This window comes from Gymnodraco acuticeps, unplaced genomic scaffold (assembly GCF_902827175.1).
Source record: "Gymnodraco acuticeps unplaced genomic scaffold, fGymAcu1.1, whole genome shotgun sequence".
Lineage (NCBI taxonomy): Eukaryota > Metazoa > Chordata > Actinopteri > Perciformes > Bathydraconidae > Gymnodraco > Gymnodraco acuticeps.
Genome location: NW_022990940.1, coordinates 2496577 through 2784934, shown reverse-complemented (window position 1 = coordinate 2784934; position 288358 = coordinate 2496577). Strand labels below are relative to the sequence as shown.

Genomic DNA, 288358 nt, shown 5'->3' with positions numbered 1-288358 from the left:
CTTTTTAATTAGCTCCGGGGCAGAGATTGACAGCTCGTAGTGGTAGAGATAGCACATTAACCAGCTATTACTCTAAATATTTGGTACGTTGCACAGTCGAGACCATAAGCGTGGGCTCTCTCGAGGCACATTAGTGGGTGGAAAATTAAAACAATATTGTTGTATTTATTGGTGCGGTTGTGTATTAGTAATTAAAACAATTCTATACAATAGTTGTGACATTCCTTTAACATTTTGATTATTTTCCTAAATTGCTAGTGGCATTTTTGTAGACAAAACAATATTTTTCGGTAGTGCAAGTTAATAAATGTATTTCTTTATGTTTTTACCTTTTTTATTACCAATTTAAAAATGCTTTATTGAGTCAACAACACTTCTCGCCCACCTTAAAACAATGTTGATGTTGACCTTAAGGTTATAAAGGTCATCCTAAATCACTAAGCTATAACTGGAGAGGGACAGAGCTCAACTGGGGCGTCTAATGTCTGTGTGACTGAGCTGTAACTCAGAATAAGGTTTGGAAAAATTATAAACATAAAAAAAGATTTTTACTGCTTTAAACAGATCAATATAAATATGTGCTTTAGTTAAATACATTTTTATAAATCACCACTTTTCACATGGATTTAAAGTAGAAATTGCAGACGCATGATTTCATCCTTAATTTAATAACAAAAAATTAAATAAGAAATATATAAAATATGATATAATGTTGATTCATAATTGTCCAACAATAATAAATAACAAATATATATTATCCACTTTTATTTGATTTATTTTAATGAATGATGTGCACTAAAATAGAGATAGGAATCACAGTTCTTTTAAGTGTTGTACAACACACTTTAGCTTTTAATCTTAACGTCACTCCCGATAATTGTTTGTCATTGAATCAGTGTAATCCCTGGGTAAAGCATATCTTCATAGGCTCTTAGAGGTTTACTATGCAGAAGGTTTTGGATCAGTATCAAAGGAGAGCCAGGGAAGATGAAGAATAGAAATTCCATGACATGTGTTAGATATCACATTTCAGTTCAATGGAAATCATTCAAACCTCTCAGTGAACATAACATTACTCTCCTCTAATTACTACCATTGTTTTGTTTCAGTAACAATGTTGTTACACCATTGGAGTATTTGTGAAGTATTTGTTGTATTAAAGCGGTTGCTATTCACAGTCTGCTCAAACTGTGTAATGCCGATGGTTATGCGAGTAACAACATGTTGCTTCCTGATCTTTCCCCATGCTGAATAATGTGTCAGTTAAAATATATTTTTAGAAGGGTTGAATATGGATTGATGATACATTTTGTGAAAACCTGCTTTTTTTCTTGGGTGGTTTAATGATTAACCTACATTCAATATATCACCTTTCAGTAACATGACCGTTTTTCACATACCCTGATCATGACCCGGGATTATTTTGCTCACGGCCATGAAAGTCATTATTTACAGTGCAACTGTGTGAGGGCATATCTGAAGCTGATGGGCCTTGTGTTTATTTAATGCCGACTAAATGACGGGGTTCAGGTCTTCAGCTTCCTATGCTCTTAAAATGTAATTATAGAGGGATTCCTTTCCTGCACAGGAGTTTGACAGCTCTGTTCAACTGTACATGATATGCTGATTCATGATGCATTGTAAATATCTGCCTAGTTAAACCTAATATTTAACATTGTGTCTGGTTAGATTATAAACTGTTTATCCTATTGATTTTAAAATATATATACAGGTGTTGCTTATAATCGAGATTAACATAAGCAAATATATATTGTTGTTTATACTATAAATAAATATTATCTGAATACTGTGCAATAAGGTTAATCTTTTCAAAAAATCCAATTACTAATTCAAGGTCAGTGTATAATTCCCAGCATGCACTGCATTTCTGACCCTCCAGAAACCTTTTATAATTTCTGCCTGAAGAGTTACAGGATGCACTGTATGTGTAGTCAGCCTGTGATGGGAAATAACGAAAATATTATAACCATGAGGAAACCGGGGGTTGGTTTACTGTACAAGAACAATTAAAACCAATGTCCTCCTCTGTAGACAATAATAAATAATACTACAAAGCGGTTTAACCTAGAAAACCTTCTGTGGTTTTTATTTAATGTGTCATACTTTTCGTCATTTTTGTTTATTTATTGAATACTTAAAATATTGTAATGCAACTCCCTGGCCTAATCCAGTAAATGTGTTCTTTGAAGAAAATATCGTTTTGTTTATTTTTTCCCCCCCGTTCTTACAATGTTGAACGTCGATATTATCCTTTTGGGATTTTATTCGATATCTCACCTTGCAGCTGTCGCTAGAAACAGAAGGGTGAAGGTGAGCGGATTCAGGAGCTGCGCGTCCATTAGAGAACCTCACAACTCTCGCTGATACTGTACGGGAACAACTCATAAAACAGTAACGTAACATAGTCGTGGTTAAGGCCACATTATATGCAAAAAATAGTCAAGCATTTGATGAAATTAAAATATATATAGATTATTTCGAAACATAATCGTATACGTGATCTCCAACGTGAAGTTGCGCATAGTTAACAATCAGTCACAGAAATAAAACGAAGTAAAGAGATAGTTGAAACCCTATTCGTGTTGCTAATAAATAAGTATCTATTTGGTTTTCTATTTACAAGCTTCTAGTTCATTATTTTGTCTGCTGCTCTGTCTGTTGTGCTTGAACATTTGGGATTAATACAACATAAAATGTCGCTGGTTGAAGAGTGATGTGGCCTGTGCAAATAGCCTTGTAATGGATAAGACTAAAGGATTGAAAAGGCTAAGAAATGATTTGTTATATTTTTGGGGAATATGTATAAACAACAGCCTGTCACATTAAACATGAAAAACGACATTTGATATTCCTAGAAAAAGGCCATTGAGGCAAACAATAAGGAATGTGTTTATACACAGAAACCAAGAAAGGTTTCAGATCTACCAGATCTCTCAGCCAGTGCAAGCATGTGATATTCCTGCTTTCACTGAGTTTATTTAGTTTGCTGTTCATCCTTAAAGTTTCCTTACTTGTTCTTCAACGCATGACTGAGAAAGTAAAACACAGCAGGTCCACAGGAAAACAAATAAATAATTCAATTAGTTATTGTGTACAGTTTTGCTTATTGTCTTTTGATTCTCATAATAAAGTAGCAAGAATAACTACAAAACACATACCAAACAATATAATAATAACTGTATTCGTTGATGATTTAGATTTATGTAACTAAATATCAGTTTAATTCACATTGTCTGAATCTGAAAACTAGAAAAAGTAAAGATTTTGAGAAGTGAAAATTATTTAATGATATTCATACAAAATCATGATTGATATTCTATTTTTTAATATGACGGAAGAGTGTTTCATTTTCAAGAATTGTTCATTGTTGCAATTTAAAAGTGTCACTTTCTCAGCAGAAAATAAAAGGTGAACAAAGGTGATGTGTTGACATCTACATGTGTATGTGTGTGTCTGTATGTGTGTGTGTGTGTGTGTGTGTGTGTGTGTGTGTGTGTGTGTGTGTGTGTGTGAAAGTGTACAAGTGTGTGTGTACAAGTGTGTAATGATGCATCTCTGACGCAGACAGACTAAACAGAGTTTCTGTCTGCGTCACACAAACATACACACACACACACACACACACACACACACACACACACACACACACACACACACACACACACACACACACACACACACACACACACACACACACACACACACACACACACACACACACACACACACACACACACACACACACACACACACACACACACACACACACACACACACACACACACACACACACACACACACACACACACACACTTTTAAGGCCATCCTGCCATGAGAAGATTTCATGTGACAGTCTAAAGGAAAAATAAAATAAATGTAGACTGATACATTCAAATCCTGTAATTAGTTATATTTTGTACCAGTTGTCTGAATATTGGTTATTGCACATGTTACTACATACCAATATTTAAATGTCAACAACAGACAATAAAAGTAATCAAGTAAAGTATGTTTTTTTTTCTTCTATAGCCCAATGTCTGGACTGGCTTAGCTGGATTTTTTCTTTTTTGTTGTTGTGAACAACCCCCTCCGCCCTATAGATCCTGAGGTAAAAATATAATGGAAATCTCGACAAAAAACTCTTAAGAAAGTGAAGAAATCTCAAAAGGCGCTCTAGAGGAGGGATCCCTTTTTCAGGACAGGCATGCAATAAATGTCATATGTACAGAATAAACAAAAAATAATAATAAAATACAATATCAAAGATCTGAATATCAATCGTGTGAGAAACTAATATTTGCTGCTCTAGTCATTATTCAGGTTCCTTTCCTGGTTGGAACTGTCACACCTCTTGAAATGTTGCTCTGTTTCCTTTGTGTCTTCCCTGCTCTGAAGACCAATCTCATGTGTCAGGAGTCAGGTGACTTAGGGAACATGTACTCAGTGATATCTGAGATTGTGCTTGGATGAGTTCCTTCGCTCCCCCCTCTTCAGCTCTGTTTTGACTAAAATGCCATCTCTCTGACTACCAGTGAAGCACCGACACCCCTGGAGTGGATTCTGAGCATACCAAGGAAGAGAGGCCTTTGAAAGGACAGATGTTCCTAGGCTTAACCTGCCTCCAACCCAAAACCGCTACCCTCCTTCCATTGTATATTTTTTCTCGCTCTATAAATAACTGGCCGGTGAAGCACAGAAAAATGTAACTGATGTGCATCTGACCTCCAGGCCTCTAATCTTTGAGAGTGAATGGGACTGAAACTATGGAGAAAAGTTGGTTGATATAGTCATGGTAAATGGGTTTGGGCGAGGGGACACAAGTCAGCACACCCAGTTCTGTCCACATAAGGACCAGTCTGATGTCTGGACTGGCTCAGATGTCTTATGTAACACCAGTGTGTAGTCCTGGCAGATGAAGCGTGATGGGCTTCAGCCAGTTCGGCCACATGGTCCAAAAATATACTGGCCATATTCACAGGGGGAATTTACACTTTTTTGAGGTTATTTTTTTAAAGTTTCGCTTTATAAAATATAAAAGTTTTCCCACCTGAGGATGTCAGTGTGGGTGGTGGAGTATGTTTCACATAATGTAACCACGTCTTTCTTTCTTAATGTATTTCAATTTCTGAAATTTGAAGGGGCAGCTGATTCCAAATACTAAAATCCATATTTTTATTTTTTATTTCTATGGAAATACACACAAAAGAGTGAGTATGGGACTCCCGTTCATGAGGAGATGCATGCTTTCTTCTGTGCGGCAATAGACACACATATGGTTTCTAACAAATTGCTCACAACTGGTTCTGTGGATTATCTTAAGTAACCTGGTTCTGGTTCTGTTGAATCTTTTTAATGTGTAATATACCGCTTTGAGCACCTCAATTCAAGTGCCATCTCGTTCCAATATATTCAAGAGATAGCAGATGGCTGAAGACTTCGATACGCAGCAACATACTCAAAAACAATCTAGGTTTAAAAATAGCATGACAGGTAAGAGGACAATTCTAATTTGATTTTATTGTTAACTGTCCCTTTAAAACTAAAACTAAAATCCTATAGTGTCTATATTTCGTATCAGGTTTTTCAAAATGTGTGTGTTTACCCTGTTGCTGTGGCTGCAGGGATGAATGGGTGATTGTTCTTGGGCCCTTATGACAACTCTCCTGGGGCCCATCAATTCACAGAGGCTCCTGGAACATCAGGTCATGGCTAACCAGGCTCTGAAGCTGCGGCCCGGCCTCACTGTGCAGCCACGGAGCTCAGGACCTCCAGGGCACACAGCTGGGTCCCTTAAAAAAGGCTAGCTGAATGATTTTGGAAACACTGCATCTCCTCTTACCTTGCACTCTCTCCCCGCTCGCTCTAAAGTGTAGCCCAGCTAGCCCAGATATCAGATACTGTGTTTTTACTTGATATGTTCATTTTTGCTTGCCAAAACCCCTGGAAACCATATTAAAATCTGCGTTCCATTATTAACCAAAGGCCTCTTCAGTTGAAGAATTTGTCCAACATTTCCATTATCCCCTCTCTCCTTCCCTTTTTCTGTATCCACAGCTCTATTTTTCTCTTCCCCACACGCTCACACACATCTTAATTTTCTCTTTTTCCCCTCTAGCGCTGCTATCGTGTTGTATCAATTACAGCTGACCACCAGTCAGGTGGGTCTGCGGGACATTTTAGATCACGAAGGGGCAGCCAGCTCGCTCAGCGCCTCCAGCCTGCTCCCAGACTCCAGTCCCAGGCCCCGCTGAGGCCTTGTCCCAGGCAGGGCAGGGAGACACCTGGCCAAACCACAGAAACACTTCCAGCTGCAGACTGCCTGATGCTCACCGCGGAGAGAATCCAGGCCAAAGGTGGAGGAGCTCATCAAGAACTGCTCTGCCATAGACATTTCCCTGAATTTCATGATGTTTATTTTAACCACCGCACCAAGCATTTGCTCATCTGCAGAGGTGTAGTAATGAAATGCATGTCTTAGAGTTTCAGAGACAACTTCTACATTGTCCAAATGTTTGCACTGTCACAATAAAAGTTTCCTTCTTCCTCACAATGGAAAACAAAGCGGAGCGACTAGGCTAGTTAAACAGTTTTTCTCAGAGTGAAAGTGGGAGAGCACAAGGGGTGAAAAAAAGGCAGAGAGAACAACAGCTCCCTTTTCTCTCTGACCAGTTGACATGAAAGGACACATTATGTCTGAGATTAGAGGCAATTACACTGGGAGTGCGCTTTAAGACCTTTGTTTGCCAACATGACAGGAGGGAGCAGGGCTGTAATTTGATGAGGGGGCAGCGTGAGTGAGAAACTCTGCATGGCGAGCTCCCAGCGGAGAGAGGGAAAGAGAAGCCTTTGTCTGTAGTGTGGACATGGCAGAGTGTAGAAATGTGAACATTTAGAGGAAGATTAATTCATCTAGGATTCAATAATTAGCACCAATGTTTTTATCCTCACTGGCAGATTTATTACGTGGCTACTGTTTATGGCTGAAAATGGAGTTTAAAGAGACTTTACAGCCTTAAAGGAAATACTTTCATCTTTACCTTTTGTCCCACATGACAGCTTCAAAAGCCGTTATTTATTGTTTCAGCATTTATATGAATTCAAATGGCACAATTGTGTCGGTTCATTCAAATGTCACAAATACTGTAAACATATGATTCAGAGTGAACTTTGGGTCAAACAAAAGCCCCGCGCCAAATCTTCAAGACGGGACATCTCCTCTTTTCTGGCCCGGAGCATTGTTCAACACACTGTAAGTTTTCAGGACAGGAAACGAGCAGCTTGTTCCAGCCCGACCGGCAGAATGGAGCACGTCTTTATTTGAGGGAAGTCATTCCGTTGATATATAAAACACCAAAGCTAAGTTTCCTTCCCCCTCACTTTCCTGGTGCTATCCCCTTCAAACGAACACGGTGCTTTATACTGGGCTCACATGCACACACGGGACCAGAAGAAAAATAAACAAAGGCCATTCAAATATCAACCAACCTGCCTCCTGTTTGAATGGAGGAGCTTCTGCACTGCTGGGCCCGGGCTCCTCCAGCATGCTGGTGTTACGTGCTCAGCAATCGGAGCCATGGATGTGGGGAACAATAGCATAACGAACCATTGTGGATTTCATTTCTGCAGGTATACTGTGAAATTAAATATTCGGTGTGTATTTGTTTATGCAAGAAACAGAAGAAAAACACACGCCTTCTCTACCGAACAAAATATAGGTCCAGCAAAGAGTTATAGTTTGTGGTATCAACAACTTTGTGATCAGACATAATCAAACAGAAACATTATGACAAGTTCTGCTTATTTTGGTGATTTAACAAAAAAAAACAGTTTGTATGTTTTACTATATGTTCTTTGTGGTATAAGGTGCAATTTGTTGTTGTTGTTGTTATCATAATGTTTCTTATATAAACATGTATTATAACTTAAATAGTTCACTAAAGGCTACGGTAAGTTCTTTTACAGAAACAATACTAAGAAAAGTAGTACAACAACAGACAATTGCAGTATAGTATTGCATTAAAGTGCTGTTACACATATAAGGACATGTCTAATGGATACACGTGTACATAGGCAAGGCAAGGCAAGGCAAGGCAATTTTATTTATATAGCACTTTTCAGCACGTGGCGATTCAAAGTGCTTTACAGATTAGGTACATAGGTAATGAACTTTGAGCAATACAAAGTAAAAGCAGCCAAACTAGTGCTTTAAGAAGCCATTGTTTTAGTATCAGTTCTGAAACTCAGGTCTCAAATACTACATATTTGGCATCAAAAACTTAAAAAAAATATGCAGTCCAACTCTTCACCCTTTGCTGTTGTGTTCTTCTTTGCCAAAGTTTCCCATAAGGGTGTTTGAAAGGAGGAAGAGGACCACCTATTAAAGTGAAATCTTAGGAGTGATGGATGGGAGCTTGTTGAGGGGGAGCGGCGCAGCACTCACCCCAGGGGAGGAGGATGATGAACAAGAGGGGGGCGGGGGGTGCTCGGGGGCAGGGGAGAGTTCACTAAAATCCCCACTCACACCTCTTGCTGTGGGTGGAGGGGATGGAGACCTCCCATGCTGTCTGACTTAACCATTTGATTGATACAAACTTCTAAAGTACTTAAACTTGTGCCTGTTTTTCCTCAAATCTTTTTCTTTCATCTCCATTCTTTTAATTGAAATGAATGTACTTTCAAGAAGAAACACATTTGTGCAATGAATTACTCCAGTTTTCTGACAGTTCCAGTGTACAGTTGTAGCTATTTATGTTTTTTCTTAATACTTTGTAGATAAAAACTAGCAATACATTATGAGATGAAGTGCTGAGGCGTATTAGTCACTCAACCCATTTGAAAGCAATTCCCAAACTTACTGTACATCACTTTATGTACAATCAAGTTGCACTGCAATGTTTATGCTCTGTCAGACCTCATATTTCACTTTAAGCATCCTGACAGGGGCAGTTATTCAGTGAAGCAATAAAGAAGCATTTTACATAGTAGCCATTTGCTATACTGTCCTCTGATGATATCTGTTTGGGTTTAAGGAGTAATGCACACATTTAGCATCACATTACTTTAAGACTGTTCAGCTCGTAAACGATAACAGGATAGTAATTTGCAGCAGCACCGGGGCAATTGCACAAATTATTCTTCCTTGGTCTGGACATAACCCATAATGCAACTCAGTGTCTTATGCCAGTAGCAGCTAATGCAGAATCGAGCAAGATGAGGAGCTGATTACAGAGGTCTGGCCAGATCTATGCTTCGTCTTCATCTAATCCCACATATATAAGTATTCAGCCCCAATGGGCGTTTACTCAAAGGGCATCACTTGAAGCATTTTATCAGATTTTGTAAATCTCCTTCTTGAGCCACAAAAGGCTTCATACTACTGTGTTCACATATGCAGTAGTACTCTTCAAAACCAGTAAACATACTTTGATGTGTAAGTGATTTGCAGTTTCCCATTTAAGCTATTTATGGTTCTGCCCAATTCACTTGTGACACAGAATTAAATCAATAGTTTGGTCTCAGGTGGCAGCTAAAACATGAAATTACCAATACAAAAAGAATAATCTACGACCTCAAAAAATCTACCTTACATAGATTTGAAGGCAGTCTTTATAAAATATTGAGAAACGTTACAATATATTTAAATTGTACAATGCAAACTAAAGTATAGAACGGTGACAATAAGGGGTATATACTACAAAAAAATATTCCAACAGTCAAATCCTCTGACAAGATGTTGAAGTGGACTTGTTCCCTTTTTAACGATACATTTTAATCCAGTAGTCAAAACATTCATGAGGCAAATGGAGAAGCTGCATCACTTGTGGTTTAACGCCTGCTGTGTGGAGGAATTACTGCTGTAGTAGTTTGCCTTTAACTGTCAGGAAATGACCCATAATCTGCAAGCGTTTGACTGCTGCAGCATTCCTGTGAAATGACACAAGTTGAAGTAGATTAGGGGTTGGGTAATTAGCTCATTAGTCAACATAAACACATGGCAGGGCTCCCCCCATCTCTACTCACCCTGCCCCCCTCCAGCAGCTGGTGGCGAAAGTAAGTTCTCACAAATGTATGCGCATACACACACACACACACACACACACACACACACACACACACACACACACACACACACACACACACACACACACACACACACACACACACACACACACACACACACACACACACACACACACACACACACACACATACACACACACACACACACACACACACACACACACACACACACACACACACACACACACACACACACACACACACACACACCCACACACACCTGCGCGAACACATATACGGACACACACCGTGCACCCAGACCACTTCATCATTAATCCAATGCCTTTCTTCTGGACTTTTTTTTTCTCCATTGCTTTTTTCTCTGGCCTCATCATCTCTTCTGTTCTGCTTTGCTCCAGACAAGCCACTCTTTCATATTGTAGCCCTGGGGGCTGAGGGCCAGCCACTTTTCGCCAGCACCTCACAGCTTATCAGAGCACTTTATCAGCCTGAGGGAAAGAGATGTGGGTTAAAGCTCTTCACTCTTCTCAGGAAAACCAGCAGGCTGTCAGCAAACAAGTATTTGTAAGCTGGGGCTCAGAAACGTGTGCCTTGTGACAAAAAGAATAGCTTCAGGGTTAATGTGTTTCACTGTGTGTGTGTGTGTGTGTGTGTGTTTCTGAGTGCATTAAATACAAGACATCCTTTGTGTGGCGAGTTAAGCTGGCCCTACACAGCCTCTCTTGTTGCTCGGTGGACAGATGCTGAACACTGGAACCTGGACGGCCCTTCACACCTCCTTAATGCAGCAGGAGGCCTGTAGCTTTCTCCTCCATTTATTTTCCCTCTTCAGCACACCCCTGGACATCAGCATAATGCTCTCTTTCATCAACTCATCAAAAATCATACGAAATATTTTAACCATCTTTATGGAGAAGGTGTTGAAAATTGAAACACTTTTTAGTTTTTAACTTCTGCCAGCTTGATAAAGTCCTCGCCTTTGAGTTTCAACACCATTTTAGCCCCTTGAATTTCGGTCACAAGCAACTTTTCATTTCAGAACAGGACTGGCTGTGTTTGCCTAAATGCCGTAGGAAACAGAAGGCCTGTTTGATGGTGTTTAGTGATTGATATGAATGGCCATTTGTGGGGCTTTTCACTGTACAGAGCCTGTTGCTAGGCCAGGCGACTCGGGGGAGCAGTGCACCTTGGTCACGTGATGCTTGACGGGGAGGAGGTGGAACAAGCCTAAGCGAGAAAAGTAGGAGGAAATGGATGAATGGTGAGAGAGGGAAATACTGTAGAAGAGATCAATCAGCTGTGGTTTCCTACTGAGACAAGTTGGTAGATTGGAGGTTGTGTTTAGATAAAGTCGCATAATCGAGAGACAACACAGCTGATGGATCCATTCATCATCGCCTGGAGAGACAGGGCACAGAGCGATGGGTCAACATCATTTTCTGGGTAATTTAAAGAGTAAAAACACTTTGAGTCCTTCCCATAATTTAGCTAAATCCTTGAAGTTCCAGTGCATTAGATTAAGTGGGGTTTGAATGTGTAGGTATGCGTGTACTTGACAGATTGTGCAACTTAAGCTTTTGCTTCATGGTGCAATGACTGGTTTAAAAAAAATACCAGTCATGAGAGTTAACGTGCAGAGGCACAGTTAATTGGTTGTGTACCTAAGAGATGGAAGGAGTGGAAAGCAAAAAATTGTCCGTCCCAATATGATATCGCTTTACACTCCCCTATGTTTTCACATACATTTATGGGTGCATGTTTGAGTTTTCAAGAAATCTACATATTATAAAAACAAAAGCATATCAAATAAATAGCATATTATACACAAATTATCATCAGTAAAGATTTGTACATTTTGTATTTGTGGGTTCCTGGCAGTTTTCTATTTAGCTGAATTGACAAAATGCTAAGTCTGGCTTAAGGCTCATTTTGTGGGGAAGAAAAAAGAACAGTTTTAAACTGTTAAAAAGTTAACTAAATTCCACCTTGACTCCCGAGGGTTAGTTGAGTACTGTGTGAAAAATACATATAACGAAGAGAACTACTGTAATGAACTTCGTACAAACATTATATCAAAAGGTGAATGATCCTTTTTTCCAGCTGTCCCTTCTCATTTCCATTTTATCATAATTGATATCAAAAGCAAGAGTTAGAACAACAAACCGGCTGCGAGGGACGCTAACACTGACAGTGATTGGTGAGGGAAAGTGCCACACCTTGCTCTTTGGCAAGGCCATGGCCTTATCAGGCTTGATGAATTACATTGACACCCAAGCTATCTTAATGACTCCGTCTATCTCCCCATCTCCCCTCTCCTTCCTCTCCCTTTTCCCAGCCCTTGTCCTTGCTCCTGCATCCTCCCACTGTTAAAAGACCCAGAGGTGATTACTGTCATTACATGTAGTGTGTTTGTACTATATAGGAGTTGGCTATAATGATGGTTCTAAGCCGCCTTGAGTGTGAGGTGAGGTGAGGTGTGATTTACGAGAGCAAATTAAGTTATCTTTTATTGACAGCCAGTGTCAGCAGCGGTTCATGACTCATGACAGGAGAGGAGAAAAATAGGCCATGTCATGTTGTCACAGAAACAATAATAATACAAACACAGCTTTCGTAACCGAAAACCCTCTGTGATTGTAACAGACGTCTTCACCTTTCTACTCTATTTATAGAGTATTAATTACCGTTTGAATATGTTTTTCCTCTATGACTAAATGCGGCCTTCCTGGGGTTTCTAACTATGCCAAACATGTGTTGAAATGAGGCGTGTTGTCACCACAGAAGGTTAAATAGACAGCGCAGAGTGAGTAAATATCTCGCTGTGTGACCTGATCCTTGATGGTGAGCAGTTGGCATCCTGGAGTCTCATTTCCTGGTTTTTAAGAGAGCATACTTCCTTCTGTGACTCCAACTTCCTCTGCTCTATAACACCCATTGTGCAAAGCATTGCTTCACAGGTTCTCCCAGTGCATATTAGAAGGTGCTTCAAGTGGCCCTTGGACTTCAGCTTTAATTTGTTCAGGACAAATGGCCACCAACTGCAGCCGTTTTCACCACCTGTCCTGCGACACATGGGGCTGAGGGCTGTCATTGACTATGGCTTTAAAGGACAAATCTCACATTAAGTAATCAATCAGTGAACATGTGTGTCCTTGTTGGGATGGTTTGTTGCCCTTACTGATAGAAAGATTATTAGATGTTGCTATTGAGGTGAATGTAAATATTATTTCACTGATCGTAACAAGGGCAAACATCTTCTACCAGGAATTATAAATCACAAACAACGTTTTGTGTTGGGATAAAGTCAAATATTAAATTAACAAAGTTTTAGCACCAAATGTGTCAAAAAAGTGGAGCGTAGGCAGTAAGGATGTTTGTGGCACCAAATGGGCAGGACAAGAAAGGGTACATATTTTAAGTAATATTTCATTAAATTGCATACAGCTGTAGGACATTTGTGAAGTTTTAGGTGTTCAACAATTTTTGACATTTTACTTAAAACATATGTAACCATATTCTCATATTTATATAATCAAATAGGACTAATTGTGCTTCATTTTAGGACTTAGTACTTGCTTAAATTCATGTATATTTTTTCGCAGTGCATGGTCTAATTGCTTATCTCATAACAGCTTTCTCAATGTCATTAGCTGAAACCAAGACGAATGTCTGGGACGGTTAAGAGAGGGGCAGGCTGGGAACTTTATCCCACTCGTCTAATATTTCTACCCACAGTAGAGCCTCAGCCCCAGTCGGCCATTGGCTGTCTCACATGAACACCAATTAGGCGTGATGTAGGACAGAAATAAAGGCCGATGCACTTTGCCATGAGGATCATTTGTTTTTTCTTCTCTCCTTAACGTCAGAGCGGGTAACCGGTGTGCGGTCCAAGTATTCTGGTCGTAATAGTAGCTCAGTGTTCCGGGAACTCTGGGATAAAAAGTGAAAAAAACAAGGTGGTGAGGTTTTCTGGGTAATAACTCCATCTTTCTATATTGCAGTGCAGAAGGGAGGAGGAGCGTCTCGCTCTCTCTTTTTGAATATTTTTTTTTGTTCTGGCAGGTTCCATAGCCTCCTGTCCATGGAAAGCACACTCTGCACATTCTGCAGACAAGGGTCTTCGGGGAGGAAATAGAGAGGAAATTGTGCAGAAAGTGTAAAAAATCAGTCTCTCCTTTTTCTCTTTTTCTGCCTTTCTGTGGCTCACTTCACACAAAGAAGGACTCCTAGTTTTTATTTCACTTCTAATTACTTACATTTATCCCTCAGGGGCCGTTTAATACATTAATACACCAATCATATACATTCGTTAATTTTGGGACCAGTATGTTTGTCTAAACATCATATTTATTTGAATAAGTCTGGTTCTCTTCATTGCATCAAGGCTCACTACCAAGTGTCTTTCCTCCTTGACTTCTCTAACAAGATAATACACAATTAACACTATTTGCACTGGTGTTAATGCATGATCAGAATATGAAATGTAATACAAATTCAGCGAGACTAGATCTCTGACCTTCCTCTAACTCCGAGCAGTTATGTTGATTTTCTTTATAATCCCAGGCTTTGGCAAGAATGTTGAGGACAAATATGATGAAGAGGAACAGGAAACTTTAGCAGCTATTCAAGATCTTGGCAGATTTCATCCTCTACCCTCGCTACGCAAATAATGGCAAAGCTCATCTTTCACACCCAGTTTGTCACTTTTACACTCCTACATTTTTCTTTCGAGGAGGGCTTGGGGAGCATGCATTTGTTTATATGTGGATGCGGTCATGTGTGTATTTCTGAATGTCAGGCAGTGTTTTTCTCCAACAGAGTGGAGATTTAAGAGCTAAAATTGGCAAAGGGGGGTGTTAGAGAGAGAGCAATAGAGACACAGAGAGGTCTCAGGAGAGCTTATTTGAACCGGTTTTTCACAATTTTGGAGTTAGTAACACCTACTTGGTCACCTGTATTGGAAGTAACAATGCAGTTTCATAAGGGCAGCTACCCTAGCCTCCAATGCGTAGTGCTGTGTTAAAGAAAAGGAGAGCAGATACCCAGGTAACATTCAAAACTATGTAACAAACTAATGTATTTTTCCCTCAAAAATGATTTTCATTCTATGCACAGATACCTTTTCGTCATACTGTATATTGAATAATAATATAATCATATTTCATTATCGTAACAATAAATGCACTTACATTAAGAGAAAACACTATTTTACAATAGAATTGCCCCCAGTATACAGTTATCAGTGTTAGATACAGTAGAGGATCTCTGGCCTTCACTGTCTGTGATTAATGGTGGTGAAGCAGATGCATCTGCCAATCAGCCCGAGATGAATTTAGGTCACTTCCTGTTCATGCCATGCCAATCTAGAAATAGAACTACAGCCAAACAATCCCCTTGTAATCAAATACTGAGGATGGGATTTCAGAAAAGGGTATTCATTTTGTTTCTGTCTGTGTGCCACACAAAATCAGAAAGAAAAAACTCATTGTCTTTGGTGTCAGAGTAGATCTAAGGTTAATAAAGCAAAGACAGAGGGGAAACGACTTCAAAGAAACTTCTAAGTAGTTTTGGCAGTGGGGTGCCTTGCCACAAAAGACCATGTTTGGGATTGAATGAAAAGAAGCATGTCACCGGAGGGAAATGTGGTCAGGCATGTTCAATGTATCAAAAGAAAATAACTGATAAATAAAAGGAGGACGGAAAGGTTGTAAACTTCACAGCCTGAGCCGAGGAGGGAAGAGACCCCTGCAGTCTTTGATTATTTAACCACAAAGCCCACTTCAGGTTCTGTAGCAGGCTGCATCCTAATAACAAAATCACACAAAACACACTCTCACATACACACACACAGATCCACAGAGAGGTCCTCGTGCCTAATAACTGAATCACGTCTGACTCAAACAATGTGTAGGAAAATCGCCATTCAAGATTAGAGCGCCTTTGATCATGATGTACACAATGTTTTTTGAACAGTATTCAGACATTTACTGTAGAAGACAGACCACAATTTACAGTGTAACAAAGTATTTTCAGAGGCAAATATAAAAGAGAGGAAGAATACATGATATTCTGTAATACGGGGTAACAATTGTGTGACTAAGTGGGACTTTGAAACAAATTACATTAAAATATTTAAGTATTTTTAAATGATTGAGTACTAATACAAGTAATAATATTCAACTGCCTTTCCAGCGCTGCCAAGAATAAAAACAGTTTTCTGCCATATATACAGTATTTATGTTTTCCAAATGTTCTTCATTACCACTGGATTGAATTGCACATACAGTACATGAGTGCCGTCTTAAAAAGAAACAGCATTCTGTGTTCTGACCTAAATCATTGTGTGTATCTTGGAGGAATGGAAAACATGCTGAATGCATTTCCTTCTTAAAAATATTTGCAAAGCCACATTTTTGGGATATTTTCAAACCTGCATTGTTTACTTCTCTGTTTACATAAGCTAGCACATTGCTGTGTTCTGTAAACTTGTCACAGCCACCAACCGTCAATCAACAGAATAGCGATCAAACAGCATTTATGTTGATCACATGACACAAACAAAATAGAGACTCACTCATTAAAATGGCTACATAAAGAAATACAAGTGAAGAAAAACTCCACTAGGTGTCTTAAAATATAAAAATGAAACTTTGTATATTCTGCCTCATTTACCCTGCGATCAGAGGGGAAAATGTAATTGGACAATGTTGCTTCAAGGGAGCTTTTTCCCCCCTCTCTTCAGACATTTCAGGCCAGACAAAAATGTCTACGCCAAATGTCCTGTAACAGGCGGTCATGGATTAATCTGCGTGTTGTGCCTTGACTTCGTTGGGCCTGACAGCCCTGGTAATGGACCGTATGAATGGTCCAGATTCCACTACAGGTAGAAAACCCCGAGGCCAGGAACCTTTCAGAAACTCAGCTGATTACAAAAAAGGAGAACACTTCCACCCTTGGCTTGGTAAAATAAACATGTATGGCATTGAAACCCATCAGTTGTAATAGAGTTGTGGGCTAGACTTGGAGGGCACATTATTTTCTCTCTTCAAAGGAGAAAAAGGAGAGAGAGAAAGACTACAGGGTAGCAAAGACTGAGCCGTTTTCCATGTCAACAACAGGGCTATTCATCTCTGAAGGTGAGCAAATCTGGAGACTGTGGTCGAATATTCAAGAAAAGGAGGAGTCAAGAGCTGCGTTAGAATTTGAGAAGTGTTAATCAGGGAGAGGATGTGGGCCTTCTGGCCTCTACCTGATTACCACCAAATGGGCGATTGGCAGCAGCAGCTGGACCCTACGACAGTGTGAGGGTGGGAGGAGGTGGGACACTAGGGCTAAGGAACAAAGAGAGCAATTTTATGTAGCAACTTTCCAGAACATGTCAGATACAGCTTCATGCTTTACTTGTTGAGACTGACCTGAGTAATTATTCTCAATCAAATTATGTATTTATATATCACACAATTAAACAGCAGTCTCATGGGGCTTTACAGTGTGAAAATATACTATACCCTCTGTCCGTAGACCCTTGCACCATTGCACAATTAATGCGTAAATGGAAGAAACCTAGTGGAGAGTAACAGAGGAGGGATCTCTCTCTCTAAGGATGGACAGACTTATGAACACAAAGACAATCCACTTGATGAGCTTTGGCATCCAACTTGAAAATGTGAACATATATTAAGAATAGATGGATCGAAGAGGGTGTCAAAGATAATAATAACGTGGACGTCAGGCAGGACCATGGCAACAGGCGAATGCCACGACTCATGATCCAGACGTAACCTTTTATACTGTTAACCTGTAATCTGTTTCTCCAGCATCTCTGTGACGTATTATGTGTTATGTGTCAAAAGAGTTCAAGCGCTAGTTGTGCTGAGGGGAATAGCCGACTAATAAACCTCCTTGTATTCCTCTTGTTACATTATCTGTGGTAGCCCTTCACAGGTGCCCCATCATGTGCCTCTAACAGAGTTTGTCAGTTCATTAATCCCAGCTGCGCTAGAAGAGCGATGTGTTTCCCTCCCTGGATGATTGGTCCTGACAGTGAGAGTGAGCCAGCGACTGTTAAGAGATAATCAAGGATTTTCTTTTTCATCTGAGCTCAGCTTAAACTGCCAAGTTTAAATACCTGACTCAACATTGAGACATCTTTGAATTATGAATCTCTCCCTGTGTCTCACTCATCTTTTGTCTCCGTCTCATTGGATTTACTCCCCTCTGCTTTTTCGATATGGTTTTACACTGTCCTGCAGGACAGCCGTTTAACAGCCAGTGATTTTAACAAGTCAATAAAAAGGGAAAACAGGTTTATATGTGGTTTCCCATGTGTGTCTTTAGTGACTGGACTTCACAACAGTGCATTGCTGACAGAAGAATGACAGCATTTTGTTGGGGTTATCAACTTTCCCTTTGTGTACATTGTCTGTTTTTGTGTATTCTGTTGATTTGGAGATATTTAATTGTGTATCTTTACAAAGTTGTTCCTTTAAACGTTTTATACTGGCTGGCTGAAACTGACTTATATCAGTATTAAAGAATGGCATATTTGCTGATATAAGTTGCAGAAAGAAATACCAAGGGTATGTTTGGGGTTATTCTTTAAACTGTGTCAATAAAACCAATTTTAATGTGAAATATCTATATATTAAATATCTGCTAAAAATGAATTTGTAATGCTGCCTTTTCATACTGTAAGGGATTTGAGTCTATTTATCAAATATGCATTGAAATGATTTTATTGCATTTATTCTGTAGCAGTGTATCATTCTCAATTTCAATTAGTCTTTGAATTTAATTTGAGAAGAATAGAGGGGTAGTTTCTAATTGTATATCTCATTTACAGTATAAAGACCCATATAGCACACAAGGTATAGTTATTTTTAAAAATACGGTGTTAACAGAATCTACAGGGAGCCCAGAGGACAGTCTGTGACCTCATAAAGATCAATGTGAGGCTTTCACAGCGAGAGAAGGAAATGTAACAATGTAACAATATGATTGTTTTGCACTTCCTCTAACATGAAAGCCACGCAGAAAGAGACACGTCTATTCTGAGCCATAAAAGGCTCATTTCTTGTCTTATTTTAAACTTGTTTATTTCTGAGAGGAATATTTAGAATATTTTTAGACTAAATGAAAAGTGTCCAGGGTTTGAAAAGGGGGAATTTGCTCGAATTGGCGCAGATGTTTTAAACACACACACATTGCAACTGTCTGCTGTCACGTAATAGACGATATCACAACATCCGGCTTTAGACTTTGCAACCATAAAGCAACGACCAAAACACCTCCACCTGTGAAGTGATCCAACATGTGATAACGTGTGCCCTTCATGTGCCGTGCTGTGCAGTGGTTCATTCTGTCATGGCTGCCGGAGGCCAGGTGAACGCTTCCTTCCCTCACCCTTTCCTGTTCTTCTTAAGAGCCAAGCAGGTGAGGCGGGGTAGCCCACTTTAGATAAGTGGATTACATAGCCGGTATTTTAAGCCTTGCAGTGACCGTATCGGTCTACACCACAGACACGCTGGGCATGTTATTGTACTTATTATGGCAAAGCAGTGAAGATCATCATGTCCAACAAAACATGGATGGTTGCTAGTATTGCTGTCCTCATTATTCTCTTGAATTAGTCACAATGACTTCTATAAGAATATAATGCATAATCTTAAAACGATTACTAATACTTAATAGTTGTAAGAATTGTCGCAAGCGAAGAAAATTGTTCAGTTTTTACAGACTTTTTTTTGTTGTTGCAACTTTTGGGATTCTCAACAAGTTGTTAACCAACTTTTTAACACACAGTTGAAATCAACACATTCAGCAGATACAGAGCAATATTCCTCAGAATGAATATGGAGTCACATTGCTGTTCACTTGACAAATACAACTACATTATACCCTTTTCTTTAAGCCCTGTTTTTGACTCTTTTAAGTCCTGAGTGAAATGTCTGGCTTTTTGGTGTCTAAATATTCCACTATGATCACCAGCTATAGTCACTAACTTTGTATGTCTGTCTATTGCTGAGCAGAACATGTAATGGGGGGTTGTAGTGCTTTTACTCGTTCCTTATTGCAGCTAAATACAATGCTCAAGACAGCAGTGAGAGAGAACCAAAACGTTAAAAGGTGTCATTAAAACAGTCGGTAGAGCTGAAGAAACCTTTGAGTTTGGTGATGATACATCTGGGTTCACCCTATAACCTGTCAAATACAAATAGTAATTTGATCTATTGTTAGTAATAAAATATGGGCTACAGTAGCTTTAATACACATGATTGCATGAATAGATCGAACTTGAGGGAGATTTCAGCACCTGGGTATGAGGAGAGAAAAGGAACTAATGAAGTTTGTTTTGGGGGAGCCTGAGTGACCTCTTCAAACTCTTTGTCCAGAATAATAATTTTCACTGCCACAAGTACGGCTGACGTATTTGAGAGGAATGCTTCGGCTTCTCTAAGTACCGTTTGATTTATCCTGTCAGTTAGCCGCGATCCCCTGATACCGCACTGAAGGTGATAAAAGTGTTGCAATAAGACATTTACTGAGTGAAACATGTTCAGACAGTACACTGGGAAAAAAGGCTAACAATCACTGACAGAATAAATGCTGCTCAATCAACACAGAAAATATATCCAAATGATTTATAATCCAGCCACTAATTTTAAACTTCTCCTGTAGAATGAAATAAAACTATTCCAACACTACTGAACTACTGAACTAGTTTGTCTTTACAATCACAAGGAATGTTGTCCAGCACTGTACACTACAACCAGTCCTGCAGTGGCTTCATAAAAAGCAGGAGCAGCGTGTGTTGTTTTCGCTATATAAGGCTCTTAGCGAGTAATCATTGAGAGAGCATTCTGCCTTAGTCACAACCTGGGAATTTGGAGATTTTGACAAGACTCTGCACAAAGTCACAGCGCAGGCACCAGTTTGACTGACATGTGCTGATTGAGCAATTAGAGACAGTCAGTTTGCTTTTATATCTCCCTTTATATCCAATGTATTACATATTTAGAAACCCCTATAATGATCAACAGTCCCACAGAGGTGGGGTTTGACAAGTAACATGAACACTGGAGGAACTCTGTGAGTCAATTCTAATTACTTTTTACCCTAACTCTTAACAAAGTATTTTTTTGTAGAAAAGTCCATACCCTTACTTTATTACAGATACACCATGAACAATAAACTGCCTTTGTTTTACACGTTATATTATATCTTCTTCTGAATACTTCTTATTTCTACAAAAAGTTAAAAACATGTAACTTAACTTTACCTTTTTTACTGTTAAAAAACGGTGTCATCAATTAAAAATGTACGTTTCTTTATTAACCAAGAACACATCATTTACTGACTTTTCTTTCAACCTAATTTAATAAATTTTACCTGTTTTTCTGTCTTTTATTATTTAAACATCCATATTTGTAGTTGCACCTTAATACTATACCTATTAGCCCCCATGCCTCTTATTGTTAGTATTAGTAGAAAATGTAATAACAGTCTAATCAAGATTTAAATGTGGGTAAAAAAAGTATTTAAAAATAAATACGAACATAAGAATGCGGATCAAAATTCCCCACTTCCCTGTCCAAATGTGTCATTGAAAAACATGTCCCATACTTCCCTTTTCTAATAAGGGAAAGAATGACAGGCATGCGCGCTGCCTCCCACTCTATTTGTTGTTCTTTATTCCCACGAGGCGTATAAAAAGGGGAAAAATGAATGTGATATCTTTTTACATCTGAGTCCTTAAAGCTCTCTGGTGGCTGAGGATCCCCCGTACTCAACCCGTCTTCTCCTCCCCCCCAAAAAAAGTTTAAAGCCTTTCGCTCAGCTGGGTTCTCCCTTTGTACGCAGAATGTTCAAAGTATTACACTGTCACTAATCATCCGTGTTACAACATCTTGAGCAGCGAGGGCTCTCACTCTGACTCCACCAAACCATTATGGTGCCACAGGGCTGGAGGAATAGTCCACTTTGATCTCCTCAGAGGAGAGCTATGGAGACATCTTTCAGCCTCTCTCTGCTCCTCTGCTCTCCTCCCCCTAACTCCCTCTGGTGAGAGACTTTAAACAGTAGGCTGGAGGCTGTTATTTTGGGAGGGCTGGGGGGCGAGGGGGCGAGTGAAGAATAATATCTTGTACTCCAGGGCCCGGACGGCTCCCCCAGCCCATCAAACGAGTAACAAATGCGGTTACAGACCCATAAAGAATAAAGGGAGAGGAGAGAAGAAGAATGAGGGGGCAACATTTTTCTGACACAGTTTTACGGCTCTGCTTATTACAAGGAGCAGCTTAAGCTCTCCCTCCTCTCCTCGCTCAGCTCGCCGCCTCCTTTATCGCTCATATCTACACATTCCTGCGAGCACGGAGGGGTGTAGGATGGACGGATGAACTAGGTGAAAGAGTTGGCTCAAGAGTGGATTCCGTTTTTTTCTTCTGGGATATATTTTAAAACTTTTTCTGAAATCAAGCTTTTAGGATTAATGGAAACAGTTTATCTCTTTAATTGTCTTAAATGTTCTGTTTTGCACAAACACTTATTAAAATGTTAAATTATGTCAGTCCATATAACATTTGTATCCTTCCATCCATTTTTATTTTATTCTAACCCTCGTATTTACTGACTAATGTCAATCATTTTTGTGTTTTCTGATCTGATCTCATCTCATTTTGTTGTTTTAAAAAACAAAACGTGCTTCATAAATAAATTGACTAATGTTGGAATATGGTTTTTCTGAAATATAAAAAAAAAGCCGAACAAAGGTTCTATATTTCTTGATTGTATTGATACTTTGAGGTGACAATACTGCTGCTTTTCATACATTTCATAGTTCAGATATTTTCATGCAGATGAAAGAGAGTTGTTGTTGTTATCAGTTTTCTCTATTTTAAAGTTGTTTAGTAACTTTTATGTCTGCTTTGGCATGGCTGAAAGGACATGGGCAGTAAACTTCATACAGCAGCGGATGGCTGTTATCTATTGTGGTCCCTTTTCAGAGCGGTCGCAATAAAATGAACTGGAAAATACATTTACATTTTTAGTTATTAGTCTGCATTTTGCCTTTTCAACTTCCCCTGGTCTTAAAACTATCAGCTGGAAATCAGAGGGAACATTAAGAAAAATATTATTTTGCGTCCTCTGCTCCTCTCCCTCTCTCCGTGTCAGCTCACTCATTCTTTCTCCCAGCAGACTAATGAACTACAGTTCACTGACCAGCGAGATGCAGCTGATTAATACAGAGCCAGATAGGCGGCTCTGTCCCTCTCCATTTCTCTGATGGCAGCAGGGAGGATGGCTGCACATCTCATCATGTCTCACTCAATTAAACTGAACCCCCAACCCACACATTACCTCCCCATCTCGCACTAAACACAACACTTAATCACCAAACTAAAACTGTACAGTGTTCATTTCCAAAGAATAAAACGTACAGGCCTATTAAAGTAACACTTGCAATTAGATTGTGTGTCTTATATGGTGTTCATAAACCACAAAGTCCTAACTTTTCTTTTTCAAGCCACACAGTAAGAACATCTTTAAATAATTAGGTAAATACTAAAAACGAGCTACTTGCAACATTGTGGTAGTTCACAATCAATTTAATTAGGGGGCCAGTCTGGGAGCCATATTTGATTTGAGCAAAACTAAATATATCAGGCACAATTATTCACACACATCCTGCCCCATTGGTTTGGTTTTTCACAAGATAACATTACTCATATGAAGATACACTGAACAAAACTATAAACGCAACACTTTTGTTTTTGCTCCCATTTTTCATGAGATGAACTCAAAGATCTAAAACATTTTCGATATACACAAAATAACCATTTCTCTCAAATATTGTTCACAAATCTGAAAAGATCTGTGATAGTGAGCACTTCTCCTTTGCCGAGATAATCCATCCCACCTCACAGGTGTGGCATATCAAGATGCTGATTAGACAGCATGATTATTGCACAGCTGTGCCTTAGGCTGGCCACAATAAAAGGCCACTCTGAAACGTGCAGTTTTGCTTTATTGGGGGGGTCTGGGGGGGTCCGAAAACCAGTCAGTAGGCTATCTGGTGTGAGGGGTAGGGTTAGGGTAATGTTGTGAATCGAGTGGCCTGTGTTCGTCGTCCATAACATACGCCTGCCCATACCATAACCCCACCACCACCATGGGCCACTCGATTCACAACATTACCCTAACCCTACCACTCACACCAGATACTGACTGGTTTTCGGACCCCCCCAGACCCCCCCAATAAAGCAAAACTGCACGTTTCAGAGTGGCCTTTTATTGTGGCCAGCCTAAGGCACAGCTGTGCAATAATCATGCTGTCTAATCAGCATCTTGATATGCCACACCTGTGAGGTGGGATGGATTATCTCGGCAAAGGAGAAGTGCTCACTATCACAGATCTTTTCAGATTTGTGAACAATATTTGAGAGAAATGGTTATTTTGTGTATATAGAAAATGTTTTAAATCTTTGAGTTCATCTCATGAAAAATGGGAGCAAAAACAAAAGTGTTGCGTTTATATTTTTGTTCAGTGTAAATGCAAGTAAACTCAATCATTATGAAGCTATTTTTTACAAAAATGTAAGAACATATTCTCCACAATTGGGGGGGTTCAACTTTGGCCCAGGCTTAATATTGCCCTCCCCCCGAGAAAAGCATATAGCTGGGCAGAGAACTAGTCCATTAAAGATGAGCGTGTTATTTTTAAATGAACGGTGGTGGCATGGGAAGGTATACATTGTTAATAATGCTGGACATGGTCTGTGAAGATATAGGAGTGCAGTTCACATGAATGGAGATGAGACCAGCGCTATCTAATATTAATCTAATTCCATAGCCAACAAATGCTTTAAGGAGATAAAACCATGGAGGCGATTCAGTTTCATATTCTTTGTTGGCTAAATGTACCACGACGGCAGTGCATGACGACTGTGATATGAGACGCATCAGAGTACAGTGAAGAGCCTGCAGGATATAAAGTTTCCACTCTTCCGTCACTAACGATCATACTCCACCTTCCCTTACTTCATCCACAGCAACCTCATTAATTCAAGATTACCTAGTGTGATAATGGTCACCATTTATGTATTTTTGGGAATTCTTGTAGAAGACTACCATTGGCTGGAGTTAGGATTTAGTCCGTATGCATGATAACAATCTGCTGATGAACCAGGATAGCCGGGAGAATAACAGCCTCCCTGCTCCTGTGGTATGTCCTCTCAGCCGTGAGTGAGAGGGGGCGTCCACCGAGGGCCTGGGACCTCTCACTCATCCCCCACTCATCCTCTCTGCTAGTGAGTGCTATCATCATGTGGACATCTTTTTACCTGTGAAATATTATCGCCTGGCTCGTCTCCACACAAGTGCTCTTTCGACATGGCCTAATAGTTCTCTTGTTTCACTCGTGGATGCCATGGCTTGCCTGTTATTTATACTACTCTCTCTTTACGTATATGCATCTGTTGCCCACTCGCCTCCCCACTTCCACACAGCTATTGCTTCACGAAGGGCCCAGCTCCGCCCGTTAACTGTCAGTACTCTGATAGTCTTTTGTAAGGCGGCTGGCAAGCAGGGAGCAGATGAGGAAACCCTAAACCGTTTATTAGAAGCACTTTGCACCCTTCAAGCAGAGTGGAGCCACTGTAAATAATGGCAATAGCAGACTAGCCCCGATCAGACCGGCCTGATAACTAAGCTCGTTTTGGGGTTTTCAGAGGAGTCACGTCTTTGCATGCGTTGCAGAGTTGATTATTTCTAACCTCAGTACTTAGATATGGAATTTGGCAAAATTAATGAAACTCTCAGATGACCCAAACATTACATTCTCTGGCACCAAATATAGCTATATGGAATACATTGGTAATTCGAGGGAGATATTTTGGCCTTAATTTAATAGTTTTGTAATTACTAATGCTAATTGTTAATGACAATGGAAACATTGCTACAACAACATATTCATTGACAAGATAAAAGGTTTAACCATATTATAGTTGGATGAAAAATATGTTCACACAGAAACTACTCTAAGTGAGTTCAATCATTTGACAGATTGTCTCTGTTTTCTCCTCCAAATTAGTTTGATTGTCTCAGTCTTGTGTTTATTGCCTCTTCTGACTTGTTGTTGACCCAAAATATAAAAACAAGCTTCACAAACTAAAATGATAAAACAACCCTCAATTATTCACTAAGTAATACTGAGTAATTAGCTCTACTTTCATTGTTTTCTGATGCTCAAGGCAAAAAGTGTATTTTCCCAAGAGGTCCTACATACAGTACAGTACTGTATGTGTCCCTCAGTGTCAGAGCCCATTACAGCTGGCTACTACTGAGACACAATGCGCTGAAAGTTCGTCAGTCTTCCCATCCTTTGCACTTCATATAAGCCAAAAAGTTTGGAATCTGCCATTAACTAAAACGAGGTGTTGAACATGCGAATGTGGGTTTTAAAACATTTTCGAATGTTAATATTGATTTCAAACGTATTAATTAATTCGTATATTTAACATTCAGTAAAAATTTACTGCGAGATGTGATTAGCGTTCACAAACATAATGTGTCACGGTATGAAGATTAAGTGACTCAGTACAGCACAACTCTACATTTAAGCACATAATTGTCTCAATCTCAGAAATACAAGTCTGGAGGGAAGGTATTTTATGAAAAGTCAGGATATTATTACAGCCCAACTGGGGCCACTAGTGATGCTAAGAGTCACCTGCCTGTGGCCTCATTGGTACTTTACAGCACTTAGGCTGTAAGGCTGAGGTAACAGCTATGACATCATTGTCTCCAGAAATGCTGGGGAGGTACGGTGCCACACGGTTGCCAGACTTCATGGCCCACATGAGTAGGAAATTACTTCATCCTCTCAGTTTTCGCACAGAGCCTGTTTACCACTTTTACCCATGGGAGGTGGTCAGCATGGGGCTGGTACATTCATGACATTTAACATGAGTTAACGACACCTCTAAGGAATTTTGTGAGCTCTCCCAGGTCTCTACACCTGTATTTTCTTAACAACACCTGGTTGCTAGGAACTGTGAATGGACTGTACATTAAGGCAATGTTCTGTACAAACAGGTTCTAGATATGACTTACATTTATATATTTTTAACAGTGATCTTATACACATACTTTTCTGTATGTTGGTTATTAAAACACATTTAAGCAAATTTTATTTGTAACGTAACACACTAACATATTTTGTTTGTTGTTTGCTTTTACTGAGTGATTACCTGGAGTTCAGTACTCCTGGCTTTGGAATAAGATCAGTAAATGATACAGGTCTTTTTTCTAAAGTCTTGTGATATCTACAGTTCAAGTCACTAACCATAACATCTCAGTATTTTCTTCAGTATGACTCAAATATAGCTGCTACAGGGCACAAACAAAAGAAACATAGATATGTCGTATAGTAATAGCAAGCTCCTCAGCTTCAGCATAACTATTTTTGGATGACAAGTATATCATACAGCATAAAAGTGTCTCTAATCTAATAGAAAGATTGAAAATCTGTCATTTCTTTATTCTTGCCTTCTTCCAGTATGAATGCAAACAAAAGTGTTATGGCTTACAAAAATCGCATGGTCCAGAAAAATTTGAAATTCTTAGAATTACACTGAAATACAAATATCTCAAATAATGATGTTGTAATGTATATTTTCAATCGTTCTGAATAAGGACTATAAAAGAAAAAGGTAACATGACAGTTAATAAATTAATGTTTAAAATAATCATTATGTATAGTATACAACAATACAAAAGTAATAGCTAGTAGCTATGTATTATCACAGCTGATATGGGGTTTAGTATTATGTGTGATGTTCAAGAAATAAGACAATCATTTAAAGCATCAAAGCTTTAGATGTAAAAAAAATAAAATAGTGACCATCTTTTTCCTTACAAAATATGATAAAATAGTTCAAATGGATTCAATAAAAACAGCAATACCTTAAATCTAGTATTGCTAATTCGATAAAATTTTCACAATTATTCCTCACGGGACACTTCCTTTGCATTTGTTTTTTGTAGAAAAGAGTTTCTGTTGGTTTTAGCGGCCTGAGTGTGCAGATCAGACTGCTTGTTTTTCTGGCTCGTGGACTTTTAGATTTTTGTTCTTGTAAGAAATAGGGGAGTTCAGTGGTGGGGCGGCGTGGTTGTTTTCTGGCCTGTGGGTAGACTTTAGGAGCTTGAGAGCCAGGGTGGTCTTCAGGCATAAAGCAATATAGACTCTGATTTACTCACTACCCTACACCCACCTCACAAAGCCATTTGTGATACTTTGTATGTTTTCTGTTGATAAAATTAAATTCCATCAGATTTTCTTTGGCCACGAGCCCAACGGCTGATACTGACCTTACACAAATGTGTTATGTGGTTGGATGAGGATCATGCAAGTGAAAATGCGTAGCTTTGCCTTTTCATGATGAGGCCTCTGGACTTTCTCTCACGATAGTTCCCGGGAATAGTTGATTTTCGGCTGTGATGTTTCTTTTTTTAATCGTGTCTATGATTTCATTCCTTCTGAAATATTTTAATTTTCGTCTGCAGCAAAAGAGAATGTTTGGGTTCATTTAATCAAGAAAATAATCACAGAACAGATCAGTCGCTTGGAAGAGTATCTGAAATCGGCAGGATCAGAAAGAAATCTTATTACATTTACAAATTAAAGAAAATAAAGTCTTACAAAGAACAGCTCATAAACACACACACACACACACACACACACACACACACACACACACACACACACACACACACACACACACACACACACACACACACACACACCACACACACACACACACACACACCACACACACCCACACACACACCTACACACACACACACACCACACACACACACACACACACCCACACACACACACACACACACACACACACACACACACACACACACACACACACACACACACACCACACACACACACACACACACACACACACACACACACACACACACACACACACACACACACACACACACACACACACACACACTTTCACCCATCCTTCACAAGTGAACCTATAGAACACGCCCACTTTTAACCTCCCAGTGGAAATGTGTTTTTCTTAGATCATTTGAAGCCGAAATGTTTGAACTGCATGAGTCCTTCTATGAAGTTCTGCCAGGAGGGAGTGCAGAACTGCTGAGACCCTCAGACAACAACTCTAAAATTCCCAGAATTCAGCAGGGCCAAAAACACCCACTTTTGTTCCAGATAGTAATGCTGCACAGGAAACAAGAACTGATCATACAGTCATTGGGTTTACAGAGTTTTCCACATAATACAACTGTTATCTTTAGGAGGTCAATGGTTGGTGTTCTTACAAATATATTTCTAATTTTCTTTCTAATTTATTTGTCTTACATAATTAGTTTGGGTGCCTGTTCTGTATAGTTATTATAATGGTAAAACAACTTAGAATGGATCCTAACGAGTAGCCAAAGACCTACATTGTTGCCCAGAAACTATTTAGAACACTTAAATGAGCCACAATGTTGCATAGGCCGACAAATTACTTTATCTCAATGAACATAGGCAGTGATTGATTGAAAATGTACTGTAATGTACTGTAAATGTAATGTGTATTGTTAAAACTCTCAATAAATGATTCTGAATGATGTTTTCTACAGATCCCAGCTGCTTTGGGAAGTTATTGAGCCTTTGTTGAAAATCATAGTACATATATATGTGAGTTTTGAAAGGTTTACGTACTCAGAAGGAACAAATGCTTGGTGCTGAGGGCCAAAAAAAGGCTGAGGAAATCCGAAAGTCTTGGGAAAAAAATTCCAAATTATGCCATTTGATGACAATAACCAAAAATACAAAACACTATCAGCCCTAACTTTTAAAGAACATTTAAAGAACAACAGTTTTAGACTCAAATCTGAGATATAAACAGGTCAGTAAGCTATACAGTATGAAAGAGTGAGCCATCTACTGCTGGCTCAGATTGCTCCGAATCTTAAATCATAAGACCTATGCTTTTTCAGTCAACAGTGGGAACAAAAAATGTTGAAAACTAAAATAAAAAAATCCACTGAAAGTCTCGGCAAAATCCCCATTTGTTTTTGTTGGTTTAAGCGTCTCTGTCTCATACTGTAGGTTACATGGTAAATAAAAAACAATGTCTGTTTTTATGGTGGATGGTCGTAGTGGTCAGCGTTATAAATGCCGGTTGGGATCTTCATCTGGCCAAGCATCATTTCATTTCATCTTTCCTCCGTCTCTCATTGCAGACTTGACATCAGCCCAATGAGCTCCCCAGATATAACAAATAGCCAGCGCAATACCTACAAACTAGAACTGTTTCTTAGTGACGTGAAGTATAAAAGCACATTCTTATTTCTGTAATGGAATTCCACAACCAATATTTGATATTTATAATCATTAAATGCACAGTATGCTCCTGTGTCACATATACAAGAGATGAATGCACCTTTGTTCGGAAAGACAGCTTGGGAATTCCTAAACTGTGAGTCTCTCAGTAGTGAGAGTATCGTTTCGCTGCTTGTTCCCTTCTGTGCAATTACATTGCTCAAAATGATTGAAAAACACTGGTGTAATGTCTCCTGTTTCAGGGCTGCCTCTATGCTGAACAGTAAATCTGTCTCCGCCATTGGTCCATTTAACCAGATAAGGAGTTATTCCAGGCCTCACATAAGTCTGATGTCAGAGCCTCTAATGACTTTGCTGGGTTTCAATGTTTTTACATAGACATATGTATCACAGGAAATAAACTGTTAAATGAGCCGGAAAAGTATTGATATTTATAGGTTGGTATAGGGTGAAAATATAGTATTTGTCTAGTTTGGACACATGTGACCCTCAATTTTGCGCAAGGTGCGAAATGACCCAGATCATATATCTTTGAATATGGAAACAACTTTTTCCTGGAATTGATCCCTTAATAGTATTTACATTTAACTTAGGATGTTTTAATGTATGATATGATGCAGTAGGTCAGGTTTTGAAACAGTAAAAACTGAGAAAAAAACAGCCTTCTTTTTATTTTCATCAGAGTTGCCATGTTGCCATCTCTTGGCTTCTTGATTGTCATATCTGATAATCATTTGGCTCATCACAGTTTATTGTAGTTTTTAGGTCATTTATCAGTTAAACTCTTGGTTATTTCTGTCTTTTCACTCATAATGGTTCCTTGAGCCAAAATGCCTCTTCTCCCATTTAACCTCCAGACAGCAGAGGGGAGAAGAGAAATTGAACAGTGAAACAGTCCTACGGGAAACCTGAGCTACGTTTAAGCTGTCGTGCAATAAACCCCAGGCTGTAAAGTGAAAGCCTCCCATGTTGATGGGCAGTTAAAACACGTGGGGTCCCAAATCTTTACTGTCAAACTGGCTTTGGTTCTAACACAGCACTAGGATTGCAGGAGTGGAGGAAAGATAACAATATATTCGGAATTGTTTCATGATTGCTTCTGTTTATCATCATAAAAGGATTTGCGATTATTATTTTCCAAGCTTTTTCAACCATTATTGCTTAGACGGTTTCAATCCCTGAGCAATATCAATCAATCAATATTTATTTATATAGCTCAATATCACAAATGTTACATTTGTCTCAGTGGTCTTCACAGTTTGTACAGAATATCAGTATGGCAATACGACACCCTCTGTCCTTAGACCCTCACATCGTACAAGGACAAACTTCCGGAGAAAACCCACAGTTTAAAGGGAAAAATGGGAGAAACCTCAGGGAGAGCAACAGAGGAGGGATCCCTCTCCCAGGACGGACAGACGTGCAATAGATGCCGTGTGTAAATTGAAAAGATAATACATTTGCAACATTGGTAGTCCAAATGTTTGGAAATGCATGTGTGTATAATAGGAAGATGAATCCATGGGGATATCCATCCAGGACCTACAGTATGATCCAGGACCACAGCCACGACTCAAGATCCAGGGCTCGCGATCCAGAACACAGGACCGCAGGATCATCCATGACTCCGGATCCCGGCATATATAGACACCAAAAAGAAAGAAATTTGGGGAAGCTGGGTTAATCGGAACATGAGAGTACACAGGTACAGACAGAGAGAAGGAAGAAGTAAGATGTCCCCCGACAAACTAAGCCTATATCAGCAAAACTAGGGGCAGAATCGAATCAGCCCTAACTATAAGCTTTATCAAAAAGGAAGGTCTTAAGCGCACTCTTAAAAACGGAAAGGGTGTCTGCCGCCCGAACACAAACTGGAAGCTGATTCCACAAATGTGGAGCTTGATAAGAAAAGGCTCTGGCTCTCATTGTACTTTTAGAGACTCTAGGAACAACCAACAACCCTGCATTCTTGGAACGCAATGCCATAGTAGGACAGTAGGGTATAATGAGTTCTTTAAGGTAAGATGGCGCCTGCCCATTAAGGGCTTTGTAGGTGAGAAGAAGAATTTTAAATTATATCCTGTGTTCTATAGGGAGCAAGTGTAAGGCAGCCAGAACAGGAGTAATGTGGTCCCTTTTCCTAACTCTGGTTAGTACACGAGCTGCAGCATTTTGAATCAGCTGAAGCGACTTGACTGACTTCTTGGTACACCCTGATAATAAGGAGTTACAATAATCCAGCCTTGAAGTAACAAATGCATGGACTAGTTTCTCTGCATCGTTTTGAGGCAAGATATACCTGATTTTTGCAATGTTACGTAGATGGAAGTAGGCGGTCCTTGAAATTGATTTTATGTGGGCGTTAAAGGATAAATCCTGATCAAATATAACACCAAGATTCCTTACAGTCTCACTGGAGGCCAAATTAATGCCATCCATAGTTAGTATATCTTTAGATAATTTGTTTCGTAGATTCTTCGGGCCAAGTACAATAACTTCAGTTTTGGTCGTGTTTAACATCAAAACATTTAAGGTCATCCACGTTTTTAAGTCCTTGAGGCAGTCTTGAATTTTATTTAGATGATTAATTTCATCAGGCTTGATTGATAAATATAGTTGAGTATCATCCGCATAACAATGAAAGTTTACAGAATGATTCCTTATAATATTGCCTAACGGAAGCATATATAATGTGAACAAAATAGGTCCGAGCACTGAGCCCTGTGGCACTCCATGGCTAACTTTGGTTTGTGTGGAAGATTCATCGTTGACACGTACAAACTGAGAGCGTTCAGATAGATAGGACCTAAACCAGCCTAAAGCAGTTCCCTGTATGCCAACTAAGTGCTCTAGTCTTTGCAATAGGATATCATGGTCGATAGTATCAAATGCAGCACTGAGATCGAGCATAACAAGAATAGAGACAAGTCCCTTGTCTGAGGCTATTAGAATGTCATTTGTGACTTTAACGAGAGCTGTCTCTGTGCTATGATGTGTTCTAAAGCCAGACTGAAAATCTTCAATTAAATTATTGTTTTTTAAGTAATCACACAGCTGTTTTGCGACCGCTTTCTCAAGAATTTTTGAGAGGAACGGAAGATTAGAAATAGGTCTATAGTTGGCTAAAACCTCTGGATCGAGGTTGTGCTTTTTAAGAAGCGGTTTTATCACTGCTACTTTGAATGATTGTGGAACATAGCCTGATAATAAAGACATATTCATAATATTTAATAAAGAAGTGCTAATTAATGGAAAAACTTCCTTCAACAGCTTAGTTGGAATTGGGTCTAACATGCACGTTGATGGTTTAGAAGAGAGAATCATTGAATTTAATTGTTCAAGGTTAATGGCTGAAAAGCATTCTAGTTTACTATCTAGTGTAATATTAGAACTTACGTTTCCGGGAGCTGTTGATAACACTATACTGGTTAAAGGCAAGAGGTCATTAATTTTGTTTCTAAGAGTAACAATTTTATCGTTAAAAAAGCACATAAAATCAGTAAAACAATAGCATCAGGTGATAGCATTAGGTTGTCATCTGGAAGTAAGCTATGGGAGTGTTTTTTCCCAAGGAGGCCTCCCTCACTGAAAAGTGCCTCTCTCAGCACCGGCCTGTCTGGCAGCGCTTCCTGTCCCTCAGCTCTCCCATTGACGTTGTTATTAGGCCCACCAAATGGCCCTGGTTCACCGGTGGTCTCCCCCTAATAACTGCTACTGATGGACGGGTCTCGCTGCTTGTGGCCTTCAGCTTCACTTGAATCCCAGCAAGTAGGCCGAGCGCACTTCACTGCAACATACACAAGAAACGCTTAACTGCTGTAACATGAGCACGGAATGAAATAGATTGTAATGACTTAAAACACATCTAATTAAGAGAAAATATTGTAGGGCCACCAGTTGCTTTGGGTTACTGGGGTTGGTTTCCTTAAATGCGCTGTTGAGGGACATCGGGGAAGAAAGGGTAATCTGATCTGCGGAGTTAATCTGGATAAGTAAAGACATGTTTACACCACAAATGAGGTCTGAATATTCTCAGTGCACTCTGCTGAATTAGAGTTACAGTGGTATAATGACTTGTGTATGTTTTTTAAATGTGATTTACACGATTCCTCAAGCATGTAAAAATGACCTAAACAGAAATCCGATCTTGGTCATTTTGAGGGGAACAGACCAACTATTTGTATAGCCTGTTCTGAGTGAACACCAGACACTCTGAGTGTGCGAAAGTGATGATAGCAGATAATCATAATCATGATGAGGACGAAAAGTTAAATCCAGATTATTGTGGCTAAAGTCATGACAATGATAACAACATCTAATCATCTGAATAATATTTTACAAATAAAAGTAAAATAAAAAGATTATCTCTTATTGACTGTTCATGCTGTATGCAATTTACAATCACAATGGCCGATATGCTACTCAAAAATCCAGTCATTTTCTTAACAATGTTGTTGAGCAATACATTTAAGGCAATTGAAGCAAATGAAAATATGTGCTATAGCAGAATTGATCAGCTGAGTAAGATTTAGAAGATATTGTTTATGTTATTGTTTAATGGGGAGAACCCTTTAGAAAAATGCTCTTGATAGCTACAGTACATAGGATACAGGATACTATTTTATAAGACAGTTGTTAAAGCGTGTCTAAGGCCAAAAGAGTCTTATGGTTCATTTAGAAGACAGGTAAGACTGGATAAAAGAGCCTTGTTTATGTAATGCAAGAGCTAACTAACTCCAGTCTTATAGTACCGTTTTCTGAGTAAAAATGTAACACATTTATAATAATTCTAATTGGATGCTTAGTACAACAAATAAACCTTACATTAACCAGTGTATTTGGTAAACATAACGCTTACTTGTTTTTATTAGCTAGGGTTGCTAGGGTGTAACTTCTCCAAATCCAATAAAGGGCAGTACATAGCCTGCTAACATCAGCATAAACTTAAATGGTTTTCAGAACTGTCTTATAAACATTCATGGGGAAGTTACGGTGGGCTAGATTAATTTAGAGTAAGTTACTTGATCAGAAATGCTTATCTTGGCAGATATTTAAAAATTAAATTCTTACACTGTTTCCAACCTTTTCTCTCTTTTCCTTGAAAAAAATAAACCACCCACCAACTCTACATATTTGGAGCATTGCTCTTACTATAGCCCACACACCACTGATATATGCAGAGAAATCCAAAGCGTAACATGCCTGCCTAAAAGTTTAGCTATAATTGGACAATATCTGGTTAGGGGGAGGGGTTTAGCAAGGCCAATTTCATGACTGGACTAATGTATATAAGTTTGTGAGTCCAAGCAGTCTAACAATATTTGCTCCAACACCGCTGGGTGTCATGATACATTTTATTAAATGTCTTCAAAATGAATCCATAAAATTCCCCTTAAGGGTAATTTAAGTCTCAGTTTGCTGCTATGATTAATGCCACAAACCCCGACAATCTAAACAAGGATATATGAGCAAACGAAAAAAAAACTCTCTCATTTTTGTCATTTTCTATTTATAAAAGCACATTCCTCACGATATTAGCGATAAAATGTCTATGAAAAGAGTCTTGCTTAAAATATGTTATTTGGGGGTGGCAGGCTGAATTCCCCATTTCCCATGGGTGCACTGAAAGTGGCCGTCTCTGGCCAATATGAGGGAATGGGATAGGGAGGGAGATATGAGTCTGCAGTACTCAAAAGCCCCAGCCTCGACCTCACAAACAGCCCAGGCTCATTGCACTCTTGGCAAAAGCTTTAACTCTGTTGCTCTGTTTCCCCTCTGGCAACCGTGAAGATACGGGACAACATGAACTTTGCTGGCTTCTAGAACACATTTCTAATGCAGCAATTCAGGTTGTGGCCACTGGGTCGTAGTTTCTACTTTCATTTGTGACCTTCTCATATTCTTAATCTGATAGCAACATCCTTAATCAGACAGAAAGATTTTATTGTAGCTGCAGCAGTAACTGAAAGATGTTGGCAGTAACATGTCTGCTCTCTCCAGTGATGGCATTTCCTGTTTCCCATGAATCGTTGGTTCGCTTTACAATCAGCCTTTAGCATGCTGATCAAACCCTCGAGAGGCTTTTATGCATGAAAACATCTTGAAAATTCTTGTTTTAGCAGAAGTTTCGGTTGTTTACTTAAACATAATTTTATCTTTAAAAACGTACCTTTCACAATAAAATATGAAAATTGGAATTGGAATATTCTCGTGTCAGGTGTGAGGACATTTATTGTTTTTTGTGTCACGAAGTTCTAATCGATTATAGAGTTGTCATCATTAAGTTTAACGATAATGCATGATTTTCATCTTTTTCAGCTTCTCATGATAAGTTGATAGGCTGTTCAATATTAAATACGGTTTATGAGTCCACTCGGGTCACCTTTGTTTTTTAAATTGAGAAAAGCAACCAAAAATGCTGAAATAAGGAAGGGGAGGGGTGTAGTGGCAGCCCTGTAATAACAATGTTGTGTCCTTTCGCCCCAAGGTATTTTGGGATTTGACGTCTAGACGATAGTGCTAAAAAGGCCCATTAATCACAGCAGACTGCTGTATTCAGAGCCAGTAACCATTCAAAGGAAGAGATGCACTAATGCCAATGATGAGGACACTAAATGGAGGATTTCAAGAAGTAAGCACTACAAAGAACATTCAATATCCCACTTAAAAAAATTAAATAAATAAACGTGGTGCCAGATAACTATCGACATTTTATTGGCAAACATACATGAAAGCCACTTAACCCATCTCCACACCTGTGTTAATAATAATGAATAGGTTCAATGGGATGTTAAATGTAATGGCTTTTACACCTCAATGATTGTTGGAATTCTTACAAAGTTAAGAACACAACAAGCAACACAAATATAAACCTTCCTCTGAAGTGATGCTTTAGCAAAGATGAGAGTATTTTGTGCACATTAGTAAATATAAGTTTGCTTTGGTAAGTCTTTCTCAAATACCTTTTTGGGAAGAAGCTTTTTATTGCCATAAAAGTTGACTGTCGTAAAAGTTCTTATCAGAGGGAAGCATGTTGAGGGCACACGGCAACCGAGGCTCATAAAAAGTCAGCCACACTTGGCATATTTTCCTCAACACACGAGGATGCGACAAGTATTACCAAGTCAGCAATATAATCTCATGCACAAAAACACTGAGACACACACCGCTATCACATTCCACACCACTGTGGGCCAGTTGGGGCTATATACTTGATGCATGTGTTAGATAATAAAAAGAACATCCTTCTTTACATACTCCTGCAATCCTGTGAAGAGACCCGTGGGCGGTGAGAAGGGGGAAGGGTTATGCTTTCCTGTGTTTTTCTGAGTTCAGATGACTGTCATGATTAAGTCAAATGAGCAGCATAGGATTTACGGTCCCCCTGTGTGGGAAGATAAGGCGAGAGGAGTCACTCTGACTGACAGCTCATGCCTGGGAGGGAACATAACCCACCTGATGGAGAGAGCTTTTTCAACTTTCATAATCTCTCCCTCTTCCTCAAACACATTCATCATCCGCTGCTCTCTCTTCCTTGACTGCTTGACTGCTTACTAACAGTAAAATGAGCCTCTAGCGATGTGCAAAGCCTGCCTTTAAAACAAAACATCACTCAGTCACCACCTCCCCTGTCTGCACTCCTGGACTATCAGTCTGTTACTCACCTTTCTCAGTCACTCTCAACCTCAGTGTCCCCCTTCCCCAGTGTAACAGTACTGTTTCTATGTCCAACCCCCCCAAACCCCTTAAACACACCCCCTCTACTCTCCCCTTTCCTGAGTCTGAAATAAATCAATGATGGTTGGAGCTCAGTTGTAATAAATCAGGCCATGTCCTGGACTGGAGCCTGCCCAGTCAGCCTGTCACTGCCTGGCCTTCACTCAAGATTAATTAAAGGCCTGATATAAAGCCCAGATGTGCTGGAGCAAGGGAGCCCTGAACCCCTTTAAGCAGCTATAGGCTCTCTCTCCCTCTCTCTCTCTCTCTGCACACACACATATGTACTGTGTATCAACATGTGCATACACAAGTTAACCAAGTGGAGCATATGCAGGAAACTTTCAACACACGCTGCCAGTTACACACACACACAGGGCAACAAAGGTCTCCACACGTGTTCATGTCTTTCTTGTAATTGTCATTTTGCGCTCATCATACCCACCACTCCTCATGTCATCACTGTCAGAGAGTCTACCTCCGTGATAATCTTACATAAAGTGAGTAGAGGCGGTGATAGAGGTGGGGGAGCATATGTATTTGCAGATTGATTTCACTGTCTTAAGTATGTATCTGTCTAAAGCATCCCAATGCTGGAGAGTGAGGAAATCTTCGAGGCTGCGTCACATTTAACACAAGTTGTAGATGTGTTATTAATTCAAAGGAGATATAATACAATTCATTTTTTTTTACCGTAGGTAACATATTGAAAACAATGTTTGGCGATCTGTTGTTGGAGCACTTGAATGAGAATGACAGTCCTAGTTGAATCATTACTTCAAAATATGACCAACTTTATGTTTTAGTTTTTTACCTTTAAAAGGACTTCAACAGAGAACTTTGGTTAAAAAAAAGCATCCAGTCATCAAGTTCAAGATTCGGTTGCGAGCTTTACTTGTATTGGGCAGACATTAAACTTAACGTTCTGTAGAGACCTTATGAATAATACATTATGTATTTGAAATGAGTCCCCTTTTAGATTTGGGGTCGATTTTGTATGGATTCATGAAAATGACGAAATGACAAAATAAAGGTTTCTCAGGCATTGCTGGCTCTAACTTATAGCAATAATATCCATAGTATCTTCAATCTATGTTTTTGTTTATTTGAACATATAATTAAAGAAAAAAGACGAAGCTTCTCCCTCTTTAAAACGTTATTATATCCAGCCTGTATAACAATTTATATGGAAGCAAATTGAAGTATTCATAATTAAATATGCTTTTAGGGAAATGTTTGAAGGCTGAGTTTCAAACTCATTCCAACTTAGCAATGACATTGCTTTTGAGGCTGGTAATGGTGGTTCCAACCTTTCTGACTTTTTTCTTCTTTATAGGTCCCTTGGTGGGGGTTGGCAGGGTGGTGTTGCTGGAGGGTGCAGGGTTTCTTCTAAATTGTGAGGTCAAGGGTTGCAAGGCATACTTTATTGCATGATGACTGAGAGGGGGATTAGATGAGTAAGATATCACTCTGTTTTCTGGTCACGGCTGAGCGAGGTTAACTCACAGTGGCCCTGAGGCCTCGGCTGAGAGGAAAGGGGGGGTGAGAGAGGGTATCGCGAGGGCAGGGGTAGCTCGGGGGACTATTGGGCTGATTTCTGATAGCCGCAGAGCAGTCTGACCTTCCCGTTCCATGGCAAATGCTCACACAGGAAATTAGAGGTCTGGGCTTCCCTTTTTCACACGAGCTCATCTTGCACACAGTCTCTTTCTTTTATTTTTGCAGACACTTCACAATGCACAAAAGACTATTTTTGACAGAATTAGCATATGCTGTTTCATGAGAAAAAATCTGTAATTTTATAGACTTAAGTTTCACCTCTGTGGAGATATTTTCCAGCTTGTTTTTTGTGGTCATGTGAGCGTCTGCAAAACCTTTGTCCTGCTCCACAGCTCAAACTATACACAGCGGAGCCGATTTATTTGTCTAGTCTGGGATGTCTGCACCCATAACACATTTATTGTTTAAGTTCAGGACATATAAATGACTATCATCCCTCTTCAGATCTCTCTGCTTCCAGAGGCCAGTCCAAAGATGTGGGGCCCATGCAGTCAGAGATCATGGCTTAAACAGATTGAGGCCATTCTCTTGTGTCAGATATGATATAGCCGCTTGGTGCCTAATGGGCCTGGAAAAAGAGGTAAACATGTCCTCGACCCTGTGAATTCCATTACATAAAGAAGTTGATTTGCAACTCATGGGTACACTAAGATGGAACTGAACTTCCCAGATAAGCCCTAAAGCTTGAACATTCAAGGACAGAGAATTCACAGAAGAACAACTCAGACAAATAAACAATCTGCAGGGCTTTGAAATGGTTGCTATAACATAACATTAACATGTTTGAGCGTATTATCAGATAATCGACAAATGACTTTGCAAAGTGTTCTCACTTAGACCTTAAGATACAATCAACACCCAGGATGAATGTAACTCGGTATCCAGGCGTTAAAGCAAGAAGAAAAATAAACCCAGAGAGTAATTGCTGATATGTTCCTAATGTGCTCCCTCACCCTTACCTCCCCTTCTCTGTGCCCCCTGCTGATAGGCCACCCCTGATGGCTGTCACACCTGGTGTTGAAGACGGTAGGGTGTATTTTATCTGCTCTGGACTCATTGGGGGGCTATTCGTCTTCCTCCAGACTAGTGTTGGGAGGTCAGGGACAATCCCTCTGTTTATCCCCCTGTCCGTCAACGCTGCACACATCCCCAGAGTTTCTCCTGCATCTCCCCCGAGAAAGTGAGGCACACTTGCACTGCTGGGCTGGAATGCTGAATTAAGGCCATCGAGATGCTTGAAACTAAATCCAACGGGAAAGGAGTGATGGTTCTAAATGTGTTTAATGCCCATACATGTCAAACGTATGCATAGTTATGTAATTTTATATTGTGTATTATTTTGATGCGGTATATATCTCGTCTACTGTTTATATTTATCTTTATATTTGACTCACTTTATATTTTTTCAACTCATGTCATGCTTGTTAACATGCTGCTGTGACAGTATCAAGTATATATTATCCAATCTAATGCTGTATTAATACAATTCATGACTAAAGTATAACCTTAATTAAATACACGTCATGACACAGTGTCTGGGTGGTGGGCTTTCACTAAAATGACCTTCTTGAGATAGATATTCTTGTATTTGTGTTTGCTTTTGCTAAATACTCCTGCAAAGTAGTTAACCTGGTATTGTTTAGATGCGGAGTGTGCCCAGTGGCCAGTAAGAGCACTGTTTATCTACTCTGCATTGCACTACTGCTTCTGCCTGCACACGTGTGTCTGGGATTCTGGGATAGGTCCCCAGGGCCGACAGACCACACATGCGGAGAACGTGAACTCAGGACTAGACCAGTTCCTCTAGACAAAAACAGGGAAAAACAAGAATTTGTAGTCAACAGTAGATGATGAAACAAGTACTCAAAGTTGTTTTTGATATATCAATGTGCATAAAAAAAGATATTTGTGTGCAAAGTTGTCAAATCTTCTGCATTTCAAGTTACATCACACAGATGAGGTAATGTCTTGCCATTTTTAACAGTACAACATGCTATCTCAAGTCACATGTTTCTCTCCCAGTAAACCTTTTCCAGAAACTTGTTCAACAAACATCAATGTTCTACTTCCTGTGTTTTCAATCTTTGCATATTTAATATGGGAAAGAGGGGAGACAGAGCGAGGCGGATGGAGGGAAAGAGAAAATGATTGAAATAGAGGTGGGAGGAGTGTGCGAGTGTAGAAGTTGAAATTTGACTCACAAGCTTGCACTCTTGCCTCTCTCTCTGGGACTCCTCTACTTGGCTTCGACTTAATTGCGTCCCCGATATAAACAAGGGGGTTAGTGTGAGAGCAGACCAGCAGCTGAGGGGCTCAAGCTGAGGGCCAGACTGGGGATTGAGTTCAGAGGGGAAGGACTTAACACAGAAACTGATATAAAATATGCAAGAGAACGAAAAGTAGAGGGACATGGACAGAGGATTAAAGATAGCAGGGAAGAAATGATATCCCCATAAACAGCAGAGATGACAAAATTAGAAGTCAAGATAATAATTTGTCGGCTTCATCATCAAACATCTCGCCATATTTTGCATCAAAGCTTGACTGGTGTATCAAGTGGTAATGCAGCGCTGTAATGCCAGAACCGGGGCATCAGACAGTAGCCCTTCTGGCTCCAGCGCAGTCAAAGCTGCCTCTCTGAACATCTCTTTCACAGATGCTCCCCTCTGATCGATTAGTTCCAGCCCTCTCAAACAGACAGCTAGGGATTGAATTCCATTATAAGTGATCCCTGCTCAGAGTCCTAAGCCCACCAGTCCCGGGCAGATGCTGCTGAGGTGTACCTCTGGATTAAGCTCCTAAACCAACAAAATAACTGAGGTAAGGGCCACATACAGTTTGCTTCAGCAGCCTCAAATACCTGTGGCTGATACCATTACTGCACTCATTGTTCAAAACATGCTACACAAGTACAATAACTGATCATACAATATTTAGTTTAAAGTTTTCTTTCCGAGTTATACATGAAAACAAATCTACTAATCTTGTGTGTATGGGATATATAAAGAAAATAATAGGGTTGGGAAACAATGAAAAGGCTTACCTGGCTCTGTCAGTTGGCGCGGATTAAACAAACACAATGAAATATGTTAATTAATGAGCTTCAGAGCTGCTGGTTGAAAGTGAAACTAACTTTAAACAGAGTCGGGTTAGATGTTGACGATATATAAAAAAACAATCAGAGAAATTGTTCTTTAACATTTAGACAAACTCTTACTATTAACAAATAAGCAAATAATTACAACTCTTTAAAACACTATTATTTCAAATGCTTTATGTCTCTGTCACTTCCACACAAACATTTTCAAACGTTTCCCAGTAAGGTATTCCTGTTTCTGAGAACCATGTTCATATACTGTAAGTGTAGTATACATGTCATACACACATAACAAATGAGCTGACACATAGACAGGTTTCCTACATTGGCCACAAAGAGGAAAGCTGCACCTAACTCCCTTAACTGCTTTTTGTACAGTACTGATCCATCTTTGCCAGAAACATTTACTGTAAGGGAAATAAGAACTGCTATTATTATTATTGCTATATTATGCTTTCAAAAAACGTCTCATATTGAATAGTTGAAGTACAATATGTTCTAAAAATGTTCAACTAAACTTAATTTTCTGCTTTACATTGGAATGTTTACTGTATACTGTCTGTTTTAAAAGATGTATGTTTTATAGGATAGCGTTCGTTCACACAGTATAAAAACAGGACCTGGATAACATTACTTTGTGAATAGGTCTATAGTCAGTAGGCCTTTTCCAATGATTCTGTGAAAAAATACATAAGTACTGGATATTCTACACTACCTTCAAGTATAAACACTGTACCAAGAATGTATAGGCCAGAGCGATTAATCATATTTTCTGATGAACACTGTATTTTTATTCTAGTCACGGTTCTATACAAAGCGGGATATGAGAGTTCCCAGGAAACTGGTGTTTGACGTGGCGGACCATATTGTCCTCTGAAACTTGGACAAATTGTGTTTTGGGCAGCTGCCAGGGTGTAAAATGCCCAATTTTAGTGCTAGCTATTTAGACGGCAATCATCCACAAGGTCAGGCCAGTCCCAGCACTTCATTTCTCATCTATTTTGTTTCCACCCCTGACAACTAAATGATGGTTGACGTTGACTCCCATGATTTGCACATTGGCTGCAAAGTTGTAGCAGACATAAGTGTGTGTGTGGGTGTCCTGCAGCCCTGACCCCTCTGCTCATGTCCTGCAGGGGATAACAGAGTAGGACAAACACATGTGACATCATTCTGAAGCCACAGATAATAGCACTGACCAGGCTGTGATTTGTGTGTAACTGAGTCCACGTTTAAACAAAAAAAAACCGGAGTAAATGATTAGGAGATTTGCTGAAGTGTATCTCCTTTTTTCATCAAAGTTCCCATGAACTTTTTTTTCCAAATGTCATCTGGATGCCATCCGATCTAAACTTAGATTACCTTTTTATTCGGAGCATTTGCAGTATGTGCCAGTTTGAGTTATGGGTCAGAGTCACACAAATGTTTCCACAATAATAGCGCAATTACTGTACAGGCACAATCAAGTGGCCCATTAGCAAATCAGTGTCAAACATTCGCCGCCATGCAGCATTGGCTTTTAATTGATGATGAAGTTGCAGTTAAAGGCAAACAGCCCCTAATGCATCCTATGTGCACAAGGCATCACTTTCTGTCACAGATGCACCGTTGATAGCCATAATGTATCAAAGAGAACACCATGAATAGCATGGGGTATGACGCTCGTGGGACATGAGGCTGCGATGCTGCAACTCTCTGAAGTTGGCTTCAGGGGGAAGGGTAAAGAGGTAAACAAAGGAGGGGCAAAGACAGCAGCTTTGCACACACACACACACACACACACGCACGCACACACGCACGCACACACGCACACACACACACACACACACACATACACACACACACATGCACACACACACACACACACACACACACACACACACACACACACACACACACACACACACACACACACACACACACACACACACACCAAGGTTAGGCAGCCTAAGGTGCTCCCTGCTGAGAGGAAAACAGATGCTTGTTTTTCACTGATTGTGTAACCAGAAGCTTTTTACATCAACCTACAATCTATCAAATGCTATCAGCCAATCAGACAAAAGAAGTCATAAGTAGCAGTTAAGTGTTTTTACATTTCCCTCCCATTTGAGTTTAGTGAGTTCAAGTGAGTGTTACTGCTTCTCTCTCTCTCTCTCTCTCTCTCTCTCTCTCTCTCTCTCTCTCTCTCTCTCTCTCTCTCTCTCTCTCTCTCTCTCTCTCTCTCTCTCTCTCTCTCTCTCCCTCCAGTGGCATTTACACATGGGAGGTAATTTTTTACACACTTAACTTTCTGACATAAACAATTACCTTACATGTTCTACTATTGTAGAACACTCTGGTGGGAAACTAGTTTTGTTGTCAACATTGTTTAAACTTGAAGTGATTGTGTTATAAGAGACTTGTTTTTTTGTCTCCTTTATCTTCACTCCCTTCTTCCTTTTTCAGTGACTTTTGGCAGCATCTCCAACCTTAAAGTCTGCTGACAGATGCCGTTCATCAACAGCAGCCGGGACGTGATTACCATCAACCACCCATCACACCTCTGGGTACTTAGCTGGAATAAACATTTAATGTGTGAAGGCTTTAATGCGTGTCAACTGTCTTTAACAACTACCTGCTACTACATGTAAATAGTGATAAGCACCTTTAAATGGAGTCTTCCATATGGTTGTTACCATCATATGCAAACAAATAAGAACACTGAAACAATCATGTGTGGAAACATGCAAATGTGCTCTGTATTAGCTTCAGAACATCTAAATACCATGAGAGATACCCCAACCTACTTTCTGGGATAGCAATTCAATTCTTAAGCAATAATAGAATAATACAAATATGTGCTATATTTTTTATTTTGGTAAACATCTGTTTCTCACTGTGCAGTACTTTCTACAACATGTTCTGAGTATGATACTTTGCTTATTGTAGGTGATAGTCTTTTCTAATCTAGTCCTACGACTAGTTGAGTTAAAACAGACAGCTGTTGCAGGAAATACTAAACATATATCTAATCTCTATCTCTAATATATCATTACAAAGTCAATCAATATTAAAGACATATACAAATAAAAATCATAATATATATTTCCATTTCACTTCAACAAAATACATTTAATAAAAAATGTGCCTTAACTGAAAATAAAGTGAATCGTTAAATGCAAGACAATTTTATACAGTAAGAAATACTCTCTGTTTCGCAGAATGTGAATTGTGTGTGGCATGTTCACACACACACCGTATGCGAGTGTCTGGTCTTCATTAGTGGAGGAGGGATAATAAGAGGTCACTCTGAAAATACTCCGGTCCACAACATAAAACTCTGCATGGTTATACAGCCGGGAGATAGAAAGTGAATCTGTTTCTAACCTGTTGAGGCTCTCATTTACGTTTACAGCTATAAGACAAAACCCAAAGCTGAACCGAGATTTGGATGACAATTGTTTTTTTACAGACACAGAGTTATCTACTAATTAATTTGTAGATTATAATAAAAAATGTCCACATGTACCCTCAAATTCACTTTGTCATCTGCACTGGGCCACTGCTAACCACTAGGGTGCAGATATAATCTTATGTGTGAATAAATGAATTGGGGATTGAGCTACATCCTGTTATCTCAAAGTGCTTCACATTAACATTTGTAACGATGACTCTCAGAAATGTCCTAAATCTATTATAGCTAAGTCACACAGACAGATCTGACTGAAATATCGCTCTTTAATTTACTGTTTTTGTCCTGCACAGCAAACCCTTGTTAATAGCATCACTCTCCATTTTCATCCTGATAAAACTGTCCGGAGCTGAGTCGCTGATCAAAGCATATTTCAAATGATCAGAATTAGCTTTATCAAGCCTGATTAAATGTTGATCCCTTTAAGTAATCACAGTGTGCTCTATCTGCCAGCTGTCGTATTGCTCTAATAAAATATGCCCTTGCTGGAATAAAGGCACGTTGGCCAGGTCACCCAAACAATGTCTGCACTGAAGAGATCATTTATAAATACAGAAAAAATGTTTTAGTAAATTACGGTATTTTTATTCTGGAGTTTTCTATCATTTTGGTTTTTAGATAATTTATAATCTAATCTTAATCTTAACTATTTCTGATGAATTTAAAGGATGCAGTTAAAAGTTTATCTTCTTTTTTACTTTAATAATTAAAAATAAAATTGCTAAATGAGGTATCTTCTCTTCTTCCCTACATTTAACCAGTTTTACTCACTTAAGAGTTGATGTCCGCACCATGCAGTTTAAGCATTAGGGAAATATAAAAATTGGATTGAGACACTGCAGATATTTAAGTAACTCTGCTCTTCATCAGGCTATCCTCAGTTGATATTTGAGCAGGTGGTTTTCATATGGGACAGAAAGTAGGATTTGAAAGCCAAAAATATCAACACCTGGCAAAGTGCTCGATGGCTCACGGTATTGATCTAACAACCCAATAAAACATCTGCAGATACAGTATATTCAGGTCATTTAGAGCAGTGGGACTGTAAAAACCTCAGTTAATGCACCTTTAAATCACATTTTATTGAACAGATGAGTTTTGACATTGTTTTGGACTTTTGATTTATTTAATTAGTCACTGAATTATGACATGTTTGAAAAGCTATTAACGGATCTTTAAATATTTTAAAGGTATGATAATCATCTGTGACATCCTATGCCATTAAATAAACTACATATGTAGTATAAGTTAAGGTCTAGAAATCAGAGTACACACATATATAAAAAGGACAGCTGTTTAAAAATGTCTTTAACCACATATTTCTAAAGGATTTATGGCATTTGAAAAGTGTAACATTTCGATGTTGAGTTTATCATAACACATGGTTTCGCTGGTGTGGAAACCAAATAATATTTTGTTCTTGTGATATGTCGAAACATTTCAATGTGTCTTAAAATATTATGCCAAAAAGTCCCGATTCCAAGAGTGTAATGGTCTATCCAGAGCTATTCTCAGGTACACTATGAGACTGAGCAAGCAGCTACTCATTGGCCATCATGGTCAGACAGTAGCAAAAAAGCACCCCATTAAAAGAAAGCTAAATATTGACAGAGGGTTTAGGCTTGGCTGACAAAGTCAAAATGTAACATGTGCAAGCTGCATTATTTAAAGTAAAGCTTAAGAAGCTATTTCTAATTCTATTATTTTGCAATCAGGCGGAAGAAGAAGTCACAGTCATTTTACTGTCTTCTCCTTTCTTCTGTCTCTTTAATATCACAGATGACTTGAAAACGGTTGACCCCCATCTCAGGTTGATTATTTAGCTATGCCTTCACTCAACACTCCACCTCTCTCCCCTCACTGACCACCTCCTTTCCCCATAAGACCACTATTCTCTGGTCAGGTTTACTACGAAATGTGTGTGTTCCACCATATTTGTGAAATTCCCCTTGTGTCAACCTCCGGCTCCCCTACGCAGGGCTTTGAACCTGCCCGCTAAATCGAGAGCACATCAATCCAGCACACCCGATGTGGAGGAGTAGACCGTCTTTACATAGGAGCCTAATTGCTGAACTTTGCCACAGCCGAGTTTGCTGAGCTGAATGATTTGTCAAAATTCCTGTTTCTTGGTAATAAATTACCCAGCCAGGTTGGGCAGCCAGTTAGCAGTTTAAATAATAATGGGTCCCATTTGGATTCTGTTAGTTGGTAACAACATCTGACTTAAAAAAATAAAAAGGTTTAACTAGGGCAAGGTTGCTCAACAACAACTGAGGAGTGTTTTGACATTTCGACCCTCCCCAGATATATCACAATGAACTGGCAGCTCAAAACTGTCATACAACACAAGACACAACTCTAAATCTATCATTGTCACCCTGTGAAAATGTATAACATGCCTTACAAACTTGGCCAAAAAGTGTACATTTTTGTAAAACTTAATTTACACATGGGAGATGTTGTTGATGAGATTAATTGCCACCTAGTTTGTGTGATTATGAATTAATGTGTTCGGGAGAATTGTGGGAAAAGTGAGTGTGCCGTCCCATCACCAGCAGAGTGAGTGTTTGTTTTGACTTGGAGTTCTTTTTGCACTTGGACTGACCCTTTACTAAACTGACTTAGCTCAGTAACAGCGCATTGGCTCACTCTCACAGTTCTTTTTGCTCATTTCCATTTTGTCAATCCTTACTTAGTCAGCTTCTTAAGCCTGTGAATAATTGTTCATATTCCCCTGCTTCTTTGCATTGGCAGAGCACATGCTGAAATTCTGCAGTGAGCAGATGTTTAATAGCTACAACACTATTTTAGAGGACAATATTGTATTTTTACACCACTACATTTAACTGACAGATTTAAATGCAAATCATCTCACGATTTAGAAAATGTAACTGATTATCAGATTATCACACCATTGGTTTTTACAGAATAAGCCACTCTTTGATCCAGCCGGTAAATCAGTTGCATGATACAGTATTTTGAACTTTTTATACTTTTGTGCATCTATAATAAAATAAATATATGAATAATGTACTACTGGTATTGAATTAATTTACTTTGATGTCAACTTTGACTGAAAAATGGCTCAACACTTTCTTTATCACTGCAATAGAATAACTTATTAATATTGTCAGCCTTATTGATTTGAACATACTGACTTTTCTTTGACTGTGAGAATGGTGAGAAATATGCTACAAATGCATCAGTCACAATTGAGCTATAAGTGGATCTCCCGTTCGATGTGTTTGTCTTTTAAACTAATATATTCTTGAGTGTATCTGCACTCTGCCGGGCTAATCCAGGGGTTCTCAGGTTTTCCTCCCACATCAAACTGGGAGCCAAAATGCTTCAACCCGGGTTCCTCATGAGTGAGGCACTTTGTGCTCTGCGCTCAAAATAGCATGCAGCTCTCAATTATTGGGTAAGGAGCAAATACAGGTGTGGAATCCCAACCACCACCACTGGTGCCCCGCCACAGAATAAAGCCACTCTTGTCCCAAAGAGCCTGACTAGGAAGGCCAGATCCATGCCAGGCTTTGAACTGCGAAGACCACTTGGCCTGTTTGGTGCCGGAGCTAAAAGGGACCCTTTAAAGGTGTGGAAATGAAACGCCCCACATCAATCATGCATTTCCACTTCTGAATTATTCAGCAGTCAATGCTGCCTGCTGACTCCTTTTCACTCCATATGTGAGTGTATGTGCTTTTTAGGTTTGTGTGTGCGCTCCTCAATGTTTCTTAAGTTGTTTCATTGTGCCTTGATAACATATGTGTGTGTATTTGTGATGATGTTATTGTCCGAAATAATTAACGGAAGATTGAAGGTCTGTACTTGTTAATCCAGGAGAGCATGCTGTCTCTGTTAAGGGTAAGCCTTTGAACTTTTTGGGGGTTTATTTTTAACTTCAGTCGACGTATCACATGTCCCTTATTTGTAAAACCTACAAAACTGATAAAAAGGTTTTCTAGCTATTTTAAAATGACTTTGCTTGAATCCTAAAAGGTAGATAGAGTAATAAGTTCCCAGTTCTTACAATATGCTATAACAAATGTCATCTGTAAATCTTTTCGTCGCAGCTAGCAGTAGTGAAGGACAGTGTGTGTGGAGGTGGGAGGGGGGCGACAAAGAGCAGAGCTCAGTGGTGTCTGCCACAGACAATGAGTGCTCTGTTTGGCTGGCTGTGATTCTGCTGGTGTGGATCAGGTGGCCCCGCTTAATTTCAGGTTCTTGGCCTCTCTCCTGCTGCTCTGCTTTTCTCTTCTCAGCACGTTCTTTGCAGTTATTGGGCAACCAGGCCGGTCCTGAGAGAAGAGTTTCAGCATGCTGACCAAGACTGTGCACTGATGGATTGCTGACTAATTGATTCAAATGAGAAAATGTGGATCTCGTCACACAACCAGGTGTTTAAAATAAGTAAACTGTGCTGGTCACTCAATCATCCAAAGAACAATAATTTAGGAAATGAGGAAAACGATGGTCAGTGACAGGGTTGCAGACCAATGTCTTTCTACTTTGATTCAATAAATATACAGGGGTCTGTCATCAGTTACTCTTGGTTGAGTACTGTAGATGTAGTGGTGCGTTACAGAATTAATGGTCTAAAAGGACATTGTTCATTAAGTGTATGTTGAAATTATTTTACTTTAATATCATTTGAAATCACTTTAATGTTATATACAAACACACTGTTGGCATTCTACTGCTCTGGGATTGTGGGAAAAATTACATTCATCAGAAAATTGCTGGGCACAGAGGAACAAGCATTACATTAATCCATTCATTATTTTGTTAACTTTTCATAAGTGGGAGACAAAGCCCTTCCCTGAAATCTATTTTTACAGTAAAATAATGACAGCGGATTCTGCGTGTTAGTTTCAGAGTGCACTCTGCAGCCAAAGGATCTGTGTAGTTGTGTGTGGCCCACACAGGAAATTAAGAAACCTCTGCAGCTTTAAGCATATTTGTGTCTGAATTATCTTGGAACAGCGGATTTAAACAAAAGTGAAACAAGGTTCAGCTTGTGTTCGCTCTGGGGATGTGTGGTCAGAAACAACTTTAAGTTGAAATGTACATCTTATTTGAATATGATGAGCGTGGTTTAAAGTTCACATTTTAATGCACTTGAAATTACATTCACTTAATAAATGTATTTGTTTATTTAGATATATATTTTTCTGTTACCTTAAGCTATTTTAAAGTCAATGCAATAATACGCTGACTGAGAATTTCCTGATAGTTGAAAGTGTATTACTGCAACTTCAAAGGAACAGGAAAAGAAAAATGGGAACAATAAAGAAAAAACGTCCTTCTTGAAATTGTTTATGATATTAAATATTACAATATTATCAACACATTGACATTTTCCCTAGCTTTGTTTTTCAAGTCAGATACAATTAACATTAGCTACTGAGATAGTGTGTAACAGATAACAGTGTAAGCAGGGGCGCCGTAAGGGGGTGAAAAGTTAGGACGATTGTAAGGGCCCGTGACTGACAGGGGCCCAAACAATTTTAGAACATTAAGAAAAAAAAATGTAAGTAACCAATGTGATATCTTTTCATGGGGCACAAAATCCCTGGCGGCGCCCCTGAGTGTAAGTGATATTGTTCGACAATCAGAATAAAACATGCGACTCCCCCACTTACACATGTGAAAATACCCCGCTTACAGCAGTGAGTGTGTGTGGGCGGCCGGGGACCCTACAGAAACAAGACTTGTTTATTTTAGGGAGACGCATAAGGGGCAGAATGAAGATGAGACTGATCCCCCCCTTTGAAAGCCTTGAGCCAATCACTGCAAGTTCATCACAATGTGTCACCGTGCACCACAGATACAGTGCACTGCAGCCAGCCTGTGTCCACCCTCTGTGGGCATGAATTTACACAGATGGTTCTTATATCAGTGGATTAGAGAGCATATTTCCTCAATAAGTGAAAAAAACAAAGGCTTCACAGAAATGATTATGTCTTAATTGAGGAGACCTACATCAATGTATATTTGTGTGTGAACGAAGCAGGATTATCTTTTTTTTTGTCAACAGAGTGTAAACGTCTCAGGGCTTACCTTGACCTCAAAAGTCACATTACATTTGTTGTATATTGTTACATTAATGTCTAAATTAAATTTAGGATTCCGTTAAAAATTGCATTACATTTAAGAAAAAAGTGAAATATAAAATATATCGTAGATCTTTATTTAAATGTTAAATCATATAGAATAATTTTGTTAACTTATGAATGTTTGGAAAAATATTGGTATCTTGGAATCCATCTTGGGATTGGACAGATAATTTGACACACATGAAAACTAAATTGCTAAGGAACTTAGTGTATTTCAAATACAGATCATAAAATAAAAAACATATGTATACATTATGGCAAAGGTTTTATATACTGTATAATATAAGTGTAAAACCTTTTTATACTTGTCTTTTAAATGCTCAATCTTGCATGAATGCTATATGATGTGTAACATACTCTGAAATGCATAGTGCATACAAATACTCTTTCTTTGCCAGACTGTGTGTGTTAAATAAGTCAAGAAACTATAAACATTATTAATAAAGAACTCAAATTAAAATAATGCACCTCCTATTTAAACACAAGTATATTCTCAAATTATATGTGAAATTAAGAGTACTTATTATTGAGTTGTAACCTTTCTTTCACCTTAAATACACATGGAGACTGTATTTACAAGACAGTATATTTCTTATTTTGGTTGCATTAGCAAATATGGATGTATAAATGTGATGATAATATCTAACCTTTAAAAAATTCCTACAGCAGTGCAAATGTAAGCAAATAGAGAAATGTCTACCCCACGTAGGACTGACTTGTATACATTAAACTTTACTCGTCTCAGAGGGTTACTGTGGTGTAGCTGCCTGGACACCCTATGCCCTCCAAGGTGAGCTCTGTCTCCACCAGGCGAAGGGGACCATGGGAAAGCTCACATGCCGATTAATCACGGCTAATGAGCTGGAACAGTGTAGCTCGAGCTGCCTTCCATGACCATCTAACCTCACACACCCACACCCACACACACACTCATACACAGACGTAAAATGTCAGACACAGGCAAACGTGTGAAGGGCAGAAAAACAGAATAACATTTTAAACTTGTGGTGTCTGCCATTACATTTAAACTGAATGATAAAGAAGCACACATATTTTAAAGTAGGTGAAGTCAGCATTAAGAGGATCAAAAAATAATATTATGATCTTTTATTTCTTTAGAGGCAACATTATCCTTTTAATAATTATTTAAAGAATTGTTGTAGTAAAAATAGAGAAAGAAAAAGAAGTCTGCCAAATGTCTTTCTTCAATAATGTTAACAAAGTTGCCGTTTACCGTTTTCTATTCACATTTCTTGGCATCAAAGTGACCTCTGTAACCAGTGGGTTGTAATGAGCAGAGTTTAAACAAACAAGAAAGCAGAGCGATGAATGAGAGAAGGAGGAAAACAGAAATAAGTGATGTCACGCAGAAAGTGACGAATGACAAAGTTGATGTTGATCCATCAACATACTCCAAGTATGTTTTGCTGCTGAAAGGCATGCCATGCTAATATGTACTGCATGTATGACTTCCATTATAAGTGAGGGCAAGGAATGAATGTTTCCAAATACTTTATTCTTTGGACTATTCTTTGCTTTATATAGATTCTGCCCATTACCCAGTTATCATGTAAAAAACTAAGTGAACCAAAGTGGTGCACGAACAGAAATAATAAAAACATCATTCCTTTTAAGGTCCTACACAGTGCAGCTGTTATTATTTCATGTTACATATGGCAAACCGTACATAATGTGGTTTTCTCGACCTCTTTCTGGCTACTGGGGAAGCTACAGCTGTGGCTTCTTACTGTAACAGTAATCCTCGTGGCACATATATCTTAACTGACGCTTGCGAGTGCACATTTCAGTTATCATTCCTGGAGGCACATACATCTTAAATCTGACTTCTGTTGCAGCGTCCCCTGTCCTTGTACCCTGGCAGGTGATTTGACCGAGAAACCGAGGAAGGGGATTGTCATTTAAATTATTTCTGTTTGGAAAATAGATGTGATTAAGGTCTCTTTATAGGTGAAGGTCAAGAGGGCGTGGTGGTCTGCGTGTAATAGAGAGCTATTCTATAGGCTGTAAATCATTATGGGTGATCTATTTGACGACATAAGTGCTAAGTTACTTGGTGTGGCCTTATTTCACAAAATAATTGTATTGTGAATCACGTTTATTGGGGATAACATGTTTAGTTTGTAGCCTGATGCCCACATGTTCAAAAAGGAATCAAAGCCATGCTCTATAGATATATACCTGAGCTGTGTCATTTACAAACATTTAAACATACACTCCTACAGATGGTCGCTTTTAAAAACACACACCTGTATGCAGTTTCAAAAGCGTCAAATGGAAACTTTACCAAGTGACCCCTGCCAGGAACGTGTGGTATGGGTTTTTGTGCATATGTAGTCCAAATAAAGGAAGGTTTAGCCAAATCCACCAACTGCTTATGGCACATATCCCACTGTGAGGCATCCAAGCCACAGGAAACCTCCCACCATAACATGCTGTAGTTAAGATGTTATTTTGAGTGTCGCTGCTAGAGTAGCTTATAGTCTTGAGGGTTTAAATTTCGGTTTAGGGAGTAAATCTTTAATTTGAGGGAATGGTAAGGGTTTTGTCCACAAATTAGTCGTAGTTGCTCACAACACTAATGCATTGACTCAATATCACCTGGCCGAAAAAAATGTTTTGCTTCAATACAACTTGAAATGGTTAAATGATTAGTCAATGCCATTAGTTCCATCAGTGTGGGAAGAGAGGAGGTTGGGGTGACCTCTATGGTGTGTTTCTAATATCTCCCTAAAAATCCCTGCGGGCAGTATCGTCTTGGGTGTTCCAGGGTGGATTCTGGTGTTGTTCTATTTAACAGATTCCCAGCGCAGAAAGCAGGAAAACAACGAAGAAGAAAAGAGAGGGAGGAAGAGAGCTGTTTGAAGGCGAGCTGACTGCAGAGTATGGGCCTGACGTAGAGGAAAAAGCACCCTCTGTGCATGGATTCTGGTAAGATCTATACGTTGCCCTTTCTCTTCTTCCCTCACCCTATGGTAGTGGGGAGGAGGGATGTAGGTAATGAAGCTTAAGTGAGCCTGGTGTCTGGTAATGTAATATACACAAAGCCCTTGTCAGGTCTGGATCCAATAATGTGTCATTTACCACGTCTGGAACAGATTGGCCCAGATGATCGGAGTGAACCTTTGCCCGGGTGAAGAGTACTCAGCATCCCTCGGCCTGGAGGCCTTACAAGCAGGCTGTTGACTCGCCCCATCTCCCCTGCACCTTTCACCTCCCCCCACACATCTCTTGTAAAAGCCGACGCATGCTTAAAATGAGATCGCATGACTGTTTCTGTGACCATGTTGGACAGTTGGTTTCACATGCATCATTTGTACTTTAATCAAAAATAACTTACAACACTTTTTTTGTTAGCAGCTGAAGAATGTTAGAAGTATAAATAAAGTGAAAGACTGAATCGACAGACACTTATTATCCATACCAAGGCATACTTTATCACACATACCTCCGACAGAGGGTTTTATGCAGAAAACTGCTCATCCGTCAGGTTTTTCTGATACTTGAAAAAAGCACTTTGAAGCAGACTGTGATGTTGTTGTTATTCAAAATAAACTTTAACAAGAGCACATTGTCACTAAACCTCATATAAAAGCCATGTACTGCCTTAAGAGCATGTACCATCCAGAGAGGAAAGAGCAGGTGCAAGGCAAGGCAAGGCAAGTTTATTTATATAGCACTTTTCAACACAAGGCAATTCAAAGTGCTTTACAAAAAACGAAAGACATTAAGAAAAGGGCATTTAAAATCAGTCATTAAAAAGAAAAGATAATAAAATAAACATTAAAAGAAAAAATACATGGATAAAAGTGCAAGTAGATATGATAGGATAATTGGAAGACATGCATTTAAAATAAAATAAAAATGTGTTTGACTTGATTTAACAGAGACATACTGTACAAGCCTGACATCCTTGAATTGTATCCAAAAGGCAAAGGTATTAAGGTTGTGGGCTGTGGTTTGGCATATCATGTTAGCCATTAACCGACCCCCTCACTGTCATCATTACAGATGAAACAAAGTAAAATATTTGGTTTTATCTGCATCAACCCGTCTATGACTATCCAGACAAATTAACATCATGTGTATCCATAAAGTTGTGCTATTAAATCTTAAATGCATCTCTTTTGCAAGTACAGTACTTGATCCAATAACTGGTTTGGTACTGTACTCAGATCAGAGGGCATGTTCGCTAACATGTATTGGGTAAGAGTTCTGTTTATAAGTCACAAACAGCAACATATTAGTAAAGACTTCAGTTTATGATTTACATGGTGGCAGCAGGGATTTTAGAGGATTGTGTGGATCAAAATATTCAGCCAATGGCACACAAGTTGGTGAACCTTTATAGAAAAAAGTAATCGATCACGTTGAGATCAAAGACGTTGATATGCAGTTGTAAATATTACTGCCACTCTCAGACTCCATAAGAAAAGCTATTTCTTTTTTCAAACATTAACCATCATGAAGTCTCCCTCACTTGGAGCTTGTGTTTTCACAGGCACCAGGGTAGGCATACGGTATGAGATCATGTTGCTAATGACTGGTAGTAGTGGACTGTGTTTTAGAAAAACAGCTTATCAGCAATTTGTAGCTAAGGGAGAGTGCATTTGCTCACAGTGGTAATTACAAACGCAGGGGCCAATGGAGTTGCAGGAAGTGCAGGGCTAGAAGGGCATGTGTGTGAATTTACCACTTTGTCCCTGGCTGCCTGGGTCCCTGACGCAGCCCCGGGCCCACACAGAGAGTCGGGGGCCCTCGAGGTCTGCAGCTGTGGATGAGAGTGGAGAGAAAGACAAAGAGAGATACTTGTGGAGGTAGAAGGTTTTGTGGGATTCAGGCTTATTATTATTGTGCTGACCTCTGTACCTGTTGTCCTCACTAGTTTTATCTTTCATAATATGATTTAAAAAATGACTAACCTGTGGGGAGTGGACACACGTGCAGCAAAATGAAAAAGAGAAATACCGAGACTATTTATATCGTTTCACCTTTCTCGCTCTCAGCACGAAAATGCATTTCTGACTTAGCTAGACACAGAGGAGGAATTAAGGTGAAAAGAGGGAATAAAGAAAATATTTCTGTTTTTAAAACTCCCTCCCCTCCTATAACATACTCCAAATGTGCTATATTGCGCTCACCCAGACGGAGTCATTCTGAGGCTCCTCAGGAGTATTGTAGCTCCTCTCCGCGGCACAAACTCTGATTTAGTACTGTTAATAAACATGATGTAGTGCTTACAGTGATTGCTCAGACAGGAATGTTTCTTTTTTACTTCTGTTTTTTATACCTACACACAGTTTCACATGTTTGCATGTGGCGCTGAGAGAGGAAGAAAATGTGGAACCGCATGGTTTATTTCAGACCCTCGCTGCTTTAATTATTTAAGCAGAGGACACAGACAAATTCTTTCGGGGCAGGTTAAGCACTGTGAAAGGGGCTCTGGTGCTGTCCTGCTGCTTTTCTGGAGAACATCCAGCAACTTGTTGGATCAGAACACCAAGGACTTCATCCAGTTTAATGCTGTGCCATTTTAAGTGCAATATACTTCCATTGCACATTGTTGGGTTCACTACCAAAGGTTGTTAGTGTCGGAATACATTGTCCATTGGAAAAAGCAGCATCAGGCCTAAAGTCAGGAGAACCTTTGCTCTCTTACATACACAGATTGTGTGCTTGAATAGAAGTTCATTTGTTCGATCTTGAGCTGTATTATCGGGAAGGACATCTTACTAATTAAAATACAATTTGCTTGTTTCAAGCCTCTTCAAAAGAAAAAACAATCATACCAAACAAGCTGGATTTATGATGTGCCTGCCAGCTTTTCTCTGGCGCAAATCTTCCAGCAACATGCTCTCGGCACAAGGCCACAGCTGGCTCTTATTACAAACCCATACAGTAGCCATTCTTTTTCACTTACCCCCTCCCTGTTTGGTGACGCTTATTAGAAATGTAACATACTGTACTAGTCTGGGAGTTTGTTACAGATTTATGCATCACAGGTGCTCTCTGTAGTAAAGCGTGAAGGGGTTACCGGGTTATCTGTGCCTAGACAACATATCTACATGTATGAGGAGAGGAGTTTGGCTAACACGGTATGTTTTAAAATGCTGGATTTTGAAAAAATGTGCACTGGAAATTGTACAGTAACACTGATTATTTTTTTACCCTAGGCAGTTTAGAAATATGCAATTATTTTATACAAAGAGTTGAGATTTCTTCATGAAACCTAAACCAACAATTGATACCAAATTCTCCTAAGGTAAATTGTTACCCCTTTGTTGTTATTATTCCATTCTTATTCCATTGTAAGGGGAAAAGGATTTTGTGAATGTATTTTTTAATAATTGTGTTTAATTCGTATATCAGTATTAATTTATATACAAAGTTTCTCTTAAGTCATTTTGTCTTTTTGCTTTTCATGAAACGTGCTGAAGTTTGTCAGCTGAACAAGTTGTACATTCTGTTGAATAGATACACATAAATAAATGATAAATGATGATGTTATTAACCCTCCCTCCTTGCTTCATTAAACCATTCAGTTCCAACTATGACAGAGTACAAATGTTATTCTGTCATATATAAAAAAAATACTTTATATAATTGTTGCTTGTTAAAAATCGTTGAGAATACTACAATATGGAATGCTCATGCATACAGTAATTTACACTCCACTTTGTAAGGATTGTCTGTATTTCGAATTAATTTCCAGAGTTGCCTCTTGATGGACTTTGACTGGTACCTGGTGTGTCTGCTGCCTGTCTGTCAACACCAGATACTCTGAGCGTGAGCCTGTGTGTCAGCAAACCGTTTCACCCGGAGTCTGTGACGGCTGCCAACACGTATGGGTGGATCACACTCCTGTCAAAAACACATAACGGGGTCCTGAAATTACTCCTGACTGACTCCTGGCTCTGAGCACGCACACGTTTGAGAAATAGAAAGCATTCTTGTCCAAGCTGCACACCATGTGACCAAAGGTGATGAGTTCATGGACTAGGCTTTGAGTTGTAAGCTGGGCTTCTGACAATGTTTGTCTCTTTCTGTCTCTGCCTCTGTCTTCAAGTTTCACAGACCACTCTCCCTCAGTGTCCCTCCCCTGCCCCTGTCTCGACTCCTCACTTTGTCTCCACGCTCAGCTACACCTCTCCAGTTACTTGGCACCACACCTCCTGGTTGTTATCCCCTCAGCCTCTCTCCTTTGACTATGTCCCCGCCCTCTCATGCTGAGGGGGGGACACTCAATGCCTTTAATGTGGCCTTGGCCCCATGTTCCTCCTGCCTGTCTGGCTGATCCGGGAGCAGTGGGTCCCAGCTCCACCCTGGGTGATTGATGGCAGGGATGCCCTCTCCTCTCACCCTCCGCGCCCCAACCCCGGCTAGGCGGACAGCATAGCGTTTCATGAGCTCATCTGTGTGGCGCCCAGGAGCTGCACCTCAAACGCAGGCACCACTCGTGTCTCGTCCCCCCATGACTCCCTGGGGGACACAAAGCATGTGTGACCTCCCTCCCAGCCTGCAACCCCATCTCCACAGGACCCTCGAGTACCCTCACTGTATCATCACTGTCTCCATGCTCAATCCCTTTGACAGCCAGACTGCGACCCTTGGTAAACACATTAGAATATCCCTTTACTCTGCTTTTAAAGGTCCATACTAATAAGCTCATTCTTACATGCCACCAATATAAAATGTATAGGTGCATTTCCCTCTGCTAGCGGCCGAGTGTCATGCAGGATACTAGAGTTTACACCTGGGCACAAAACCTGTGACAACATTCACTTTAAGGACTTCTTAAACATGTTTACAAAACAGCTTCTTCTTTCTAATCATCATCAAAACCCCCCAACAAATATTCACTTTCACAAAAGACTAATCATAGCTTGCAACTGAGAAGCTACGACCAGAGAATGTCTGGTATCTTCACTTGGAAAACCATGATTCAATTGCCAGTTTATATCAACTGGCTTAATGTCCCTTCGTTGATCGGTTAATCATTTATCGCTCCTTGTCTCACAACAGGTAATGACAGGTTGACGTTCTTTCCTGCTCAAGTCACCTTCACCCTCCCATCCAGCTGCCCATCTTACCTTAACCTCCCCTCAGGAAGCGTGGAAAGGCCTGTCCTTCTCTGCATGGACGACATTCCAAGTAGGAAGGAATCTGAGGACACTGATCACCTAATCTCTCTGACTGAAGCAGCACCTGTTGGAGCAGCGCAGGAGCAGAGGGGAAAAACACAGATCAGTGGCAGCTCTAAGTTGACCCTAATACATCTCCCTCTGTATCAGGTGGTGCTGGCTGCTACTCGACAACCACTTGTCAATTTACATGGATGAATAGTGGAAAACGTGTGGGTCTATTTATGTAGAAAACTGTTCAGTCATATTTATTTGCGATTTGAAAATATATAAATGTTGTATTTCAGAGATATGAGATAAATAATTGTAGCCTGTTACCTTACTTTATCTACCTTTACCTCACATGACGTCACTCCATTAGCTCTATTTGGAGGAGTTTCTCTAACTGACTAAAGGCTATCATTTCCCTGGAAACACTAGAGCAGTGAGCACATTGCTGAGGGAGCCATCTGACCCAAATGAAACTGGATCATTCATGTAAGAATAGAGCAATGAAAAGACATACAATAAAGTCTACCGAACCTGCCTGACAACCAATCAAATACCCCGCACAGCTGTTCATGAGGTGACCATGTGCTGAGGGGGACCCTGAGAGACACAGCAGGGACATAAATCACAGAGGAGGACTCTGCAGTTGCTGCTCGTGTCTGCACGTGGTGAAGACTGAAATGTTTGCCATAGCTTCTTTTGAGAACTTGTCATTAGACGTGTTTGTGTTATTGCTCTGTTTGCACTTGGGTTTTGTAATTGTGTCTGTCAGTGACAAATCACATGCTGCCAATAAACACTTCTGTTCCTTAAAAGTGATCCACCAAAGTGTCTGTTAAATAAGAGCAGACAAACAAGCAGTTCTATAAAGATCCTATAACAAGCTTGTTTATTGGTTTCAGATTGTTTTTTAAAACTGGCATCTATGATGGATGTTCACTGCTGGCCTCTAAAATTTTTACTGTAGAATATGTGATACGCTACATGTGTTCTTTGTGTATACTACAGTATGAGTGTACTCATGTTCTGGTTCATCTTGATAAATGATCTGGATCGCTCTTGGAGTGAGATTGTTAATGTGGCCAGAGGAGGTCTAGTTTGTCCTCTTGTCCAAGGTTATTTAAACTAAACCAACTATTCCTTTAAATGTCTCAAATCCCTAACAGCATGGGCCACAGCCTTAATGCCTGACAGAGGAACGCTGCTTTGCATGTAGCCTGATTATTATCTGCTACACAAATTGCTAACAGCTGGGTTGTTCACGGCTGACGGTCCCATAGTTTATGTATTGAAACTGTTGGAATGTGGACAATTACCACTTTCACTCTCTCACAAAACCCCTAATACAGTTTACATAAACTTTTCTCTTGAAAATCCTACTTTAAAGGGCTTTATGAGCCTCAAGGGCTGGTTTAAGCAGATAAAGAATTTGCTTCCCATTTCATACAACTCTCTGGTAGCAAGGACAAACAGAAAGGAGACTATTCTTCATGATTTTTGCTTTCCATATAAGTTCACTTAAAACAGGCGAGGCTTTTACATAATTGAGTTTTAACGAGGCTTCAGTAAGTGAAATATGTTGTACCACCCACCACTAAGGTCTGCTGAAGGTTACATTTTACCAGACCATATGCTTCTATATCTCAGTTGCGATTTAGGGGTCACAGAAAGAGGAAACCACGAAGAGGTTAGCCAGCAAACAGTTCAATTCCCCAAAAATCGTCCTCCTCAACGTTTTTCGCTGCCCGTATGCTGATTGGTCAAGGAATGTCAAAGTTGAATGGTGTTATAGTAAAACAAGTCTTCTTTCTTACAAATCACAATCAAAATGGCAGAAGTGAATCTAGCTTTTAAAATTGCACTATAATAAGGTGCTTTTCAAATGGTAACTAATTTGGATTTTCTATTTTCCGGGGGGGGGGGGGGGGGGGGGGGGTCATTAGGCAGGGGAGAAAGGGAATGAAAGGAGTCAAATTGTCATTTTGTCTAAAGCTGGTGAGCAACTTGCGAGTGGTCGAACAGTTTAACCTATAATTACTACAATTAAAATAATACTCATATTAACAAAGAGAAATTGCTTCCAAATGGTATTTCACATGTGCAAGAAAAGAAAAACAAGAGCACGGTTCGGCTTCAGAACTTTGGCAGCAGAGCACAACGTGTCAAACATGAATTAATCTCTCATATAAATCAGGAACTGTAGCCATGTACCACTTCTAATGTATGACATGCATTTTTAAGTCTTATAATTCCAAGTGCAATAATTCATGCTTACTTTTGATTATTTAAATACATAAACACTATTGTGCTGGGAATTCCCTGTGTACTTTGTTGGACATGATTCCAGTGCTGGACTGCATTCAATCAACTTCAATGTCTGAGAGGATCAAAAAGTTGTTCATAGACCACATAGCCAAAAGGTTAGGGGAGGGAGTGGAAGACAAGATGGGTGTGAAAAAAATACAATGTGTGTGTGTGTGTGTATGTGTGTGTGTGTGTGTGTGTGTGTGTGTGTGTGTGTGTGTGTGTGTGTGTGTGTGTGTGTGTGTGTGTGTGTGTATCTAGGGGCTTCAGTGATTGATCATTTCCATTCTAATCCCTCACACTTCAGAAGTCTCTCAGAACAGAGAGTGAGATAAAGTAAAGGAAAATACAGTAAATATTGCACATACCTCCCTGACGTGTGACAACCTTTTTTTTTGCAAGGAAAATTGCAGGGGTTGACATCAAAGTCAGAAGTACACTGCCGAAATCAAAATGTCAGCCGTATGCCCAATAAAAATCACTGGACCCCTCACTCCTGTGATGAAGAGAAACAAGGGAGACTCCAAAGTCAACACAATTTTCTCTCTTTCTCTAAAAAGAAAAAAAGCCCACTTGCAAGTTTTGCCCATTTGCTGCTCATAGACTAAAGAGAAGGGACCTCCAGTGATTTTTTTTCTTCTTCTGGGAATAACGACCCCATGTCCAGAAAGTTCCTGCCCAGTGAAGTATTGATGTAGAGGCCTGTTTTGCTGAGAAGAGTGTGAGCGAGTGATCAGAGGAGTCCTGTGGACAAAATCGCTCTGCTGACCCTGGACATCGCTGATTGATGTAAAATGTGACCATGAAACCCACCAGGGGTTGTTGTACTTTTGATTTTATTGGCCACCATGTCAGGCTGTGTGTTCTCTGTGGTTAAAAAAACTGCATTGCTACAGTATAAGTCGACATAGATATACTGCTGGACAACAGTGTAATGACATGTTAGGGATTGGTAATTGAATTATTTGTCCTATTTGTAGAGATAACAATACACAGAGTGATTCCAATATGACTGTCATATTCTATCTCCTTAATCATGTTAGTAGACTTAACCTGACCACATTTGGGATGCAGATCACAAACCCAGATATTTTTATACTAAGGGCTTGTGCTCTATGCAGGCAACCATTCACCCTGAACCCCTCCCTACAATTTCTCTGCAATATAGAAATATTACACTTCCTTGACTGCCAAAAATACCATATTGCATTCAGCAATTATATTTACTCCAGAACTTCTATTGCAAAGGAAATTCTTAGTATGTGAACATATTTTGAGGTGAAAGGTAATTAAATACCTTTTAAGGTATTTATATCCGTCTTTTAAAGCTAAATGATCAAATGAGACTAAAAGAGAGTCTTATCACAATAATTGAGAAACTGTAAAGTCCTCTTTTCACACTCTCCATTAAAACCAGTTTTTGAACACTCCTTCAACAGGAAGTTAGCTTTTGAACTTAAATATCAATATCAACTGATTTCTGATTACTAAACAGCCACAGTGTTTAGACGAAAAGCTGAAGTTAAGGCAGGTATAACATTAACACAGTCTGGTTGGATTTGTAAACAAGGCCAAGCTGGCAGCAATTTACTGACGTCATGTACCTAAACATTTTTTGATTTAGGGTTCAATGTGAAGTTTACAGCGTTACTGTACCCTTTGCGGCCATTCAAACTTTCAAATGTGCAAATCTGATTTTGTTGGCAAGCGTGAGTGCCTCAGCAGCGAGTGAGCCACAGCCAGTGGGTGGCTTGACCAAAAGGTCCAACAAACTTAGATTGACCAGGGTGGGTCTCAGACAAATGCTGTGTGGGGGAAAACCGCCTATCTGCTAACTAATGTCCCCTTTCTTTGTGAGACTAAACTGGACTATCCCACACATCACCATCCATCGAAAAGTCTACTTCCACCCCCGTATTGCTTGAGCTTGTACGCACTTACAACAATTAGTGGAGGCATATATATATACACATATGCACATAAATCCACATTGAATATACTGGTTACACAAAATATCATGACTTTCAGACATAAACTTTACAGTATTTGTTCTGCAAATTATAATTTTAAATGGTTTACCAAGGCAACAGAGCAGGCACTGTAGTGTTGAGTCTAGCACGATTGTTATGCAACAAAATATGTCTCAAATGTGTATGTGAGTGGGATTAGCAGAGGCTAGATGTGTTGAATGCCCTCCCCTCGGTGTCCACAGAGTGCAGTCAGAGCAATGGGGGAGATGTAAAACACTGGCTGCATTTTTCTCTCCACATTTATGCATACTCAGAGAGGAGAAAATAGACCCGTGGTTTATAATTCCCCCATTTCTCTGTAACATGCATTGAAATGTAAACGAGTACAATAAATTTGTTTTTAACTGCCTTCATGGGAATTAGCCACACAGTCTGGACTTAAGGAACTCTCCTACTTTCATTACAAGCCACATAATTCCTTGTTAAAGTAACAATGTCCATCTCATAGAGGCTGCAGCATGTGTGTTTTGAAATTACGTGATAACATCTGTGCAGGGACTTTTGGGGTGAAAATATGGAGGTAATGATTGCATTGGGTTTTCACCAGTATCTCTTCACACTTTTCAAAATTGACCTTTTTTATAGACGCAGTGTTGATTAGTTATTATATGGTTCACCTTGTTTATGTAGTGTTGTTTCTGCTGAGTGTCAACGCACTGAGAGATGAAGACACTTTCTGAACAGAAAGCTTTGAGTAATCACATTTTAGCATGGACCTCAGGGGAGGTTGGCTGGACCAGGTCAGACAGAGGAGACATATCAGTTATAGATGAATACATTCAATCTGACTTCAATAGCATGTAGTTAGCCACAGGAACAAACACTCTTTTTGGCCTGCAGAATGTAAGTCAAATTGTCTAGGATGCACGGTTCAAATTCAAGTTCACACAGCTACGCCTTGTTGCCTTTCAAACCTTCAAATGTGCAAACCTGATGTTTTTGGCAACGGGTCACCCTTCTTGATTAACCAGAGAGTGAGCCACAGCCAGTCAGCATTATAAATACTATTTAAATTGATTAAATGAACATTTATTTTTTCATTCATGTCATAAAATAGTGAGGCTTAAAGGATTGCTTTGAGATAGTAAATTGCTTCCTTGCCAAGTGTTTGATAGGATGATGGCTGCCACTGTCACAGCTTGATTCATCAGCTAATTAGCTTAGCCTTGCTCAGCTAACCATAAAAGGAGTTAAAACTGAAATATGCCGTTTTTCTTGACTATTTCTTGGCCAGGATGACCTTTTCACACTTACAAAATACCTTTGAAAAGGGCTGATATGTTCATTTATCCAACCTAACCTATAGTTTTACTTCACACACGTTGCATTGACCTAACCCAAGCACATTGAAAAACAAATACACAAACTATTCTTTGAAAACCTTAGGGCATTTTCAAGTAAAGAGTATTTGTTCTTTATCAGCTGTTATATGTATAGGGCATCATTCAGCAAAATACTCTGTTAGTGTGTTGTGGCCTTTGCAGAAAAACATGGCTTGGGAGGCAGCTGGAGTCAATAGGAATAGAGAGAGAGAAAGAGAGGGAGCGAGAGAGTGTGTGTAGCTATGTGCAAGGGAACTCGGGGGCGTAATTTAAACAGGCGACGGCTGTTGTGCAGACAGGAAATGAGAGGAAGGCTAGTTCCTGGGATGGGACTGAATTGGATGTTTCAGACCCAGACCGGTATCAGAAAGAGGAGACTTATGTGCCGTTGTTGAGGGTAACAGTAAGGTCATTGAGAGCAGCATTTCCTTTTCTGATCATTGGGTGAGCTTGTCAGCACGGCTATCTGAGTTCCCACATCCCTCTCAAATCAATTCAATGGGTTGGATTCAAAGTCTGAAATTCAGGCCGGAGCTGAATAAGACCTCCTGTTGCTGCGCCTGTTTATAAGCTCCGCTCCACTCTTATATGGTGACTGCTTTGATTTGAAGTGTTAGGCAGTTTCATCCGATGGAAGGAAGTTGAGTTGAAAAGGCACAAATGATTTCAATATTACATAAAAAAACAGGATCAAAATATGCTTGGGACTGGTCTGAGAATGCCCAAAGCGACTGGGTCTTTTTTAGTCTGCAGTTTGATTTAAAACAGATACACAATACCATAGTCAGAACCCCGGTGTACCTAAGCGTTCACATGTCAGTGCACTGGAGGAGCAGGCAAGCCCATGCTGCTCTGGACTGTGTTACATCCAGCCATCTTGTGAGTTCTCACTGCCCAGCCTCATGAAGTGCAGAGTCCAGTGCCAGCCCGCCAGATTACTGCCCCTAATCAATCTGATTAGCCCGCGAGGGTGGACACCTTTGCTCACATCTGGACTGCATGCTCCAACTTCCCTAAGTTTAGTCTGACAGAAACATAGCCAAAGCTAAGAAGCTGATTATGATCATTGTGTAACTTTGGTGGCAGCAGCCTTTGTGTGTAGTGTGTGTACGCAGTGAGACGTTAGAAAGTGTACTGTACGGTTTAGTTAGAGTCAACCAATCCAACTCCTGATTAATGAAGGATGGTGTGTACAATCACTAGTCATTTCTTGCATATTAGATTTGAGGTGTTCTTATGACAGATGGCATTAAAGGGAACTTAGGCAACATGCGTGAACTGATGCACATTTAATGCAATCCCAATCTAGCTGTTCAGATGAATTAATTTCTAAAGTAATATTTCAAACACTCCCTTGTGAGCACATTTCAACCATGCTCTAATGATGGTGAAATACAAGGCCACACGTATCAGCCCAGTTCCCCTCACTTTCCCTGCTCACAGGCAAAAATAACAGGCACATAAGTCATTCCAGGCCTCCTATTATAAACAGGTGTCACTTTGGTGAGAAAAAATGACATCTTAATTCAGAGGCAAGCCGCTTTGTCAGAGGGGATTAACACATCATCAGAAACCATTTATTTGTATTGTGCCAGCATCATTTGGTTGGAGGTTGCGCATGTCAGTAGTTCTGGGGCTCTGCTTCTCCCAGGGGAAGCATTGGAGTGACACCGTTAGCCTCGATGTCTTTCTACAGGAGAGGAATCTCCTGACACTTCTGGGAATAAATGAGTGTTCAAGATGTGTTTTTAAAGAAGTTGCTTAACATCGAATTTAAACTTTCATGTGTGTACTTATGTTGCCGGACAGTTTAGGTTGTGTCATTCTGACGATGAAGCCTTTTATCACTATAACTCAAGTACAATCAAATAGAAATCATGGAAAAGTAAAGGATAAAGTACCCAAGCAGGATTTTTTTGTACTGTATGTATTGTTACTTGTTTTGTTGTTAATGTGGGTACTATCTATCTCTTAAAATCTTCTTTGCATTACATAAAACATACACACAATTCATCAAAAGATATAAAAATGCAACCAAAACACCCCGCCTTATCTTAAAGATGATTTTGTGTCAGCAGGGCCCGTTTGTTTATTTTTCCATTTCGCCTTAGCAAAGATAACAACAATAGGACAATTTACTACAAAAAAGAACAAACAAACTATTGTATGGGCAAAAAGATGGACAAACTCAGCAAGGGAATACTTGATCAACAATAACAAAAAGTGTGTAATACATATTTAAATAAACCCATGATGCTTTCACAGCAACCTTCCCTCTTTTTTTAAAATGAATGCTTATTGCTTAAAACTCCATCATAATAAATATGTTGAAATACCCTGTACTTCCCCATCTAAGAGCACAGGGGAACTGACACAGTGGTCTCCGCAGGCTTGTGCTCGCTGTGTTTATGGACACGCCCGGCTCTTTACCGTCTGTTTCTTATAAAGAATATCAAACAGGGAGAGCTGCCTGAGCCACAAAGCACCTGTTTCCGACACTTCCACTACACGTGTCTGCCGCTGTGTTCAAAGAGCCTTCAGAGGATGAAGACATCAGTTATGCTGCCTTTGGAACTGGTATACATATAGGCTCTGTAATGAAGACACTGTCACAATTGGTTTGGAGGTACCTTGTAGCTGTTAATTAAAGTAATGAATTGTCATTTCAACCAACTAAACTAACTAACTAAAATCTATAAATGCAGTGGGGCCTGATATACAGTCATCCCTCTGCTAAAAGCATTCAGTAGCAAACATCCACCATAATTATTAAAGAAACATTCTCTTGAAAAACACTCTTTTGAACAGTACATACAGTGCAGTATTATGATGGCATTGATGGTGGAGATCTGTCAATATTGTGGTTGTGTCAGGGATGAGCCATGTGTGATAAGGACAGAGGGAAAACATTTTCAGGAAGAAGGCAGGATTTATGTGTCTCACAGCTCCTGCTGTATGCAAAGATACTATCATTTATAAACACATGTGAACAGATAAAGCCAAGCCCATAGGAAGGAGAGGAAACAGCGTTATCTCCAATGTTGTTGGTAGCGGCAGGGTGTTTCAGGTAGTGTGTGTGTGTGTGTGTGTGTGTGTGTGTGTGTGTGTGTGTGTGTGTGTGTGTGTGTGTGTGTGTGTGTGTGTGTGTGTGTGTGTGTTGTTTTTACAGGATCTCTGACACCTCAAAATAGCTTTTGTACTGAAAAACACATTTGCTGTGCATCAAGTGATCAAAAACCTTACTCACTCAAGTATTCAGTCATATTGACTTTAAATATGAAATTCAATAACAGCTTGCAGAAAAATAAGGTAACACTATGTTTAAATTGAGTTAAAAACAAATCAAATGTAATTTATTCAATCTTTTTTTGGGTCCATTTTATTAACGTTTTATTTTTTATTTATTTTGTGCCACTTTCTCCTTAAAAAATACTACACAATTTAAGTTGGGTTTGCTCATCTTGTACGTTGCAGTTAAAATATTAAAATAAAAAGGTAAAATGGGACTGTAGCCTGGTTACTTGTGTGTATGTAAATGCACTAAATGTTGATGCCTGTTGGTTATTTTCCCCTGTCAGCAAAAGTTTTACCATTGAAACATAATATTAGTTCACTGTTGATCTGCACAACCCAGTCAAAGTAACTTGGGAAGTGATTTAAAAATGTTTTATAAAATAAGTTGTTATTGTTCAACATCTGTCCTACTTCAAATGTGTCCTCTTGTGTGTCTTTTTGCACATACACATTTATTTGTCATCTAGTCTGAGAAAGCCAGCTCTGCAGGAACAGGGAGAAGGGTCAGCAGTTCATGAATGACAGCCAGGTCAGTAAACGCAGCATTATGTGCATACAGAAGTTTTCTCCTTGTGCTTCGTGCATTCTGTTGTGGTTCAGAGGTAGGTCAGCATATTGTTGATGACATAAACACATTGGCATAGCAACATACTGCTCTGCACATTTGTTAAACAAAAAGATGTAACAAGTGAAAACTACATTGCATGTTTTAAAATCTCGATGAGCTAACCGTAGTTTCTTGGCAACAGATAGCTCTGTGTTAAAGGGGATGTTTGTCATCTGGATGTCATTAGCTATTTTTCTTTATCTAGCATTGGTAGAATTGACAATTACAAACACCACACATTTATGGTACGCACGTCGACACAGAACAATTCCAACAAACACACACATTAAACTGCTACCTCCACTCCTCCCCCCACCCCCTGACCTCCCGCTAATGAAAACAAGATGTTTGTATTCTCCCAGGACAGAGGGTAGCAGCAAGTTAGGGCTCAAGTTAGGGCTCCCTCTTCCCTCCTCACTACGGGCGCTCTATAAATACTCTAACGACTTTCTTAAATATGTGACAAAAATACATTAACAGAGAGTTTATGGGCACACGTTTGGATGGTGAAAGTAAAAAGAGTTGTGTAACACAAACTTCCACCAGCCTGGCAGAGGCGGGGAAGTGATAGCCAAGCTTTGTGGACCTGCAGAGGGCCATGAATACTCTGATGAACTGAGATGGGGCTTGTTGAAGGGGACATAAATAAAACGGGAGTTTCTGTGCCTGTGGGCATGTGTGTGAATGTACTGTAAGCATTTGAGTATGCAGTTTCCACTAAGGGGAGGTGAGTATTACTCCCAGACTCTGCACCTGATTCTCATTTTTCAATTTGTAACCAATCGTTTCACAATTGGGCACCAAATGTAAGCATAAACATGCCAGATATTCATCTTGTTTACATCAAAGCCCCAAAGCATCACTATACCCGACCTGCTCCACCTCCTTCACTTAAGCCCCCAGCAGCATCCCACCCAGGCTACACTCATACCTCCCTCTGTCAACGCTTCTTTTCCTGCCATATATTAGACCTAATCAAGGTTAATTCCTTTTTTGTAGTAGCTTTATTTGAAGCTAGCTATCTGTTGTTTCTCCATTGACTTTTTGATGAGGATATATGGATTCTGCTGTGCTACTTTTGCATGTTTTTTCTCAAAAGCAGAGGATGTGGGCAGCCTCCTTAACCACCTGTGACAGCCTAAACTGCAGTTTAGTGTTTTCGATATGGTTGGATTTTATACTTTTGTTCTATAGAAAACAGTAAAATCAAAATATGTGCAATTGTGAAATGTGTGCAATTAAATTGTCACTGAGCCAATACATTAACCTGAACCTTCATCATTGCTTCCTAATTTGTCTCAGGTTTCATAAAGACCTCCAACAGTTATAAGTCACTTTAGAGAAGAAAATAAAAGCATTTATTCTAAAATCCTGACAAATATCTTCATGAACATACAAACAAGACTATTGCGGTTACAATCTACAATATTTAACATTATGCTCCACAAGGAGACCCCGCCTCTTTCATATGATTTCACTTTAGCAGAGGTTTCCTCAAGAGAACCACTACCACCATGTGAGAACACACTGTGCCTTATGGAGGAAACCTGGGTTAGTAATTAAAGTTTAAATCCCAGAGTGACAGAAATGTGTACATTCTAAACCACAGCCGCACTTTACACTAGTGCACAGAGAGACATACAGTAGAATAGACAGGCAGTATGAGCCTTTCATACATCAACACCCACCAATTTGTTTTGTGGTGCGATAGAAAAGAGCACGACCCTGCCATTGCATGCTTCATGGGTTTTACACATAGACTGCAGGCTGTATAAGAAGAGGACGTGATTTCACCCATTGGTTTGTCGACTTCAGTTCCCTAAATGAACATCATGCTGTATTAAAGGAGTCTTGAAACTATTGCAATTGAAGGAGCTGAGACAGGCCCAGGTGGCGCAGCAGAGCAGACCCACCTTGTACACAAAGTGGCCGTACTCTTATATATGCATAATCTTAACAGCGTGTTGCACAATTCAAGGGAGCTGTGGTTGATAGCAATACATCTGTGGTGAAACTATATGCAGTCTTTTGGCAAAATAATCTATGTATGCAATCTGTATGTTTTCCAATTAAAAGTAGAAATGCTTTGCTGCGTGTCCCAGGGTGGTCAAAAGCAATTTGTTGGGGGTTTAAGAATAAAGAGACATTATTTAAGTTTCTTTCCTGGGACACAACTGGGTTTATATCAAACACAAAAGTTATATTTTTGTAAAACTTTTATAAAAAACGGTGGTCTTGTATGTACGATTTGTCTGTAGTGTTTGGTACTGAGCATGTGTATGCATGCAACTCTCCTTGTTTGTGAGCTCTCAAGCGTGAGAGTGTGTGTTTGCTGTGATTGACATTGGTGTTTAGAAAGCTGTCTCTTTACACATTTCAGGTCAACTGAGCATCTCCATTACTTCAGGCCGCCTATTGTTCAGTGTGCATACATATTTTAGCCTTCAATTCATTCAGTTGTAGTTTTACAGCCATTCTTTATTTAGGAAATACATTGATCTCAATCAGTAGTCCATTATCTTTAGCAAGTAATTATCTATATTGTCACTTTTGCATTTAGCACTGTGACTCGGAGGTCACAGAGGCCTGGTGTAACTCAAGCTGCATGGACGAATCCCCGGTCTCTCATATAAAGAGTTTTCCAGGGTAAAGTAGCCCCAAGGGGCCTTTCTGCAATAGCACACAGAAAAACTAGTTTCAGTTGGTTTTTTATAAAACCTCCACTGCAATGTGTAACGGTTCAGTAATTAAAATAGCCTAAATGCTGAGAAGGCTACGACTGCAAACACATAATTCTTAAGAAAGTGCTTTTGCTTAGAAATATTTTGGCAGGATATGCATCAGTTTGACCTTGATTCCAAAGTTTGTGCACGTTTCTATACCACTGAAAACAGTTGATTTCACTAATTACGCTCAACAGAGGAAGGGATGGTTAAGATAAATCACATGGTTCAGTAATTGAAGTGAGGACTTGCAGCATTTTGGTTTTAAATTGCACAAAGAAATTAGCATGTATGCTACTGCTTTATGCATGAGATTAGGAAGTATATGCATGATTAGATTGAGTTATATGTTTATTTTAAGCATTCTTCTTTAGAAACCAAAACCTTGTAAAAACCTGTTTAGGTAGGAAAAGATGAGTTTTCAGTAGCGAATGACACACGCAGGTTGTCTAGTTAATCCATATAATGTATCATATAGGGTTCTATAAAGTAGAATAAGATATACATTTTGATGATACATCATAACCATAGTTTTAATAATTAAGTTTTACTCACCATACATTTTCATCTAGCATACTTGGGATAACAGAAAAATAGATATGTGTTCTCTTATTTCCTTGTATGAGGATACTATGCACTATAACTGGTGTATGAGATCTACAATTCTGTCTTAAAACAAAGTGCAGATTTAATTTATTTAAGGTATATGACCACAAACGTACCATCGGTCAGATTTAAGAATGCCTTTACTAGGCTACAAGTATATTTCAAATTGAAATAAAGTGAACAACCAATAAACAGGTTCATGGAGTTCAGCTCTTGTATGGTGGCCCATTAGCAGCCAACAACTGGCGTTAGTAGATTTAATGCCACAGGTTGGCCAACATTCCTTGTGTAAATCTCCAATTTAACTTGTTCAAAAGTAAAATATAGCTGGCTGTACCTGCAGGAAAGAAATCTAAAGTATAATTTGACTGTATAATGTGTAAGGTGTTGAATGATGCCTAGTATTGCAGTATGGTAGGGCATGATGCAGTGCACTCTCAGGTAATCATCATGGCTATATTTCATTAAAACATTTTCAGGGGAATATTTAAAATAGACAAAAGGCGATCCAGCACAAATATGAATGGCTGACTTTAAACACCTTAATGGCCCCTTAGACCAGGACTTGGCAGAGGTTGAAGCTATGAGTAATATCCGTCTGCAGGGAGCCAGGCAAGTGGAAGAAAAATGGTGCGGTTCATTTTAAACAAGGTATAGACTTGTCCATTTCCTTTGTTTTTCAGTTCCATTATGGAAATCATAAATAATAAATAATAGCCAATATTTTGTGGTTTCACATTTAGCGTGGCACAACAAGGGTGCACTGACAAATGGCGACACAAAAGAACAGAATAACCAAATCCAGATTTTAGGTTAGGAGTTCACAGATGCCTCTCTTAATTGAAGCTTTTTGACCTTCTCATCGAGCAACTCTGCCCCTAAGCTATTTAAAAGTCACCATCCATGCATTCACTACTAAACTTATCCTTTACAATCTTCTCTGAAAGGATTCACTTTTTAAACAGCATTTGTCCATTTCATTTTCGCCCCTCTAATCTCCATGTTTCCTCTTTTAAGCCAATCCTCATGTTTTCTCTAGCGTTGCCTGTCCCAACCTTGGGAAAAACCTGTTTCCTCCTGGTTCCAAGTTCTCCCACTGAGGGACGTAGTGTGTCCCTAAGTTCAAGCAGCACCCCAGGCAATAGTAGGGGTGAGGAGAATAAGAGGTGGACCAGTGCTGGAGCCAGGCAATACTAACCAGTGTGTGAGAGAAAATTGAAGGGTTACTGACCTCACAGGGAAATAAGAAAGGCTTGAGAAAATAGACAACAAACAAGGGGAAGATCAGTCATCTTCAACTCATGGTACTGATAAATATTGTCTGTGTGACATGCAAAGGTCAAATCTTGGGTCAGCCATTCAGCTCTAAAGGCTGGTGGCTATATTATCGGTCTGTTTTCTATTTAAGGTTTCTGTTTTAAGGGTGGCAATCAAATGTTTGAAGTTCTAAAGAGGGACAGATAATAGATTCAGACCGCTTCACATATTTATGGCTGTTGCAGACTCATGCTCAAGTATTATTTTTCTTCACATGGATATAAATAATATAAGTCCCTTCCCCATAAGATTTGAAATTAAGCTAAGGTGTGGCTCCGATTTCTCTTGATCATCTTTGAAATGTTTCTACACCTTGATTGGAGTCCACTTGTGGTAAATTCAACTGTTTTGATACAATTTAGAAAAGGCACGCACCTGTCAGGGTCTCACAGCTGAAGATTCTTATCAGACTAAAAACAAGGAGGTCAAATGAATAGCCTGCAGGCTTTGGATTTGGAGGATGATTATAAAGACTAAGGCTGCACCAAGAGTCACCATAGAAGATCCCTTCCATAATGCTCAAGGGGAAATTTGGTACAATCAGGACAGCTGAAATTAGCACTCTGGGACGTATGGCTTTTAATAGAATTGACCAAAATGAATATTATCAGCAGAATGTTATAGTGTTGCTGTAATGCCAAATACTTCGATAGAGTTGCAGAGGTATCCACTAGTAAAAGTAGTAAAACTGAAAAATGAGCACCAGCCTTCCTGTCTTGTAATACTTTACATGTCATCTTATTAAGATGACGCTTTATCCATACCCACTTACAATAAGTGAAATCTACCATGAGCTTAAAACAGCAAAAATCCTGCAATTACATTACCTTTAAATAAGCCAGACCCGTTTAAGTTCTGGTGCATTAGCTTCAAATAAGCCAAATAAGTACAAGTTTTCTTTTTTTTGATTTTATTGGCCATGCGTGGTACAGCAACTGTATCAAAAGAAGCAATAGTGAGTCAAAGCTACAGGGTCGGTGTACGTTTTGATCTGTGACCCAGGAGTAACCACTTGACTGACTGTTGATTGAACTTTACTTAAGTTTCCATTGACATGCCCACACACACACACACACACACACACACACACACACACACACACACACACACACACACACACACACACACACACACACACACACACACACACACACACACACACACACACACACACACACACACACACACACACACACACACACACACACACACACACACACACACACACACCACCCACACACACCACACACACACAATGGATGTGACTGGCCTTTACAACTGTGATGACATATGCAATGCTCCCCACGGCATCAGCTTACGTTCCAACAGCTTCCACCAGGTGATGGAGCCGGGAGGTCAGCTGTGCACGGGGCAGCTGGAGAGGACATTGTATTACATTTTCTACGGCATTCAACCACATGGATAACAAATTTGAATGTTGAATTTAAAATGTCTGAATATGACTCACTTAGAAAGTAAGCTGATTACTTGACATGGAAAATGCCTGAGTGTAGTGGCACATACCAACATATATCTGGATGGCACCTAAAATGGCTTAAAAAAAAGGATATTTCAGTGTCGGGGCAGATAGTAAAACAGGGGTTTCAAAGGTAAACTCTGCCATAGGCCAGGATTAGACAGTAGCGTGATGAATGTTCTCCTGCTCCTAATGAAGCTCCTGTCTCATATTAGCTCAGGGTGAGGGAAACAAAAAGGAAGGGAAGCAAAAGTGGCTGTAATGGGGGAGCAGGAGCAGAGAGTTATCTCATGCTAACTTAGTTAGCCGATAGGCTCCAGGGATACAGGAGGAGAAGGGTCAAGACCCCTACCAACGTCCCCCTGGGGACCGAGGCACTGAAAAGTCAACATTCCTGAGAAACTCTGAGACCTTCCTCCCCTAGAGAGATGGAGAGATGAGGGAAAGAGGAATTGGGCCTAAGAGAGAAGAAGAATGACAGAACTTTGCATGTTCTTTCCATTTACCCCCCTTACAGAATAATGAATGCAGAAACACAAACTCTCTATGCATCACATATATTTTCCAGTCCTTCTTCCAGGCAATCTCAGGCATTATTAGTGACTCATAAACTTACATTGACCTTTCCACACTCATTCCTGTCATTATTAAAGAAATATATTTAGGCAAGCTCCTAAAATAGTCTTCTGCTCCTCTCCTCCCCTCGGCCAAGTCATTTCCAGTGCAGTGGTGGCTGGCGCCTGCAGAAGTCTGAGGAGCAGGAGGAATTATTTAACTGTTTGACAGAGAGCCATTGTTAGTATATAGCATGTCAGGTTTATCGCTTTCATGTGTACGCAAAAACAATTGACATAATGTATACCTGTATTGGTTTACGAGGTTTACGTGTGTGCAAACAGCTGATTTAAGAGTATTTGACAGCTGTGGTGGTGGCTGACATTTTGAAGACTGTGGGTGCAGGGCACTGATAATCACAATATCCATTAACCCTTAGGTGCTTATTCAGCTGATAATGTAGCTTCCTCTGCCTGTGTGCTGCTTTCAGTTTTCTTTGAGATTATGTATTAATCAGATGGATGTAAAATAAAACATTATAAGCAATGACCATCAGTCTTCTGTCACACATTTTCATTTATGCTAGTAAAGTGCTTATAGATACAAATGGGGCCATAAGGGCTTTGTGAACTGTGCACCCCTTGTGCTGCAGCCAGGACCCCCAGACACAGCCCATTTGAGGTCTGACATCAACTCCATTGATGCACTATAATTGCACTTTGTCTGACCTCCACCACTAAATCCCCATCACTCCCCCTACTGTACAGAAAGCGCACAGGAGTCAAAGGAATCTTTAAATCTGTGCTGCCTGTGATCAGTGTTGGGAGATCCAATTTATGGGCATAAGATTCAGCTTAAGCATACATGCTTATAGCTGATGCAAACACGTATTCCTGTGCTACATGTGTGTAGCATCATTTGTTTTCATTACGACTAGCATCTGTAAGTACAATAGCAGAGAGAGGCAGTGCAGAATCTCACAAAAACATTATTGTTTTGGTTTCCAAATCATTTCCCTGTTTGAAAAAGAGTGCAAGCACCAAAAACAACGATTCCTGCCCGTTCTGTAAACCAGGCTTTATGTTGCATTTGAAGCGTTTGTCTTTCTCCATCAGAGCTTTGACAGCCCTCATTCTGCGCTCGATCCCAGCTTGTCATCCACATCTCACTCTTGACAGCCCACACTGTAGAATCCCCCTTTAAACATGTAGGAATGTATGGGAAATATAGCTTCTTGGAATGCTACTGGCAATCAATGCCAGTCAACAAAGGAGCAAGAAGGCAGTCACAAGCCTTCTCAAAGCACCAGACCGACACTACAGTGTTCTCAATCACTCAACGATAGATCTCCTTTAGCATTCAACTTCAGGTCATGTGCAGTGAAAGAAAGTTAATGTAGCATTGCCAGTAATGACACCGGGCTGTCTCGAGCAATGCCCTCCAGACTCCCCTCGATGGGGTTGAAACCCTGCAAAATCTGGCAGCGGTTGTGGGTACACTCAAGGGATGGAAGGATATTCAAACTTTCATCGTGAGTTAAAAATAGCCTGCCTCTTGGACTGAAAAAGAGTGCCCTGCTAATAATCACAGCTCTGTACTGGTTGTCTTAAGCATCTGGTCTAAGAATGTGTCATTTTTTAGGAGGGGCCTGGGAAACTGCAGACACCATGCTCGCTGCCCAGAATAAGAACCATGGGAATGATTGAGGGGTCTTTTTTTTGGTGTGTGTGGGCCGCTGAACCAGAACTAGCCTGTTTTCAGGATCGGGCTGCCTTCCTTGCCGCCTCCTGTCTGCTGAGAAAGGCATAAGTCACTCAGCAGCTTGTTTGCCAGAAAACAGATGATTTTATGGTAACACATAAATGGTGGGGGACATGATGAGGTCAGGGAATGATAGACATGGGAGAGATTATATCTCTTAAGGGTCACACAGATGTCTCATCAATAAGCTGAGAAAGCTTTTGAGTGGTTTGTGACATGCCTATGCAAATAAGAATGACTACAATATTAAAGGACTGCATGACTTTTGGCCTATTTTCCAGGCATGTTGTATAACCTTAAGGTTTGTTTGACCCTTGGAGGAATAGTTTGACATTTTGGGATATGGGATTTTTGGCTTTCTTGCCAAGAGTTATATGAGAAAAAATCAATATCACTCTTATGTAGGAAAGTGGTATTTAAGCCTATTTTGAACAATTGCTGTTTTGCTGAAATCACAACAAATGGTGTGTTTTTGCACTGAGATGTTATTGTCTATATTATCTGAATAATGTCTTAATGTGGTTTGGTTTCTTTGTTCATCCTCCTGTCAAAATAAGTTATTTCATTAAGAAACAAGTACATTAATTCGATTTAGTTTAGTTTATGTATTGCATGGAGTGGCATAACAATATAAGTGTCAAAGTACTAATAAAGTGTTTCCACCATTACCTCTTTATTTTCTGGAATGTGACAGGTGCACTGGTGTGAATTATCTCAAGCAACAATGTGGAGGGCAATAAATCGGTCGGCTGAGGAGGGGAAGTTGCTTGTGCCGTTAACTTGGCTAACAATTAGCCTGTATAACACACAGAGGTGTTCATGGGAGACAAACTGGTTAATGAGTGCTGTCAGACAGAGACCTGGCATGGGAGGCCTGGAGAGCTTTAGAAATGTGATTTGTATCATGTCTTGCACCATTCCAGAATAGGACACCTATTTGCTACCATTAGAGGAATATATAATAATTCAAATGTTTTAGATTTTTATACAAATCGTTATTTCAGATTATTCAACACTGTATATTTCCAACATTTGCACGTTTAAAATGGTTTAATTACATTCATTTAGTCTTTATTTTTGACATGCACATACATGTGCATGTCAAACACGTGTGCAATTAAATAGCTACACCTTAGAGTGTAAGAAATCAGCCTGGTTATTCACATGGAGATAATGATTAACTGCAGTGCAGGTGCTGGAATAAACTAAATGTTAACTTTTTTAAGATAACATATTTAAATTACATCAGAGTGAATTACGACCAAGATTCATCCAACTGGAACATGACATGTTACTGCACTGATCAGTTATGATGAGTTCTCATAACTTTGGCCTAGAAGGTTTTCTATTTTGCTCATATGTCATTCTGTGGTGGCACCACAATGAGCGAGAGACAAACTGTGAATGAGACGCTTTTTGGATCTTGGCCGTGTTAGAGGAGAACGCTGAAAAGGATTTACTCAATGAATTGTGAACATTTCAAAAGATTACAAAAATACATAAAATAAAAAAATATTGTCACAATTATATGATTCAATACATTGTACACATTTTATTTTGTTTAATTTATAACAGCATAGACCACCATTACCAACCATTAAAAAAGTAAATAAACAATCCACGTTCCCTGTTTAATTCAGTCCCCTTTTTTTCTAATTTGCTATCTTGCTATCTAACTAAATCAATGCTAAAGAGGACAACATGCTTCAAATGAAGAGGCAGAAGACACAGTTTATTACTTTGTGAAACTTGAATGTGTTTTTCAACCATTCTTAGTTGAAATAATTTAATGCAATCATAAAAAGATCAAATCCATCAGTTTAGATGTGTTAGCCTAGCTTGTGCGTCCTGAGAAGGACTGTTGTCCTCAGTCATGTGCTTCAGCTACTTCTGACCTTCATTGCAATATAAATCAATCACATATAAAGTCTAAATGTGTTACTCCATAGTTAGTGTATAACCACAAACAGACTGTGAAATTAGGAATACAATACTAACAACACAATGTTTGTTACCCTGTTTGGCCCCATCTTATGAGTAGAGCATTTTAGATTATTTTAAACCTTCACAAAAATATCGTTATCTCCAAACGTCATTGCAATCCCCAATATTTTAATTTCTATTTTAAAATTGTAATTGTTCATTCATAAACAAATGACTTTTTCCTTAACTTTATGTTACCTCTAATGCATCGGAGGTCAGAAAGACTCCCTATGTGTGTAATCCTGTATGCACTTACTACCAATCAAAGCTCCATTACTACTGAATTTTGAGGCATTAGAGATGTCAACATTGTTAAGGCATGTGTATTGTTTTCTCAGTCAAGGAAAATTAGAAAATGAATTCCTCTGGGCTGGAGTGGAGCGTGTTCACGAGGGGCGTAAGTGAGGGAAATGCGCATGTGTGGGGGAAGGTGGTGCTGAAGGGGGGCACGGGGTGGGGATGCCAAATTGTGCTCAGTCACTGGCACATCGTTTTCACTGAGACAGCTGAATTGTGGGAAAGGAGGAAGCATGGTGGCTCTGCCATTTGTTTTGCTTGCCGCAGCCTCTTGCCCAGACATGCTGAGTACATACTGATTAAATACGCAAACACGCACATTTTTATCAGACGAATCACTGTTAACATTGTGGACAAAATGACTTGCCAGTGGAAACTGCAATCCACAAATTTGTAAAAGGATGTTGTGGTGCAGGTATGAAAGGATGAGAACAAGCATATTCATTTAGGTATTTATGTCTGGCATAATAGCTAAACTATAGTATGTTCATTGTGTGCTTGTATAGAAGTGACTATTACCCTTATACAAAGAAACTCCTCTCTCCTTACCTCCCCCTAAATCCCCTCCTTTCTCCATCCCTGGCAAGGAAATGGCAGCTCGAGCGCACTTGAGAGCAGTTATGGCATTAGGACAACAGAGGCGTGGTTGGCCTTAAATGAGGGGACAAATTGTAGTGCACAGAGGAGGAGGGCCAGAAGCCAGCAGTGGCACATGGGAGGTGGCCCCTGAGCAAGCCCAGCGGGTCAAGCCAGCCTCCCGGCAATGTGAACAGGAAAGGTGTGTGAACTTTTGCCTTGTCCCGCTCAGTCCATCATCCAGCAAATGGAGCACATCAGCCACACTGGGGGAGAGAGGCTGGCTGGGGTGGGAGCGGAGAGGTTGGTGGTGGGGGTCGGTGAACACCTCACACAGGCTCCCTTTGTGCTCAGGGCAGGGGTTTGCATTACTTTAGGGTTCGGGGGGCAGCTGCAGTAAGAGAGATGGTTGGGGTATATGGGAGCAATACAAGGAGAAGACCATGCTCTGGAGCAATTACCACTGCTCATTATCACGCTCCAACAGATGATCATCTATCTTCTTGTTTAAGGTGTCACCTTGTCTTCATTTTCTACTCAATATCCATTTATTATACCACGAGCTGTGCCAAATGGGACCCAGTCCTTTCTCTCCAACAACCAGGGCAGCGTTTCACAGTTTGACCCGTCAAACACAGGTGTACCCAATAATATTAACAATGACTGCATTTCATGGTGATGTGCCAGAAACTGGGTGCTGCACATGCTGGCTCCTTAGCAACTGGCAAACCTCAATGCAACACAACCATAATACATGTTATGTATTACATTTGTTCTTTCTTGCTGTAACAAGTCACAAGGTCATCTTCAAAAGATTGCTAAACTTATGCTGTCCAACTTTATATAGTTTGTGACTTCAGTATTGACTATTGACAATCAACAATCAAAGAGCCTGCTATTGGACGATGTTAAGGATTTCTAAATGATCAATTGTAGAAAATATATATGCAAATGCATTGAAGTTTGAAATAATATGTCATAATAATGAGTCTTATGAGGTGTCAGTATACAAAATGAAGTTTAATTATTTGATTAGTCAGAGTTTTATACATATCACAACGTTTTGTAATAAGGCCACTTATTCACACACACACACACACACGTCATGTCCTTCTATCACATACCTGTAAAGACTGATATTACTATCACTATAACTGTAATTGACTGTTACAAGATTTGAATAAATATAGCTGGCCAGGCTGCTTCACTTCCTCCCAGTGGGAGAGAAAGACAGAATTACTAAGGTGTATAATGACCTCTCTGTTCAGTGAGATTCAAATAAACTCTTTTTACCTCAAAACCAATAAGCAAATATGAGAGCGAGCATTAGGGGGCAACTGAGGAAAGGGGGATTAAGGATTGGAGGATGAACGAACACCAATATTGAAAGTATAAAACTTGAATTATTATCACATTATGTGAGTTTAAAATGGGAGATTATTGGAATACATCTTTTAAACATGGGGTTTTTATTTCGATTTTAGAAACAAAAAAGAAAAGGCCCTCTGCATTCTTACAAAACTTGATTGTGAAATGTAGTCAAGTAATCTAATTAAGATCACTAAGTGGATAGAATATTGAAAAAGCCACAGATTTGGCCAATCTCTACGATTGATTTAATTAACTGCAAATCTCCTGCTGTGACCTCTGTAATCCTGCTTTTTTGCCTTTTTTCACCCGGTAAAAATTAAAGTTTAACTATAAATAGAGGTGGATAATGCAGTTGACCCGAGGGGTTAATTCTCAGGCTTTTGGATGCTTTCATCCCCTGGAGGCCCTCGGTCCATGCTCTCCTCAGGTTACATTACCATGAACTCGAGAACCACCACAAGGAAATGAGTTCATATGGAGAAATGAAACCAGGATTTGGTCTGCTCGGGCACCTTTGTAGGCACTCCCAACATGAGAGTCCGGGAACAGGCTGTGCCTAAGTCCCGATTAATACTATGATTCCCTGCTACGTCATGAGTTCAGTGAGAATTCAAATAAAAAGAGAAGTAATGGAATAAAAGGAGTGGATCGCTGAGCAGAGCACAGCTGACATGACGGCTTTGTGAGAATGTGTAGTAGCTTTCCTTTGTCAACACCTGTCAGAAAGATAGACAAACTTACATGTGAGAGAAACTTAAATAAAATGTCTCAATTAATACCAGATGAAAGGGCTTGTTGAGTGCAGCCACTCATGGCATGCTTTGGAGCCAGCAGTTTTGCTGACTAATTGTTCCTTTACATAATCCTACAATATTTTTACATAATCTCATGCTGTTTACACTAGAAAACTCCACAGGATTAATGTTATAAAGTACTTCACGGTGCCAGCATAAATATACATCTTATGTGACGGACGGAGTGTTTCAGCATTTATCTTTCTACATTTGTACACCTAATCAAAATACAGTTAAATAAATAGATATATATGTCCTGAGTACACATACAGAAGTCAAACAGCGGATGTCACGTCAGTCAACCCACACCTTTATTTCCAGTATTTATTTTCCCTTGTTGGTGACACTTAGGACCCGAGGCTATGGGATTTATGTCACACTAATATGTTATATGCATCACATTCACACACCGCAAACTACACAGACTCATAGTGTACAAACAAACACACGTGTGCACACTGCCACACTCACTCCTAGGCGTACAAAAAAAAAGCCCTGATTGCCTGAGCAGCTGAGTTAAACTGAGGTCTGGAAGCTCCATTTTAAAGTGCTACTGTGGGGGACTTGTAGGTAAAAGTGCATCCTGGGGTGAGCTCTGGGAAAAAAGGCACCGAAAATGTGTTACTGGAAACACATTTCCATCTATTGACTTCAGGTTGGTTCAATTTTACTACCAAAAGTACCACATTGTTGTTTATAAACGTACTATGTTCCTGACGAGTCTTAAAGCTTGCAGTTGATCCATCACATAAAGCCAGTAAAAAAGATGCTTGTATAATACTGCAGGGATTCATAAGTAGATGTAAAAAAAGAAAAAAAAAGTTAAACAACACATGCACCAATGAAAAACATAGCATAGGCTAATTTGTAACGTAGGTCATTTGAACTAAAACTTGCAAAATCACAATACAGTATTCCCTAAAAGGACCTTGTTCAAGAAAACAACAGGAGCAAAAGGTAAATGAATCTGTCTCCAGAGTGTTTGTTGTGTGTGGTCTTACAGGAAGCAGTACAAAGGTCATGTGTACTGTAGCAACGTTACGCAATGGACATACAATCCAACATATTCTGTATTTCTTTTTTAACAAGACAGCATCTAGGCCAGAAGATATAAATGCTCAAAATTGCAAGAATTTTTAGATTAAGATAAACTGTCACAATGCAGACACTCTATAAAACCTAACTTATTGTCCAATTGCAGGACGTCCCGCATGAGTCCATAACAGTGTGCAAACCCCACCTGAATCACTTCTGCTCTAACTGCAGATGCCCCAAAAGACCCCCACTGCCTCAGCAACCCCAAACCCCAATGCACGCATTAATCTTATACACCCAGGAGGGAAGATATTCCAGCAGCTGCCAATGCAGTCCCACCCAGCAAGCTGTGTCCCTGGAGTTCTACTAATTCCAAGGTCATGTGGATGCGTCAGCCCTTTTCCTCTCAACCCGTCTTTTTACTTCAGCTGCAAAGGAAGGAGAGGAAGTCAGGGAGAGAACATTTTAGAGGAGGACAGAGAAAGTGGGGCCTTCCAAAAGTAGCTCTGTAAAGTGAGAAGTTCGCTCATGCAACAGATCGGAGAGTACGGATTACTCAGGTGTGATGGGGCATGTTTTTCTGGAGGTGGGAGGACAGGGGAGGCCTGGTGGTGTCTGCTGAGCTCTCTCCATCTTTAGTGATTGAATATTTCATTAGTGGCGCCCAGACATTCCTAAATCTCCCCACTCTGGTGGCGGAGGCCAGAGATTATGGCCTCTATTAATCTGATTCCACTGGAGACATGGAGGCTTGACTGAAATATGTCTTGCTTTTGCAGATGTGAGAACAATCAGGAAACTGAGAGCTCCAAAATGAGACCTGGAATACAATTGATCTAGTATAAACCTTATTACATGTTGTCATTTTATATTTGCTACTGATTGAATCACACAAAGCTTAGTTTTGGGTCATGCTTTATTTGGCCACTTTTTATTATAACAGCTACTTGATATTAACAGTACAAATGTAGTTGGACTGTATGAAAACCCAGACTTTTGCAGAACTCAAATTCACCTAGTTCTATCTGTGCTTAGATCTTTATTCCCCATTGGTGTCAACTAAAGTCTTTCCATTGACTTTGTTTGCAATTACACTACTTCTAAAATCAATTGTTTGAACACAAACATATATGAAACTAACTACTGTTGTGAAAAACTTCAAGCTATTTTGACTTTGAGAGGTGGAACTCTTTAAGATACCATGACAAGAAAGACAATCAACCTACATCTTAAGCTATTCATGTTTTCATTATTTTTCTCCTTTATTTCTTTGAGGACCACTCTAGCAACGTTAACGTACTTAAGCTCTGCATGACTGGAGTCTTTAAGTCCTGTTTTCCTAACACTTCTTTTCAGAACAGGCAATGTGTTGAAAGGATGCCTTCTTTGTATTGGATATAAGGGAGATACCCGCCGTAATAAATAGCAACTCCTGTCAGCAGCATGAACTTTCTTGCTAACCTTGGATGTGCGGTGAACCGTTAAACTTTAGACAGAGGTCTTCAACTCCCAGTGCAGGAAAAATATGACCTGACAATTGTTACATAGCGCTCGAAAATACTGAACCTAAAGGAAAATAAACTAATCACCTGTTGTAAGTCATGCATAGATTGTAGAATACAGCACTGCAGCTAAGATTTTGTTTTACAAGGTAATAAGGTTTTATTTTTGTCCCTTTGCTAACCCCATGTTTAATTCAATCAGCAAGTCCATATTTTGCTATTTTTTTCAATTTCAAGCATGGGACCTATCAGGCTGTTGCATTAATCATCCCTTTACGCTAGCTCTCCCACCAGTGTCCAACAGAGTCATTAGGTGAACCTGAAATGTGGTAGTCATAAATCCTGTCAGGGGTAGGCAATGATATGTGACAACCATGGGAGAAATGATCAGCTAGGTTATCCACCATGTTTGCCATTGCTAAAAGACAGCAGGGAGTTACCTACAAGGGATACAGGGACTAGGACAAAGAGGTTAGATGTCAACAGGCCCCAGCATCCAATCCTCAGCACAGGTTGGTGGGTATAGTGGGGACCTGACAGTGGGAGATGAATGGGAGGGAATTATCTACTCACTCGGCCAGATAATTGCTCCATTTGGCCCTGAGTTAGAGAATAGCTTCTAATTAGCTCCCTGCAGTCCCCTAGACCTTCACTCCTCCCCCAAAAGAAAAACACTCTCACACATGTTGGAGGTTTAACCAACTGAGAGTCACTCTGATGACACCTTTAAAAAGTAGCAAACTCCTTGGCCAGTTGGCAGCATGTCGTATTTAAATGATTTTCAAAAGAGAGAAAGAGTTCAGTGTCAGTAAACCCTGATTAACAATTTGGTGCAAGATGGCTTTCACACTGTAGCTGTCCCATGTGAGTGAATGATTCACAGGTCTGAACTGTAATCTGCATAAATGTATCTCAGCGTAGGTGTTTGCTACATGCAAATGATCACTGATTGATGTGATGAGTGATGAGTAAAATAATAGATTAAATGCATTTTAACACTTAGTAATATGTGGGAAAGCTGAAAAATGATCTTATCTTATCTTTGAAGGATTATTTCAAAGTGTGTCTCTATCTCTTTGTGGTGCAGAGTTGAGATGAGAAGATTGATACCACTCTTATAGCTATAGAGTAAATTATTTTCCAAAATACCTAACTATTACTTTAAAGAAAGTTATTACATTATGTAACTTGTTAGACGCTTCTATCCAAAGCGACTTACATACTCAATACTGTGGGCAATCCCCACAGGAGCAATTTAGGCAAGGCAAGGCAATTTTATTTATATAGCACTTTTCAGCACGTGGCGATTCAAAGTGCTTTACAGATTAAAAGCCAACGACATTTAAGAACAAATACAGCACAAATACATTATTAAAAAGGCATTTAAAAACAGGCATAATAAGCAAAGGTAATGAAATAAATTAAATAAATAAACACAGCAGGTACAGAATACATGACTGAAAAGGCATACTGTAGTGTGAGTATGGGCAGCTCAATTAAAAGCAGCGGCAAATAGGTGCGTTTTTAGTCGGGATTTAAAAATAGGAAGTGTTTCAGCGGACGTGCACGATTTGGGCAGTTTGTTCCAAATTGTTGGGGCATAATAACTCAAAGTTAGTTAGTAATGTAGGGTGAAGTGTCTTGCCCAGGGACACAACGACATGCTGACTGCAGTGGGGTTTGAACCTGTGCTCCCCTGACCCGAACACCAACGCACTAGTCCACTGTGACACATGTTTAAAGTTATGTTATTTTTATCTCTGATTCAAGCTTAACCACCATCACATCAGTGCTATTGCTGTTACTATGACCAATGTGTATATTTTGATGCAGATACTTCTAAGTGAATGTGCAGTGTTAAGAATTAAAGATTCTGCAGTTATCTCCGATACATTTAAAAGACCTTTTGGGTCACCTCGCAAGTACTAAGGAGGGGATGCACATTCCTTAATGATAATTAGTTTTCACCATCAGTGGGGGGCATTGTCAACTGAACTTCTTGAATTAGCATTCTGTTTATTTGTTCTCACAGTTCAAGAGCAACAAACCTCACCCATTTCCTCCTGTTGCTGATAGAATACAAAAAACGCAGTCTCATACGCAATGTGTCCTGGCAACAACTACAGTTAGGCTGTAGCCAGGTTCTTGTCAAGTATTGTTGTGGGCTGTTGTGCATTGTTGCCATCAAACTTTGACCTTTTGGACAATAAATGTGTTTAGTGTCACAAATCCTTTGGAAACTTCAAATCACAATTCAAAGAAAGTATAGGGAGATCAAACCCACAGTGGGCCAATTGGGACTTCTGTTGGAAAGATAACCTCCAGCACTGGCAGCAGTAGGAGGCGGTGACAGCTTTAGTGCACATGCCTGTGTCCCTGCGAGTGGACTGCACAGGGACCCCTGACATGCGGAAGCCTGCAGAGAGTGGCCCAACGCTGGCCTGCCATCAGGGTTGAGTGGGGTTAAAGTGGGTGATGGTTGGAAGGATAGAAGGTTAGAAGAGGGTTTAAAGAAATGTAATAACCAACCCGACGACATCTTCCATCAGTCTCAGATGTGATGAGGACAGCAGGCCACAGGAGACATGGCATGAATGTGACAAATGTAAATCGATGTTTAGCACCAACAAGGAAGACTTTGAAAACCACTTAGTATGTAGGAGAATTCAAGCACTACTGTCACTGTCATGAAACTGGTATCATAATGGTTAAAACAAGCATCCAGCTTCTTTCCCTCACTTATATTCATAGAGTTTTGCATGGTGGGCTCAATTTCAGGTTCATGTTTGTTTGAAGTGATTTGAGATATCCCAATGTAACCACAGGAACTAAGGGCTGTAGAGATTTCATTGGCAAAGGGGTGGGGATAATAGGAAAGGCATCCTGGGAAAATAAACTACAGCCAGTGATCCCTGTATGCAACATAATCCTCTCTCAAACTCCCTTGTTTATGGATGTTGGGATTTCCATCTGCAAGTGTGACATATTTCTCATCCACATCACATGCATGCATGTCGGAATAAAGGGGGTATGTATGAAGTCTAATGAGCAACAACATGCTTTATGTGAAAACTGACACTATCCCATGATTCAACGATTTGAACGGACATATTCAAGTACAGGCAAATACACAGGCTCAATATCAGTGACAAACTGAGGGAGGTTCAGCAGTATATCATTAGGTCATTAGTTTTGTTTGACAAGTAGGGATTTATCACATTTCCCTAAGAGGAAAGTCAAGGAAAATAGAGGCAAGAGAACATAAAGGTTTACTATGCCGGTAGATAAGAAATGTTAGTTCAAGTCATAAATATGACATGTCAGACATTGTGTGCATGCATTATATTCAAACCAAAATAAAACTTCAACAGCATATAACCCAGTTTTGGTGATTGAAATACTGTATAAATCACCCTGTAAATCCAGTATTGGTGAGTTGAAAATGTGTCACACATCACCTATGGGAGAATTAGTGTAGCAGGGCTCGGCGAAGTGGATGGAGCTGATAAAGCTGAATTGTCTGACTGTAATCAGAGCCAGATGTGGTCAGGCCCTCGCCATGGTGGTCCAACCACATCTGCTGTGTCAGGGGGAGAATGAGAGGGGGGAGGGGCCACAGCTGGATGACCTCTGACCCAGAGAAGGGAACCACGAGCCAAGGCTGACAGCTGCCATAGACGAGGCAGGCGACCTGCTATCATCTCTTCAGCTCACATGGTTTACGACTCGGCTCAAAAGCTCTCTTCTACTTAACTACCTTCAACTGTTTATCATTTATTCTTTACAGGTATTTGTTTGTCTGAATCGATTTTTTTTGTCATCTCAAAATTCTTCACAAGATGTTTCATAATGTGATTTCTTTCAAAAAACGTAAAAGGGCTAAATCTTCATCAATTGTCAGGCAACAGATGAAATATTCAGCATCGAATTGACGTTTGATATGATACAGAGTTATGTGCACATCTACTGGCACCTTTATGATGTGTACCTGTTTGCATAGCTTATCTTAACATCATCTTGGCATCTTAAGCAAGTGCGTTTTCAAACTGCTTTTTTTATTTGTTTCAACCTGCGTATATTAAATCCAATGTACTTATACAGTAGGCTAACCTTTCTTCAACTTCGTGTACACTAGCAAGTCCAAAAGTATTTTAATCTTGAATTACAAAACACCCATGAAAAACGTAAACATCTTGATGAGAATTTATATATTGGAGAGATTGAATGATAAAAACAACATTTTACCCACTTCAAATCCTATTCTACTTTGCTCTTTGATTTATCATTAACATCATAGCTCCTAAAAAGAAAAGCCAGACAATGACATATTGTAAATCCCTTAATATGAGTTCAGAGCAAGATAACCCAGTTAAGCTGTCACTGCGGCAGGTAAACTGACTGACACTACACGTTCACTATTAACCCAGAGGCGGGAACTGTAGCTGGATGATGGACAGCCTAGTGGTTGAAGCTTGCCCGGGGGTTTTTAGTAGATCATTGGAGGAGTTACCTTTCCCTTTACATCCTCTACTCTCACTGGGCAGAACAAAATGTAAATGATGTGATTCAGCTGTTAAACTGGGAGAAAAAGATAACTGAGGTTAGCCATTTATTTACACTCTGCAGTGATATTTGTTCTTTTTTCAAGCTTTTGTAAGTCTAGAATACTTGTTTCCCCATTCAGGCCTGAACTACCTCAATACTTGGGTAAACTTGTGCTTTTAATGCGCATTATATGTTAATCAACAGTCCAACCCACATATAGAAAATATTTGTTGAATTTTGCGTTTCACCTTTTTCATCAATGACAAATAGTCCTTTCATATCTTTTGATGGATACGGAGGTCACGCAGTCAAACATAACTCCCTATACTTCAGTGTGGTGCACTGATAGGGGTGAGTCGTCAACGGCCTAGCAACGAGCACTCTATCTCCTGCACTTGATGATGGAGGTGCCATAAAAAAAGAGATGTATCTGTCTTCGCAACGCTAGAGACGAACGAGGTGCTGCATGAAGTATCGCCACAATGACCTGTCTCCTTAGTTTCACTGCTTCAGGTGCCTCATATTTCCTTCGCTGCACCCCCTCATTTCACTAGAGTGAAGGTATGCATTTATCAGAAGGAAGAGAACTAAATCATTTCTTGCACCCAAGCTAGGGGTTGGAATGCCAGGACTGATATGGCTGAACACACGTATGCTTGAGTGTGCATGCCTCTGCTTATGTGCAGTCTGTCTTGTTGCTCTCTTCAGTGTGGTCTAATGGATGTGAGAGATGATTCAAGGTAACCAAGGTAAGAAAGCCATCCATTTACAGTTCAATATATATGATTTAGAGCGACCTGACATGCAACATAATTTAAAGTAGAAAATCTCTGTGACATTTTTGGCAAGATTTAATTATGGGGGTTATTTCAGGCACCTTTTATTGAATGGCGGTTACATGTACAATGTGCCAAGGGTTATTCCCAACTGCATGCCACCGTGTATATTAACCCATCATCACCTTAAATGTATCATAAATTATGAATTATTATCTGACTTGAAGTACAGGTTTGTCATTTGAAGTTAGACTTTCAGTTCACAGACGCACCCATGGTGACAGCTGGGTCATGTAAACAGATTCAAAACAAAGAAGTGCCAAAAGGAAATACTTTTGTTCCAAAATGATATCCCTAAGAAGAGAAAACAACAAATGAAAAGAAAGGTTTGCAATTTGTTTAATACTATCGTGTAAAGCAACACATTTAAACACTGAATTCATATAATATATCCGACTGATAATACTTTATAAAAACCTGTCAACCGTAAATGACTTGTCATTAAACTTTGGATTATGTATTTTACACTTATACCTGCACTATCTACAATGTTTATACTGTTAGTAGTGTGTATTTAAATGCTGTTTTTTTATCCTGTATAGACTCTTTACATAATCTCCTCTTTCCTGATTAGATGCTAAACTGCATTTTGTTGCCTGAGAAATGTGCAATGACCATAAAGTTGAACATTCATTCTAGCTCATATATTTTTGCCTGTTTTGACTGACAACGCTTCATATTACAAACACTGTATGTATACCAATTTTGATTATTTTTTCTTTCCAACAGTTCCACTGTTACATGTAGCACATGCAAAGCTTCCCCATTTACAGATCTCAAAGATTTTAAAGTACCATAACACATTCCTTACAGTCGGTCTGTCATCAACAGAATTTAGGTAATTGTGTTTTTGCCATGAAAAGAAATCCAATGGGAGTAATGTCGTTCAGGGGGGGGTGTAATTTCTTCTGACATCCTGTTATCAGCACCCAGCACTCCATTACATAAGAGCGATAACACCCAGGACTATGCTTAAAGTAATGGGGGGGGGGGGGGCGGGGGTAGAGAGCACAGGCACCTCCTTCAGAGCTCAGGCATTTCCTTTTGGGATATCCCCCTCTTATGACCTCTGAGGGGAAAAGGAGAGATGGTAGAGAGGAAAAAGTGAGTGTTAAAACTGGCAGGGTCCATTAGGGCGTGTTCTCCTGAGGGTTGGAGCCTAGCAAGCTACACTGACCTTTAATGGATTTGAGTGACAGGCAGTCGGTGCTGGATCAGCAGTGAGGAGTGTCTGGAAAGAGGCCCTTTCTCTATTGTTCTCTCCACGACGTTCCCTGCCATGCTCCAGTGAGGGCAGGTGCTTTAGGGTGTCAAAATAGGAAGACCCACGGACAGGCTTGGCTGCTGTCCATGCTCTTCTGACATATGACAAAAGTTCAACTCTCCCCGCGAGCACAAAAGGAAAACCAAAAAGTGAGAGCAGGTTGTTTACAAAGAACTGATACAGACTCAGTGCTTTGCATAAACGGGAAAGGGCTGACTAACCTTTGACTAACAAAAGAGTTTTTCTCTGGAAATATTTTATCATCGCCGCTTACTTCTTGCCATAGTATGGATATCACACAGATAACTGTCTCTCCATTAGTCATATATGCTCGGCTAAAGCGCACAATGACTTTCATTTGACCTTAAATCTTCCTACTGTAACATTAAAGCATTGACATATAGCTCAAACACAAACATAATATATCAAGGATTAATATCTTTAATTGAATTATTTTGTTTTCAAATAATTACCTCATAGATTAAGATGGTATAGTAGTGCATGAAGAATGAATAAAAGACACAAATGAAAAAAACACAGCAAAGGAGGGGAGAACACTGTCCAAATGAGAAGCAAGAGAAGGAGCCAAGTTGTTATCAAAGCCCGAGTGATTATTTTCCACAAGATTTTCCTGTCAGGATGTTATGAATGTCTCCATGTTCGGTGGTCGGTGATAAATGGTGTCGCTTTTGCTGTGCTGATGTCATACAGCAGCCTCAAGGCTCAACTTCCCCTCCAGTAAGTGTCAGCTGAAGGATGCACTCGCTGTGTCCTGTCCTGCACAGATGGCTTGTGTGTGTGTCAGAGTGGTGGAAGATGTGTGTTCCATACTTTCCATCAATGTAAAGACACTTATGGGGGGATTTTAGCCAACAGTAACACGCACGTTCTTTCATTTTTAAGTTTCAGAAGCCTAAACACATTTCTTTACAGAAGCAATTAGATCTATCAACATTGCAGCTGCTCTGAGGGGTATTATTTACACTGGTTACAACATTATTGATTATATTGTATGACCAATATGTGCAATGAGAGGATGGAATGTATTAATGTTGGCAGTGAAAACCGTTTCTTCTGCAATAATGTAGGCCATGGCATTACATTAATAAGTCTCTATATGCTTTGTTTGTTTTCATAGTGTATCTAGCCCTTTCTTTGCAATTGGGTGATTGGTGTTGGATGTCCTGCTATGTAAAGAGAGTCATGGTAGGAATGTCTGTGTTGAACCAAAGTATGTATTCAATACTTGAAAAGTATCTCCAATATGATATCTTTGTGAGGTCTCAAAGTGGAAATTGTCCTTTCCCAAAAACCGTTATTGTCTATTGATCCAACTTTTGAGACTATACCTAGGGCTACTAACTGTTCAAACTTTAGATTGCTCCACTCACCGAAACCATGTGTAGGGATATCTAGTGATAGCAACACTCTGTATCTTAAGCATCTGTTTTCATGTTCATGCTTATGGATCAAAAATGGAAGAAGAATGCTGTTCCTCTTTATTGGCTAACATCGCCTACTAAAGCTACATGGATCATCAACTGAGGATGCTGACTTTTTGTATTTACACGTCATGTATAAATTGCATTTGTTTTTGCGAGATTCTCATTTCAAAACAACAAAACCGGTCTGTTGGTAACATTAAAAAGTCAGTGTTTAAAGCCAAACAGAGTAGAGAGCTAATGTTAGCTTGACTCATGCAGTAAACTTTTCAACCTCATTCCATGACTCCAATCTCAAGGGTTTGCTATCTTGCTAGAGATATGTATTAGCTTTTCAAACGTCAGTGTATCTTAATGTGCCTGTGTGTTCACAAATACAAATGTTTTTGTATTACTTTCTCTCATTTTCCTCTTAACGTTATCTCTTCTCTGCTAGCAAGATTGGCTGACTCAGTTTTCCCAATGCCAGGCGAGTCTCTGGCCATTGTTCTCGTCCATGACGGCAGCAGAGCTGTTGTTGATTGACAGCACTACTCAATCCCTTGCACTTCCTGTACAGACCCAGACAGAGCTCACAGTTTGCTTCGCTGCTCTTATCATGCATGTCACCGTGCCAGGAGAGAAGAAAAAGAAGGGAAAGCCGGGGGAGTATTAAGTGCAAGAAGAGGGTTTTTCCTTTATACTCTATTGCTTGACAAAAAGCCAATATCCAATCTCAGCCGATGACTGAAGAAGCTACGTATTAGTTTTAGTATGTGCATTATATGTGGTGAAGGCGGGAGCTTGATCATTACTTTCAATATGATTCTGTTTCTCCCTGTTTGGGCACGACGAGATGCTAGATGGTTGCTACTGATAAGATAAGAATGTAGTCGCCTGCTGGGGTTGCTGGTGCAGAAGGAGGAAATGCCTATCTGATGGGATTTTCAAATTGGATTTTGAATGGCCAGACAGGGAAGGAGAAAAACATTTACACTATTGACATCTCCATCCTTCGGACTTGTAGACATGATCTCTGGGCTGTGTTATAAACAACAAAAACACATCAAATTAAACAATTGAAGTTTACAGATTGGCTAAAATTTGGCTAGAGGCAATTGGTTGATGTATTTGAAATATAAGTAGTTATCTTTTGTTATGTATTTCTAGATTCTGAATTTATTTGTTCTGTGAAATACATTACGATAAGTAATGTATTGACGTGTGCCAACAAAATAAGTAATTTGGGTTGAGTTTAATCTATTAATTATAAATCTACCTAAGTATGTCTATAATCCAAACCTCAAATTTAACCAAATTAAAAAGTCTGTGGCCCTCTTGTTTTTATCTGAACTGTTATGTGCATACAATTATTTGCAATAAAAAAATTGACCTCTGGCCCATTGGAAATCAGCTCCCAGCATGACAGTAATATTAGTCAGCAGAAGAAACAATGACTAAGTGCATGTGGGCAGAGTAGACTAAATCCATCAATGTGCTGTCATAAACCTGTTTCCAAGAAATTGCGCTCATTTGAGATTAAGGGACTCAAGGCATACAAAACTAATTTGTTCCATTATTGCTTATAAAAATGAAATATTTAATTAAAACGAAAATGAATAATCTACTACTCAAGCACGTCTGTCCTTCTTGACTTGGATTAGTACTAGAAGATTGTATTCAAAGATGTTATGAAGAGCAGTCAAACGTAATGAAGCAAGAAGAAAACACTTTATTGCCCAGATTAGAAAAGGTGAAACATGGGTCTGTCAAGAGGGCCACAGCTTTCATGTCCTTACTCTCTGCTAACATGCACTATGCCACAAATATTTATCTTTAATTTTAGAAAAAATACATTTGAGTAACTATTATATATTCCAAATCAGGATTTCAGATATGTATATGCAACGTACATTACCTATAAAATACGACAATGACACACTTGCTTTATCATATCAATTAAATTGCTCACACAAAGCTACTATTGTGTTAAGCCAAAGTTATCTCTGTATGCAGCATCCAATACTGTTTAAGTCTCTCTCAATTGCTTTGCTAAATACCAGAAAACTTCTGACAGAAGCCAAATCCAAGTCGCTTAAAAGTGGACTGACTTACTGGACACTTGACCTTACTGTCAAGCAGTTGTCAAGCCCCATATGTTTGCCCTCTTGTTTGGCAAAGGCAAGTCAATTACTGAGAAAGCACATGAACATAGGGGTCAATGTGTTTTTCCACAGGTTAAATCAAGTGTGTAACCTCCACATTACAGATTGATGGCTGCCTCATGACAGCCAATGAAGCACACAGCCTGGGATTTTTGTAAACTTCAGAGTCGCCAGCCGCCCTGGCCCTCAATTTAAAAAGGGTTGCTGTGCCAGGTGGCTGAAGTAAAGAGCTGTTTATTTCTGCGAACTGCCGGGGACTGCAGCCCTGGAAGCAGTCCGAACGCTTTCATGTTTCCCCATACGGCATGCGCCATGCAATCCGCCTGCCTGTTATGAGCATGAAATAAACAAAACATTAGGTCATCATAAATCACTGGCCAATGACATGTCTGGAGCTGAGATTAGACGACCAGTAGAGTAGAGCAGCGGAGAACAGAGGGGGGGAGCCAGCCCCTCGTCCTGCAGCCCGCAGCTCCTTCGGTCCCAATGTGTAAGATCATTATTAAAATTGCAGCTCAATTAAGATAAGGCTAAATGACTTTCTCCGTCTCCCTCTTTGATGTTCGGGGGATTTTTTCTTCTTTCTGTATTTGAAAAACAGGCAGCTTAAAAGGAGCAGGGGGGAGACAATCGCTTTGAGCACGCTTTGATGTTGGATTCTAGCCTTGCATGGGGTTTGATTGGAAATGTGCATGATTATTTCTTTGTGAGAATAATTTTAGACGAAGCTCCATTTCCAAAAGTGAATGCTACATCTCATTTGCTCCACTGCGAAGACAATTTAACCTTTTGACAGAATGAGTAAGCATGTGTGTGTGTGTGCGTGTGTTGCATTCCAACTTCTCGTGAACTCTTCATTTCAGTTGCCACAGGCCCTGAGCGCTGAAACGTGACTTCTTTTTTTCCCTGTGTCGGGTCCGCCCATGATGCTGAATCGGTGTAATTGAACTTGTTTCCTACTGCGTGTGGAGTATGATGTGCAGACCAAGGCTGCAGAGCGTATATAAAAAAACCTCCACAGGATTAAATGCTATTTGTTTAATCCCCTCAAAAGAAGAAGAGGAGGATAGTAAAAAAGGGAACATAATGCTTAAAGTAGAAGCAGAGTTAACTTTGGTAATAGTAGGGACACTTAACCTTCCTGTATTTTGTTTATCAATACATTCTTATTACATTTCAGAAAAAAAATTTATTTACAATTTGTGCGCTAAGCCACTCAGTCCATTGTTCATCGTGTTCTCTTTGTCTTAAAGTTCACGTATTTGCCTGACTTCTCACTGTAAACACAATGGCGAAAACATCAGAGGCCCATGAACTGGGGATGTTTATATGAGCCGAGAGCCTGGAGATGGAACAGAGATATGAGTGCTGATCTGTGAAAGAAACCACCGCTGTATCGCTGCTGCTCGCCATCACACACAAACACCATCTGGCTGCCTCACACCAGACAGCGAAGACCTCACACCTGCACACCTCACAGAAATACATGAAGAACCCTGATTTCACATTGTTGTCAGTTTCAAATCCTGACTTTTGTTTGGCTTTGTTCAAAGGGGTAAAGAGTTGGAAATAAAGTGTGTTCTTATTTAAATGTTATTTGTATTCTACTACTGTGTGAGCCACATTAGATTATCATTTTTGAACTTTTTTTATAATGTTGCCACAGAAGGTGCTCAAATACTTCAGATAAATCCAATGCTGACAAGATAAAGCATGAATGGGTAAAATAACGTAATTTTTGTTACGTTGAGAATTACTATTTTCAGTCAAAGTCCATGGAAATCTTGAGGTTTTTTAAATGCATTCATATGGGGGACTATACTCGACTTTAAATTCTACTAATTCATGTTGATATTAATATTGAATTACCTTCTCCCTTTTTGAGTTATTCATTCTCTCTTCCATGACTTTTTCCTCCACTGTGTTCAAATACTCTTGCAACCAAGCATGAGAACGGAGAAAGGACAACTTAAAGAAAATTGGTTAACTGGCTGAAGAGTAAACAATGGGTCCCTGAAAAAGACCGTGGGGAGGAGTAGTGTTCCTCAGAGGTCAAAGGGTAGATAGTCCATTGACACAAGCTCAGACAGCTGACATTCGAGGTACATTTCAGATCACTGCAGAGAGCTATGTTGTGCTTTTCATATGTACTTTTATCTTTTGTTCAGTGTTGTACATTGAATTGCTTGAGAACTAAATACTTTATGATGATTCTATTTCAAACCCCTTTTACATTTCCATGCAATGTTAATGCAGCAAATATAATCCATTTGAACAGTGTGTGTTTCCCCTCTGCAGGCATGTTATATTTTTAAACGGAACTTGCATCTCCTCAGAAACTGTGAACTTTTATAATAGTTGTTGCTTAGGTCAATGTTTTTATTATAACCAGTTTGTTTTTCCTTCCACCTCACACCCCATTTTGCATAGTAATTCTCCATTGCAGCATGTTATTTGTGTGTGTTTGTGTTTTTGCAAGTGTTTTGTGGTGGTGGTGGTGGTGGGGGGTTACAGATAAATCCCTGCTTCCTGCTGTTCTGCTATTCTGGTTGCAAAAGCCGAATACACTCTAGATAGAAACACGGAGAATGCATGAGTGCAAGACTGTCACTCAGACACAGCCATGCGCAATGTGGTGAAAACACAGCAACCGTGTCAAACCGAATCAGTCACACTGTTATGAATCCACAAGGACATTTATGAAAAATTGGCAAGTAAGACATATTGCTGGCTTTATAGTGATTCAGGCCTGAAATAATGGTTCATCATAACATCATAAAAAATAAGAGTAATGCATGATTGCCATATTCTGTGGAATTTATAGGCAGAGTTATCAGGTAACCCAACAATGAAAACCCTGATTATTCAAACGAAAATGTCCATTTGTACTTGACAATCATTTCAAAAGGAATTGATAAATAAGATGAGGTTGATTACATTTTGGTTTACAACTCTAAATCTAATTGATCAAATCATAACTTACCAAATCTGTTACCAACATTGGAATCAGCGGAAATACCAGAGAATTGGAAAAGGGAAGAATGAAGTAGGATTCAGCCAAATTGGATGCCTTATTGTTGACATTCAGATTAACATGTTCAGCACTCAGTAATAAAAAAGTAATGACCTACTGACTTGTGTGATTGACAGAGCTAATTTGTGATCGGCATCACAAGGATTTATCTGTTTTGAACATATCCCAATTACATTAGCTCAGTCTGGATGTTTCATTGAACTCAAAGCTGTTCTCAACATTGCCTTCTTTTTAATTACACAACACTGTTACTTACCAGAAAAAATAAAAACAAAGCCAGCAGAGCTAATATGATGATGTGTTTAGTGGGAAATCATTCAAGAGGAAGTCTATTGTAGACATCTTTTCTTTTTTTATTTAAATCACAAACATCAAAATCCCTTCATTTACACAGGATTACGCAATCTCCTAATACTGGCATGGAGCTGCACACCACACCGACTCTGCCAGGAATTAATCGACAGAGGGGGATAACTTTAGCTCTAAAACAAAACAAAATCTACCCTTATTAAAATCAAGATGAAGAGCTTGAATGACCAATCTCCTGTGTAAAGCTTTTTGCCTTTTTCAGGAAAATGACTGTCTCATGTGGGTGTGACACTTTTTCTCTCCCCCCTTTCACAGACTGAAGGACTCAGAAGTGAGATGGGTCACGTCCAGCACTGCTCCTCCTCTTTTGGTGCATGACACCCACCTCCCTTGGCTTAAAATATGTGAGGATTAGGGGAGAGTCTGGTGAAAACCGATGTGATGTTGCCATGTGTAGTGTATGCATTTGCTCTTGAAGCAGGAAGTATATAACATTCTTCATATTGCCTTCAGCATTTTATCTCTATCTTCCGTTTGTTCAGTATGAAAGTTAACTTTAAAATCCATTCTGTGTAAACAGAGGGTCTTCAAATTCATTAGCAGAACATTCACATCATACACTTCAGTATAAATGTATCTTTTTTTAATTGTTTATATTTTCCCTCTATATATGCAACATCTATCTTGAGCGTTTAGTGTTCAGAAAAAAAAACATTTCAACCAGCACCCAGATGGAAAAAAACGAATGATATACTGAATAATCACCCATTCAAGTATTTATTTCATTATAATATGGAAACTGTTTAAGCATATGTTGTGTTCCTGTTTTGTCATCCCTTGTCAATAAAAGGAGAGGCAGCTTCTTGTCTCAGTCTTAAAGCAACCCAAGTCTGCTGTTGATGTTTTCATAGCCCAGTGGCCGCCTTGCACCATAAAATGAGATGAGAGCCGCGAAAGACACAGACAACTGCTACTGTGGATCAAATAGCAGCAGTTGGGAAGCTTTGAAGTGGCCCTCTCATGTCCACTCATGTCACACGTTGCAGAGTTCAAGTTTGTTTGCTCCTCGCTTTCAGGGTTTTTCTTCTTTGTATAAACATATGTTATGCTAAACTTCAGGTGTAAAATGTATATGTATGCATGTATTTGTGTAAATGCATATTTTAGTGTGTGTTATGTTATGCTAAAATGCAATGTAATTAATTTAATTAATCAGAAGGATTTTCCAATTCACCTGGACAAACACAAATGTATTGATTTAATGTATTATGTTGTTATATTGAGTTGTAATCAACTTAATTATAACGTGCATTTTACAAAGAGCCATGTGTTTGGCAAACTTAAAAAAAGTATTTTATTCAGGGGATCAAATCCACTGTTGAGCCGGCAAATAGTTCATTTGTGTAGGATTTGTTTGTTTATAAATTGTTTAACAATAAACTGCATTAATTTACCTTTATTCCTGTGTTGTTGTGATTTAATATCTAGAAATAATAGTCTTAAATGTAATCTAAGAATACAATGTGCTCAGACAGCATGGAGCTTTATTTCTCCATGGCCATTCAGAGTTAGAAGAAATTAAAATCCGTCAAGTATGAGAGACTTTCATAAATACATTCATAAAGCGAAACTACACTTGACAATAAATGACTGTATGCTGTATAATTGGGACATTCAAGTGCTCGCGCGTAAAATGTACTATAATTAGAAACCGCAGGCCCGAGCAGGAGAAAAGCAGGTTTTGTGTAACTTGAAGGCAACTCTGTTCGTTTTTTAGGTATATCGCCAAGGCTGTCGGGTTATTCGCAGGTCGGCCGTTTCCCGTCGGACTGAATTCACAGTACCCCATTATCCCACCGTCCCAGAGCCTGCACGAGGTCTGCGTGAGTTCAGCTCCTCTGACTTTAACATGCTGCACGATTTCAACATTTTATCCAGAAGCTTTGTTTACACCTCGTCGCTCTGTGTGTTTTGACAAAGCCAGGTCAATCATTATTCAAAAATTATCATTCGTCTTTAAAATTAGACATGCGGGATAGGAGGCTGCATGCAGCAGTGATTTTCCCCTCTGAGGAACAAGTGTTGGACCTCCAACCTTTCACTGGTTTGGCCGCAGTGCAGACAGAGTTTGCGTCTATATGGACTCCTAATTAGAAACAGATGGCGCTGGAGCTCAGGTCTGGTACACTAACCGAGAGTTAAAACAGCGTTTTCCATACCGAGCTGAGCTGGTCAGTCAGCAGTAGCCTACAGGTGCACACCGTCTGCGAGACTATATCCATGTTTCATCCCGTCTAGTCTACTCCTCCTGAGATTTTTTTTTTTTTGTTAAACCCAAAGGCCTATATCTATTAAACTCAGTTTCAATAAATACAGCATATTTGCTACAAAACGGCACGAAATAACTGTATCTATAATGTCAATTGAATTCCAGTTAACACTGCACTACCAAGCATTATGGCGTAGCTACTAATAATAGTGATAACGTTTTATAGTGCAGGTTTTCATCCGATAGCCTCTGTGGTTGTGCATCAACAGCTCACATGATTGTTACTTACAGCAAATGAGTCATAAAAGACACCACGGGTTTGCGAATGATAAGTCCATAATTAAGTTGATAATTAATGCATTAAGTTGAAAATGTATCCATGCTATCTAAAAAATTATATTGTTCTTATTTGTTTATTTTTGATCTGCGTTTCTTGAACTTTGACCTGCCATTAAACACAGACTTGACATCTCTGGCACTTAACAGTGTGAACATTGTATTCATATTACATGATAATCAGGTTGTTTTATTTTTTTTCCAAATGTATCTTTTCGCTATAGGACAAAAAAGCAATACATATGCAACGTTGAAGAGTCTTAAATATTTTGTATCCGTTTTAAAATGGTAGTAAATGTATCGTTTTGGTTTGTAACATATTAAAAGTTTGGCCAACATGGACGCTTTTTGTCTTCGCTATTTGATCCAAATCAGTGAGGGAAGTTGTGCATGCAGGAATGTAGCGGCACGTTTTTAGGAAAAAACAGAGTGAAGGGCTGAAAATAGGGGTTCACAAATGTGTTGGTGTCAGGAAGCCCCACTATACTGAGATGTAACCTCCATACCAACTGATTTATTTCGTAGGCTATGTCTTGTAATTGCACTTGCGATTTTAGTTGTTCATACATTACATAATTTAAAAGTTGTGTAGGCCTATATGTTATGACAATAAACCTTTAAATGTTGATGAAATATTGAATTAGTTTTGCTCGTAAGAACAAAATACAGTCTGTACTGTATTGGGATGTGACCATAACAGCTAAACACTAAACGTTATTTTCATCGCTATTATAAGGGAAATGAAAGTGAAATAACACCTATGTTGCTGTGGGACCCCTTGGGACAGTATGAGGACAAGAACGCCGTAGGCTCATTATTATTTACAGTAGGCCTATCTGCTAATTGGCATAATTTAGAAGTGATCATTTTGCATAAGTTAGCATTTTAACGTCTTTCAATATATATTGCATAACGTGATTTCTGAAAATGTTATTGCATTGCCTATAATTTTCAGAAGAAACTCACACGAAGCTAAGCTTTACTCTCTCTCTTTCTTTGTGTGTGTGCTATGTCCTGTTACATTGTTGATGGTGCTCTGGCGGCCGACATCCTCCTCATTGACCCCCGTCTCCCTCTCTGCCTTTTCCGTCTCATGAAAAACGATTCCAGCTCTCTGATTGAATTTTATTCCTTCCTGACCTGGTGTATTCTGTGAGGGCGCCATCAATCTTTTGACTAACACGACGTTTGTTTATTAGGCCTTATACTCGGGAACGTATCTAATGACTTTTATGTGCCTGATTATAGTTGGTGCAATCGGGAGTCTATGGAGAGACATAAGAGCAGCACTTCATTGCAATCCATTGATATCTACACTCTTTTTGTTCTTAGTTGTCTTTGTTCACAAAAACACCATGCCAGTGAGCCCTGTAAAGTCTGAACTATGCACATGACCTGCAGCTACTCACAAGACGGTTTGTTTTGATGTGTCTTCTCGAGGCCTGAATGCTGCCGAAAAGGATATGAGGAAGCCAGTCTAACCCACCTTCCTTTTTGTATAACATCGTTTTAGTATCATATTTGGTATTGTAGTTTTACTAGCACTTGTTATTGAGTGTGCGTCTGTTACAGTATATGAAGTATAAAGCATCTGAAATACTGGGAAAGTCAGTGTAGTCGCGAAAAAAATCAAGTATCTTACTTTAGAATGTTAAAGTGCAAACAAATTGTCAATTATTATTTGTATTATCATTATTATTATCATTATGACAGGGGTTATCGTTTTTAATCCGATGTATTACCAGATGTGAATATTTCCGTGTCACATATGCTACTTTATATAAAAACTCAGATTTTCTGATAGTTGTGCGGTTTTGAGAAAGAAAATATTTATTATTATTTGTAATATTATTATTAATATTAATATTATTATCTTCATCATGATAATTATTATTATTATTATTATTATTATGATAATTGTCTTTGTTTGAACTAGCCTATAACAATGTGCAATTTTACGCACACGTTACGCACAAACCTATCGATGCAAAAACGATTTTAATGTCTTTAAAATGCTTTATATATTAGTAACATTTAAAATAAGTATATATCTGTGCTAAATAAATAGTTAAAATCCTTACATTCCAAATATTATATACTATTGATTATTATATAAAATAAAACAATGTCAATTATTATAAAACAAACTTTGATTTGATTGTCGTCTTGTTTGGTCGACATGAATTGGATTTAAATTAAACTATTGCCATACATAAACGTTAGAATACTAAATATATGCCTATTTCACAGTCATTTATCAGTTTCCATTTTAAAGTGATTAAAAGAGATTGATTCCCATTGATTAACGTCACTGAAGAAAATGTTTGAGAAAAATGCCAACTATGATCATAATAAAACATCAATCCGGCTTTTCAAGTACAAAATAGTTAATTTAATAAATAATGATTATTTCAATTAAATATCCACATACGCTGAAAAAGGTGAGTCACTTATTTAAAAAAACAAAACGTGACGCTCGTTGTCTCCATTCACGTCAGACGGTGAGAATACAAACATCAAAACTGAAGTGACAACGGGACTATCTTTGGCATGTGCGGTATGATATTAAGTAAGCACTGGTATGCGCCAGTAAACACACAGCGCAATCCAAAACAAAGTTGTGCTGTGTGCAGACTGATTCCCAGGTCTATAGGCCTCAGGTCAACATCATCACATATAAATCAATATACGCTATTCTATTACGACAATAAAACAAGTGAAATATTAATGATAAAAAGCATAGAAATAAACAAAACGTGTTCGCTTTTAGCGTGTGCTGTGGATACATATTCGATTTTTGCTCAAAGATTGTTCTCTTACGAAAATGAGAAGCAACATATGCTTCTGGGCATAATAACAAGAAGATATTTAGTAGTTTGGGTGTGAGAGTAAAAAACACCTATTTAAGATGTGAGTCTGCAGGAGGCTACAGTACAAATATATTGTGATGAGCACACAGAAATAAGATCTATATCTCAGAGGGTCAGATCAGATTGATTACAAGGCCTATACCTCACTTACAAAACTAACACGGGCCAGACTGAGTGTAAAATATCACTAGCCTGTATTTAAATCTTTAAGAAACGAGGCGTAACTTTAACTCACATAAAATGACAATTTATTAAACAAACAAACAAATCCTTCAGAATACTTTTCAACAAATGAAGAATCTTTGAAATAGTACGGCGATATACACGTTCCTTTTTCTTACTTGTATAATGGAACAATTGTTTGGACAATTAAGGCAATTCAATTTAGAAACACTTTTTCTGGTGTTTGGTCCATAATACTCGGCTACATTTTTTTTAGAAATAAATTAATATATGCAATTTACACATCCATGAAAACTGGCATATCCTTGGCATATCCTTAACATAATCACATCGTGCCACAGAAGCAAAGAGAGACTTACGTGTTATTTGTAGTAACACTGTTCTTTAGAAAAACCAAGATCAAGTCTTTTTTCAGTTTTTTAGTTTTCTGTCTCATATTAGTCCTTGTGGTATTGGCAGGTGAGAGTGGGGAACACGTTGGATTTCACTGGAAGAGTTCAAACCCCGTGAGGAAAATATTGAGCCTAACTTTTTGGTCAGAACTTGCTGCAGTCATATACGAAAGCTCCCGAAGTGCGATAGATGGGTTGGCTTGGTGGGAATGACATCTGACAGCTGTTATTTCCATTCACCGGTGAATTATTCAAGCCAATTCTTTGGGATTCAAACATCTCTCGGACTGAATGGAAGTTCTGCTGCTGTGCTGGGTACGCTGCGCCCAGGTGACCCAGGTCTCCGGCCTGGTTGAGGTACCATGAGGTCAGCCTCCCTTGGTGGGGATGGTGGCCCTCCTGCCCAGAGTTTAGATTACCGTGGTTCATGGAGGATGAGGTGGTAGTGACTGAGTAATCTGGCAATGTTTCGTCCACGGTGGTGCTCGGTGCCAAGTGGCTAGATCTGTCCCCGGCGTACAAACTCATGGCTTGCATGTTACAATGATAGGTTGCATTGGAGGTAGTGGAGATGGAGTTTTGGTTACAGGGCGAGCTATAGACAGATGTCTGATTTGGAGAATAGTTTAAGGACAAAGACGGTGTTATACCTGTCCTGGTGGAGGCGGTGAGGCTGGAGGTGAGCTCTGAGGGACCTTGTGGAGACCCCCGAAGGGAGGTCATAATGTTGTCTACGCTGAAGCCCTGCGTCGAGGCCTGGTTGTGGTTTTGGTGGTGCTCGGAGCCGTCCATGCCGATGGACCTATTGGAGGGGATGCTGTGAGGGCTCCCACTGGACATGCTGCTGCTGCTGTCCGGGCTCTCGATTTTGGGCACGGTGCTCAAAGAGGGCGAGTCGGACTGCGGCGGAGTGACTGACCCGTTCTCGGTCTTAATATCCTGGACCCTCACAGGCTTGGAGCCCTGCACAGCCTGCTCCTGCTCCCGGCCTTGCTGCCTCGGCGGCACATCCTTCTGCAGGCGGTCATCTTTGTCCTTCAACACGTCCTTCTTTTTGAACCGTCGTCTCCTTCTCAAGAAGCTCCCGTTTTCAAACATGTTGTAAGAGTCTGGGTCCAGGGTCCAGTAGCTACCTTTACCGGGTTTTTTATCATCTCGAGGCACTTTGACAAAACACTCATTCAGCGACAGATTGTGTCTTATGCTATTCTGCCAGCCCTGCTTGTTGTCACGGTAAAATGGAAACCTCTCCATAATAAACTGGTAAATCCCATTCAGGGTCACCTTCTTGTCAGGCGAGTTTTGGATAGCCATGGTGATGAGAGCAATGTAACTATAGGGGGGTTTGACCATATCCTTGGGCTGAGGTTGAGGGGTGTACGGTCCATACGCACGGGCCATGCTGGCAGGGTACTGGTCATGAGCCGCATGAGAGTACATGTTCATGGGTGCGGGCATCCCCGTGTATCCCCCACCGGCAGCGGCCCGGTAGTAGCCCTGGTCGCTGCTGATGTACGGCACGACGCCCAGGGAGTTGGGACTCGAGACGGAGTAGCGAGCCTGCATGTCTTCACTCTGATCCAGCGAAAATAAAGCTCCAAAATACGCAGACGGAGAGCTCCACTTCTCCTCTCCTGAATGCTGAGGCGCTAAAATCACAGTTCCTCACTGCTCACAAAAAGGGAATGAGTGAGCAATGTCTCAACAACAGTTCAACGTGCTGGTTCTCTGCAGTGTTTAAGCTGTCCCCATCTCTGTCTCTATGAAACGCGCATTGAAAAAGTTCTGAACTTTGGACATCCGTCACCAGAGAGGACTTTTGCGCAGTTAAATTATTTCCTTCTTTTTGCTTCCAGTGGAGCTCCTCCCCGAAAAGTGGACGAGCCATCCAATGGGAAGTGAGGGAGCAAGAAAGCTTCTGACCACACTCAGGGCTTTTAGAAAAACGAGAGGAGGTGTCGGTAACTCCCAGCCCACTCCAGCCCAAGATTTCAGACGTGACAGTGCCACTTGCATGTACACAATCAGATCATGGAGTTCATATTTGCACATTTTGTCTCAAAAGAAAGACCTCTATCATGCCTTTAGCTGGCTTAAGAAATCAAATAAGTTATTTTTCAAGTTTAAATATGAATTAGAACATTTTACCAACGTTATAGACTACTGGTATTTTTCTTTAAATTGACTATGTTCGCAGGGCATTCAGTTTTTTCATTTGGCATGCTTCTGGCTTGCACTTACTAACTGGACTATTTTGATTAGAAAGAAAGAAACACCAATACACAAAACGGCTTCGTTTACATCCAGTTTAAATATCTTTAAAAGTGGATTTCACACTCAACACCAGCAGCAGATCACAGAGATCAAAGCAGGGCGGAACCTCGCATCGTTGGCAGTGGGAGGTTAAGTGAGATCTCATTACAACAATTAAAAGACAGTTTGGGCTACGAGTCGCCGGAGGTGTGAGAAGTTTATTCAAGAAAAGCTTTATAAAGCAGGGCACCAAATGGGATGAGCGTGACACCCAACATGAGGAGCTTTTCATCAAAATGTTTGAATATCTGTTGTGTTGGGGTGTTGGATGCCTATTAAGAGTTTATTGTCTATGTGAGCGAATAAACAACACGATTTAAAAAAAAAAATCTTACCACAAGTCTAAGTCATTCATTTTCCCGAGAGAAGTCTCCCGAGAATGTATAGGCTAGGTATTTTAAAGTAGATGTATTTCCCCCCATGTAATTGATTTAAGGCCGAGGTTTGAAATAAAAGAAGATGTTGACCAAAGATAGGCAGAAGTTTCTCTAAGCCAACTCATGAGGCCTCTGAATCGCCTGCTGTCAAAGGCGATGGTGCATGAAATTGTTAATGGTCATTGTGAGGCAAAGTTACAGTCCTAATATCGATGTAATCCTCTGCAGGTCGTCTTAATTAAATGTCCGTGCAGTGGCCTGGTGCTCCGCCGGTTTCTCCTTACATGGACCCGGGCATGAACTTTTTCCACCGCCCCGGGCTGTTTACACAATTCACGACGGACTTTTGACTTAATACCACGGCCTGCCCACCCAGTCCCCCTTAACTCTTCATTATTTAAGGTATCCACTGAACTGAAGAGCAGCGAAAAAACATAAAGAGATGTCAAAATGCTGTGTTTTTTTTTTTACAAAGTAATTAAAATATAGGCAAATGAGAACGCCATTATTATTAAAACACATAGACAGAAATCCAATAAAATAATAGACCAAATCATTTCATTTTATGATTTTTTGTTTTGTTTTTCGCTATATTTTTCTACCATATTTGTACTGAAATAATAGGCCGAGATCCTTACAAATAATCAGACAAAAATAAATAACATTAAACGATCATATAGAGAGAGAGATACGAGTAAATAAGATAATGCAGTATGCAATTTACAAAATTAAACGTATACTGATGTTTACACAAAAAACAAATGTGTGAAAATATGACTAAACTCAACGCTGACAGTTAAGAGATATACAAAAGAGAGAGACAGAGGGATAGAAAATAGTATATTAAAACTCTATGATGTTGGCTCTCTCTAGTGTTCAGAGAGGGCCAAGCAGAAATGCTTCGTTGCTTTTCTCAGTGAGCCTCATAAACGGTATATATATATATATATATATATATATATATAACGTTATATATAGGCTCACCTTTTATAAATATAAAAGGTGAGCCTATTGATTTGAGTATATTAATTTGAGTAACTGTATTTATTCCAAACCGCCAAGAAGTTCCTTCTTTGTTGTCCATCAGCCATTTTATGACATAAATTGTCACCATCTAGATTGCTGAAGACAAATAAAGAAACAGATAACTGGCTAATTAAGATAGCCTATTACAATTCAGTTGAAGGCAATTTATTAAACAAATAGGTCTGAACTATTGTTTATACTTAACTGGACACATCTGTTTTTATTTATGTTGATCTCAATCATTCAATCCATTGTACCCATAGTGCAAAGCATTCATAAGACACTACGGCCACCTCATGGTTTGTTTTAGAACTACAATCGGAAATAAGTGGGGTATAATTAAATAGACACTAGTAGGCAAGTATTTGACAGTATGATTCACACAGTCAGAGCCTGCATTGCCATCAAAACGTGTTTTGCAACCTTTTATATTTGTCAAACTGAGTCGTTTTTTGTGCAATTTTATAATACCTATTTACCACATATTTATTGATATTTACAATGTGTATGGGATAATGTGCACTGCATCTTAATGGGAGGCTAACTTTCTCCTGTGTTTCATAAATGAAATTGTTAAAAAAATAGTACACATGTATAGTGAAAACAGCTTAACACCAGCTCAAAACAGTGGTGATCAACAACTGACATGCCTGACATGCAATGTATTGCAGACCCCTAAAGTAATTTACAGCTGCAAAATTCTTCCACCGCCATACTTTGCTTCATCCTTCTAGCTTCTGTTTAGAGCACCATGATGATGAAGACAGCAATCACAGCCATGCTTTAATAATGATGCTATGTTTGCACGTCATGTTTAGACCACTCCGGTTTTTGGGGGGGTTGTGTATTCTTCTTTTCTGCATGTAACCTTATGCCAAAGCAAATTCCTCATATGTACTTTATATTAGCTAATAAAAACTGATTCTGATAAAGCTTTTCCCTTCAGGCCTTTGACTCCCCAAGAAACAACCAGCCATCAACATCTAATCTATTAACCATTTCAATCCATCCTTTGACTGCATTACATTGTTAAATGGCTTTCTGGATCCAGTGTTAGAATGTGCACACTGAATGAGATGGTACCACTTTAAAATAAGACTACCCTTATAAATGATTCATAAAGGGTTATTAATTAGGCTGTAAACACTTTATTAATCATTAAGAACCATTTATAAACCAGTTCTAACGTAGTTTTCATACATCAACACATCAGGCTCACTATTTGGCAAGATGACTATAAGCCTTATATTGGCTACCTACCTTACTTGTCTTCTTCATCAGCCAACATCCTTGGTATCTGTTGTTCACTGAGTTGATTCCCCCCCCTTCCATCTTGATGTTTCTTGGCATCTCTTTATGACCATTTATTTACGAGTTACTAACATTTATAACTGCTAAAAGGAAGCCTTGTAAAGTGTAAAACACATTTCCATTTTTTAATGAGTTACTACCATTTATAATTGCCAATTGTTATTGTAAAGTGTTAAACAAATCACTATTTATTAATGAGTTACTACCAATACTAATTTGTTTAAGTTATATTAAGCCTTAAGGTGGCATACATTAGGGCGTGGTCACATTGAGTGACAGGTCTGTCCAGCTTTCTGCTCTGCTAGCAGCTCTGTGATGCTACAGGGGCTCTGCCTGCTCAGCTCATCCGGGGAACATAACTTGAACTCGGCCGTGTTTGTTGTGCTGGTGCCTTGTGGACTATTCTTCATGCTTATCGCACTATTGTGACTCGCTCCGCGTTTAAAATAGACGGTGCATGAATGCAGTTTTACGGTAAGTGACATTTTAGTACTTTATGTATGTGTTGCTTGTGTTTTTAGTCAGCTAACGTTAATGCATGTTAAGGCTTGGGTTAGCATGTGGTAGCTACATCTGTGCTAACGATGCCAAGTTAAAACGTAATAGAGAGTGTTAAGCATTAAGTGGGATAATACTGTAGAACAAACGGCTTCTGTCTTAGGTTGGTATAATAAGGTCATCCTTGTAAGTTAGAGATATTGGTAGGTAACTTTATGCATTGATAAGGTTAATTTACATTTGCTATGATCGATTATGTAGACAAGCTAACGTCAAAGTAGTGTTGAAGAGCGGCCTAGTGTATGTGAAATCAACCTCACAATAAGATGTGTGTATATTACAAATATTAATGTCATATTTCAAGATGATTACTTAGACATTACAATATGGTTGGTTGAGCTGGTATTCATTATTGAGCTTACACGTTAACGTCACATTCATATCTGAAGAACGAACCCAAACCTTGTTCTTTTTATTAATTGTATTACCAAATTGGTGTCAAATAAATATTAAGCATTGGTAATACCAATGCCGTTAAAGTAAATTATTTAATTTGAGTATTTGTGTCTGGGAGAAGGTACTGTACACAGTTTCTACATTTGGCAGTTATAGACTGGGCTTTCTTGTACAAGATAATTAAAAAAAAGTGTTGAAACTAGTGGAGAAACGACCAAGATGCCATCTTGTCCTTCTGATTAGACGGCATGTTAAGTCAGAAAGTAGCATTATTAGTGATGAGTGGAGGGCATACAGGAGAGTGCTGAGTAACATGGGGTACAACCACTACACCTTAAACCACAGCAGGTGGTTTATGAACCCCCAGACTGGCAGTCATACCCAACATATAGAAAGAGCTTGGTCGACCGTCAAAGGACATGTCCGTAGACTGAGAGGAAACCGTACAGAGAGTTTGTTGGAGGAACACCTCAAGGTTCTTGAATGGTCATCTTGGCTTGGCTCTGCTCACCCTGATGGACTGCTTGGACGCTTGTTCAAGGATATACACAAAGCCTTTCCAGTCTGAGTAGCATTAAGTCTTACCAAGTCTTTAATATATGTCTGAGAAAAGCTTTTATGTTTAAATATGTGTATCAGTCATACTAAACAGTCATTACTTTGAGTCCTGATTTTCTTCACGTGTGAATAAAATGTTTTGCTTGGCTCTTTTGCATCTTACTTTGCATTTCATGTGAAAAATGTGTATTAGGTCAGCGTGAATGTTATAACTCATTCATAAATGGACATGTGTATTACACTTTAAAAAACCGCACCCTTTCAGTAGTTATAAATGTTAGTGACTCATCAATAGATGGTGATGTGTTTCACACTTTACAATAAGGCTCCCTTTTACCAATTATAAATGGTTGTATCTCATTAATAAATGGGAATGTGTTTTACACTTTACAAGGCTCCCTTTTGGCAGTTATACATGTTAGTAACTCATTCATAGATGGTCATAAGAGATGCTGTTATGCCCAGATCTAGGGGAACCTAGGCGCAGCATAAAATGTGCACTCTCTCCTCTTTTCCCACTCCCAAGAACATAGACAACGAGACAGTGAATGCCGTTTGGTACATTTAACTACCAACGTTTTATTTTTAACAAATAAGTGCAACAACCCACAAAACAAACAAATCTCTGAACACAAAAATCTTGCCTAACAAATAAGAAAATAAACATACAGGACTCTTTCCTACACTGACGTAACAACAGGAGAAAACGAGAACCAACCAAAAGAAAAAGGGTTTCACACTTTCACGTAGATTTAAGGCGTGTCCAACAAGGACAGGTTAAAGTTATGTCTATCCTTCCAAGGTTTACAAAATATACCAGGACAGAAGCGGTGGTGGCAAAGTCGATAGGGACTCGGCTTGGCAATTGGAAGGTCACCAGTTCAAGTCCCGGCAAGACCAAGTGTTACAGAGGTGTCCCTGAGCAAGGCACCGTTCCCTACACAGCTCCCCGGGCTCCGTTCAAAATGGCAGCCCACTGCCCCTAACACAGGATGGGTCAAATGCAGAGAAACAATTTCCCCACGGGGATTAATAAAGTATATCAAAATCAAAAAGTACAAAAGGACAGATACAAATACGCAACAGTTGGGAGCAGGAAAAGCTGAGTCGGAGAGAGCGCAGAGTGACTGCATAGCTGCAGCTTAAATGCTCCCCTCTTCTTCAGGTGGACCAATCAGCCTGTTGAAGGTAGCACTGCCTGCTTGCTCACACACACACACACACACACACACACATACATAACGACCAGGGTCGTAACAATGCCAAGAAACATCAAGATGGAAGGGGGGAATCAACTCAGTGAACAACAGATACCAAGGAAACTGGCTGATGAAGGAGACGAAGTAAGCTAGGTAGCCAATATAACAAGGCTTAACAGTACAGATAAATGTGGGCTCACTATTTGGCAAGCAACCGTTCACAGTTGTCCTGTTTATCTCATGTCTTATAAAAGCTGATTAATGATTTATAAAGTGTTCACAACCTAATTAATAAATGAAATACAAACTATTCGTAAACCCTTTATAAGGGTAGTCTTATTGTAAAGTGGTACCGAAATGAATTATAAACACAAACATCTAAGGCAGAAACATATTAAAAACTGTAACAGGTTTGGGTTTGTCAACAATTGTACAGCTTCCTGTTTCCTTTTGAAACATGGCACAGTTTGCTAACAACAACACACACACACACAGCAAATTGCAAGATAACATTGCACCTTTTTCTGATTCATAGTTACAGCTTAATCAGTAATCCATTATGATCCTTTGTATCAACCACAAACTCGTCTCCCTGTCTGTCCATACAATCAGATGTAGGCAGGCTATAGGCCTTCATGTTTAATGATTGTTGTACCTTAATCATTTCCCAAACAATTCTTTCCTCCAAAATTGGTGACACTGCGCATGTGCCGGCGTTTGTACCGTCAGAGGCTCTATCAGGAGATGACTGACTTTGCATCCAGTGTTTACCCAGTTCAATCGAAATCTTTGTGACACACAATTAGATCTTGTCCCCTTACACTCAAGTCTATTTTCATTGTGGATCGAGGATTATAGTCACCTTAGGTAGATTTCTAAAGCTGTTTTGAGGAGATGTCCACTACTGCACTCACGAAGGAGAAAACACAGCCAAACATAAACCTCAAAATGAGGCTAACACTTTCCCTTTAACCATCATGGGCTCAAAATTGCCCTGTTTTGTGAGCTATAGAGACTGTGAGAGGATTGTGAACTTCAATACTCAGTCAGTTAACTTTCTCTGACCGATTCTCCTTTCTGGTGGATGAGGCCCCGGTCCACCCTGGCCATGTCTCTGCGCGTCTCCTCCACCTGGACGGGCAGCAATCCGCCCTATATATGTACTGCAGAAGGCCACCACTGTCCTCGGATTGAGCCTCCTCGCCCACCTGCAGGCCTTCCATCCAGTGTCCAGGTACCCCAAACACATCATCATGTTGTCCTCCTCTCTCCTAACACACTGAGCTGATTCTTTTCCTGCATCATGAGTTTGCACACCTGGTTTATACGCAAACATATATTGCAGTGCATGTATTTTATTGACTTTTGAACTTTTTCTGGGATCAAGTTTTAGACATTCATTCATTCATTCATCCCATTGCTGTTGACCAACGTTTAGTATGCATTCTCGTCCTCTGCATCTGTATGACAATCCACCTTTTTACCATGCTTTTTTTACCCAGTGGGCACATTCTTTCTCTACTGTTTCATCTCAGGAAGGTTACAACGCTAGCGCCCCCTACTGTTATTGGAATTATTTAAAAACATACAGTTGCAAGAAAAAGTATGTGAACCCTTTTATTTGGAATTACCTGGATTTCTGCATAAGTTGGTCATAAAATGTGTTCTGATCTTCATCTAAGTCACAACACAGTCTGCTTAAACTAATACCACACAAACAATTATATGTTTTCATGTTTTTATTGAACACACCATGTAAACATTCACAGTGCAGGGTGGACCCCTAGGCTAAAGACTTCTTCAAGAGCTAATTGGAGTCAGGAGTCAGCCAATGAGACGAGATTGGAGGTGTTGGTTAAAGCTGCCCTGCCCTATAAAAAATACACACCAGTTTTGAATTTGCTATTCTTAAGAAGCATTGCCAGATGTGAACCATGCCTCGCACAAAAGAGCTCTCAGAAGACCTACGATTAAGAATTGTTGACTTGCATAAAGCTGGAAAGGGTTACAAAAGTATCTCTGAAAGCCTTGATGTTCATCAGTCAAGCCTTGATGTTCATCAGTCAAGACAAATTGTCTATAAATGGAGAAAGTTCAGCACTGTTGCTACTCTCCCTAGGAGTGGCCGTCCTGTAAAGATGACTGCAAGAGCACAGCGCAGAATGCTCAATGAGGAGAAGAAGAATCCTAGAGTGTCAGCTAGAGACTTAAAGAAATCTCTGGCACATGCTAACATCTCTGTTGACGAATCTACGATACGTAAAACACTGAACAAGAATGGAGTTCATGGGAGGACACCACGGAGGAAGCCACTGCTGTCCAGAAAAAACATTGCTGCACGTTGGAAGTTTGCAAAAGAGCACCTGGATGTTCCACAGCACTACTGGCAACATATTCTGTGGACAGATGAAACCAAAGTTGAGTTGTTTGGAAGGAACACACAACGCTATGTGTGGAGAATCCAAAGGGTTCACATTTTTTCTTGCAACTGTATCCAACCTCTGCTGGTTCTCTGCTCATTTCTTCACAAGCTACTATTCATGTGATGCATTGACTCCAAAATCAATTCCAGTATTATTTCCACACTTTACAAATAAGATACATCTCCTTTTATTGGATTGTAGGGCCTCTTCTATTTTAAACAAATATTGTGTTTAAAAACATGTTTTGTTTTTTATTGCTAAGTCTTGATTTTCTTATAGCTTGGGACCCAGTAATTCCAAATCAGTGTACATTTGTACAAATGTTTATTGGATTTTAGTACCTTTTTCTAGTTTATTTGTTTGTGGAAATTCACTTGTTTCTTCTTTTCAATAGCTTCCATGTCCTGTGATCAAATTACTCTTAATCTATTCAGAATTGAATGACACTGGACATGCATCCATGGACTTGTGTTTATATGGTTTTAGTTTTTTATCCATTTTCATGGAAATTCAGCCGTTTTAGATCAGAGTCTTGATTGTTTCAATAGTTTGTTTGTCACTTCACTCTGTGACAAACAATGTCGTTTTGTATAAGTACACTCGAGAAATAAGACCTTGAGTCCACCTTCTATTTTATAAGACTTTTTTTATTGAATACATTTTTTCTCAAAAAAATGTTTTCCATATCATGTAACTTAATGACTTCAAATCAATACAGAATTGTATTTTTACACTGGATGGGACAAACCTTGTTATTGGATTTTACTTTATTTTTTATATAATATTTTCCTTAAAAAATTAGTTGCTGATTGAAGTTATTTTTTTCAGTAGCTTTCTTATCACTTTCTTATCACTTGACTTGATGACACATACGTGTGTTACTGCTACAGTTTTTTTTACTGAAGAGTCTTGATTGTTTTCAATCGTTTGCACGTCATGTCACCCTTGACCCTACCAGTCCATACCAGATATTGCTTGCTTGAATACTATTTACTAATATACTTATACATGTTGATTTAGAGCTTTGAATACAGCATAGACTGCTCTGCATCTCAAGTTTAATGACTGTCAGACATGTGGGGGAAAATCCAGTCCATAAAAGACAAAATTAATAGATGAACAGAATAAAATAATTGAGCTTGAAACCTTTTGTAATGAATCACCTTTAATTTATCACATTTCCTGAGTCAAATGGCATGTTTGTGTACAATTATTCTTTGAAATTGTACATCTACATATTTTATTAGATTAGCGTAGAATTATTTGGAAATCCTTATTTCTCAGAGGGACAGTTACATTTCAATCTAATGGATGTATTTGTGGATAACCAACATAAAACATAATAAGCCTCATTAATATTCTAACCTGACTCAATGACCAACTGAATGTTCTGCATATCATTTTAATCTCCAATTTCTTAACTTTCATAACGTAGCTTGAATTATATATTTTATTTTTGTGGCCCTAAGTTTAAATACCCACTAGGTGGCGGTAGAGTCACGTGAAAATCATTACAACTGAACAATACATATTGTTTTTTAATGTTAGACTTTCCAGGTCAGAGTTGGGTATAAAACTTTCATTTTTCTTCCGTATATATTTTTGTTTAGTCATGAATCTAATAGCAATAATTTAAATAGGCAGTCTTTTTAGAATATTTGAAACACAAAGTACACTCAAATTGTCCCCGATATATGAACTGAATCAAAAAAGTAAAAAATTCTCTTCTTAACACAAAATGTCTGATTGGAGATAATAACATAAAGACACCCTTTGTTACATTATTTTGTGTGAGAATGAAGAGGGCACTGAATTGTGATGATGTTTCTCTTTGCAATGACAGTGTCTCTGATAACCTTTTAACATTTGAAAAGGTGATTTTATACTTGAAATCATTTCTTTTTTTGTTATCAAAAAAGGGATTTAAACTCAAACTTTTTCACAGTAGTTGGGATTTAAGGATCAATCAAAAATACCCAAGCTGCACTGGTTTAAAAATGTGCATCCTAATAAATCTGATTATATATCATTGGTGATTAAAACAGCAATAAACAACCATAATAATAATAATAATAATGTTGATAATAATAATAAACTTCAGAGCTGAAAACTGTGTGTACAATCTTTTATTGCTAAAATCACTTCCAATTATCATTTAAAAATAAATCTCTTTAATGGCCTGCAGCCACAATGTCAGCAAATGCAGGAACACAGAATGAATAGTGCATGAATAAAGATTAATTCAGGTGCGTGAACGTATTTGTAATAATACAAATATGAATACTGCTTTATTGCTTATATGTAAGATCTGTCATATTATGACAGTGGCAAAACGACTCATCAAAACCATTACTAAACGTTTAAGAAATAGGTCAAAGTTCAATTACTCAAATTGGGATTAAATCGCCATTATAACCCTGGGTCACTGATCAAAATGAGTCCACCAATGGAATGAATTTAGCAGAAAAGTCCTTGACAGTTCTGTATCAGGTGTTCTGTCACATGACACATGGCTTCACGTCCTGGTAGACACTTTGGTGATGGTGATGAAGCTGATGGTAGTACGAGCCGCTGGTGCTGGGGTGCAGGGAAGAGATTCCATTGAGGTTCAAAACGAAGTCCTTCCTGTCACACACAGGAGCTGAGTGGCTGTATCGGGACAGTCCTGCTGAAAACAAACAGGATACACAAGGTCAAATATTTTTCTGTAAACAGGATTTTATTTGTAAGCTAGCACGTGGTGATTTTCTTGGTGACTCTTCTTTACTAAAACTCATTTTACATCGTGTTTATAATGTATGGCTTTGTTATTTTATATAAAATACAATTGACAAATGTTCCATTGATCAGTGACAAGCCACTTGTAAGAGCAACTTTTGAGTTGCCATATAGTGAATGATTATGTGGATGATTTAGTTTTATTTTTTTCCTTGGTACTTTAATACACATTTTTTTAAACAAATGTTGGTAATACCAAATATGGAATATGTATTATGTTTCATTTCTAAGTAACCATCTAGTATGCATTAACGTGCATTAATATAGGGGTCCGTATTCTTTGTTTAGATTTTCCTTACAATAATCCATCAAATGTCCAGTTGTAAATGCTAAGACAATTGTGGAAACATTTATGATTGAAAATCAATTGTGATGATGCAGTGCATTTCCGAAACCTTCCTCATTGACTAAGAATATAAAAAACATAAAGCATTTCCCTTAGACGTTTAACATCAAGTGGATTTCTTTACAAAATGGCAACCCGAATTCTGTTCTTATCAGTATCATGGATTAATTAAACAATAGTACATTGTTTATTTACCATTAATATAGCCATCTGTTAAATGCTGGGGACATTAATAAGGTTTATTTTTGAAGTTGATCCACTTTATTTAGCTATTGCCTATAATACACAGTGAACATAAGGACAAATAATATAATTGAACGAAATAAGTAAACATAACACCCTCTACCGATTTCTTTTCTGATGTATGTAAAAGGCCTGAATAAAGCTGCACCTAAAATATTTAAATTCATTCTTGAGAGTATATTTTTGGACAGCATGTCGTTTTTTCGTTTGTATAGTTTTGTTTTTGCCGTTCATTTCTTTAAATCGTATTGTCATGTATTGTGTTATTGTGCCTGTTTTTTTATAAATTAAATAACACAGTGGCTTCTTTAAAAAGCATGCGTAAAAATTCAACTAAATTAGATTAAATTAATATGAAACACCATATAGAGGGGCTATGGTCTAAATTGCAAGTCAAAGTGTGAACAATGAATGCACAATTTGGATACTATTCTGTGTTTTACGCACGTGAATTTTCCTGAATACATTTGATGCATCTTCATTACATAAAGAAAATAAAGGGTAAAACCCTAATTTCTATAGATTGTAAATAATTAGGATATACTTTTTGCATGCATAAGATAACTTATCACTTTAATTAAATTAAAATCATAGCCTTTGATCCTTATGACGTACACATGCAGGAAACACAAAATATAGCTTATGCCTATTTTAATACTCTACCTGAAATGTCAGAGGAGTCTCGTGCATTATGGTGCAGATAGCCTTGATCCAGAGAGTAAGGTGACATCCCCGTGTGCAGTGCAGGAGAAGTGGGGCTGCTTGATGCCAACGACTGCTGTTTGATGTATGAAGAAACACCAGGTGAACTCCAGTGTGAAGCTGCATTAGCATACGGAGACTGACAATCCAAAGTGGATACCATCGCTGGGGGGGACTGCAGGGGGCTGCTGCTGCTGTCCGGGCAATAGTCCGGGTTAGAGGCCACCTGACATGCGGCCATGTACGATGACCCGGAGCCTGATGACATTTGTGGGACGTGATATCCCCTTTCGATTCCATCGAATCCACCTGGCACTGTATTACTCATCAAGTCTATGTTGTAGCTGTTATGACACGCTAATGAGCCTGTAGGTGATTGGAAATCAAAGTTTTGAGGCAGCATGGATGCACCAAACCCGATACCATTCATCATCCTGTACATTGGTTTCAAAGCTTGGCATTTTCTCCGGAACCCCCGAGGTCTGCGACGAAAAGAGCCCTCCTCGAACATAAACTCACTGCTCGGGTCTATGGTCCAGTAGTGCCCTTTACCAGGTCTACCGAGACCCTTTGGCAGCTTTATGAAACACTCGTTCAGAGACAGGTTGTGTCTGACGGAGTTTTTCCATCCCTGATAGGATCCCCTGAAGAAAGAGAAGCGGGCCTGCAAGAACTGATAGATTTCACTCAAAGTAAGCCTTTTGGTCGGTGAACTTTGAATTGCCATCACAATGAGCGCGATATATGAGTAGGGAGGCTTTTCAGGGCGCCTCATGCCAGAGTTTCCCTTTTTCCATTTTGGTGATGCATTTTGCTCGCTCTCCATCACTGGCTGCGCGCTCAGATCTGCATTCAGAGCTGGGCTTGAGCGAGCATCAGATGGATCCAAATGTTGCTTGGAGATTTCGGTCGTCATGGTTGATCAACACTTAATTAAATGTGCAAAATGTTCTATTATTTAATATTTAAACGATCAGTTTACGTGTGCGATGCTCTGCGCGTCTATAACCGTGAAAATCAAAAACCACCAGCCCTGTTCCCCCTTACTCTCTCTGTCCATCGCTGGCAATAATCCCACAAGAGAGCGGAAATAAAGCTCCTCGACTTTGCCTGCGCATATCCACCCGGCCAAACACAACTCGACCACCTATCAATTCTTAAATCTCTCTCTGCCCCTCTATCCCCCCAAATCCCTCCAAGAAATCGCCAGGAACTCCCTCCCCATCTGGCCATGATCCAGACAAGAAGCCGGACACAGCGCAGTGGAGTAAGACAGATCTCCTCCCACGACTTACTTTCCATAACACCTCTGAATGCATTTGTCATACTAATATGTGGCACAATCATTTAACAAACTTCCATAAATAAATCTCCACATGACAGATAATCCAATGTGTTCTCATACCTAAAAAAACAACACTATGGCTAGTTTTACTTTGTTAAGTATGAGAGAAAAAGTCATGCAGTGTTCATTTGTTTGGGATCTGTTCAGGGTTAAATCTCTGACATGAGAGGAAGCATGCTTTTTCCATCAGAGCGTGCCAACCACACACAACGCACTAGTGTCAGTTTACCTCTTGGAGCCTTGATTATATCCCTGGAGTGATTAACTGATTAGAAACTCTTAGAAATAGTTTTTGAATTTGCTTAGAATATATTGTTTGTGCTAGCTTAAGTAAAAGCCATTTTTGTGCATTAGTTTAGTTTCACTTGTGTCTGTTGAAGCTACTAGCAAGCTAGCAAGTTCCACAAACGTGGAATAATTTCCCACACCAGCAACGTTAAACACAATCTACCCAGAATGTCAGCAACATCAAACATGTAGCCCCGCTGCGTCCAGGATGCACAGCTGGTTTCAAGGAAATTTACTTTCTAGCCTCAGAAGAATAGGCCTACTTGGAATACATTTCTTCCTATTGTGGATTCAAGTTGTGTTCGTTCAGGATGCACCAATTGTACAAACCCTTTCCTGCGCATGTGTGGTGACCGAGGCGACGGCTATTTGCAGCACCAGACAGAAAACATAAATATTGGATGCCCCTATCCGGCAGTAGAGAGCGACACTGGAAATACTAATAAGGGAGTTTATTGTTGCATTCTAAATGTTAGACTGAGGAATGGAATGAGAATACAGACTTTATTCGAATCATTTTAATTTTAATTTTACAATTATTATGATTATTATTGTTGTTATTATTTGTATTATTATTATTATTATTATTGGTATGTGCCAGTAGGGCCTTCATGTTTTTTTCTAAGGAGCCTGTACTTCCTAATCAATAAAGGAGAACTATCTAACCTCCTACAAACGTTGCATAACATATTAGACTGCAAACCTCATTAAGCATTACACTTTTAGAAATAGGAAGATTCTGTTGTTGCCTCAGCGCCACGCAACAGATTCCTAAGAGCTCTTTAAGAATTTGGCAAGGTGGAGTCACACGCCTGAAAAACAATTATTGCCTTCGCACCGGTAACAGGTGTTTCAAACTCTCCTATTTTTCTCAACAAGAAGAACATTTTAACAAGAGCAGACCATCAACAGTGATCATTTTTATTTCATTGTAAAGAGCACACCTTTATTAAAGAAATAGACACAACAGTCAAAGTGCATTTAAAAAAAACGAAAAAAATACAAGTCAGTTCAGCAACATTTATAACAAACAATTCTGTATAAAATATCAAATCTGATAATGCTTAAAACGGTACAACAATTCTGTAACACCTTGGCATTAAAATAAAGTCAACTCTTCATCCTCCTTTTTGTCCATCATCAGTCCACAATGAGGATTTGTAATCATCAAATAAACATTTATGTCTGATATTGAAGAACTGTCTGTGACGCCAGTCTGCACTGATAGCCGTTTGGCACATGCGCAGAAAAGGAGTCCATGCAGCAGGCTGACTTGACGTATGAAAACGAGGCAGGTGTATTCAAATGAGCCATCATTAGTCCAGTGTAGTGCGGCCAGGTGGGGGTGGGGGCAGGGGGGTGAGGTAAATGTCCCATGTTTGAGTTTCTATTGAAAGGTTTGCTGAGGATGCTGTCTATCGCAAAGGAACTTGTAAACTTGACGCATGAATCAGTCTTGGTGGCGGGGGCAGTCTGCTGAATGCTCGGCGGCTCCTCTGCGGACACCTTTGGCTCTCTGTTTGATTTTTTATCAATGCGTTTTCTTCTGCGCTGGAACACCCCATCAGCAAATGTGTACTCGCTGTGGGGATTGAGCATCCAGTAATTATCCTTTCCCCAAGGTCTGGACGGGTCCCTGAGCACTTTGAGGAAGCAGTCATTCAGAGACAGGTTGTGTCGAACAGAGTTCCTCCAGCCGGTGTAGCTGCCTCTGAAGAAGGGGAATCTCTTCATCAGATAGTCGTTTATTTCTGCCAGAGTCAGACTTTCAGAGGAGGAGTCCCGGATGGCCATGGCGATGAGAGCGATGTACGAGAACGGGGGTTTGGGTCTCCGAGTGTACGGCTTGGATGTGCCGCTGTAGCACGGAGTAACAGGTGCAGGGCTGTTCGCCACGCAGTCTCCATCCGAACCGAGCTCCTCCTCGCCAGAAAGGGGAGAGCGCACAATCACTTCTGCATCCTTGGACATCTCGAAATGCTTCGTGTTATAGTGGCTACCACACAACACCTCCAACTTCATTGTCTTTGATGTATGTTCCGCTTTATATTACCTATCCAATTTGCTTTCTGCGTAAAGTCCGGTTTATTTTCGTCAAGACGCGGAGAGCTTTGAATTTACTCCGAATAAATTCTGCTGAGCTGTCATACCTGCCAGAGTGCTGAAGTCAGTCTCACCTACAACTCTGTGAGCAGCTGTTTATAGCCGGCTCACCTCAGGACCAACCCAAGTGGGCGGAGTTAAATGCTTTAAAAAGATTTGGAGCATCACAAAACACTATAATGTGATATATTTGTTGTCAATATTAAAACTGTGATCATACAACTTTTACCATGAGCATATAAGAAACTAACAATGTTAACTGGAAACACGCTCAGTGCAGCTTTATAACTTGCTCACCTGTGAAATGTGAGCTGGCAGAAACCTTGGGACTATTTCACCTGAGACAACCAGGTGGCGTATGTTTCCTTTGTATTCAAAGGTGCGGTGCCTGCAGGTGTTGAAGTGTCATTTGTCAATATCAGGGTGCATTGTAGCCTAATCTGTCCGTTCATATAGAAATGTTGTATATTGTTTTAATTATATTTTTGTAACCTTTATGTTTAGATAGGAGTGATATATTTAAACATCTGTGGCAGAAAGATGCTCACTTAAGATCTCTCTCATCCAAGCACTTTACTTAGGAGTGCACTTCGGTTCCTTACAGCCTTTGAAAACAAATAATGCCTGGTCCTTACAGCCACTCAGTTGAAAGATAGTGGATCTACCTGGGATTTACTTTTTGTAATTGAGGTTCTTTCTGAAGAACCAACTTTTGGGGTTTTTGGTTGGAACATCAGGGTTTCACTATGGATATAATTGCAAAGAGACGGTGCAAAGTTTCAGGTGAATAGACCCTTACTTTAAACTCAACTTTATGTTATGCTTTTAATAGCAATTATTACATAGTGCTACTCCACGGCACGGATATTTTCTCCTTTTACTCACTCCCTCAGATTCATCAGGCAGTCATGTTGAACTCAACAACCCATACTGGTATAATTGATGGTCTTACTGCAAAGTGTCAGGCCAAACCGCTGGTTTCATTGGTTGTGCTGTAATATTTTCACCAAATAGACAAAAAGAAAACATAATAACCTCATAAAGTACATCACCTGGAAACCAATGTTGACATCATATTAGCCGCTGATATGTTGTTACTCTGACAAGTGGTTACAACGTTTGTTTATGCAATATGTGCTTTTCAAGATGTTTTTTGTTTGTGCTGGAGTGACTGTCATAATACTCAGGTAGTGATCTGTTTGTGTTGTCTGTGACACCCAAACCAGGGTGAAGTCACTATTTTGAAAGGTGGCATGTGAAAGATGGATTATTTAAGCTAACCACACAATGACAGGAGCTCAAATACCACATATTCATTCTGGTCACTGCATGTAGCAGCTTGTGAGGCTGTGGTGTGTCTCTGTGTTCTTGTATACATCAGGATCTACTTAATAACAGCTTTACGAGTGGAACCACTGGAATATGTGCGCCTTATAAACTGCCAAAGGTGAAGGAAGGAAAAAAAGTGAAAAGTGAGAAACCTATTAATTAATGGATCACCAACATTTAAATCTGCGTTATAAAGTTTTTACAAAATGTATTGCTAATCCATTAGTGACTATGGATAAGCCTTTTCCAAGACAGTGAAGATAAAATGGGGCAAACAACTGTAAAAAAAGTTTGCTGAGCCAACTATACTATAATAAAGAGTAGTAAATAAAGTATATTGGTATAGAAATTAGTTTCTAGCTCTTATTGTTCATGAGTCAATATAAGTGTTACATTACAGCATGTTGGCTCTCTGAAGACAGCTGATCATAAAATAACTTTCACTTTTACGTGACTTTTACGTTTTAAAGCACACACCTGTAAGCCATAACATGGAAGAACTTCAGAGTACAGTATAACTAGTGTTGTAATGAAATAATGACAATTTCTGAACAGCATTATGTCCATTATTATTTATTAGGTACATATTCCCTATCATGTTTATTTAAGTCCCATTTCTTGTTTTTATATTGTCTTGTTATTTTTATATTGTCTTGTTGTTGCCCGTTGGCACCTTCAGTTCATATTGTAATTCCGTTGTACTTGCACAATGACAGATTAAAGATCTTATCTTATCTTATTAACCCTCCATATTTATTATGAATATGAAATTAATTTAGACATTACAGATTAATATATGTATTTGGCTGCAGTACACTATCACTGCATCTCTGACTCTGGCCTTGATCTATCACTTGTTGTTGATCTGTTGGAATGAGGAACACTGTGGAGCAGACATCAGACTTCAGTGACCAACACCCTGATTGTTGCTGATAAAGTTCAGTGATTGGTTGGCACAGAGTTCAGTTTATTAACTGTAAATAATTACTAACTGATGCCAACATAACAAAACCCATGCAGTACATTACAATTATGCTTCTCCGCACATGCAGCAGTTGCATGAAAACTCACTTACAGTTGAGTGTATGTGGTGCATTAACTATTCTGACCTCGGTGCTCTTCTTCTCTTACAATTTTCAGTTAACCAGTACTTTGATGTCTGGAAGGTTACTAGGACCAGCATTAACTAATGAAAGAGACACAGTCGCATACCCATCCAATCTGTTCCCTCTGTTTGCGGTTGTTTTTGAAGGAAAATAGTTTACCAGTCATTGTTAGAGGGCAAGGAGAAGACATAAATATTCTTAGTTGACTACAGGTGTAGAGAACAAAGCTGTGGCTTAAAGACTGCAAATGGTGGAGAACACCAGGTGCTGTGTGATGTAATTCATGTGGAGTTTTCCTGTTACTAGGTCAATCAGTTCAAAGGGTTTTGTGAAATTATAATGCACTGTATATAGTGAAACAGGGATGAAACAAAGCATTCAAGACACTTTATTTCTTCTACATTAGGCAAACAATGTGTATTCTAAATGGCAAATCACTAAAAAACCAATACATATACAACCCTATTGCTATCATTTGTGTTATTGTTTGTTAGTACTGTGTTTGGAACTCACATTCATGCTTTTGTCAGTAAAAGACTGTTCTGTTTATTTTAAACGTAGTAGATCATTGTTTTACACCGGACAGCTTTTGACACTTTTTCTTTAATGTCTTGTTAATTCTTTAAACCCTGCTTAGCGCTTCAGTAGTATAAACTGTTGCAGCAGAGTCCACAAAATGTCTAAACTATATTTAGTTTGCATAACTCCCGCTCAAGGGTTGTGTCTGTCTATGCAAACACAAAGCTTTTGCGTGCGAGGTAGCAGATCATTTGAAATGTTCAGATGTTTTGCAAAGGATTATGTTGCTGAGAGCGTAAAGATCACTGAGTGGCTTCAGAGTATTCAGAGGTTCAAAATAGAAACAGAATTTCATATTGATTCCAGGCATTCCTTCGTGCTATTTATGGCAGCCGTGTGTTTATTACCGTTACGTACAATACGTCCCACCTCAAAATATTTAATCAGCCACTAAGTATAGTATTTTGACAGCTCTGTTTTGAAACCATGTTACCAGCGTCTCAGTATTTAACTTGAGCATTATGGTTTTGCACAAACATGTGCGTGTTCTTAGTCATCATCAGCTTGTTTCTTCATGTATATTTGGCTGCACATGTGTCTCCATGTAGTGTAGCTGGTCCCACCCTTTAAATGTATTCACCTGAAAGCACGTTATGTCTTAGTTTAGACTTTTGCCTTACCCTTTAATATGCCCTAAATATAGGTGATGTTAGAGACACACATTTAAAGAGGACTGTTAACAAAGTTCAAGTTCTCTCATGTCTCTTGATAGGAGAAGTAGCAGGAATGAAAGCAGGCTCCTGCCTGTTGCTGGGTTTGGAAGTTTCTATTTTGGTCTTGTCTTCATGGAGATAAAGAAAATGAGCTGCCAAACAAATAGGAAGAAATAATGACTTGAAGGAGCAGGGGGAGGGTTTATCGACAGGATGAGAAAGATAAGTAAGAGCTTTTTTACTTACGCCCTCAGTATGTTGGTTCAAAGAAACCATAATTATACTCTCATAACAAGAAATGTGTTGCTCTGGTACAACAGAATCCTAATTTCTGTCTAATCTGTTGTAGCTTTGTATTTATTTCTCTGTTGCAATCATGGCATTTTCCCTTTTTTCCCTTTTTGATTAACTGATCAAATCCTTTTCAGATTCAAAACTTTCCCTTAGTTGTTAAACTATTGTTTTCTTGCCCATCTAGCCAATCTTGTTACGGTGTATGTTGGAAGCAGGACCCAAATGCAGATATAAACTGAAAAAACTCCTTTATTTCAAGGCTAGGATAAAAACAAAGACAAAACAGAACACTCACCGACGAACTAGTCATGACACAAGACGAACCGACAAAGACAGACATAAAAACCAGAACTTAAATACACACAAGACTAATCACAGAAACAAGACACAGGTGAGGAGGGAGGAGAAAACTCAGGGACACCAGGTGAACACAATCGGGTAAATTAGACACACCAGGGAAACTGACAGGGAACCACAGACCGATCTAAACAAGACAAAACACAACACAGACAGAAAACCAAAGACCGATCTAGACAAGACAAAACACCATAAAGACAGATCGTGACAAATCTTCTCACATTTTTCAACATTACATTTTTACATATGGTCTACTTAAACACCCAATAACGTTATCCCAGCTTCTCCATTCTTAAATGCACTGCTTGGTGTGCTTCCTGGTTTATATCCATATATGTTTAGAGAAAAATAACATTATAAATCCAAAGCAGGCAAAAACTGGTAAAAGTCAAATGTAAAAGTAGACACTAGAAAAAAAGGTATTCGTGGGGGTGAATTAAGATAAATAAGTGTGAAGACTAACTGATGCAGATCCTATTTTGTTTGCATATTTGCATCAGAGAATATTTCAGTTAAAACCGTTCCGAGCTTCCTGGAACAAGGTTAGAAGGTCCTAGACACTGGTTTAGTGTACGTCATGCATAACTTATGTGTGAATACACCACTTAACTGCTCTTGTACAAAAAGCTAGCATTGGGGGTAAAACATAACAAATACATAGCATAAAGGGAGGGGTTGTTGGATATGAGGTTTCTGGTACTGAGACCTCTGTTGAGGTCGGATGTAAGCTGACAGACTCATGCTGTAAACTGTTACAGGCAATCTGCAGGGCTGCAACTCTGGTATTGTCATCACACAATGGTAGAGAGAAAGGCCAGATAAGTGTCTCAATCTGTGTATGAAAAGCAATAAGGCAGGCCTTCGTGTTATTAAACCGGCTCAGATGTTCAGTCTTTAGTCGATTTGTTGTTCTTTTAAAAATGTATGAAGAGAAACTGCACCCACTGACTCACTCACCCACTCAGTTTGACAGATAAGGTTGAATACTTTGGTTGGTTGAAATGTTTGGTTTCCAATATAGTTTTAGGAGAGACATCAGGGTTATCATCGCATGAATTAACATCAAACTTGATAACTTTTTTTCTGTCATCTCTTTCTGTTTACAAAGCTGCAGAACATGGCACCGCATAACTAAAATAGAATAAATTCAAAGCTGTAAACAAGCAAAGGCATGCTCTCTGTTTGTGCACATAACGTGTTGTCGGGGCAAAAGGTAAATTCCCTCGTTCTATCACGTGAAATACAAAGGTTCAAAAAGGAAGTTAGAGCCGTAATGCGACTGCAGGGATCAAAGCAGAAATGCAAGAGAAGTATGGAAATAAATGATCAAGGTATTTCTGAGTCAGGGCCCTGTATAAACTGGAACAAGATATTCAACATTTATAAAGATGTTTATGCAAATTGAAACTCTGTAATTAAAGACATCAATGGATCTTCTTTCTCATCTGTTTGCATGTTACTGGTCAGATGTTGATGCTGCCGTCATGCAATTCCTGGGAACAAGCATAAAGCTTAACCGTTGCTAAACTAGAGAAACAGCTGAACAATTTCCCCTTATTTCCCTCTGTGATTATCATGACAAGCTGGTTATATTCAAAATGACAACCCAGCTACACACAGTAACAAATGTAAAGCAGACCGTGTACTGTAAACATGATGACATTCCTCGCAATGATTGGAAACTAAAGGACCTGCAGAGTTTTGTTTCTTTGATCTGGGACGCTGTTACCTCTATATAACATTTTACATAACCTCTACATTTATCCCCAATTAGTTTAGACACATTTTCAAAGTGGGACCACAGAGTATCACAAATGTTAAAACGTTTTGATCCTGGATTTCTTACACGTCACTCTACCCGTGTTTTTGGGGGGATTACCAGTAAACAACAGCACTTTTTATAGAGGATGTTCACATGGTTCTCTGGCAACCAAAACAAGCCGAAAAAGTTGATTAAATATTATATTATATGTTTAAAAGATCTGTAGAGTTTCTTAAACTGTGTATATTGAAAAGCTCTCTGTGCAGTATAGTTTCTTTAACACCATTTACAGTACATCTTTTCTTGTTTTAAACAAGTCAAATGCTAGCATGACTACTGAACTGAAATCTATAGCCTTGATCTGCAAGGACAAAAGTTGCGTGAGGCCATGCTCTGCTGCCATGTGCCTAAACATTTAAGGCTGCTTTCGTATGCCGACATGTGGGATCTTGATGGTTCTTCTGATACGATCCACATTTTAATCACACTGTATTTAAAATCTCTGCTTTTCAATTTTGACACTTTGAATTTGGATTTCTCAGTGAGTCCGTCTCAAGCTTATGGTTACACAAAACTACGATTTTGATATTTTAATATATATATTTTAAAATCATGTTACAAAACTAAATTGTCTGAATTCTTACATGCCCCATAACATAATGCACTTGCTACCAAAAGTCCTTTCAAAAGTATTAACCAGAAAAATGACTATTTACAGCAATAATCCAGAAGCTCTCAGCAGGGCTTAGCCTGCCCTAACTGTGCTCAACTTGTTTTGCCTGCCTTCAAGTCTCCAGGCCATATTCGTGCAGGACGGAAAAAAATCTCTGTGATGGGATCCCCTTAAGGTGAAGTATGCTTAGATAATATCACCGTTACTACGTCTACAGGACCTGTTTGGGTTATTTTCAAATGAGAGAAAAGAAGACAGGGGAAAAACATGCTCACAGCGTAGACAACAAAGGGCTCTGCGTGCAAATGAAGGAGGAACTCCCTTTAGGTGAGTGCCTGTAAAATGTTGGCTTTGCACGAAACCAACACGCGTTTACCAGCACACGCCTTATTTACACCTACTCACATAGAGTCAATCAGAGGGCAGATGCCATCCTGTCAAGAAGATTGATTGTACTGTGGAACCAGGATAATAATAATCTTTATCTTCTCGTTTATTCTTCGCGTTTAGTTGCTACATTTGTTGTTTTTGTTACCAAGGTTGTCTTTCCTAATTAGATTGCCTCATCCTTATAAAACACCACAAGGCAACGCACAATTATTTACCATCATGCATTAGCAGCAGACCTGGAACACCAGTGTGTGCTTGTTTACAACAGCATGTCTTTGTCTATGATCACAGCATGATTTTTTTGATCCATGGACCACAAGGGAAAAACTTCATTTTGGATGTAAATGAATGATGTTACACAGATCTTTGGTGCTTAAAGCGAGAAGCTACGTCTGTTTCTCGTGTGGTCTCTGCTGGGTTCCATAAACAGATCTCCCAGGTGGTCTGAGTGTATGTGCATGTGTTTGAGTGTGTTAGTGAGGGAATGGATTTGTCCCTGCATCTGTTTGCATCTGTTCATTCGGGATTGGTGGTTTTAACATGTGCATGTATATGAGCATGTGTGTGTGAGAGGGAAGATATAAAGAAAAACCAGTGGGAACCATATGGGGGGAAAGCCAAACTCTTATGGACGGTGGCACACACACTCAGCAGAGCCAAATGCCATCTGACAGCTAAGTTTAATGATATTTATTTCCAAGCCACACACTTCCAGACATGCTCTGGATCTGTTCTCTCAGCTGGACCTCAGCTCAGCACAATGCCTCAAGCTTGGTGTAAGTTTACTTGAAATGTCTCTGTATGGGGAATGTTTACAGCACGTTTGATGAGTGCGTGTATGAAGTAGTGTGTGGGCTCGCATGGCCTGGTGTGGTACCGACCTCTTACTGTCTCTTTAAGAGTGCAATTGCACACATGATGGTTGCAGTAATGGATCTCCTATGACTATTTGGATATACACAAACTCTCCTGAAGGTGAATTAGCCGGCTCCTACTGCCACCCAAGATGGCTAACAAGCTTCACTGAAATCCACACACCTCTATTCCTTCTGCCTCACTGCAGAGCTGCCTCAGATCAGCGCTTTGACCAGGGTTTGACTTAAAACAGTCTCACAGATTGAACATGGTCAACATTTTGTTCCAAGCGAAATGGCTCAAAGGATGGCAATGTCACTCGGCCTGTCCACAACTGTGGTCCAAATTGTAAAATCTAAACATCTGTTGAATGGGTTGCTATAACTAGCATTCCCCATTGAATCAATCATGCTGACTTTGGCTATACAAGTTATACAACACAAAGTTAAACCTTATTTTGTCACAACCTAAGACTTTCACCATATTGTGATAGGTCAACTCTTATATTCTCTGTCTGTTTTATTACTTATGTAGACTATTTAAATTAATTTGGCTGAGGGAAACATTACGGTGTCATCTCAACTTGGCTTTTCTGTTGAGATTTGAGTTTTTCTTTCGGTTTATTAGAGCTGACCTTTTGTGTCACCTGAGCAGTCTCTTTAGCATTGTTAAACTTGGAGACAAATTTGATTATTTATCAGCATTTACAAACAAGTGTCAGATTGTATTAATTGAAAGAAGCACCCCACATCTCTTTAAGCTTCCATCAAATCTTTATGAATTCAGGTGTGGCTGTCGGATGGCAGAAGTCAAGTAGATGTCATTTAAAAGAATGTCACTAGTCCACATACTGTAAGCACATTTTAAGCACACATTTGCGTCATATGAACCGACTGACCGAAAGAAGTCAGATAACTAATATTAAGCAACAGTAAGAATGTTTAATGCAGCACATAAGGTTGGTAGTATCTCATTCTAAAATATAATTGTGAAATTTAAAACGTAAACCACGATAAACATTAATCGAATAACAATCAACAAGTCTAATAAACTAAGGGATAACCTATAAAACTAATTACTTTCTTAGAACAGGACATGATTTATCTGTATGAACCGCATGCCTCTGTTTACTAAGAACTATTATCTCACTCTAAAGCAAAGCAAGAATGTGTCTTGGTGTGTGGTATGTCTACAACGAGGAGAATGTAAACTGTGCTTGAAATATGATCTCTTCTGTTGTAATCTCCCAGGTTCCGAGATCTAAGAGAGATTACAACCACATGCATAGTGTTTGAAGTCATCAGCAGTAATTACAATTGTAATTTAAAAGCTGGTTTCATCATATTGTTATGACTGCTAATTAATAGTATCATCAATTTTAAACGAGGTATTTCCAGGCTTAACTGGCACTGGCTCGTGTGTTTGTGTTTCCTGTAGTTGCATACAAAGGCTAAGGTCAAGGTTTTAGACCGTCTGGGCATGGCTTTCAAAGACATTTCAAGGACAATAAGGCCCAATAAAGGTGTGTGAGAGTCTCAGCTCTAGCCCTTTAAATGAATCATACCTCATTTATCAGATCAGTTCAGATAAAGAAGCATAAATCATGTCGTCTATATAAACATTCCTGATTATGTTTGGTGAACATAAAAATGAGCCAAGTGTATGCATGATTCATGTGGGGAAGGCTGAAACCATATAAGAGAATGATTTGAAAGGCCACCAGAATCTGGTGAGCTTGAACCCTCTGTGGTAAAATGAATGTCAAGTCTCTTCTTACATTGTCAGATCTTTTTGGTGATGTGGTGGAAATGGAGAATCAAGGTTTCTCAACAGAAGCCTTCAGCAAAATGTCCACTTTTACGTTCATTGTAACTGGCCGAAGACTCCAAACCGAGAAAACTATCATAGCTCAATAGCTGCGTACAGAACAAGACCAGAGTTATCTAACCAACTCTTCTTTTTCTTTTCTTTTTTTACATTATGCTATATCATGGTGACACTCCAGAAACCAAAAAAGTGTGACTTGTAACACAACCTCATGACTAAGCAGTGTGTGTACTGTGTTACATTGTAGTCTCTGCAGTGAGGCAGAATAACGGCACAACAGTCCTGCCTTTTTAAATAGGCTTTGTGAAAGCTCGGATAGCTATCTTGGCTGTCTTGCTAGCGCTAGCACGTTCCCAGATGGTTGGATGCTCAACAGTTAGCACTTCAGAACGTCACAGAGTTGTGACACCTGGATTATCTTGATAGTGCATATGATGACCGAAGACATTGTCAAACATACACAGTGGCCTCATCCCAGAGTCAATTATTATTCTGACAAACATAACATACCTTATGCTTTAAAAATCTGAGAAACGCCATTGTTTGTTTAAATATATTTTACAGACCAAATCTATTTTTACTGTTAAATCTTCAGTGGGAATTTTACAGCCCAGTGCGATGATTCACCAGCTGTTGCTGCTAAACAGGGAAGTTCAGGTTTCTGAGACTATCTGCAGGAGGCTGGGTACACCTTTTCCAGGAAGCTGGCAGTGGGACAAGTCGTGAAAGGATGTTTTCTTTACTACACCCAGTGTTTTCAGGTCTGGGGAGGAAAGGTGGGTTATGATGAGGTCAAAGTAGGTGAATTGTATTTTCTATTTTTGTCTCTTTGAAGGATGCCGATATCCATCCTTTGGGGGTCTGCGGTCTGTCTCTTACTTTTTTCGGAGACTGTGACATGAGAGAGGAAGACGATACAACTCAGAGGGAAAAGAGAGGAAATCCAACTATTGTGAAGTATTGCAATATCTTTGCATTTGGAAAATATTCTACTATAGGCTATACGGATATTAATATCACCTGTTTTTATATTAAAAGATGAACTATAATATTATCTATATGTTTCCCTGTGTCATTGTATTAGAACTCAATTAGATAAACAGCAAACAAGTAATGATGTCTCTTAAAATGATGGGGCGCTTGGTACCTAATGATGATCTGGGAACCCCATCAAGGAGCGTGAACTTGGCCCATAAGCACAATGGAGCCGGAGTCAAAGAGTCAGGCACGATGAAAGCATTTCCCGTCCATTGACCTCTTGTCATTCCAAGCCCGCCGTGCTATGGCGCGAGATCAAAACAAAGCCTTTGTAATCTGATCCACATTCAGCATCAAACAACCACTACCAACAAAACAACAAACCATGAGGTAAAAGGGTACAAAAATAGTCAGGGAAAAGGCAATAACACAATGCCATTGTATCCACAGAAACACACATGGGAGACTGGCATTTTGTCTGCTTAAGTTTGACACGTGTCTCTTCTATTTTTGATTTAATTTATTCCGTAAGATCCCTCTTAGGTTTGTTCCTTTGCGAGATGTTTTAGTCAAAATGAAAATGGCAAGTAGCTATAATGCAGGCAGGCTAGAAAAAAATGGCAATAATAGGATCAAATATCCTCAACAGTACAAATATGTTGATCTCTCATACACTTAAAAGCCAACAATTAACACAGTCTATCAAGTTTCAAGAGAGTTGGAAAGTAAGGCTTTTGGAATAGCTTAAATTCCACACAACGCAGGTGCAAACCGTATAACTAAAGTTATGATGAGTGAAAAACCTCAGGCTCTAAACAAGGATGACGTTCTTAAATCACCCTTTAAAACATCTTAAAGTTAACAGAAGTAGTATGAGAAGTATGCCAGTTATTTTTGTTGATTTACAGCCCTTTTCATGCAAGACATATGAATGTAGTGTTACTAGGTGAAATTCAGTCCACAGAAAAAGGAGATGAGATTTTCTACTGTTGATATATTGCAAAGGGAAAAATCAACATGCACTCCCCGACTGTAGGAGGTTGTGATGTCCATTCAGAAAGACACAAACAAGCCATGACTCATCATGACACACAAGGTTCCCTTTAGAAAAACATTTGTGTAAATCCTCAGTGGCTTTTCTTAGTAAGCAAGCCATTCAGATACAGGGTTAGGTTGTTGTTTTGCGACATTAAAAGAACAGAACAATAAGAGCAGAATAATAAGGGCCCTGAAAATAAATGGTGATTAATAGAGGTTGTTTTTAGATGCTATCCCATGAGGTAGACATATGTGCCATCACATTGTTACGTTGTGACACCCTAAGCATTACAATTCATCACAGTGACAGTGCCTTTGAAGGATCTTTTGAAGATGAAGTCCTTTGACCCAGAAGAAGGGTGTGTCCTGTGTGACATCAAAATAATAAGTAATCTTTACTCCTTTGAAGCTAAACCGTGATCTTTTTTTCTAAACCCTTACCAAGAAAGTGTGTCGCCTAAACATAACAAAGTAGTTTTAATGCATTTATTTTCAACATCGTCAACTACGTGTTTTTATAAACTTGACTTAGACCAATTTACCGCAATTTCTTTGTAGTAATTCAAGTCAGTGTTGTGTGAAAATGTGTTTTATATCAAAGAGCTTTTCACTTTCATTGTTGCGTTAGCCCTCTGAATCAAGTTGTTGTTTTTTTCCCACAGATATGATGTTTTTAATTGTATATAATATGTAATAACTGCTCTTTGGAAACTTTAATCACTGCTGTCCATAAACAATAAATTATGTTTTATTACTGTTTCTTAACCAGTGTTAAAAACATACACAGTAAACTGCTAAGCAACCGCTCTTAGTGAAACTGTAAAGCTGTAACGTTGGGAGTAGTTTTAAACACCTCTCATTATGATTTTGGCAAAGATTGACAGCAATAAATCCACCCTTGTGTCATTCAAAGCTTTTTTTGGTGTCATTATTATTCCTTTAATCTTAGTTTACAACCTAAGAAAAAGTGCAATTAACGTCATATAAAATCTTGTGTGCAGCCACTTTGGAAAAATGTAAAAAAAAATGCATACGGTTAGGATTTTAAAGTGAGCCCCTTAGCACAGATATGCATTAAGTGATGACAGTAAAATAGCTCCATTATAAAAATAGCATAACTTGAATGGAAGCTGTCAGTTAGGGTGAGGTCCGTATCTAAACCATCCGAGGAGAGGCAGTGAGGCATACATTTACAAATAGCTCTGAAATTCCTGAGTGTTATTCTTCTAGGGATTGTAAAGCTTACTTAATAGGCTAAATGATGAGAAAGACACAAAGTATAGTAAACAGCAATGACTAATGTCTCTTTCGAGCGAATTCTATGCTTTGGGATCAGTGTTGACAAGAGTGACTCCTGTCTGGCACGCGATGTGGGCTTTAGGACATAAACAAACCTGCTTCTGGCACCGCCTGAGGCTCACGTGCACAACTTTCCTGATATAGGAACGTCCCGGGTCCAGACTGGTCCCTTGAGAGAGCCACCTGAGACCACAAACCACTTTTTTCTAAAAATCCCTAATTTATGTGAGAAAGAATTGTGAAAAATAGATGTAACCGTCTTTGCATACAACACAAGACAACTTGGAATGAAACAGCCACTCTATAGGGTCTATAATGAGTATTCTGATCACATATTTTCTATTGTGCATTAAAAAAGTGAATATGCTGAGCATCTCAAGAAGCCTATCTATCACAGATATCACACATACTTGCTCAATATGTTAACTCATGAACACCGGCAGAGATAGGATATCCAGTAAACGATAAGTTATGATGTATTTTCCTCTCTGACTACTTTTTACTCTTGTTTTATGACAGTATGGGCCACACCTTGGTTAATCTTTAACCATATTTATATAGTAATTTCACGGAACTGAGACATCCTTTAAAACAACACAGTATCTTTAGACCATGACAGAATTTAGAGAAGCAGGTGGACAAGGTGTACCTGAAGATTAGAAAGCTAATAGCATGTATTTCAACAATGCCTTGTTATTTAAAGACTTTATTTGCATTTCAACTGCAGTGCTGACACCAAATAAAGTATATGAGTAGTTTGCCTCTGATCTTCAGCTTTCTGACGTACTCTCACAAAACCCAGTTTTTATCATGCCCTATATATTAGATAAGCTACCGGGGAACTGTTTTATTGCTGGAATTGTCTAAAGGGCTGTATTGTTTCCACCTGGTAAAAAGAATCAGCTCCAGATGCACTATACTAATTCTAATCCACACTTTTATCAGCAGTAATTTATCTTTTACAGTGCCAAAGAACTTTAGAGAATACGGTAATCTATGACATGACCAGGGCTTTATTCATAGATAAAAACAGGTCACAAGGTTTCATATCACATTAAATCTCTCTGTGTTTGTTCGTGTAGGTGTGGGTGTGTGTGGGTGTGGGTGTGTGTCGGTGTGGGTGTGTGTGGGTGTGGGTGTGTGTGGGTGTGTGTGAAGGGCTTCTTGTTAACTGTTTTCACAGCTGAGAGCAGCAGAGAGGCTTTTCCACACCTCTTGACAGCTGTGTTCTGCCCAGTCACGCTATAGAGACACAGCTCTCCCCCTCTGACTGCACGGCCCTCTACATTACATTACATTGCATTTAGCTGACGCTTTTGTCCAAAGCGACTTACAATAAGTACATTCGACCAGGAAGACACAACCTTGAAGAAAACAGAATCATATAAGTACATCAGGTTTCATAGAGCCAAACATTTCAAGTGCTACTCAACTGGGTTTAGGTAATCCAGTCCTTTATTGGTATAAAAGTGCTTCGTTAATAGTTCTAACGCTCGAAGTGGAGTCGAAAGAGATGAGTTTTCAGTTTGCGCCGGAAGATGTGCAAGCTATCTGCCGTCCTGATGTCAATGGGGAGCTCATTCCACCATCTTGGAGCCAGGATAGCAAACCCACGTGTTTTCGCCGATGGGAACTTGGGTCCCCCTCGCAGTTGGAGTTACAAATAAAAAGTCTCACTTTTAACAAGACAATAAATGATTTTAGGGGCATTTGATCTTTTTTTTTTTTATGTTTAATTTTAAATAATATCCTCACCACAAGCAAACCTCGAAAGCAGTAATTGATAAATAATTTACAAATGAGAATGGCATCTGAATCATATTCAGAATCATTCAGTGCAAAAGCGACACTCCTACTTTCTACACAAATCAATCAATCAAAAATCACAAAGCATTTGATAATGTGATTGATATGATCCATGTTTCCTGGCGTAACCCTAGGGTGCATTGTTCTCACATGGCTGCAGTAGTTACATGATGAATGTTTAATAATCAGCCATTAATCTTTCTGTTGAGTGAGCTATTGTTTATTTTATCAAGTTAGAAAGATAAGTCAGATAGGGAATCAAGAGAGTCAGAGGGATGACTGCAATACACTTAGAGTAAAAGTGCTTTAATTTAATATATAAACACATGTACCTCAAAGCTTAATGTGTATGAAGGCAACACATCATATAGGATAATATGTCAACTTGAAGAGAGACATATTTCTGACTATAACATCTCTGACTGCAAGAAACCAAAACAAGTAAACCTCCAAATAATCCTAATAAAACTATTGTTTTGCTGCATTAGAGATCTCTCTTTTTCAAACTATTGATTTAGGAATGCCTGTAATATTGCAATAATCACTAATAAGACAAGAGCCAAAACTATCAGTAACACTAAAGAGAGCACAGATCAGAACTTAGTTACATAAGCAAGCAAACGTCATGTTTCTGTTGACTGCAATTTAATTTGGCTACCATTGTCCCTATTTAAAAAGAGGGTGTGTGTTATTTACACCTGTAGAGTGCTTCTTAGTATATAATGTAGATAACATTCCCTTATTCCCTTAAAAAAGACAATTTAATTATAGTGATCAATTAGTGGCATATTTACCTATGATGGTGCTCTCCTCACATTTATTAAAAAGCATTTATTTAGTTCAATGCAGTATTAATTCTAATTGAACATAGATAATGACTAACACTGCTGATACAGTAGCAATTCTTAATAGTATATTTTCCAGTTTGTTATGTTCAGGAAGTCACAGGACCAGCTCAATAGCTTTGAAAATGTACTTTTTCAGGAACATTTCCTCTTGACGTAATGTTTACAACCACCAATAACTACCGTAGAGAGTTGAAATTACTTGGGGTTTGTAAACACGTTAGATACAACTGGCACGTCGGGACTGTATATGTTTGCCATATTTGATGGTATTTATTATCTTTGTGAACTAAAGTTTGTGTAATACATTTATAGCTCACTTTTACATTGGAATGAAAAATTACAATTATATAATGTGTTGGTATTTCATACGAGTGAAACAGCAGCATATCTTTTCCACTAATCCACCTATCATGCTATTTTACGAAAGCTACAATATAATAAAATCAAGAGGTTATCTTGAAGTGTAATTGTTTTTTCTTTGCACATTAGCTTAATTTTTTTGGGGTTTATATAAGATCATGCAGGGCTTAATTCTAAACCTAATTTGTAGTAACCCAACAAATTAGTGTTGCATCATGAATATAATCCTGTGTACAGCACTTAACCAATGACTAAGCATGAGAGGAAGTATTTGGAAACGAGCAAATATGTTTTCAAGGTCATGTCTAAGTGTCCAGTCTATGTAATTAAGCCACAGGAAGGATTAGTTATGTGGAAGTAATAACCGATATGCTTTGTTTGTGCCAGTGCAAGGCGTGCACACAGTGGGTTGATCAAAGATCTGATGACACACACACACACACACACACACACACACACACACACACACACACACACACACACACACGCACACACACACACACACACACACGCACACACACACACACACACACACACACACACACACACACGCACACACACACACACACACACACACACACATACTACCTATACTACCGTGGAACATTACGTGGGTCGGTACAAGTTGCACAGAGAGCAGCTCATTCAAATCAACTGCTTGAATAATAACATCAATGTTTCAATTTGTGTTGGCACGATAACCATCCCATATTTTGTTAACATTTTTATATATTTTGTGTACGAATCAACATACTGCTATTCGAACCTCCTTCCTTGTATGCTTGATATTCAAATAATAATTTGAATGTCAGTCAGGGACAGGACATAGAAAAGTCTCTCTCCTTCTCAGGAAACTGGTGTGTGAATACAGTAAGCCATATGTCATTTCAAAATGTTCATAGAGGTGTGTTCAACCATGCCCCCTGCTGGGCAGAAGAGACAGGTTGGCCCATGTGTCTCAGCTGTAAGGAGCTGATGAGCCATTACAAATACTACTCTGACATTAAAATGTCACAGAGAAACACATTTATTTTCTGTCATAAAAACTTGTCTTCAAAAGATTTGAAATGGCCAATGGCCATGTTTTTATATTTTCACACTTCATATGATGATCTCTACAAGGGAATGTTATGTTAATTAAGTCTTGGAAATGTGTGAGTTTATTCAAATGTATATTATTTATGAATCATTCCTGCTGCTCAGTTGTCTTTAGTGACATATGCATACAATGTATTACAGTAGGTTATCATTGAGCAATGATGTTTAAAGTGTCAATGTATCCTAGTAGGGGGTTTATGAAAAAAACTCCCAGGATCATATTACCAAAAACAACAGTTCTATACAAAAAAGCACTGATAGTATACAATACAGTAATTTATATTGCAAGCAATTAACTGATCAGGCTCAAGGTTAGGTTTGAGAGTAAAACATGGAATTGGCGCATTTACTATGGGCCTCAAACCGAGTGCACGTTGCAGTCCTATAAAAAGAAAGAAATACATTCAGTGTGTATCATTTTGAGTTAGATGGGAATATTCTACAAAGTTTAGTGCATTTTCAAAAATAAAGATTTGTGTCACAGAAAATAACAAAAAACATTTATGTTATCGCAAAATCAAAAAGCAATAATAAGATTAACACTTAAACTAGCAGTGTTTCAACTTTTTAGTTTTAATTGCTTTCAAATGTTTTTCCAAGATTTGTAAATTAAATTTAAAGTGAAATTAGCTTAAAGTGAATTGCCATTTGTCTTCTATTTTACAACGTTAGAACAAACAAAGGTCTACTATTGGACTACTTTTGATATATTTATTTGAAAGTAAAATTGTAATAATTGTAATAATCCTAGTTACCATAGGCTCAACTTCTGATTCACTGTCATTAAAAAATCACATAATTCATTATTGTATACAACTTTGTAAAGGGAAATTGAATTTGTGTTTACATCTTCAGAAAGCTTCTCGGCTACGGGTGTTACGATTTACACCAAGTTGAATTGTATTACTCAAAATGATTGCATTATATAGTCAAAACAAGACTAGTCCCACACCACATGTTTTGAATATCCCAGACATTATGCTTTGAGTTTTCCAGATATCTTATTGCATGTATAACTGCTATGAGATAAAGCCACAACTCAGGCTAGATTGACTTAGACAGCATTAAAACTATAACCTAGCACACAAGAACTCCATTCATTATCTATTGACAGACCAGCTTGTCGCTAATCTTTTTTATCACACAGCAAATGAATATTCTTTAGGCAAATACATCTTGATGTGGTTTCTACTGATGTTCGGAAGCCCTTTTAATCCAGCACCAGGGTGTCTCCCTGCTGTACCAGTCTGTAGCATGTTGTTCTAACCGAGGTTGTTAAAACCTCCACACTGCTGTTAAAAATACATTCCCCCGGGGCTTGAAGAGGTCTTAACATTTAAGCAGGACAGAAAGCTTTAAGTCGCATTTAATGGAAGGTCAATATTAGTGTAAAGTTTGCTGTGTGTCCTTTTCATTTTGCACCTCGGAAAATGTGATTGCAGTGCTGCACTTGCAAATGAATGCTGCTTTATTGTCTTTTCCCATATTCTCAATCCACTCTGCAGTCTGAATCTTGAGCTGTGGATCGTCACACACAGAAGCAACTGAGAGGCCATTTGGACATCAATCTATAGGCTTTCACTCATGAAAGCTTCAATGTGTTTTACTTTGTTCATTCAGAGATTACATACGGATCTATGAATCTTTGTTATCTCACTGGTTCACTTCTAATATTAACATCTATTTTCAGTTTTAGCCATGCTAACCATATGGCAATGTTGGTCACCTTACCGCTTTGGTCCAGACTTAAATATCTCAACAATAATTTGATGGATTAACATGACATTTCATACAGACATTCATCTTCCCCAGAAAACGAATCAAAAAAGCTTTTTCTAGCATCAGAAGTCCGTTATCACTCATACCAAAATAGTAAATAAGGAAATATTTAGAAATGTATCGTGCCCACATTATGCATTCTAATGATTTTATTGATCCCCTGAATTTGAGTTGAAAATGCATGTCTCAAGCAATTTAATAAATTGCCAATAAATGTACTTTTGATATTTCTGTGGCTTTCCCATACCTGTTTCTGTACCGTCATCTTGTCTATAATCCTATTATAATGGTTAAACAATTCATATATTTAAAATGAATGACAGTATCCAGCATCGGCTGAACTTCTAGCGCATTACCGGCTTCACATCTTAACATCAGCGTGCATTTTCCCTGTGAGCATGGTAGCATGACGACCTTAGAATTAAGCTCAAATTACCAACCTCAAATAGCCAGTATGGCTGCGCTTGTATTTCAGAGCAGTGGCAGGAGCATTCAGGAAAATGCATTCAATTTGAGTCTGCAGTTAAAGAGCACAGCACATATTCATGAATTTGTTTCTCTCTTTTAAATGTGGGTCAAAATTCTTCTTGAGTGACGGCTTGTGGTTTAACAAACTTTCTCAAAATGAGTAGCCAGTGTCTCAGCGTGTTTACACTGAGGTTCTGCAGCTCAGAGTCTAGTAAAGAGAGGATCTCCTGAGCCTTGTGTTTATTCTGTCTGTTTCCTGTGTGGCTGTTTGGGAGCCTGTGAGGGAAGACACACTGCAGTCGGAGGCCAATCAAACATAAACACAGAACAATGGATGATGGACGGAGGAGCTTGTTGTTCCAAATACATAGTTTTAGGGTATAAGTTGGTTCCATTTAAGGACAACTTAAAGGTGCCCAATGTCCAAGTTGTTGAAGCATTCAGCATACACACTTAGGACATATCATTATACCTCAGATTCCTCCCGAAGATTTTATCTAATGAGCTCTGCCCTTTCCGGGTGAATTATAGCCATTAAGAAACGTGGTATTATCCCCCTAACAGGCATATCTGGAGTGAAAGTGACTTTCATGACACAGCTCTTTAACTCTCTGGGGTAATTTCACTAAGTTGTATGTTTATCTTAACTAATAGGCCCCATGATGTTTGCCAACCAACCGCAGCTGAAACACATTTGACCAACAGGCTCATGAGTTCGACCTGCTGAATGCCAAGCGAGTCTATCAGACTTTGATCCGCCAGCTATCAGGGAAACCTTGCTGCACTATCAAAGCACCATCCCTCCTTAGAGGAGACTTGTCTTTCTTATCAAAACAAGGACCCGGCCTCTGCCTCGCACAGCTAGAACCCAGCTCCTGGGTGGTCCTTGGGCTTAGCTGCGTAATAACAGTGCCTAGATGTTCCAAGAAGACGGGGAATACAGCGAGAATGCTTCATTTCAGCCAGATAGGAATCGCCTCATAACCTTGATTAGACTGATAAGGCAAGCTGGTGTAAAGCTTGGTTTCACAAAATGGACTAAATGAAATGTTCGCAAGGCGGAGACATGTGAACCAAAAATGATTTTATGCATTATCAAGATTTAAGTGATTTCATATGTATATGTTTAATATCCCATGCATTTGTTCCATGCCCATATTTGAATGTGTGGAAGTCTGTGTGAGGCACATCCTTGAGAGGTAATGGGGAGGGGCACAGTTAGTGAGAATAGGAGGATGTGCAAAAACAGCATTGTGAGGTGCTATATGCTGTGTTCTCCTCTCTACTGTCCCATGTCCCCAACCCAGACCTGGACCCTGACCTGGACTCTTTGCAGGAGTGAGAGAAGGGGGTGTGGTCTGTTCTTGTCTATCCCGTTTCCTGCCTTCCACACCAGCTCTAATTAGAAATGTGGGTGGCCCTGTTTATTTACATGGTTGAAATGCGGCGAGGTTGTATTTATATTTTCATGGCGCGTTCTCAGCAGTGCTGCATTACATAGCCTTCCCCTGAGATCGCTGTGGGAGAGGGAGAGGAGTGTAGAGAAACCCAATGGTTGATGTGTGTGCAGGAGGGAAGACCAATGGAGGTTGTATGAGGTCTCATTTCCTTCATTGTGAATCTGCACTGAATGATCTTTAAGGTAAGACCTTCAAATAATCTATGTTTCCTTTGTGGCTTAATTAGGTCTGTCTGTAGACTTAATGCAAAAGAAAAATACTTAAATAGTGATTAGTCATAACATAAACAACATACACAAACAGGAAAAGAAATGATAGAAAACAATACGAAAAACATAAACAATATTTTAGATGCATTGAACAAATAATTAACTGTACTCTTAGCAAATCAGACGTCTCATTAAATTATAGGTTTACGCATTAGAGTGAAAGCAAGAATCTGGTCATCAACTAGGATTGAAGGATCAAAATGATTATGCTGTATGTAACGTTGAATGTGTAGTTTAAAATACGGGCATGCTCCTACAGGGTTGTGCAAAACACTAAGGATTTGGAAAAAAATACAAAGGGTAAGAATTTTGAAAAAGTCACAATTGCAAGTATGCTTTATATGTCAATGAAAACACTGTAGTTAAGTAAATTGAAGGAATTGTGTACATTTCTAATCCGATAATGTGAGTTAAAGCGGTTGAACAATTACTCTATACGGGCTTCAGTTTTGGAAACTACACACAGGCCCAAGCCCCTGGAACCCAGAGGTCTCTCAAGTCCCATATGTACATGGATAAAAATGATCCTCAGATGAGCCATGTCAAAGTGGTGGCAGTGTGTGTTTATCTTTCAGACCGGGGCTGCTGAGTGGCGGAAGGCAGAGCTTTCTAGTCAAACCGTGGCTGCAGAGAGCCTGGGCCTGACTCTGGATAAAGTAAACACATGAGCACACACACACACATACACACTCACATACACCCTCACATACACTCAAAGGGCTCTCCCGTCCTCCTCCCTGCCCGTCAGCTGCAGACCACACACCCAGACCACACAGAGTCTGAGAACAGTCCGAGTCACTCTCACGCAACACGGCCCACGAGCTGTCACTCTGACCACCTCTGTCTCTCTGTGTGCCACTTGATGCTCAAAGCAAAGTATTGGTGTTTAGAAAGACCAAAAGTCAAAGATGTGGAATCACATGCTTTTTTTAAAATATGAAATTAGAACAAGAGAGTAGGATTGGGTAATGTGAATACAAATCAATTGAGGGAATTCATTATACAATACGTTTGTGCCCTCCTGCATGTGTGAATGTGTATGTTGGGGCAGCGGTGTTACAGAGAGATATGTCCCTGGGCCATTAAGAGCGATCAAAGCGTTTGTGAATGCACTGATTACTGCAATCCAACCTAAATGTGTAAACATCATGTTTTTCTTTCTTTCTTTTCTCACTTTGCATACAGAATTCATGCTGCATTTCCACAAAACTATACCCACCAACCAGGGATACATCACTCCCTGCTGGTCATTTCATTTATTGCGTGCAGTCTGCATTGCGCTAAAAAGAATGCTGCACTTTCTTCTTTGTCTGATGACATTAAGCGTGCCAGGTAGACACCATATTGTTCTGCTTATCAAGCCTTATCTGTTTACATTCATGTCCAGAGTCATCTGATTGTTTCCCAGTACTTTGTTGCTCCTTATCCGACAGCTGTTATTGCTTTCCTGCCATCGTAATGTATTGGGTCAAGTGCATTGTTATCTGAAGAGTCTCAGATAAACACAGACATTTAAAAACAATTCAAGCTGATTTATTGATGCGATAAAGATTTCATTTACTGCTGATGGGAAGCACTTCTCCTGCCTCATATGTCATATGGCCAGATATAATTATAATTAGTAATAATATGATAAAAAGATGGAGATTAATAATAAGTGTATTTACTCAGACACACCCATGTCAGTTTTTTTGTCTTTTGTTTAAAGTCCTAATAGTACAATCTGTCAACAACTTATCTTGGCAATTGTTCCCATCAGCCATGCCTATTGCTTTATAAGTAGACAGCCTCAGCAGTGGGCCTGTAAGTGATGATTGGTAGATTTGCAGGGTCAAAATTCGTTTAAAAAAAAAGGAATATAGGGTCAACGCCCTTCTTACCACAAGGTCAACAAGCAGCATCAGCCAGAGTTAACTAGGGTTAAACAGGACTGTCATCAAATCCTGGGCAGAGGTCTGACCCTAAACAAACTGGGGTCATGGACTCTAAGTCTAGAATTACCACAGGTATGTTCTCAGGGATAAGATTTAAAAAAGTTAAGGAGTGTAACCAGCAGGGGGAGCAGGTTTTAAATATGTTTGTTTTCAGTTTCCCATGGACACTATTTTATATCTAACATTATATAATGACAGATACAAATGAGTATATAGTATTGCATGACCACTGTAATACTATGACCACTCATAGAACTGTATGTACAACACCTTCACAGTATTGTATTACCTGCAGCTTGGGGATAGAGTACACTTCAACATGACTTCAACTTTAACTGAGGATTTAGCAAGATATATCAGAGTGGTTCCAACTTGTAATCCTTTAAAACAACAGAGAGTCAAATCAGACTCCTCATCAAAGGTTAAATAATGCTTAGAAGACTGAAGATGTATCACACATTTTCTAAGATACTCTACAATCAGTCCTAAATTGTCTCATCTAGCCATAACTCTGATTCTGAGCTATTTGTTGATCTGTTCTACACTTACCAGCAGATGTCAGCAAAAGATTGCTCCAGTTTTATTGTGATACACCCCCATTTCTTTATTGCCTCGGAGCATTGATGTCAGATGAAATAAACATACAATAAATGCACAAACCTACTAAATGCTTCCTGAATATGTAGCTCACAATCACAACAACAGAATCATACTAATGTATTAGTATCAACAACTAATACCGTGATCCATGATAATGCCGCTATATCGTATTATTAGCAGTGAAACTCCCAAAACATATGATCCATGGATAGGAAAAGTAGCAATAACAGAATAAAAAACATTTACACATCAAATAAACAACACTGGTTTTTGTGAAGATATATATTTTGGCGCTTTTTTTAAGGTGGAAAAAATAAGCATAAAGATCAACATCATTTTGTATGATGAGCAGTTGTCTAAACAGATTAAGCAGCTGTCTAGTTAAATAGTGACTGAGTGAAAATGTTGCATTCATGGTAGTTTCATTTCTCAGTAATAACCTTTTTTTTGTGAACTTTGGGGCATCAGTTGACTAAGATGTCTGCTGTCCGATGTCGCTTGGAGTAACGGCTCATTCGGGCGGAAAAACTGAAGCCTGACTACAAATGATGTGGCTTCCTGCAGAGGGGGAAACACCATGGTAAAAGTGTGAATGTGCTTTTTTTGTTTTTGTCTTTTTTCTCTCATCCTCCACCCCTTTGTTTGGAAATCAGAAGAGATTTTAAAGATAATACATCAAAGAAGACATGAGTAGTAGACAATTCATCATTTTATTTCAAAATATACCTATACTCTTTTTTCATTGTGATTTTTCAGATACTTTGTACAAAAAGCTCTAACCATTTCTTTCTGTATGCACTTTCCGTGTGATTTCCTGTGTAGCTTGTCCTGAATGTTTTACTTTAACTGTTAAGTGTGACGTGTAATGGGTGTGCATGACCGTGTTAGTCACTGATGTTGTAGGTGGGGGAGTCATATGTTTTTATCCTGAGTCCATAAATGTCAATTCCTGATAACAGTAATAGTGCAACTGTGTGACACACACATGAGCCCACCTACACACATGCACACACATTGCCCTTTACTACACACACACCTGAACACACACTGTTTATCACAACATTACACTGGACATGGAGCTGGTAACAATTTTACTATTACGATTTTATTTTAGATTGGTTAAGTAATAGTTAACAACATGTCAACCAGGACAGAATCTAACTGACTGTGATGTTTGAGGGGGAACGTGATTTATGGTTTAGGCAAACACTCACAAAAGGAAAAACATTCCCGCCTGTGATTTTGGTCAGACTTTTGCCATTGTGAAAGTGATGTGGTTTAAGTGTGAAGGAAGTATATGTAGAGATCGAAACTCTGGCCCACAGAAGAAAAACATTACAAAACATTATCCTATACTGCAACATCAGCCTTCAGGACTTAAAACACTAAAGGGAATTGCATTATTCTCACTATTGGATGTTTATGTCCTTGTCCTATGATAAATACACAATCGTCCATAGGTTGTTAGGATCTGAAAATAGCTTTTGTTTGGACCAGTTACCTCCAGTGTGAGAAGTCCTACAGTATCCGCAGGCATGGGAACCAGAGAGCTCTTCTCTGGCTGAACTTGCACAGACACCACAAAGGTAGTTTTTCTTCCCATTTGTGAGGCCTTAAGTTTCAGGTCAAGAGGAACAGGTACAGTTTCTTGCAAGTTACAGGATGAGTGTGATGTTTCCAGTGAATCACCTTCAGTCCAGTCAGGTCAAGGCCACCCTCTCTCTCTGAGGAGAAGGACCTTGAGGCCCAAGCGGTTCTCTGGTTGTGTTCGGTAAGCCAGTGGTCACTTAACCTTTATTTTTGTAGCTTTTGAGAGGTTGTGTAAGAGGTTTAGTCAACATGTGGTTTTCAAAGAAGATTGTTTCAGACACCTTTTTTGCAGTATTTCACAAGATAAAGCACGAAAAAAAATCAATGAATAGAGAAAAATGAATAGCCATGATTGTATGCAGAAAAATAGAAATATAAAAATATAAGTTTTCTGGGGACTTATGAGATCACCTTGTGACCCGTTGTAGATGTTCAGTTTGGTTTAATTTAACAAAATCAGATGTCTTTAAAAAGTGACCCAGATTCAGCAGAAGTTGTAGCTTCACTAGTAACTTCCTCTACTACACCACCAGACCAGCGATAACATCATTTTTTTAATCAAACTTCTTATTTTCTTTACAATGAACCAAGACTCCAGGTTAACCAAGGACCAAGCAATTATATTGTTGACTTTTCACTTTGCTCACTCAAGTAAATCACACAGCAAGCACTGTATGTGAAAAGTTTTGAATCAGAGAAAGAGCTGTGTCGACTAAGTTTAAAAGGCAGAGTTTGTGATTGTGCCACTTAAGTGTGTGAGTGCAACAAACACATTGTCAAACCTGTGAAGATGCAATAAATATTCATTCATGCTCTGCTGTGTCCCTTTGACATATCAGTGTTTGTCTTAGGGGCCATTCTTCCTGTGCACCTGTGCTAGTACTTCCTGTCTCAGTCGCCCTTCGCTCCCCTCATCCCCCCAACCCTCAAACCGCATCCTTCTCACTGTCACAATAATAATTGTAGAATGAAAAAAAAGCCAGTACTACACAGTCACAGACATAAAGGCTACAAAACTAGGTGTGCAAGTGAAAACAACAGGGTCTTCCCCATCTTTACCCCTCAGTACAATGCCAGCTTCGACTATCTACAGTACTCTGCAGTCGTAAGGTGTGATAAATGGTAAACTATACATTCACAGTTATGCCCTACTGTGTGTGTGTGTGTGTGTGTGTGTGTGTGTGTGTGTGTGTGTGTGTGTTTGTGTGTGTGTGTGTGTGTGTGTGTGTGTGTGTGTGTGTGTGTGTGTGTGTGTGTGTGTGTGTGTGTGTGTGTGTGTCTGATTGTTACTCCTGAATATGCTGTAGGGGTCTCTGGGAAGGATAGTCGACGGTTAGAGATGTATTCTGTTCCTGGATGTGATCAAAAGCCCGCAGGTAGTGGCCATTGTTCTGCTGGTAATAGTGCACCAGTTTTTTGGCAAACACTGGCTCCACCTAAAATAAAACAAGGTATGTGTATGATATGTGACTGTATTTAGCAACTGCCTCTTTAGTCGTATGGCAAAAAATAACTGAATTACTTACGTCATTTCATATTGATGTTATTTTCAATTAAAGATAACAGCAAGTGGAAACTGTTAAGGACATTTAGCTTTAGTTTCTGCTAAATAGCCATGCTATCTCACAGCTAGCACATTACTGCTTCATGTCAGGCTCACCCTCAGGTGTTCTTTTTACAATAATGACCGCCTCGCTGCACATTATCCCTATTTGGCCTTATTTTAAGTTCCGTAAACTTGGTAAGAGCACATTTAAAAAGGTGTTTTCACAAACATTACACAAGTTACTACGGAGCCCCTAAAGGGACATGGACAAAAAAAAAAAAAACAGAGAGAAAAAAAATAACGTCAGGAAAACGGATTTGTTTCTCGTGCGCACGAGAAACAAATCCGTTTTCCTGACTTTATTTTTTTTTTAGAAAGTTACCGATACACCAAGGAGGAAGTGGAACACGAGACAACCCATTTCATTGCAGACTGTTATGTTTACGTGGGGAAATGACAGTGCATACATTATTTGAGATATATTTTGAAGTCAGACTTAATTTTATGGACATTTCGGCCAGGGGTGTAGAGCTATTGGTTTAAGCACCGGATTGGCAAAACACTGGCGAGTCTGTAAACCAGTCTGCTTTGATCTATGAATGAATGTCCGTGACTCTCAGAGTACCTGCTGCCCGCAGCTGTTTTATAGGGAAACAAACAAACACACACACACACACACACACACACACACACACACACACACACACACACACACACACACACACACACACACACACACACACACACACACACACACACACACAGAGCCAGTGGCGGACTGGCCATCGGGACGTTCGGGACGAATCCCATTGGGCCGGTACCAAAGTGGGCCGCCCGTCACTAGCCGTCTAAGTACGATATATATCTCAAATAATGTATGCACTGTCATTTCCCCACGTAAACATAACAGTCTGCAATGAAATGGTTGTCTCCTGTGCGCTTCACTTCCTCCTTGGCGCACCGGTAACTTTCTCAACAAAAAAAAGTGAGCACGAGTTAGTAAAAAAAAGTCAGGATAACGAGTTAGTATCTCGTGAGATACTAACTCGTTATCCTGACTTTTTTTTTACTAACTCGTGCGCACTTCTTTTTACATGTCCCTTTAGGGGCTCCGTAAGTTACTAAACAAAAGGTCAAATTCAAATACACTTAAAATGTACTGGAATGTTGTGTTAGTAAGAGAATACTGAGGTCTGTTCCATAAAATAGCCTCACTAATGCAAACTACCTAAAACCAATTATGGAATAGCCATTATTAATAATAACAACACTAATTAAAAGCTACCATGCTTTAAATAAATGCTTTGAATTACAAGGTAAAGCTCTGTAGTTTATGGTTACCTGTGCTGTGATCATCTTCCTCTGGCGCTGTGGGTCGGGGTACTCGTCTCCAAAACATAACACCACCTGATATCTTGGTACATGTCGGCCATTATGGACAAAATCTTGGAGCTCTGAAAGAAACAGAGCAATGAATGAGTGCTTTTAACACAAAAACACACTCCAGGACTTCACATAAAAAATAACAGTAAATTAAGAATTCAAATCCCCAAATTGCAGCACACTTTCCCTTATCATGGTGATTTTTCTGGAAACTATTGATGTGGATGATGGAAATTTCCTTGTGAAATGTCACACAAAATACTATTTCGTCACAGAGTGTGGTGGACCACAGGAGGTGGGTGGGGACTCCACACAGTTTGGCCCGCTGTAAAGAATGTGACTTGATCATTTAGTGCTATTTCTGTGAGGTACTTACCCAGCGTAAGGACTTGCGGCCTCTCCCTTATTATTTTATCATTCACAACACAGAAATCTTCAACATGACCACAACCATCATAATACTGTACATGTTGAAGTTAAACTAGCAGTAAATGACAAATCCATAAACTCTGTTTCTAATAGCATCTAGTCCATTGGATAACAAATACATTTTGAATACCTGTACTGAAAATACATTTAATAAATGTATGTACTTTAGTAGAATTTTAAATCACTTATGTGTTACTAGAATCCCTTTATTGAGGAAATCTTTGCTTTTTAGTGTATTTATCAGACAGCTTAAGTTACAACTGTACATATTCAAATGTTATATACACATCATGGAATTAAACATGGCTGTAAAATCAAACTACCTAACTGTATATAAGTACTTTAAATTGCTACTTACATGGTAATACTTTTTAATTTAAGATATTTCTTCAGAGGAGAAGACATACATTTAATAAAATAAGATCAAATCAACTTTAGCAACAATTACAAATATAAGACTATTATTTACAATTTTAAATTGTATTATATTTATATTGTCAATGGATAGAGGCTGTCATATGATACTTCCTTTGAAGAGAATGTGGTGTCAGGCTAGTCAAAAGAACTGAGTGCTTACCAATGAGAAATTGCTGGGTGTCAAACAGTTTGCATGGCTGCTCCTTCTCCAGCTTGTTGGGTTTATCCATATATGGAGCCATGGGTCCCTCCCAGTACACTCGTCCCTGGCAGAGGCGATTAGCATATAACCCATCAGCCGTCATCCACAAAAGCACACCCTTCTCCAGTACGATAGGAAGCATGTCAGCCCCCTGCCTCTGAGACTCGGGGTACGGGAATGGAAAGAGGATGGTTTCCGCCCCGCTGTGAAGCTTGTCCTCTGAGCTTGAGGAAGAAGAGGAGGAAGATGATGGAGAGGAGGAGGAAGAAGAGGTGATCCGACATCCTTCTGGGCTGGTGGTGGTAACCTCCTTCACCATAGACTCTCTGTAGTATAAGGACACATGCAGGCTGAAATCTGGAAGAAAGAGAGGAGCGTTTAATCGATATACCAACAAAAACCCAACAACTCACAGCCTGAACATATTGGAGGCCTGGAATGTCAAGTGTAAATACAACTGTTTTCTCAGTATTGTTGGCATGCAGAGAACCACTCACTTCTCTATTATAATTACAATAATATTTTCACCCCTTTCTAGAAAAAACAACAACTATTCACTATCGTGAGTTTAGAATGGGGAAGTAAGAACGGATTTAACAAAGTTTTTTTTTTCTGTAAATGCAAATATCTTTTAAATAGTAAACAAGCTCATGGGTAAATGTCTTTCTGAATACGTCCACACATACTGTATGTTAAATGAGTGCAGGATGATTCATACCTGTTATGGCATTACTTTGGTCGAATGAATACACAGGCAGTTGAGACTCTGACAGGTAGGTGTGGAAGGAGAGCTGAAAACCTGTGCAGTATAAACAAAAAAACAATGGTCATAATTGGAGTAGTAGCTGTCAACAGCCACTGCGACACTTATTTGCAGGAATGAAGGTCTTATTTAATAGCAGACATTTTAAAACACTGGATTACCTACAAGTCACTAATAAAACCTTTTTACCGTTAAAGTTGCAGTTAAGAGATGGATACGAGCATCACACAATGATATACATAGGTAAGATTACACACTCTCTTTACATTTTGCATCAGTACACTTTATTATATGTCAGACTGCCAGTTTTATAAAATAAAAGCATTACACAATGTTAGATGATGGGTGGACTTTTATTAAACCCTCGTGGGGAAATTATTTCTCTGCATTTGACCCATCCTAGTGTTAGGAGCAGTGTGCTGCCATTTTGAACAGCGCCCGGGGAGCAGTGTGGAGAACGGTGCCTTGCTCAGGGACACCTCGGTAGCACTTGGTCTTGCCGGGACTTGAACAGGTGACCTTCCAGTTGCCAAGCCAAGTCCCTATCGACTTCGCCACCACCGCCAGATAGGTGTCTTGTACACCAAATTAAATTGGATCACATCTGCTAGTCATTAGAGTCACACTCACATTGATGGTCAACAATTCCATCTATATATTCTGTAGTTTTATAATCCTGGCCGCATCATACCATTTTCTGTGTGTGACCCCGGCCAAGCCCGGCTGAACGCTGACGGGTAGTGGCTCGAACCATACTGCAGCTCTGCATGTGGCCCGTGATGATGTGGAGGAGGAAGAGGTTGTTGTTCTGGGGGTGAGTAATCCCTCCAGTCCCTTCTCTCCTGAGAAACCATATAACCAGATACCTGAGAAGGAACCACATGGACGGTCACTCCGGAAAGACTTTATTAAACCAAGACATTTGCAATCAGAACACTGAAGATTAATTGTATGTGCCAGTCTATAGCATGCAGAAGCCACAAAACAATCTGCTGACCTGGTTCTGCAGAGACGTATAAGGAGGAACATAGCCAAGGGAATTTGCATGTGATGGTGTCTCCTCCATACTCATCTTCATACCTGTGTATGTACAAAAGCAGTAAAAAAAAATCTGATAATTGGTCCTCAATATTTGCTACGAAAGCAGTGCTTCTTCCATCCTCCAAAAAAAAGAAGTACTAACATATTTGACAATTATCAAGGATCATAACAGTTTTATATTAAAAAATAAGTATATAGTATATATGATGCTTAGAGCACTTGTGAGGTACTGTATTTCCATTTAAGTAATTGCAACTGACAACTGACTAAATCCTGTTGATTTCGATTTGCTAGCTCAGAGAGCAAGAACTGCTCGGGTGTGACAAAAACTGTTGTATGATGGCAGACACTTAGTTATGCAAGGCTGGAGGTCGCCTGGTTGTGTTATGCACCCTGCGCTTAGTAACCGAAGCCCTCTAAAAAAAGCACTACGGCCTCTTTGGTACATGCTTTGGCTTCCTTTGTGCTTCCTGCCTCATCAGACACAACTGCAGAGGTGCATATGTGAAATGTGGCCAATAGTATGTAAATAAAGTTAGATGCTATGTGAAATGCAGGAGTGTTGTGTAATGTAATCAAACGAACCATAGCTATGAACAGCTTTACATTTTTCAGTCTGTTATCAAATTCTAAGCATAAACAATTTTACTTATCTTGAAACATCTGTCACCACATGCATTGGTGGCTGAGTGTGTTTCTCACAAACTACACTGTATGTTAGATAGATGATGTCTACGTGCACGTACCTCTTTTGGCTGCCTCTGGAATTATTCTGTAGACTTTATAGGGGACTGTGATGTCCAGTTGGCTTCTTTGCACTAACTCATCAAAGTCATTGCTTTTATTAAGAGCACAGCGTAGTCTTGTTTTCCATGTGGGGGGGTCTGGCTTGTCGACTCCTTCCTTATATTTTCCCTTAAACAATGCCCATGCCTGAAACAATCATTTAGCAGATTAATATACACTACCTCTTCTAACATAGACATGACTGAAGTACCAACACTTTTTTTAAGTTGGCCTTCTGAGGAATAGTTTTTTGCATTAACACTTCAACAAAATCTATATATGTGTTTAAATGCAACAGTTGGAGGCATCAGGTGCAGTGTGAGAGGAAAGGTAGGATGGTCTGACCTTGAAGAGAGCAGCATCCTCGTCTCTGTTATAGTCTTGTTTTCCTGCATGTTTCCACGGAATCCTAAAGATACTTTTTTCTTCATTTTCCCAGACCAGGCCACCATAGAGTCTGCTGTCAATCTGATCTATCAGCCACTGTCTCAGTTTGCCGTTGCCACAGCTGACTGTCAAGCCACTGTCCTCGTCCAGGTTCATCTCTGCAAAAATAAAGAACAAAATATAGCGTCTAACAAAACAGTAGGCCCAGTAAAGTGATGCAGTTATAATTATACTTGTTGTAATGTAAAGTGTTTCTTTAAATTAATCTGAGAATCTAAGATTGACGAGATTTTTGGTTTATCATAGGTCTCCCTTGAAAAAGAGATCTATGATCTCAATGGGACCAATCTGGTTAAATAAAGGTTTGAAATTAAATGAAATCATAAAACAGTACAAGTTTCATTAGTATAATTTCTACTGTAGCTAAAATGACTTTTCAATTACAATACTTTTAGAGATAAAAAGAGATGTTAGTGTTAGTTAGCACTTCCCCTCCGCAGCCCTATAGCTGCAATATTAGCAATCAATTTGAATGCATTTTAACTAGCCATGCTTTGGATTCTTTTGGCCAGACTGATTTAAAAAAGAAAGTATATGACAGTAGAGGTCCATGTGGGAAGTCTACTTCAGGTTTAGCACCTACATATCTGTGAGAGAAAAATAACTGACTCATTTAAGACATGTATGACTAGAAACAAACGTACTGTAGCATAGCTATAATTAAATTATAGCAGAGTTTTAAGACAACTGCCATTATACATGATACAATATATGTATGCATGTTTTAATATAGTAGTACATATACTTAATTACATTATCCAGGTGCTTGTAATTTACTCAAATTCAATGTGAAAATACTTTACTTTGTATACTTTTAACCTTTACTCCACATTTGGAAGAAAATATTGTAATGTTTACAGAGATTAGTTACTTTGTAGGTTCATATTTGTATTACAAAGATTAAATTGACTTGTGAATTATGACGTACTATCATAAATAAGAATATAATAAGGATGTTGAGGGTATCTCCACCTTTACCAGCTGCAAAATTACAATTGTTTTCCATAAATTGATCACTAATTAGAATCCAGTGATATAATACGTATGTACTTTAATGTATTAATATAATTTGGTAGTACTACTTTTACTTAAGTAAAACATGTGAGTTCTTCTTCCACTACTGTACTGTATAGGCTATGCTAATAATACATTTGATCACTATGACTTCATGTGAACAGTTCAGTTGAACTTTTGGTATTTCTTAAATGTATTTCAAGATTTATTTAACTTACAAGTCTTCTAAATTCAATAACAAACCAATGTTATCATTATATTAGAACTAGCAAACTTTATGCTACAGAGGTGATTGAGATCAAGCATTTTATCCTGACTGAATGTGCTGGGGTTCATTGGTTCAATACAAATGTAATGAATAACAATGTTGAAAATACATTTAAAAAAGGAGCTTCTGCAGCTTACCGTTGATCATGCGAACTCTCCCCGCTGAAATCTGTTAATAAGGTCTCGGTTTACTGTTCTTAAATGTTCTCACATCTTGATTTGTTACAGGGAGGGGCCTCTCGGTCTCTGAGAAGTTGAAGAGGAGATGCGCAGTAATCAGGCGCTCATTTCTGTGAAATTTAGCGCCAACGCACTGTGGTGGGGAATCCCTCTGAAACCGTGAGCAGACACCAGGACCAAGTGGAACAGTTACCTGTACATTTTTTCCAATGTAAAATATTTCCCCCACGTGTTTTTTGTTTTGCTAAAAGCCTACACGTGCAGTCAAATTTCCAGTGACAACTGTTGATTCGTTTTTGTTTCTGTTATACGGGGGAAACTAAATTGAGGCATGAGGAACCAACAAAGTCAAAAGACACATGGTTGAATCCGAACATTAGTTTTTGGCTACATTAGTATTACTGCCCTCCAGTGGCTATCAATGCGCATGCCCTGCAGTTATCTACAGTTTAAAGACTATCAAATCTCTTATCATTCTGAAATGTATGTTTTTTTTAATGCTTTATAGCAAGTAAGTAAGTCATAAAATATCATGTGATTACAGAATGTGCTCTTGGTGTTTTGGATGTCACCACGCGTGACTTACCTTGCACATTAGACAAACAGGAAGACAACCAGGAAACAGAGATGTGAACACAACGTGTTCTTATCACCTTTGATATGACAACCCACCACAGCGTTTTAGTGTACCCCTTTTATTTTTCTCAACTGGAAATTATCGTGACACAGTACAAAAAACACAGCATTCATAAATTAACAAAAACAACATCACCAGAAACATCAACCATACTAAAAATGAATATGTGCTGTAACATGTTAATTGTCTCTTAGTGTTCATAATATTTTGTGATTACTCCAACGGCGATAAACCTCCTGTCAGTAGTCCTCTCTAAAGCATATTAGCTCTCCAGATAGGTCAAGAGTACTGTAGCATCAGATGGTTGTGTAATCCTCCAGGCTGAGCAGCAAAATATCTCATAAACATATCTGATCAGATACCTCCAGGTGGAGTACAGGCCTTTTTCTCCACGCTCTCACCATCAGCTTTAGTCATCTTTGCAAGCAACTCACGTAGATCGGCCTCATCATTGAAAGGGTTGTCTTTATATTCCTTTTGTAGCCATTCTCTGAACTGCAGAAAGAAATAACAGCTTGTAAAAGAAACATACGAAATGGAAGACACTGATGGTGCACTCTCTCCTGTTCCTAGCACTGACCTGTTTGGCTTGAGTAGCCTCAAACTCTTGGAGCTGGTGCTGAAAGCCCCTGTTGGGCCCAGCACAGGGCCGGACCACCTTGACTGCGGCCAGCGCCTCCTGCCAGCCCAGTCCCGTCACCGTCATGATATAAGCCACCACCAGGGTGACACTGCGGGACACCCCTGCCAAACTGGAAGCATAGATGAATGGACAATAAGTATAATGAAATGAACCCAAACTGTAATCTCTTTTGAATATGTAAAGTGTGTAAAAAGCACATAATCATCCTGGACATGATTGGGTTTGGTACTGTTCTATATTCTGGCTATGTTTTGTGCACGTAACATATCATATCCTGGTTTGAGGAATTGTCAATAAGCCTACTGGTTTTGTAAAACTGAAATACTTATGTAAACATTCCCTTAAAGTAGGTTACACCCGGTTAAAAACTAGGCAGCTAATGCACATGTAAATATACTATATGAGTACTAGAACTAAACCACCTTGTATAGGAGGATTGTGTAAAATACACAGTAGAGTCACAGTAGTAAATATCTAAAGATTAAAATATGCATTAGGCAATATCAACCAGACTACTGACGATGCCAGATAGACAGAGAAAATACATTGACTGAGTGGTAAAATATGGTGTGGAAACTGATCGGATGAACACTTTAAACATCTTAAAGAAATATAAAGTATTAACTCAATTAATAATATACTCAAATCAACGGTAACATGCAGATGTTTATAAATAGCCTCTTGTTCCCCTGTATTTCTGAGAAGACCATCAGTCTAACCGAATATAACTTTCCCCTGTGAACATATGGTCAGCTACCCCAGTACACAAACACAATGTGGTCAGCCTTGTTACTGTACTCTGTTTCGGGAAGTTCAAGAATAGGCTTTTGCTTATCATGTAATCCCCTCTGTGCAGCAGTTACACATGAGTTCACTTGTGTACTTGGTTGATCTGTTTCAGCTTTTGGGTAGCATCTCTTTCCTGTGAGTGAACCTTGAATCAATCTTTGAAGTATAGATATAACAAGCAGTCTTAATCTCACCAGTGAACGAGGCAACCTTCTCCTTTCAGGCGGGACTCGTGCATGAACATTATACTTTGCTTAAAGTGCTGAGTCCTGTGAAGCAAATAAAGTATGTTAACATAATAAATCATTATGAGATCACAGCAAGAACTACTATTAAGAGCGGTGACTATGTGTGGTTATTTTGTCCTTACTGACACTAAAGGTGGATTGCTTAACAGTTTTTCTTACATACCAGTAGTATGTTTTGCACCTGACTTGTCAAACTCTTTTTATGTCTTATCCTGGATGGATCAGGATGGGGGTGTGTTCATATCAGGTTTGAGAAAGTCGGTCTCATATTTTGCACAACAGGTTTCAAACACTTCGCAGTGTGAATGTAAGAGGTATTACGCAACAGGAGGAGTAAGGGTGACAAGGGCATCGGCGTGCATACAGTACGTGTGTAGAAATATGTGCATGTGCAAGTGGTATAAATAGAGACACAGCGCTGCAGAACTGAGCTGTTGGACTTCCTTTCTGCTGAAAGACCGTCTGATATGTGAATTTGGCCATAGAAGATTTGTGTTGGCATGTGTGTCTAAATCAGGGTATCATTTTGTGATACATGCACCACCCTTGATTTTTCTTAGCATGCATTTGGGAATGTCATGTCCTCATGTCAATTAAAAAACAACAACAACCATGCACCAAAGAGCTGAATCCAGCTGTGTTCGAGTTTAGAGAATAAGTCTAGTTTAATGTTAAGCTTGTGAAAGCATATCATTTACACGTTAGGTTGAAAGAAATGAACCTCAGACACCCACACAGTGCAGCCTCAAATGCATGCTGTACTCTCTCTCTGCCTCAGCCTTTCATTGTTCTGTGCCTTGTTGCTGTGCTGCACATTTTGGTACTTACAGGTTTTGTGTGGGCAAGTCAGCTGCTGAAATGCATAGATAGGTCATCTCCTGAGGGAAAAAAGTATTATAGTTACCCATCAGCAGTCACTTACTCTGATGAATTTTAACACAGAATAACAAACAGCTGGTAATAAATATCACTGAAGGCTATGTGGTGAGCACAGGCTGTGCTTTTTATTTGGGAAAGAAATATCCACATTATTCATGCTTATCTATTAATAAATGTATTAAAATAATAGTATAATAGAAAATGGTGTGATACTTAATTGTCTTAACGCCCAGCCCTTAACTGAAGCTTCTTATGTATTTGCAGTTTTTTGCAAACCTACTCAAAATCCATTACATAGAAAAAATAATGAAGCGAAACAGCACAATCCACAGTGGCTGAAGCAAAAACAAACGCCTACTCTTAAACCCACGCAGGCACACAAATCAGCACATTGACCCAACCAACTGTTGTTGACTGGCATTTTTCCTGATACTTCAACCATCACATGAGTATGAAACTCCTTCTTACTGTTTACTCACTCACTCGGGACTGACAACTGTTTGCTCAAGAACAGGATGGACAATGAGTTATCTTATCATGTTCACTGTACTAATTCACCAAGAGGGGGCTCAGCCCATCAGATCTGTTCCTCCTCATTTGATGTATCACTCTGTTTAAGAGATTAATGAGAAATATAGATGCAAACTAAGGGAACAAGATGTTACAGTAGATGTATAACAAGTAGATGAGCTTCTCACCTGGAGGATGGGAGCTGCACTGTCATGAATTGACAGGATGTGTGTGATGTTGTTTCTGGCTAACTGTTCTCGGTCTTTGGCATCTGACACAAAGAAATAACAACACAATCACATACAATTGGTATGGGGGGGGTCATAACTAAGATAAAACGGTTTAAAAAAACAATTAGACACACCTTTGAAATTCCCCAAGTACAAGTCAGGCAGGACCTACAGTATAGAAGGACAGAGATCAAGTTCAGAATCAGACATGGTCAAAGCATCATAGTGAGGAGGTGCAGCAGCTGAGGGAATTTGAAACAGCTGACTCAAATGACACCCTGAAAATATGAAGTGATAATTAGAAATCGAAATTTTCAGAGCTTTTGACGAGATTATTTTTACCACAATATCAGTAAAATAATCCCCATTATGTTAAATATTCACCACTTTAAGTAATAAAGCATAAATTACATTGATTTAATTATTATTTCTAATTTCTTCATGCCAATCTAATAAACGCAACTTTTTTTCCATAAACATCTCAAAGACTTTATGGTAAAATGAAATCGCCTTAATTACTCTCAAAAACACTGAGGAATACGAACTCAGCGCTAGTCTCTTGCAACAGATGAGAGTCGTACCTTGTTGATGCCATTCCCCATGCTGAGAGATCGTCTAATTGAAAAGAAATGCCACGCTGTGTTTCCTCGTTGTTTAAAAATGCTTATCCAGCGGCTTGACGGCTTCCCAAACCCACTGTAGTGGTACAAATACAGTAGCTCCGTTTCCGAGCAAAGCAGAGCACTGCTTCCCAAGCACGCGTTGAATGCTGGGAACTGTAGTTTTCTGATACAAGGACAGCAACGTTCAGGGATACACAGGATAGGAAGATTGAACCATTAATCTATCCTGAAAAATGGCAGGCAATCTAAGACCTCTATGGCAGCAGGCCAGTGCCAGTTCCTTAGGACCATGATATTCACTTTGCCACCAAAAACAAAACAAAAAAGGCCCCTAATAACCATTACAGTAAAGCCTCAATTCACAGTACACATTTTGTCATTGCAGTGTAAACATCCGTGCTATTATATCATATAACTTTGCACGTCGTGGGGCCACAAGTTGGCCAAGGGTGGCCCTGCCTAGCATTGTACATGGCAGCCGTTTTCTTAATACATCCATGATGTTGACTCACTCGAATGGCTGTGACAGGTTCAAAAGAGTTGGATAATAATAAAATGTATTGATAACAGCTGTGTTTACACATCAATGCCATATCTTTTTTTATGCTGCTGCAACACAAACATTTCCCAAATTGGGATCAATAAAGTACTATCTTATCTTATCTATCTTGTCTTATTGTAGCACATTATCAACTCTGGTGACTCATCACCTCAATCCACAATAAGATAAATTAAGAAGCAATCAACAGCATGGGTAACTTCAGGGGTGCTATTAACAGAGAAATTATGGCAGCTGTTCTGTACTGATTATAAACACGTTAAAACATCAACAGGAAGTAATGCTACCCACTGCCCCACATTGACAGCACGTTGACACCGCAGGCGACAGTGGTTTAACTTCCTGGTGATCTGTTGTTGCTATGCTGGGCAGTGTGTGACCACCAGACTATAAAAGAAGGTGTCTGCCTACTAAACACTGCTCCACATGCGCAATTGCCTCTTGTACCATGATTGGAGCTGTAAAATATGAAGTGGGCTGGATATCAGTCCACTCAATGCTGATACATCGCGCCTCCATATCAATCATACTGTTATTCTGGTCTCTATTAGTCTAAAATAGCCATAATCTCATAGTTGAATAACTGAAATGTATCATGTGTGCTGTTGATAATAAAGTTGTTTTATTGCATGGACTTCTGTAAATAATTATTGGAAAAGCTGACTGATAATGCGACCTTAACAAAATTAGTCCTATAGCCATTTATTAAACAACTTGCAAGTAGTTTCCACACAAATCAGAATGTTAAATGCACTGACTTTTCTGTTCATTAATCACAAAGCTCGATACACTGCACAGCAGAATAGTTTTCTAAATTAGCTGAAGATTACCAGCAATAAACATGAATGATAGAGAAACAAAAATATGTGTTGCTCAGAAAAACGTGACACTACAATACAGGTAAATATGAAACTGCTTTGTGGTGGTTTTAGTTTGCAACAGGAGGAATTTTTAGTGTGGGCGTTCACAGATAGGCTGCCCAAGATGTAGGCCTTCATGTCATACATCGCCTACGCTGGAAGGGGTTACAATTCAAGTGGTTTCCTGCTTCAATTTCACATAAACATGAGTTTTATCAATGAACTTGTTTATTTGTTTTATGCATAAAGCTAGGGCATTTTTAGCTTGGCTGCTGTGAAATGTTTTCTTTCAAAATTATATAAATGTCTCTTCCTCATTGGTTCTGGTAAAGCTTTGCTCTCTTAGATGACAAATTGTGTTTTGATACAGCTGGTCATTGTATAGAGGTAACAATATATTGAATAGCTAGTGTTACAGGGAAATGCAAGGTGGTTTAGTCTGCGATAATTAATTTCACCAGTAGGTGGCGACTTTGCCATGCAACAATATTTACAATGACGCTCGAGGAATTTGTATCTCAAAAAATTACTTGTAATGAACAAAGTCTGAGATAAATAACTTAACATTGTATCCTGAATTTTAGTTTTCATTACTTTCATAGGGTGTTTCGGTGCTTTTTTGGTTTGTATTTTGTACACATGAATATCTATCTGAGTTTGTTGGTCGTCCTGATCTGGTATCGACTTTTTAGCCTGTTTGTAGTTTCTTATGTCCAAAGAGTTTCGCTTCTAGAGAGGACGTCGCGGAAATCCCGGAACTACAAGTGCCCCAGCGTTGCTTAGCTTGTCCAGCTCTTTTTCGGTGGGTTTTACTCCATAATTTGTATTAATAGCGGATGTGGTGTATAATGTTGTTCGTCGGGTGAAGAGTTTGGTAAACATTTCGACGGTTAAGTTATTTTTGCTCAAACTGTCGGATAACTTTACGCGTTACCTTTTAACTTCAGCCTGTCAAAGTGTTATGATCGTTATGGATGGTTGAGTCACCGCGTCAGACTTCCAGTTTCTCTCCATGAAACATTTCTTTATTCTGCAATTTAGAAATGTGTTATGCTTTGTTGTGCTTTGTTTCTTGTGTCGGTCAGCTGTTTTATTGTGCTATTTTACCAGGGATGGCCACCGCGCCACAGTCTTCTTTTCAAATGAGATCGGCTGATCTGATCAGAAAAGAGGCCCTGGACTATGGAGGGTTTGGAGACGTTTACCTGTGCTACCATGTAACCCTCGGCCAGGTGGTGTTGAAGACCATGTATACAGGCCCTATTCGCAACGAGTAAGTTCTGTGTTACTGAATGCATTGTTGGTCTGCTGGGTATTCCCCCTTGCTTCAATGGTAACATGCATCATGTGCCCAGTCAGGCTCTCTACAACATGTAGTGGACTGATAATGTTTTTGACAGGATAATTGTATTATGTCCTTAGATACAGTACTGATGGAAGAATGTTGCCTGTGTAAAATATTGTGTAATCCCAGATAAACTATTGCAATACAGTTTAAAAATCTGAGTTATTATGCACAATCTGGGTAGGCCATGGCCTACCCAGATTGTGCATAATGAAGAAGCTCAGATTTTCGAACTTCCTTTTTTACAGGAACAAATTAAAATACTTGAAATGCGGATGTAGTCTAGGTCCAACATCCGTTTTTTTCAGACAAAATGCCTTAATACCAAATTCTGTGTTGATTTACATTCACAGTCCTTCTTTTAAAAAAAACATCTACTAAATTATATTTGTGTTGTAGCCGTATAATTGGATTTCTTAAAAGGACATTTCAGATTCTGATTTTACTGTTATTTATAGCAAGGTATGCATAACTGAAACCTAATATCTCCAAATAGTGATACCTACTCAATTTAAATCTGTATTTCACTGTGTGCATGATGACAATATATTGGAATGAATTTATTTTGCACAACAAATGGAGTTGCCTCTTGTCAGGCGGATATCTGGTTCTTACTATTTTTTACTAATACTGTACTGTCCAGGGAGAATAAAAAGTCGCTGCTGGAGGAGGGGAACATCATGGCCAGCCTGAACCATGAACGAGTGGTGAAGCTGCTGGGTGTGATCATGGAAGAAAGAGACTGCTCGCTAGTAATGGAACTCCTCCCCAGAGGCAATCTGTCTGTCATGCTAGAGACGGTGAGCAGATTCCATCCATAGTTGGCTGGCTTAACTTTTTTTTTATATATGACTTGAATTATAAAAGCACTTAATTATTCCCAGGTCTCCGTGCCACTATCCATCAAGTGCAGAATCGTCTTAGAGGTTTTGGAAGGGATGATTTACCTGACAGAGAGACACGTCATACACAAGGACATCAAGCCGGAAAACATTTTAGTTGACAAGGATTTTCACATCAAGGTATATCACAAACTCGGTCCTATTTGTGATTCTGACAGCAAGCATGTACATTTACGGTAATCCCGAATGTCTTTGTTTCATAGATTGCAGACCTTGGCCTGGCCACCTGCCTGACATGGAGCAAACTCACAAAGGAGGAGTCCAGCAAAAGGAGTCGTAAAGCGCGCTCAGCAGGGACGAGAGCGGCTGGGACACTGAGCTACATGGCCCCTGAGCACTTGGAGAGTATACACACAGTCTCCACTGAGAAGTCTGACGTCTACAGCTTTGCAATCGTAGTTTGGGTCATCGTCACAGGGCAGGAGCCGTATGCAAGTGAGTTGGGATGCCAAATAATGCTCGAATGAATAATAAATGTTAACAAGGCTCTGTTTGTAAGACATCAACTGCCTGGTTATTGTCAGAACCCTTAAAGTAAATGATATGTTTCTAGATGCAAGGAGTGAAGAACACATCAGCCAGTGCGTCCGTAACGGGGACCGACCTGCAGAGAACCTTGTTCCAGAAGATACGCCTGTAGAGATCCTTCAGCTCATGAAGAGGGGCTGGGATCACAATCCGGTGCAAAGGCCAACATTTAAAGGTGTGCTTTTTGTGTGTGTGGAGTAAAAACATTAACATGCGGTCTAAGGTGGCTCAGTGGAAAATGACAGTCTTATGTGTTCAGATGCAAAGAAAATAACATTAAAATCATTCATTGTTGTTTTTTTTTTACAATCCAAGGCTTAATTTGAATATATGTTTAAACACTGATATCATTATATTGTTGAATGAAAATCATTCTCCTATCTTTCCCTTTTTTTGTAGAGGGATATGACTTCCTGATGCCTTTCTACATTGAAAAGCTTGAACCTCTTGTAGAGGAAGATTTACAGGAGCTGAGGGTAAATATATATGTTAATGATTTATTGTAACAATCTCATCCTCTGTACACAGTGAAATTAAAATAAGTGAAGTAAAAAAAACAAGGCAATATCGATAACATTTCTGAGTGATTTTTATGCAGAAATTATATGAAGGCCCAGAGGAACTTGTTGAGAAGATGAAAACTCTGTCAATGACCCAGGAATGTTTTTTGCCAGGTGAGTACTGTTGGCAATCTTGATGAGCTGATTATAATATTTACACTGTAATGTCCACCCTGTGCGGGATGTATTACATTTTTGTCTTCGATGCTCAGAAAGCTATAAACATTGTGGGATCAAGTAGCTTTATCGCTTTAACATCTCTCCTCACCTTGCAGATTGCCCAGCTCCCTTGATGAGTTCAGACAGAAGTGTACCTGGGCCAGTTGAAGCCAGCATTGAGGACATGCATGACATCCAATATGAGCAACCTCTTCAGACAGACGCAAAGGCATTCAGAAGCCCTTCAGCTTTGGAGGAGAAGCTGGCTCAGGAGCTTCAGTACCACAAACATGGCAGCTACAACCAGCTTGAAATCTATCAAGGCAACCCAAATCCTTTCCTGCAAAACCACTTCAGCAATTCAGATCAAGCTATCCAGCAACCAGAACCAGACAAACCTTCTGGTGCATCCTCTGTCCAATCATGGACAAAAGCTGAGCCAGTGCAGCCCACCAGCCAGGAGGAGGCGTATCGCCCTACTGCTGGTCTCTATAATTCCATGAACTCCTCCATACCTTCTCCATGCCACTTTCCAATGTCTGCCAGCAGCCCTTCTCTATCACAATATAACCAGCAACATCCACACTCCCACTATGACCGCCAGCAGTCCTGCCCAGTTTACCCAGTGTCGGATACGTCTGCTCCTGATATCAAGCCCGGGCGTCTCCTAGCACCCTCAAAGAGCTACTCACCACAAGATCCAGGTACAAACAGACATGTCTTATTGATAAAGTGTTTCTTCTTGCTCTAGATGCCTGTGGTTTTCACAGCTCTGCCAGCTTTGACTGACATGTTGGAGAGACTGTGTTAATGTTTTTTGCCTTGTGCTTGTTTCAGGATCTCTTTTCATTCAGAATGCGAGCGGGATCCAGATTGGGAGCAACAACTTGATGAGTATCAGAGGTCACGAGGCCTCCAATAGTTTGATGTCTCTGCCTTCGAATGCCTCAGCACACTCTCCCATCAAAGAAGGCATTTTGAAATATGGTAAACCATGGGAATTTTCCTTTAATGTAACACAGATGATAGTTTGTCTATATGTTTACTGTTTATTTTGCAAATAGGATACTAATTGGGGCTGCAATCAAAATGAATTGAATATTATGGTTTTGCTGTCAAATGTCAACATTTCCAGATCCTAAGATGGAATCTTTAAATGTCTTGTTTTCAATCTGAACAAATGTCCAAAGGAATTGCTATTATATACAAACATGAAAAGCAGACATTCTGTCATAAATGGAAAATAACTAAAACCAATTTTCAAAATAGTTGCCGAACCATTCTTGGCGATCAACTAAACGATTCATCCAGTTATCTTTTCCGTCTCTAGTAGTTAGTCAAAAGCAGTAAAATGGTGAAGTTAACAATGAAGTTTGCAATTTTGCATGTGAGATCAGATGAGAACAACAGTTTTCTAATAATCCAAAGCAAAGGTATTTCATTGTTAAAAATTCAGAGGTAAACTTAAAACAAGTTATCATTAGTGTTGAATGAAGTCGTCCTTAAATATGTTTATTTTCTGTCCTTCAGAGGACAATGCCGTGACCGAGGGTCACCTGGACATACTGAGGGACAACATCGGTAAAAAATGGAAGGGATGTGCACGGCGACTGGGTCTGAGCAGTGTGGAAATAGAGACCATTGAGCACGACTGTTTCCGTGACGGCCTCCCCGAAATGGTGCATCAGATGCTGGATCGGTGGAAAATGAAGGAGGGAAGTATTGGCTGCTCTATTGGGAAGCTTTGTCGTGCTCTGGATGGTCACATAAAGATAGATGTCATCCAGAAAATATTGGACTCCTGCAGTTCTTCCTCCTAGATCTGATAAACGTTCTACCTCTGACCCTCTGCTCATGATGGTCACATTTTATTAACCATTTGCAACATTTAAAGGCTCTCTCAACCAAAAAGTATACTATTTTCTGATTTATGGGACGCATTTGAAATACCTTCTCTCTCGCAACATGTGTCTTGCTCAAAGCATTGAAAATGGCGAAAACTGAAGAGCTCACTTGACTTCTTCACTGAAATGTTTCCTTTGTTACTTTTTTAAATCCTCACAGCTCCCTGTGAACCGTTCTCACTTTCTGGTACTCACTCATTTTGAGAAATTGTTACCCGGACTTGACTTTTATTGTGAACGTTTTCAAATGACTATACATTTTTCTAGCAAGACAAGCTTGTTCAAATTTGAGGTTTTTCTTAATATGGAATTTCAAAATCAGTTTTAAAAGCAATAATAGCCTGAATGATTAGTATATTATGCATATTGCAAACAATGTGTTACAGTTGACACATGAGACAAGTCTAAGCAAGAGTTATTACAAAAGTAATGTTTTTTATATAAAATGTCAATTATGATTGTTTTTTTTTGTGCACGGTTACTGTAGCTTTAAGTGAATATTAACTCATATTTAGGGACAATCAAATAGTGTGTGGTAAACATTTATTCCATCCCAACACAAAAAGAAAGACTTCAATCACAGAACATGCAGGGTCAGCTACTCTGTAAGAATGTAAGAAGCTGAAAACACACGGTATGTATTCACAGAAAGACAGAACAAGTCCACAAATACATTTGCATTTTTGTTGTCATCCATGTGTCCAGTGGGAATCAGTAGACACTCATGAGATGAGTAACATTTCATTTCAAACCTTTATTTAACCAGATTGGTCCCATTGAGATCATACTGTAGATCTCTTTTTCAAGGGAGACCTGCAGCATATAGGTTCCACATGAAACCTAAAACAATAAAGGACATCATACATTATATTTACAGGATACATTTACATAGTTATAGACATTTACAAGTGCCCAAAGTATCAACGAGCATTTAATTTAGTCTAGCTTTAAAAACATGCAGAGATTGCTCAGTTTCAATTCTTGCTGAAGACTGTTACATAAAGTCTGTCTCCTTCAGCTTGAGACCTGCTGTAGATTATCTTCTTACATTTCCCCAAATCACAGTAAAGGTGCATTAATTGGCATTGAGCTATTCCTTTGAATGATCAGTGTGTGGATTTACTCTCATGATATCAGATTGTCTTTAAACTGATACGCTGCTGTGATGTACTGTATAGCATCAATTATAAGATTTTATGTTTTGTTCCTTTTCATTACAAAATGTTGTGATAAAAAAAATGTCTTCACTGTGTTCTTCTTCAACAAGTTTTACCCAAAACCAGTTGTATTTTAAAAGCCATTTTGATATTCTAAATAAACTGAACAAATGTTTATAAAATCCCAAAGTAAATTAATTTCATGTGTTACATGGATGGAACTACACACTTTCAGATGGTTTTACTTTAAATATAACTGCTTATATATATATAATGAAAACATCAACAGTGCTGTCACTTCTAAACTAATGACTTTAGACTACAAGTATACGCTATATGTGTATCCCAATTTCACACGTCATCCTTAATCTAAGGGAGTGCTGAGAATTATTTCCATATACTTATTCAAAAATGTGTTTGTTTTTTACTTTTCTCTTGATTGACACTTTTATTCCACGATACCATACACAACATGAGAGGAAAAGTGTTCAGAGTGGGACAGAAACATGTAACAAACTGTTTTGTGAAAAGCTTTCAAAAAAACCGAACTTCAAAGTAAGTGACTTTTAAATGATCCGTCATGATGTATTTAGAAGTTTAGATTGCAGACTATTAAAGGTTCCTGTTTGATTGAACAAACAGCTAAGTACTGTATGTGGATATACATATGCTAACTGCAAAGACAATATGCAAAAATATTAAGTATTTACTCTATGCAGTATAGAGTATTGGATTGGGACACACTAAATATCACAACTGAACAAGTCGACATTTACAATAATGCCAATAATAATGTATTTTTGATCCGATATAGACTATGATAACATTAAAACCCCACATTAGACTCTAGAGGGCTCTGCATACAATGACATAGACTATAGTTTGAATATGGGCATGGCAGTGTGTTGTAGTATGCAGATATTTTTCCTGAGCATTAGACGAATAAACAGTGGATTCTATTATTTTTTCATCCCCAAATGCACCTGACAGGAAGATTAATTTTCTCTCTGTTTTCATTAAAAATACTGTTTGAACTTCCATGAAAGGGATTACAGATGATGATGATCTGATGATGAGCTATAGTGATAGCCACTGCTGTTCTCCTTCCCTAGGTAGGTTTAATATTATCTCCACTAAACACTATAACAATGATTCCTTTCAACCCATGAATGACTATTGATAATATCCTGGTATACACATGTGAGCAGGCTTTAGCTTCTTAACAGTAATTACATCAAGGTTCTATCAGATTGAGGCATGCTATTAAAATGGCACCCTGTTGATTTAAATAACGATTTAAAAACTTTTGTTAAAACAGCAACATATTTTACATGACAATTAAGACATGGCTTAATATTTGGAATAGATGAAGTAGCAATAGGTCCACGGGAGAATTTGAGGGTAATAATTCAGTGAGTGTCTAAAAAACTAAAGTTTGATGTGTCTCATATTTGGTCCTGAGTGAATGCCTAAATCCTATCATCGTTAAATTTACAATGGATTTACAAACAACAAATATTACAAACAACATGACCTTGATAATCTTTCTCCTCTAATACATGTATCTGCAGCTACATATTGGATTGCATTGATTGTTTGTTTCATGTGTGTTTCTTCCATTTCCCTCTATTGTAGTGACAAACATATTATACAAATCAACTATAGACATCCTATTTTCATTGTATACAAAAATAATGACTTGAGGTTCACATAATACAGATAGATAGACATTATTATGTCTATCTATTATTATGTGCAGAACCATAACAATAGTATTATGTTGCCATATTTAGTTTTACAGTGTGTACATAGATAATTGATCAAGCACCATAAACTGTAAACCTGCAGTTGTCACATGAAAACAATACGAGGGTTGACAGGGGATGGATGTTTTTACCACTTTTGAAATGAGTTATATTTTTGTTCTCCTGCAAAGCCATCTTCCAGGACAAATCTGTGTAGAACAGTGAGACTCATGGTATCAAAGTGTAGAAACGATATGAATAACAGATATTAGTTGTATCATCAGCATACACCCACAGTGACCAGTCAACTGCCTGAGGTTTAACCCAGGCTTTACTAAGATAATGCGAACAGCAGATTACTAAATATCAAGCCCTTAATAAGGTCTACAAGTATTTACAAATCAACTATCCATGTCTTTAAAGTGCAGAACGTTAGCTTTGATTTGAATGTAAGCGATAGGATCCACAGTTAAATCATACATGTATCATGTGTTGTACTTATCCAATATACTATTACTTTGTAGTGAGCAGTCAGGAATGTGCAATGCTTTCTGCAACATAACCTATTTTTGCATTTTATCCCACGCACATTACATTTGTCATTATTATTATTATTAAAGTTAAATCAGTGTTGATTATTTCAATTGATTATTGGTGTTTGCACCAATATGCATTTAGCAATATTTGGACCATAGTCTGATAAAATATATGGTTTTATCGCAGTCAGTCAAACCACATCCATACAGTCCTGATCACAGAGATGAGATTATCTTTGTTTTGTTGCAGGCTCATAATTAATATTATCTTAAAATGATTTTTTGTACAGATTCAACCATTTTACTATATAGAAAACATCATTAAAATAAATGGGCTTCATTAACTCTCAAAGTTTAAACAGTATGCTTCAAATTATGTTGAAACTTGCCCTCCGTCCAACTTGACCAAGCTTATGCAAATGTTAGAGTAAAATAAGAAAACTTCACTAAATCTAGCTTTTAAAAAAAGTAATACACAGTAATGGTAGATCCAGAAAGAGGATGTGGCCAGTAGTGCTACAAGGAATGTATTAGGTAATCAAATATTGATTTAAAATGAAGTTGGTACAATTCCTCAACACCTTAAATCTCCCTAGGGTTTTGGAGACATTTTTAGATGTTATTTAAATCTGAAAAAAGCTACAAACCGGGCAACTTTTTGAAAATTACATTCACTTTAAATGATTAAATGCGGTTTGCATTAAACCTTAAATGCTATTCTGTCATATTAACAAATAAAAACATAGTGGGTGACAAAAGATAAAATAGCTACAGTACATGGCGTGTGCCAAAACACTTAAGGAGCATACAGTACGTCGCTGAACAAGATTTCCTGAAATATATAAATTACGTAATGCCACATCTTAAAGAACATAACCTGCAAATTAAGTCCAGAGATATTCTGTAAACATTGTAAATTGAGATAAGTATCAAGGCCAGGCGACTTTTGCATGGCCTGGAACCATCTCCAAATTAATGTGAAAATTGTCTATTTCTGAAGTCCTTTTTGCACACATGATGGCCAGCAGAGACTTTTTGTGGCACACATTTTGATTCTTCTGCCTTTGTGTTTGGGGAATTGGATTGTCTAGAACTTTAGATGGGTCGTCAATGGCAGGGTTAGGGATGCTGCAGATTTGAGGGTAGTGTCTGAAGCATTCAAAAGCATCATTGCACTTTATTGTTTCTATAGGAGGTTGAGCAGAGTAGTTAGATGAAGGGAATGGGTTGGTCTGTCTGTGCAATGAGCAAATTCGGACCCTGATCTCTGTCTTGGAGCAGCAATTTGCTGACCCCTTCGTGCATTGAAAGCAATTCAGAAAGACGTGGCATAGAGTACCAAGGTCCTTGCGTATCACCTTGCGAACGTTCGGCCTCAGCATTAGGTAGATGATTGGGTTGTAGATGGTGGACGACTTGGCAAACATTGCCGGTAAAGCAAATGCCAGAGGAGGGATGTTCTCAATGTGCCCAAAGGCAGCCCACATGGATACCACAGCATACGGACTCCACGCCGCAAAGAAACCGATGCAGACAGCAACACTTAACTGGTAAGAAATAGATCACAGAAGAGAAAACAGTGTATTTGATTGAAGAATCATGATCATTGTTTGTTTTTGCACTATTGCACTAACATACAAAACAATCACAAGGCATGTCCTTTAAAGGCACAAGGTGAACCTGAAATATTTATTGACTTGCATCAGTCAAAGGCCACATAGGCATTTTAATCCATAGCTGTTTAAATTAAAGTTATTCTTATGGAGAGAGGTGTATAATGATGACCATCGATCATCAAAAGCAGCGTTAGCTTCTTATCCATCAAATCAAATAAAAATGTATTATAGCCCCAAATCCCAAGAAAAGCCTCAAAGGGCTATACAAAGCAAACAAAATACAAACGTCATAGCATAACAATTATAAAAACTAGGGGTGCACCGAATGGGAAATTCTTGGCCGAAACCGATACCGAAAATAGGAAACAGTTGGCCGAAAACCGAATGCCGAAAGGCCGAAAATGATTAATAGAAATATATATATATATATATAATGTATACATTTTTTACCAATGTTGTTCAGCTACCTGATTATGGAAATAGACATGATTATGGCAAAACTTAACTTAAATAATAATCACTATTATGGGTCCATAAAACATTTATTCAGCACTTTTGAATGCATACAGTACATTTATATATGTCATGTATTATTGCTAAAAAACATTATATCGCAGTCAGGGGCGGATCTAGACAAATATTCATGGGGTGGCAAGAGGGTGGCAGGAGATTTTGAGGGGTGGCATCCCCTGACAGAAGTATATGCTGATTGAAATCGCAATCATATCAATCAATTAGGGGTGTAACGGTACACGTACCCGTACTGAAATTATTCGGTACGGGCCCTTCGGTTCAGTACACGTGTGTACCGAACGAATATAGCGTTAAACGTAAACAATTGAGAACAACTTTCTGGAAGTAATCTCAGGTATATATCATAGAGCGACCAAGTCATTTCATTGGACGAGAGGCATACTATGAGAGCTGGTCACAGGGATGTGTTCAAATGTATTCAGTAATTTGAGGAAATAGCGAACGCAGATAAAGTTGAGCTGAAAATCCTCCAGCATCATTGAAGTCTCCGTTTTGGGAACATTTTGGTTTCGCAGTTACGTACAAGGATGACGGACAAATACAGGTGGACCGAACCAAAGCTGTTTGTCGACATTGTTCAACTAACATTGGTTACGCGGCTGGCAATACATCACACTCATTTGAAAAGGCATCACCCGAATGTGAATATCACCGGTACCAAAAGAAAAAAGACTGAAGTGCAAACCCAACTCCCACTAGCATGTAAGCCTCCACCACTCGCAACAAGTTCAGACCAAGCCAAAGCTATTACAAACGCCAAATATCCTTATGTTGCCATGTTAGCAAAGCGCTACCTGGCTGTGTCTGCTACCTCTGTCCCTAGAGAGGGTGTTCTCCACAGCAGGAGACATTGTTAGTGCCAGCAGATCTGCCATTTCAGCAAGCAATGTGGACAAGTTCATCTTTCTTTAAACAACAAAATACAATGAAAAGCAAGTCCTAATGTCAAGCTGGCTGCTTAGGTACTAGTACAGTTCAAATACAGATTATTTCAGTTCATCGAAATGCCGCACCTTAATGTTTATTTTACTATATTTTGTATTTATTTGAATACATTAGTCAGTTTAATAATAATTAAAAAAAAATATTTAATGTTTTGTGATAATTTTTTCTGCTGTACCGAAAACGTACCGAACCGAACCGTGACCTAAAAACGAGGTACGTACCGAACCGAAATGTTTGTGAACCGTTACACCCCTACAATCAATGTTAACTTGGAAAGCCACAATATTAATATTTTAACTCAATCACATAGGTGATATTATTGTGGCACATCAGTAAAGCCTTACAAGGTGGCAGACGTAATTTAATGAATTGTAACTGAACAATAACTGAATGAGTTTGTCTCACTCTTAGACCAGCAGGGGTACCAAATATATACAGACTATTGCAATAAGTACATTAATTAACTGTCTCATCGATGTTTGTCTGAATGAATATGATACTATTAACAATCATATTATTCCTATCAGCTGTCAATCACTGTTATGATTCACATATTCATTTATTATTGAATAAACTATATTTTTTGGAGGAGTTAATGATGAATGTTCATCAAGATGCTTGCTCACCCTCCTTCAAATTTGAAAAACAAGTAATTATATCATTATTGATATACAGTTACAACCTTGACTTTACATCAGAAAGAACAAACATTAAAGAAGTGACTAACTGCATCAGTTAGGGTTAAAAAACGTGTATTCAGCTAAAACATCGCTGCAGTTATTATCCAGGAAGGTCCTTACCTACTGGCCTAGTTAAATCAAAGTGGTTACTTTCTGTTGGCTGGGCAGTGTAGTTTTACACACCGTCTTATTTTACTTTCTCAGGACTTAAAATTGTTTTTTGGGGGCAGACCCCCTCAAAGAAAAAAATATATACACGCATACAAGGTCATCATCTTAACAGTTTGTTATTCTCATCGAGTCATCCGTGAGCAGAGCATCAAGTTGGCATGCCTATTACAGCTGAATGCGGCGATTACTATTTTGTTCAGCAAAATGCCTCACAAACTTATTAAGATCAACAGCTGTAGTGCGTTTTGATTCAATGCTGAGTACAGCCAAACTTGACATTCTCTTCTCTGTCATTGTAGACCGCAACTACCTCATTCCTTCAGTGCTTGGGTCCGAAACGCTTCTCGTTTTGCGCCGTCCCGGTCAAATGAATTCGCCACCAATCATATTTCCACTCTCGCGCCAGGACCGGGGGAGGGGTTACATGACGTGCATCTTGTGCTGCATTCACTTGCACTCGGACATTAGAGACTTTCTCTCATAAATGTCCGATGAGCCACAACTTTTCTTTCAAAACAATGATGCCAACTGGGGTGGCAGCTGGGGTGGCAAGGCTATTGTTTAGGGTGGCAGTTGCCACCCCATGCCACCCCGGTAGATCCGCCCCTGATCGCAGTCTTAGTGTCGCCAACTCGTTTCTAATATGCAAAGACAACAAATGCGTCTATGATGTATTTTCGATCAGACGAGATCTCTCTCCCCCGTCTGTGTGCGAGGGGGCGGGGCAGTTTACACACACGCAGCTGCTACATGCAGCGGAGCACACTGCGGAGATGGCGGAGAGAACGCGCTCCGAGGTGTGGTTAAACTTTACCCGTCTCGATGTGGAGAATACTTGTTACCATAAGTGCAATAAGAGTTTAGCATGTAAGCACGAGCAATTTGTCTAAACATTTAGCAAAAGTGCACCGCATGCAGACGGAGGAATGTACCGGGTTCGACCGTCTTTCTAGCAGCTCTGTAGCCCCATCCACGAGTAACGTTTCCACGTCAGGTGTTATGTATGCTAGCAGCAACACACGGAGTTAACTACATTATACAAACATGGGTTAATGATTAGAGGAAACTGAGTTATTTAGTTTGTTAAAATTTCAGCTATTCTGTTTACAGTCTGTCATCAGATTATTTAATACGATTTGTTAAAGGCTCAGGGCAATCTCGATGACAAAGGTCAATGTTCCCCCCCTGTGAGCCAGCCGCGAGCATGGTCGCCGCGTCTTTATTACGTCATCACAACAACACGTTAAGTTACCAACGTAAGCCTGTTCTGACATTCGGTGATATTTTTCGGCTACCTTTTTCGGCCGAAAGCCGAAAGGGCCTTTTTAACCATTTTCGGCCGATAATTTTCGGTGGCCGAATATTCGGTGCATCCCTAATAAAAACATTATACAACATTGTACCTCAACATTAGTATTGCCATGGGATAAAAGCATAAAAGTATCTCCATAGCCAATTCCTGCTAATATTGACCGGAATAGATCCTCTATCACTGACGGATCTATTTAGGTCATTTCCAATTTATTTTACATATGGAAGAGTGAGTAAATCTCCACAGGAGTCTTGTCTCGAGCAGAAGCTTTAATATCTTACTGATGTCAGGGGATTAATAACACTCTCCAGGGGTGTGATGATGCAGAGACACAGTAAAGATGAGGGCATAATCAATTCAATGGTGCTATAAAGGACCATAAGAACATGTAGTTTCTAAGCCAGTACTCAAAAGAATATTTCCAAACGGAGAGGTGTGTATCATCTTACCTTAATTATAATTGTCTGGATGCTGCTCATGTGTGTCTTCCTCGATGCATGCTGCTCCATATTTTTACGTGATACATTCACGGTGACCAGAATGCACGAGTAAGATGCCACAATAACACAGCATGGAAGGATGTAGCAGAAGATGAACAGCGCCACAGTGAATGAACGTGCTGTTGAGTGTTCATTAGACAGGCGCCAGTCGATACAGCAGGCAGTGCCATAAGGCTCAGGTCCATATTTCCCCCAGTTGGCCAGCGGAGAGCCAGCGAACAACAAGGCATAGACCCAAGCACAGGCAATGAGCAGACGGCCGTGGACAGGGTTAAACTTGTTACCTGGGGGGAAAAAACATTTGGTTTATATTTTCATGCAGTTGAAAGCAGTATTATTATTTATTGATATACCCAAACAAATTATGCTATGATAAAGTAGGTTGTTCGATAACCCTGGTTCTCTATGTAGTAAGAGATATGCCCTAATCTGCATATTTTCAAAAGCTTGTATACTTACAATAAACAGCACAGCTACTGTAGCGTCCTTTAAAGAAACACCTATAGTGTTTACTGACTGCATCTGAGAGCTACATGTTTAAAGTTAACTTAAAGGGGGATATTAGCTAATTGTTCAAATGTGAGTATCATACTTTCATCTAGGTTAGGTTAGTTTATTCTAACAATATATTTTACGTTCAGAGTCCTTGGTTTCTCTTCCCGATGTTTATTCAATTTGTTCTTCTTGTAGTGGTGGTTCTTGACAATTTAAAATGTTCTGAACATGATGAAAATATTAGTCACAGTTACAGGGGCTTGGGTAGCTCAAGGCTTAATATTTGAGGGCACTGCCCCCTTTACAACTGCAATGGAGCAGTCACAGAGAGGAGATGCACTTCACGCTGCCTTTCAGTATGCGAACAAGCTTGTGTAACTGATTGGAGCACAACAGTCCTTGATGGTTGTTGTGGGCCACACACATTTTATTGTCCATCCTGAATATAGTCCAGGATGTCACACAAGAAATAAATGAAACTGTTTCAGCTTTGTTATGTTTGAGACTTCGTTCCCGATTCTGTCCTTGAAAATACAAACACTTAAAGGGGACCTATCATGCAAAATGCACTTTTGTACGTCTTTTCTACATGAATATGTGTCCCCGGTGTGTCAGGGAACTCACCAAGTGTCAGAAAACACAACCCTCTCTCCTTTTCCTCCATACCCAAATCTCTAAAAACGGGGCTGCAACGGAGCTGATACAGATTTTAATTTGTCTGACTTCAGAAAAGGGGTGCTCCGCCTATATGGGCAACTCTCCACCTATCAGGGGAATGGGGGGTTGGGCCACAACCACGGCCATTGCCGCTCGATACCGCTGGAGTACATGTAGTATGTAGTACATATGCCAGGCCTGTAAGTGGCGCTGTAGTCTGCCACAAAAGCAGCAAAGAAGACTTCCCGCGCATGGTTGCCATGGTTGCCCTTCTGTTTATTCTTCGCTGTGGCTCTTTTTCTCCCTCCCCGAGGCAAGCGTTTGCTCCTGCTGCTGTAATTCAATGCAATCCCTCCCTCGCTGTAATTCTCTCCGGTAGTCCACCAGCAGATGACAAACATCCACCTCTCCGACTCTTCCAAAGGAATGAGCAGAGTGCGGCAGAGTTTCAGTTAGATGTTTTTCCGCCGGTCAACATGTCCGTTAAAGTTTAAATCTTCTGGACAAAATTAGAAAAGTGCCGGTCAAAGGTCTTCTTTGTTATTTATTGAGCTTTAAAACAAATGAATAACGACTCTATATAATCATATAAGAATAAAACATGGAGGACAGAGCCTCTCTTTTCCTCCCCCTCTTCTGAGAGCCCAGCAGCTGATCAGAGCACGCTCCCCTCTCCTGCAGGGGGGCGTGGTCAGCTGCAGCTCATTTACATTAAAGCTACGTCACAGAATCAGCCCCTGCAAAAACAGGGCTGGAAAAGAGCAAATAGAGCGAAATGAGGCATGGCTAAAATATATGATCTGTTTGGTATTTTGAAAAAAAAACTTCACAGGTCATACAATATATTTGTCAAATATAGCATGATAGGTCTATTTTATGCTTCATAGAAAAACTGAATCAAGGAAGTCTTAACAAGTGTGGGTGGTGCTCGCAACAAAGGGAAAAAAACATGGCACTCAATCTTCAAGAGGAAAGCTTCCACTACCAAGGTTACGGCCTAATGAGCCTCCTCAGTGAAATTGTAATGATCTTCAGAAAGTGCATTAAAAGTAATTGCACCACAGCTATTGGACCTGAATTGGCCCCCATTGTTTCATGGGCAGCATCCTTGCCATTTGTGCTTTTTGAAACAACTGTATAGATGGTCCTTGAAATTGCTTCTTGCACTTATTCTCCTCCCCCACAGGAAGTGATTCATCAATGGTGAGGTTGGGGACTGGAGAATATAATCCATCCATCCATCCATCTTCTCCCGCTTATCCGTGGTCGGGTCACGGGGGTAGCAGTTCCAGCAGAGAGCCCCAAACTTTCTTTTCCCTGGCCACATCAACCAGCTCTGACTGGGGGATCCCAAGGCGCTCCCAGGCCAGCGAAGAGATATAATCCCTCCACCTGGTCCTAGGTCTACCCCTTGGTCTCTTCCCGGCTGGACGTGCCTGGAACACCTCCCGAAGGAGGAGCCAGTTGAGGTGGTTTGGCCACCTTAACTGGCTCCTTTTGACGCGAAGGAGGAGCGGTTCAACTCCGAGTCTCTCCCGGATGACTGAACTTCTCACCTTATCCCTAACGGCCCGTCCACACTACAGCTTCGACAACTTCAAAAACGGTTTCCAACGCGTCTGCCCATTCACTTTGAATGGGGTGACTTCACTTTTCGCCGAACTGCATTGTGGGAAGCAGAGCGGAGCTTTCCTGGCGTTTCAGGCTGCAAAAGTTGAGCAATGTTCAACTTTTGAAGCTTCTGAAGCTTTCGGTGGAAGCGTCAGCCAATCAAATCATATGCCAGTACAAGCTCTAGCCAATCAAACCGCTGCTTGTGTGTCAGGGGCGGGAGATTCATGTGATTGGTTGTTGGTCGAGCTTCAGACATGCCCAGCTCCAAGCTTTTTTTTAAGCTGTAGTGTGGACAGGCCGTAAGGGAGACGCCAGCCACCCTGCGGAGAAAACCCATCTCGGCCGCTTGTATCCGAATATAATATAATAATATTTCTCCTAAATGTCTAATCTACTCAGACATCATTACTGTCAAGTTGTGATGAAATTAGTACCTCTGTAAATATACAGTGGTGGGAGACCCAGTAAGACTTTACAATTCATGCAATAAAATCTTTGTTTTGCTGCCTCACATTTTCAAAGGGTATATTTCGATGGTTGAAGTTATTCAGATAAGGTTTGCTAAACAAAGTGCCTATAATTAAGAGTTATGTATAGAAGTCCTTTTGTGCTCGGGAAAACACAATATCTTCATTCTCAAATAGAAGGGTCCAATAAACTGAATTAACCAACATCACAAGAAGTGAGTGCAGCTCCTGAGTCAGTCATCAAAGAAAGGCTAATGTGCAATGGAGGGGATTAACATTTTGTTTTGTTGAACAGATAAATCAACAATCAGCCACTTAGGGATGTGATGGTGAATGCTGTGTCATTGTGTTGGATGAAATAGAATACTCTTTCAAAACTTACCGTAATGTGGACAACATACTTTTACAAAGCACACGATGCTGAGCAGGGTCAGAGTGGTCAGACTGCAGATGCCAAACAACATGCCACAAAAAGCGTATATGTAGCACACTGTTTTCCCATACAGCCACCTACATAGGAGGTTATGGGATCAAAGGGGGGGAAGGTGAGAGGGGTAAAAGAAGAATAGCATGAGCATGACTCTCTATATCTGTAACCTCACAGGCAATCATACCCCTAACCAACCATATAGTTAAATTAACCATGAAATATGAAAGAGAGTATGATTTAAAAGCTATACCTACACAATCTTTATAATATGGTTTACATCAATGTATCTCGTTTTCTGGTAGTTTTCATGCCTGTTAATGCTACAGTACGTGCCATATGTAATACCTGTGGTAGAAGCTTGAAGTTATGGCCATGGGGTAGAGGGACAGAGTCAGGCCCAAGTCGCTGACGGCGAGGTTGATGATGAAGTACTCGGCTGGTTTCAGAAGTTGTTTTTTCTTGAAGGAGACGTACAGCAGTGTGCTGTTGCCAAACAGTGATAATACTCCTGGAAAACAGACCAAATGATTTCAATGTAATTAATTATAGCGTATAGTTTTCATGTATTTATTATTTTGTTAGACTAATGAACAAATAGACTCACATGTTTTAAACCTGGATTGGCTGCTCAAAATGGCAGTATTTGTGTTAAAGAAAATCATGATTAAAAACGGTCAAATCCATTGATACTTTAAATAATCATATAAATACATAAATATACATTTTTAATACTAGGGTGGGTATCAATAAATAATTATCTGGGAAAATAATCCATTAAATGTGTCTTTCACAGGCACTCATTCGCGTCCTTGAAGTCTTTCTCACGCTGTTATAGCTTGACAGCAGTGTGTACACACAAGCCATATATGTTGTTGTTTATGTTCATATACAAATAGATATAGCTATGAGAAAGTTCCCTAGGAGGTGGCTTCAAAGAATAGGGTGTCAGTGTTGCCATTTTGGCAACATCCACCTGGGTTTTTCTGTTGGATACATTTAAAAAATCTAACTAATGCTCTACTCTTGCTGGCTTTTTAAACATGTTACTTATCCCAAGTGATAACCAGCATTGCTTAGTGTGAACCAAGTAATTGCAGATGATTCTTTAATTCATGTAGTAAAAGGCAAAGCATAACACAGAGACAGCCTCAGAAGTTATATGGCTTTGATCACGACACAGACACATGACACAAAGAGAACTACAGCAGAAGCAAAACACACCTACAGTATATGGTCATAAAACTCCATTAAGCTGAACATTAATTCAAAAACGTATTACATTAAAACATGTTTTGGTTACCTTCTAATAGTGCATCACTGCTATCTTCAAATGTAACGTTTCTCCAGTAATACTACCGAATGGCAGGTTGTTGTTTTTCAGAATACATTGCCCAGATATACAGAGCCGGCCCTAGACATTTTGGTGCCCTAGGCGAGATTATGATTTGGTGCTTTAAACATGCTGCAACACTACAGGCTCTGTATATTGATGTGTGTTTACAGTAGGATTTAGACATCAATAGAGTAAATATTGATAGAAGTGATGCATATACTTATACATATACATACAACTCTGGCAAGATACAACAATTAACATGCCTTCCAAGGCAGAGCCGGCCCGACCCATTAAGCGACATAAGCGGCCGCTTAGGTCCCCGCAGCCACTAAGGGCCCCCTAGCAAAAAGAAATCAAAAAATGAAAATAAAATGAAAACAAATAATAATCTCAGTACACCGTCGCCGTGATAAGTATGTTAATATGCCTAGATTGCCTACTCTCAAAGTCATGTATTATATTATTGAGTAAAAAATATAATACATTAACCGTGCTTTACCTGAACCTCATCATGACACTAGAGAGGACGGCAGGATTGTAATTTCCCGTGTTCAGTGAATGCAACAGAGGCAAGACACCAGACCAACCAGAGAGTTGAATGGAAATAAACATCTGTCTTATTGGATGACAGGTACCTATCCTGTGAGCTGTGACAATGTTTAAAATAAACTGTCAGTCGGACTCAGAGTTTTTGAAGATGGACATAAGAACTTTTGAAGCGAGCAACGCGAGCAAAGCAAAGCAACAATCCCACAATGCAGTTCGGGGAACTGTGACGTCACCCCATTCAAAGTGAATGGGCAGAAGCGTTGAAGCTTCAACACACGCCGCCGTGTGGACGGGCCGTTAGCTTAGCTAAGCATCAACCTAGCACTGGACATTATGTGACAGTATTTCTGAGAAAAAGTCAGCTGAAATGGTGGCATAGTTGCCACTGCTTTATGTGTCGACAGCATGTTTGAACGTATTTGCAGCAGTAAATGTGGCTGTTTGGCCACTGACGTTGCCATAACAACACCTGAATTTAAATGTGCAACCTCTTTTTGTGACAGTTTTGCATGAAATTATAATTCTTCTGAATGATATTCCTATTGACAGCTAGTTTCTATGTGAACATTATGAGATGGACAGCCAGAGAGAATAAATGAAAAACAGTTATGAAATACTATATGACAAAATAAGAATACAGTTATGTGGGGAGTGATTTGTAAAATATCCATAAAGAAAAATCTGTTTACAGTTCTGTTTCAAATAGGTGTTGAGAGATGTATCCATAGATCTCTTAATTTTGCTCTCAAAGTGCACCAGATTGATGCTTTTAACCCCCAAGCCAAAGCTCGCTTAGGGCCCCCAAAAGTCTAGGGTCGGCCCTGCTCCAAGGCTTCACCGTGTGCTGGCTTGTTCCGTGCTGTTTCCCGTTTCAGCCTCAGCAGAACGAGTAAAAAACGTATTGACAGCAATATTGGTGTTATTAACTCTTTACTGTCTGTTAAGAGATTAAATAAGACCAACATGGTTTTGAATTACTGCAGAGTTTACTCACCAAAAATAGAGTAGACCACAGCCACGGTTATATCCAGTGGCACAGGTATGTTGGATTGGAAGGCAATGTCTTCATCTAACAGGCCCATCTGGAAAAATAATTACCGTTTTTTTAAAGAGCAATAATAAGTGCTTTCTCACACATAAAGTATAATATTTTAAGCTGAACCTAAAAATGCAGAATTTGCAAATGTTCCTATAAAAAAAAGTAACGTATTTGTATTTATATTGCTTTGATTAAAGTGTTCTTGCATAAGGAGTATGTGACAATTAACAGTGTGTGATCATAGCTTTTTGTGTGCAACCGTTTATTCCCATTCCCATTCCGACTGTAATATCTACATCTTGCTGTGCATAATGTCTCTCCTGTTGCTGTTTTGTCTGTTCTTGTGATTTTGAAGCGGCAAAGCCGCGCGTAATAACGAACAGCACAAACGAATCACCTAAAGAAGGTAATCACAATGCTTAAAGTTGTGTATATTTTAGCAGATGATTTAGATGAAAAATACATTAATAGCCTTAATTAATAGTGATTGATGGTAGCCTTGTCAATTTTGTAGACTATTTGAATAGTTGTCCAGCCTGGAGGCGACATCAACCTTACATTGATTACAATACCACATGGTCTTATAGGTTTAATACGAACATAACATTGCTTACCTCGACAAACGATTGCTGAATTGCTTATATCCGCGTCCTCCAATAATGCTTCTGATCCATTCCGTTTCCGAAATCACTTTTTAACCTTATTTAACCCCATTGGGTATAGTTTGCGCCAGATGAAGTCTCCGAGGTGTTGTGGCTCCTCTGCAGCAAAGAGAGCGTATCTCACTCTCACTTCGGTGTAAAGAGAAGCAGGATACTTCATTGTAATGAGCTGCAGCTCCAGACCCATTAACACTCATACACGCTCACTCACGTAAATCTATTTTTGGTCATCATAATCTCCAAAATTAAAATGCTTTCATGCCTGAAAGCACATTATGGGTTTGTTTAATCTTAACAATGTGCCTGTATACAGGCTAGTGTCAGAAAACTCATTTATGCTAGTGCACATGGCCCTCGATCTCCACCCATTCATAAATGCTCTTTGGATTTTACCCATTCACAACTGTACAAACGCTCAAGTAATCACTCATATTAATAGACATCTGGAACTACAGTACATTTATTTTTAATCTGGTTAAAGCATAAAATGCATCATGATCAAGTTGTATTGATATTAGAGTTAAGAGAGTTTAGAATTATTATCATATGATATATAAAAATAGAATTGTACTTTGTTTGGCAACAAACTACAGGGGACAGAGACTCCTTATGCTCCTTATACTCCTTAAGCATAGTGCTTTTGCAATTTCAATTTCAATTTCAAATCTTAACCAAGGTTAAGTGCTGACTTTTGGGTACTCACATTTGGCATTTGTTACCCTTTTCAGACAACATCCCCCAATGGTTGTGGAACACAATAAGAGGGTTACTTTTCACTTTCAAAATCCCAAAGTCACCACATTAACTTTACAACCTCTGTTTCTTATCAAACACAACATCCTCTAACACAAAGCCAACTCAACCATAATGTGTAAGTTTCAAAATACTTTTACGCAGCACACAAGCAAAGTATTCAAACGTTTCTGTTGTTTTCGTTTTCCACACATTTGGCTGTAACTTAGCATGAAATACTGTAACATTTCATCTTTGGACACCTTGCTCCTGCTCAGGAATTTAAATAGAAATGATTTAAGACGGAGCAGTCCTGTTCCACACACATTAGTTTGTAATAATTGACTTTCCAAAGGGTCCATGGGGTTGACATGGTTAAATGTGAATATTTAGGTTTTTATAGGATGAATGTCAATTTCAGTCCTGTAATCATCCTGTTCGTGATGAATCACCCATTGTGCCAGCAAGGATGTGTAGCATTTAATTACATCTCGATATTACATATCCCCCACAAAAAAAAAAATGAAATCAATTTCTGTGAGTCAAGGGCACATATACAGTAGTGGCCCGTGAAAATGATTTTTCTAATTTGCCCAAGGAAATGCGAGAAGGAAAACAATCCAGTTTGCAGACAGTGGAAGCGGGGATGAATTATCTTCAAAAGAGTTATAAGCAGTACAAATATTGCCTTACCTACCACTTGCACTCTTCTTTCTTTCTCTCTCTCTCTCTCTCTCTCTCTCTCTCTCTCTCTCTCTCTCTCTCTCTCTCTCTCTCTCTCTCTCTCTCTCACACACACACACAACACACACACACACACACACACACACACACACACACACACACACACACACACACACACACACACACACACACACACACACACACACACACACACACACACACAATGAAGGTTTGCAGCGGATTGTGAACACTTTTGAGATGAAAACCGAATTCCAAGAGTAATGTTGTGGCCGAAGGATTGATTGTGATGGTAACAGATGGTATAAATAAATAAATGTCCATAATAAAATAAACGTGAGCATGAACATCCAAGTGATCTGCGGGGAATACAGGATAAGCATTTGATGCAAACTTTGCCTGGCGAGAAAAGGCTGCCTGTAGAGAGTCATATATCCAGAGGATTGTGCAGAATATTAATCATAGTTCTTCTAAAACATAGCACGATGTATTGGTAACAGTGTTTAGGAAAGATTGTATGCACATACAGAGGGTCAATGTAAGCTGTTATTTGTGAAACAGATATATATACTGTATAGGGAATTAAATGCACCCGAGTTTGATTTCCATCTGATTAACATTTCAATTATAACCTGCAATTTGTGTATGTATGTACAGTCTCTGAAGAGCATTCGTGTTTATTATATTTGGGCCAATACATTTTTCATGTTTTCCATTTAAAGTCCAATATCTGGTTAGTGCATGTTTTGAAAATGCGTTACAACAGAAGGACATTTATTGTTAAAATACGTTGCATACATTTCTTCTGAGCTTCATTATCACTAGGCGTCATTGTATGCATTTTACATATATATTCATTCAAGTTTGATGTTAGCCTCTCAAGAGCAGTGCTCTATTTCACAAAAAAATCAATGAGTTTTTTAGTGCTGCTTTTACTTTTTTCTTTTTTTGCTGCATTGATTTTAAGTCTCAGTTAGCCCCAAGAGGTGAGACTTTTCATGCAGCTATATGAAAATAGAAAGCAAGAGACCAATATCAACAAAACCTGAGAATTATGTTTGGCCTCTGGTTTTATATGACATTGTGCTTCAAGACCTCCCAGAAACACCACACTGCAATTCAAACCATAATACAATAATAATAATAATACTTTGAATTTATATAGCACTTCTCATCTGCCAAGACAAATCCCGTAGCGCTTCACAACAAAAGACACTGATCAAATTTAAGAGATAAAAAGTAAAAAATAATATATATAAATAAAAAATAATAATAATAATAATAAAAACAACACATAATTGAAAAGATTATGTAAACATGATAATAGGAATCTAAATTATAACACTTACATAAAAGCAGTACAAACTCAGATATCAGTGGTAGTTTTCCTGCAGGGTGTCAACGCAGTAACACCATCAGCCAGTGCTTAAATGTGTTAGTCCATAGATCATTGAGCGCTGACTGTAAAGTTTAGGAATAATTCTGGCCTTTGCAGGCAGATGAAATGATCAGCAGACCATGAATTCCCATCTCTGCCTGACTGTGTGGTTTGGTGGTATGTGCATGTGTCCACTGACATTAGGATGACGAAAAGGGATTTCTTGTTATTGGCAGTTTTGGGTAGAGACATTGCAAAAAAGGAACGATTTGCGTGGAAATGAAATCAGCATATTAACAGTAGAGACCGATAAAGTAAAGTTTCTACTAGTTGTGTTTTAAATTATCAGGACATTCATTTCTGTATATGTATAATACTTGTCAATTACTTTCCTACAACTCTCACCTAGATTCCTTTTGTCCCATTTTAGATTTTAAAAGGTTGTGTTTTGTTCTTAGGTTTTAAAAAAATAAGTCTATTTTCAAAACAAACTATACATGAACCATGCATAACCATCTATACTCTCAGATTCTGCACAGTTAAACAAGCAACCCAAGGTGTTTTTTTTCACATTGATTTGGAAATTATGATCTATTTTTATATTAATGAGAGGCACAAAGGCCTGTGTTAAAAGTCCTGAGGATAATCGCCTGCCCTTAAAAGGGACCACCCCCATCAAGTGCTAACACCTTTCAGCTCTTCTTCTTCTTACTTTAATTTGTTTAGATTCATTAGCCATAATCTTTGTGTGTTAGTTTATTTGTTGAGAAGTTTTGGATTTATTAGTTATGAGTTTGCTTTTTTAAAGAACTAAACCCACACACAGACATAAATACCAATACAAATTCAGAGCTCATAGATGAAGTCCTAAATTCGGTTTTTTTCATTAAAACAACCTGCAAATAACTATGATCCTTTTCATTTTAAAACTATTTTTGCGTGCTGATACATGTGTATGACTGACTGTTTTATATGTTCAGACGGGGTCTTATCCTAGGTATAGGTACGTTGATGCCTTCAATGTTTAATTTAAAACAAAAACCCTTTTTTACCAAATGCTATGCAAGTCTGAATCCATGTGTAAACTTTAAAATATTAATGTGGACGAAATGTACGGATGCATTCATCCTCTGATCCCCAGATCAATGAAAGTAGTGAGCCTATTATTAATGTGGGGGAGGGAAGGTTGAAGTCCTGCTGAGCTGAAGGCACTCACAGCAGGACTGAACTCATCTGGTGTCAGTGAACATGATTTGCCCAGCCCCATATATACAGATCATATATTTCATTTAAAGCCCTTCTCTCTATAAGTGTGAGTGACTAGTACTGCCTCTATTATAAAGAAGTATTCCTATGTGAATACAGCAGCATTTCAATTGTGCTGGTTTTTAGCTGGTTTAGTGAGTAAAGGGAAACTAAGCTTTGCCTTTTGTCTTGCTTACTAAAATTCATGTCATGTTCAAACTGCAATATCATAAGCATTTTTCTAGTATGGACTTCACTGTAACGGGAGATTGATACATATAAGGGAGTGAGGTGCACCATGATTTCATACCAGGAATGTATACCTGGTTTCATTCTGGCAAAGATGTTCAGTTGCTCCACATATTAGTATTAATTCTTCTTGGGTTCAGTGACAGGGGGAAAGATGCAGAGCCTGAACTGCATAAGTTCTGCTCTAATAGTTACATATAATGCATGAATTCATCTTTTGAGCAATATACAGCAGAGGCCAGGAAACATCAATAAGTAATCACCACAGCCCAAAATATGACACTACATAACAAAGTTTGCATCAATGGGACAGCTGTGTTTGATTGTTTCCTTGAGCTTTGAGCTTTGTCCTAGTTCTACTGTAATGGGCCATTTTCACAACCATTTTGACATTATAGTTAGTATTACTTCTTTGCAGGATCCCCAGGGATTGTGTGTGTCCAGTATCCTGCTAGTTAAGAGATTTTAGAGAAAGCCGCTGTATCATACCATATGTAGATATTAATTTAGTGCGAATGCTGATACAGCATTCCAACTATCTGTTCTTCGAATTCTTTATTATTATTCCGCCGGGATTTTGCACCTCTTCTGCTCCCACATTCCACATCGCAGAAACTCCGTTCAAACATCAAAACGTTCAGCTCGGTCGGGAATCAATGGCTATTACTTTTCTCATTCATAACTTTCGAGATATATCGAGATATATCCCAGAATTCATCAAATGTTTAACATGGTAGTCAATGGAGAAATTCTTCAGACTTCAACAAATCTTCATGCGACTTCAACTGCTAACTGTTCATTCATACTTTCACTCAGAAACCTCATTCCAACTTTAAAATGTTACACATCTTTCTGACATTATTCGTGTAACACAACTTTTAAATCTGATTCTTACTTTTAGAGATATTAAACATTGTTCAGACCTTGATAAAGAGGCCTTCTTCAGATTTTAACATTAACTAGAGTGCGTGCGTCACAGCTAGAGTGTAGGAAAGCTTGAAGTTTGCCTTCATTATTTTTTTTTAACCTGCCATAATTCCCAAACCCTACATTCCTGAGACATAATCTTTCATGACAAACGTAGGAAAACATCTCGTAGCTTGAAAAATGACAAATAATTATGCAAAAATAATTAAACAAAATGCCTCTTGAGGGCATGAAGTGACAAAAACTTTCAACATGTCTCCATTAAAGCCCATTGTAATTTCAGACTGATATTTCCTCACAGCAGCAGCCGCACACCTTTAGTTAATCTGCCAAAAAGGCCACATTATTGACCGGAAAGTACACAAAAATTACACTTCAGATACTCAAGGTCCTTGAGATGCTTTAGGCGTTGAAATTTCACCGATATCTGTTACGGTTCTTCAACAAAACGTTCACATGTAACAGGTTTATCACTCATTCAGAACAATGAAAATGCTCTCCTCTAACTGATTACTGCACATCACCATGGAAACCTTTCATCTCTGGACACGTCGTTAGCTAAAATATAAACACCTGTGTCATGGAACACGATGATGTCATAACTCCAACTGACATGCTCAGAGCAGCAGACTTCAGATAACGGTTAATGGTCCTGCCCTCAACAGCTCTACGTCAATTATGGGGTGTCATCATATGCCGTTTCCATGGAAATGCATCCCTCGCCATAAAACACGATGTCGCTGTAACTCCAATGGACACGGTCTGATCGTCCCCCAAACTTTGCTTGTATATCACCGGTCCATGCCTCAACAGCTTTACGCCAAATCTGAGACCTCACCATAGGCTGTTGCCATGGAAACGCATCCCTCACCATGAAACACGATGTCGCTGCGGCTGTAGCTCCAATGGACACGGCCCGGTTGTCCCACAATCTTCACCTGTATATCACCTCTCCAGCCCTCAACAGCTCTACGTCAATTAAGGAGTTTCATCATATTAGGTTTCCATGGAAACGCATCCCTCGCCATGAAAGACGATCTCGCTATAACTCAAAAAGTGCTCAAACTTCACATGTGTGCTAACAGTCCAGCCGTGAAGACATCTACGGGACAGTTTTGAGATTTTTTCAAATGCCGTTGCCATGGCAACACAATGCTCACCATGAAACACGGTTTTCTCATAATTTCAGTGAAAATGCTCTAAATGGCCCAAAACTTCACAGGTTTGGTAACGATCAATCATCAACGCATCTAAGCGTATTATGGGATGTCATCAATGCCGTTGGCATGGCGACAGATCATTCACCATCAAGTTAGTTCAAAAGTTTGCAGTTCAAATATTCTGCTGCTTTTCCAAGCATTTTTACTTGTGTTCATGTATCATTTCAATCTAAATTCTTCACTTTCTTCTTGACATGTTTACAAGCTTTAATGATATAAAAGTGCTTTATTTTTCTCATACTGCCTGTGCTGAAGCACCTCTTTTCACCCTCTGTTTGAAACCAGAGCCCAGTCTACTCTGATTGGTGAGCTGGCCGGCTCGGTTGTGATTGGTCATCTGCTTTGAGCTGTTGACCCCTTAGCTTATGTACAATGTTTTGGAGCGCTAGCCAATAGAAGTGCGAGTGTTACAAAGTGATAACACTACATCTCTGGAGGGGAATCTGCGATTTTAGCCGATTTTGCAGACCATTTAAATGCACAACAGCCAATAATAAGACACTACAGGAAAGGGAAAACCCCACAAAAAGCATAATAGGGCCCTTTCAATTAATTCTGAACTGAGGTTCTACATTTGAATTATCTAAGACATGAGCATGATAGCTAAAACGTATATTTAAAAACTCTAGATATCTGCAAAAAACCACCTCCAAAAAGTGGATTGACTAAAGTATGTTATGGCCTTAATGAGGACAATACCTACAACATTTTCAAGGTTTAAACAAGAGGAATCTTGGCTTCTTTGTCAGTGTGGCAGGCACATACTGTTGGGAGAGAGAGACAGAAAAATATAGGGAGAATTCAAAATATATTTGGTTAATACATGTATTCTGTGATATTGAAACAGCCGCCTTGTGCTGTTGTTAATACGCATTATGGAGGCTGTTGCATGTTTTAATTTATTTTAGGTTAAAAAAAAAATGGCCTCAAGCCTCCTTGGCCACTTCATTTTGGCGACAGCTGAGTGGCAATTATAATTATGTTTCTTTGATTGGATTCTGGAGTCAGTACAGTGACGGCGGGGAATGATTTGATGTACTCATTTTGTGTTGATAAGAACCCGAGGTTCCTATTCTATCAGTCAACAATCGATGTAGCACAAAGCAGTGTTAACAATAGACAGTAAACATTGTGTGCATCTTCTGCATGTGCTGCTGTGTAAGGGATTAACTAAAAATAGAAGTATTCAAAAAGCATATTGTTGCAATCTGCTGTAAGCTGTAACTGTTGGAGGGCAGAACAAAGGAATTGTATAGACCTAGTACAGTATGTCAGAGCTGCCGTTTCATAAATGCCCATGAAGCCTTGCAACAAGAGAGTCCAAGGTAATGTTATATATGACAAGAATAAACCAAACATTGGCCTGTAATGAGCTTTGAACTGCCTGTAAGAGCCCTGAGGAAAATACAAAACTGCCCAAGAATTTCTGGAGGCTGCATTTTATGAGTATCAGCATACCAAAAGTAGCAAAATCATTGTTTTAAATCAAAATTAAATCAAATCAAGTTTTATTTATATAGCACATTTATAAACGATTTTTGGTCGAGCCAAAGTGCTGTACATATAATAAAATTAGCCTACAGTAGAGACACTTTACAGCAAATACAACAGCACAGATTGTTCAGAATATCAGTATGAGAAAAAAAACGACACCCTCTTTCCTAGACCCTCACATCGTACAAGGAAAAACTTCCAGAGAAAAACCCACAGTTTAAGGGGAAAAAATGGGAGAAACCTCAGGGAGAGCAACAGAGGAGGGATCCCTCTCCCAGGACGGACAGACGTGCAATAGATGCCGTGTGTAAATCGAAGAGATAATACATTTTACAGCATATAGACCGAATGTTAGGAAATGCATGTGTCTGTAATAAGAAGATGAATCCACGAGGATCTCATCTACAATCCTGTGGAAGCCATCAGGGAAGCAGCATGACGAGACCCAAGGCAGGACCGCAGAGACAGGTTCAGCCACGACCCGAAGTCCACGACTTAATCCAGAACTCAGGATAGAGGATCCAAGACACAGGACTACAGCAAGAGGATCAGCCTCGACTCCGGATCCCGGCGTAGATATAGATACAAAACAAGAAAAAAAAAGATTTGGCTGGGTTAATCTGAACAAGAGAATACACAGACACAGACAGAGAGGGAAAAGGTCATTGGATAAAAGTTATTCTTGATAACCCTTTAGAAAGATCTCATGAACTTCCCCACTCAATCTATCAAGACCCGAGCAGTTCTATTAGAAGTCCAAGGTAAAGGCACAGGCCGGCGCATACCGCTCATGGAATCCCTCACCATATGAACTCTGACCCCTCAAGTGTACAAGTGAAGAAACACCATGTGTCAGCTCCTTTTTAGAATAGTATTTCTTCTCTTCTCAGAGAAACAAGGGTATGAAAAGAACAGCCAGAAACAGAGGAAGAGAGGCACAACGTGACTACGTAAATGCACTCTCCTAAATATTAAACGAGTAAGAGGTGAAGAAACACAAAGCCAGAAATTGAAATTAAAAGGCACCATCATGCTTCCACTTAGAATAGGGTGGAACAGCTGCAATTAATATCTATAACTGTAAGAAAAGTTTCTTAAAACAAATCATTATAATTTAGGAATACAGTACATTACTCCCTTTAAGTTGATCCTTTGTCTTATTCTGGAATGTAAGTAGGCTACATGATTTATGTTGTGTTTTTCTGCATCTTATCTGCAAAAGTATAAAGATGTGTGAACAGATAGCAGAGACGTTTAAAGTTGTTGTATAACCCAGAACCTTTACAGCTCTGTCAATTATACACTTTCATTTTATCCCCTGCATGCACCTCTCTTATTTCTGCTCAGTAATAGCTCAGTACATGTCGTCTGCACTGTCCCATGTAGAGGGACATTTTAGGACATGGCAGGGGGAAAACCTACGAGTGTATTTGCTCTTCACATTGCCTGCCTCTTATGTGGTGCTACCCTTTGCTTGGTGAGGAATTGGTTCATTTTGTTGTACTGTAGTTTGATAACTGGAAACTTTAAATCAACTTGAAATTAATAACATTTTTGTTATCTTTTGTTTAGCCCACAACAAAAATATTCGGTGAGTTATTTTGTTTTTCAAGCAAGATTGACTTTTGTCACTATTCTGATTTTCTTTCTTTTCAGTAAAGTTTCTTAACAGTTATTTTCACAACCAATTTCACAGACTATGATGTTGACGGTGGACGTGACCTCGACATTTTTGACATCAATGAAGGTATGTCGACATTTTTAATCCTCATACCTCCATTATTGTTTTTTTATGTACTTTTCAGAGAGCATTGTTTACCATTTGTTTATTGTGCGTGGTGTCCATAGACGCAGGGTTGAATCTTGTAGAGGGGGACATCGTGCTTGATCAGGTATGTCAATATAACTTCATTTATTTTTCTATATGGAATAAAGCTGTTAAAGTTCCTGTCTTCGTGATTGTTTTTATTGACTGCTACAGAGGCAAACGAGAAATTCCATATTAGGAGATGAGTACAGGTGGCCAAAGACGATCCCATACTACATGGAAGATGACTTAGGTAAGAGTGGCTGTTGCCGCCTGGATTTACAAGCTGTTTCACCCAACACTACATACAGTAAAGCAGTTATAAAAGCTTCATCTTTACCAACTAGGTTTTTAAAGTGCTGCATACACGTCAATGTATTGATAATACTGATCCAATCATACAATGATGAATAATGACTGGTCGTTCTGCATAAAGAATACTTTACCTTTTGGTTCTTTAAGTACATTGTTAAATGCAGGACTTGCAGTTAAGTATTTTATATAGTGTTTTAAAAAAGTAACACAATCTTAAGTGACTTCAGCCCTTGTGTTTTAGTGACATTGGCTCGACTTCCTCACTGTTGTAGGTCCCCTTGCCCCTACTGTTGTATTATGTCAAAAATAATAGCAATTGCAAAAGTCAAAAACAAATTCCTACCTAAATTTGTTTTTTATTTTCTTCTTATGTCATTGAAATACGATATTTAGAAAAGTGGTGACACTTGTCTTTGCTATAGACTGAGCTTGTGTTTTTGATAACAAGTGACAACATATGAAAACAAACAGAAATACTTTTTAATGACCAAAGGAAACATTTACATGGGTGATGCATTAACACATAATTAAGTGACTAATGTTTAAACAAGCAGAAACATTAAAACAAACTGATTTTGTTTGAAATAATATTTCCAATATCTGTATATACTGGTATGTTATATTTAATTATGTCAAACTTGTGCTCAAAGCGTTAGAGCGAGTGAGTGAGAACATGTACACCACAGGGGGTATGATGTACTGTATGTTTGATGTTCAGTCATTTACAGTCGATTCAGACATTCAAGTCTTATGGGAGTGATCTTGAACCTTAACATTTAAATAATTAAAGGACTTTTTTGAATATTCATAGCATTACTTTATACAGTATAGTATAGGATCTGTGAGACATTTTTCATAATCTTCAACATAATTGCTTTATCATCTTCTCTGCAGAGATCAATGCAAAAGGTGTGATTCTGAAAGCCTTTGAGCAGTACCGGCTGAAGACCTGCATTGAGTTCAAGCCTTGGAGCGGAGAAGACAACTACATTTCAATCTTTAAAGGCGGCGGGTAAGGAAAAACGAATTTGTATTCTGTTATGGTCTTTAGAAGGCAGGACAAGATGTACTTTCTCAAGGATCAATTCATTATTTATACTGTATTCTATGATTCAAACTAAAGTTCTCAGTGTGATGTTCATTAAAGCCTTGAATGTATTTTATCCAAAAGCTGTTTCTCCTCTGTTGGAAACCGGCGAGTTGGGAAGCAGAGATTGTCAATAGGGAGTAACTGTGACCGCATTGCCACCATTGAACACGAGTTCCTTCATGCTCTGGGTTTCTGGCATGAGCAGTCGAGGGCAGACCGTGATGATTATGTTAATATCATGTGGGACCGCATCTCAGAGGGTAATGAACCTGCCACTACTTTGACAACTAAAGCAGAATAAAGGATTTGATGATTCTTTGAATGCATACTCTAACAAATCAGTAAAAAAAGCACACATCATTGAAGAAGTTTGTTACATAGGACTTCATCCAGCAGTTAATGTATTGCTTGATTGATGCATGTGTTGTTTACTTGTTGAATAATCTTAGCTAGATAATCATTATGAGGACATAAAGGAATATCACATCTTGTATCTTGGTTGCATTGACCTACGCTCCTCCTACGATCTGTCATTAAAACAAATTGTACCTTGATGAATAAGCAATCTTTTATCAGGTCTTTAAAGAGGTTCAGCTTGATAGGCGACTTTGATTAGTGATCCTAATGAACACCTCTAATCCCCCCCCACATTGTGATAAGGAACTGCACTGACACCTCTCTTTACACCTGATCCACAGGAAAGGAACACAACTTTAAAACCTACGACGACACCACCTCCAGCTCTTTGGGCGTGCCCTATGACTACGGCTCCATGATGCACTACAGTAAAAACGCTTTCCGTAACGGCACAGAGGCAGAGCCCACCATCGTCACCAAGATCCCTGCTTTCAGTGATGTCATTGGCCAGCGTATGGAGTTCAGTGACAGCGACCTGCTCAAGCTGCACCGCCTCTATAACTGCAGTAAGAGGCAACAACAAAAGTGAAATTGTATTATCTTGAGGAGAAGTGTTGTGTCAGTTCATACCACCATTCTTCTTACACCGTATTCTCTTATGTCATTTTTAAATGTCAATTAGATGGCTTATCTTTAGATTTTTTTGCCAAATGGAAATATGTAGATAAGCAAAACATTGTCCTGAATAGTTGATCAGTTTATAGCAGTTCAAAGTCCTAAACCCGAGTATGTTTATGCAATGTCTTATAGCCGAAGGGTCCACTTTTCTGGACTCATGTGACTTTGAACGTGAGAACATCTGCGGTATGATCCAGGGAGAAGGGAAAACAGCAGACTGGGTTAGGATTGCCAAAGCTGAGGGAGGACCCAACACTGACTACTCCAACATGGGCAAATGCACCGGTGAGAATTATCGTGCACGGACATGGTGTAGTCAGTTGCACAGCTCTGCATCAAAGGTTTACTTTTTCATTTGTTTCAAGTCTGTCTCCGAAACGTACGCAGATACCTATACGGCATGTCTGAAAAAACAATTGAAATACAATTGATAAAAAAACAGCCCTTGTCTGTAAAAGGTTTTTCCAAAGCTCAACCAAAACTAGAGTCTCGCTTCAGCAGCCAAATCAAGTGGGTACCTTCTTGATACTGTCATCTTAGTATGACATTCTCATGCTGTGATAAAATGCCTCTACTACAAAGCAACTAGAAAAAATAGAGGGAATGTCAACACCCACATTTGAAAAGATACCCACTTGATTTATTTGAGTTGAATGGATGGAGCCTCTTCACCACTGAACTCTAAAATGCAATTGAAAAATGTTTTGTTCCAAATCTCCTATATTAAATATGCATTTGGAAGGGAACAGTCTTTGAGATAGACTTGATAACGGTTAATACATTATATAATCATTTCTATATGATACATTGGCTTGTAAACTTCTTCTTATCACCTTCTGTGCAAAAAGCATTAAAATAAAAATGTAGACCTAATGCTTAGGTACTGACCTTTTTAATCAAGTGAAATTTGTATCTTTAGGCTCGGGGTATTTCATGCACTTCAACACTAGTGCAGCCAGTAATGGGGATATGGCTCTACTGGAGGGCAGGATCATTTACCCCAAAAGAGGATACCAGTGTCTGCAGTTCTTCTACTACAACAGCGCCGGCCCCAGCGACTCACTGAAGATCCATGTCAGAGAATATGACACATCTAACCCCAACGGAAAACTGCGCCTTATACAGACCATAGATGGTACATTTGACTACATTTCACTACAGCTCAAAGTGTTACAATTTTGCTTGTGAAGTGTGGCTATCAAAGAATTGCTGTTCAATCAAATCAATGTTTTACCTCAACAGGGTCCCCTCAGGAGCAGTGGCAACTGCACCATGTGAGTCTAGACGTCAAAAATAAATTCCGAGTTGTCTTTCAAGGGTCCAAAGAGGGTTCTGGGCCCTTAGCAGGAGGACTGTCACTGGATGACATCAACCTCTCTGAGACCACCTGCCCAGAGTTTATATGGCGGGTGAAAGACTTCGCTAACGTTATGGACAACACCCCGGCAAACACATCTATCTTCAGCCCACCATTCACCTCTAAGGAAGGTTACACCTTCCAAATGGAGCTGTACCCCAGCGGTAAGACAGGCTACCCTGGGGAGCTGTCGGCCTATGCTCATTTAGTGGCCCGTGAAGGCGATGTTGGACGGAAATGGCCATGCCCCTGGAAACAGATAACCATGATGCTGATGGACCAACACGCACACATCCAAAAGCGCATGTCCAACCAGCGCAGTGTCACCACTGACCCCAACATGAAGCCAACAGGTGCAGCAACATCAACTGTCAAAAAGATTCACGTTGATGATTGTTTACATTAAACTAAATCATGAAAATACTATGTTGTAAAACCTTTCAATATTCCTTTAAACAGGCTCCGACACGTTTTTCTGGGACGACCCTCGCAAGGTGGGCGTTGAGGTCACACAAGCAGATGGGTCCAAGTATTTCCGAGGGCCAGGGGCCGGCACTGTAGTGTATCTCACCCACCTCAGAGCCAAGAGCAGGGACTTTATCAAGGGGGGAGATGCCATCTTTCTCCTTACCATGGAGGGTAAAAGCACCGTATTGCACTATAAACTCAATACATTTCATTTGTAATTTGCCCCTTTGAAGCTATGAGGACTGTATTGCTATTTATGTTAAAAGAAACACACCCATCCCGTCATATACAATATGTATTAATTAATATGCTAAATAATCATCAGGGGCTACCGCACACAATTGCATATTTGTGTGATCATTAACACCTGTGGGGCATGATTACACCCATGATTTATTCACAAAATTGTTTAGAAAACACTGCAGTCAATGCAATACCTGCTCTTTCATTTGCTTTCTTCTTCAGATGTGTCTCATTTGACGTTGAGCCAGCCTATACCTCCCACGACCCAGAAACCTGCGACCACGACCCAGCAACCTAACACCACAGCACCCCCTGGTGTCTGCCTCAATGTGCAGTGTCTGAATGAGGGTGTGTGTGTGGTGGCTGAAGGGAAGGCTGCCTGCAGGTGAGAGCTCTGACTGACCCTGCAATCACTATGCTGTTAATGCAAAATACATTCTCACGCTCTTCTTCATGGCTTTGTGGTATTATAATATAAGATCATTTCATTTATTTTTTATTTCATAGCTTCCATGTTATGCAAACCAATGAGTAAAAATCAATGCAACATTCTCTTACTACACTCAACACGTAAGACAGACACGTTTTTAATCGGTTGTCTATTTTGTACTATATTTTTATGAAAAAAATCAGCTGTTTTATAGATCTTAAAAGGTCACCTATCATGCTATTTTTACTCAATATCATAGGTCTCAGATAAATATATAAAAAACACGTCTATGAAGTGTTTTGCTCAAAATACCAAACAGATCACCCATTCTAGCCATGCCTCATATCTCTCCATTTCACTTCCTGTTTCAAAAGTGCTGATTTTATGTATTAAGCTTAAAAATATAATTAATTAAATTGATACGAAAAAAAGAGGAGGAGGCTGAGGTCATGCGGGACCCGGCAGCAGCTACTTACTAAACTAAATACTGCTGTGATGAAACGCCATATCATGGATTATCAAAAAGTGCATTTTGCATGATACATGTAGGTCCCCTTTAAGGTTGTTGCTGCACAAAAACTTTTAACGGAGAAAATAAATAGCTAATAAAAATCAATAAAGAAATACCTGGCTGAATTTATTGAATTCTAAAATTCAATAAAAAGGTGTCTCTCTCTCAGTACATAATACATTGTTGTATCTTATAATTATCTCCTAGAAAGCAAATAAGCGCATTGCAAAACACATTTTTAAAGGGATCACGGTGTAATATTTGGTACTCTTTTCAGTGCTCTGTGTTTTTATCATTGTGTTTTTTCATTAACCTTAAAATGATCCCCTTCAAAATCTACATCAGGACACACCACGACAAAAACCGAACCATTGATGCCCCCAAGCACTGTCCCTTTTTATATAAAATGTTGTAGGAACATTTAATTAGAACTGGTATAACCAATATTTGATGGTCAATTTCCCCAAACAGCACTTCATATAAATGAAGCTAGAAAAATATAGCAAAACGTTTCCTTTTTGATTCTTTTTCAACTTGTTTAATTAGTTTACTGTAAGTTCTTCCACACAATTTCCATCACCTTCTATAAATGCTGGGAAAACCTTTGGGTACATTGTCTCTCATCCTCTCCTTTCTGATCTCCAGGTGTGTGGTGGGCGATGACTGGTGGTACTACGGGAACAGCTGTCAGCACAAGGGCTCAACCTCAGATAAAACCAACCTTGCACTTGCCTCTTCTCTGTCTGTACTGGGAGTAATGCTAGTGGTTACAGCAGTCAGCGTCATCTGTTTGAAGAAGAAGTATAAGAAACGCAGTAATGGCAACAGTGTTGTCATGGAAAACATGGGCGCCAATTACAAACTGTAGTGCAAGTCCCTCAACTTTCCATTGATAACTTTTTGAACAAAAGAAAACCACAAAAATGTAAGAGAAAAAAAATGATATTTTCAGTTCAATGATTATGCTAAATTGATCATTCATGTTCAATGCTTTTGATAAACCGCTTTGCATTTCTAGATGAAAGACTTTTAACTCCAGTGCTTAAAGGTAAAGCAATTCCATACTGTGTAGAAGATGATCATATCACTATGTGAGATTGCCCTCTTCTGGTCATTCAATGTAAAAACACTCAAGCGAACCAAGATCCTCATTTCAAATAAATGATTTTGAAATTCCAAAGTCTAATATGAATCTTTTCACATTTAACATAAACTCATCATTAAGACACATCCAAGACAGCATGACTTATATTCACAAATTTAAAATTTATTATATCAAAGACAGGAACATCTGTGTTGTCTCTTTTCCATGTGGATATATTTGTTTGTATTACTGAACTTGACACAGTCATGCCGGTGATAACAGCTACTGTAGGAGGGAGCTGGGACTAATATTGTGTGTGGGAGTCTGTGTTTGTGTGTTTTTGTGTATGTATGTGCGTGCATGCAAGTGTGCATGCAACAATCTGTCTATTAGTGTTCATTAGATACAGTGACGACTACAGGACATCACAATCAAACAAAGTGGAGCAAACCATGGCAACTTTGTGTAGTTATATTGCATGGAATGTTGGGTTTTTCTGCACATTAACATGTGTGTCTGTGTGTGTCTGTGTGTGTTGTATTTGTGGGTCTACGCTGTAAGATAAAAAGAGGGGGTGACATCTCCATAACAGCAAATTAGCAAATTCTTGGTGAACCTCACGTCCTCCTCACCACTAAAACCTTCACCGACATACAGGTACGTAGTTCCTTTTAAAAGCATCAGTATACAACATTTCTCTTATTTACAATCATTGGAAAAAAATCACCGTTTCTCTCAGAGAAGATTAGTAAAAGTGACTGAGTCACCATAAAGAGTATGCAACTCCTAGGAGTTAGTATTTCACATTTCTACAAAAAATTTCTATGCCATTTTACAGGCCAAGAGCCATGATTTACTGAAGAAATACAGTATTTTAAGTGCCCTATCTACAACAGTTAAGTGTGGTATTACTGGTGTACCATTCAACAAAGTTCACTGATAATAAAAAGATGATGTGTCTTTGTTTTAAAAAGTTCTTTCAGCAACTTCACTGCTTTCACATTAAAAGATATGGTAAGTTCTTACAAAACAAACAAACAAACCATGGAACTGTTATCCATATAAACAAGTGTTGTGGCGAGCTAATGCTATTGCAAAAAGACTAGTGTTGCAAACATACTCAGCTGGTCGTCTAATGTAAAAACAACGTTACACAGTCTTTGAGAAGGGCACAACTATGAACATCAAAAGCCTTTCCAAAAGGGTTGAGTGTCATTAAAGGGATCATTTGCTTTTTAAACTCTACGAGTAGTTTGGGTAGAAGTGGGAGGGTCAGGTTACAGTGCATGGATCTCCAATGATGTGGCTGTTTACAGCAAAGAAGGCTATATATAAAAAAAAAAAGAAGAATGATCCAACTGTGCATTTTAGAGCCTCTTGAGGAAACTCATTTGTTTGTGTCCATGTTCGGTACATCAGACTGGTTAGGTCAATGGTACAGTAAGCTTCTGTGCATGCTGCAGCTGGGAGTGAGATGAGGCTGTAGTCGTGTTGTTGTTGTTCAGAGAGGGGTGTCGTAGTAGTCTGTGGGCTGATCGGTCCCAGGCGGCTTCTGCTGTTTCTGCTGATGCTGCTTCATGATCTCCTTCACCTCCTCCTCCAGCTCCGGCGGGATGATGAACTGGTCATCTGGGTCGGGCTGGGCTGGAGCTGTGAAGTAACCCCCCGACTTCTTAGAGGGAGCATCAGCGGCCACCTCAATCAGGTTGTGACTTCTTTCCTGACGTGCCACCGACCCATTTGGCCTGCTCTTGCCTGTAGACTTCCCGCCGTCCCCGCCTCCTGCTCCCACTCCCTGCCATGACTCATCTCTCTCTAACCCATTCTCAGCCTCCCCGAGGCCCATGGCGACCGCTTCCTCCAGGGGCTCTGGGGTGCACGGTGGTGGGGGGTGAGTCAGCATGGGGCCCTCTTGGCTGGAGGATGAAGGTAATGATGTTTGCGGTGATGAGGAGGAGGCGGACTCTGCTTTGAGGCAGTGGATATCCGCCTCTACTTCCACACGGCTCCCGTTAGAGAACACACCGGCGATGGGCTCCTCGTCCTCGCTGTCCAGCCCGTTGTCAGACAGGGCGCTGGAGAAGGTGGCGCTGGACAGCTGCCTCTGGAAGGACCCCGCTAAACATGCAGGATGGAGGGCACAGCAGCTGCGGGAAGACGGCAGCTCTGAACCCGGGAACAGGTACTGGCAGTGCTGGGTGCTTGTGTGGGCCTGTTGGTGCTGCAGGGATAGCGAGTGGGCCTGATGGTGCAGGGGGAGGTTTGGATGGTGGGGCTGCTCGTGCAGCTGCACCAAGGAGCTCTGCGGTGGTTCATCTGATGAGGCTGTGGAGCCCACCTCGCTGCTCATCTCGCTGGTGCTGATCTCACTGCTGATTTCACTGCAGGAGGAAGGGACTGGCAGGGAGCCGTCTGAGGGCCGCTCCTTGATGGCAGAAGACGACGGGGGGTAGGGGCCCAGGCCGGGGCTGGGAGGGGGCTGGGGAGGCTCTGAACAGCAGCAGGAGCAGCAGTCCTCACTCACACTGAGCTGGACCACAACTGCGCTGAGGCTGTCGGTGCAGCCGTATCCCTGCGCCAGCGTGCACAGCTTCTTCGCAGCAGCCAGGCCGTCAGGGACGTTTCGAATAGCCTCCACTGCCTCGGTGGGAGACACAGCATCCCACAAGCCCCGGCTACCCAGAATGAAAAACTCATCCTGGGGGGTGAGAGTGACTGTCTGCACGTAGGGACAGGGTATAACCGATGGATAGAGGAAGGAATAACCCATGATTCGCGTTGAGTCGGTCACACCATTCACCTTGTTGTCCTGTAGAATAGAGTATAAACATCAATATTGAGTTTATGCAGCTTGTATTTTAAATGACATGAATGTACTTTACATTGATTTCAATATACTAGGGATTTCAAGGATGTCTACCTCAGTGATGATAGCCCTGTGCTGCCTGATCCTGCGGTATTCTTCCTCAAGCCCAATATTTTGGAGCAGAGACAGCGATAATGGCTTTCCATCACGGCACAGGATGGCCTGGCACTTGCCCACATTAGCAGCTGTGAGGGTGAAGCAGCCCCCGGGGTCAGTGGGGTCATGGCGGATGTGACACAGAGCCGCTGAGCCACCCAGTTTCTGCCCCGCAGTTCCCAGTTTTCTATGGTGGCAAAGAAAGAGTGGACAGAGTCAATATTTCAAAGTTCTAGTCTCAATTTGTTTCAAATGTAATTTGTGCAAGAAGTTTAAAAAGCATGAAAAGTATGAATTGATAAAAGTGCCATGTACTGTACCTCTGCATAACAAGGAAGGTGTTGGTCATGTAGTCCTCTTTGCTCTTGGTCTTGTGTATTTCTTCAGCCAACACGTCATTCATTGTGCACTGCAACAAGTAGGGCACCTCCACATTCCTATCACCATCGAACACACCATACAGAGCCTCACGACTCCCGCAGAAACTGTTCACTGAAAGAGCCGCAACACACAGTCTGAAAAGAAAACAAAAGAAGGCCATGGCGTTATTGAGGCATGTGCTCAGTGAGGAAACAATGAGGGATTCAAAAATCAACATTGATCTAGTACCTCACTTACTAATAATCATGGGGGAAAACTATGGTAATTTGACTGTACAGCAGAACTTCCATCATCAAAGCAGATGTGATTGAACACTTAAGTGGAAACATTAGGTACAATTGCTCGAATCACTCCTTTAGAAAGCACGTTAAAAGTGTTGAATTGACATTTTAGCCCATACAAAGAATTCTGGCACGGAAGTATGCATGATTCATTTTTACCAAAAGGCACTGTTTCAATATTTCCCTCGTTTTAGTCCTCTGGCTTTAACAATGCACGTCCTGGAGAGGTTTGGATTAGTGTTGCTTCACTGGATTAGTGTGAAGGTGGTTGTTTTTCTTGTCATTGACTGAATTTGACTCACTTATTCTTAACGCCCGAGGCCTCTGTGTAACCATGACTCCACACAGCAGGCCCACCAGATGCCTCATTCGACGAGAAGGTTGGAGGCGGATCAATACGGAAGCAGCGAATATTACTGAAAAACAACAAAACATACAATAGATGACATTCACTGTAAAGACACAGGAGCCACTCACAGTATTTTACTCAGGGTACTTTTATACAATGGTTTATACCATTAAAGGTTAGATAAGTATATGTACAAATAAAGTTATTTGGGAGACAGCAATAAATATGTTAGAAGAACAAAAAACTGCAAGTAACAAAAATATATAAATCTCACATATTTATCGATTATTACAATAAGCAGTATTTTCTTTCACTGTATAACATTTAATTTGACCTTCTATTTTTAGCTCATCATCTCTTACATTACTTCTTGACCTATTCTTATAGTTTTCTTATTTTCTAAATAGTTTTTTGTCTTATAGATGTTTAAGTTGCATTGTTGGAGGACCCAGGGACTTAACATTGTTATTGCTATAACTACACTGTAGCTTTGCATATGACAATGAAGCCTTTTAACCTTTAAACCTAAATGTAAACCGAGCCAATACTACACGTGATGAAAAATGCAATACTTCTGTGCAAAATGTAGGTTATAGTCACATTACTACAGTAACAAAAGACCTACAGAGACAAACAATGACATACTTGAGCTGCTCGAGGGTCTTGTGATCCAGGTTGAGACGGGGGTTTCCAGTCAGGTCCAGCTCCTGAAGCTTTGGAGGCAGATTCTCTGGTAGTGTGATCTCATTGAGCTCATTACAGCTCAGATCCACACACTGGCAACAGAGACAAATATGTGAACACTCACACACACTCACACACAGTTCAAACTGGGGGTCTCGTACGCCTACTGTACATTAAGATGCACAGAGATGTTATGATGCATTACTACTGTCTTACTTTCATCTCCATCAGCTGCATGACCTCAGGGAACACCTCGATGGCGTTGGAGTGGGCGATGAGTGTGTGCATTCGCCGGCAATTCATGATGGTTGTGGGCACAGTCTTCAGCATGTTCCCGCTCAGGTCCACCTCCTCCAGCTCCTCCAACTTGGCCATTTTACTGAAGAACGAGGGGGAAGCATTGGGTGAGTTCAGTATGTAAAATGATGATAAATCCATTAGCTAATGGGTCATTTTTTCATGTGCAGATTTACTGCATAACTCATTCTTTATATCCTTGTAAATTATTATCTTCCTTTTTTGGTTTTCTGTGGAAAATAATAATAATTGTTCAATAACTAGTATTCCTTTTATAATAGAATATAAGATATTCATACAGTATATTTCAAAGTAAGCGTAAAGATAGAGATATGTATCGGCCAGCTATCAATCGCTAATATATCTTGTGTATATGTTGGCCAATAGCCACAGCAATGTCAAAGAAAGAGTATGTACAGTATGATGTAATTGAAAGACAATGTCACATTACATTAATTGTTTAGTACATATTGTTAGTTCTAGCCTTAATGAAAAATACAGTTTCAGAAATGAAGAGAAGAGTAAACGAAGGATAATGTAAGTTCTTTACCTGGCTGGAAAGGTCTGGAGATGGTTGTAGGCCATGTGCAGAACACGAAGATGTGTATGGCCGGTTAGCTGGGGTACACACTTATCCGTCAGCCGGTTATTGGTCAGGTACAGTTCTTGCAGGATGCTGTTGCTTTCCTCTGATAGGCTGGATGGCGGCAGGTGCTCTAGCTTATTGGCTGACGCATTTACACACCGTAAGCTGAAAGTAATAATAAGAGTAGAGTAAAAAAGTTGAGTCACTTTAATTTCAAACTTCTACATGGAATCCTACTTCTATGACCTCCCATTAAAACCTCCCCCTCTCTCATCCTTGCCTTGCTCGGTTGTTTTTTATAGGCCTGTCATCGTTGCCCTTGGATATCTATCTAGCCCTTGATTAAAATCCTATTCATAATTTCTGTCCTTCGTCTTAATCTCTTGCTACACTTAATCTTCTTGCGTCGGGTGCATTAGTTGATCAAGACAAATCACTTCAGCGGATGATTAATGCTACCTGTCAGATTTGAGGAACAGGTTGCAGGGCAGCTCCACCAGTTGATTGTGCTGTACGTCCAAAACCTCCAGCAGAGGGCGCTCCACTCTTTCAGGCAGCTTCTGCAACTGGTTATGTCCTGCACTCAGCTTTCTTAGACTGTTGCTGCATAACAACCTGCCGCAGGAAGAATATACAGATGGTTGGGTCAGTACTAGAACATTAATGATAAACAAATACAGGGTTATGAACATATAGATAGATGTATAAATGACAGATAGATGGTGACGTTGTTGTCAGGGAGAAACACGTGATTCTTCCACACAAATGGCATGACATGAGTTGAATTTAGGCTGAAACAGTCATGGAAATGATGAAATGTGCAGGGTGACAACGGGGGCGGGGAAAGGATATGAAAACAGAAAGATAGCAGCGCCTCTAGTGGAGCCTGCAGCTAAAATTCATCATTCTAACGCCTATTGGGTAAAAAATAAATCTGCAGACATGAGGGTACCCGGGGATGAGAGACAGAGGAAAATGAAAAGAGAGAATCAGACGGAAGAAGGTTGACAAAACCAATATGATACAGAGAGAGGAGGTGAGCTGAATCTGACCTTCTAAAGGCAGTATCAAGAGGAAGGAAGAGGATGGATGGAGGTCACAGGCTATCTCTGTGATTTATGAGGGCCTATGGGGAATAGATGACTGTCCGACAAAGGGCATGAAGAATAATGCAGCACAGTACTCCATTTACAGACTCATGTTCTGAGAGGGAGAGACTCACCGTGCCGGGAGCTCAGTGATGAGGTTGTGGCTCAAGTCCAGAACTTCCAGTTTCTTCGCTTCACAGAGCCATTCAGGCAAAGACTCCATATGGTTCCTACATGAGAAGAGGGGGTGATGATGATGATGATGATGATGAATTACGCTCGGTTTGTAAAGCGAGATGGCTTACATAATGTACCAGGATATTGCATGTGCTTGAATTCCCAACAGTACTGCTCTAAAATCGAACAAAGGAAGCAACTTTAGCTCTGATTGAAAGATTGCTTTTTTTGTCTCCATATTAAGTCTCAGCTGTGTTGTGTTCCAGACACATAAAACATGTTCAACTCTTAAGAGGTCCTTAAAGTAGTAGGAAAGAAAATAATTGAAGTTAAAAAGCAGAGTTCTCTTCGTTTACTTTCTTATTGACCACAAGGACGCTATGTAAAGGGGCCTATCACTAACATAACAATTAGAGGTCATGTGAAAGGTCAGGGCTGAAACGGTTAAAGAGTGACAGCCCTCTAACGTCAACATTCGACCACACTTTCAAAGATCTATTTAGCAAGTTATTTGGTAGTTACAAAACCTTAAAAGCTAGTTCTCCCATTTTCACTGAACTGTTGATGCTATCCTGAGTATTTTAGGGCAGAGAGGACATACTATAAATGAGCAGCATTTTTCTAAAATACTTTCCCAATTATAGCTGTCCTTGTGTGTCAGTGTGTGTGTACTTGTGTGATTTCTCTTACCTCGAGATGTCCATGTAACTAAGATTGGAGGGCACAGGACTCACATCCAGTTGCCGTAGCTCTGTAGGGAGAAATCCAAACACATTAACCTACAGCAAGGACAGACGCGGCCTATTACAAAAGCAGGTAGATGGAAAATGGAGGGAAGCGTTTAGGAGGGGGTGGGGGGGTTCTTTAATAACAAGTTAGAGATGGATGACGGAGAAAGACAATGAAACTGCAGCACTGACTTAATTGCACAAAAGGACATTGGGTGAAACAAAGTTATATAGAAGGACAAGGTGACATCTGTGAGGTGGGATAGAAGTTATTTGGATTTCAGTTTAGAGATGGCGGTGAGGAGTGTAGTATTTGTATCCACACGTACAAATCCTGCGTGCCAAACCCACCGTTGTTGGAGGCGTAGATGCCTTTGAGCAAGCAACTCTTGGTCTTGAGGCAGCTGATGCGATTCCTCTCGCAGTGAAGCACCTCCAGCCGGGGGAAGACTGAGGCGTCCAGCTCCGTCAGCCGGTTGTCCCTCACGTCCAGCTGAGTCACGTGTCTCAGCAGGTCAGGCTCATCCGGCACCATGCTGGAGATCTTATTCAACCTGACAGAGGAAGCGGGGAGGAGGTTCAGCTCCAATTGGATCAGGTTGAACCGCACAGGCTGTGGCCTTTCTTGCAAGGCAGGGAACATGCCTCAGGAGATGGCTGATATATAGTGCAGCAGCTATTTGAGTTGGTTTCGTATTCAGTTGTCATCATTTATGGCAAAAACTGATATCACTCCGACTCTTAAACAATAACCAGAATATGGATTATATATTCAGGCTAAAGCATCAGCCCTCACATAATTGCATTGGTTGTCTTGATTAACAGGCAATAACCTCTGATGGGAAAATGCTTTGGTTTTTAAACTTAAATAAGAAAACAATCTGTCTGGAAATAAAAACAGCCAAAACAGAAGTTAAACAACTGGTAAAAATGAACTTTGTTAATATGAGAAGAAACTATTTTTCATAATATTGAGTTACTTTAAAAAAAAAATATTGAGTGTTTTTTTTAAATTTATTTATTTTAAATGGTATGGTTATGCTTTCCCTGTGTTTAATTGACTAATCATTTCAGCTTGTCTGGACGCGTTAACAGGCAATATGTCAACAGAAACAAACAGCTGCAGCCCACATCAATCTCATCAGGTGATCTTTGCTCAAACAGGAATGCTGGAAAACGTATTTACTGACCTCGTCTAAGCAAAGTGAGAAGGGGTGAAGTATTAACTGAAGAATAGTGCAAGTCACTCCAGCTCTATGCGTTTACTAACAAAGAGGAGACACCTGATGGAGCCACTGAAGGCAAATGATTTCCTGATTCCGTGCTGTCTGGCTGTCTGCTTGTGTTTTGGCTTCCTCTTGATGTTATTCTTTCTATCAATTATGGGATAACAGATTTCCTTGAGTTCTGGAAAAACCATTACAGAGGACTTTAAGGGACACTTTGATATACTTTATTAATACTTTATTAATCCCCGTGGGGAAATTGTTTCTCTGCATTTGACCCATCCTGTGTTAGGAGCAGTGTGCTGCCATTTTGAACGGCGCCCAGGGAGCAGTGTAGTGCCTTGCTCAGGGACACCTCGGTAGCACTTGGTCTTGCCGGGACTTGAACTGGTGACCTTCCAGTTGCCAAGCCCCTATCGACTTCGCCACCACCTATGTCATTATGTTAATGACATAGTTCTCTAGTAGATCATTCATAAAATCCCAAACATAAGCGATCATGATTTCTCTTCTTTTTTTCTGAATATTTGTAATATGCCTAAATTGCCGTACCTTAGATCGATGTGTTTGACTCGTAGAAGTCTGAAATTCTGCAGTGTGAGTGTTTCTAGGTTGTTTCCAGCCATGCACAGCTTCTCCATGGAGGTTAACTGCTCCAGCACCTGCGGCACATGCTTGAACTGGTTGAAGGAGAGGCCTAAGTAACTCAGCCTCTGGAGGGAACCCAGCTCTTTGGGAAGCTCATCTAGACTGTTGCCGTCCAAAAGGAAAGTCTGCAAACTGAGAGAGGAATAACAAATCAGACGTTTGACCACATCATGAAAGAGGCGATTGGCAAGATGGCAATTCAATAAAGATTTGTTTTTATTTAGCTTAGGATCAATGACGCTTTGTTAGATAGAACTTGTGCTACAATTTCAGCATTCAATACACCTCATGTCCAGCAGATGATAGTAGCGGGTTAAATGCCCTACCAGCCACTACAGGAATGAACAGGCATACCAGATAATTCCTGCAGATTAACTTGTCATCTAACCCAGCTTCTACCCACATACCTGTTTTATAAGTTTACAATGAGGTTTGACTCAAAAGCACAGGCACTTCCCATGAGCCAGTACTGACCAAATATCTCCCTCCATTTACGTATTTGCTTATGTCATGGTGGTGTAAATTCGCCCTAGAAATGCATTAATTGTCATGTCCATTAGTTCTACCGCCTTTTATATGTGTTAGTTTTGATTTTGTTGATGTATTTTTAACGAGTGCTCTGTGGCCTATTTCATTTGTTATTGTTAATTTTATTGTTTTTTTTATTACTGGAGCTTGTGTTTGACTTTCTGTTTTATTACATATTTTACGCAATGTAAGACATTGAGTAGGATTAAAGGCCCAATTCAATATAATGCATTATTAATATTTTTGTATATATTTAAAAAAAATTCTGACAATCCTTTAAAGAGTGAGTCAACTGATTTCCACAGGCAGGGGAGCTCATACTGGATCTCTACCAACACTTCAAATGATCTGAGAATTGCATGAGAACAAACTGCTTTCCTGCCAGTAAAATCTGATTTGTTAAATTCTCTTTAAAAGTTTTACCTAGATATAAATCTGTGATTACTTTGAAGGATAGAGTACCAATGTCACCCAGTAAACCTATTATAACACCAGAACCAATTGACATCATTCATTTCAATCTAATTCAGTGATCCCTCAATGAGGGATCACTGAATTAGGATCAATGAGGGATCACTACTTTACTGACAGTAAAGTTCTCAAGAAATGCAGCACACATTTCCATAAAAAGTTGAGGCCAAAAGAAAAAAGGAGATGGTAAAAACTGGATTTTCATACAACAGGTTTGCCCAACAAGAAACTAAACAAACTTGTAGAAAACACTGGTAACAGCTTTAAAACAGCTGACTAACAATAAAGGATGGAGTAAATTGACTTGCATAAACCAACGCTGGACAGGCTATGAAAGGCAAAAAGCCACAAGCAAGTCGAGTCGTTGTTTTCTCACATGTTGAAACCAGCAAAGTACACCATGGTGGTTGTTATGCCATGTACTTGTTGCTAGGTAACTCCCACATTTGGCTATGAGGTTGGTTTGTGAAAGGGTTCACTGACTTCCCACCACATGAGATGGCATCAATGCAAGCAAGCACAGGCCCCAACTCAGCAGTATCCCAAAACAATAAGAGAAACAGTGAAATAACTCCAAACATTACAAGTCAATTGCAGAGAAATGTAAGGTAAACACCAGACACAAAATACATTTTAGAAAAAACAATAAAGGAGGAAAAGCAGGCTACAATATGTCTGACATTTAGATAATAGGTTTATTCAGACTCTGAGTTTGGCAAAGATTTCGATCTTGCAACATATACACTGTTGGTTTTCACCATAGTCAAACATCAGGTCTGTATCCTCAATAACTTCCTTCGGTTACTCACTTGGTCATGGCCCCCACAGAGCCTGGGACACAGGTCAAGTAATTACAGCTGAGGTTGACCTCCATCAGCGTGGGGATGTCACAGATGGCCGGGGGGAATTGACCGATGTGGTTGTTGGACAGGTTGAGGCTCCGCAGACGAGAAAATCTGCAAATAGAGGATAAAAGTGTAAATGAAATGAAGAGGTTAGGGCTGCTCGATATGGCAAAAATCATAATCTTGATTATTTGGGTCAATAATTGATATCACGATTATTAAAAACGATTATCCATTTACTTTGAAAACATCTATTTATTGAACAAAAAATGCAAACAGTATGTTTTTAACAGTTGATTACCCTGAACTTTAAGTATAATTCAACTGAAAAACCAATAAAAACAAAAAACAAAAAACAGATACAAATAAAGAAAAAAAAAATCGTTTTATTTCGATTATGTTGTTTTCATAATCGTTGCAAGCCAAAATCGTAATTGCGATTAAAATACGATTAATTGAGCAGCCCTAGGAGAGGTAAAGAGGAGCTGAGAGAAGGCGAGCAATTGATTGGAGCTGCAGTTGCATCTTGTCAACATGAATATTGCAACAGAGTGGAAGATATTCATAAATATATTCATGAATATATTCATTGGCAACGTAGCAAAGTATAACTTACCCAAGATTTGTTTCATTGAAAAACACACAGTTGGATCGAACTCAATCTAAACCCCTCACATTTGAATTGTTTAGGAAACAAGCACAGCGTTGACGTCTCTGTTGTTCATTCAAACACTAGTGACCAGTGCTATTTGGCATGGTGTGCTATATGGCATGGTGTCCTATGGCACAGCAGCGACCTACAGAGGGGTAAGCCCCTTAGAGAGGGAGGGAGCAAGACAACAAGGCAAAGCAGGGGAAATGACTCTGTGTCTTTATTTATCCATCTACACACATACAGACACACACATGGGACCTGTTATCACCTATCATTTGCACAGCGAGAGCAGCTATGGCGAGCAGGAGATGGGCAGCGTGCCATAAAAGCACCGCGGGCAGGAGCAGCTGCATCAACTGACACTACTTGATTTACCTCCTTTTGTACACACACACACACACACACACACACACACACACACACACACACACACACACACACACACACACACACACACACACACACACACACACACACACACACACACACACACACACACACACACACACACACACACACACACACACACACACACACACACACAACACACACACACACACACACACACACACACACACACACACACACACACACACACACACACACACACACCACACACACACACACACACACACACACACACACACACACACACACACACACACACACACACACACACACACCACACACACACACACACACACACACACACACACACACTAAATCATGGTGATGGAGAAAAAGGCAACCGAGACGTCAGGGCTATTGATTAGGGTGGCCAAGTAATTCCAGCTGAGGGTGACTCCTACGGGCAGTGGGTGGGGGGTGTGTGTGGGAAAATGTCATTCCACCATTAAATCAACCTCTGCAATCTGCTGAGTAATGCTCATACCCCATCCTCCGACTTTGCCTGTCTGTGTCATGTTCTGTCATTCTGTCCTATCATGCTGTTGTTGTTGTTGAGTTTTCCTAACTCCTCTCCTGGAGTTAGGAAAGGAGGAGTCACAATTTAAAGCGGCATTAGTTATTTTGTATCTGATTATTGGATCATTTGACTATAGGTTGTGCTTGTAGTTACGTCCAAATGAAAATGATGTCAAAATATGGAGTTACGCTTTGGCTCTGGCAGGCCTTTTAGCATATTTTAGCTTATTGTTTTGGATTCACATCTCTCATATTCGATTATTACTAACTTAATATCTGGATGTTTTTCTTTCTATCAGACAAAAACATTCCATACACTAGCTCACGGTATCAAATAGCTTAAAGACAAAGTTAGCTACTAGCTTGTAACCATCGGTATATTTGTTGTTGAGGTTACAGAGCTGAAAGGAGTGGATATTGGAGTTGCATTCATCAGGTGGACAGAACCAAATAAAAGGCTAATGCTAATGCGGTGTGCATTTGTATCCGTTCTTTGGGCAAATACAACTTTATCACATAACATCCCAATGTTGCGACAAACACAAATCTATAAATGCACATTTACCAACAAATATTTGTGAGCTGTGCAGAGACCTTCAGCCTCCTTTAGTATTCCAGTCACAACTCTACTATCATCAACCTCATTTATAACTGCTGCAACCATGAAAGAAAAAATATATATTTCTCAGGAGCTGGCGAAAAAAACATAATGGGAAAAAGGGAAAGTGGATATTGGATTTATATTAATTCGGTGAGCAGAAACACACGCTAAATGAATGCTAATGTTGCTCTGTGTTAGCTGAGTATCCCAACAAGCAAACTAACCGTACACCATAAATCAACTTATTAATGTAAACAATATACTTCTCCTTCACCTTAGTAGCCGAAATAATACAATAACTCCTTTTACTTGGCCTCGAATACTCCTATACATATATTATCTTTCTGCCTCTTTTCTGGCCGACTTTCCTCCGTCTCTTTTGCCTTCTCCCATTTACTGTTATGTCCTTCATGAATTGCTAAAATATCATACATATGTAAAGAAACAGGCAAAAAAAATGCAATCACATGCATGGAATGTCACATATATCCCCTCGGTGAGTGGTGACCTCTGTCTGACAGGGGGACGCAGGGTGTGGAGGCAGTCCCATGCCAGAGGGGAGAGTTCATATCCCAGACTACTGATTATGTCTGATTGGCAAATCACCCACCAGCTAGTATTTGGCCAGAGAGAAAGGGAGAGGGAGAGGCATGCGGCAGGTTCACACATTCCATTCCTCTTGGAAAAATACAAAGCACTATGACCCCATGTTAGATGTCAGAGAAAGCCAGTGTTTATACTGCAACAAAAACAGGCTCTCACATAACGTCCACACCAAAACACAGAGCATTATTGTTCCTGACTCCAGCTCTTTTGACTTAAATCTCTCAGGGGCAAAGCAAGTACTTAAATAACTCTGCTACATGTTTTTGTCAAAACGCCTCTATTTTTAGCTTACTATTCATCTCTTTCTCATTACTGACCTCCTTTTCTGTCATGCTGGGTCAAATACGGATGAGCCTACTTAGGTTTGGCAAAGATAAATGGTTGTTATCTCCATTGACCATCAGGGGAGCTGTGCTTCACTTACCCCGATTTTAAAAAGCAGATTTTTCCTTTGCATCATCATCTTTTTAATACCAGTCTTTATCATTTAGAAAAGGATAAATACTCAATACTCTCAGAAAGGCAGACAAGTAAGCCAGATAATGCACGAAGCCATACACACAGACACAAATTCCATTCAGTGCAGTCATCTTAAGTAAGAACCAAACGCCATACTGTATCAGGACTTTGTATGCACTGACCCCAAATCTGTAGCCTGCAGCCACTTTCTGTTGCATACAAGCAAGCGACTCTCTCTCCCTCTCACATATACAGACACTCCATTCTGCAAACATTGCTCACACACACACACACACACACACACACACACACACACACACACACACACACACACACACACACACACACACACACACACACACACACACACACACACACACACACACACACACACACACACACACACACACACACACACACACACACACACACACACACACACACACACACACACACACACACACACACACACACACACACACACACACACACACACACACACACACACACACACACACACACACACACACACACACACACACACACACACACACACACACTTAATCTGGAACCATGATAAGCATGCAGCAGATGGTGCCCACAGAGAGAGAGAGAGAGAGTGAGGGAGACCACACACATTAAAAGCCTCCCTGCGGAGTCATCTAGCCTCTGGGCTCGTTTGGCCTTGCCTGGTCAAGCACAGCCCTGGCTAGCCTTTTCTGGTCACCGCGTGCCAATGGCCCGAGTCCGAGAATACTTAGGTTAAAGTATAAAGACGGCCAAACCAGCCAGCCATGACCTGTTGTGTCCAATGAGAACTCATTGTTTTCAGTCTGTTGTTGACAAATGATGCAAAGATTTGATAAAACTTCTCATGTCTCATCTTGCCAACACCAGCCCCTCCAAACAACCCTAAACGCTGTCCTCTCCTCTCTTATCTTCCACCTCTTCCTGCTACTGCTCCCTCTTTAGTTTACCCACAGGTGTGTTTACTGTACTTTTATGATGGCATTGTACCTCTGCAGCTGCTGCAGCCGCTGGTCTGCCGGCAGGAAGTTGTGTTTGAGGTTGAGGTGGGTGAGGTCGTGGCTGTAGAAGAGGTTGGGAGGAAGCTGCTCCAGGCTGCAGCAGGACAGATCTACGGAGTTAATCCTCTGGGACACCATCTATATGGGCGGGGGGGAAGCGAGAGGTAACAGAGTGAATGAGAAATGTGCAGTTAAACAGGATTATCACGACCACAAGTAAACTGGTTTACTGTGTATGTGTGTGGGCTGCTGCTAAGTGGGCAAATGTCATTCAATGGCCAATCTTCTTAGGATTAGGGATTCAGAAGAAGTAGAGGGAAAGTCTGACAGGTTAGTGACCTGACATCATACATTACACCATCCTGTAATCTAGTTAACTGCAGGTGTGTAGAGCAGTTAGCCTACGATTTGTTAGTCAAATCTTTGGGATAACACAAGCTAATCAAAAAGGAAATGAAGGCACCACCTGATCTTAAAAGAGAAAATCTACACCCTGTGAATTTGAGCTTTTCAGAAAGGAGTTCGCTGGAGGCTCAGCAGTTGTCACTGAGGCACGTGCTAATTCTATCCAGCCTCTATTCTGAATGGCCCGCTGGGTGCTGGTGACACGCATGTCCCTGTTCATATTTAGAGAAGAGCTTTTTAGGTTGTGGCCTACTTGAGTTCAAATAAAAGAAAGAAGAGAGCCATGTGTGAGTGCACTTAGAGACACTTGCTTTTACCACCGATCGGACAGAAATGTGCAGCTCTTTGAATCTCACTCAGCTCATACAGGCAGTGAAATTGTGGTGGGTGCCATATTTTCATACTTTTGCACTTGCAGTCACGCATGTTCTGATATACAATGCAGCTGACCCGTAAGTAGAGCCTGAGAGCATATGCTGATATTTTCCTTTTTTTCCCCCTTATAACTCTCATGCACATCCTCACACAGTAATAATAATAATACATTTAATTTATATAGCGCTTCTCATCTGCCAAGTCTCAAATCTCGAAGTGCTAGTACCTTGGCAGCGTGTCTGTGCCAGCGCAGGTGCTCCGTGAAGCTGTCAAAGCTGACGTAGTAGGTTTGACTCTGAGGCCCTGCCGAGCTGAAGGCCAAACAGTGATTGTGCTTCTTCACCTCCTCCACCTGTCCACAGAACACACACAGGAGTGACATTAGAGTCTGAAATCTGACATCTCTGACCCCATATGAATACAGAACGATGCGATTAAGTTTAGAGTCACACAGTCAAATAAATCAGAGAGGAAATGCTGACGCATGGATGCCTTAATAGATTAATTCTTATTTGAAAACAGCTTCTGTTGGAGGAAATAAGATGCTTAATGGCTGCAGGGTAAACATGCAGTCAAGCAGAAGCACACATGACAATATAATGCATAAGGCATGGGTGATCATTTTATATATAGAGTATGTGCGTGATATAAGCACGAATAAATCTGTGTGAAATTGTTTTTAGACACGCAGAGTCTCACTCAAGCACATGGATTCTGTGAATGAATGGATCACTAGTTACTGTGTTTGAATACTGGCACACATACAAACTATCTCACCACACATGCAGCGGCAGGTAAATGGGCGAATACTAGATTAGCGGTTACGTGCGGTGTGTGAAATGTTTAAAAACTGGGTGTGGCAGAGTGTCCTTTGTGTAAGGCGGGCCTAATTGTGTGGCCTTGGAGATAAACAGATCCATAAAGCTTTAAACAGATAAGGTATTTTTTTAGGGAGGAACTTCCAAATGGTAGAGAGAAATAAGGATACTTGAATGCCATAGTGATCCATTACACTGCACATTATGGCATTATGACTCCAGATTAGAATTACACACACACATGCTTGTAAAATACTGAAACATTTTGACTTTGTAGAAACTCTTTGGAGCATTAATGTATGTCAAGGACAACAAGTTGGTATTTAATCAGGTCACTATCTTATGATATGACATTATGAGTTTATGATCCAAAACATGATTACATGACATCATTGTAAAAAACCATGGGGACAAAGAAACACTATGTGATGCCAGTTGTGCACCGTTGTGGTGTGATGAAGACATACTTTTCCTCCAATGAGCGGCAGGATGTGCATCTTCCCCGTCTGGCTCTCCTTGACGGAGGACACGATGAGGCAGGTGCCACAGAGGATGACCTGCCGTCTGGTCCAGCGGTTGACCGGCAGCTGGAGCTTCCCTTTCCGAACGTTGTATGTCCCCGACAGCTGCACACGCTCCGAGTTCTCAATGCTTGAGGGCTTCCCTAGAACAAAGAAAAATGTATAAGAGTTAGCACTGTAGACTAACATGTGTCAGTACATTGTTTTTTTTATTGTTCAAGGTAAATAATGAGCGTACTAGTTAATAAAAGTATACTGCTTCTTTTGCCAGGCCAGGCTGAGACTTGGACACAATGGCGCTTGGAGCTTAATGATAATATCAGCAGGGTAAAAAAACAATGACCTGCCGATGTTTAGCAGGTATAATGTTTATCATGCTAACATTTGGGTAATATTACTCAACATAAAGTATAGGAATGTAATCTGTTTTAAAGGTACTGCATTGGACAAATTACACTTTTGAGCTATACACAGTTTCCAATCAATCTAATAGTTGTTGTATTGGTTTTATATTACAAGGCACAATACAAATAATGCGGTAGCTAGCCCCTAAATAAAGAAACCAAATGACAAACAATGCTGGGTTGACATAAGATCTAAAGACATTCGGCGCAATTGCTCCAAATGTCCTACTTTGCATTTGGACTGAAATATTCTCGATTTGAATTCAGCGTAGCTCTACATTAATATACTTAAATTCCACAGCAGCAGGTGCCCCTCTTTAAATTATTCTTTTACAATTACTGAGCTTCCTTTATTCAGTTTTACCCATCTGTCGGCCTTCTTCCTAACCTGTTCTCTCGCTTCACCACCAGCCGGCCAAACCTGACAGTCAGGCTGCTTATCAGGCGTTATGTCAGCTTGGCTGTGTTATCGTTCTGTCCAAACATCCACCTGCTTTCTGTCTACCTCCACCTCCGCAAAAAACGTCCCTGGGCTGTTATGGGCAGTCCTCCCCCCGCCATTTATTTCTCTATCCGGCTGCCTGATTTTCGGTTTCTCAATTCTATCAAATGTTTTGTGTTCGTCTGCCCGCAGCATCTTTCACCTCAATGTGATGCCCAATTCAGCCAAGAGATTCATGCCGTGGTTTACCAAGTTATCTTTTCCAAGCGAGAGATCCAATCCAATCCACTTTATTTATATAGCACAGTTTAAAAACAGAGGGTTTGCCAAAGTGCTTCACAATGAACGTAACATTATAATACAAATATTACACGAATAGATAAAAGGCACACATAAGAAAAGATAAAAAAGCACAAATAAGAATTATTCTTATTTGTGCTTTTTTTTTTTTTTTTTTTTTTAAAAAAAATACAAGGCACATAAAGGCTATGGACAGACAGTAAAAGCATACAAATAGGTATGACATAGCTCAGACTGACTGGTAAGCGAGGGAAAAGAGGTGGGTTTTTAGGCGTGACTTAAAAGCTTCAAGAGTGGGCGACAATTCAACATGAGGGGGCAGGTCGTTCCAGAGCCTGGGGGCTACCGATGAGAACGCTCGGTCTCCCCTGGTCTTTTTCTTTGTTTTTGGGACTACAAGCAACAGCTGATCAGCCGATGACAGATGGCATAGAAAATGTCTTACATACTGTTGCCTTTTGTAAAGTGGCTGCATCCATCCTGCACTGACTCTTTCACACGTTTCACATCACCTAACACATGAACTGAACTGACGCAAGGGGGTTGTGGAGGTGAATAAGAGGGAGGAAGAAAGAGTAAGAAGGGCACAGCAAGTGTGAACCGACACAATCTCTCTTGGCTTTTCAATCATTTAGGTCTTCCACATGCCGGCGGTGAAGGCTAGCGCAGTAGAGTGGGCTACTTCACGCTGCTCCCATCCAACACACTCAGCAGTTAAATAACATCCTGACCAGAGCTCTGCTTTGCTGATGTGGCTAAATCTGAGGCAAAACATACATATTTTATTCTTAAGATTTTCAATAACATATACAGCACACAGCTTGAAATCCATCGCAGCTTCTGAGTCCTGACCTTTGCTCTTGGCTACAAGCTAATCTTGTGTTCACAGCAGAATCATTTGCCTAGCTTGCAAAAGGATATTTGCTTTTAATTGAATGCCGAGTGTGATAACACTGTTGTTCAATGTTGATCAGGAGTCATGTTTGATGTGTGCTGTATTGATATGCGTAAATAGCAGGACTGTAATACATAACTACAGAGCATGCAGAGGAGCACAAGCCTCAGAAGAAACGTTCAACGTGCAGCCGCCTTACTACTTACTGGCTAGTACTAATCTTCTGAGGAGAAGTGTGAGAATGCATCGCTGCCAGAAGATTACACAAAGTCACACATGTCACATAATACTGCAATCTAGCATTAACAATCCCTGTGGATTGGCCAGAAACATTGGTTAGGAACAAAGGTACAAATAAACTTGTGCTTTAACTGCTATAACATAAGTGGATGGTTCTAGGGGAAAATACATGTGTCTTCTTTGTGAAGGACTTTTTATAGAACTATTTAAAAAGGCAGTGACAATTTAAATATGGCCCTATTATAGTAAATGCAGTTCTGCCTGGCACAAAGCTGTGAAGCTATCTATAATAACCTGTATATCACAATTTAAGTAGCATAACCTGTTTTTAATCATTTATCTCTGTGCTCTGGCAGTCTGCCTTGGCTTAACAGCAGTAAAAACAAAGCTGGCAATCCTTATCTACAGAAAAATATGGATAAATATGTTTAAATGAGCGATGAGGATATGAAAGACATCTGTATTTTTTCCAATGTCTTTGTATTGTATACTGTATTTAAAGATAAATGAGCAAAACACAGCTGAAATTCCATTTAGCATTATATTGTAAGCAAAATTCACCCAAATATGAATATAATACAATAATATCTATTTGAAATATGATACATTTGAAATCAAAAGGATAAAGTAAATTCCTGCCACTCGATTCCTTCCCAATTTGTCCAAGCTTCCCCCCTAAATATAAGAGGTGTCCATTCTCATTTTCACTTTCAAATCAGTGGTTTAGATAAGTGAGTTAAACTGGGGGCTGAACTGTCCCTAACGAGGGGTCATGGGGAGGGGAAATATAAGAAAACAAAGATTAAGGAGGAAGCTAGGTATCATTTTTGAAAGAAAGAGTTCTACCGGCGTGTGTCTAAAAAACATGACTGACTATATATAAATATATATGATTAATACATTGTTTTTATTACGAGGCAATCTAACTTTACTTGAATAATAAGACTTCTATTTAATATTTTCTTGAATTGAGTACATGAACTGCATATAACTATATCTTATTTAAACCTACATTTGAATTATCAGACCATGTACCACCTTGCTAACAGACAGACAAACTGACTGGTTTCTCTGAGCAGACTGGTTACCCCTTTACAACTTCACTGGCTGGCAGAGGTAACCAGCAGGCCCATCATTTTTGGAAGGGGGTATGTGTTTCATTATACAAATTATTCACGAGCTTTTAGCCTCAATATGTCACATGGGCAAATTCCTACTATTTTTAGGCCCTTTGTTGGAACGTGCGCTCTCCCACACTAGCATATGCACACCCACACTACTCCCCTTCCCACTCTTCCCCTCAATGACATTCACACACGCACTAACACAGTGACAGTGATTAACCATCTCCATATGTGCATCCATATAACATCCCCCCCCCCGAAATGTTGATGGACCAATATCAGCAAGATATATTGTAGCGATATAAAATACAGACAGGATAAGTGGGATGCTCTTGTGATAAAAGAAGTTTGAAAGATTCTCCTATACGGATGATGCCGTTTACAACCGTATCAAACAGACGTGGGATGACTGGATGGAGGAAAACGCTTCAGTCTGGCCATGGGAATGCACAGTGGAGGAAGCAGGGAGATGGGTGTGACGCCCACGTGAGCATCCTGTTTACAGGGGTGCGCCAGAGTGAGGCAGGATCTCTCCGTAACCCTCCAGCAGAAGGAAGGAAATCATAAGAGACAGTTACTTTATTACAAATGTATGAACCATAGGCCACCTACACTACTATATTCTGAGCAGGGATGATCTTAGTCACCATGGTCATCCCATAATCTACGGGGGAAGCATGACTTTTAAAAATAATAGACCGGCCCTGCAAGGTGGGTGTGTGCAGAAGTCGTTCTATTCTTAGATATACTGTATGTGCGTGCAGGAGTACAGTGTGTGTGTGTGTGTGTGTGTGTGTGTGTGTGTGTGTGTGTGTGTGTGTGTGTGTGTGTGTGTGTGTGTGTGTGTGTGTCTTACTGAAGATGGCTTCCTTCCTTTTTCCTTCCAAGCTCAGGAAAAGACTGTTTCCCCTCCACACTAGGCTTAAATACCCATGTGTGCACAGTGCGCACCCCTACTGCTACAACACACATCAGGCTGCGGTCACTCTCAGATAAAACCTCAACTTAATCCAAGATATTAAAGCTTTTAAACTCTGTAAAAGGTTTGTTCACACAAGTATATATTATAATACGGAAACATCCTTTGCTTGAATACACTTGACTTCCACGGTGTGTATTATGAATCAATTCACTTTATCTGACTATACAGTATAATCCACTCAGTGACAATACAGCTATCCAGGGAGTCCTTGCGATGTATATTAAAAACAAACAGTAAAGCAACTTGTAACTGAGAATACTGGCCTATGTGAAAATCATGGTACTATACTACTGAAATATACCATTGATGCGTTCGATCCGAATGCAGAAAATCCAGAAAAATACATTGTGTTGCCTTTAAACATGCGATCTTATAACCGTAGAGCAAGTGCTGTAGCAAGTGTGTCTTTTTATTGTGTAATCTTTGCAAAAGTCAATCAGATTCACATAAAAGGAAACAACTCTTGCTTTAAGTCAGTATTATGAGCTCTTGTTTCCAAGACCAGGCTATAAAGCTCCCTCCAGCTGCCCTGTTATCCATCATTGTTGCTGGTGATCAGTACCAGGCCAACCTCTCTCCATCCATCTCCCAATTTAACAGATCACTATTTTCTTCTGGCCTTTCTCTGTTATAACAAGGACACATCCCTGGTTAATAATCCTGCCCTGCTAAATGCAACCTGACATCGGCACACCTCTACTACAGGACTGGGCATGCCGCACCGCAGGGCATCGATGACCCACATAAGTCCCAGCGGAGCACGAGCATTGCGTAGAAACACACTTTCTTATTCTATAGGCAGTGGCAGATGATATGTACCGGATGGAAAGACTCTAGGTCGGACTTATAAATGCTTCTATATTGGGCTCTTATATCTACAGGATCAGCTTTTTCCCTCCCAACCTCAGGATCTCATTCGAGAATTACCATTGGGACGCATTTGTAAGAACTTGATAGGAGACACTCTATCAGACAAACGTCAACAAATAATGCTTCGTGTTGGAGCTATTATCAAATAAAAAGCAAACTACGGTTGAGGACAATTAGTTAAGAAGGGATATAGAAAGAGATGTAAGACAGAGAGGTGCCAGCTGTTACTCTGTGACACAAATAGCTACACTGTCCTTCTGTTACAAAACACACACACACACACAATGTCCACAAAATGTTGACTAAAATTGTGTTTGCAGGAAAGGGAAGAAAGAAGAATGTCTATATCTGAGCAGCTATGTCTCTTGGCCAAAAGCGCTGCACTCTTTTCTCCATCTCTGCCCCCACTCTTTCTCATTCTCTGTGGATGACTTGCGCCGATTACTCAGATCCGAAGTGACAGGCCGTGTTAAGCCAACTGGCCGCTCAGACAGCAGTTGACGAGTCTTGCTGGAAGGTGGCAAAGGCCGTTGTGGGTGATAGACTGTGCCCTACATCTGTCTGCACATTACACTCTACCTCTCTGCCGTTTTCACAATGAACATGAACTGTGAATGTGCACACACTAAATACAGATTTTCTGGAAGGTCCTAAAGTGTAAGAGTTTCTAAATAGAGAAAACCTTAATGCTCAATGTCCACTGCATGAGTCAGCTCCAATCAACCCAACACACTTTGGAACCAGGTGCTTCAATACATGTTAGTATCAACTGCAGATAGTACCATATCAATGTGGCAGAATTGTAAGGAAAACCCCAAACAAGAAATGTCTGTCGATAAACACATACAGAATTGTGACCACTATTTACCTTAGCTTGGCTTTTTAAACATTGCACCTCTGTACAGAATGTCATGGTCCAAAGAAAGAACAAGGTGTCACGTACTATCCACAACTTTCGCCAAAGGATCGAAATCCAAAAGAGTAATGGTTCCATTGAACTTTAATCAGGGCGAGCCTTGCAGTGGAAATGTGGCGCTTCTTAATCGTTCAAACTTCCTCTTTAAAAGTTCCCAGATGTTGTCACACAAATGGGTCCATGGTGGAAAAGGGGCTGCCTCCTCTGGGACTCAGAAGGTGTTGATGTGTGAAATGTGTCAAGCTGTCCCTTGCGTGAAAGTGATACAAATATGTGTTTGCATGGGAAATAGATGGGATGTGACGCATTATCACCGTGTGGCCAACTGTCAATCGGTGTGCTCTGACTTTGAACCGTGATCAACATTTCTCGTGATCAGTTTCTCACTTTTTCAAAAACCCAGATGAAGCATCTTGCTGAATGCTCTAAAAATGTTGACTGCCAAGGAGGCTCAGAGTCAGACTGTTGCCAACTGGGGCTGAAACTATAAGATCTACACTTTGACTTTACAGTACAGCAGTCAACAGTAAAACCATGATAAAGAACTGTTAACTCTGCAGTATCAGCGCCATGCGCCGTTGATTAGCTAGATGAGCATTTCATCAATCATCCATGTTGCAATTGCTTTGAGTTTCTCTTCAGTTAATTAAAAAACATATATAATTATATTGTTATGCATTTCAGATGGGTGACGCCCCATTTTTATAGTGTAGAAATTGTAGATTTTAAATTATCTGGAGAGAACTTAAACAATATCGATCAATAATTCAGGATAAGGGCTGCCTTGTGTTTGTAGATTTGTTTTTTTTGGTTCTCCAGAGTGCTGAAAAGTGCTTCCAATCCCTCTAGGAAAAGCTGAGTGGCGCTTTGTCTATTGTAAGACACTGCACATCTTTTAGCTTAAACAGCTCAGTCGAGGTGATGTTTCTTCTTCTTCTCTTCCGCCTCCGTCTGCACTACTCTCAGATGGTGATGTAGCATTAAGGATCAGGGCCAGAGACACTGAGGGAAGGGGGAGGGGGGGGCTCAGGGAAAGTATGTTGACCATGAGACGTCCCTCCAGCCCTGGAGAGAGGATGGAGTGGATAATTAATAGTTTGATGGATGCCCTCAAATTCTGATACCTCATGTCGTCAGGAAGGACACAAGAAGACAGAAACACGCGCACACACAACCACACACACACACTGTACAAACCCTCGTCACTCAGTCCAGTGAAACACATCCTGAATCCAAATGAGGTCACAGCCTGCAATATCTTCCACATCAAACCATTATTACCCTTTGCCCCTGGGGAGAAGAGAGCTAAACAGCCATTTGCTATTAAAGGCAATGTACTTCTCTAGTTATCAGGTCAAGGCAATACCATCCACAGCCTTTAGAGGCACTGTGCGAATGTGTTAGCAGAGGGATGACCTAAAGGAGGATTTGTAGTGTGCAATATTTGATTTATGTAAAAATACAATAGGGAAAGTGCAATTTGATTATGTATGTGCAATAGGGATATGTGCAATAGGGATATGTGCAATAGGGATATGTGCAATAGGGATATGTGCAATAGGGAAAGTTCTGTACCTGTATGTTTCTTGTTTGTTTCTTTGCCATGTGATATGTGATCTCTGTTCTGTATCTATGACTGATTGACCTGAATGTTTTATGTGTATTATCTCGATGCCCAAGACAAATTTGTCCTAAGGGAGACAATAAAGCTTTATCTTATCTTAAAGGTCCCATGACATGCTTTTCCGGCTATTACCCGTCCCCTTAGGCGCTTTCACACTGCGGTACTTTTCCCACAAAGGTTCATGTGAACTTAGTTCATGTGAACTCTTTAGTTCGCATGAACTAAGTACAGATCGCGTTCACACTGGAAAAAGTCCGTGGGGGTGGATTAGGCAAATGAAGCCGCTGACGTCACTTGTTCTTCTTCTGCTTTGGGTTTACTGGCAGGCCGCAAACCACTTCACGGCGTATACTGCCGCCCAAAGTCCCCGGCCGGAAGTCCCCGGAGTTGGGGACTGGCTTCAGTAGAAGCTGCTGGGACTCCCAGCAGCTTCTACTGAAGCCTTCCGAGTAAATCGCCAGAACGCCGACACCTCCTCATCTCCACCGCTCCCATGTTTTATTTTGTGTTGCCATAAGTTAGTCTCTCTGCGTTTCTGCGCTGGGCTAATGCTAATGCTAATGCTGCTAATGCGAGGATAATAAAATGGCGGCTTCACAAAACTTTTTGGGAGTTTTACAGGGCGTGGTTTGCAATCCTTCCAGCCAATCAGAAATGTAGCTATTTTCTCACAAAAGAGCCGTTCGAAAGTCCCTGCTCTCTAGCAGGGACTTTAGAGGGGGTAAAAAGGTTCACATGAACTAATTTGAGTACCGGCTCTTTTTGGTGTGAACGCGATAAAAGAGTTCACATGAACTAAGTTCACATGAACCTTTGTGGGAAAAGTACCGCAGTGTGAAAGCGCCTCTTGTGTGTTATGTAGCTTTTTATGCATGTAAACTGTCTGCAGAGTCACAAACCCTCAAAGTACACCCTGTAGCGAGTAAAACTCTAACACAGAAAATACCTGTCTACGCTGCCCCAGAACGCCTCGTTGGAGATTTTTAGTTTTCCATTTTTTTCTTCCTGAGCATGGTGACGTAACCATGCCCAGGTCCAAATGGACCAATGCTTGGAGCTCCTCACACCCACACACATACTTACTCAGCCTTATCTTTTCTCAGCTGCGGCTCTGTGGATCTCCACTCACAGTTTGCCACACACTCACGTGTGTGTGCTCAGGCTGAGTTCTGCGGTGTCTCGCTGTCCCCACGCAGCAACCAGGAAACGACACCAGTAATCCAGCTCACACTGTCCGCTCCTCGAGCGGAGCAGCGAGCCCCGCCAACACGGCACCCAGACCCCACGCAGCATTCTCATCTGTCTGTCATTACTGGTGTCATTTTCTGGTTGCCATCAAACGCCATTGTAACACATAAACACACATCAGAGCATAGTGGGCTCATAGGGAGGAGGAGGAGGGGGGGGGGTGCTCCAACAAGGCGTGTATGACAGAGAGTGAATACACATACAGAGCAGGGTTTCCGCTAGGATTTTTACTCGCCGGTCAAATGTCCGGACAGAATTAATTTTACCGGACAAATTTGAAACTTACCGGTCATGTTTCAATAATAATAATAAGAGTTGTGTAGCAGAGTTTCCGTTAGCAGGTAATTACGGATTAGGACCGGATATGCTGATGTTTAAAACTCAGTTAATGGGGATCGTTTTTATATTGCTTCAGTTTATAATCGTAACAGATCGGAAAAATTCAGATTAATTTTTCAATAAATGATTCCGCAAACAACAAACAACATAATTATTACATTCAAATAAACTACTTGTAGTAGATGAAGTACATTATTCAAAAGTTTAAATTAACTTTGAATAATAACACGGGAGAAACGGATGCTCTCTTTTCCTCTCTCCCTCCCTCTCTCCTGACAGCCCGCCAGTTTCTCATGCAGCTCACTAAACAGTGGGCGGAGCTTCAGGTGATTATGCAGCAGCTGATCTGATCTCTCTCTTCGGTCCGGTTACACTTCACTCGCGTTTATGTCCATATCGATCAGATCCAGCTCTCCTGGTCGGCCTCTATAGAGAGCACAGATCAAACTATTAAGAGTGAATATCGGCCGATAATGATCGGCGGCCGATCGATCGGAGCATCGGACATTTTGACCGGCAGGTTTTGAATTTACCGGTTTTTATTAAATTTTACCAGCTAAAAACCGGTAATTACCGGCTAACGGAAACCCTGATACAGAGATGCTGTATGAGAAGCCCAATGTGATTTTGGAACATTGAACAATGTAAATCTATTCTAGTAGACCTCAACAATGGAATTATGATCAGTAGAAATGGCCATGATATGGGACCTTTAAGTAATGCCAAGTTATCTTTAACTAGAATTTGACCTACTTGCACACTGCGTTGTTCTCCATTGTTTTCTCTATCATGACTTCATACACAGGGCATTTCCTATCTTCTCATAGCAGGTCATGTTACCTAATGCAAATCTGTGTTTATGGGCTGGAGCAGAAACGGATGCAAATGATGTGTAAATATGCAATCATAACTCATGCACCCGACAGCTGGAACGAGGAACTACAATGAGAAAGGCCTCGCAAGAGGTTGATAAATCATATTGTGCAGCTATGATATTTTAAATAAATTACTTATATACCCTTAAGTAAAAATAAATAACCGCATTTCCATCAGCTGCACCGTCCTTCACACCACCAGCTGCACTGTGAATGTTTTTCATCTTGTTAATTCAATCAATATCCACTAAAAAATAGACCCAGATGCAGCAGACAGAGATAATTGTGTTCGAGATGCTTAGGACCACAGGTGTAGGCATTCATATTTGAAAAGAAAGAGATTTTCCCCAGTGATTCCCTCCGTCAGTGGTGGTTGGATGCTGATGTAGATGTGTGCTTCCTCTCTAAACCCCCCCCTCTTCCCAGCTGTACTCCTGGAGCTGTTATGTAATGAGTGTGGGTTACGAAACCTACATAGGAAAACACGAGCCCCCTGATCAGCTAGCACAGAGCGCACACACTCACACACACACACAAGAGCACATAAAAGGTTTCACCGCCTTGTTTGTGTGTAAGCGAATGACTGTCGTCGTCATCGTAGTGGACTGAAGTGTCCGTGTATTTGCTCATGCATACAATGTGTTTATATCTACTACACAGTAAATGAATGCATGGTGTATGAGGCTGTAAAAGTGTTCAGAGCTCCCAAATAAATGATTTAGTATGGTTGTGGGTGAGCGTGTAAAATACATTAACAAAGAACCTAACGAGAATAATAAGGGTACATATTTGCATGTTGCAGTAGAAGTGTGAATACTTGGAGCTATGCTGGTGTAGAAAGAACCATGTAAAGAGAAAGGAATAACGGCGATGGCTAATATGGAGGAGAGTACAAATATAAAAGGAAGATAAAAACACGGACAAACAGGGCAAAATAAATTAGCTACAGGCATATCCTGTCACATTCGGCAGAAAATGTCAGGAGAGTTAAGAGCTGAAGGCGAGGTTAGCTATTCTTAGTCAACTAGTGTCAATATTAAGGCTGCCACAAACCAGGAAACCACACACTACATCCTCCTATGCTCACACAATTACATTTTTATATTTGGCTTGCATGAACATTATCAGGATGGACACAGCTAAACTGGGTCATCTAGTTGTTGCCACTTATCTTTATCCTTTATGATAATATACATAATATATGTGTGTGTGTACAACTCGACAAGTACAATAGATCAAAGATCAACCAAGAACGCAGTCAGAAAACTGTAATGGGTGATTTCTGACTGTTTTAGTATTATGGTCTGGTCTTTTGAAAAATAATTGACGGGTTGGTTAAAAATAATAGCTTCATTGATTTATGAACAAAGCAGTTCTTCAATATATTTTAAATGGAAATGGGACTTCTTCTCTGTTAAGAGTTGTCAGCATTATGACGAGTAACACCTTGAATCTTGAAACTGAGCTGAAATAATTATAACTTGAGAATATTTGTGCCTCTCAGAAAGTTTTTTTCTCCGTCGGACTATTTTTAGCGATCATCCCTCTATTCGCAAATCTCAGAAAATAACTTGCAGAGTAAAATATCCCAACAGATAGAAATCAAGGCAAAAAATACCAAGAAAAGACTGAAAATATGCCCGAATTATTCTTTAAAAAGCAAAGACCCATACCTACAGTGGCAGATTGTGTTTTTAAAGCTCGGTTGGATGCTAGTCAATCGGAAGCTATTGGTACCTGTTTATGTGGATAATTATGTAAACGATGCTGTATGATGTCCTTTTGTTGTTCTATTTATGTTTTTATGTTTCATGTGGAACTACTTGAGCAGGTCTCCCTTGAAAAAGAGATCAATGATCTCAATGGGATTTATCTGTATAAATAAAAGGTTTGAAATGAAATGAAGTGTTTCTTTATCAGCAGACATTTAACAAGAAATATATATCCTTTATTTAACCAGGTAAAAGCATCATTGAGATTCAAATCTCTTTTTCAAGAGCGACCTGGCCAAGAGGGCAGCATGAACAATGTTACAACAAATGAACACAAAACAACACAGGCAGACGAAAACAGCGGTCGTAAGAAAGAGCTATAAGGTCTTTTTCCCGAGGACATAAACAAGTAAGATGTCTGACAATACCTTGCATCACACAGTGCCAGGAAAATGATGATAAAGCTTATTGTTTTTTCTAAGGTTAACTACAGAGAAAATACTTTGATGTCTCTCTCACTTCCAGCGAGCGCCTAATATCTTTCCAGCTAAAAGGTCAAATGTATTCTCTGTCAAACCCTTCAAGTGTTTATGTAACGCTGTTCCATTGTAGAGTGAGTTCAAGTGCATGACAAACGTGTTCATCAGTGTGGAAGAGGATGGCTATTCCATGTTGGGAAATAATGAATAACCAGCGGGTCATGAATGCGTGAGAAACAAATGGAAGGCTGTGCTTTCACAAATACAGCAAGCCTCCACACGTGTGAACTGAGTTTCTGTTGTGTGATAGTAAACTGGCATGAGAGTCAGGGAGCATTGTGTAATGTGCTTCTTCATTGCAGGCTCACACACACAGGTTATGACCGCAAACGTTTTAAATGTGTGTGCATATCTTAATGTTTCAGAGAGCAAGACTGAACAGAAATTGCGTTTTTCCAACTTATCATCCTCCATTACCCATCCCCTACGGTATATTACGTTCAATATCTCCCGCTGTCAGCCACACTGATTCTTTTCTCCCTACTTTCTCCCGCTTAGATATAAAGTTTGAGTGGTTTTATGTGGCAGTTGTTTAAGGGAATCACCACATCTAGCCAAGCTTACAGATGACTTTTAAAGCATTTTAAGATATATCACTATAGGGCTCATTATGCTTCACTTTTCTTATGTAGGTGCTGCTCTGTATTCGATCATTTTCTCTGACCTTCTCAAAGGGGAAGAGAAGTGAAAAGAGAACTTCAAAAAAAGGACACATCATATAGTAGATTATTATTAGAGTGATATTCGGCCCTCCTCTTTGTTCACTGCTTCCTCCCTAGCCTCCAGAATGGCACACCCTTCCCCTAGCTCCACCCACAGACCCCCACATGCCAGCGGTCCCTGCAGTGTGTCCTCAGCACAGCCTGTGCCATCACGCTGAAGGATACGCTGTTGACAGATACGGGTCACTGCAGTCCCGGCACAGGGTGGCACACACTCATGAATGATGCAGCACTCACCACAGCTCCCTCACGAACACATGAGAACACATAATCAGGCCTGATCATGCACAACGACAAAAAAGGCGGGCCGCAACTTGTGGTGAAGAATTCCCATAAGCCAGTAGAGAAGACAACATTGTGAAATATGATATGCCTGGAGGAGCTTTTAAACAAGGTATGAACAGGAAAATACATCCCCGCTAATGGCTCCATTATACTGAGCCTGACTCATACTTGTTTTCAAGGATCAATAGGCGCTTTCACACCGCAGTACTTTTCCCACAAAGGTTGATCAGTACTTAGTTCATGAGAACTCGTTAGTTCTCATGAACTAAGTACAGATCGCGTTCACACCGGAATAAGTCCCTGAGGGTGGATTAGGCAAATGAAGCCGCTGACGTCACTTCTTCTTCTGCTTTGGGTTTACTGGCAGGCCGCAAACAACTTCACGGCGTATACTGCCACCCAAAGTCCCCGGCAGGAGGTCCCCGGAGTTAGGGACTGGCTTCAGTAGAAGCTGCTGGGACTCCTATAACGCCGACACCTCCTCATCTCCATCTTCTTTTGTGTTGCCATAAGTTAGTCTCTCTGCGTTTGTGCGCTGGGCTAATTCTAATGCTAATGCAAGGATAATAAAATGGCGGCTTCACACAACTTTATTGGAGTTTTACGGGGCGTGGTTTTCATTCCGCCCAGCCAATCAGACATAGGAACCTTTTTCTCCCACGAAAGTACCTGCTCTCTAGCAGGGACGGAAAAGGGGGAAAAAAGGTTCTCATTAACTAATTTTAGTTCCGGCTCTTGTTGGTGTGAACGCGACATTTCGGAACTAAAGTGGGAAAAGTACTGCGATGTGAACGCGCCTAATGCAACTCAGATTTAGTTGCTTCACAATTTATTGATAACCTGATTTCTAAATTGACAGAAAATAAGTAGAGCTTAATGTGAAGGTATTTATTAAATGAGTGATCCTGTATTCTATTTCTATAAAGATTTTGGGGGGGATTTGTTGCCTTTACAACAGCAAAGGTTAGGAAAGGGGGAGAAAACAAGGAAAACATAACCAACATAAGCCTGTTGACATCACAAGCTCAGAGTTTTGAAAAAAGTATTTGAATAACCAAAGAAGACCTTCTTAAACTACTTCATGTGACAAATTAACTAACCTTGGTTCTGGAAATTGGTGGAGTGTCTTTTGAAGCACTAACTGATCAGACAAAATTAAAGACATCACCTTAGGTCTGGGATATGTTGATTGGCATTTTGCAGTATTTTCTCAAACACACATTAACTCATAATTCAGGACACTGGTTTGCTCATCAGCAGCGTAACTGTGTCACTACAGCCTCCGCATTCTGTCACTCAGCAGCTGCTAATGGCCTGTATACAGCAGCAGCCTGTCTCTGCAGCACTCTACACGGCCTTGATAAAGAGCGCAACGCCTTATACTGTATGGAGGGGCTTAAAAGAGAGCGAGCAAGAGATGGAGCGAGGTATTGTCGTGTTAAGCACCAGTTCAATAACCCCCTTCCAGAGACAGAGGTTTAGACCCACCTAGCAGTCAACCCCCCTTGGAAGTGCATCAGGGGAGGGTGAAATGTGAGAGCCAGGGATGAAGGGAGAGGAGCGATAAAGGAGCAGGCTGACAACACCTCCCTCTGATACCGAGGCTAAAGAGGCGAGATGAGAACGGTAATTGGTAAGCCAGTGAACGTTTGCGAAAAAAGGTTAGAGCTGAATGTGTGTGCATAGGCGCGTAGACAGTTTATGTGTGTGTGTTTATGTGTGCGTCAGTGATTAATTTGCTTGCAGGGAGTCCCGGCCTGTTTGTCGCCCTGGGTTTCCCTGTTCATTTGTACCACTGCATTAATAATGCCTGTCGCTGATAGTCAAAAAACTGGGACATTTTACATTCACTGCACTACTCCATCACTTTGTCTCTCCTCGTCATTCTCAGCGGTCTTTTTAACAAGATCATTGTCATGGTTTAACATAAGAGAGGGAAGAGTCTCAACATTAGTATGGCCGAAGACTTTTTTTCAAAGTCATCAGAATCAAGTACGCTATTAAAGTTTAACTGGCTGGAAAGTAAAAATCATTACCTGAATTACCTCCTGTATTTCTGTATTTCAGCAAGTCCCTCCAGCAATACTAATCTTGCTTAAATTTCGTTATGCAAGTCATTTAATTAAAGAATTGAATCTTATTTTTGACCTTTCACAAATTGGGCGCGTTAATGAAGACTTTGCAACAGCTTCACAATCCTAGCCTGAGGCCAGCATCGATGTCCATTATAGAAGGAGGAATATTTAATAAGGTCGAAAAAGAGTATCTTCTTGACTATCTTCTCTCAGTTCTAATCGGGTGACTTGTGTTGTTGCAGCACTGGCAAAGAAGTCTCATCTCTTTCGACTCCACTTCGAGCGTTAGAACGATTAACGAAGCACTTTTATACCAATAAAGGACTGGATTACCTAAAGCCAGTTGAGTAGCACTTGAAATGTTTGGCTCTATGAAACCTGATATACTTATATGATTCTGTTTTCTTCAAGGTTGTGTCTTCCTGGTCGAATGTACTTATTGTAAGTCGCTTTGGACAAAAGCGTCAGCTAAATGCAATGTAATGTAATGTAATGTAATGACATTTGCCGAACACTGTGGGAATGATAAATGATAAGAAGCAGCAGGGTCAGATTTGTAAAGGTCAAAGGTAAAAACCATGACACATTGTCCCATGTGTCAAATCTTGTTATGTGTAGACATTACAATATTGTCCAATGCTATATTTTGACTTATTCACATAGAGACACATAGCTGATAATACAAGTAGGGTTATAAGAGACACAGGAGATTGTGTCTAGAAAAGATTGCATGTAAACCTTTGTTTTCCCCTGTGAACAGATGTGACTTGATGTACTGCGTTGAGCATGTGCTACCAATCAACGAGTAGAGAGATTCCTGAGTAAAGAAAAGCAGATTTGAGTAGGCGGCAGCAACATTTTCATAGAATCTGTACCAGAATAGCAGTGGAGAGAGCAAGAGACAGGGTGAATATCAGCGCAGTGTACTGTACTATAATACCATCAGGAGTGTGTTTATGATTGGTGGGATGACTGCTGGGTGGAACAACAACTGCAACCCGCTTGAGGCTCCTGTCTGAACTTGTTTGGCTCATAAACAAGGAAGGTGAAGTATTTGTACCCTTTGATATCCCAAACAATCAAAAGCAGTTGTTTTTTTTGCTGTAAACTGCTGGGAAGATATGCCCCGAGTTTAATTCGGTGGCCCAATTGAACTTCACATCAACTTTGTAACAATGCGTGCTTTTTGTAGCAGGTTGCCAACCAATTCAGCCCAGCTGATTCCAGCGTCTCAAGCGTCGTAATGCATTAAGCATGACCACAGTAAACTGTCTATATGAGAAGTGTGTGACAATGACATCATGTGTAACACTGATTGGAATTATTCCCAACTAATCCACAATGAAAGGCAATCAAACCACTTTCACTTTCAAAGTGTTCCCTGAGGGTACACCACAGACACACCCATTAGCACATTGTTGTTATTGTTTGTACTTAACCTCTAATGCCATTCATTATCAGAGGCTATGAAGGTCCCTCGCAGCTTAGCTAAATCTGGCAATGGGCCACTGGGAGGTTGCAGCATCCTAGTTGTTCTGGTACACTTTATATTAAAGGCTGCCACGTATGGCATGCCTTTGATGGTGAAAGTAATAAGCAGCTTCATAGGAAGAGCACAAGCAATAATAAAAGGTAAACAGTCACTGTTATTATTTCAAGTCCAGCTATTCTCCCATTCCAGTAAGTATTAAAAATGCATACGATGGGCAGCAGTTGCCTCTGGGTAATCGGGGAAGAAGCTGTCCATGAAGACAGCAGCTAGAGTCAGTTGTTCCTTAATCCCACTGAAGGACAGGCTGCAAAGTAATCAGACCCCAGATCTGTGGTTAAAGCCACAGCTATCAGGCCAGTTCAGAGCCGAGAGGAATGGGGGAGAGACTGAGAGGAAGGCGTTCACACAAGCAGAGTACAGGGGGAGAAAGAGAGCAAGAATTAAAGGGCCACTCTCCCCAGATGATGCACAGGGACAGGACAAATGAATGAATGAGATTGTGATGTTGTTGCACATTCTCCTGGTCCCACGTGTTCACTTTTTCTTTCTTCTCCTCCCTCCCTTCTTTCCTTTCCTTTCGTTTTGTTTAAAATGTAACAAGGTCTGGAACAGTGGAGGGCTGAAGCGGGTATCCGGGGTGTTTTGGCTCAGCTTCATGTCACATGCAGGGGCCATGTGAACACAGTGGCCCTGAGAGAGAGGGAGGGGGGGCAGAGAGAGAGGGAGGGGGGGCAGTGAGAGAGGGAGAGGGCTAGTGTGAAAAAAAAAAAGAACTAAAGAGGGGAAGTCTTTAACCACAGCGACTGGGAAGCAGTGAGAACTAGAAAAGAACCGGGTGGTTGCCGAGTGAGAGTTAATAAAACAACTGTATTTACGGGAGAGGCACAGCGCAAATTAAACAGGAACTACAAAGAGATTAAGACAAGCTAAAAGAATAAGCATGTGCGAGAGAAAACGAAATACAATTCAAGGAAGCATATTGGTAAGGAAAGGGAGAAAGCACTTCCTGGTGCAGCAGGTGACTGCTCCAATTTTTTTTCCAGGGTCTGGGTGATTATCCAACTGCAGCGCTAACAGCAAGAGACAGACAAATTGCAACGTTAATGATTGAGACTAGCGGCTCATGCAGCGATGTCTCCCTTGGTCTCTCTGGACTTTAAATTGGACGTAGTTTCACAAATGTCAGTCTTTATACCTACTAATTTATTAGGTACATCAGTCAAATGTAGGCAATCCATTATAATATATGAATACTATGTTTACAAAGCTTATAATGTTATTTTCTGTTTGTGTTATACTTACATATAATGTTGAGGTAGTTGTCAGGTAGAGGTAGAGAAATACTGTAGTTTAAACTGAAATATAATTATCTGACAGCTGGCATTATTTGTTAGTTTTTAAGAGCTTACGTTTTAGTAAATGATACATTGCTAAGTATACTAGCCAATATTAGGTAGTGAAAATTAGCTAGTAATAGGATTTCTTTGGCCACTGTTTTCTAGTTACACATCCAGGAGATATGGAGCAACATTAGTATTCATTTGGAGCCATGTCTCTGGACACCTGATGAATGTCCAATAGAAGAACAGAATTCCAATATTCACTTTTATTTTTGCTCCGTTTCCATTCCTGAGGGAAATATCTGTCTTGTTCGCTTCTGACGCTCCACTATGTTCACTTTGTCTGTCTGCCGTTTGGTGCGGAGCAGGAAAGGTACAGTGGGTTTTTAGAGTATATTTGCAGAATGCCCTCTACGTCCAAAAGCAGTGAAAGTGACGTTGACTCGAGAGGCGTTGCAAAACACCATATAGCTTGGGGGAACTACTGGAATTAAAATGAAAAACAAATGATTACAGCAGCTTTACAGTAAGTATATTCCGATGATAGTAGAGCATTTTAACTTCCGTTGCCAACTTTACTTAATTAAATGATCTTAATACTTCTTCAAACATTTAATGCAGACTCATTTGTAACACAAAGATGATAAACTGATGCTGAAAAGGTTTAAACATTTTGTATCTACAGTACATCTATAGGGTTGTGTCAGAGTCCATCTGTTTGCTTTCAATGCCTCCCTCAGTTGACAATAAGGAAGTATCATTATTGTGCTTCAGCAATTTTGTAGCGAGATGAACTTTAAACTAGGTCATTTCATATCAACAGCTCTGCCTCTTTCTATTGGAGCAGAGTCCATAGAAACAAGCTGAGCTACACCCAAAACACACCTTATCTATAGCAGTGTACAGATATGGGGACAGCGTGGTAACAAAAGTTAACACTATTGACTAAACACTCCATCTACTTAGCCTTATGTTCTGCAGTGCAGGGAGGTGTCTCTATAAAAACAATCTCAAATAAAACCGCTGCCCCAAAACTGATTATTGTGTAATACTAAAAGTGTGTTAAAGAAAATCTAACAAATAACCTGGAGACTCTGGCTTTGTAAAAACAAATTAGTGTAAGCACCACTGGAGTGGTGGCATTTAAAAACCTCCCATCCAGGAATTGACACAGTTCTGTCCTGTACACTAGCAGTCAAGCAGGCTGTGTGTTCTGTAATCCGAATTTTTTTGGGCCTCTTTAATGCTGAGAGTTGCAGATGTTGTCTGGCATTAGGCTGTGCTGCCGCTGATCAAAGCTGCAGAGAGTGAGCCCCTGCTGGCCTGCCTCTAATCCCCCCCCCTGCATGTGGTCAGAGCAGGGACTGGTGCTCAACGCGGGGACAGTGGGCCCACTCCATGACCCCACAGAAGAGGGACCCCTTTCTCTGCCCTTGCTCTTGAACTAATGCAACCCTCCAAGGTTCCTGGGTAGCATTTGGCAAGGGCCTTTTGACAGACTGCTGCGAGGCCTGTCTGCTCACATAAGGAAGTCCGCTGCCCTTTCATAACCCCTTTTTCCAATTCCCTATCTCAGAATGTGCCGGTAAGCAGACAGGAGTGGCACATCAGCATGACACTGTTCAACCTGGATTAAGCTGCTTACCACAAAGCAATGAGAATTTAAATTGCATACCTCCGTTTCTTTTTTACTTATTTCCACAGGGGTAACGCGTGTGCACCAAAGCATGCACATTCACACAGAGGAGACATTAGGAAGAGTGCTAGACTGGTAGAAATAAGAGCCAATTATGAAGGTGACCAGCAATTCTTGGAGTGAAAAGCAATAAACTAGGGAGAGATAAAGAGATATGGGAAGATAAATGGAAGCCGTCAGATGGTGTGAGGGAGGAGGAGATGTGAGGATAGATAGCAGGAGGAGAGGGAGGGGGATCAATCATGAGAGAAATTGAGAGGGAGGAAGATTCGACGCGAGAGGAGAGGAAGGTGGGAGGATGTCAGCCAAGAAGGCAATCTATATTAGACAGCAAACAGTTCCCCAGGCTTTAACTGCTACAAGCTGACACACCATCCTCTCCATGTCTGCCTCAGTAGACACACGTGTGAATCCTCAGAGATACACATCCACAGACGTATGACCACATTTTATATAGGACCACGTCTATAAGGACAGGCAGCAAGGTAAGAGATATGAAAAACTACTCTTTACTCGCTCTACGGACATTATTGTAGATAAAAGCCACCGGCAAACACATATTGGGTTTGAGATCTGGAACATGTGAAATCTGATTACACAATTACATAATGACTCCGCAATAGGCCATGTAGAAAGATCATTAGCTCTCAGGCGAGGACATGGATGTGAGAAAAGATGAGGCCTCCCTTCTGCAAAGTCCTCCAAGAAGTGTTTGCATGTATGAAGAGGCTGTCCTTTGGGTCAAATAAGCAGAGTTTTAGAGATTCAAGAGACATTGACACTTTAATATTGCAATTCATAAATCACTGAGAATAGTCACACATCATTTAAACGGCTATATTCATTCAAACTAATCCAATGGCAGGGAACCCCATATTGTCATCAGGATAACCAGTGGCCGATCATAAGAAGCAAACAACTACACAATGACAAAATGTGCACAGACTGTTCTCCATCTGCCTCGAAAGAACGTTTTCATAGAGATGCGAGTGCGAGAGCAATCTGGCGTGATGATGAAAGCATCGTGGCACAGACAAGACAAGAGTGAGTGGCTCTCTGCTTAAAAGCTGCCACAGCCTGCTGGAGAAAGTTTGGAGCGTCATTAAGCCGTTAAACCTGCCGAGTCCTTAAGTCATCACGTCACCAGCCGCTGCCTCCTCAGAGGGCTCGAGGAAAGAGTGGAAAGATACTGTCCTGAACTCAGATACCTTTAAGCTGTTACAGTCACTGAAGTATTCTTTCACTTCTTATAACCTAAAGATCTCGTGTCGACATGGAACATCATATCACACTGAGATTGTTCTCTTGTTTATTGATTCTAAATTACATTTTTTATTCAGTAACAATTTAAAAGCAGGCGCACATTTAAATGATATTTTTTCCTTCAAAGTCTCAGTCACACTGTTATGGCCATTTAAGGATGCTGTAGATTTAAGCCAGGAGATGACAGAAATGAAGCATCTGTGCAATGTTTGCCTTGAGTTGTAGCTTGGCACCAAAGCAATAACATAGTAAGTGATTATTACATTTTTGTAAATAAGCAACTCAGTTCAAGTGAGGCATGACATCACCATTTGTTTTAAGAACACTTTACAACCTGTAAAAAAAGAGGTAATAAAAAAAGGTGTACTATATTCTATTTTGAGAAAACTAAGAAACTATATTTACTAATCATGATCACTAGCATTTGTGAAATGACAACTTTTACCAATGTGCCAAGCTGTAAGCGGGTATATTCACTTGAGTTTTTTAAAGCCAAGTTATTATCTGCAACATTCCTTTAAATATCTCTGCTTTTATTAGTTCTGCAGACATTTGTTCCTGCTAAGTTCACCTGCAGGCAGATTCTGAAAACAACATGGGGAAATACCTGGGCGCAGCAAACTGTTATCGAGCCTGACTTTGTGTCACAGAAGCTTGAGCTATAAATGTGAGTGGAGCTGAGAAGGAATGAATACCTTTACAGTTTGCAGGCCAGTGGTCATTAATTACGCTTGTAAGGCATCATCTTAACAACACTCTAGATTTACATGGAACTGCTTTTAAAAAGCATACATTTCAACTTCCACAGGGTAAGTGGAACACTCACAAAAAGCAGTGGGTATGCTGGAGTGCATGGGTGAGAGAGCTTGTAAAGCCGAGTAGGCTAATCAATCTAAATTATTTAGTGCACTGCTTTGGTTTGCTAAAAACTCTAGGTCCTCCGCCTTGAGGGAACCCCTGTGCCAACGGTGTGTTAGGGTTCAGTGTGCCATTTCCTTTTTTCTTGCAAGTCTACACAGACAAACACACTAGTAGCCTACTATCTCTGAGGAAGTGTACTTTTATTTAGTGCCATGGCATTGTTGGCCTCCTAGCTAAAGAATGTGCATGTATTGATTATATGAGTGTGTTTTTTTTTTTTTACCCTTCTCCCTTGTACTCAAACTCTAATAAAGCTGGCTAGGCATAACAAGAGGCTCCTGTGTGGGCAGCTCTGAAAGGATCACTCGTCCGCCTGCCAAAGAGGACAGCGGCCCTTTGATCTAGGCAGCCTTCTGTACATGTGCATGTGTGCATGTTTGAGTGTCTAGCAGGGCAAAGTGAGTTCTCTCAGCTGGCCACTGCAGAGTCTATACACTCAAACCATGACCTGAACCCTTCAAAGTTAAACTGGCCTCTGCATTGTCCAAAGGATTTAGCCAAATGCGCCATGGCAACACTTTGACTTAGCAGCCTCTTCACATCATTCTCCTGCTTCCCAATCACGCTGCATACTGAGTGAGAACCTCTCCCGTCATTCTTATTAAAGATGTAGGACACTACTTACCGGCTACTAATGTACTTAATATCTAGGTCATATAGTAATAAAAGCGAACAGTGCTCCTATTGAGCAACTAAAGAATAAAACAGTTTAGATACTGGACTTCCTGTATCAAAGATCACTTTGCATGCACAGGCATGCAGACAAAAAGGCCCTTAGTGTGACTGAGGTCTACAGTTGTGGCAGCTGCGCCCGAGAGTCAGCCAGCAAGTCAGCTGAGACTGGGACTGTCTCCACTATCTAAGCAGGACTACCATTCAAAGCCAGAGCAACATGTGTGTCTGTGCGGTATCCCCTCACACACACACCCCCCAACACCCTTGCTCCACTTCCTCCTCAGCAGACGTGCCTGACATTCTAGACGAGCCAGCGTACATTCCTCACATGCCTCCATCGTGTAAGGAGAGGGCAAAAGAGCAGACCAGATGAGTCACAAGTCAGCCATGCTTTCTCTTTACAGTGCATTCATCTGTGTGTGTGTGGGGGGGGGGGGGGGGCTGGTGAGAGAGCTCAGGTGACTACAGTTAAGCTGTCTCACATGGGATGTAGAGGCGTTGCCATCAGAAGGGCATCAGGTCTACAATTGCCCGCCTTTATTGGCTGTTGCTGCTGCTGTTTGAGCTCAGCTGACTGCTCATAGGATTCATTAGTTTTCCCTTATATTGCACATCCATGCAGTCTGCCATATGATGCAATCTAAATGAAAATCATTCTACCTGAAGCAAGTTAGTATTCAAAAGCACATGTGACTGCGAAAGTGAAAAGGGGCATATGTGTTCATATTAAGTGACCTCTGGTTCAACAGCCTCTTTGGACAGGAAGTTAGAGTGTTATAGCCTCTCTTTTACATACTTCAGCCCCAACAACAACTTTCTCACCAACTGTCCTCAGCAGACACTAGTTTCCCTCTCCCCATATCACATCCCCAAGCAGCAACAGCAATAGCAGTAATAGCTGGAGGCAGTGGCGTACTGAAGAAAAGGGCTTCCTGAGCTTTGGAGGAGCACGTTAACCCAGCTTGGCAGGCAGTTAGTGAGTGTGACAGTAGCCATGCTAGATGCCAATAGGACAGGCACTGCGCAGCATCTCAATGACCAGAATTCACTGGGTACACAGAGAGGGTTTATGGTCCTCCCAGCCATACCGCTCCCACCCCTACTCTCCATCCAACCACAAAGGCATTCAGCCTTTTCATTAGGATGATAATGGGGCAGAAGCCGGAAAGGGCCCCATGTCTGAGCACCATAAGTTGTGGTGATGGCTTTGTGGTGATGTCATGCGTGTCGATGGGAGCACAGTGTTCTGCTATGGTCCGACAATGACAGTCCGGGACAGAAGAAACAAAAAATACACTTGAAATTTAAAGTTAGCCCCTGAGGCAAGGTCGATCTGGCAGATCTTGGAATATGACCTCGCTCTGACCCATTCATGCCACAGCAAAGTTGTTAAGTCATCGCTGGGAAGTGCACTTAGGATAACACACTTTGAATAATTAATAACCGTTGAAATGAATAATAATGAAATAAATAAAGAAGAACATGCTCTGTCCTCCTGGTAAAAGAAATGACAAGCAAGAAACTAAATACACTGCTGCTCTACTCTATAATATCCAATTGTACACCTGCATGTTTGCACCTGCCTCATTTTGTGACAGAGGCTGCCAACCCGTTACAATCAACAATAAGGATCTGCAGTCCAAACTACGTAGTGTGCAACAGGGAGGCCACAACAAGTCCCAGAATGAGCAGAAACCTGATCATGAGAGAATGTGATAACATCATTTCACTTACCTGCATAGAAACGTAACAAGGAGCCAATTTCAGTGTTAAGCCCTTCCTCTTGAACTCTCCACGGGTCCTTAAATCCAAGCTTAAAGAGAAAGTCATTCTGGATCTGCAGAGGCCTCTCATCTGGGCTAAGCCTCCTGACAGCCTCACCATGCAGCTGAACATACAGTGTGGGGCAGGGATCAGAGGAACCTCCATTGTGGTCTGCTGTCAGCCCTGATTTCACATCACATTTGCCACAGTCTTGGATATCAGGTGTATTACCTGTAGAACAGGCTCTTGACAATGAGCCGGCACTACTGCTGGGTGGCAGGCTGCCCAGACGGTGGGGGTTTAGTCTGCTATCTGGTCCCATATTGTTAGCCATGTCGTTTAAATGTCCAATGTTGCACTGTGTGTAGTTGGCAGTGACAGCACTGATTCCATTCGTGTGATGCTGCGCGATGGGGTCCATGCTTGTGCTCGACGCAGGACAGTCGAGGTCCAGTTCGTCTGAGGAGCTGCCGTACATGTCGTGGCCCTCTGTTGCACTATCAAACGAGGGGCTGAGGATGGATGCCTCTGTGCCCAGCACCATGTCATCGCTGAGGGAGTCCCTGTGCTCGCTGAGCCGGGCCCCGGAGCTCAGGTCATCAAAAGCACTGCTCTCCACATCAGAGCCAGAATTTAATCCATAGCTGTCTAAACAGTTCCTGTGCTCCGAGTCATCATCATTGGGGGTATCCATGTTGGAGTTAGAATTTAAATCTGACAGTGAACAGGCTATGTTGTCTTGTGACTCTGACTCTGGGCTGAAAAGTTTCCCATCAACGTCCTGTTGCCTCTCGTTTGCATTCTCCATGAGCAGCAGTCTCAACCTGTCACTTGGATGGCCCCTTAATTCAGTGGATTCATGGGGAGTCAGGTGGTTGCATTTTATACTTAAGTCTTCGTTCACCTTGCATGGGTCATCTTTATAATCATACTTCACATTGCAGTTGCCATTTTGGTCAGTCTTAGGGTTATCTTTACAAAAAATGCGCATGACAGAGCTCGACTTACTGCAGAGTTTACTCAGACGTAGCGCGACCTCGCCGGCTGTGGTGTCCATAGTGCAAAGAACCGGCCTGGGATATGAGGGCGTCAGTCGGTCGTGGACGTGTATGGAGCCCCGGTGGAGATCTGCTCTCACCCACTCGCGATCGGAGGGCTGCAGCTGCATGTTCTGTCGGTGTTTCAGCAGAGTCTTCCGATCCAGACTCCGAGTGTGTAGAGACGCAGAGGAAAGGGCCGAGTTCATCTTGGCGCCGCAGGCGGCTGTGACAGCTGAGGTGGCGGTGGCTGCAGCTGCGGCGGAGAGGTTCCTCTTCAAGCGTTTCCGTCTCAACAGGAGGGAGCTGGAGTTGTTGGATGAGCCCCGGCCATTAGACGCCACAGTTCGCTTTGGCGCACTAGACCCCGCTGAAGTGGCGGAATGAGAAACGCTATTCCCGTTCTTTGCCTCTATGCGGGAGTGTGCCAAATGTCCACCGCCATCATCCGCTGGAGTCCCCCGGGCGACAGACAGTCCGCTGGGCTTCTTCATTAACTTGGTCGCGCCTCTATCCGACGCACCATCCTCAGCGACAGTCTGCACACTTTCCATCTCTGCCAATGAAAAGTCCCCCTCTCTAAATAAATAACGGTGCGCACTTGGTTACACCTACGTCTACATTTAAAAGCCGTAAAAAGCGTGCCCACCGTGGTAATATCCGCCGACTGGGCGGTGTTGCTGACTTATTCCACTAGTAGTCATTCACTTCTTGCCTTCCTTTCTCCGTCGGAGTCTCCTCCGCTGCTCCAAACAAACATTTTACCGATGAAATTCGCTTGGAAGAGGCTGGGCGCGCGGGGACAGATCAGGGCGGAGACGTGACTGTGCGTCCCATTTGGACCGAAATACAGTGCTGGAATATGAAATGAACGTCGACCGCCCTCCTACGCAAATACTGACTGATATATATTCATGAGGAGGACACAAGATGGGGTCGCTAACAACAACGCAGTGCATTGTGGGAAGTGTATTGAGCCAGAAAGCGCCCTGCTGTCGCCGCTGTAGGGAAGACATTATGTAATGACTTCATTTCCCATGAAGCTTTTCTTTAGTTTCAGTCAAGTAAGGCGGTGAACAGATGAGGGGCGTAAACATAGCTCGTATAAAGTGTTTGGTGTGCAGCTTCCGAAGTGCGTCCTCTTATCTGCTGTAGTGTTATCTTGGTGTGAAGGAAGCTAAACTAGCATACCGCTAGTAATCTGATTTTTCAAACTAAACTACTGCATACGCTGCGGAAACGTATCAGCAGTCAACTGTTACGTTGACCTCATTTATCTGTGTTACGTCCGTGAGAAGTTACACACAATGGGTTGTTCATTAACTTTAATACAATTATGATGCATCGCAATGTGCAACATCGCTATAGGTTTATTTATTTGACACTAGTGGTGACGACGAGGCAAATAACTTCAGCACCATCTCATCAGGACGCCATTTCACAAGACTATACAGCCCCTCGGTGTACATGCTTTTATTCTATTGTGTTTCTCGCCATCTAGTGGAGCAAACCTCAAAGCTTGACCTTTTTCCTGTTGAGGACGCAACGACCCTGGTCTTTTTCAGGTCAATCTTTTCTAATTTAGTTTAGCCAAAGGGGTAATAGCCTACTATTATAAGACTTGCAAATCCAAAAATGATTCGTCAAATGCACACTGGCTTTGGTGCAAATGCTGCAACTTTTTCAGATACAGCTCTGAACAAAATGAGACCACTGCAACATTTTCAGTTTCTCTGGTTTTACTATAGGTATGTGTTTGAGTAAAATTAAAATGTATTTTTATTGTATTCTATAAACTACTGACAGCATTTCTCTGTGTTGGAAATTAAACAGACACTGCAATGGAATTGCTGCCCTATGTAGATATTGCGATTTAAGAAACATGTGGACTGGTCTCTTAATTGTTTCCGGACCTGTAGCCATATGTGATTGAGTATTTATCTTCAAGTCATAACCTGTTAGAACAAAAATAGTTAAGCTTGCCTCTTAAACTGATTTACAGACTTACCTAAATCTAAAAACAAATTGCATATAGCCTCGCTTCGCTTGTTTTCTTGTACAGTGGAATGTTTGTTCATATATGTTCACAAATCAATAAAACAGACATAGTTGTGCCTTTGTTAAGTTAAGACACAGATTGTAGGCTACATCTAGTGTAAAACACGTTTGTCAGTATCAAATACAGTATAATCAACTATTTTTTATAAAGGTAGTGATGACACCTTGTCAACCATTTGATGCATGCAGGCTTTCAATATACTTGTCCAACCTAAATGCGCATTTGTTCCAATTTCAAACCTAATTCCGCCTCAGTTTTTGCATGTGAATTTAGCATAAAGTTATTAAGGGAAAAAGGTGGAGTCTGACTAGTCGAATGCCTGCAGAAAATGTATTGGACATATTTTTCTTCCCAGTTCACATAATTGAAAGTGCTCATTTGAGATTGAAGAGGTTTTATATTTCTTGTAGCCTAATCATGGGGATGCAAAAAGTATACAGAAAGTGACACATAAAAGAATAGGTTTAGTTTTGCCAGGCTGTCTCAAACAATATTCACATCCTCATATGCACTTATTTTGCTTGCTCATTACATTTAATTGAGTAGCTTTTTTGTTGTGCAAGGCAACTAACATTAAGTGCACTTAACCATGAATATACCAATGCAGAACAGCAACAATCTTGCAAGTTCATTAGCTTTAAATAAGCCAAACCATTTTAAGTACCAGTGAATTGGCTTTTTCTAATACACTTCAAATGTACAATTGCGTGGATTAATTATTTTTTTCAATACAAACTTAACAATCGTTAGGCTATCCTATCCTCTGAAAGATGGTAATATGGAACATCAACTTTTTATAATGTTAAAAGCAGAAACAGAAAGTGTCCTGCTGAACTGGTTAGATTAAAACATACAAGGTCTATTTGTTAGCGTTACATTTGAGAGTCATGTTTTTTTTATATCTAAATGGCTGAGTAGTTTTTAAAAATGTGCCGCTTATTTGCAGTGGGTAAAGTATCCGAGCTGGAATGTGTTTTACCAAGTTACCCGAACATCTGAATACAGCATTTCATAAAGTACAGTAATAGAAAAGAAGAGTAATAAAAGCCTTTGTTTAAGAATGGGGAATAGATCTCTGAACTACAGGGCAAGACATTTGTGAAGCAAGCCTTATTGCAAATAGCTTGTGGGGAAATGAATATAACATGTTTTGCAATAAGCTTAGATACAGAAGAGTGTACAAGTGGTACAATTACTGTTTGGCAGGACTGGGCAGATTTTTCTAATCTAATAAAGTATCATGACAGTGAAAATGCATTCAGAAATGGAATTTAATTGGCATGATGTATCCTTTACATGGTATTCTGTATTTCAAAAATGAAAAAAATAACACTTTCAAAGTCATTCAGTTGCTCCACAACATGTAAAAGGAAACAGATTATTGCTGAATTCATGTTCCTTGATTCCAGCAAAATGGAAAACCTCAGCCTGGTGGCTAAGGTTGTTTTTTCTTAGAGCTGAAATGACAACTGGAGTGTCTGGATTAATTCCTGTTAATGCTCTATTGTTTTGAACCTATAAATGGAACATTTAAAAAATAAAACATGATGCTGGAATCATACAGAAGCTGGTTCGGATATACCTCATACTTCAAAGTCTCTAAGATAAGATGACCCAATGCAATTTAAATTAAAAAAATTGTTACATGAGAATTTACTTTGTCCTGATTCTGAGGATAAACTGCTCCAAACCAAAAAAAAATCATCCATTGTTTACATCAAACCATAAAGTGCAAAACAATTTTCATTTTCCCAGTTTCCAGGTTTTATCGGGTCATCTATCCATCAATGATGGAGACCTTGAAAATAAGGGAAAACACATTTTACTTTGAAGACACATACATTATAGAAGGAGGCCAACAGCCTTTCACTTCCACTACTTATCTTCATCTGACAAACTAGAATTTCATATTGCAACTTTAAAAGTAATACAGTAAAAAGTAAAAAAAAAAATCAGTATACATAAAGCTTATGAGCATTTCAATACTGGTGTAGGATCAGTGATCAGTTAACAAGAGCATTAAAGTGAAGAGACAATATGGTCACAGATCAGATAATCAACAATAGTATACACACCTGGGCCCTGACCTTAAAACAGTGACCATTGTAAAGCCAAACTCTTAACAGTGCAAAGAAGTTTGCAATAAAAATGTAAAAATCCTGAATCGATGAGTTCACCTGTATCTGTACTCTTGTTTTAAAATCGAAAGTGCATCATCGTTTAATTATAGACTTCAGTCTGAATCAAATCGTGTCCTAATGTGTTGGAAAGCTGTTAAAGATTCAGATTTCTTGGAGACTAAGTGAAGAAAAATGCAGAAAAAGGTCGTCCTGAATAAAGCCTTCTTCAAGTAAAGTATAAAAGAAACGTGAAACCCTGAAGTGAGGCGTAGTGTATAAGCACAGTAAAAAAATGGTAGGGAGTACACCTGTAGTTTAACCATTTCTCTACAAACAACAGATATTGCTTTGTCAAAAGCTTATAATGACATGAGTAGAAAAGTAAAGTGTATAACAATGCTCATTATGAACAAAGAAAACTGCTTCAAACACAACAAATGTAAGTCATAATGTCGTGATCATCCAACTCTTGGTTATCTAGGACATGTACAAACATGGAAATTAAATTATTTAGGTGCCTCTATCAAAAACAATTAAAAACTGAAAAAATAATATAAAAACGGATAATTGTGGCACTCACTGGAACCAGAATATATCTGCCAGTTGAAGTTTTTCCAATAAATGAATAAGATTGTAACATGAATAAAACTTGGTCAAGCTTAATTCATCTTTAAATGTAATTTTCTTTCTTCAGTATAAACAAAATGTACATTTGGAGAGAGTGGGGGCATTGCCCAAACTCTCAAATTCACAGTTAGCAATTAGATGACAACATTGTCAGTACATTGAGAATTGCACATATGAGGGAAGAACAGAAGTCATGACTACATAGTAATGACACCGAGGGGACTGTAGGGGGTGCTAAAGCCTAAGAAAAGCAAACAAATATTGCACATGATTCTAATTTTGGACCTCCCTCCTCTTCGTCTAAGCTGTTTACGAGTCCCAGCAGGTGCAGTGAAGATGGATCTCCTGCTGATGTAGTGAGCTCGGAACAATACAGCCTGCATCCTCGAAAAGAGTTGTCCATAAGGGCTGGAGGAGTCCAGACTGACAGCATAATAAAGAAGAGGGAACAAATAACATCTCCACTGAGACAAGTCCACTGGTGCTATTGATGAACCAAGGTACGGCTGCCTCAGAAAATGGTGAAAGTGTCAATCAATTGCAAACAAAAAGAGACCCGCTTTCCAAATGTCGCAGAACTGAGCGCCTGTCTGAGAGCGCAGCAGAGAGGGTGAAGAGACAGCCGGGCAATTTCCATAGAGGGGCAATGTGAATCAAATGGAGTCATTGTGTGCTACTACAGTGGACGGAGTAGTGGGGGACTGCATCTTGCAGCGTAGTACGGAGTAGTGGGGGTCTGCATCTTGCAGCGTAGTACTGACTCAGTTTTGTGGGTCTTGAAAAAGGCATTTCAGAAGACATGGCCTTATTGTAGAAACGGGCACCATTTTACCGTCCAGCACTTAAGGTTCTCAGTGGAGGAGAGCGCCGGCATGGCGTTGCTCAAGACAGTGATGGTCTACTATGGTCGGTGAAACCTAAAAGGGGAGCACAAAAAGTGTCAATATCATCACCTAAGAAAGAACTCACTGCATCGCACAGCCAATACTGTGAAAAGCTGCTGTATACATTTAATTTCATGGTCACATAGTAATGAATATTAACCGTTACCTGGTTAAATGGCGACTTGACTCGTGCACCTCCATCTCATTGCTCTTGAAATCATTGAGTTCCTTTCGTATAGCTGCCTGCAGAGGGCAAACAAGAGGGACATTTGAGAAAAGCTGCAGAGGCTTAGTACACAAACTGCAGCCTCTAAGCCTTGACTACTTCCTTTTAGCATACTTCATGCATCATTTACTCCCATCTTGAGGACATGAATTGAATTATTATTCTGCTGAATTCTCCTCTCGCATCACAAGAGCCCTTAATCTACATCCAAGTAGCTGAACTTAATACACAATGTGTCGCTGTTACTTGGGTTGTCATCTAGTGATTTAACACTATAATGAAGTAGTATACACAGAATAAAACACACATTGCAAAACCATTGAAATCGCATTTTTAGATTCGACCAATGCAAAGCTGTACAGTGTTTTAGGTGTAACAGGCTGTAAATCCTTGGAGTTCAAACATAATCCCCGGGTTATTTAAACACCCGATGTATGCATGTTAGGGTTAACATCACTTTAAATAAAAAAGACAAACATCTCTTTGCAGGGGCGGTTTTTAGCTTCTAACCAAAGCTGTTTCCCATTCATAGTGATACACATTCACATTTGGGACAATACCCAGTGAATCATTGCCTTAAGAAGCACCACTGGAGCGGTGGAGGGCTGTGTGTCTTGCCCAAGGACAAGATGATGCCAAAGAGATACTCAAAGTGGCGATGAGTAAAATTTCCAGCAAATAAAAAAGCCAACATCCGCTCTAAAATGTTTAGTTGTGACAGCAACCCGGACCAGTGATGTCATTGTTTCTGCTATTCAGCATGACTCAAAAGAATGTTTTCTGCCATGAGGATGCTTCTGCGATACGAGAACAAAACAATGTATAAATCTGTGCTCGACGATAGAAGCAGGAAAATAAAAGTCAGCAGAGCTTCGCTGTGGCTGAGGGGTCCTAAGGCTCTGCCTGTCCGATTACTCTTTTATGTAAGGGGAGTTGTTGCATAATAAAACGCTGAATCCCTGTGATTTACACAAGAGCTCTTCAGGTGTGACCTGCCGTGTTCAAAACTGCGCATCATCAGAAACAAAAGAGGAAGCGTCGCTCATTAAAAGTCAGACGCAGGGGCTGCTGGGAAGTGTGCAGCAGGAGTGCTCCAGGGTGTTGACTCACAAAGGAAAAACAAACAGCTGAGGTGGAACTGGCCGTAACAAAAGCACAGGAACACATCTTGCTAACATTATTTCTCTCCTGCATTACGGGTTGCGTCATAAGAGGCACGGGGGGGGGGGGGGGGGGGGGAAGACATTTGAAAGCAGGCAAGAAGGGATTTTTAGATTATTCAAAGATTATCTCTATTTTACTAAGTGTATGTGATACTGGCCTTGTCAGCTGCTGTGAGCCGGGTCCAGGGTTTATCTGCCCGCCTGTCGTAGTCCTGGGCATCGGACACGTCCACGTAGTCACTGAATCGGATGAGGATTTTGGCCTGTCTTAACTCCTCTACAGTGGGCCTTTGGCTTAGCTGGAAAGAGAGCAGAAAAAAAAAAAGTTGGACAAAAATAAAACTAGGTAGAGTAATTCTATTCACTGTCCCGGTAGGCAGCTTCACAGAATTTGCATTTAAATCCTTATAGAAAGATTACAAAAGAAGACTTGCCCATCCAGTATTCCTTAAGCAAATGTATCGTAGAGGAGTTATATCATACTGCACAGGTATTTAGGATTTTATCATAAATACGCTAATCTGACATCAAAGCAGACAAAGTGACCATATGCCCATCAAAGTGCCATATTGTCTAGTTAGGTTCGAAATAATTGATATATTGTCAGATATATATTTTAACTCGTGTTAAGGCCTCCAAAATTCCGTTTTGTTCAGACAATACTAATAATGTATTTAGGTCCTAAAAACAAAAGTTGGTAATGTATTTAAGTTCATAAATTGGTTAACATACTATAAATGCTTTATGTTCTAAAGATTCATATTTAGTTTGATGTACAGCACAGGGCGTTTTGCATAAAACATATTTTGTTTAACACAGCATCATTGACTGATGCACACAATAAAGTCCTCCGACAGCTGTTAGATTTTTGTTTTGAGCAGCATGTCTGCAGGTGAGCAGAAAGTGCTATAATCTAATTTAAAGTGATGGGAACATGCTCAACACCTCCCTGTGGGGTCCAAAGATTTGGCAGCCAACATGCTGAAGGGCCAAGGACAACAAGGACGTCAGCGTCTCCAGGGGAGGCCTGAGAGCTCGGTGCTGGGGCTCCAACGGACTAGATTCTTACTTCTCGCTACACATGAGTCACGGCCAAAGTGTTTGTTTATCCTGGCCCACAATTTACCCCCTCCAGAAGCTTAAACACCAAATGTGGCTTTGCACCTTTGGAGCTATTTTAGACTCACCTTTCGTGTCAGCCTTCGTTTTATCTCCCTTTTCTCCTCGATTTCCTCTTGCTCATTGCGAGCTGCAAAAACATGAGGGGATGAAGGTTATTCTGCAAACGGTAGACTGTATAAGAAATATTTAGAAATGACTGAAAGCGAAACCAACACAACATTTGCATAATGTTGCTCATTAGATTCAAACTAAATTGGATAATTTCCTAAAGCCTAAAATAGTTTCCATCATTGGCTGTTTAATGCTATTAGGAATGGGTACCAGGGGAGAATGATTGCTTTGTTCTTCTTAAGTTGTCCCAAGGCTTTTTGTTCCATGTTTCTGATCAAGTGATTAACCTATTGAAGAGTAAACATCTTTATTTTACAAGGGAAAGATTCAGATCACACTAAGTTTTTAGATCTTCCGTAAATGTATCCAGGTGTTGAAGTGAATTCAACGTCAGCTAATTTGCACATTTTGGCATTTTTTGTAAAACTGTTCACAGTTATGAAGTGACTTCAGCAGCTTAGAGATATATTAAGACACTCACGTTTGAGGATGTTCCTCTGCTCCAGCTCATCCGCTGTGGGTCTTTGACTCAAGCGCCTGGTTAGAGACATATATTAATGGTCAGCACATATTCACAGGCAAGAGGTCAGAGGGTCAAAATTAAATCAATATGAGATGCAAATGAACCTGCTTTACACTAAATATCATGTAATCATCAACTGTCAAAAGAATATATTTGCAGACACTGGTTCTTCTTCTGTGTAGTTCAGAGGAAGCTGCTCGCTTAATTTCTTTCTTCCCTCCATTTCGTCCTGTATTCAAATTTGACAGCAGCTCCTCGTAAGGTTATCTTATTCACATTTTGCCTCACTAAATGAGGGCTTCTCCAACTGTCAAGCCTGGGCTTTAGAGTAAAATGCAATGCGCAAGTCCCAAACTGAATAAAATAAACATTACCTCAAAGTTGACTTACAGTACAACTTATTTATGAGCAACAGAGTTCAATGTTGTTTTTCTCTTAGTTGAAAGATTTGCATCTTTTTTCAAGCTCTTGCCTCACGGCAGCTTGACAGGTGCACTTCCCAAAAATATAGTCGGCTCTGATCCCAAATCCCTCTTTTCTAACGGAATAACTGCATGATAATGCAGTGGTTAATGCAGGGAGGAAAAACACTGGTAAATGCCAGCTATTCCTGAAGACTCGGCTATTGTCGAATAAGGCTCTATGACACTGGACAACTGAAAGGTATTTTACACTAAAGACAGACAAAATAAAGTTACTAAACACATATACACAGACAAAGATACAGGGGCAAAAGGGCCAGATTCTGTCCGACTGTTTTAGCAACATCAGAGTAGATACATTTTGCACAGACTATCTCCAATTTTCATTTGATAAGTGAGGGGAATAACTAAGATATCCAAATGCAATTTCTGGAAGGTCGCTCCAAGTGCTCTCAACTGGGGACTCTTATTATAGCACTGTGTCAGGACCCTGCGGGAGCAGACCTAACGCTAGACACTGGATCGATGTTTCTCTGCTTATCGTTCATGATCTGACAGCGATCAGAAACTGCTCGGCCCGCAAGCTACTGTATGCTCAACAGTCTCTGTGCTCAGACCGACTTGTCTCATCTTCGGGAAAAGTCAAAACACTCACATCTCTGTTTAGAGCTTTCTGCCACTCTGAATGGTCGGAGAATTATCTCAGCATCACACCAGCAAATAGGCAGCTAGTGTAAACATTATATTATATATAAATATTTATGCTAAGCTAAGCCTCTCCCGGGTGTAGCTTCACATTTATCTGACGACAGCCAAATCCATCTTGTCATCAAAGTCTCAGAAAGAAAGCCAATGAAAATATTTCCCAAATGTCAAAATCCATCCATTAACAGACATAATCTAATTATTACATAAAGAACCTATAAAAGCAACCACCGTCTATTAGCTAAAAACGCACTAGTTCACTTTCTCAAGGATAATAGTTGCAATTCTTTCATTACAATACAAATAAGTTGAGGTCAGAGCGTCCCAGAATAGCATTATCATAATCAATTCTGAGTGGTCTGGCACAAGCAACAACATTACAGGACACAATGCCGTTAGCAAAAAGCATGAAATTAGGGATTGTGCATCAGATGACACGGTGCAAAGGACACTGTGACTGAGCTTTTTGGGAACAGGACCACTAAGCAGGCAGGCCTTCTGGGAACAAGCGCTGTGTTCCAATCACAGTGGGGAATAGAGAGTTGTGCCAATGTCTTTAGATAATACGCCATCCCTCACTTGCGACAATATTTCCCACATTTCATATCTTATTATACTATCCGGCTTTCATTTTTTACCCAAGCACTTGGCGGTCTTTTCCTTTCTCGACACATCATTACATCCCCTTCATTCAGAGAGGCAAGTGTTCAAAGAGCAGAGTGTAATGAAATGAGCCGTGCGATCCATTTGGGAAAAACATTATGTTGTTTGATCTGTTCAATTACTAGATTTATGATCTCAACATATGTATACAAAATCCTGTGATCTGTACGCACTGCAGCAGGCTAGTGTGTGTGTGTAAACTGCTGGTACGAAGTGGCTTGCGTGGTGCTGCTGTGTGGAGGAGTCGGGTGGAGATAGTTTGGCACATGCATCACCGTGGTGATTCAGTTAGCGAGGGAGGTAGTCAGTCAGGAAGAAAAAGATTAGTAGAGAGAGTGAGAGCGAGCAAGAGAGATGACAAGAAGAAAAAAGAGAGGGGGGGTGATGTAGTGCTGAAATTAGGTCAGCTCCATTTTCAGAGCCTCATTTTAACAAGATAAAGCATTTATCCTTATCGAATGTTAGGAAGGGAAATAATGAAAGGATATAAAAGCATTTCAAAAGAAAAAAGTCTCAGTTCCAACAGCCCGGATATTGGGTCATCGACGGCACAGAGAAAGACAAAATGCTCCGTTTGGTTGAATAGTGTCAGTGCTTTTTCTAGAAATAATCGTTGAGTTTGCTACAGCAACATCAATCAGGTTTCACCGAAAATACCTGACACATGAATTAGGCATGTTTGTGTACATGTTTAAAGATGCATCTGTGCACTCACCTTTTGAGTTTGGTGCCTATCTGCTGCCTAGACTCTAGTCTTTCCTCGTCTGTCTGCATGGGCAGGATGTTTTTCTCCTCAAGCTCTCTTTTTGAAGGACGGTTACTCAGCTTGATGGCCAAAGAGTCTTTCCTTAGCACCTTCTGAGCCAGGGAACCTAAACCCAAACACCATGGTTAAACAAGAGTAAAGCATTAACCAAACTGCTCTCTTCCTGTTTTCATCATTGTGCCGTTTCTCTACATTTTGTAAAACGTTTGCAAAGACAAATATAGAATACTGCTCCACTCTGAGCGTGGTCTAAACTACAGTATGTGGATATGACATACTTATGGGTACTTTCAGATGCTTTGTATAATACAATAAATGTTTGATTAGAATATTACTTTCCAAAGTGTCCTGTACCTTTAAGTGTAACTCATATTCCCAATACCCATTTAAGTCACACTTCAGTGGTTTTGCTGAGAGGTTGAAAGTGTTTCCATGTGGGACAGCAGGATACACTTCTGTGAACCTTATATGTTGGCTCTCCTTTGAAGGTCAAACATCTGAGATCCAGAAGCCTTGAGGTGAAGCTAGCAGTACTGTCCATCAGGATTATTCAGGCAAATATGGCATCTTATATGTAAACACGAGTTATCCTTACCATAAATAAACCGATACTGAGTCAGTCAGATTTAATGACCCTCTTTATATCTGAAGTGTTTTGCTATGAACGCAATTACATTTAACATAAAACACTCGTGGTAATTGATGCCCCTCACTTGTAAATATTGTGTCGTCATCTTCGTCGTCATCCTCATCATCATCCTCCTCATCGTCCTCGTCCTTATACATGCTAGGCAGATCTTCATAGTCACACTCGTTGGGCATGTTCTCCTTGTCATCCTCGTAGTCGATGATCACAGACGGCACTTCTCTCCGGTCCAGGGGAACACAATGACCAACGCCGTGCAATGCAGAGCTGGTGGAGAGAAAGGGAGGTGGTGTTTATGGGCGTTCAAATAATGGATCAAACTTATGCCATGACATTTGGCCCTGCTATTAGGATGAACCTGCCCATCCCCTCAACAGTGCAGGAAAATCCAGTTCACACGTGAAACGTCCTACATCAAGCTTAGCTCTATGTTGTCTTTTTTACAATATGGTTTGTGATATATAGCATTATTGAAACAATATCCCTCACAAACCTTCTCAATCCGGGAAACAAAGTGATTTAAAACAATAAAAGGGCTTCTGGTCCATGATAGCTTAGTGGGTTTTTAATCCAAGTATATAGAGAGAGGATATGTATAACTCCATCTGAATGAAACTGGAGTACAAAGAGCCTGAATACAGACCAAGTACAATTCTCTGCAGTCCTACGCAATGCCATGCAATCCCCGAACTACACAGAAAACTGATTATACAACTTGTATAATTCAAAACAAGGGTGACAGAAATAAACATGCAGGAGCCATCAAGTGCTAACAGGTTGCATATTTGACAGATTGATAAGGCGAAATCTAGTTGGAGCTACTTATGAAGTAGCCATTATTACGTAAACCATTTTCTAGCTTTCAGACTAATTGTGAGCAATGTCGAGACCATTACTTCCTTATCCCTGCCGAGATGGCTTTGGAGAAAAATAAATCCTAATGTAAAAGATTACATCATGTTCAATCCGCTACCATGTCCCTTTCTCCAAACAAGAAGAAATGCAGTTTTGTAAAGAGCAGCTGGTCATGTTATGTCAGGCCCACTGCTGGAGGGACGCCTACTCCATGAGCCAGTGCCCACACATACACACATTTACTTCAAAAATAGGCCACGCTGCCCTGTGAGGCCAGTACACCAGCTCTACATTGCAGGACGTGACCTCAATAACACCAGGATGTATTTGAGAGTAGCGGCCAAGTCGACACAAAAATAAACCAAATAAACAGGACACTCAGGCTAATTATAATGTTTTTTCAGTAATTAGTCTGATTAGTGCTGCTTTGGTGACAGCTTTTGCTAAAGAAGAGATTAATTATCCACAGTCTTAATCAAATGAAGGACAATTATTATTTATAAAAAAGGAAACGTGTTGTGAGCGGCACCCCTATGGCCAATCAGTAGGAAGCTACTTCCATTTGGAGTACATTTCAAATTCCAGCATGAAACATTGCATGTATTAAACAGAGTTTTGTCAAACTTCAAACCAGATGTTATCAAGGAGGTACAGACTGAAACACAAATAGATGCTGATCCATAATCCCTCCCTCCTGGAGCACAATCAGATGTAATGTCCTGAGCACTGCTGTCTACTAACCTTTCAAACCTCTGCATGGAGAGTGCCAGGGTTTTATTGAGCTCCTCGATGATCCGGCTGGGCGCGTGCAAGCTGCCGTACTGAAGCCGAAACGGGTGACCCCGGCTCTGATGAAGACTGGAGAGAGCCGCCAGCTGAGAGGGCAGCAAGGGCCCGTGGTGGTGGGGCATGCCCTGGGGGGGGCCGCACTTTTGGGACATAGAGCAGAGGGGATTGGGCGACGGAGACGGGGAGTTGGAGTCCATCCCCCCTTGAGGCACACATATCATCACTTTCTTTGGAGGCAGGGGTGGAGAGTGCTTTCCCCCACGCATACAGGTCAACTTCATTGGCTGGCAAGAATCTATAAAGACAAAAAAAAATAATCAGGATGGACAGAATCATTAATTATAAAGTCACCCATTATGCAAAATCCACTTTTCCATGTCTTTTATACATCAACATGTGTCCCCTCTGTGTGAAGAGATTCTGAAAGTTTCAGGAAAAAAGATTCTCTCTCTTTTTGTCCTGATCCATTTATATACCTATTAAACCTGTCTGAAAATGAGCTGATCAGATTTTGGCCACTTAATGATGTCATAACGATTTTTTGGCTTGTGTAACCATTAGCCAATCACCAACCAAGGTAACCCCGCCCCCCACCCCCACCTTATCACCTGAATCTCCCCCTAGAGCACCATTGTGTTCTTTTTAACCAAATATCTCTCAGAAGGGCGTGGGGAGTGGCTCCTTATTTTCATCTAAAGTAACAGACAGAGAATCAGCACTTTGGAAAGAGGGCTGAAAACAGAGGGGGTTATGGGATGCTACAATGATCTGTTTGGTGTTTTGAGCCAAACACTTCAGAGACATGTTTTGTATATATCTAAGACCTATAATATATTGATGAACAACAGTATAATAGGGGACCTTTAACTTTTATACTGGGTTAACTGGTATTATATGGCTTTCACTACACTTTGTTGTTGTTGGACCCCCCCAAAGCCCCTTCCCCCTCCTCCCTTCTGTCAAGCGACTTTGTTAACCACTTTGAAAAAAAGGTTTATGATATTCGCTCTTCTTTTTCTGACTCACCTTTACTCACCACTGGGTCACCAGACCCTCCTTCCACCCACACACTAACCTCCTTTTCCCCTCTCTCTCCAAGTGAGGTTCTTACCCTCATTACCTCTGCCCGCCCTACCACCTGTCCTCTGGACCCTATCCCTTCAAACCTCCTTCAGACTATCGCTCCTGATATTCTACCGTTTCTCACCCATTTCATCAACACTTCTCTAACTTCTGGTCACTTTTCAAACAGTCTCAAGGAGGCAAGAGTAAACCCTCTCCTAAAGAAACCCACTCTCAACCCGTCTGATGTTATAAACTACAGGCCTGTCTCTCTCCTCCCGTTCCTGTCTAAAACACTTGAACGCGCTGTCTTTAAACAACTCTCCTGTTATCTCCATCAGAACAACCTTCTGGATCCGCACCAGTCTGGTTTCAAGGCAGGTCACTCCACAGAAACTGCCCTCCTTGCCGTCACTGAGGAACTGCACACTGCTAAAGCAGCCTCCCTCTCCTCTGTCATTATCCTTTTGGACCTGTCTGCTGCATTCGACACGGTGAATCATCAGATCCTCCTTCGCACTCTCCAAGAACTTGGAGTTTCAGGCTCTTCACTTTCCCTCATCACCTCATACCTCAAAGACCACACCTACAGGGTTACTTGGAGAGGGTCGGAGTCCGACCCTTGTCAATTAACTACAGGGGTCCCTCAGGGCTCTGTTCTCGGTCCCCTCCTCTTCTCCTTGTACACAAACTCCCTCGGATCTGTCATTAGCCCGCATGGTTTTTCATACCACTGCTACGCTGACGACACCCAATTAATTCTGTCCTTTCCCTGCTCAGAGACCCAGGTCGTCGCACGCATCTCTGCTTGTCTAGCTGACATCTCTCAGTGGATGTCTGCTCATCACCTCAAGCTCAACCTTGACAAGACTGAACTGCTTTTCCTTCCGGGAAAAGATTGTCCCACTCTTGACCTGACTATCAACATCGGCACCTCTGTTGTTTCCCCGACTCAGACTGCAAGGAATCTGGGTGTGATCCTAGATAACAACCTGTCCTTCACTGCAAACATCGCTGCTACAACCCGCTGCTGCAGATACACGCTTTACAACATCAGGAGGATACGTCCCCAGCTGACCCAGAAAGCCACGCAGGTTCTGGTCCAGGCTCTCGTCATCTCACGCCTAGACTACTGCAACTCCCTCCTGGCTGGTCTACCTGCATCTGCCATCCGACCTCTGCAGCTCATCCAGAATGCAGCGGCTCGTCTGGTCTTCAACCTTCCTAAATTCTCCCACCACGCCGCTCCTCCGCTCCCTCCACTGGCTTCCGGTAACTGCTAGAATCCACTTCAAGACAATAGTACTTGCGTACCATGCTGCGAATGGATCTGGCCCTTCCTACATCCAGGACATGGTTAAACCGTACACCCCAGCACGTGCACTCCGCTCTGCATCAACCAAACGGCTCGCTGCACCCTCGCTGCGAAGGGGACCCAAGTTCCCATCAGCAAAAACACGTGGGTTTGCTATCCTGGCTCCAAAATGGTGGAATGAGCTCCCCATTGACATCAGGACAGCAGATAGCTTACACACCTTCCGGCGCAGACTGAAAACTCATCTCTTTCGACTCCACTTCGAGCAATAGAACTATTAACAAAGCACTTCTATACTAATAAAGGACTGGCTTATCTAAAGCCGGTTGAGTAGCACTTGAAATGTTTTTGCTCTATGAAACCTGATGTACTTTTATGATTCTGTTTTCTTCAAGTTTGTATTTTGTTGGTCGAACGCACTTATTGTACGTCGCTTTGGATAAAAGCGTCAGCTAAATGCAATGTAATGTAATGTAATGTTGTAGCAGACAGATAAACAGAGCTCATGGTCAATCAGACATGGCTTAGACTTCAGGGCAGAACAGCAGGAATTAGGCCAGGGTAATGCTACTTCACTCTGACTGACAGTTTGGCAATGACAGAGACAGCCCATCTGACCTGACCACAGGGGAATTGAATGAGACTACTATAATCCTGTGCTCCATGTGTGGCAACGCAGGTAGGGTTTGAAGCAACAGAAGGCGGAGCTCATTTGTCAAAACAAGAACAATAATATATAGTAATATCAGAGCCGGCCCGACCCATTAAGCGACATAAGCGGCCGCTTAGGGCCCCGCAGCCACTAAGGGGCCCCCTAGCAACAAAAAAAAATCTCAGTACACCGTCGCTGTGATAAGTATGTTTAATTAATTGTGTTAATATGCCTAGATTGCCTACACTCAAAGTCATGTATTACATTATTGAGTCAATAATATAATACATTTTTACCTGAACCTCATCATGACACAAGAGAGGACGGCAGGATTGTAATTTCCCGTGTTCAGTGAATGCAACAGAGGCAAGACACCAGACCAACCAGAGAGTTGAATGGAAATAAATATCCGTCTTATTGGATGACAGGTACCTATCCTGTGAGCTGTGACAATGTTTAAAATAAACTGTCAGTCGGACTCAGAGTTTTTGAAGATGGACATAAGAAAACATTTTCTTAAAAAAGACGACAATTCTCAAGTGGTGGCTCACACAACAACCCCAGAGCCACCACGTGAGCCAGGTAAACAAGGTATGTAAATGTCAGTAAACTTCCAAGTTATGCGAACATGTAAGCAAAGCATAAATTACAGCTACGTTGATGTTACTTTGAATCGCGGGGGTAAGCTAAACCGTTAGCAAGTAGCTATAGCTAGCCAGATATATTAAATAAACACTTTGTCATACAATCTAAATGTAATGTTTTTTAGCATTACCTGGTGATTTCAAAGAAAGCTCTCTGGAAAATGTTGACTACTGTTCGACATGAAGCTAGAAGCTACCTTACAGTACACAGTTGATCCTGAGTCCTGTCAGTTAAAGTGTTTCATAGTTAGCTTAGCTAAGCATCAACCTAGCACTGAAATATATGGATGTTATGTGACAGTATTTCTGAGAAAAAGTCAGCTGAAATGGTGGCATGCCACTGCTTTACGTGCTGACAGCATGTTTGAACGTATTTGCAGCAGTAAATGTGGCTGTTTGGCCACTGACGTTGCCATAACAACACCTGAATTTAAATGTGCAACCTCTTTTTGTGACAGATTTTTGCAAGAAATTATAATTCTTCTGAATGATATTCCTATTGACAGCTAGTTTCTATGTGAACATTATGAGATGGACAGCCAGAGAGAATAAATGAAAAACAGTTATGAAATACTATATGACAACAAGAATACAGTTTAAGTGATTTGTAAAATATCCATAAATAAAAATCTGTGTACAGTTCAGTTTCAAATGGGTGTTGAGAGATGTATCCATATATCTCTTAATTTTGCTCTCAAAGTGCACCAGATTGATGCTTTTAACTTCATTATTTAAAAAAAAATCTTCCCCGGGGAGCATGCTCCCGGACCCCCTAGAGGAGGTTAGGTCCACAGCTTTTACATGCTTATTTATACAATATGTGTGCTTATGCTAACATCATAAGACAAAAGTTGGTTCTGTGTTGTGTGTGGGGAGAACGCGCTAGAGTGAGGGGGGCCCCCAAGCCAAAGCTCGCTTAGGGTCCCCAAAAGTCTAGGGCCGGCCCTGGTAATACTTCAAGTCGGGTGCAACAAATACTAGAAGAAGGGAAATCAAGTAAGAATACTGACCTGTGCTATGTTTCGGGATTCTAGAGAAAGGCTTTGGAGGGAGAGCAGGAGGCTTTTTGTGGTACAGCGGCGGCTTGGCAGGTTTATCCTGAAGGTCATTCGAGTAGGTGAAAGATTTGTTGGAGGGTAGAACCATGGATGACTTAATTGAGGACTCCTGAGTGCAGATTCCACCGTCCATCGAGGATCGGAACTCAACGGTTGCTAAACACAACAAAGGGAAAGTGTGACGAGCAGTGAAAACATCACAACTAAGACAGAGAGAAGTCTGTTCAAACAAAGTTTAAAAATGAACTTAGAGTGGTGAGTGTTGAGACAATGAGGAGTGGATTCAGAAAGCTATGACTGTTTAACAACCCATGAGCTTTTTATCGACACACAGCAGACAAAGGAAGAGCCAAGAAGTTTGACAGAACTTTTTCTTTTTAATTCCTTACAGCACTGAGCCATTTGATGTTTTTTGCATGATCACATTTTAAGGCTGACAATGCAATTCACGATGGCACTTACATTTTCTGACAAACAATGCATTTGAATTCAGAGCAGTCTATCCCGTTCCTAAATCTTGACTCAACAGCCTTTCAAACAAAAACCATGAGAATGCTAACTTCTGTATGATTTGGGGAGACAGGCAAGTCTCTGGCCATTCAGAAAGCTTTAAAAAAGGGAGTTTTTGCCCTTTTTACTACCATTATCTCAAATTCAAGTCACAAGTCATTCTTGTAACCAGCTTTCAAACAGAAAGACCTGCAGAAGGCCATCGTTTTTTTAAACATTCTTATGAGGAAAAGTTTGAAAGTATCTTAAAATCCAGCCATTGAGCAGGCAGACTCTGAAACATTTAGCTCTAAACTAGGCTAGTGATAGTGTTTGGCTGACGTGTGCCACATTTAATCCAGGAACAACGAGTGCGAGACAAAGACAGCAACCAGTTAAAGCCGATTACAATCCAGCAGCCAATCACATGAAAGGTTGACACAATTCTGCCAACGGGAGATCTATTTTATTATAATTATATTTTTGCCCTTGGATCCATTTCTATTTTGAGCGCACCAAAGTGACATTTTTAAAACAAAGTGAAATGTGTGGTATATCTATATACATCAAAGGTATGTCAGAGCTAACTGTAACCGTAACTGCTTTCATAGATAGAGTAACCGTTTGCTTTGCATGCATAAAAATAACCACTGCTCATTTATCAAGCTATGAACACAAGCTTTTTCATTATGGAAACTAGATTGTCACTGGGCAGGAGAATAGTGCACACCTGGCCTAATTAATATGCATCGTAATGAGAGGCACAGTCATTTTGCAAAAATAGGGGAGGAAAATATTCAGTTTATAGGTTTTTTTGTAGGAACTGAGCAAGACAGTTTCTGTAAACTTACGGCACACATGAGCCAAGTAGACAAGCATTTCATAAATATTAAGTTACTTTTTATAATTGTATTTATTGAGTTTGAAAATATACATTAGATTTCTTTTAATTAAAAAGAAAATAATTGAAACAGTAAAATATGAAAAAAGGCCCCAAACGTCCTAATTTTCTCTTTTCCCTTTGTGAGTTTAGAGTCAATGTGCGTTCTCAGCAGAACTAACTTTATTTGTTATGTCCTGAGAAATGGAGCCCCCCGCTGTCAGGCTCAAATAAACTCTGCAGCTATATGCACATATGAAGTGTCACATCTAATCAAGATCAAAGAGTTTATGAAACCCAACAAAATGTCTATAATGAAAGATTATATCTCAATGCCCCATCCAAATTCTGAAAAGACCACTTCAGAGACTACTGATTAATGAGAAGATGAACAACTGATGACCATTTTTGCAGTGCCCACTTAAAACTAAGAGTTTGGAGCTCGGTTGCATAAAACTGTAACCGTATAATATCCGCTCACCTTTTTCAAAGATCTCTTTCAGCACTCCTCTCTTGATCAACTCATCTCTGCTCTGTCGCATTGACATCTTCCTTTCCAAAGCTGTGGAGAAAAAGGATGATTATGGTTTCATGTTTTTCATATTAGTCAAAAAAACACTAAATGAAAAGCGCAAATGTAACCATGCATTAGTCTCAGGCACAATCCTTTTGTTCCTTCTAAAGACATACACATGTTAAAGAGTTCCCAAATGTATAGTTTTATATTTAAAAATATTACTGTAGATCTAAGTATACATTATTCAAGTTAGTAGGGGGACTGTTTTCTTGGGACTGTTTTTCCACTGTGGAATAATATACCTGTGGTGGGCTCCGGAATATTTATGGCAGCAGAATAAGGAAGGGGGTATGTTTTTTGTATAGTTTTTGGCAAACTATAGATAGAAAGGTCTATCAGGCTTTGGTTACACAGGGGATAGGAGGATCAATTCATTTATGGATTTTGTTATGTGATTTAACAATAAGGCAAAAGATAATATGCACTACCACCAAATGTATCCTTTAGGTAAATGCATTTGAATACTGTATCCCTAAGAGTATTGGTCTTGCTGTACATGGATGTGTAGTGAATAGTGATACATCTTGCAATCTTTTATAATATAAAAAGATTCCAAGCAATTTAATCGGAGAACAAATCCTGGAACTTGGTGTCAAGATAATCTGTTACTTTTCTGTCCACATGCAGCTAAAAAAACCTTAATTGACTATGATTTCGAAAAGAGATAAAGGTTGGAGGAGATATTCCTACACCACTTCTCATTGTAATTAATTATGCACAAGATAATAGCTACAGCTTCTATTTTTAGGCTTCAAAAGTTGAGGCACTTAACATCTTCTATCAATAGGTGGAACAAAAGCGGTAACAAATTATGTTAGCTAATTCAGATTCTACCCCTGCATAAAAACTAATTAAGGATGTGAAGCGGGGTTCAGCAACAACACTCGAGCACACTGCGCAGGAATCTCCCTGCAGGCATCTGTAGCTCCTGCTTAAAAAGAAAGATCATAGATTGTGCCATGCGGGCTTTACATGACACAGAAGTCTTGACCAAGCTCGATCAGAGGGTGGTGTGTTGCATGCTAATACATCCTCAGAGTGGATTCATGAAAAGACTGACAGCTTGACCTCTCTTTGCCTTGCCCCTCAGTCACAACACAGTGGATTAAAACAACTGCTGAGAGTCCAAAATTAACAAACACAAATCAGAATCAAACAAATGTCAGAGAGGCAGAACTGCTGGGCAGAAATTAGAATCCTCAGTGTTAAAAAATACCCGAGCAGAGGGAGTTAGCACCAAACAGTATGCTCCATTATGAATTCCTCAAGGATACCAGATGTTCAATATCACTCAATACTTCAAAAGTTTTTGAAGAGAAGCCCATTTGAGATCAGCTCCAAGCAATAAATTAGTTAAGCAGCAGAGCAAGCATTTTAAAGCAGAATACGTGACCAAAATATTACCAATACAGAGAATGCTCTCCACTGGAGCCTTAGGACGTGTTAAATTGAAAAGTGTGAAATGAAAGGAAAATGTGCCATTTATATTGTCTACTTGTGATGCTAGTGCTGACCGGTCCATCTAAAAAAGGGATTTTCTTTCACCCAGATGCAGCAAATGTAACATTAGGTCAGGTCAAAGTGATAAAACATAAATGTACTAACGAGAAGGTGACACAAAATAGAGGAATATTTCTAACGGAGTGAAAGCAACTAGAATGTTTTCCACAAAGCACCAGAGGCAACACACAGTTCACTTCTTTGTAACTGTGCATTCTCAAACTTCATTAAAAAAGGTACAACAGTTCAGAAAGTGGAGTGGCTTCTATTAATAATGTTTGCCTGTCGAGCAGTACCTGGCTAATGACAAAAGTAAACCTTGTAGTACTCTGAAAGTTTATAACAAGTTTTCATCACACTGTTCTATTAAAATAAGAAGCAACAACTGTGCTTTTTAATATAAGTCTCAATATTATACTAGTGAAACTTTATACAGGATGTGCATCATTAAAAACAAAAAGCAAATGTTATACAATACTATGTTCAGCCTCTTCATTCCAATTAAATCCTTCAATAACACTTTATTCCAGAACAAAATATCTTGCATGAAGTCAGCTTCAATAATACTTTAACACCTATGCTATGGGTTACAAAAAAAAAAGAAACAAATCAATAACCATTTTTTGGGTGACAGAACCAATCAAAATGACAAATCTGTTTAAAAACATCAGCATCGACTCTTTGCCAGTGTGGGAAACCCGAGGCTCGAGGTTGATGCTTGACCGGCGGTGCTGTGATATGTTCAGGGATTATAGTGTTGTTTTATCCAAAATGAAAAGTAATTACTCAAAGCTTTATGACATAACTGCTCTGCAATTGGATGTGCACAGTTACATAATGCCATTAACTCAAAAGCCTTTTTAAGGATGAGTCTTCAGATGGACAGCTTTCGTGTGCTCATAAAACAAAAGATAGAAGAAATTGTTGAAATGGACACCTCAGTTGGTCGAGTCTGGCGTTAAAACACTGGCTGCTTTTGTTAAAAACATATTGTTTAATATTTTATGAATCCATTAATAGTGTGCAATAAGTGGAATTTCATGTTCATTTCATCATGAAGGTCCTGTGAGAGCAATAACAAAAAAAAGAAATTCAGTGTGGAAAAAAACTGCCACTTGCAACAGATAGTCAGAATATTAGTGTGAATCTGATCATGAATAGGATTGTCAGGGGACTCGAATCCACTGTGAACTTGTAATTTGATTTTTTATACAGACGAGGTAGACTAATTGAAGTGGGCAGCAAACTGCAAGTACAAAAAAGTAGAAACTGTCGATTGAACATCAACCAAGTTCCATGTTGGACAGTCGACCGTGGCCCAAGTGCTGTCCAACAGCCACTCAATCTGTACCAAGATGAGAAGATTAGACGCTCATCCGGGAGCCTCAGCTGACAGCATATTAAATGAAACTGGCATATCCGAGTACAGCCATATTGATCTGAGAACACTTCTCTTAGTTTTAAGAGAAAAAAATATTCCACGGCGAAGTGACCCAGATAGTCAGAACACATCCTACCAACCCTGAGGCGCAGTAGCTCAAAGTAAAGGCTTTTACTGAAGCAATTCGCTCAGCCTCAGCCTGACAAAAACTGTATAAAAACTTTCATGAAGTATTTTATCAATGAGAAGCTTATTTAAGGTCAACACTTCAGGAACTTGATGCTGGCTTAATGCAACCATTATTTATAAAAAAGTATACAGCATTGTGGCATTTTCCTCTTCATACAGTAGATATAGTAGTATTAAGATTTCCTTTTTTAAATATGCCAACACAACAGCAAACATTGTGATATGTGGTATGTTTATGTGGAAATACTTACTAATTGGATCAGAAATACAAAATGAAGATAACATCCCACTACCTCATGTATGTTCTTTTGATGAATCTCTGCCCAGTGAAATCTCTGTGATACAAACTAGATGTGAGTATCTAGTGAGCATGATAAGACCGCATGATAAGACTTCCCACTGTCAGGCCCTCCTTCCTTCCTTCCTGAGGTGAAGAGTACAGGCTCCCAGAGCTAGCCTTCATCTGCTTAATATCACAACACATTCATAATCCTCTACTGTGCTCAGTGTCCAATTATCAGCGACAACATCTGCATGCCCAGTGGCTGCTCTGCTACCCACTGACACAGGAAACGTAATCAACAGTATAGGGCGACAGACGTGACATTGATATTGACTATTCAGTGCACTTTGTCTTTAATGAGATACATGTAGAGTGCTCACTTGCATAAAGCACATTTTCCCCTATGTAGAACAAGGCTGAAAGTATTGGTACAGTAAGTATAGGTGATAATAATAATAATGAGTCCTCATTTTTCTTATGTCAACTAAATGAATAGGATCATAATTGTATTGTTGACGAATTAAATGATGGCAGATGCAAAGAGGCAGTGTGCTTCCTCCATTTTAAAAACATAAATAAAATAAAAAGGGGCTAATGGTCAACCAAAGTATTTTATCCAAATCCAGTTTGACCTTCATTTTTTTTAAATCTGATCTAAGATGTATTTAGATAACCTAACTGCTCTGAATCCACTCCACTCTGTTGAGTGAGCTATTCATGCACCAGTGGAATCAGTGCCGTTCCCTGGATGGAATATATATATATATATATATATACACTTTGGCAGAAAACACAGCACGCGTATATCATTTGAGAAGGTGAACATGATCATGTGCACCAGCACATATTATCCTAGATATTGAAAATACTGTAAATATAATAAAATAAAAAAGACAGACAGTTTTTAAAAATATGTTTTGTAAAAATGGGCTCAATAGCCTTAATTTAATAAATTGTCCGTGGAAATAGTAAACGTCTGTCATTAAAGCAGGTCCATCACTACTAGTGACCCCTTTCAGGTTACACAGTTGTAGATATTTGAGACATTGTTTATTTGACAGCATTTATTCCTGCAGGTTGAAATCCACATGTATGCACCATGTGTTGACGGCTGCAGTTTAAAAATCCCTGCACCACCTCCTGTCATTTAAATTTACTGCACTGGCTCACTCTTCTGTGACTTCTATACTTCCACTGCCGCCTTCAGGGGTGCAGATCACATTTCCCTTGTTTGGGGCTTTGAGAGTCAGGTCAATACTTCTTGCTGAAATTGAAGTGACAGTGTGTGCGCAGATGTTTTGGCGTCACAGCGACTAAAGAACCTGCCTGAGCATTGGGGCTTCTTTCAACAATGCACTTTGCCTAAGCTTTTTTTTTTTTTAAACTGAAATTCCACTTAGTCGCTCCAGTGAGATATACTGGTGGGTTATAATCCACCATCATGCTGAAATCAAAAACGCTTTAATCAAACTATGGCAGCAAAATAATGATGTGGAGACAGCCGTTTTATGCATACAAAACAAGTGGAAGACAAAAGTTATGAAGAGAGCTCTATCACTCAACTCCACTGTGCATTAACACCATTGTAGGAGAAAAAAGGCCTTTTTGTTTGCTCAGATCTTCATTGTTGTCCTCCACCGCAACAGGGGAGATGCTGTTATAATAGACGGTGGCTCAGTGGACCAATGAACAGAAAATATCTACATGATTGTTTCATGAGTAGACGCTACTAAAATACAGCAAAATAGGAAAGTCAAGCCTCTAAAGCAAATATATATTTTGTAATGTATTTTTGGGGTTTCGCTAAAAACACCACATTTTCAAGAGAAAATATAGCCAGGCGAATCATGTTAGGGCAGGAACAGACTACAGCCAAACATGTTGAGAACAGGAACAGCCAAATCCTTGCTGAAAGGTAATACCTACCAAAAAGTCAAATACATTTGTAGTGCTTGTGAGACTGATTCATCCAGGAAATTAACACCTGAAATACGCCAATTTAATATTACTTAATCAAAGCATTTTTTTCCAGGTAGGCCTGGATACAAGTCTGTGCAGTTGCTCATATTCTAGACAAGCAAGAGGTTAATATTCATGATGTTGCAGCCAAGGAAAATAACTACAGCCACATCTGAACAGAGCATGTCCTTCACTTACCCCTGACAATACTGGCCTGTAAGATGAAAGGAACTCCAAAGAGACCTAACAACACGAAACCCCAACGCTGCACTTTTGCTGAATCAATTTGCCGCTTTTTAAATAACCCCGGAGACTGAAACCTAATACTTTTTGCTAAAGAATATACAGTGAATAACCTTCCCATTACCAGACAGGGTAGAAAACAATATGGTTGTTTATGGTGAACCTGGCAACTGTTTTTGTGCTTATATTAACATAGTATTGAGGAAAAAAAGTCACGTACCAGCAGATGTCTGCTTGAACTTGTCACTCTTCTTCTTCCTCCATTTCCAGGGCTTGAGGAGGCGTCCCAGAGTAGCAAATTTGCTCCGACGACGGATGGGTGGAGTGTGGGTGCCAGACTCAGAACGCATGGCTGCCAGCCTCTCTACTTCCTCGGCTGTAAGGGAATTTAAAAAAATAAAAACAGGGTATAGTTTAGGTGAGAATGCAGAGGAGGTGATATTCCAGTAGTAATGCAGGAGAGCTAGAAGTGAATGCAGCAGACAATTTTGCTCACAAAGAACCAAGCATTACAAATCTGTGCCAAGTAGCCTGCTGAATTCTTCTATCTGGATGAGGTTGAGAGAGTAAAAACAAACCTGCACACCAGATAGTATTAGGCAGGATACGCTCCCAGTCAAAACAGTTCACATTTGAGTGGCTGTCATTAGCTTGCCAAGACACACCAACAGTCTGATAAGCACCTCATTAAGTGGAAATCTTTCAACTCCTCATCAAATATTCACAAGGCCCAGCCCGTTAGACTTCGAAATACTGTTGCATATCCTAGGCCAGGAATGTTAAGTATTTTATTTTAACACGTACTACTAAATGAGAAAACGAATGCATGTTACATTTGCAAAATGGTGCAATCGAGGACTACAAAAAAAACACTAACCAAACACAAGGGAGGAAAGAGGTTTTCAAACTCAAATCTGATATAACACACACATTTAAATAGTCTTCTTTATAAACAGCACTCACAGAATCATACAAATGTTTCAGATTTATAAATATTATTTAATGACTTTGCTTTCTAGGCAGCCCTTCAATTCCTCACTGTATACAATGAATATTCAAGAGATGTGATACTTGCTTTGGTAATCCATCATGTCTGCTTTTATTTTCTGATATACAGCCTAATTTGCAATGATATCATAGTCCTGCATTGCCAGACGTCAACATTTCAGGCATTGGAGAGCAACAATAGGTTGTAAAACAATGAAAGCTGACCATTCACATACATTTGACAGGTTCGAGTCTAAGGAGAATGAATGGACACACATTTAAAAAAATTGGGAAAACTATTCAGAAACAGAAATGGCCTAGTTTTCAACAGACTGAGTTCTGGATGCATGATGACCTCCAGCACAGCATGTTGTATCAGTTGTCAGTGGCACTACATTGCGTCAGATCATCACCCGTGACATGCTGTCAATAATTACATCACATCACAATGTTTGCCAACATGGACATATCATTTTGCAGCCTAGTCACCTCCTAAATGGGACAGCAGGATAAATAATGTGACAGTAATGCAGTCCCACGAAACATCAATGAAATGCTCCGGAGCCTCAGAAGCAACCATCTTAGCCATCCTGTCACCACACGACTCTATAAATAGATCTACAGTCGATGCTAATTGAAACCAGTAGAGATTCAAATGACTTCTTTAGGGGTCCAAAAGCTAGATAAAGACAGGAAGAAAATAGAAGCAGAGTAACCTCCAACTGCAAAGTACCAACCATCTTTATGTACTGTGTGACAGACACAAAGATGACACACTTTTATTCACTTCAATAACAGATATCTTTACCATCCTAACATCAGGTGATCATTTCATGACAACAGGCACACACCAGCCCACATTCACCATGTTGTACATAGCCTAGATTCTCCACTACACAACACACTGATGTGGCTGCTTTTAATTAAAAACACTTGTTTGCATACCAAGATGGATCATTGATGATGTAATGACACTGAACTGGAAATGGCCTTGTGTAAACAGCTTGCACAGTTTCATGACATTTTAATGGCATCAATAGGCTAGAAAAGCTACATTGATATCATTTATCTTATGACTTAAGGAGACCACAAAATACAGAAAATGTTATCATGCAAACCAACAAATTGAACTCAGAGCATTAATAAGTTCTGATCCAGTTAAAGGCAGCTTCAACAACAGCAACAGTGACTCACAGTAGAAATGTATGTACTCAAGTAACTAGAGAATATTATAACAAGGAGGCGCAACGCATATTGAACGATGGAGATCAGAGGCATGGCCATCGCCAGACTGAGGGAAAATAGGCTACATGCTGGATGGTAGTACCGCAGGGCTACTATGGGCGAAACCACACAAGACTCCAGAGCTACTCACCGTCCTGTGTGTCGTTCCCGCGGCTGCAATTGCTGCAAATGTGCTTTATCTCTTTCCCGAGTGACAGTGGATCGTAAAGGGCATGTTGTTGTTGTTGTTGTGGTGCGGATGCTGGCCGTTGCCCTTTCTTGTTGCTGAGAGGACATTATTTTGACCAGGCTAAACGCTTTTTTCTTAGGTTTCTGCACCGCTACGGGCGTTTCTCGGCAGCCCGTGGTAAGCCAAGTGCCGTGCATGATGGTGGGTGCAGGATCCACCGTCGGGTAATGGACCGTCCTAAACATGGCGAAAACGGACCAGTGCGCTTTGATTACGACGGTGTGGATTTAAATTAAAGGGCCATTAATTTAGTCCTACCTGACCTAGTGTAAAGAAGCAGCTTCCATCGAGCCCAAATCAGCCACTTCTCCCTGTTGAATCCCCCACACCTTTACCTGAGATCACAGTAATGTGCAGCTGGCCTACTTGGGTGCGCAATGCAAAAGTAGCTACAGCTGCTGCTGAGAAAAAAAACACTGCTGCCAGATCCAAGTGGGCTAATAATAAAAAAAAGAGACTGAGTAGTGAATGGCAGTGACCACCTCTCCCTCCCAGAGCTGCAGACTGCAGTCGGTTGTAGCTAATCCACGATTAGAGGAGCTGAGCAGTGAGCGTTTGTGATTGGCTGCACCATGCCTTCCTCTTATAGGCTAGTGGACAGAGGAAAAGTTACTCGACTGATAAAAATATTCAAATTCTTTTTTAGCAGGTTAAATTAATTGCCGGAGCCTTTCTGCATACAAAAACTGAAAAACAACTATATCCACCATTTGGTCAGGAATTACCAAAAAATATATAGTGTACTTTTGTTCTAATAAAATTCAACTCAGAGAATTATCTAAAAAAGAATGTCAGTTTATCTGAAACACTGAGACTATAGAAAAAGATAAAGTAAATACTTAAGGGGCAAAGAGCCACTTATTGGACGATTTGGCAAGTCAAAAACGAATGAAAAACTGATAACTGATTTCCTTAAACAGCCCTTTGAGGTATTGACTTCCTACTTGAGTGACTATAATAGGTAAACACTGAAAGAGACTCGATCAAAAATGAAGCCCTTTGGTACCTAAAAACTTTAATATGGATTTTGAATCGTAAAACATGATAGTAAATGTTATGTCTATGAAGTTGTCCGATACACATACATCAATGAACCCAAAATCATTCACAAATGACTCAAATGACCCCCCCCCCTTACCCTAATCTAATCCTCTAATTTTCTGTGTATTTATTACAAAAAATAAAAGATTGAGTGAGGTTTAAAAAATCTGCTTTACATGAAAGCGCTGAGAGAAGTGAGTGAAAAAATAAAACTTCTACATCATTTGGGCATGATAACAAACAAGAGCTCAGAGAATTAAAATCAAAGAAATGAAACAGAGCAAAGGGACCCTAATCAGTGATCATAAAGCTCAATACTTCAAATGAGGGAGCTCAAAAGCCAGCATCAAATATTCCTTCTTTACACCACAAATTCCAAACAGCAATTTGGTTGATCCCTGAAGTTACTGAGCACATTTTGTGGGTAATTGATAACATTAATGGCCAATTAATGAGGCGTTAATCATGGGAAGGATACCGGACCCAATGGCATTTCCAATCACGTTTCCTAGAGGAGCATTAAATGTTAGTGGGCTGGGGGGAGAGTATCTTTGATGTTCCTTCAATTGTGAGCTGCAGCTTATTCCAGCGACATCAAAGCTCTCTCTGAAATGAGAAACAGAGGCACTTGATTTACTCCCACCACCATGCAATGCAGCGGCTGCCCTCAGTTGCCTCTTTTGAGTGCAAAATTACACTCTCTTTCATTCACGTTTGGTAAAGTTTACTACGCAAGAATAAATATTTGTGTCTGCGAAAACATGTTCCAACAAAGATTAAGATGTTAACAAGTAAAGGAGTGAAAGTCAGGCATGCAGGTAGATAAGAATCCAGCCAATTGTGCCTGCATGGTGTGTTTGAATGAGATATCAACTAAAGAGACGGGCTTTAAACAGTTATATTGCTGTCTTACTGCTCTGATAATCCCATAAACCAGGACTTAAGGACCTTTATCTCTGTGCTTACCTCCTCCATTATTCTGCATATAGACCTTGATTTATCTTAGATGTACTTAAGGTTCAAAGCTGGCAATGGCCTCATAAGTATGTTGATTTATATGGGCCTCGTTAAGCCCGAGCCACTCCGGCCTCAATTTCCTATTACATAATTCTTACAAGTAACCTATTCAATAATTAAAGCTACAAGACAGGCCATTTGTCAGCTGTGAGGAAGAATGGTCGTATTTGGCAGTGTGTTTACCTTCTGTGCCAGGCAGTGCTGAGTACTGCAGTATATCACTTGGTTTCATTTATCAGAGAATAACTGTTGTTAGATTTAAGCTGTTAGGCCTATATTGCACTTTTACATACTCGTAAATGTAAATCTAATAAATTAGAACAATCTCTGTGTAAATTTAACTTTTCTCAAGGAGACTTTTGCTCAGGAATTATTGCTGATGAAGGCCAATATGACATTGTTTAAGATACAAAAGATTGTCCTGAACTAGCTTCCGAATCTCTGTCCTGAAATTGGTCCCGTTTCATTTGAAGATAATAAATTAAATGAACATAATAGTCAACAAGAAACAATTAGCTTAAAGTCGGATCGGTTCAATTACAATTTGGGAAAACCTCTCAACCCTGTCCTGTTTCACTCTTACTGCCTTAAAAGAAAATTCATTTGATTAAAAATATTTAGAGCACTTGGGTGTTGTTTTGGGGAAGACTAAATGCAACGTGTAATCCCTGATTCAGTGCTGGTGTTGAAAAGCTAAGTATACTTTCTGTGGTTGACAACATACCTGACACGGTCACAAACTGTCATAATAAACTCAAACTGACAGTATGCTCACCAAATCTGCTAAGAAGTATTTTCCAATCCTCTCTGAATAACATCTGATGGACATGTTTGCTCATAGTGTTGTTGCCAGTAAAACCTCAGTAAATATTAGTTCTTATGTACCATTTTAAAAGTAGAAAAGTGTTGTTTCTATTTCACTTTCTAGATTTAATTAAAGGTAAATGTGTGACATTTTGACTGAATAGCAATGAAATCTAATGCACATTTCGGATCATAATTTAACTGTTTTTCCATGAATGTTGTACAGTTTTTTTAACAAAACAATCATACTATCTCTGACTGAGCAGCCTGTCCCTACAAATCTGATGTTCCTGTTCTCCCTGCATCTCTCTGTCTCTTCCCATCTGTCATTCTCCTCTCTGCATTATTATCTGTCATGCTGTAGACATACAGTACCACTTGACAATAATCTGAAAGGGAATTAAATACATGTTAAATGTGTGGGAGCTTTGCCTTTTCCACCTTCGTGCTTGATATAGGGATATGTGAATGATAGTTATGCAACCATAATCTGCCAGGGGAATGATTCCTTGCGATTTTTTCTTGGCTCCACCTTCAGCATTAAGCTCATCTTCTCAGGACAGGCAGCAGAGTAATGAGACGTGATTATGTAAAGTCAACAGACTAGAACACTTCAGAAAGAAAACTGTGATGTTTTCATTTAGAAAATAAATAAAGACACAGAGAAAACTAAGATAGAAATGTAACCACTTGTTTTTACAGTTGGGCAAGTCCTCAACGTTTCCTCTTGACCTTAATAGTCACTGTGAATATAATTCTGGTCAACAGAAATGTTCGTTTAGTACTGTCACAGACTGTCAGGGATTAAGATGCTTGCGACAACAGTTCCAGAAACTAAACAGATGACTGCTCGCTTATAATTCACTCCTGCTTGTCTTTTCTTCTGTCCCCCCTGTCTGTCTTGCCCAAAACATGAGTTATGAGTTGTCAGAGGCAAAAATGTAACTTATCAAATGGTACCTGTAATTCTGTGTGACATTGGGTACCGTCACTCTGAAATGTCCACATTGAAACTTGAAGATATGTTGATATATTTTGATTGATTAATATAAGAATTATTTTAAATGTTTTAAAATGTCACTTGCTATCTAATGGATAACATAATGTTGGTCATTTAGAGGATCTCTCATACTGTTTCATAGAAATCTTGAAAAAGGTCAAACTGTGTAGGCACATTCTGCTATTTTTGCATTTAAATGAGAAGGTAAGGTAGGTGTGAACAATCCTTGATAAATAAGATGAACGCTTGCATGTACTAATTTGGTTTTATAAAGAAAACCAATATTAACAGTGGCAGTAAAGCCCTGATGTCAACACCACGTTGCTTGAAAATAAGCCATTAAAGGACAAACAAAAAACGTAACATGAAAGGCATTCAGCCATTATCCATTGTATTCATGTTAAGAGTTGTTGTTCAAAATACAACACAATACACAAAAATACTAGGTTTGTTGCAATGCCATTACACTTCAGACCTGCCATGTGAATCCCATGTTACAATGGCGCCATCAAGTGGGGTGATTTGGTCACAATTATTTAATGACACCCAACTAATCACCAACTGAGTCACTTCTGAATCCACTGCTTAGACTTGTCAAACTCAAGGCCCGGGGGCCAAATCAGGCCTGTGGTGGATTTAATTTCGGCCCGCAGGATCATTTCTAATTACTATTAGATCTGGCCCGCCGGTATATTGCACGCACACCTTCACTAAAATTCCCTGAGGATTTCCTCCGCTCAGGGGCCTGACCCCAAACGTTGATGAACTGCACCCAAGATGAGATGCCAAGTATCTGGCTTAGTGTGCATACCACCGAGCAGCCACACTGAGTTTGAATGGATGTTTCCTGTTGTGCACTTTCTTTCTTGCGACAACAGGGCATGTCTTTGAGGGGAAATTGTTTGTTTTGAAGCTGTTGTTGGCCTGTGGAAAATGTGTAATTGCTAGAATCCACTTCAAGACACTGGTACTTGCGTGCTGCGAAGGGATCTTGCCCTTCCTACATCCAGGACAATGGTTAAACCGTACAGAACCCCAGCGCGTGCACTCCGCTCTGCATCAGCCAAACGACTCGCTGCACACCCTCGCTGCGAGGGGGGACCCAAGTTCCCATTCAGCAAAAACACGTGGGTTTGCTATCCTGGCTCCAAAATGGTGGATGAGCTCCCCCATTGACATCAGGATAGCAGAAAGCCTGCACATCTTCCGGCGCAAAACTGAAAACTCATCTCTTTCGACTCCACTTCGAGCCAATAAAATGACTAACTAAGCACTTATATACTAATAAAGGACTGGCTTATCTAAAACCTGTTGAGTAGCACTTGAAATGTTTTGCTCTATGAAACCTGATGTACTTATAAGATTCTGTTTTCTTCAAGGTTGTGTCTTCCTGGTCGAATGTACTTATTGTAAGTCGCTTTGGATAAAAGCGTCAGCTAAATGCAATGTAATGTAATGTAATCATAAGAAATGACTCCGGAAAAGCTGCAGATAGAAGGCCATAAGAAATTAATGCAACTGGATTATTTAATGTTGTTTTTATAGGTTTAATAGGTTGTAATATGTCCAATAAGTTCATTTCAATACGTTTTGCAATAGCATTGAACCAGTACCGACAGTACCTCGACTAGTACCGATTTTTTTATTTTGGGCCCGCTGTGTATTTGAGTTTGACACCCCTGGCTTAGACCCTTCTCTGCGGTCAACACGAGTACAGAGGGGCTGCCGGGAAGGCCATCCTTAGGTAGACGCCCCTCCCCCCACACCTCCTTGAGGGACCAAAAGAAAATAGTTTGACAGTAAAAAAATTAAATGTGTTTAAATGAAACCAAATACATTTATAAATAATAAATACTATATTGTAAATACAAATGGTTAACAATGAAAATATACTTAAAACATTTTAAATTAATTAATAAAAATGTAATAAATAATATAAAATAAAAACATTAAATAAATACAAATCATAGTACAAACATAATAAAGACATCAATAAAGTATGATAAATAAAATAAAATAAATAAATAAAAAAGACGAAGAACTGAAATAAATACATAAAAAGTATATAATAATAATGAAAAAAATACAAAAATAAATACAAATAATAATACTATATTAATTTATAACATTACATTATTTTTTGTAAAAAATACAAATAAACATTTCAAAAATCAATAAAAGACGCAGGTGTGGGTCTGCCTGGGTACAATAATAATTATTTAAAAAATATATAAGAATGAGGCTGTGACTCAGTGAGTACTGGTTCAATCCCCACTGCAGTCAGCATGTCGCTGTGTCCCCAAAATTGCTCCTGTTACTGTATATTAAAAACATATATAATAATAATAACATATTTGAATAAAAATAATACTATATATAATGTAATTAAAAAAGCCAAACATAATAAAGACAAAGAATAATAATTAGGAAATATTAAATAAAAATACATTAAAAAATAAAAATAAAATAAACAATGAGTCGTTGGGGCTGCTGTGTTAGCCAGCCTCACAGGGATGCCCCCCCCCAGACCTCCGGGTCTAAACAAATTAAAATTAAAATTAAAATAATAAAATAAAATAATACAATCATAAGAACTAACTATAAAGATGTTTAACTTCTTAAGCCCCGAGCCTGTTTTTCAGGTCTCAGGCTCGAAAATGACATTCCCAGAACAAATGACCATATCTTCCCTTCTAAAAGGGTTACATTAATAATCTTTTTTCTCAAAGCAAGGTTACTGTGAGTTGGATGTAGAAGTGTCATAATCAATATAGATGTTTTTATTTTAAAGTAAATTCAGATTGAACACAGTAAAACAATGTCAATTATTGTGTCCGTCCATAAAAAAAAAAGTACTTATAGTGAAAACCACCCTTGAATGGATGGTAGACTAAAAAGAATTATGGATTATAAATAAAAAAAAATGATTACACAGAAACATTATCAACCTATGGATTAACCGATTCAGCCGCGTTTTTTCTCGTTTTAATGCATTGAACCAGTCTTTTGATCAGATTGACAGCTACGGTGAGACGATCTCCCGTAAAAGCTCCGTGGTACATGTTGTGATGTCTTTGTTTGCTTCCCCCTGTCGCGAGTCGGATCACTTAGTGATGATATATATACCTAAATAATCTGTGGAAACTCAGCTTTAATCAGATATCTTGTATGTGCAGCTACGATAAGTAATAAGGGTATCTTTTATATTGGGTTCTGTGCCAAAGTGTGTTAGCATTTTTTGCTCAGGGGTCATTTAGATACTTCTTATGAGACTTGTGTTTTGTTTTGGTAAAAATGGTTTATATCGTCAGTTAGCTGAGATTATTCCCGTTAATCTGGTATAACACATTAATAGGTTCTTAAATATGAAGATCCCCTGAGACACAGTGTCGTGAAAAAAAGGACCCGCCGAGGGGGACCTTGGGGCTTAACAGGTATGAGAAAAAATACGATATTTAATATGAAAAAATAAAAAAATAAAGTAATGAAAATAAGAATTAAATACAGGTTTCCTTCCCCTCTCCTCTCTCTGTCTTCTCGTCCCTCCCTCTGCAGCTTGTGTCTGCAGCTCTGTGGGAAATAGTGGAGCATGGGAGCTGTGATGTCGTCTGTTGGACGAGTTTCTTACCACAGTGTTGGAAACAGTCCCTGAACTGCTCACTTCTAACCAACTAACTATGGCTTACGTGCAAAGGTGAGGATAAACCATGGGGGAAAGCACTTACATATCTGAGGTGTTGCAAAGCATTTCCCTTCTTTTGCAATTTAATACTTTTTGTGGGAAATACTGTTACTTTTACCTACATTAATTAGATAGCTGCAGTAAATTAGCAAATCTAGATTATTATTAACACAAAAATATAAATCAACTATTACATTATGATATATTGACACAGCTACCAAGCAGTTCATATATGTGCTAGAGGAGATGTGTACTTAAAACATTTAAAGAAATGTAATGAAGTATTCTTTTTCACAAAACAAAATGTATACTCCAATCATTTCATAGAATATTGTGAAATACTTGTTGAATGAACAACAGAAACGTATCAAGATGTACAAACTATACTATCATGACATATTGCATATAGTATACGGCAGTGTTGTAGTCAAGTCACCAATTCACAAGTCCAAGTCACTCTCGAGTCACCACTCTTCGAGTCCGAATCCAAGTCCGAGTCACGAAGGGAGAGTCGTATGGAGTCCGAGTCCAAGTCCGAGTCACCCAAGGAGTGTCCGAGTCGAGTCCGAGTCATCATTACCTGTGTTCGAGTCCGAGTCCAAGTCTGAGTCACCCAAGGAGTGTCCGAGTCGAGTCCGAGTCATCATTACCTGTGTTCGAGTCCGAGTCCAAGTCCGAGTGACCTAAGAAGAGTCCAAGTCAAGTCCGAGTCACAAGTCTTCATGTATAACCTTCGTGGATATATGAAATGTTAGCTGCTCCCTCTACATTGCTTTTATCCTGTCATGTTATACTAATCTGTCTATTGAACTGCTGTGAAGCGAGTTTGGTTACAATTATTGTAATAGGTGCTATACAAATATAAAGCTTATTACTAATATTAATATTATTATTATTGTAAATGACCTTTAATATGACTAACTATATTTAAAATGAGTTACCTTTTAGAGAAGTGATTATATTGTATGCCAATATTTTCCTATGGTAAAGTTTTCGTTTTGCACTTTTATTTTGATAGTAATAAGATCGGTACTCTTATTTTGAAGGAACTTTTACCGGTTAACTAATAAAGATTTATCCCCAGAAAGCACATGGCCACTTAACATGCAGAATGACGTCATTTTGCATGCTAAGTAGCCATGTGTTATCGGCTGAATCTTTATTTATTGATTAGATCACGTTACTCTGATGATAGTGTTCAAGACAGCCTATATGTCTGAACTGGATCCTTAGAGTAATGTGTTACGGAGCCTTCTCTTCAATATTGTTTCCACATAACGAGCATTTTGCGCTGCTCTTTTCCAATGTGGAAGCAGAATGTGTGAAAGCATACAGCACGATGCGGGGTGTGTCTCTAGACATCTCTAGACTGGAATAGCAGGGCCCAGTCCGTGAACTCGCCTCACAGGTGCACATGCCAGGATAGAGGACATCAGACTCCAGAGAAAACTTGCTCGAGTCCGAGTCCAAGTCAGAGCGTCAATGTACAAGTCGAGTCCGAGTTATCGTGGGGGGGGAAATTCACGAGTCCGAGTCCGAGTCGAGTCACGAGTCCTGAAAATCGGCACTCGAGTCCGACTCGAGTCCAGGACTCAAGTAATCAATCTCTGCTATACGGCCAAGGGCCATTCAATATAAAATGTACTTTGTTTCTTGCATTTTGTTGATAAGGCAGTGGATCAGTCTGTAAGGACACCTCCTGGGCCCTACCGAGGTGCCCTGAGGAAGGCACTCAAACAGTGTGTGTAATGTGAGTGATCAAAGTAATTTCCCCATTGGGGATCTGCTTCTGATACTTTTCTTGTGTTAAGATCAAACATTTGCTACTTTTGATAATAACCAACAGAGGCAATAGACATAGGATTGTTGATTTCAGATACATCCTATTTATATTTATTGATTGATTGAAAAGTTTATTAACAGCTTGTATATTGGGTACAGTACAGTACAGCTCAAAACATACAATTGTTAAGGGGATGCAGACCAGAGAAAGACTTTCGTCTTGTTTACATCAGGGTCCCCCATTTCCAATTCATCATGTCATTTAAGACATATAAGACATATTTGACATACAGATGGCTTATTTACAATTTACATACAGGTGGTTTTTTTACATACAGATTGCTTGTTTACAATTTTCATTTTAGATTTCGTTCTAATACATCCTAAGCGGACATTTAAGACATACCAAGTCTACAGATATACAGTTAGTAACAGAGTCTAAAATGCGAGTATATACATAGATGGGGGGGGGGGGGGGGGGGGGGGAAGCTGTCCATTGAACGACAGGTTGAGATTTGTACCATTACCGGGGGCCAGTTTTGCAATGCTCTCCCCCGAAGGTGCTCTTTAAGAGAGGTGTTGAAGGTAAGTATCGTTTTACTTTCCTTTACAGTTGTGGAAGAGCGTTCCACCTTGATGTGGCATAATTGCGAAACGTGTATTCCCCCTTTTTTGTGCCAAATCTGGGTTTCACATGATTTGTGGAGCTCCCTCTGGTGGTTATGATCATGGTATTCCTTGACCTTTGGGAATAATTTTGACATGTACATGGGTACCATAGAGGTGTAGTGGATCTTGTAGACCAGGCCCATTGCAAGTAGCTGTACTCTGTCGTCTACTCTAAGCCATCCTAGGTTGTCAAAGTGGGCAGAGGTGAGGTGGGTTCTAGATGAAAGGTCAAGCAGTAGTCTGACCAGTTTATTTTGCGATGTTTGAAGTTTTATTTTTAGCGCCTTGGAGGTGCTATGGTACCATGACGTGCAAGCATAGTCATAGTACCCTTGTATGGTACTGCTGATGACAGACCATGGAGCTCAGGGCCACACCTCCACATGTGACTGAGTTGAAAAGAAAATCCTTCACTGAACTGTTTTGTCTCTTCATATGCCGCCAGATGGTATAGGGTTGTGCCGCAACAATGATTCTGCAAGCCCACAGGCCATCGAGCCTCATCTGAGCAGAATAAACACCTACATCACAAACCAGGATAAAGAGGTGGCTGCTCTTGTTAAATCACCATCAGTCTTTGTGGCATTAGCATTTACTTCTGTGCCTTTTGTATTTGCTTTTTAAGTCTTCCAGCTCTGAGGTAACAGCGTCAGTAGCAAACTTTCTGAAGCTTGTCCTCCTCCCCACACACAAGGGGGGGGGCGCAACAACGGTAATTAAAGTTTAAAAGTCTAAAAAATGCTACAACTACTGTCACAAACTGGATGAATGTGAAGTATTTTGTTAAAGGAGGATGAAAGTGTAATTAAGGAGCACTATTGGAGTGACTTTGATGGTTATTGGACTCAGAATGAATTCATTTGGATTCCCGCTGTATGAAGAAATTAAAGGACGGCGCAAGTGGAAACAATTCACAAAGGGATTAAACTGTTTAAAACACATGCTCAAAGTAAGCCGGATTTTGCCGATGTGTTTATGTGGATTCAAAAGTCGTAAATAATCTACAAAATGGAGGAGACCGATCTGATCGGAGCAACTGTGACAAATAATCCAATTGAAACCGGCATGGAGAATGACTATGTTTTAAAAATGCGATTATCCAGAAAAGCCCGGTTTGGACACTTTCAAGCAGAAGAAACATTTCTATTAAAGAAATAATTATACATTTCTGTCTTTTTATGCCTTTATTAGCTACAACTTGAATTTGTATTCAAATTAATTAATCAATTATTTTTTATATTTTATTGTAATGTAGAGACAAGGCTTTTAGTGACAATAATGTATTGCGTTACAATTAGCCTATATGTAAAAAAAGAAAAAAAAAAGTCTAAATATGATATTTGGCCTCAAATCATCTGAGGCCTGGCGCCCCCCCTGCGATCTTTGGCGCCCCCCCGGCGCGCCCCCCAGGTTGGGAAACCACTGGTCTAGTGGATGATTGATGCCAGAGGGAAATATTTTATGAGGTGAGTTGGTTGCTACTATATCGCAAAGATTATGTTCTGTAGAAAATGCAAAAAAACTGAAATAGTCAATTTCTCAGTTCCGATCATTATCAATCAATCAATGTTTATTTATATAGCCCAATATCACATATGTTACATTTGTCTTAGTGGACTTCACAGTTTGTGCAGAATATCAGTATACGACACCCTTACTGTATGCTGTTTGGATTGAATTTAGGTTGCTTAAATGTCTTGCTTGATTGCCTTAATGTACTCAAGATCAGTGTGGTATAAAAAGGGGTTTGCAAGTATTTAGAGTAATGACATTAAATGAATTATTTTCTCTTTATTCTTTAGAAAAAGCTTCCCTACATTGTTTGGCTCTAAATGAGGACTCTAGGTCTACAGGCCCTTCGGAGAAAATTCCTCTTCAAATCGGCAGAAGCTGCTGCCTGTTCCAAAATCTTGAACAAACCTGACAAGCCATTATTCTGGGACATAAAGCAACACGACAGCCAAAACACTCATAATATTTATAACAGATTTAGGCATGCAACTGCACAAGTTAAATATTATAACAAGGTGAACACAGCACCACACAAATGTTTATATGGTTATTTGTCCTACTTGTTCATTTACATTGGGAACATATACATTTAAGCTGATATGCTCTACTCTTGTATTCAGATCATTCTTTACTGGTAGAAGCACACTTACCAAAATACAATTTGTAACCTTCATGTAAAACTGTACATTGAATACTATTTTCTGCCTTCATCAACTTTCAATTTGCACCAATGCATATATTTGCATTTGCATTAATCAACCTGAGCCGCTGAATACACTTATTCAGCATCCCAAACAAAATGGCCACACAGTTTCAAAAGGTAGTACTTATTTGTTATTCTCTTACATGGTATAATGCTTCTTCTGTTTAAGTTTCTGAAAATAATTTGTGTTTTGTTTCTTTTTTCCTCTAGCCTTATCTTTTTCTGGGGGATGATTGCATACTTTCCAGCCTGTCCGATCACCTACCAAATGGTAGACAATGATGAAGGTGAGTCTAATGAGGATGACCACATGGACAAACAATTGTAGTATTCGAAAAAAAGACAGAATACATCCTCAAATAATGCAAATGTCTTGTTTGTGGATCACATTTAGGTTCCGCTACAAAACTAAAGAAGCACAAGACTAGTGGTAGCTGTACAGACACAGTGCATCCGTCAAATTCTGCTTTTTGAGAAGATACATTACATCCCATACCAGACAATGGTGATTCTAGAAGTGTGAATACGCTTTCACCATTGGTAAGTGCCACAACAAATGACCCATCCAATCTGAATAGTCTTACAACAGAGAGCAAGTTAACGATGACTCTACTCTTGCTTGTAATCTCTGTGGCAAGGTTTATTCTTACCAAAATGATTTTCACAAACACCAGAGGACTTGTGAGGTTGATGGCAAACAACAAGCAGAAACAATACACAATGTTCCACAAGCTTATCACTCCAACACAACACTAGTTGATAAGACCAAAAGAGACTTCCCCTAGTGAACTGTGACTTGGCCTTCAAATGTTGTTCCCCAAGAATCAATATTTCCGACGCACCACAAAAGCAAATTTGTAAATAAGCAGTTCTGTCAAACAATGCTCCACATGTGGGAAAATATTTTCTTGTTCTGCTGAGTTGACTAGGCACTATTCGGAAACACAGGGAAAATAAAAAGTAATTAATGATGTTTGTTGAATGCGTACACAAACATGTACAATACGTTCTCTCATCATGTCTCATACTGGTGCATGTCAGGTGACTTTTCAAATAAAGCTGTTACGACATTTTGTCTGATATTGTGAATTGTGTTCATCCACTGAGAATAAAAAAGAACCGTTCTGCACAAGTGTATCCAATCAAAGGCTTTTGTAAAATGTGCTGATGTGTACAAGGTTTTCTCCAAGGGCTACAAGGAGCTCGAGGCTGTGGTTATAAAAGGAGTACATTCACAATTTGGATAATTTGGGGTGAATCCAATTCAAAGAAAAAAGCATCCTGTTTTGCCATCATGGGGTTGGAAGCTGCAATTATTTGTTAACAGTAAAACGGCTTGCTACTAATTGAGAAATAGTTTTAATTCATTTTCAAATCCTTCTTATTTTCATGCAGGTCTATTTGATTGCATATACAGTATTTCTGATACATTCACATACAGCCTATTGGATAGAAAAACTAAAAATAGTGATTAAACATGCAATTGGCCCTCAAACTGTCGACTTGCTGTATAACATCTTGACATTGCTTGTATTGTGTTGTTAACTTACAATGAAATGCAACTTGGCCTTGGTAAATGACTTTGGTGGTAAATCATTCATTGTAATCCTTAGTGATTTATTTTCTGTTGATCAACTTATCGATTATGCCATAAATAGGTTCAGCATAGTGTATGCACATTTAACCTTGTGCAGTAGCTGTTGCAGAACAAATATTGCTCCACCAGAGAGCAGTGGTGCTCCAGGGACCGACTTCTATTCCTCAGCCAAAGTCAAACTATATTTTAGTTGCAGTATCAATATGTTTATTAATTCTTAACAGTTCTTTCACAGTCCACATCCAACACATGTTCAATGAAAACATGCCAGCTGTCAAATTGAAAAATGATCAAAAACGTTATTTGATGGTTGTTAATGCTAATTGCTAATTTTTAAATTGAGAGGATACAATATGAAACTAATATTAAATCTTTCATAACATATCATTATTGGTCTCCCTCGTGTGATCTCTCTGCAGAGCACATAGAAACCCTCAGTTTGGGATTTTCTACTTTGGTCTATTTCTCCTCTCTGTCTTCTAATTAAGAAGCAGTGTGGCAGGTAAGGTGATGGAAAGAAACAGAGAGCAGCCTTTTTTAGGTGAGGAAGGGACATGTCTAAAAATGGGCACAGTAAGGGTTGCAAATCATTTTGTGTTTTGTTTAATGGAATAAATGTGAAAAGGGAATGCTGTATTATTTTCTATTCCAAGTATTTTCAAAGAGCTTTGGACAGGATGTGCTGAGTACATTTAGGTTTAATAAGGTTTGGTTATATGTTTACAGAATCTCACTAGACAGCAAGCAAGTGAAAACAGAAGAATTCTCACAAAATAAAAGGCAATCTTCAGTGGGCTCTGCAGCACACTGGTAGGCAGACTGCACCACTCCTCAGGGACATGGCTGTCTGCAGAGACACTGAGCTTTTTCTCAGACTGAAACCTCTCTGTCCTACTCTTGATGAACACCACAGTATGGGAGTGAACTTTCATCGTAAGAGCTTAGGTCCCCTATGGCCTCTTATGCCTTCTAAAGATTAGACTAATGTCTGTCGGTCTCAGGAAACAGGTTGCTTAGCGATATATAACATGTCCACATCAAACGGTGTTCTCAGTTCACAATTAGCCATGGCTTATTGCAGGTGCTACAGAATAATTCCCTGTAGAACATTATACATAATCCATTCTGTATAGGATTCCTTTTAAATCT

General features: G+C 39.8%; 10 protein-coding genes across 11 annotated transcripts; 2 read left to right on the top strand and 8 right to left on the bottom strand.

Annotated features, from left to right (window-relative positions):
* Positions 1–105354: 105354 nt before the first annotated feature.
* foxc1a (forkhead box C1a) lies at positions 105355–107559 on the bottom strand. The gene has a single exon (XM_034234432.1). The coding sequence runs from the start codon at positions 107268–107270 to the stop codon at positions 105849–105851; it is 1422 nt and encodes a 473-aa protein (XP_034090323.1). The 5' UTR covers positions 107271–107559; the 3' UTR covers positions 105355–105848.
* A 10414-nt stretch (positions 107560–117973) lies between these two features.
* Positions 117974–121090, bottom strand: foxf2a (forkhead box F2a). Of its 2 annotated transcripts, none has more exons than XM_034234621.1 (2): positions 119896–121090; positions 117974–118533 (listed from the first exon to the last, which is right to left on the bottom strand). In XM_034234621.1, exons 1-2 carry the CDS (start codon positions 120848–120850, stop codon positions 118364–118366), a joined length of 1125 nt encoding a protein of 374 aa, XP_034090512.1. In that variant the 5' UTR covers positions 120851–121090; the 3' UTR covers positions 117974–118363. The 2 variants fall into 2 exon arrangements, with proteins under 2 accessions (XP_034090512.1, XP_034090513.1); XM_034234622.1 differs by having other exon boundaries at positions 117974–118530.
* A 1395-nt stretch (positions 121091–122485) lies between these two features.
* foxq1a (forkhead box Q1a) lies at positions 122486–124152 on the bottom strand. Its single transcript, XM_034234615.1, has one exon. It carries the CDS (start codon positions 123587–123589, stop codon positions 122747–122749), a length of 843 nt encoding a protein of 280 aa, XP_034090506.1. The 5' UTR covers positions 123590–124152; the 3' UTR covers positions 122486–122746.
* A 23977-nt stretch (positions 124153–148129) lies between these two features.
* On the bottom strand, positions 148130–157590 carry irf4a (interferon regulatory factor 4a). Its single transcript, XM_034234696.1, has 9 exons — positions 157456–157590; positions 155935–156134; positions 155550–155736; positions 154760–154842; positions 154454–154628; positions 153718–153798; positions 152958–153356; positions 151910–152022; positions 148130–150458 (listed from the first exon to the last, which is right to left on the bottom strand). The coding sequence occupies exons 1-9, from the start codon at positions 157463–157465 to the stop codon at positions 150309–150311; spliced, it is 1398 nt and encodes a 465-aa protein (XP_034090587.1). The 5' UTR covers positions 157466–157590; the 3' UTR covers positions 148130–150308.
* A 586-nt stretch (positions 157591–158176) lies between these two features.
* Positions 158177–162166, bottom strand: dusp22b (dual specificity phosphatase 22b). The gene is made up of 7 exons (XM_034234595.1): positions 162015–162166; positions 161568–161601; positions 161392–161474; positions 160643–160692; positions 159761–159835; positions 158715–158886; positions 158177–158629 (listed from the first exon to the last, which is right to left on the bottom strand). The coding sequence occupies exons 1-7, from the start codon at positions 162033–162035 to the stop codon at positions 158489–158491; spliced, it is 576 nt and encodes a 191-aa protein (XP_034090486.1). The 5' UTR covers positions 162036–162166; the 3' UTR covers positions 158177–158488.
* Positions 162167–164015: 1849 nt separating this feature from the next.
* ripk1l (receptor (TNFRSF)-interacting serine-threonine kinase 1, like) lies at positions 164016–170212 on the top strand. Its single transcript, XM_034234400.1, has 11 exons — positions 164016–164277; positions 164586–164748; positions 165464–165620; positions 165705–165842; positions 165926–166157; positions 166276–166425; positions 166650–166726; positions 166849–166924; positions 167086–167673; positions 167807–167956; positions 168500–170212. Exons 2-11 carry the CDS (start codon positions 164588–164590, stop codon positions 168787–168789), a joined length of 2019 nt encoding a protein of 672 aa, XP_034090291.1. The 5' UTR covers positions 164016–164277; positions 164586–164587; the 3' UTR covers positions 168790–170212.
* Positions 170213–173032: 2820 nt separating this feature from the next.
* opn7a (opsin 7, group member a) lies at positions 173033–184699 on the bottom strand. Its single transcript, XM_034234701.1, has 5 exons — positions 184612–184699; positions 182078–182240; positions 181685–181812; positions 178019–178353; positions 173033–173858 (listed from the first exon to the last, which is right to left on the bottom strand). Exons 1-5 carry the CDS (start codon positions 184697–184699, stop codon positions 173241–173243), a joined length of 1332 nt encoding a protein of 443 aa, XP_034090592.1. The 3' UTR covers positions 173033–173240.
* Positions 184700–193062: 8363 nt separating this feature from the next.
* Positions 193063–201554, top strand: si:ch73-40a17.3 (meprin A subunit beta). Its single transcript, XM_034234456.1, has 13 exons — positions 193063–193096; positions 194938–195012; positions 195114–195157; positions 195247–195325; positions 196282–196399; positions 196559–196737; positions 197176–197400; positions 197645–197797; positions 198432–198647; positions 198755–199222; positions 199329–199508; positions 199803–199965; positions 201167–201554. The coding sequence occupies exons 1-13, from the start codon at positions 193063–193065 to the stop codon at positions 201387–201389; spliced, it is 2157 nt and encodes a 718-aa protein (XP_034090347.1). The 3' UTR covers positions 201390–201554.
* Positions 201555–201767: 213 nt separating this feature from the next.
* On the bottom strand, positions 201768–245924 carry phlpp1 (PH domain and leucine rich repeat protein phosphatase 1). Its single transcript, XM_034234538.1, has 17 exons — positions 243962–245924; positions 219195–219391; positions 218136–218261; positions 217119–217267; positions 212821–212967; positions 210917–211144; positions 209490–209692; positions 209101–209161; positions 208368–208463; positions 207605–207760; positions 207110–207310; positions 206479–206641; positions 206224–206354; positions 205532–205645; positions 204888–205082; positions 204526–204754; positions 201768–204414 (listed from the first exon to the last, which is right to left on the bottom strand). Exons 1-17 carry the CDS (start codon positions 245580–245582, stop codon positions 203107–203109), a joined length of 5325 nt encoding a protein of 1774 aa, XP_034090429.1. The 5' UTR covers positions 245583–245924; the 3' UTR covers positions 201768–203106.
* A 2416-nt stretch (positions 245925–248340) lies between these two features.
* Positions 248341–273728, bottom strand: LOC117558423 (phosphatase and actin regulator 1-like). The gene is made up of 12 exons (XM_034234619.1): positions 273304–273728; positions 271162–271317; positions 265291–265371; positions 263393–263596; positions 258662–259004; positions 257133–257332; positions 256369–256525; positions 253822–253877; positions 253295–253356; positions 252266–252406; positions 250885–250961; positions 248341–250751 (listed from the first exon to the last, which is right to left on the bottom strand). Exons 2-12 carry the CDS (start codon positions 271289–271291, stop codon positions 250736–250738), a joined length of 1467 nt encoding a protein of 488 aa, XP_034090510.1. The 5' UTR covers positions 271292–271317; positions 273304–273728; the 3' UTR covers positions 248341–250735.
* Between the last annotated feature and the right edge of the window lie 14630 nt (positions 273729–288358).

Excerpts from the sequence above, each read along its gene's own strand:
- foxc1a (XM_034234432.1), bottom strand. The coding sequence starts at position 107,270 with ATGCAGGCTCGCTACTCCGTCTCGAGTCCCAACTCCCTGGGCGTCGTG.
- foxf2a (XM_034234621.1), bottom strand. The coding sequence starts at position 120,850 with ATGACGACCGAAATCTCCAAGCAACATTTGGATCCATCTGATGCTCGC. Across the intron at positions 118,534-119,895 it reads AGACTCCTCTGACATTTCAG|CAGGACTGTCCCGATACAGC; the intron begins GTAGAGTATTAA and ends GTTTGTTTTCAG.
- foxq1a (XM_034234615.1), bottom strand. The coding sequence starts at position 123,589 with ATGAAGTTGGAGGTGTTGTGTGGTAGCCACTATAACACGAAGCATTTC.
- irf4a (XM_034234696.1), bottom strand. Across the intron at positions 154,843-155,549 it reads TCCAGAGGCAGCCAAAAGAG|GTATGAAGATGAGTATGGAG; the intron begins GTACGTGCACGT and ends GTACATACACAG. Across the intron at positions 153,357-153,717 it reads CCAAAGTAATGCCATAACAG|ATTTCAGCCTGCATGTGTCC; the intron begins GTATGAATCATC and ends TCTTTCTTCCAG.
- dusp22b (XM_034234595.1), bottom strand. The coding sequence starts at position 162,035 with ATGGGGAATGGCATCAACAAG. Across the intron at positions 160,693-161,391 it reads GTGCAGCTCCCATCCTCCAG|GAGATGACCTATCTATGCAT; the intron begins GTGAGAAGCTCA and ends TTTTTCCCTCAG. Across the intron at positions 159,836-160,642 it reads GACTTGCCCACACAAAACCT|GACTCAGCACTTTAAGCAAA; the intron begins GTAAGTACCAAA and ends TTTGCTTCACAG.
- ripk1l (XM_034234400.1), top strand. The coding sequence starts at position 164,588 with ATGGCCACCGCGCCACAGTCTTCTTTTCAAATGAGATCGGCTGATCTG. Across the intron at positions 164,749-165,463 it reads ACAGGCCCTATTCGCAACGA|GGAGAATAAAAAGTCGCTGC; the intron begins GTAAGTTCTGTG and ends TGTACTGTCCAG. Across the intron at positions 166,158-166,275 it reads AGGGCAGGAGCCGTATGCAA|ATGCAAGGAGTGAAGAACAC; the intron begins GTGAGTTGGGAT and ends ATATGTTTCTAG.
- opn7a (XM_034234701.1), bottom strand. The coding sequence starts at position 184,699 with ATGGGCCTGTTAGATGAAGACATTGCCTTCCAATCCAACATACCTGTG. Across the intron at positions 182,241-184,611 it reads TGTGGTCTACTCTATTTTTG|GAGTATTATCACTGTTTGGC; the intron begins GTGAGTAAACTC and ends TCTGTTTTCCAG. Across the intron at positions 181,813-182,077 it reads ACTTCAAGCTTCTACCACAG|GTGGCTGTATGGGAAAACAG; the intron begins GTATTACATATG and ends CCTCCTATGTAG.
- si:ch73-40a17.3 (XM_034234456.1), top strand. The coding sequence starts at position 193,063 with ATGCCCATGAAGCCTTGCAACAAGAGAGTCCAAG. Across the intron at positions 198,648-198,754 it reads CCTTATACAGACCATAGATG|GGTCCCCTCAGGAGCAGTGG; the intron begins GTACATTTGACT and ends TTACCTCAACAG. Across the intron at positions 199,223-199,328 it reads CCCCAACATGAAGCCAACAG|GCTCCGACACGTTTTTCTGG; the intron begins GTGCAGCAACAT and ends TCCTTTAAACAG.
- phlpp1 (XM_034234538.1), bottom strand. The coding sequence starts at position 245,582 with ATGGAAAGTGTGCAGACTGTCGCTGAGGATGGTGCGTCGGATAGAGGC. Across the intron at positions 218,262-219,194 it reads TGCCGCTCATTGGAGGAAAA|GTGGAGGAGGTGAAGAAGCA; the intron begins GTATGTCTTCAT and ends TTCTGTGGACAG. Across the intron at positions 211,145-212,820 it reads TCTGTGGGGGCCATGACCAA|TTTGCAGACTTTCCTTTTGG; the intron begins GTGAGTAACCGA and ends TTCCTCTCTCAG.
- LOC117558423 (XM_034234619.1), bottom strand. The coding sequence starts at position 271,291 with ATGCGTTCTGAGTCTGGCACCCACACTCCACCCATCCGTCGTCGGAGC. Across the intron at positions 253,878-256,368 it reads ATAGGCACCAAACTCAAAAG|GCGCTTGAGTCAAAGACCCA; the intron begins GTGAGTGCACAG and ends GTCTCTAACCAG. Across the intron at positions 252,407-253,294 it reads AACGAAGGCTGACACGAAAG|CTAAGCCAAAGGCCCACTGT; the intron begins GTGAGTCTAAAA and ends CTCTCTTTCCAG.